Source organism: Copidosoma floridanum, unplaced genomic scaffold, assembly GCF_036245765.1.
Source record: "Copidosoma floridanum isolate Cflo_tuat_1 unplaced genomic scaffold, Cflo_Japanese_pri ptg000030l, whole genome shotgun sequence".
Lineage (NCBI taxonomy): Eukaryota > Metazoa > Arthropoda > Insecta > Hymenoptera > Encyrtidae > Copidosoma > Copidosoma floridanum.
The window spans coordinates 6,190,964-6,469,417 of NW_028321907.1; the positions used below are offsets into that span (position 1 = coordinate 6,190,964).

At 39.9% G+C, this 278,454-nt stretch overlaps 13 protein-coding genes across 25 annotated transcripts; 7 read left to right on the top strand and 6 right to left on the bottom strand.

Annotated features, from left to right (window-relative positions):
- Positions 1–12,694: 12,694 nt before the first annotated feature.
- On the bottom strand, positions 12,695–15,884 carry LOC106643396 (pre-rRNA 2'-O-ribose RNA methyltransferase FTSJ3). Its single transcript, XM_014358506.2, has 5 exons — positions 15,705–15,884; positions 15,138–15,601; positions 13,636–15,064; positions 13,176–13,554; positions 12,695–13,091 (listed from the first exon to the last, which is right to left on the bottom strand). Exons 1-5 carry the CDS (start codon positions 15,769–15,771, stop codon positions 12,842–12,844), a joined length of 2,589 nt encoding a protein of 862 aa, XP_014213992.2. The 5' UTR covers positions 15,772–15,884; the 3' UTR covers positions 12,695–12,841.
- Positions 15,885–16,546: 662 nt separating this feature from the next.
- On the top strand, positions 16,547–19,536 carry Scm (Polycomb protein Scm). Its single transcript, XM_014358547.2, has 2 exons — positions 16,547–17,037; positions 17,139–19,536. The coding sequence occupies exon 2, from the start codon at positions 17,219–17,221 to the stop codon at positions 19,406–19,408; it is 2,190 nt and encodes a 729-aa protein (XP_014214033.2). The 5' UTR covers positions 16,547–17,037; positions 17,139–17,218; the 3' UTR covers positions 19,409–19,536.
- Positions 19,537–21,136: 1,600 nt separating this feature from the next.
- Eps-15 (Epidermal growth factor receptor pathway substrate 15) lies at positions 21,137–24,232 on the bottom strand. The gene is made up of 2 exons (XM_014358548.3): positions 23,683–24,232; positions 21,137–23,610 (listed from the first exon to the last, which is right to left on the bottom strand). The coding sequence occupies exon 2, from the start codon at positions 23,580–23,582 to the stop codon at positions 21,450–21,452; it is 2,133 nt and encodes a 710-aa protein (XP_014214034.2). The 5' UTR covers positions 23,583–23,610; positions 23,683–24,232; the 3' UTR covers positions 21,137–21,449.
- A 4,687-nt stretch (positions 24,233–28,919) lies between these two features.
- On the top strand, positions 28,920–41,418 carry spoon (A-kinase anchor protein spoonbill). 4 transcript variants are annotated; one of them, XM_014358557.2, is made up of 6 exons: positions 28,920–29,346; positions 38,451–39,422; positions 39,507–40,028; positions 40,237–40,449; positions 40,529–40,659; positions 40,859–41,418. In XM_014358557.2, the coding sequence occupies exons 2-6, from the start codon at positions 38,504–38,506 to the stop codon at positions 40,955–40,957; spliced, it is 1,884 nt and encodes a 627-aa protein (XP_014214043.2). In that variant the 5' UTR covers positions 28,920–29,346; positions 38,451–38,503; the 3' UTR covers positions 40,958–41,418. The 4 variants fall into 4 exon arrangements, with proteins under 4 accessions (XP_014214043.2, XP_089452372.1, XP_014214042.2 ...); XM_089596246.1 differs by lacking the exon at positions 28,920–29,346 and adding an exon at positions 29,874–30,296; XM_014358556.2 differs by lacking the exon at positions 28,920–29,346 and adding an exon at positions 32,976–33,015.
- Positions 41,419–44,424: 3,006 nt separating this feature from the next.
- Positions 44,425–47,109, top strand: LOC106643400 (transmembrane protein 19). 3 transcript variants are annotated; one of them, XM_089596652.1, is made up of 7 exons: positions 44,425–44,478; positions 44,572–44,734; positions 45,592–45,705; positions 45,786–46,070; positions 46,150–46,254; positions 46,333–46,548; positions 46,625–47,109. In XM_089596652.1, the coding sequence occupies exons 1-7, from the start codon at positions 44,476–44,478 to the stop codon at positions 46,777–46,779; spliced, it is 1,041 nt and encodes a 346-aa protein (XP_089452778.1). In that variant the 5' UTR covers positions 44,425–44,475; the 3' UTR covers positions 46,780–47,109. The 3 variants fall into 3 exon arrangements, with proteins under 3 accessions (XP_089452778.1, XP_089452779.1, XP_014213998.2); XM_089596653.1 differs by having other exon boundaries at positions 45,595–45,705; XM_014358512.2 differs by lacking the exon at positions 44,425–44,478 and having other exon boundaries at positions 44,490–44,734.
- Positions 47,110–50,250: 3,141 nt separating this feature from the next.
- Dh31-R (Diuretic hormone 31 Receptor) lies at positions 50,251–170,573 on the bottom strand. Its single transcript, XM_089596371.1, has 13 exons — positions 170,097–170,573; positions 144,113–144,170; positions 113,798–113,915; positions 99,929–100,039; positions 62,052–62,158; positions 55,014–55,105; positions 54,770–54,896; positions 53,962–54,188; positions 52,938–53,108; positions 52,716–52,839; positions 52,304–52,345; positions 52,120–52,203; positions 50,251–50,673 (listed from the first exon to the last, which is right to left on the bottom strand). Exons 2-13 carry the CDS (start codon positions 144,137–144,139, stop codon positions 50,251–50,253), a joined length of 1,653 nt encoding a protein of 550 aa, XP_089452497.1. The 5' UTR covers positions 144,140–144,170; positions 170,097–170,573.
- LOC111642734 (uncharacterized) lies at positions 84,250–93,616 on the top strand. Of its 6 annotated transcripts, XM_089597060.1 has the most exons (4): positions 84,250–84,318; positions 84,433–84,580; positions 86,399–86,501; positions 86,683–90,282. In XM_089597060.1, exons 3-4 carry the CDS (start codon positions 86,436–86,438, stop codon positions 90,040–90,042), a joined length of 3,426 nt encoding a protein of 1,141 aa, XP_089453186.1. In that variant the 5' UTR covers positions 84,250–84,318; positions 84,433–84,580; positions 86,399–86,435; the 3' UTR covers positions 90,043–90,282. The 6 variants fall into 6 exon arrangements, with proteins under 6 accessions (XP_089453186.1, XP_089453189.1, XP_023246106.2 ...); XM_089597063.1 differs by lacking the exons at positions 84,250–84,318; positions 86,683–90,282 and adding an exon at positions 90,291–93,616 and having other exon boundaries at positions 84,400–84,580; XM_023390338.2 differs by lacking the exon at positions 84,250–84,318 and having other exon boundaries at positions 84,400–84,580.
- On the top strand, positions 93,751–99,217 carry LOC106638791 (uncharacterized). 2 transcript variants are annotated; one of them, XM_014352151.2, is made up of 2 exons: positions 93,751–94,708; positions 94,947–99,217. In XM_014352151.2, exon 2 carries the CDS (start codon positions 94,970–94,972, stop codon positions 98,573–98,575), a length of 3,606 nt encoding a protein of 1,201 aa, XP_014207637.2. In that variant the 5' UTR covers positions 93,751–94,708; positions 94,947–94,969; the 3' UTR covers positions 98,576–99,217. The 2 variants fall into 2 exon arrangements, with proteins under 2 accessions (XP_014207637.2, XP_089453185.1); XM_089597059.1 differs by having other exon boundaries at positions 94,450–94,466.
- Positions 104,304–106,499, top strand: LOC106638733 (UDP-glycosyltransferase UGT5-like). 2 transcript variants are annotated; one of them, XM_089596427.1, is made up of 5 exons: positions 104,304–104,845; positions 104,927–105,349; positions 105,420–105,642; positions 105,730–105,964; positions 106,034–106,499. In XM_089596427.1, the coding sequence occupies exons 1-5, from the start codon at positions 104,429–104,431 to the stop codon at positions 106,317–106,319; spliced, it is 1,584 nt and encodes a 527-aa protein (XP_089452553.1). In that variant the 5' UTR covers positions 104,304–104,428; the 3' UTR covers positions 106,320–106,499. The 2 variants fall into 2 exon arrangements, with proteins under 2 accessions (XP_089452553.1, XP_089452552.1); XM_089596426.1 differs by having other exon boundaries at positions 105,411–105,642; positions 106,034–106,496.
- LOC149373453 (UDP-glycosyltransferase UGT5-like) lies at positions 106,556–108,524 on the top strand. Its single transcript, XM_089596204.1, has 5 exons — positions 106,556–107,059; positions 107,131–107,559; positions 107,646–107,877; positions 107,954–108,182; positions 108,245–108,524. Exons 1-5 carry the CDS (start codon positions 106,556–106,558, stop codon positions 108,522–108,524), a joined length of 1,674 nt encoding a protein of 557 aa, XP_089452330.1.
- A 40,439-nt stretch (positions 170,574–211,012) lies between the features above and the next one.
- On the bottom strand, positions 211,013–215,807 carry GlcT (ceramide glucosyltransferase). Its single transcript, XM_014352067.3, has one exon. It carries the CDS (start codon positions 213,957–213,959, stop codon positions 212,733–212,735), a length of 1,227 nt encoding a protein of 408 aa, XP_014207553.1. The 5' UTR covers positions 213,960–215,807; the 3' UTR covers positions 211,013–212,732.
- Positions 215,808–217,839: 2,032 nt separating this feature from the next.
- hay (ATP-dependent DNA helicase hay) lies at positions 217,840–222,140 on the bottom strand. Its single transcript, XM_014352088.2, has 14 exons — positions 221,840–222,140; positions 221,497–221,711; positions 221,327–221,437; positions 221,089–221,238; positions 220,827–221,006; positions 220,459–220,763; positions 220,279–220,385; positions 219,908–220,204; positions 219,560–219,828; positions 219,317–219,481; positions 219,066–219,252; positions 218,831–218,979; positions 218,549–218,665; positions 217,840–218,083 (listed from the first exon to the last, which is right to left on the bottom strand). The coding sequence occupies exons 1-14, from the start codon at positions 221,871–221,873 to the stop codon at positions 217,955–217,957; spliced, it is 2,415 nt and encodes an 804-aa protein (XP_014207574.2). The 5' UTR covers positions 221,874–222,140; the 3' UTR covers positions 217,840–217,954.
- Positions 222,141–228,474: 6,334 nt separating this feature from the next.
- On the bottom strand, positions 228,475–235,923 carry LOC106638740 (uncharacterized). Its single transcript, XM_014352066.3, has 5 exons — positions 235,184–235,923; positions 233,656–234,435; positions 232,259–232,512; positions 230,988–231,684; positions 228,475–230,600 (listed from the first exon to the last, which is right to left on the bottom strand). Exons 1-5 carry the CDS (start codon positions 235,538–235,540, stop codon positions 230,088–230,090), a joined length of 2,601 nt encoding a protein of 866 aa, XP_014207552.2. The 5' UTR covers positions 235,541–235,923; the 3' UTR covers positions 228,475–230,087.
- Between the last annotated feature and the right edge of the window lie 42,531 nt (positions 235,924–278,454).

Below are 278,454 nucleotides of genomic sequence, written 5' to 3' on the forward strand. Positions count from 1 at the left end.
GAGATTCCGAGATATATAATACACGCGTAATACGTCGGGTGTGCGCGGGTGCGTGTGGCGCTTGGATTGAATAAGACACACGCGCGTGCTAACTCGATGGACTTCAATGTAAACGCAACGGCGAGACCTCAATATGCAGGCTTAATCGCATTAACGTGTGAACACTCGCTGGTATACATATAAACATATATATACATACCGTTGGGGAAACAACAATCATCAGTGTTGTTCTCGTGATGGTAAAACAACGCGTCGCTCAATGACGGCGAGAGCGCGGAAACGAAATTTGGTTATCGAAAGTCTTGGTGTGTATTGTCTTTTTCTCGATGATTGTGTCGCGCGATCGGGCATCTATATGTTCAAGGCCGCCGATCTTCCGTCACGGACGCAGTTAAACTGCAAGAGGCGTTTCGAGGATATACATATATAATATATATATACATGATAAAACAAAAGTCGAGGCGATCTCGTTTGTCCTTATATACGTATATATACATAACGAGAAACGGCTCAAGCGTTTTATTGCGCTCGCGTGCCCGAAACTCGTCAATGTATAACGGTCCTCGGCCCCCGTCGTATCGTGTATACCCGACAGCTTTTACAGCTCGGTGCTGGGTTGACGCGTGCGATCCTTCGAGGGCCTCATAACTTGGGAAAATTCCTCGTTCTTTGTTTCCACTCGTGCAGCGGTACTGTGTACGCGTCGAGAGCACGTGGTGTGCAAGATGGGGGGGGGGCTGTAAAGCGCGCGGCGAAAATATGCGCTTTTTACTGCCCCGTATACTCCGAGGTAGAGGGAGAATAGGAGGGCCCTTGAGGCGAGTTATGCATGGCGCACTCACTCGTGCGAGTCTCGTGCCGATTTTTTCGGCTCCACTGCAAGGTCGAAGCGTCGTCGATCGAGCCGAAAACCTCACGGGAAGGGAACAAGGTATAGGTGTGTGCTCTGGGGTTGGATTTTGCTTGGATTTTCGTTTCGAAGGCTATACCGATCTATCGCGTCGCCTTGAAGATCGGAAAGTCAACTCGACCGGCATTGAAGGATCCACGGGTCGACATCTCTCGTTTTTTTATACGTATATATTGTACGTACGGTTGCATATGTGTATATATACATCCGGGGCCGGGTTTGCGACACAGTCAGGGCGCCGCTGATGGAGTTTCAAGTGGCCTATACATGTAGCGCTCCCGATCGCGCGGCAGATGTATCCTTTCGAAATAGAAAGCGCGCCCCGATACGTGTGTGTATACATGTACCCACAAAGTGAGTTGCGAAAGCAGGTACATGTATAATATACACAGTGTATGTGTATAGCCTCCCGAGTTTAAGAGTCTCTCTGTGTGTGTGTGTGTGTGTGTGTGTGTGTGTGTGTGAACATAGTACCGGGTGTCGAAAGGAATAAGGCTGCAAAGGTGGTCCATCCAAAAGTATGTGTATTTATGTGTGTCAAGATAATGATGATGATATGCGTGTAAGAGTGGCGATGTGGTGGAATGTGTACTATTGCGAGACGATTTTTTTTTTTATACTCCCCTGAGTAGGTGTATAACGATTGGCTTGTGTGTGTATGTGAACGATGATGATGATGATGGTTTTTGGAAGGAAAGAGTCGAGTGAAAGTGACGTGAGCAAACCCTTCGTGTATCAACGGTTTTTGGGATGTACGCGCGATAACAGGTGCGACATTTTCATTACGATAACAGTGTTAGATCGGTATCTTTTTTACCAAGGATATTGAGAATGAGTTTATTTATTGTAATTCATCACAAGAGTTTAAAATTACCATATTTCCCTACACCATTGATGTTTAATCGATGTCGCGTCGATCACCTCCCGGGACGCGTCTCCCGGAAAAAGTATCGGCAACTTTACCGATATTTCTCGCGAGCGCTCGATCTCATGCTCCTCGTTCCCTCTGGGCCCAATTCGGAAGCACGAAAAAAACCGCGCCCAGCCAACAAAAGCAACATACACACCTATACGCGAGAGAACCCAAAAACCCAAAAAGCGAGAAGAAAGAAAGGCAGACGGACATATCACTCGAGGCATCGTTTTCCAACGGCATATAGTACGCTCGTCCGAGCCTATGACCCAGTGACCCCGTTACCCTCTTCCCTTTGTCCTCTTCCTGGAGCGCCCCCCCTCCCCTAAAATCGGTGAAAAACATCCATTATTATCATCATTGTTGAACACAGGTATATTCGGGGCCAACACACGCACCTACGCTCTCTCGTGTCACGCACAATGAGAACGCGGCCCGTTCCTGCGTCGTATGTGTATACGGCCCCGGGGGAAAGTGTTCCAATTACAAACGAGACCGGCACAGAGAAAGCGAAAGCCTTCCGGTGATCGCACGGAAATCGAACCGTCGCCAGTGTACGGTTTGTTATTTGGGATTCTGCAGTACATAATATACATCGTGTACCTGCTTTGTCCTTTGTCATGCATTGGTACATGGTATTATCAATTTTAATTACAGCAGCTTTATGGAATAATGGAAAACGAATAATGGAGAGATATCTTATTACCTTGTTTTTTTTTTTTTTTTTTTTTCTATTGGTATTTGTGCAGGTCAATTGTATACACCTTGGCAACCATTGTACTTCTGGTGTAATATTGAACATATTGTGTGAGACTAATGAACACCAAAATCAACGGATACGGTATCTCCAGCCATCGCAACGAAAAAAGGAACAAATTTTTGTATCTTCGTGATCCTTCGCGTGTACACGTATGCACGCGCTATTTATTTTACTCGCTGCATGTGTTTCCTTTCCCCCGCGACGAGAGCGTGTAATTTTTTTTTTTTTATATTTGTGACTCCCCAACTCGTTTGTATACACGTTGTTTGTTACCGTAAGCGCGTACACAATGAGAGAGATTACAATGCACGGTTTTGCGGGATTTAATTGAGGGGGGAAAAAAGAAAAGAAACGCGCGCAAGTACACGATCACTCGCGCTATTGTGATGCGGGACGAGCGAGAGAAACAATGTGGGTGTAACCCGTGTTTCCGAAAAATATAGTATATCCAACGAAGGCTTTGTCGGCCAACTGCACCGGAGAGCTTCGAGTTTTATAGGCCTCAATCACCAAAGGACATTATTCATTGATATATACAAGTAAGCCAGTGGACGTTACGTTTGTTGTGAGATGTTAGCGATACCGAGGAAAGTGTGTACGCGCCAGCTCTTTGCGAGATGAGGATACGGATGATCCAAGTGGGGTAAGTAAGGTAAACGAGCCAAAAGAGCGGATCGATGTACGGCAGCCTCAGGCAATATTGTGGAGCTCTAATGTAAGTAGACGTGCGCGCGTGTGTGTGTCGTATAGACTACTTGGGCGCAGCAGAGCGAAAGTGGAACACGGCCATTGGCCCGTCGACCCGCTGACCCACATTACAACCATCACGACGACGCGCTTCGGGGCAGACGGCCTCAACGAAAGTGAAAAGATCGGCTCGCCTTGTACACGTACATGTACATGTATATATAATATACGCTTGCCTCGCCTCAACCTGCCTCGTATTTATGTATTACAGCTTATTCTCCCTTTCTTCGCTCGAAACGTTTCTGGGGGCATTTACAAGCTTCGCTCGCTTTACGACCTGCACTTGGTATTATTATTATTATTATTATTTATGCTTCTTGTCCGCTCTACTGCCCCCGACGGCAATAATGTATGCGCGCACGTATATATATTATATACACTATATATACGGGTGAGAACGATCCTTCGCTCTGTATATAAATATAGTGTGCATCCGGCGAGTATGTCTCACCCCTCTTCGACTCCCCGAGGATACCTTGGCCCCGTCGCTTTTGCACCTATGTAGCTTCGTTACATGTTACCCATCCCCATCCCTTGTGTTTGTTCTTTTGTTGTAATTTTTTTTTTTTTTTTTTTTTTTTGTTGGTAAAAATCACCGGCCCGGGTGAAGATTAATCAGTTTGCGGCAATAGGTATATGTATGCCCTTTTTGTAACGTGTGTGCCTTATAGTTCGAGGTACACGGTGTTTTTTAGAGTGCCGTTTTTTTTTTTTTTTTTTTGCTCAAGAGTTTAAGGACACGTGGCATATTTATTTATATAAAACGTATACACCAAGTATTTAGATGAAACGAAAAAATGGCACGTAAATCGAGCTTTTTCCCCTCCGACGAAGAATCGGAAGGAGAAAGAGGGCAGGATCACTCGGGGGGTTTTTTGGGAATGGCAGGGATGAGGTCAACCATGAAAATTGTTGGTTGGCATGCGGAGTAGGAGGACGCGCCTTCCTTGTTTCGAAAAGAAAAAGAAAATAAAAAAAAAAAACAAGGGGAGAAAGAAAGAGTCGTAAATCAGTATACAGCTGCTATTAGCTTAATACGTCCTTGCTGGTTTTACTTGGCTGTCGGATTAAATTGCCGATGACTTTTCGTGGATCGCCCGAGTGTATTATAACGTACGCATATAGGAACACGGATCCCATGTGGATTTTCTTTGCACCGCGTGTATTTTAAACGCGTAGGTACATTTACATGCGTGCATGCGTGGTAATTTGTGTTTTATTGCAGTTTTTTTTCTTCTTCTCTTGTTTTCAGAGCTACCGGCCGACATCTGTCGGAAGGACGACAATCTACGAAAACGTTTCGTTCTCATGGTCTTTTTTTTTTTTTTCTTCACAACCCATCAAGTTTTTTTTCCCCAAACGAAGGCAACAACAACAACAACAACAACAACGATCGATGGACAACACAAAACAGCCACTCAGCCTTCCCTCGAGCTCGTTAAACACACATGCACGAAACTTTCATATACGAAATCAATACGTGCCGCTCGCTTTTCGAATCGATAACTAATAAAAAAAAAAAAAAAACAGGTCTTTGCGTTTCATGTGCACGCGTTTCAACGAGGGTGTTAGAAAAAAAAGTAAAAAAAAAACTAAGGATACGAAACACGAGCCGGAAAAGTGATTCCTTGAGCGTATGGAAGGACCTCGTCGGGTGGAATTATAAAAATCCCACTTGCATCCTTTTGTCATGGGGATAAATGTGTTGGAGTAGCGAAACCATAGGTGGGGAATCAACCAAACAATCGGCACTGATGACCCGGAAAACGCAAAACCCCCAATCTCGTGTTACAAGGCCACGTCGACACAAAGGAGGGCAGGAAAATCCGTTTTTCTTCGCCAAAACAGCCTTGGACGGGCAACGCATGTCCCTTGCCACTCCCGAAATTCCGTTTCGGTGATTCTTTGTGATGCCTGCGTAGGGACCGAAAGCATTTGAGCGATGCGTAATGCGGCCTTGGCCAAGGACCATTTTATGGCTCTCTTAAAACAGGTATGGGCTTTGAATAAACCCTAAGAAGGAAACGTCCCTTTTTTTACGTAAAAAAAAAAAAAAAAAATTCCCTGGATGAGTAATGCGCTGCGTGAAACGGGCCCGAAATCATGGCTTTGGCCACCTTCCCGTCATTGATCTGTCATCGAAACGTCTTTTTTATTTTTTACTCACAAAACTTGTTAATCAATAACGAATCAAACTTAAATAATGCCTTTTTACGTGTCACACTTAAATGACGTATGTAGAAAAAACAAATTAAAATAAAATTCATTAAAATTATGGTCCATGACTAATTGAAATCTTCGATCAGTGTTCAAATAGACACTGCAAGATAATAACCCAATTTAATGATAAAATCCGTACATCCAACGTCAAAATGTTGCGTGCGATCCGCAAAAATCGTCTTCCCCGAGGAAAAACGGGGGGGAAAAAAAAAGCCAATCACCGAAGAACGGATGATTTATGACTCGTCGACGCGCGCAACCGTGTACATATCCCTGAAAAGCACACCGTTTGTCTCCAATAACCGAGATTTACGAGGTGCACCACACTCTAATACTCCCCCTCCGAGGGTATCCCCTGCATATTCTTTTTCGTATAGACACGTGTTCCCTCGCTCGAGCTTGGCGAGTGAAACACATTTTTTTCCTCCAAAACGTGCTGTCAACACATCCTTCGAGCAAAATACCATCTGATTTACAATCCACGAGAGACAGAGGCTGTAAAAATAGACTTTGCCACGAAAAGTACACGTATATATAAATACACACGTACTGATAAGTATGAACCAATCACGATTGAACATAAACGATCAAACCAGGATGGCTGGCGGGAAATAAAGGTACATATATATATATATGCATTGCTCGTCACCCGCCTGCAAAAGTCGAACGCGGAAAATCCCCGACAAGGCCAATGCCAAGGTCGGTTTGCTCGCTCACCTGATGCGCTTCCCCCCCTATACCTTGTATCCGGCACGAGACACGGGAGCAACAATCGATATTACTATTTCAACGGAGCGCCCACGCGATGCAAATCTCATCGGTGATAATCGGAACCGTCAAGGCGAGAGCGGCGCTTTTTGTCATAAGGTCGCGGCGTGGGCGGTCGTGCTTTTTCTTTTTTTCAATTTAGTTGAACCGTCGATTAGAATCGACCTGCACGTACAACTTTGACTTTACAGGTAATAAGTGTACGGGAGGAAGGACTGGGGTTGCGCGCACGCGGTTTTCCCATCGGTTTATATTATTCATCACGCCATCGATCGTACACCGCGCCTGAATTGTATGTTAATGCCTTATTGAGGACAATTTGTATTTGTCGCTATGGTATACCATTGTACGCTGGAATAATATTTTCGTACGTGTCTAATACGAGTCTGCGTTGGGGAGGCATTTGATTTGGTTTTTAGTTGTGGGTGTGGTCATTGTAATGGGCGGATATAGGGGACTCCTGGTGCGAAAACGCGAGGTGCCATCACTCAAGTAAAGAGCCAAGTTTACGTTGCGATAATTTTCACAAAAACAACCTTTGGTTACATCTCTCGAAATTACAATATTTGTACAGTTGAAATTGGCCATTACATGAAAATTCACCCGTTTGGCTTCTACATCATCCTGAGATTTGTTTGGTTAAATGATCCTCTATCTTTGGTTAAATGGTCTCTTTTGCTAATCGACAAAATGGAGCAACAACAGTATGGTACATATTTATGTAGAGGTGTGTAATATTAAGGTACAGATATAAGTGAAAATCCAAACAAACACGCCCGTCCCTTCCTTATAATTTGACGTGGATGTGTGTAGCTAAAGGTTCAGCGCCGGCAGATCGATAGTCCTGACGTCAGTGTCATTCAGCTGTACGAGAAATGAAGTTCAAGGTCACCGCGCTCGGACAGCCAGCCGCCACCCACGTTCGCGTGTATACATGCAAACAAAAACGGTAGCAACAGTACATGTAGTTGTCGCGTACGTGACCGGCTCACCCGATGGACAGTACCACGAGTGCTTTTTTCGTACCAAAGAGGACAACTCGTGATGCATCGTTTGTTAGGAGTTCCATGCAAGTGGCACATAAAAGGGCGTTGGCCTTTTCTGGGAATGAAAGAAAGGTTTTTGATCCTTTCGTACCAGTGGATTATTTCATGAATTTGAATATTTTTCACAAATTTGAAGAACAGAGTGCCACGCGCCGCAGTTCGTGCTCTGGATTTTTTAATCATTAATCAGCCAAGTACAATTGTTTTTCCTTAATTCATCGTCGCTTTAGCTTTCGTTATCGTGCCTACACGGAAAATTGCCAATGGCATTAGTTAATACACGTTTGCGCTTCGCGTTCAAGGGTGTCGGAAAACAAATATGTGGTAAATAATTCATTTGTAATTTGTATGGAGAAATATCATTCCCCAAGTTATGCTCATTATTTCAACTGTAAAGTAACGGATGAGACAACACTGAACGACTATTACATTTCTTGGGCAATGAAATCTAAAGTATCCTCGGCACTGTCGAAATTTGTTCGAAAAGTAAAAGTTTTTTCTTTCTTTTTTTTTTTTTTTCGTCCGTATTTTACTTTTTCGAAATGTACAAAAAATGTATGAGAAAAAAAAAAAAGGTGTTTGGCTTTACCTTGACCCAAATAACTAGCAATACATATTCAATGTCAACACATCAGGACCAGGATTTCGTTGCGCAACCCAAGCTTCTCTCTCTCTCTCTCTCTTACATACAGCGTTTTCCCCATCGGCACGAACCATTTCGAGCCTCATATAAATTCAAATAAACCTCAAGGCTTGCACGAGCATTACATCCGTCGACCCTCCGCAATTAGTTTCATAATGCTCTTCGGCAATCGAAGGCTGGGACTATCACTCGGGCTGACTTTCAACGGCCTTCGAAGCCTCCCAGCGAGCCCCCGCCGCATAATACGCCCATCAAATCGCCGAGAGCCTCTCTTCAATGACACTCGAACGTCACCAGCAGTTGATTCGATTTAACGAATAACGGGTGCCATGTACATATTTATAGGTGGCGGAACAAAAGAGACACCCACTCGCTATCTCCCTTCTTCGTCCATCACAACAGTATACACAGATATCCACAAAGCAAACTCGTGTGTTGTACAAATGGATTTCAGAGGAGGGAGGGAGGTAGCGCGCGCGCAAGTTCTCGACCTTGAACTTGCAAGCTCGGCTTTCCCGCCCTTTGCGCTTCCGGGAAACTGAGGGGTGGGGTGTAAGGGTCGTTCCGTATACATGTGTACGTGTGTATTTGTGCCGCTATGACGCTCGAAACGGAGGAAAATATTTTGGCTCGTATATCACGGGAGATAACGACATTGTCACGGAGAAGCTATTGTGCAGCTCCTTCGTTTGCTTTTGACATATGTACACATGTTACATATACTCTATGCGTATAGCTCGTTGCTATTGGAAGGGATCGAGATGATTTTACTCAAATTAAAAGGACATACTATATGGCGGCTTTTGTTGTTTTTTTCATTTGTAATGACTACAACGTGCGTGAGGAATTCCGTTAAATCGGGATGAAAATATGTTTGGTTTGAATTGTCGTTGAAATAGATTGATGATGAAAGCGACCCTTTCGGCCTGCGCTCCTTTTTCCTGACATTATTTTGGCAAAGGGTATGTCCATGTAAGAGCACGTCAATGACTATTATCGTCCGAAGTAAGCGCGTGTCCAAAAAATGTAGCTTCGAAATCGTCTGATCGGCATCGAGGTCATCGTGTCGTATACCGTCCAAGCCTTTGTTTATTACGTATGTCCGTAGGTCACAACCTTCCATGTAGTGTCAAAGACGCCGAGGGAGTGACCTGCAAAAGTCACCGGCTACGTCGCCTTTTCAACGCTCTTGAGCTCGTTTGTAACTCCAACTTTTCTCCCACGTGTACACGTGACTCTTTTTTCATTTTCAGGCGCAGCCCGAGTATGATTGTTTTCTGTTGGATTGATAAAATGGGTAGACAATTTGCAAAAAAAAATTCGGTCCGTCATTTGTTTTTGTCCCCGCGTCTAAGGCTCATTTTCAATGGCACAACTGCGACGAAGAAGCGACATCGTAGTGGTTGGTAAAAAAAGGCATAATTAATTACGCATCGTCGTTTCATCAACGTAAAAGCCAACCGTGTGTGCCCTTGATACTACCGCTGCGTCCCTATATTTCCGTTTGTCAGTAAAACCATCTCATTACGCCGCCCCGCGCAATGGCTGGGTAATTAATTGGAAAAAACCATTTCAAAAAGTGATCGATAGTGATTTGATAGTAAAAATAAAACGAAATAATTTTAAAATACATCAGCAGAGAAAAGAAATATAGTAGTGTGGTAGCTCTTTGGCCTCGAAAACACGAAACAAGTACAGAAAACTCAAAAGAGGGAGCGAGTTTTGACCTCGAGGTCGTGCAGCGATACATGTACGCCCGTGACCGGAAAAGGCCTTGGCCGTGACTCGTGCGAGGGACGCGCGTTCAGGGGCACATCCGCGAAAGGGTAGCTCGACTTCATATCCCTTCCTCTCTCGCTTTTGCTCGTATATATACATAACGCATCAGCTGCACTTACGCGTTTACACTTGCTTGGTGCTATGAAGTAGAGAGCTTTGCGGTTTTTAATTCCTGAAAATGGTGTGTATTACAATTTTATTTTAAGAATAAACTCATTAACTAGGGATGATAATTGCAAAATTGCCCAATCCACCAACTAACGATTTTTGTTGCGATTCTTACCTTTTTAGAGGATAAATTTTAAAATAGACCAAACGAACGAATAAATTATGAAGAAAAAGGTCAATAGTAACTCAATTAGATATTAAGGTCTCAAGTGCTTCGACCCTGACCTTGACCTGGTCGACCAATAACATCCGGGAGTCCACGAAACAGTCGTTACATCTAACTTTTCAAACTAACAACCGATCGATTATTATACAAACGATTCTATTCGGTAGATAAATATCGTTAAATAACCGATACGAACGAAACGCGTGAGCTTTTTGATACCAAAATTATCTATATCACAGAATTTTAATTCGTACTCGTACATTCTCTCGATATGCGCAAGCTCTCATTGTACAAAGCACTCGTTCGGAATTCCCCTCATACCGATCAAAAAAAGACTGGCCCACTCTGTTTTGCGTATCCGGTGTCGCTCGCCAAAATTTTGTCAAATACGAAACAAAGTCCAAGCTTCCCGGTTCCCCCGCGACGCGTATACTTAATTATAATTTCGATCGTTAATTTCTGCCGATTCGACGAAGGCCATCGCGAGCCAGCGCTTGCCACCCGATGCACGACAAGTAACTGGACACGTGAAAAATTAACCCACAGCCGTTTTTAACGCGAACAAAAAGCTCATCATCAATGTGTTTTACAAAGTGTCGTCGTCGTCTTGTAACGATCGCGATAATTTATACTTTAACGGTCCTCGACGCTTTGACCGAACGACACACGTCTCATAGAACAGCTTTAACAACACGCATACAAGTATATACCGGGGAGCCAGTGGCGTCTGGCGCGATATAGTCGCAGAGGAATTGGTCGCTCGGTTGGCTTTTGGCGAACTTTCCGAGTGACTTATTTGTACTTGCATTGCTTTTCGTATTTTTATATCCTAAGGTTGAAATCATAAATAAAGGCGTTATGATACATATATATCCACGAGTTTAGACGTATACGGTAAGTGAACGAGGAGAATGTGTAACGCGGATGTATCGCCCATATTATACTTTCACGCGGCTTTCCCCGCGAGTATCGTCAAGTCGATGGGGCTAAACGGAAAAGGGGGCCAATTAGGTTGCGCAATGGTCGTTTCTCACACCATGCCGTAAGAGTGACTTAACAGTACACAATTGAAACCAAAAACGAATGGAACGATCGTTTCGGTGGTTCTTTCAAAAATCGGGGTATTGACAAACGTGTACTACCAACGCTTTCATTTTTAGGCGAAATAATTTTGAAAAATATAATTCGAAAGAGCAATATACCGATCTCAAATTGTGCAGAAAAGCTGAGGACGATCTTTTAACGGCTCGAATGACCCCTTGGCTGTCACGCCGCGAAAACTGCGAGCACTAAAATAGTATAACGAGTCTGGCCAACGGTGTACAATGTTGGCGATACACCGATGCTCGAACAAGGGAGATAAAAAAAAACAAACTTGCGTTTTGTCGTTCAATAGACGCGTCTGGCGAGATTTCCCACGACGCTGCTACTATACTTTATACTTAAGGTTGTACAACATTACTGACGATCTGCCCGCACGCGAGAGATGAGTGTGGCATTAATTTTCGCGCTTTGGCGCTGATCGCGCGCGAGATTTGTTTATTTGATCGCTGCCAATCTATTTTACATGATATTACGCCGTTTGTATCCATATACACGAACATTTCAAATGCTATTCGTTGCAGATGGGTTGGGATAACGTTTCAGGCGAATGCTGCATCTGCTTACGAAACACATAATTTTATTCGTCTTGTCTCTAATTGAGAAATACGTTAAATTACTTAACATTACCGAAAACTGTCGAAAAGATTACCATCAGCCTGTGCTTGCAAGCTCGACACCCTATTGTTACTTTTTTGTGTTGAAAACACCAAGCCAACGATAGAACGCGATCGTGGAAGGAGATAGGTATTATCAGAGAATAACCGCGTATACACCTGTTGCAGATGTTGTGTAGGTATATACCACGCACACAAAGAGAGCAACAAATTGCGAGCCCGGCGGGCTAACGTCACACACTACAGCAGCTGAAGCTCTGTATATCTCTGATGCAATTGCACCGGAACGGCTCGCGGTCAAGGTCAAGGTCGTGTCCGCCACTGTCATTGCCATTGCCACTGACGCGCTCTCGAATGCCGCCGGCAGTGCAGGAGGAGCAGAGAGTCACGAATAAACAACGCGTGAAATTTATCTTGCTCTCCTCCCCCTCTTTGTTTCTTTCTTTTTCCTTTCAGATGCTAATGTACGAGAGGGAGTGAGCGATTTTTTTGGCATCAACACGAGGGACGAGGCAGCTCGAGAGCTACGCAATACTTACGCGAGAGAGTAGAGCGCTGACGATGACGAGCTCTAACGCCGTGAGAACGCTGCCAAAAACTGGGCATTGCTAGCGTTTTGATTGTTTATTCGATGGCTGGCGAATTTTTGGCGCCCTTTTCTACTCTCCTTCCCTCTCTCTATTTTCTCGTACTTGTCGCGCATTTTTGCTTTCTTTTGGTTCATTTAAAATGTAACAAATGTTTCCTTTGTAGTGTTTTTATACTTTACCTCTTATTTTTTCAAAGAGAAGTGATGCTTTGTTTCAAGTCTAAACTTAATGGGTACAAGATGCGCGCAATGAGGAATTCGATTACATAAATTTATAAAGTAATTTCATTTGTTTATTCAACAAATTTTCAGTAGAACGATCTGAAACGAATTAAATTATATACACCTTTGTTTCGTTGCGAAACAACACGTCAATAACTCTCTTGTCGACAAAATCTGTAAAGGTTACAGTGCTTATCTAGCTTTCTTGCCTTTGGGTTTTGCTTTGCCTCCAGGAGGCTTGCTACTACGGCCTTTCTTGCCACGGTTCTTCGTCTTTTCTTTAGCCTTTCTCGCGCGCAAATCTTTCTTCATCCTTGGATCGACAACCTTGTACCGACCTTTGACACCTGCTGGCCTGGCCATACGCTTACCAGCTAAGCTCTTCTTTGCTACAACGTATTTTACGTCTTTCTTAGGTTCCTTTGTTGCGTTTTTGTAGAGGCTGTACAACAAACATTATTGTATTTATTTTCAGTTGCTCAAGTGTTTGATAATTATTTAAAAATTACAATAAAAATATACTTACGATTTGATCTGTTGAGCTTTCTCTCTGCCACTGAGGTCTGCGTTATCTATAACAGCCTCCACCTTTTTCTTCGTTTTGGCGAGCTTGCGGAGTGCTCGCTTTTTGTGCCTTGCTTTGGCCTCCATTACCTTTTTAATAGGCCTGGAAGTAATGTCTTCCACTCGCTTCTTGTAATCATCCACGTATTCTTTTGGTACTGGTACGTTCTTTTTCATGTGCTGTTTTTCATCTTCGATGAACCAGCTAGGTAAATTATCGTCATTAAATGCGTACCTGTTCCAACCTCCATCAATTATGTCTCTGCGAGCTTTTTTGCTGTTTGCTATCATTGTGCCCAGAGCTAAATCTTCTTCTGTTAATTTTCTCTTTTTAATTTTTTCTGTGGAGAAAAAGCAACAAATTTTATAAAGATAGATTTCATCAGTTATAATACAGAAATTTTAATAAAAAATAAACTCACTCTTGTTTTCCACAACAACTTCAAAGCCATCCTTTCCACCAACTTTTTCAACAACTTTTTTTGTCACAGCCTCTGGAGTCATGAATTCATTCATGTCGTAGTCCGAATCATTATCAGAATCTGAATTGCACTCTGAATCTGAATGAATTTCTATTTCATCCCTTTTCTTACTAGTAACCTCTTTTTTCTCTTCTTCTCCATTTTCTTCCTCACCGTTTTTTCCAATCACTTTAATTCCTTGCTTCTTATACATTTTAATCATTTGATCTATGTCGAAATCTTCATCCATTTCATTGTCTATATCTTTAAATATGTCTTTATCAAACCACAACGCTGCTCTCAATTCTTTCTTTGTTTTTTTGTCTGTACTATCCAACTCTGTGATAAGAGGATTTTGCTCCTCCTCTTCCTCATCATCGTCAATCTTCTCGTCCATAGCAAACCTAACTTTCTTTGGAAGCTCGTCAAGTGATTCATCATTTTCAGAGTCACTAAGACCCAAGTCTGATTTCACAGATTTGTCATCATCAGACTCATCTTCAGAAAATTCTAACTCACTCTCATCATCTTTGTAAAACAAGCCTGAGCTGTCCAAATGACTGACATCCTTCTCATACCTTACTATTTTAGGTTTTTCCACATCATCTTCTTCGTCACTTTCAGCAAGAACATCTGGACTCTGATCAGTAACTTTTTTGAGTTGATCACGTGATTTTATCTGTTTTAGAGAAAACATATCGAGATCTTCTTCTCTTGGACCTTCATCCCCTTTAATGACCATGTTCATGTTCATTTTCTGCTGTAATTTAGCTTTTTGTTTATTTTCCTTTTTCTTCTTTCTCTTCAAGTCCCTGTCTTCCTCCTTTTTCAGTTTTTGAATTTCTTCTCTTATTGTTTCATCCTCCATGTCCTCCAACTCTTCTATTGTGAGGTCTTTTTTTGTCTCATCTGGTTCAGCTTCTACTGTTGGCTTCTCTGGTTCTTTTTCACCAAATAATTTTTTCATACTTTTCTGCCAATTTATCAACAAACGGAAATCCTTTTTACCCAAGACTTTGATGTCTTTACAGCACTCTTTGATTTCACGAGTCGTTTCATTATGATTCAAAATTTGCTCATCATCTATCACAATTTCTGAGGCATGCTCCAATATCGCTATACCCTTATTTTCGGCGTTAATAAAATCTTTGACAGACACTTTGTGATATAAGGTATAATCATTTTCTGGATAGCCTTCTGCCTTTGCCTTTTTCTGTTTGTCAGGATTGAAAATATTGACTTTATGCTTAGGCTCCAAATCAAGTTCGGCAAATACATGCTTTGGGTCCAATAACTTTGGATCAGGCTTAGCTGGTGCAAGGTAGCCTTGGCAGACCACAAAAATCTCAGCAGATTCGTCACGGGAAGCTTGGGGTTTGGTAGCATGAACCTGATTTTAAAAAACAATTGCTTATAGCCATCTGATTCATTAAAAAATGTCTGTAAAGAGAATTCGAACTAACCTTTTTGAATAGCTCCTTCATCACGTGAAGCAATGCCATATAATCCTTGGATCTGAAAACCTTGGTGATAAACCATCCTCCCTTTCTTAAAAATTGCGTGGCCAATTTAAGAGCAGAAAGAGTCAGGGTGGACTGCTGGAAAGCATCATGCAACCAGTTCTGTCCAACGTTAGGTGCACCATCGTTCAACACCAAGTCAGCTTTCCAGGTTTTCAGCTCCCTACTGAGATCCGTTCGACACTTGTCTGTCCTGATGTCGCCTATGACGCTGAGGCAACCAGGTACAGGCTTGATGGGGTACAAGTCCACGCCAATGACGATAGACGACGCGGGCATGTTCTCGTGCGCTACCTGCATCCAACCTCCTGGGGCTGCACAAAGATCGATGCATACTCGCGATTTTTGAAGAAACTCAAATTTACGATTCAGCTGGATCAATTTGAAGGCAGCACGAGATCTGTAGCCTGGAAATTAATTTTTGAAATGTGACGTTTGATTGGTGAAGATGTACTAACGTTAGGTAATATTGTAAGTAAGAAAGTAAACATTGTCATTCAGTTCTCGTACCTGTTTCTTTGGCCAACTTATAAAAGCGATCTTTGCGCTGTTTTCCAATTTTGGCCTTTTTACCCATCGCTGTGTCTATTCGCACCAAATCCACGTAATTACGTGGATATAAGGTTAGGAATTTTAAAGAAAAACGCTACTTTTTCAAATAAAGTATGTCCACGTAAAGTGAAGTTCGCACCAGTGGCACCAGTGCTCTCGGGCGTCTATTGAAGCGGGATACACACACACACGCATCAGTATAGTGATTTTTATCTAGGGTGTTTTTGTTCTGAAAAAGTATCCCTAGTCCCTAGCTGACTGAAAAAGTGTATATTTTTTCAAATCGTGTTAAAGCAATGAATCGTAAAAGCGACTGTTAAGGCAATAAGTAACGATGGCATTTAGATCGGTACCTAATTATTTACTCCTCGTCATATTCTAATGCAAACGGAATCAAACACTGGCACAGCTGTTTCCATAAATACTAAAGTTTTTTTTTCTATCAACTGTATTATGTGCCGTACTCGCAGTTCTCAATGGCGTCCTTATTCCTTTCCCATCATCCTCAATAATTAACGATCGTCTTCCCCCCCCCCCCCAAAATCCTCATCAACAAATCAATAAGTACATGGAGACGTAGGCAACAACAATGAAGTCGCACGCATAAAACAAACACACGATATTGAACGCCAAAAAAACTCGCTGCTGGTCATTTGGTCATCGATCGGTATATAAATAATTGATTAGCCGGGAAAAAAAAGACGTCGTAGCATTTCTCATTAAAACTAAGCTGTGATTCGTTCAGCGCTGGCGACTCTGTCACATCTCGGCCAATCGCTGCCACCGGCCCTTTTTATCCATCAAGTTGGCCAACCTGTAAAACTTCCAAACGACATAACCTGCTCGCACATATATCAACAACACACAATCGAACCACCAAAATGGCTGGGTCGTAAGTTTAGCTGACCGCCTGTGATTTCAATTCGTAATAACAAAAGTAACATCAATAAGTTACATTGTTTAAGCAACACCATTAGTAACTGAATTTATGTGAGAACACTTTAGTGCTCGGTAACAATGTAATTATCAAAAAATAACAAACAGTGAAGGTGAAAAGAGCACATCGGCGAAGAAAGGACACCCTGCATGCGGATATCGAAGTATGCGCAAAAGCCTGGTGTGATGTGTAATGGTTTGTGATACGTGATGCGCCGGACGTGGGTAATACCTACTAATCATATTTTTAGAGTCGTTAGCTCAGCAGAGGGAGATAAGGTACGAGCATTTTCTTTCACAAGTTGCGTGATTTTTCACGCTTACACACGAACGTTCGTCCGATTCCGAGAGCGCAGTAAGTACAACCTAATGGATCATCTCCCGCACATTTTTTTTTTTTTTGTCATAGTATAGTATTGTAATTTTTTTGTCGTTTTTTTTATTACTTTCCATTAGTGAGAGCTGCGAGGTAAAAAGAGCGTTGTTGCTAACGACCGCAACAATAACAATCACACCAGTCGGTACACGCGCCAGCAATGTCGCAGCAGATGGAGTCGCGGGGCCGAGGCAGGCCCCCAAAACAACGGAGTGTGTGCACCTGGTGCGGTGTGGTCAAACAGACGCTAAACTACGTGTTGCCGACTCAGCACAGCCGCAAGGAGTTCTGCTGCGAGACCTGTTTGGCCGAGTTTAGCAAGGCCTACATGCGCGGAGCCTGCGTCCTTTGCGACAACGTCATCCGCGGCAACCCAGTACGCCTCGAGACTAAAAACGAGCCTCACAAGGACTTTTGCTCGACCGTCTGTCTAAACAAGCATCAGAAGAGGGAACTCCAGCTGCAGCGAACCAGTCATAACAGCCAAAAGCCCAACAAGGAGGATCAGCCGCAAGCGCCTCTGCTGGCTACCGCACCAGTACCAAATTCCACCAGCAAACAGACTACCACAATCAACAACAATAACAACAATAACAACAACAATAATAACATCAGCAACAATGCATCCACGTCATTTAGCGGAACTCTGCAGACCTACGAGACGTTTGTGCACTTTGATTGGGACGTGTATCTCAAGGAGACAGGGAGCGAGGCTGCACCTATTGAGAATTTCAGACAGTCTGCTGAGCCACCGGTGAATGATTTTCAAATTGGCATGAAGTTGGAGGCTCTGGATCCCCGAAATGTTACCTCCACCTGTATTGCTACAGTCGTGGGCATTCACGGGCCAAGACTTAGACTGAGGCTCGATGGGTCTGATAACAAGAATGATTTTTGGCGTCTGGTGGATAGCAGTGAAATTCATCCCATAGGCCATTGTGAAAAGTCAGGAGGAATGTTGCAACCACCTTTAGGTTTTCGCATGAATGCTTCTAGCTGGCCAATGTTTTTACTCAAGACACTGAATGGAGCGGAAATGGCGCCAGCTAAGCTTTTCAAGTTGGAACCAAAAGCCCCACGCTGCAACATGTTTCAAGTGGGACAGAAACTAGAGGCCATTGATAAGAAAAACCCACAGCTGATATGCACAGCAACTGTTGGGGCTGTGAAAGATGATATGGTACACATAACTTTTGATGGCTGGAAGGGGGCATTTGACTACTGGTGCAGGTATGATTCCCGAGATATTTTTCCTGCAACCTGGTGTTTAAGAAGTGGTCATCCACTACAGCCACCCAGGCAAAAAACAGGACCCAATCGTTTTAAATCCAGAAGTAGCAATGTACTACCAGTCATGGCTGTGTCTGGAAGTGGATCTGTAAAAGAGTCAGCTGTAGCTTTAGTTAGTCCAGCTGCAGGCTTGAGTGCACCACCTCAGCCAGCCACAGAGCCCGATACGAGTACAACCAGTAATAAAGAAGTAGCCATTGAGAATATTAATTTTTATGTTAATCACAATTGTTCTTGCGGTCAATACTTTGACCAAAGAAAAATCAAGGTTATGCAGTCACAATTCAGTGGTAGAGCAGAGTCAGCTATCAAAGATGCCTTCCAGGCATTTTTAATGGCAGCAATAGGTCCAAGGCAGATATTAAGTTTGTTACAACGTGGTGAAGGTGAAAGCATAACATTAATAATAGAATCAAAACCAACTACTGTTGTTTTGCCAGTTTTCACAGAAGAAGAAGACGTGTATGTTTATATGAAAAGACAATTAGAAGTCCTAGGAGCTTGTCAAAATTTACTTTCGAGGAGAAGAGAGCCCTGTAAAAAGTGTATAGTTGTACAGCAGCAGCAGAAGCAGCAACAACAAAACCTTGGTAGGAAAGATGAGTCAAACAACATAAATGGTATGGTTCAGAAAAGGCGGTGGTCATCTGAAGTACAGCAGGAGAATCCATCATCAACCCAGCAACAGCCACAGCCACCCCAAATAATAAGACCACTTGCAGTACAGCATCCTATTATAGAAGCCCCTGCACCTCCTAAGCAAATACGGAGACCCGTTCCTGAACTCGAGGCTGCGACGTCAACGACGCAAAATGACAATCTAACAAGACCACTTCCACCCGAGCCCGTGGAATGGACAGTTGAAGATGTAGTACAGTACATCCGTATGACTGATCCAGGCCTATGCACCAACGCTGATCTGTTTAGAAAACACGAAATCGATGGCAAAGCGCTGTTGCTTCTCAACTCGGAAATGATGGTTAAATACATGCAAATGAAGCTTGGACCAGCTCTGAAGATTTGCAACTTGATTAACCGTATTAAGAATAAACGGCGTTAATACTGTGATTATTTCGCACATGAAAATTGTAAATCTACTGTATGTATTTTTTTTTTATTATTTTTTTTTTTTAATAATGCCGTTTAAGTACCGCATGATGTTGATTATTTTATTTTTTTTTTTTTTTTCATTAGTTTCATTATATGTACTCGTTGAGGTGATAGTACAGTAAAAATCATGTCAGAACTGAATTTTTTAATGTTTTAACATACACGTTACAGTATACAGTAGTAAGTTTCTTGCAGTCGCTTCGTTTAAGAAGAGATTTATGTAAGTGAACTAGTCACTTATGTCCGTTTTAGTTATTATCTTTTTATAATAACTTTATAAAGATAATTTTAATGTTAAAAACACTACTTGATGTAGAGTTTTTATTGATTTTTGCTTTCAACTGATTATATTATTAATTCTAGTTTTATATCAGCATTTTTTAGTATGTACAACCTTATGTGTTTAAACTTGTTTGCTGATAGATTGCCAAAAATTCTACTTCTGAATATTTTTACTGTGAATATATCTATGAGTTTTGTATGATTAGGAATTAAATCATGAAAATAATTTTGAATTATTCTCTCAAAGTTGACTATTACAGAACAAACATTAAATTTTAATGCATGTTTACAATGTTTTTGAACTAATCGATAGCTGACATTTTTTTAACGAAATGGAGCATATATAGAGTGTACAAAAAATTATTGTTTTTCTTTTTATCACAATTACATGGTTTTTTAAAATTTGATTTTGTTTTTCAAAATTTGCATCCCTAGTTTTTTTGTGTATTATTGAAAGCGTGATGGCTTTAATATTATAATTCCACATTAGATGATGGGCTCAATGTATGCATTTTATAAATTTAAAAAAGACTTGAAGTTTCAAAAATGTAATTTTTGAAGAACAAGTGTTAAGCCATCTAGAATTCCAATGCGCAGGTGTTTATTTCTTCATTTTATCAAAAGTAATTTATTATATTAAGTAGGGCAATCACAAACAATTGCACATATTCTATACACCTTTTAATATTAATCAGTGAAATAATATCAACTGTGATTCCTAAAGTTGTAAGACAAAGCATGGTGGCTGACTGAAAAAAGTAAAATCTTTGTAATTATTGTACAATGAAATAAATAACAGTGCGTGTTGATGACTGTAGAATTTAACGTTGATGTAGACATTAATCAAGAAAAAAATAATGGCGATTAGACATTATTTCGCTGTAAACTAAGCTAGATATAAGCATTCTCGTCAGCTTGGGTCCATGTTAATTGCGAAGCAGTTTTGAATACTTTGAAAACTGCTCCAATAATGTCTGTCTATACCAGAAAAAACAGAAACTCTTTGTGTCATGAATAATTTATTCGATCATATACGATTTTACGTAATGCATAAATTCATTTGTGTCGGTTATTGACGTATATATGAACCAATCAAAAAGAACGTACAATTACAGACACACAGTAAAATTCTTTTCAGTTTCTAAAATATTAGAATTTAAGAAAGAAATTTTTTTTTGTAAGCGTTTGTTTTTATTATATTTTTCATTATTTTTCAAATGTTATGTTTTTGATTTACAATAATAAAGTAAAATTTATTAAAAATCAATATTCAATGCCTTGTTGCGATTTCAAAAACCCTTGCTTGTAACCATAATTGTTATGTACAAACCTGATTTCAAGTGTTACAAGTTTTATTAATCATTTGGGCAACAAACGATACAATGAAAAATCCAAATTGTTTTTCAATACATTTATTGACTGACAACAGTTTTCATAAATAGTTTTTATAATAAATTGATAATAACTAATAGATATTTATACATGAACATATATATCTTATAAAGTTTAATGACTAACGTTTTGCTGATGCGTGCACGCACATTTCATACGATATATTTTTATAATTTCGAGCTAAAACACAGGTATATAAAAAAAAACACAGGAGACCAGCTGTAATACTTTTTTCGCGAAACACTATAACAATAGCAGTAAAGGCGATGAAACTTCCAGAGTAACATATCCAGAAGCATCTACCAATACCTACAGAATTATTTCCCGTCAAAGTTCGCGAAATCGGCAAAGCCGAACGCGTCGCTGCCTCCGGTGCCTCCCGAAGTTGTCTTCTCAGCAAACGGATCCGAGGTATTCATTATGGACGACGCGCCCAGCGGCGGGGTGTTCCTCGCCCCAGCCATTTTTGGAGGGGCGGGCCTCGGAGGCGGTTTCTTGGCTTGCTTGGCGGGCAGAGCTGGGCTGGAGCTCTCGGACTTGACCGGCGCGTGGAGGGCAGCGAACGGATCCTCACCAAAGGGGTCCTTCACCTGGGCCATGTCCGCCGAGGAACCCTTGGGCGAGACGCCGTCGTTGAAGGGGTCGTAGGATTTCTTGTTGAATGGGTCGCTGGCGAAGGGATCCTTGTTGCTACTGCCGAAGTCATCGCCAAACGTCGCGAACTTTGCCTCCTTGACTTCCTGGTTGTTGTTGTTGTTGTTGTTGTTGTTGTTGAACGCGTCCTTGTTTTCCTTGTTTGACTCGTCGTCGACCTGGCTGTTCTTTTTATTGAAGTTATAGACGGACCAGTCAATCTTCAAGTAGTACAGGGTCTCCGGAATGTTTGAAATGTCGCCCGAGTTGATGGCAGAGTCGTACTGAGTGATCGCGTCGAGGATCTGGTGCTGCTGCTCCTCGAGCTGGGTCATCTGTGCCTTAGTCTGGCTGATCTTCAGCTGGGTGTTCTGTAGCTCGTTGGATAGGGAGTTCAGCTTGTTTTTGCAGTCGTTCTGCTGGCTCTCCAGGCTCTGCTCGGTCAGCCTCAGCGACTCGATTTCTTGGCGCTTGGTCTTGAGCTCGTCCTCCTGGGCACAGAGGGTCGTCTCTTGGTCCTCGGCTTGCTGGCGCAGCTTGTCGACCTGAGCCTTGAGGTCATTCAATCGCTTTTGCGCTTCGCCTTTCTGGCTATCGAGTTGCCTGAGGGTTGCCGCCAGAGTGTCTAACTCGCTCTGAAGGCTCTTAATTTCGCCGCTCTTGATTTTAATGTCCGCCTCCTTTTGGGATATGTCTTGCTCCAGTATGTGTTTCTCTCGGATAATCTCGATGATGTCCTTGTTAATCATGTCGAGCTCTGGATTTGAGTAGCTGCAAACGTTGTTGTTGTCCTTGTTGCTGTCGGCGCCCTTCTTTCTGAACGACGGCGGGATCATTTCGGGAGTCAGCTTGGCAGGAAGCTCTTTGTTGCTTAACTTCTGTTTAATCAGCCACATGGACAGAGCGAACTGTTCATTGTTGAGTTTTCCACTTTGAGAGATGTCACACAGACCCCAAATGTGCGCTAGGATGGCTTGGGGCAGTCCACTTTGAATGAAAATGTCTTTGATTTCAGCTCCGGACACAAAACCGTCCAAATCCTTGTCAGCCTGAACAAACAGCTTGTCCGCTGCCTTTTGATCTTCAGTGGAAACTATCCAGTCGGTTTTTGTTTCTTTCTCGGGTGAAAAGCCTGATATAAGTTGCGGTGGAGGAGCGGCCACCACTACCGGTTGTACTTGCGGCATTGGATCCGTTAAGAGAGTACGATTGCTGTCCATGAGCTCAATGGGTAGTACGTTTGGTATGGGATGCTTTTGAACAGCTTTGCATACCAAATGCATGGCAACGAAAAATTCATGTCGATTCAATTTACCGTCTCTATCCATATCAGCTAGATCCCAAATTTTCCCTAAGCTCTCGAGCGGCAACTTGCTATCCATCAGTATTCCTTTTACTTTGTTACCAGATACGTATCCATTTTCAGGCCCCAGATTTTGAAATAGTAATTGATATTTCTCCCTTTCTGCTGGAGTAATTGTCCAAAAACTACTGAGTGTCGAGACATCGCCCATCATTGGGGGATTTACGTCCGCATAAATGTTTGCAATAGTCAAGTCGAGACCCTGTTGGGCTAGAGCACACATTTTTAAGGCAACGATCATGCCTGCCTTGTCTAAGTAACCACGTGAATGAGGATCCGCCATGTCCCATATTTTTATTAACAATTTCTCACTCAGCTGGGACTTTTTCAAAAAATCAGCAGCCTCTTTTGGTCCAACATGCCCTTGGTTGTTGGGATCAACCAGCTTGTAATAACTTTCGTATACAGACAAGTGAGAACCAGCTACTTTCGTGGGTGTGGGTAATGTAGCCATGATATACTTATTTATAAAATTTTATAATCTGAAACATGAACAAAAAATCTTGCAATAAAGTTCCTCCAACTTAAAATAAATTTATGTCTATGATACAAACCTAATCATTAATACTATAGAGACACAACTACAGTATAGACAATGTCTTCCAACTGTAAATATCAGCTTTCAAAACAAAAACAAGCTGACAGTAACATTAAGCAGCTATGTATACTTACTAAGTATAAGGATGCAATGTTTGCAGCAACTGTCAGTCTTAAGTATGTGATATAAGCTTTAATTTTACTGGCTTAATAAAATCTTTTATCAATAATTTTCAATGTTCATACAACAAACAACATAAACTCTTTCAACTAAACCGTCAACGTGCGTGTATTTGAGGTGCTAAGAGAACAGTTGTGTATGTACTTATTGATTTTATTATCCAAAGATGTATCAAGTTAGGTTACCACTATTCTGATTTAAAAATATCACCAATAATGCACACCAACGATAAATATACTACGTCCAAAAAATTGATGCTCAAAAAACGCAACACCTATAATTACTGATCAGCCATTGCCCAGAAATAAATGACTTAATAAACAAAAATCTGCTACTAGGGTGCGTTCCAAAAATTAGATTCGCCATGTAAATGGCAACGCTGCCGTCACAACTACAACCACTTACCTACCACACCAGAATGTAGTCAGATGTAGTGACCTGCAGGATAAAACTCTTTGACAAAAAAATCACTAGCAAAACTTACTAGGCTAGTGTCTGTAGCGGAGGGTCTATTAGATCGGCTCCGCTAGACCCTAAGTATAGGGTATACACTGACTTTCTAAAAATTCACTAAGAAAATTTTCTAGGCTATAGTGTCCGTAGCGAAGGGTCTATTGGAGCCGATATACTAGACCCTACCCTCCCATTATAAAAATTCACTAAGAAAATTTACTACAGGCTAGTGTCCGTAGCGGAGGGTCTATTGGAGCTGATCTACTAGACCCTAAGTTCATTTAAGAAAATTTACCATAGGCAAGTGTCCGTAGCGGAGGGTCTATTGGAGCCGATCTGCTAGACCCTACGCTCACGCCGATAAAAAATTTATTGCAGGGCCCTGATGTATCGGTACCTACCATCGGTAAGTGTTGGAAGTTGGCACCGACCGTCGGTAAGACAGATAACAGTTTTACACAGGGTGTTTTCCGCAATCGTCTGCACCAGCAAGTAATTTAAGGTTGCGCTCTACGCTACCATCAGGTCGATAAGTTAACTACCTTGAATTAACTGGCGCTCTGTTCCGTAATCTGGCCAGTTAAAATAGCAGACGACAGTCAACGGCGATGAAATCTTCACTTTTTTCTCGACTTTCACGTCGCGTCTGCTGTTTTAACTTGCAGATTACGGAATATATTTGTTGACTTACTGACCTGACGGTATAACGTATAGAGCGCAAATTTAAATTACTTGCTGGTGACGACGATTGCGGAAAACACCCCAAGCGGCGTTACCACCACGACCTACGTAACTTTACAGCCTCTGATTTTATCATTCTGGTAAAGAGAGCACGGTGTAAGATGTACGTGAAGTTATGTGTAGTAATTAAAGAAATTACTACTAAGTAATGCCATATGGTCGATTTTATTAAACCATATGAATATCTCTATTTTTAGAGGTCGACTTTTAAGTTAAAAATAGATTATAAACTTGCCGCAAACAGCACGAACCACGTCAACTTTTTATTATCTATCTATAAGATTAGATGCGGCTGGTTTGTAATTATCAAAGTGACTTTGCTGTAAATAGCAATAGTTATTTGGATCAGCGCCATCTAGCGGTCTTCATTTTTGAGCGAAAAGTGGCCTCTAAAATTCTCAATCTGAGCAATCCGGATTAGAGCCATTTAGTCAATTATAAACCAGCCGCAACTTATGATGAAGCTATAAAATGAAAAATTAACAATACATCTGTTTTAAGCGGCAAGTTAACAATCTATTTTCTACCAAAAAATCGACCTGCTATGTGTTTGTACTTTTGAAGATGAATTTTCAAGCATAAGATAGATTGTTAACTTGCCGCCAAAAACACATGTATCGTTATTTTTTATATTTTATAGCTTCATCATAAGTTGCGGCTGGTTTATAATTGACTAAATGGCTCTAATCCTGAATGCTCTGATTGAGAATTTTAGGAGCCACTTTTGACCAAAAAATAAAGACCGCTAGATGGCGCTGATCCAAAATAATTATTGCTAGATTGCTACTTACAGTAAAGTCACTTTATCAGTTATAAACCAGCCGCAAATAATCTTATGAATAAACGATAAATAGTTGACATTTTTTGTGCTACTTGCGGCAAGTTTACAATATGTCTTTTACCTGTAAATGGACCCTAAAAAGTATAAATATTCCACTTATCTTATACGGCTCATAAAATCTACCATATTTACAAAATTAAAATACTTTAGACCTTTTATCATTAACTCGCGGAAGCACAGCCCTTTAACTTTCTAGCTTAAATAAACAGCTAACTTATATAATATGCACATACCAAGATTTGTGTTACAGAAATCTTGAACAATGATTAAATAGATACGTAAAGTAATAAGTCCAAAAGAGACAACTAAAGAAAAAAAGTTTAAAAAAGAAGTTCAGTTACACAGAAAGAGTCTCCTAAAAATGGAGCATTGGATATCACTTAATTTAAATTGCTTTACAATTTATCTTTTACCTAAAAATCGACCTCCAAAGCTATCAATATTCTACTTATCTTATATGGCTCATAAAATCGACAATATTTATAAAATTACAATACTCTTGACCTTTTACCATTAACTAATGAAAGAACAGCCCTTCATCTTTAGATTTTCAATAAACAGTTAACTTATATAATATGTACATAACAAAATTTGTGTTACAGAAATCGTAAATCACGATCAAATATACACGTAAATTAATCAGTCGAAAAGATACAACTGACGAAAAAAGGAGTTAAAAAGAAGCAGTCATACGAAGTCTCCTAGGAATGGAGCGTCGGATCTCACTAATTGAAAAATACATTTATTACAGAGATATAAATTTTAAGTGTTATAAGTAAACAAAGAACCCAACCTTCTCTAATCAAGTGAGATCCAATGCTCCATTCTTGTATGAGACTTTTCGTGTGACTGTGCTTCTTTTTCAGGCCTTTTTTCTTCGGTTGTCTCTTTAATGGACTGATTAATTTGTGCTTACACTGCTTACATGAGTTAATGATAAAAGGTCAAGAGTATTGCAATTTTGTAAATATTGTCGATTTTATGAGCCATATAAGATATGTAGTATATTGATGTAAAAACTTGCCGCAAGTAGCACAAAAAATGTCAACTATTTATCGTTTATTCATAAGATTATTTGCGGCTGGTTTATAACTAATAAAGTGACTTTACTGTAAGTAGCATAGTAGCAATAATTATTTTGGATCAGCGCCATCTAGCGGTCTTTATTTTTTGGTCAAAAGTGGCTCCTAAAATTCTCAATCAGAGCATTCAGGATTAGAGCCATTTAGTCAATTATAAACCAGCCGCAACTTATGATGAAGCTATAAAATATAAAAAATAACGATACATGTGTTTTTGGCGGCAAGTTAACAATCCATCTTATGCTTGAAAATTCATCTTCAAAAGTACAAACACATAGCAGGTCGATTTTTTGGTAGAAAATAGATTGTTAACTTGCCGCTTAAAACAGATGTATTGTTAATTTTTCATTTTATAGCTTCATCATAAGTTGCGGCTGGTTTATAATTGACTAAATGGCTCTAATCCGGATTGCTCAGATTGAGAATTTTAGAGGCCACTTTTCGCTCAAAAATGAAGACCGCTAGATGGCGCTGATCCAAATAACTATTGCTATTTACAGCAAAGTCACTTTGATAATTACAAACCAGCCGCATCTAATCTTATAGATAGATAATAAAAAGTTGACGTGGTTCGTGCTGTTTGCGGCAAGTTTATAATCTATTTTTAACTTAAAAGTCGACCTCTAAAAATAGAGATATTCATATGGTTTAATAAAATCGACCATATGGCATTACTTAGTAGTAATTTCTTTAATTACTACACATAACTTCACGTACATCTTACACCGTGCTCTCTTTACCAGAATGATAAAATCAGAGGCTGTAAAGTTACGTAGGTCGTGGTGGTAACGCCGCTTGGGGTGTTTTCCGCAATCGTCGTCACCAGCAAGTAATTTAAATTTGCGCTCTATACGTTATACCGTCAGGTCAGTAAGTCAACAAATATATTCCGTAATCTGCAAGTTAAAACAGCAGACGCGACGTGAAAGTCGAGAAAAAAGTGAAGATTTCATCGCCGTTGACTGTCGTCTGCTATTTTAACTGGCCAGATTACGGAACAGAGCGCCAGTTAATTCAAGGTAGTTAACTTATCGACCTGATGGTAGCGTAGAGCGCAACCTTAAATTACTTGCTGGTGCAGACGATTGCGGAAAACACCCTGTGTAAAACTGTTATCTGTCTTACCGACGGTCGGTGCCAACTTCCAACACTTACCGATGGTAGGTACCGATACATCAGGGCCCTGCAATAAATTTTTTATCGGCGTGAGCGTAGGGTCTAGCAGATCGGCTCCAATAGACCCTCCGCTACGGACACTTGCCTATGGTAAATTTTCTTAAATGAACTTAGGGTCTAGTAGATCAGCTCCAATAGACCCTCCGCTACGGACACTAGCCTGTAGTAAATTTTCTTAGTGAATTTTTATAATGGGAGGGTAGGGTCTAGTAGATCGGCTCGAATAGACCTTCCGCTATGGACACTAGTCTAGAAAATTTTCTTAGGCTGCGTATACATGGAGTCTTGAACTTCCAGGACCAGCCCACAAGCCCGTGTGAGTGCGAGTGAGAAGCAAGAACGTATTACTCTCTTTCTCGCACTCACAAGGGCACATGGGCTGGTCCTAGATATTCAAGACTCCATGTATACGCAGCCTTAGTGAATTTTTAGAAAGTCAGTGTAGGGTCTATAGCGGAGCCGATGTAATAGACCCTCTATGGACTAGCCTAGTAAGTTTTGCTAGTGATTTTTTTAGAAAAGAAATATGGTACTTTTTTAGTTTGGTAACTGAATGTAGATGAGCGCATGGAAGAGATGATGGAAATGATGGATGTAACAGATGATGCTCAGGTTTCACACAACGGTAAAGATGAATGAAGATAGAAAAGATGATTAGGTGAAAGATGATCGTGCAAGAGCGCCGATAGTGCCAAGTGGCCCGACCGTGAACTACTAAAACTGAAATGGGCGACATCGACATATCGTGTACTTATAGATGCACAAGCTGTGCAAGTGTAACTGCGTATGTATACAGACATTACATACACATCACATGTACACAACACACACTCGCAAAGTTACACAAGTTACGCGAAGTTGCGAAGAGCGCGTGTACCGCCCGTTCGCGTGCTCACGTGGATTGGTAATAAGTACTTATCTTGTAATTATAGTTATCGTCCGCGATTGATTAAAAAACCCCAAGATTCACCCAAGCTGATTGACGATACTCCAAAGGGCAGAAGAATAATAATAAGAGGAAGAGTGCGAGAGATCAGTGTGTGGAAGGCAGCCTTCATCCCTTCATCGTCAACGAATAGACCCCCGTATTCCCCGAGTCTTCGCAGCAGTTGGAGCGGCACCAGCAAAACCTAACCCAAAGAGCAGCGCCGAGTGCACACGGCAGCGATAGAAAAAAAAAAATCAAAAAAATAGAGTAACATAGCGGGTACGTAAGTATAAGAGCATTTTCCTCTTGGCTCGTTTGATGCCACATTGTGCAAAACGACTTCGCATACACGAGCACATCCAACATTATGTTACTCTAAAAAAAACGAAGTCCGTAGACTTTAAACACGTGTGCGGCCCGCAGCGGAATCATCCACCAGTTCCGAGATCTTCTGGTGTAAAGTGTTGCCTAGAACACGAAAAAAAAAAAAAGTAAAAGAGCGCACAGCAGCCGGCACTTTTGAGGTCGTTCGTTGATGCAACGAACGATGATGGCCGCATGGCTGCTGCTGCCGCCGCCGCCGCAGCGTGGTTATACTTGGCAAGGACCGCCCGGCGATGTCGCACTATGTACGCACGGGGGTCGCCCATACGCGTCCTCGTCCAGACGCCGCTTTAAATGCCTATCTTCCCTCAAGCCGTTGACATTACTATCCTTCTCTTCGACGTTGTTTTTCTTCCTTTTTTTTTTTTTTGCTTGAATGATGCTTTATACTGGAAATTTGAGCGAGAGATAAACCTATACATACATTTTGTTGCGCGTCGAAGAGGGGAAGAAGAGCCATGCCGCATATATACAGTAATATGTGGAACGCTTGAAAAAGGGACGGTAGCGCAGAGAGCAGGCGGCGTGCGTGGCTTGTAAATTTAATAAGGTTATAAGCCCGTGGCACGCACTACCAGCATATTTTGGTAAGAAGCGCACATTTAGGCCTTTTAAATTTTGATAACCGTCCGGGTGCTGCTCCATTTTATGTCTGTTGTTGTCATTGCTGGACGAGGTGCGGAAAATCACAAGTCCGATACGCTATAGGTGTAAAGATCCTACAGCGTGTATAGAGCGTGGACGAAAAGTTTAAATTACTTTTGGGCCTTACTTAGTGCTGCTCTGAGTTTTGAGTGTGAAAGATAAAAAAGGAAGCCACGCTTGCTTGTCACTTTATTTACAAGGTAAACATTTTTTATTCACTTGTTCTGTCATTGGTTGTTATCATAAATGTGTACATATGTTAATATTGAGTTGTTGAATAAGTTCTCGCAACTGTTTTCCAACTCTCGAGTGTTTGCAAAAGGTGTGTCGTTTTTTCGATGTGGAACTGATAAAGCAGGTTGCCGGAAAAATAGAAAAAATTAGCTACTAGCGATGGAAAATATCTTTAGTCACTTGTACTTTGAGTCGTTTTTTTAATAATTGTCAAAAACACCATGAGAACTCATTAAATCTCCCAATGTTTATTAGTGTACATATTAAAAAAATATACACATATATTAAAGTTGTTTTAAATAACTGCAATTATAAAACAGTATAAGACAGAATAAAACGCAGTCTTAGTTTACTGCGTCTTTTTTAGGGATACACGAAGAGCATGTCATGCCTTGGATTATATTTTTAACGGGATTAGGTTGTAGTAAGATGCTGATGGGGTACCAATACGTGTTTAGTTTGGTATGTGTGTAGATGTATCCGTGCATAATACAGTTTGCATGTATACTTTACACACTCACAAACTCGTGAATGACAACCCTGGCGTGGGGACTTGGAGAGTATAAGATTCCTAAAGCTAACTAGTAAAAAAAACCTTTCCTATTAAACCTGTTAAAGTCGTCTACAGTTTAATTTCTTCTGAAAAAGAAAAAAAAAAAAATTATTTTTGGAATCTCTTACTTTTAATGAAAAATTCTATAATATTTGTGACACCTGACAACTTTCAATTTCATTCTAAATTAGATAATTTTATGAGAATAATTTTTATTTTAAATTCAGGAATGAATAGCTCCAGGCATCTGCTAGGAATCAGCACATTAGTATAGGTACATTTTAGCTGAGCTTGTAAATTTAAGGTGCCAGGACTTCCTCTATGTTTTTCCCAACATAATGTGTACACAGCTTTGAGTGGGACAGTGAGTTAATACACATTTCCTTAGGTGCATCCATAACAACTATAGTTTGTCTCTTTCTAGTTCTCGTTTGGATCAGCATGCAATAAGCAAACATGTTTTCAACCCACTTAAGTTTTATTTTATACGAAATAGTGTTTTTTAATTTATTTGAATTGAAATATGAATTGAATTTATTATTAAATTGTTTACGTATCAAGAACAGAAATCTTTATTAAATATACATATGTTTTAAGCCAAGTTATTTATAAAAATAATTATAAATTTTGTTGAGTTTATTAACGTACTGAAAATTTATCAAATTATATCTTGGCTTGTATGTACTTGTTGTAGGGTATCTCTCTCTCTCTGTCTCTCTCTCTCTCTCTCTCTCTCTCTCTATCTCTCTCTCTCTCTCTCTCTCTCTCTCTCTCTCTCTCTCTCTCTCTCTCTCTCTCTCTCTTGATAAGATGATGACGGTTTTATTTTACGAAAAAATCCCAAGTGAATTTTGTAGTTAAATATTTTAGTAGTCAAATAAATTGAAAACCTGGCACGCAAAAGTCATACTTTGCATTCCTTAGTATTCAGACAGTTGAACAAAAATGATGGAGTGTTTTGTGCAATTATTTTTAATTTGCAACTTTAAATTATTGTAACAAACTTTTGAAAAATGGTAGTTTGAAAAAATACATTGTATGTTGAAATATATAAAAATAAAATTTAGACTTAGGGCGTTTTCTTAAACGACAGTTGTGAACAATTTGTTAGTACACGTTATTGAATTTTTTTTTTAATTTTTCGTGCTTCTCAGTAATAGAAAAATTATATGCAAAAATGTTGTATTTAAAAAATTAGTATAACTTTTTTTTTACTACTACTGTATTCATGTTTAATCAAATAAATTTTATCGAAACATTAATTTATTCTCAACGCATGAAATTCGGTGTTGCGCTTTTTAATGCAATTTTGAAAAATGCCTTGCAGATAGTTATAAAAAATATGTACTGTATATTTGAAAAAAAAAAATCTAAATAAATCATCATTGATTATTTTCAAATATTGTTCGGTTAAATATACATCAGTGATTATTTAATCGTACAATTTTAAAAATTCTTAGTGACATAAAATCACGCATGTTACTGTTACCTTAAAAAAAATGATCTATAAAAAAAGAGTATTTATTTCGTCAATTACGTGACAGTCAAAATTATCGTTCGCGATTCTGCATTTACGATTGAAACTGCTAACAAATAGAGTTTGCCCCTAATGCTTAAAAATGTTGTTCGTGTTTTAAGTAATCTTGATTATTTGATGCCACGCATGTAAATTTAAGTTGAAATATAAAATAAGCTATGAAATGACAGATGTTGTTCTTAATTTATCGTAACAATATCCATCAAGAATAAGTTGCGATTGAATTTTGATAAAACCTACTTCAGATAAAGACGGGGAATTTTCTTCTATTTATGATAAGGATCATTTCATTGAAACTCAATACTGTATACTATGACGAAGATAATTAAAATCAATAAGGAAATGTCGTGAAAATATTTATGTTTGGAACAAAAACTTAAAAAAACTGTTGATTGTCTATCACATTGTTTTTACCAGCTACAAAGACATTTACACTTGCATTGTATACAACTAATAATCTATGAAAGTGTAAAATAAAAACCAATGCGCGGCATTTGTAGTAAAATGAGTAAATAGAGCTTCAACTGGGAAACAATATCATGAGTCAAGGTTGTAAAACAACGTAAAAAATATCCAACTACTAATCTCGAACCAGGTAGCTGTACCTATTTTTTTCGTTATCTCTTACGTATATATATATAGTATTAAATATATAGTATTAAACATGACGCTATAAATTGGAGAACAGATACGTTATCATATGCTAAAGAAATAAAAATACTAAACTTACAAAATTTTGCCATCTTGAGTCTTTGTTTTTTGTTCAATTTGCACATTTATTTTTACTGTTCGGAATAGTAACTTTTATCGTTATTGTAGCATTTTTTACTGTTTGAAGTCGTAGTTACAGTTCTGCACAGTAAAAACTAGTGTGCAACCAGTAAAAAGTCTCTAGACGACATGTTCTCTGACGACAAGTCTCTGGAATGTCATCACGTTATATCGCCAGAACTGTAATTTGTATGATTCATTTTTGCAAGCGTACTGATACATAACGCTTGGAAGTTGATTAAAAATCGTAGATAAAAAGTTAAAGGTTCTGTGATGAAAAACAAGTTTTATTCCAACCGCGTCGACAAAATTTTTTTACACATTTTGTTCGAATGCTGCCCATAACACTAAATACCTTATATAATTCAAGTAGTAGAAAAAAAAAAAAAGGTGTTAATTTGAGAAAATCATACTTTATTGTTTCTCACGACCAAAATTCACCACGTCACCATTGATATGGTGATAAAGCGCATAAAATCCCTTGATGTTCAATTGACCTCAAAAAATAAAAGTACACATCCGAAGTGAAACGTTTTACAAATAAAAAAAAAGTACAAGTTGTACCTTCACGAGAAGAAGCGCATCCCTGTGATATTCCCGTGCAGGTTTTGTTGGGGCAAACAATGGCGTACACATGCACACCCCCGTATATACGTATTCATCCACTTGCACTCAACTCTGCACAGTAAATCTCTTTCCCCCCCCCTAACCCAGCTTTTACTGTGCCGCATTCGAATAACAAGAAAAACGAATACAAAACCGGGGAAGTCCCGAGAACGAAGCCAAGATGGAGAAAGAAAAGAGAAAGCAGGAAGAAATAGAGAGAGATATATATAAATGTAGATGGAGAACGTTTTGAGAGAAGGCCATGGCACTCTCTTGGAGAAGAGGATATAAGACGGGCTTCTTCTTCGTGTGCTCTATCTCTTTCTAAAAATGTTACGAACCACCGGTGCTATATTTATGATTTATTCTACATTCACACACGTATTTGCGCGACTTTGGTCATATTTGCTGCGCACTTCCGAGACCCAATTAGCCTAATACAAGTACAGTATATAAGCCATACCTTTGAGGTATGTACCAACACTTGTATACATGTAGATTAAGCCATCGTGACTCTGTGCCGTGATTTTCCAACTAAGTTTTCTCTAAAAGTATTTCTTTTCCCTGAAAACTTATTTTTCCCAGGATTTTCGCTCCTCAGGTACACAATAAATACTCCGCAAAGACTACCCGTATCTCCCTGCCTCTCACAACTACGTGTTTGGGTACCTGCTCGATTGTTCTTTTCTTCGGACCACCTGCAGCCTTGGGTCCTCCTCCGTCACCTCGATGAACCAAAGTTTCGAAAACGCGATAAAGAGTTGCGTTTATGCTCCCCATGGATTCCAAGTGCGAATACTCGAAGAAGAAAAAAAGTCCTCACGATTTTCCTTTGAAAAAAAGTTAAAGCTAGCAAATTAATAATTCTCGCGTAGCCAAATGCGTACAGCAGCGGTCACTGCATTTAAGAGCGGACGGTTATAGGTACATAAAACTCGGAAAATCGGTTTTAATAAAAAACTGCGCTCGGGCGGCGCGGTGTAATTTAAATTCACCTTCTCCCCCACCAACTCCCCCGAAGTGATTGAGCAATAGCAAAAGCAAAAGCTCACGTGTTCCCTCGTATACAGAGCCAGTCGCAACATACATATGCAAAGGTGACGATCGGTTTGCCGTAAATTATCTATACCACGTTAAAAATGACCGTCTTGGAGCGTAATCGCTTGTCCACCTGTTCATACCGATTTTTCACACGCCTCTTTTCATCTCTATCCGGATAAGCTCGTAACAAATCGTAATCGTCTCTGGGAACTTTTTTTTTTTCTCTCTTCGGTACCTGCAGTACGGCAGGTCAAGCCGTAGACGAGTTGGGTTGTGTACCTATATCTCGACGACGCCACCTCGCTCGTTCCGGCATTCCAAGCGCACGTTGAACCGGCGACGCGCACACATGCATATATAGATCGCACCTTCACCCATAATACTAACTCCACTGCTCCTGCGTGGCTATAGCTAATCGCTGGGTATACCCATGTACCCTCTGTATCACCAACTCCTGCAAGACATGCAGATCAGGTGTGATATATAGTATAACTCGACCGACGTGCCAACACCACCACGTGCTGCTACGATGTATATAATACAGTGCGAATATACATACGCATTAAATCGGCCTGCGTAAATAGCATTTCTGCGCGGGCGCGTTATCAATTGCACGAATCTCAATTGCGATAGTTCAGGGTGGTTTTTTTGTTTTCTCGAGAAAGGAGAGTATGCCCGTGAGCCAACTGGTACTGGACTACTACCCCTTATAAATCGGTAAAATTAGGGAGGTAATCGATTTATTGTTCGTTTTCTACTAATTTTGTATAGTGGCAACGCACTGTCACTCCCCAAGAAATTTTTATTAGTCTAAAAGGTAAAAAAAAAATTTATATATATATAGTGTTATCTCACTGCAAAATTTTACGTGAAGAATCTAGGTAATCTTGAAACAGGTGTTGGACGAATAGCTTGACTTGTACAAACTTTTGCCCTGGAATTTATGATAGTTTTTACTTGTCCCCCCCCCCCCCCGCTTGGGCGTCGGTAGTATATAATCCACTAGAACCGCAAATTAAGTACTACCTCTACACTGCCGTGCAACTACACCGATTCGTTCGCAACAACTTTTACTATCGCATATACTCACGTAACCATATAATGTTAACCAAAGAGCCGTTGTGTGTTGGCCGCGCACACAATCTTTCCTCGTATCATATGTATTGAAATGCCTTTTTTTTCCCTCAAACCCGCTATCGCAGCCACCAACACTGTACTACGATTATCTATGTAAGCATTCGCGTACGCCTTATCGTACGGATATACTCGACTTCTGCGCTCCCTATCCATTCTGAATTTTTTTTTTTTTTTTTCTCGAAGTCTTGCACATCAGCTCCCCAAAAGCCGGGCACAGGTTCTATATAATAAATCGGCGTCAGAGAAAAGGAGAGTGAACCGTGTTCCGCGCCTACGGTGGACGTGTACTCTCCCACTCTTTCCTTTTCGTCTCTCTCTCTCTGATATACACATAGCGCGCACACAGAGGCACTCGTGCTCGGTGGAGTAACTCCATACAGCAGCCTGCTCCAGAGTCTTGGAGCGTCCACGCCAGCAGCAGCGTCGAGAGCCACGTGCTAAGCTTGCTAACAGCCGGTGCAACTTACCACCCTCGCCGATGCTCGCGTGTACATTTTTTTTACCCACCAACGTTTACGAATAAAATTTACCCTTTTTTTTTCTTTCTTTCTATAAGAGATTTCCTCGAGATATGATGTGGTAATAGTTCTCTTGTGTATGACAATATATAATATGTGGATGGTGACGGTGATATTGCGGTGACTATTGGGCGCTACAGCCGGTGTTTTATGGTTAATCGGTGACGCCATTCCGGAGGAGGGACCACAAGTTTGCGGACCATTTTTTTGTTTTGAGGGTTGGCTCTGGAAAAAAAATATGGCATTCTCGTCGGTGAGTCGATACCGATTTCGGTTGTTTGCATGTTTGCTTCTTCTTCTTCGGAAGAGTGGTTTTTTTTTTTTTTCGGGAGTCGCGACACTTTGGCACGTGTTCTCTCATACCATATGCAAGCGAAAGCATCCGCAAACCCCACACGCTCTCTTTCTCTCTAGTTCGGAATATTTGAGCAATCTGTGCACAACAATTTTACTGCTCGCGTGTCTTTATGGGTCTTGAGATTTTTTTTTTTTTTTTTTTTTTCGTGCATATTATTATATTAGTCCAGAAATAAATGAGTTTAAACACTTTTTTTTTATCTGGACAAGGGTGAATCTGGGATTTTTCAAGAGCCGGTCTTTTAAAACCTTGAGAACAGGTTATTCGACGACGTGTCTTTGCAATGTAACCTGTAATTGAATTTTTTAGTCAATGAAAAATGTTATCAATAGTCATTAGAGCCTGTTTTGCTCGAAATCGACGCGGTAATTGTTTTTTCATCGGTGAACATTCATTGGTAGACGCGAATAGATAAAAAAAAAAAAATTTGGTATTTGCGCATGTGTATACTGAGGTACGATGTATTATGATTATTTGTAACATATTTTCCATTTTTTCTCATCATTTCTTTAAAAACCAAAGTTTTTATTAAAAAAAAGAAAGAAAAAAAATTGGAGTTATTTAAAATATAAATGATCTTTTTTAAGTTCAATACGATGTATATATGTATATTATGTAGGATTAATTAAGAGATGCAAAAAGTGCTCACTTAATGATCGGATTTTCTAAAATTAATGTTATTTCAATCGACAATAAATCCATTTAAACGGTCGACTTGGTAATACCGATTATAAAAAACGTGTTATGTATTCAAAGTTTAAGAAAATTTACATACGATAAGATAAACAATAATCTCACCTGTGTCAGCAAAACTTTGAAGGAAAGTGCGCGAAAAACAATGTTTGGAAAAAAAATAATTTATGAGTGGTAAAGAAGAAGAAAAAACCCCGAAAGCTAGACGTAATTTTTAGCTGTTGATACAAAATTATCGCACGTTTAAGGGAAAATTTGTTTTTACAACAGTTAAAACCAAGGAGAGCATAAACGTATACGTTGTATACCATGAGGCTTGTGATGAATTAATGTAAATGAGCACAACGATCATAATCGTGTAAGCATAAAAACTTTACGACATTACGTTATCATCAGTTATGGAAATTTGATCGAAAGTTGAATCATCGCTTACCAGGCGATTCGTTAAAAGTGAACAGGTGTGAAAAGTGAGAAAAAAAAAAATTAATTAATCAAGTCTCGAGTAACATATGTCGCTTGGAATTGTTTACGGTACGAAAGAAAATGAAAGTTCGGTATCGAGAACAGTCGTAAAATATTGGCTCTGAGAAAGATTTTTCCCACGAGAAAAGCCGAGTTTGTTTCGTACCCATGTCCTTGTTATATGGCCATATTCGGCGAACAAACGTGCCATCCAACAAGTCTCTCTAAGTCCTGAAACTTCAAAATCCAAACGTGAGATTCTCGACTGGAGATAAAAATTGAAATACAATGAACTTTCTCCACGGTTTCGCTGCTTATTCTTCACGCGCATGCACACGCACTTACCCCTGGCACATTACACCCTTCCACCAACAAAGTCCGCAATAAGTAAAGAAAGGAAAGAAGAATAGTAATAAAAGAAGAAATAAAATTTTATTGTTGCAGGTAGTTTGGCGCTCGTCGTATTTGAGTAACGGATCCAACCGTGGACGGCAGACATGTCGCTCGGCCAGGTGCAGCTCGTGAGGTGGAGCCTACCGGCGCTCGCTCTGATTCTTGGTCTTTTATGGTACAAACGTCGACGCGTGGATCGAGTTGATCCAGGTGGGCCCACCGCTCCGACGAGCTCCCCCAAAGCTGACAAAGCCTCGTCCGTCAAACTGAACGCCGTCGAGCCCGTCAAGCCAAACACCATTTCAGCCTCGGCGGTCAAACAGTGCGACTCTGGCATCCACAGCGACGATTCTCTCAACACCAGTGGCGACTCACCCGTTAGTAGCACCAGCAGCCTTACCCCCCGGAAGGTCAGCGAGAGTCTCGACATACCCGGCAGATCGTCGTCCAGTCTTGCCCAAGCGTCGGTATCAGTAGCTGCGTTCTCGCAGGTGCCCTGGTACGAGGACGAAGAGGAGGTCAAGGAAGAAGAAGAGGTAGTCAAAGTGGAGCAGAACCACTCTCTCTTGTCCAAGAGCCGCTCCTCGGCTGAGCTCATAGCGAACGGCATTGCCATGAAGGAGAGCAAGCGAGAGCAGAAACGTCAGCAGAGGCAGGCCAAGATCGTCGTTGCCAATGGCACGCCCCAGATCCATGAGTTCGACCGAACCCCCGACCTTGTCGAGGCTTCTCCTCTTTCTCCTCCTCCTGTTGATGCCGTTGCCGACGATCCGCCGGCAGTAATCGAGGATCAATCGTTGTCCAACAACAAGAACCATGACGAGGAGAGCCAGCAGCCGACGGACAACGAGAGTCAGACCAGCAGCAACAGCGAGCAGCCGGCGAGCACGACTCAGAATAGCCAAGTCCTGTCGGAGAGGGATTCGGCGAATCACAGTCCCGTTTCTGCTGTCCTCGAAGGTAGCGTCACCGACGAGGCCAGGAGCGAAGGCGAAGGCGAAGGCAGCACCGACAGCGGAAACGGTATGATTATTTTGACAGTACTGTCGTAGGTAAAGTAAAATTAAAGGCGGATGGTTTGATTGAATGGGTGCGTTGAAATCGTAGGTGGTAGCATCAACGGTGGCCGCAGCAGGGAGGACAACAGCCGCACTTTCTATGAGTTCTTGATCCCGACGAAGCTCGTAGGTAAACTCATAGGTCGCGGGGGTCGTTTCCTTGAGCACGTGCGCAACGAGGCTGACGTGAAACTGGCGGTAAAGCGCCATCAGACCGATCGCGACTACCAGCTCTGCACTATAGACGGCACACCCGAGAACATCACCGTCGCCCTCGACATCATCCGCAGACACTTTCCCGAGAAGACATATCCATACCTTACCCTCGAACAGATCGTCTACGACGAGATAGTCGTTCCAAATGAGATCGCCTGGATGCCGGAGCTTATTCAGCTGTCGCTCGTCGAAGGCGTCAACAACGACGTGTTTGTGTGTCAAATCGTCACGCCGAACCATTTCTTCATCCAGCTGCACACCCATCCGACTTACCCGTCCCTGCGGATTCTCACGCAGAGGATGACTCAAGAGTACGATACGGTCGAGTCGCCATTGGTGCCCGAGCCGCTTACCAGTGAGTTCTTGCTTGCTTTTATTTTTCTATTTTGTCAATATTAGTGCTGCTTTAAATGATGCTCTTTGATGAAAGTAGTGGACTGACGATCCTTTGAAGATAACTTTTTTTTACAACTGATAAAGCCATCAGCACTCAGAATAGTGTGTTTTTTCTTACCCAATGCTTGTAAATCCAAAACCGAAACCATCTTTTTATCCAATTGCAGAGGGCATGATTGTGGCGGCCAAATTTTTCGACCAATGGATGAGAGTTTGTATTGAGGAGCCAGACCCACAAAAAGAGCAAACCTTGGTTCGTCTAGTTGATCATGGTGGTTATTACACGTGTAGCAATGCAGATATGAGGTCTCTCCGATTAGACTACCTCTGTCTGCCTTTCCAAGCAATCGAAGTATACTTGGCTAATGTACAACCAAAAGGTGGTACTAATTTTCTTCTTGCATCTTTAGTATTTTTCTTTTTCTATTTATGTATTTATTATTTTATTTAACTTTTCAGGAGAATGGACGCAAGAAGCGTTTGACGTGGTATCACAACTCACCAGTAGCAGAGTAGGCCAAGCACAAATAGTAGGCTATGATGAATTCAACACATATATCAATTTGTACTACAATATTCACAGACTCGGTGTAAGTATTAATATTTATATTTAATTTTTATGATTCGTTTTGATAAATCAATACAAATGATGCTTTATTTTTGATGAAAGTAGTGAACTGAAAACCACTTGAGAGATAACTAATTACACTGAACAAAATTTAATGATTTAACTGCGAGGTATTTTGTAATTCAAACATTTTAACAAGAAAATATCACATTTTGTTTCAGTTCCTTTCCGTAGCTGAGGAACTGAAAGCTCGAGGTTTAGCTGTAGAAACGCCTGTTATAGAAGAGGTAATATCACAGGAAGTATTGCCCGCTGCGTGAAAATCTAAAAGTCGAAAACCAAGCGATCGTCTTTGTTTGCGTTTTTTATGAAAGAATCTACAAGAATAAAAATAGATGTGTGACATTATGCGTGTGAGTGAACGAATCATTACTGTTGATGAGTAAGTGAAAGAAAAAAAATGAGATATTTTTTTTGTGATTTATACGTTTCTAAATAATTTGTAAAGGTATGTTTACGTTAGCTAAACTCTTGTTAATAGTTGAAACATGAAAAATAATGTCCTGTTGTTTTGACACATTTTTCAGACCCATTGCTCGGACGCAATTATAGATGATTTATTATTGCATTTCCACAAATGCCGCATTTTTTTGCCTTTATTTAATATTTTTTTTTATTACAAAAAATTGAGAAAAAATCATTAAAAAAAAAAAAAAATCTTCAAACTGATCATTACTTACGTTCTGTAGATTCAGGACATATTTAGTGTAAATATACGTAAGTGAAACGGAATTATAGTTTAAAAAGATGAGCTGCTGTTGCTAGTAAAGAAAAAATTTTTGATGTGATAAGCCGTAAAATTTTTTTAGATCAATGTAGTTAAAACATAATCTTAAAATAATTATTTTTGAAGTTCAATGTGATCCTATTATCTTTCAGTTGTAAGCTGACTACATTTTATTATTCTATTCAACCCCGATTTTCATACAGTGATTGTGCTATTATATTTTAGACGTTTAAAAGCTGTTTAAGTTATCCAATGCTGTTATTATCATATTTTTTTTGCTTATCGTGAAAAATTTTAGTTGTAACACAGTTATGATGATAAAAACAAATTACTTTTTTATGTAATGTTACAGTATTCGTAACAAAAATATTTATTTCAAGAAATTAAAAGGTTTGTTGTAACACATTGATTTATAAAAATGGTTTTCACATCAGAATTTCCTAAAGTGGTTCTTGTCTATTTAAAAAAACGTGACATATTTTTTAATTTATTGTTCCATTAACATCATATCTGTAATAGATTACTTGTCACGTTTGCAGTCGATTACTATGATACATTATAATGTTTTTTTTCGTATTAGCTGATAAATTATTAATTATAGAACGGGTCAAATTATACCTATTATAGTGTCCAATCTTACTTTTTCATAATTAAATACGTGTCCTTATATGTTGGTGTATAAGTAAAATTACTATAGTCCGATATTTTTTACTATCTTTAATAAAACAAAAAAAAACTCTGATTGCTGTCCTTATAGTAAATTAAATTTTTCAAAACTATTGAATAATTAAAAATGATCGAAAAAGTTTAGGCGTTAAATGTTAATTTCTTCATAAAAATGAACAAAGTTGTAAGTATTTTTTTTTCATAATATTCGGTGAATAGTACAAATTACATTAAATACAACTCTTTTATCATAAATCTGTACTACGTAACACTATTTTTCGAAACAACGAGTCCACAGTCATGATTCATAGTTAAATAATCCGACTATGAATTTAATTGAAAATAAAATCAAACTAGTTAAAATGCTTTTGTAATAGTACAATTCAGAGTAACGAATAACTGCAAACGATAGAGACAAGTTAAATAGTGGATTTGTGCTAGCGGGGTATTGAAGGTAATCCTTCAAATAGAGTTAATTTACTAAAATTTTGAGCAGGCTGAGTTTTACCCCTATTGTAAATATTGTAACAATAATCATCCCTTTGACTATTATTGTAATTATAATATAACTGAAAAGAAATAATCATAGTTATATCAAATAGTTAATAGCTTTGTGCGTTAAATAGTATGATGAGCACTTTGTTCTGCAGGAGGGTATTACTTTTTGACAACAGACATCTATTTACTTAATAAAAAAAAAAAATGAGAAAAAAAAGTTCTGACTGTTAAAAATAACATAATACAAGGCTGATACAACAAATCAAAGATTTCAATTTCACTATGACAAAAGTAATTTTGCAAATAAAATAAATTAGGTTTCATGGATGCTGGGTACAGTCAAAATGAGTGGTATAAAAGTGATGCAATATAAGAGCTTGTTAATGAATAATGAAAGCCATGAAAAATCAAATTCTTTTAATCTGATTTTTTAGCAACAATCATCTATGTACAGTATCAATAGCCTTATGTAAATCTGCCAATCAAGGTCGACAAAATTATAAAATTAAAAAAAAAAAAAAAAAACTTACAGCAAGTCTGTTTAACTGAGCGAAATCGTTAAAAATGTTTACATTTTACAATTAAAATTTGATTTTGAATCAATGAACTGGTTTCGTACTACTTTTCCATGTTTATACATCGTAAAAAAATTAAAAAATTGAGAAAAAACTTTTTTAAAGAATTTATATTGTATTTGTACTGTGCTGAAGCGATTTTTCTACGACGCAAAAAATGTTAAAACTTCACAACTGCATAAAAATCATTGTTATTGCGTAATAATTATAATAATAATGATTATGATAATAATAATAGGAATATATAATATTTTTGTAGATGCATCCAAGTCTGGCGAGATGTACTATTCGCACTGCTTGTTTTATTCGATTGTATCAGTTTAGGAATGGCAACTTTGTAAAATATTTTCTCTATACCGGATGGTGTCAAATTTCGAAATTATCAAAGACAAAACACGAGTGCTTGAAATTGTTTGAAAACAAAGAAATTACAATCATTGGATTCTAATGAACCTAATGTGCGAAATTCGTAGGTTTTGTCACTTGAGCGTCATCGCCACCGGGGCTATTTTTCGACCCGAAGGACTGCAAAGCAGGGCGCTTGAATGGCGCTCATATGGCTAACGCTATTTTTCCTACCGAGGGTGCAGTAAACGTCTTAATGCCAATGGCACGAAAAACGCCCCTTGGTAGGAAAAAACATGATCGTCGAAAAAAATTTCTAAAGTTGCCATTTCTATGTAAGTACATTATTTTTCAGCTGTACGAATCGTATGATCGCGCAATTTTTCGCCTTTTACTGCGAGTTAAAAAAATTATTGTTATCAAACAACAGGCTAAATCTCGATGAAAAATTTTTTTATTTGTTAAAACATAAATTATTATTGCTACTATTACGAGATTGATTACTATTATTTGTATGTAAATACTTAGTACCTAAAAGAGTAGAATCGTCGCTGATGATACCCAGCTCGTTCAAAAATATCCAGAAATTTTCGAAAATATTTTTTTCCTTATAATCGCATTTAAAGAAATTTTGAAGTTTTGTATGGATACATAATATGTAATCTTTGGAGTTTTCATTAAAGTTATTATCGTTTTAATTTAAACAAAAATACATGATCTTAGTTTTTTCCCATCCATAAAAGAACACATCCTATCATATTTTGATTAAAAACAGCGCAGAGAAATGACACATAAGCGCTTCCACGAATCTTCTTCATCCTCGACTCGTACGTACATAAAAACATACTTATTATGCATGCAAAAACACTTCATCAACCATAAATTTTTTCCCAACTCCAATGTGTGTGTGTGGTAGCCCTGCTAGTCCTGCCATATTTTTTTAGAGAGAGCAGTGCGCAATAATTAAATGGTAATGATGTTTTTCTCATTGCTGCTTGAAGTCATACTTGCCGGCAAATATTATTTTTATTTCACGTAGTGTTTTTTTACATCCTAATATAAGGGAACACCTGATACTACAATGGATCGAGTAGGTAAGGATGTGAAGTCACCTGTGTTGATGCCAGTTTTATTGAGTGCCGTTGCCATTCCTGTTTCCATGCTTTTTTGGACCATTAATGTTATTTACACATTCGTTAATCCCACTGTTAATGAACACGTTGATGGTGAGTTTGATTATTAACGTAGGCATGTTTTACCTACCTATTTATTTTTTTTTTTTTAACGACTACTAGGGTTAGTTTTTTTAATAGTAAACCTGTGATTTTGTCATGATGGGGAGTTTAAACAGATGTTTTTGTTTAAGCATTTTGAGTGAGCCTATTAGTTTTTGTAACAATCTTAGTTGTTACGCGTTATTGAGAAAAGTTTTTATGATAAACGTCAAAGGTTAACCTGCATAATGAAATTTTTGTTGAGGTATTTACGTACATAACTATACAGAAGGGTCAAATCACGTATTTATACTTATTTACATTAATTTTTAAATTATTCAATATACACACAGTAAATATATTTACAAATTTTTTAAGCTGTAACGAATATTATTTGAACATTTCACTTGATTATGATTTCGAAAGTAATATTTTTTAACTCTGAAATACCTCTGTAAAAAGTTAATTGATCTTTTTTTTAAATTAACATTCATCTCCATGTATCCATGGATTTATATATCATTTATCCTGGCAGTACAGTAGGATTCACAAGTGGCATTGACAAATGTTTATATCATGCTGTTGGGTTTTTCTTATCATGAAAAGTATTGTCACTGTCTCATGATGAGTATAAAAATAACTTCATTATAAAGGTCGTTATCTAATACGTTGAATTACGCAATTATTTTTTTGACAGAAAACGTTACAGTACATATGGCCATTTTGCTCACAAAAAAATTACTCACGGCTTTGCTTATTAAAAAAACAGCTTGAACGCTAAAATTTATTACATTCTTCTAAATAGTATAAGCCATTTTAAATTATTTGTCATCCTGTATTTATTTTTCAACCAATGAATACATACTTAGAAGGACACAACGTTATATCGCCATGGAGATGGCTTGCAGCAGTGGTTATTCCACTGTTATGTGCACTATATGGAATAAAGAAAAAATCTATAGACCTGAAAGGATCTATCCTTGGTAAGCTTATAAGAATGAAGCACATAAGTACAAAGTATTTAGGATTTCAATTTTATCTTTATTTTTGTTTCAATTTTAAGGTTTTCTGATAGGTTTCATCATGACACTAACAAGTTTTGCTCACATAGCATGTCTACTTGTCTTCTTTCTTTCTTCTTCAAAGGCTACAAAATTTATGATTCACAAAAAAAAAGAAATTGAAGAACTTGCATCAGGGACCAGGAGAAATTGGATCCAAGTCGCTTGCAACGGTGGAATGGCCATGCAGTTGGCTCTTTTATATTTATTAGATGTCGGCTGTGGAGAACGTCCTATTGATTTTGATAAGTATTACAGAAGTTCATGGTTGTCCGTTGCAATAATGGGTAGTACTTACGAGTGATATATCTATTAGCTATAAAATAATTCCACGACCAAATCATTTTTTTTTTTATGTCATTTCAGGCTCTGTAGCTTGCTGTAATGGAGACACGTGGGCTTCTGAAATCGGTACAGTTGTTGGACAATCAGATCCTTTGCTCATTACAACAAGAAAGAAAGTACCAAGAGGTAAATACTTGCTTTGCATTGATGAATTATGTTCAAGTATTATTTTCAAAATTTTCAATTTTCATCTGTAAATTTTAGGGACTAATGGTGCAGTTTCCTTGGTTGGTCTGATTGTATCTGCATTGGGTGGTCTTTTAATTGGTTTAACGCATTACGTGGCCTTACTTTATACAGTCGACAGTGCTGTTCTTGAAACGTCGGCACCACAGTGGCCTATTATACTTCTAGGATTAATTGGTGGCTTATTGGGAAGCATTGTGGATTCTATTTTGGGAGCGACGCTTCAATATTCAGGTACTTACACTCTTACCGGTGGCTCTTGAAGTTTTCCAACATAAGGCATTGATTTTAAAATTTTACGCATTTTCAGGAATAAATGAAAAAGGAAAAATTGTTGAAAGACCAGGAAAAGGTGTGAAACACATAAGCGGCCGACAAATTCTCGATAATCACAGTGTCAATCTTCTCTCCAGCATTATCATAGCTTTGATTCTTCCGAGAATAGCAAACTGCATATGGCCTTGAAAAACTGTTTTTTGTAATTAAAAAAAAAAAAAACTAAGAGTGATATAATTGCATTTACATAATATATAGTTGACCGTTGAACAGTTATGAAAGTATCACGTATGGAAATTATGAACTGATTGATATTAGAGTAATAATATTTTTTTATACCAACAGACTGTGTAAATAATAATTTTACTATCGGCAGTAAACTTAAGCAAATGGCTAGGCGACAAAGCTGTGTGTTGAGAAATTATATGTGTATAAAAAAAAAAAATACTATCGATTTGACAGTTTATTTTTATATCATTGTTATTATTATACATCAAAAGTTTTCACTAAAATTTTTTACCCACCAGTTTTCATTTGTCTTTTTATTGTATAGCCTTGAAAAAATTTGTACAAGATGTTAATGGCATGTCCCAAACCATCGCATTTGGATCTTACCTTATTAAATTTTTATAAGACTATTAACAAGAATTGTTGCTGGTGTTAATTATTCTACAATAACTCGGTCAATCCATAAGCTTATACCTGTAAGATAGGCAAGGTAAAAAAACCGCAATTTCTTTTGCTTCACTTAAGTTTTATCATTTTTTTATACAAAGGTTTTTCGTTATGTACAAATTTTCATTTCTCCCATTCATCTATTGCATCGTCGAAACCTTAATATTATATACAACAATAGTAATCCGTTTCATCACTTTTTTGTGCACGAGTAACTTTTAAAATATCATCTTGGAAAAACGCTTCTTAACGTCTATACTAGGCGAGCTGTTAATTGTTTAATTTGCGAAAATACATCGAACGTGTGTTTATACATATTTACGTGGATATTCGTTGACTATACGATCTTCGCAGAATTTTACAGAAACGCATGAGATGAAGAAAGATTGAGATTCTCTAGGAAACTTTTTATATCGTCGCACTTGAGCCTGAGAGTAATTACGCAAAGGACTTTGATTCTGATACTTCAGGTACGCAATTCCTTCTTTTTTTTTTTTTTTTTTTTTTTTTGTTTTCTTAACAGCAAATGTACGTGTTATCTTAATAAATAAGTTAAGTAAATAAACGCTTTTCAGGTGCTTAACAGTGTTATTTTTTTATACACATATACGATTTTTATTAAAAATATTTTCATTATTTACAGACAAATTAACATTTTTCTTTCTTCAAATAAATAATTTAATTTAGTACGAAATCCTATTTGTTAAATTTTCCATTTTCTGTACAATAAAAAAAATACTAATATTCATGCATAATATGAATTGGAGAGTAAAAATAAAGTTATTACGTGAATTAAAAATTACATTTTTCAATTAGTAATCCAGTAAAATTAAACATAAGTGGGTATTTTTTCAAGTACTTATGGAAATTATGTTTGCATAGTACAACAAACGAATCTTTTCATTTTGTACAAAAAAAAGCTATTTATGCTTATATGTACATACATCATTTATATTTTTATTAATAATAAAGAGTGTGTGTTAGGGTATATTTAAGTGATTCGTTTTCCCCATTTAAATGTAAATCAATTATCTTTTTTTTTTCTTTAAGCAAGAGCTTAATATCATTACTTTTTTCCAGTTACATTAGTTACATAATTATGGATAAGGTTTTTTGATTAAAATTAAAAAATTTATTTCCATGATAGAAATATTTCATTTTCCATTGCACCTAAGTATGAAAATTTGATTTTTCAAAATTATCCAACTGAAGTATCATTCATTTACAGTACATACTTAATACGAATAATAATTACGTAGTATAGCAGTAAAGATTCATTTTTGTATGTGGTATTATACAATTTATTAAGAATACCTTATTCTAGTTACTTAACTGTGTATTTTTGTCATCTCAACAAATTTTTAAGTTTTTCTCATAACTTCATTTTTGTCACCTTGAACGTAATAATATTTTTATGCATGTGCTGTATTTGTTTTTCAACTTGTGATATCAACGCTGTTAAAATATCTTGGCATACAAATAAAAGGTAAATAATTATTTTGTGATTAAAAATAACATTTTCAGCGACTCAATGCTCGCATGCATATTATATATAAGAGATGATTCGTTCGATCAACCACTGACTATTTGGCAGTCATCAGAACAACGACACTTGTTGGAAATTGTTATACTTATACATAATAACTATACAATTTTTATACTTGTGAAATAACAAAATATGTCTTTTAGTAATAAAATATAATATGCATGATTTGAATTACATGTGAAAAAAGTTAGTGATAATGTGTACTGGTAAAAATTTTTTAATTTAAAGTAACATAAAAGAGACCGTACTTCTGTACGATTAATTATGCTTTGGATGAATGAACGTTTTTTAATGTAAAAATTTACTGTACAAACAAAAATTTTTTTTTTATTAATAGTCCTGAAAATACAGCAACAATTAAAAATATTAATAAAAAAATGTTTAGCATAATTGTAACACTATTAATTTTAACAATCATTAAAATTGTTTATTTTCGCGTTACAAAAAAGTTATTTCGTAATTTTTAACCTTACAACGGTAATTTTTTTACATTTTCTACATCATCTCATTATTAAATCTTTAAAAAATAATTATCAGTAAAAGTAATTAATAAAAAACAATAAAATTTTTTTTAAAACATAAGACATACATTTTTCTCACTCTAAGACGTTAAAAGAAACATACGAAAAGTGAAATCCCCGAGGTAACAAGCTTTAACGGACGGCACTACCGTGACATAAAATAAAAGTAGCGAAAATCTCATTTTAAAAAGCTTATTTCACAGTAATGTAATTGAAAACGCATAACGTTATTGTTAAACGTAGAAAAATTCTCTTTTTAAATTAATTCGACTTTATCCAAAAATTAAAATATCGCGGTAATTTCAGTTCTCGCAAAGTATAAAGATAACATTTAAAATTCAGCAAATTCCCCAATTTCAAGGGAAACACGCGGTAAAATGCAAATTCGAAAGTGTCAACTTTTTTTTGCCCTTCTCTCGAGGCTTTGGTTTAATTGGAAAAGCAGCGCCAGCTCTAAATGTTGAATTTTTTAAGACTTTGAATCCATAGAAACGTCCGAAAGGACTTTTTTCACGTTTTTCTGATCGCGCAGTCATGGAATTTTTCACCCCATCTCAGCTGCACCACACACTATTGGTCAATTTTTAACTCTTGCAATGCATCCGCAAACGTTTGCGGTGAACTTGACTTGGCTTTCTCGAGCGTCAACGAACAGCTTGAAAAAGTAGCGCGCACCATTTTTTTCGTGAAAAAAAAAAAAAAAAAAAAAAAGTAACATGTGTAAGTACATACTTTTCAAACCGATCAGCAAAGGAATTCTTGAACTCTTAAGAATAATCCTACGATGAACCGCTTTTATACCGTGAATTCGAGAGTGGGGTGACGCCCCCCCTGAATAAATAAATAAACACCGACAAACGATCGAATCAGTCGCTTATTTATTATATACACATACACTATCTTACACGTATAGACGCGTTAGCACTGCGACTGTTTGCTGTTGTTTGTGCAGGTAAAATCGTGGCTGTTGTTGTTGTTGTTGTTTCCATTGCTATCATTCCGTCGGAGCAACCTGCAGGGATTGTTGTTGTTGTTGTTGTTGTTGTCATTGGGCCCGTTGCTGCAATTGCTACTATTGAGCAGAAGAACGGGCTCGTTGGAGAAGGAAACGATAGTCAGCCTGTGCTCGTCGCCGGTAGTCGTAACCGGTTCACCGGCTCCCACACCGGCGTCGGCCACCATGATATCTCCATTATCGATAAATCGGTCGTGGTTCTGCTGGTGATGGTGATAGGTAGGCTGGTGGTGATGGCGATGTGGCTGGTGGTGCTTGGTATCGCCTTTGGGCTCCGCCGACGGCGCTGATTGGTAGTCATACCTTCTCCTCCCCGGACAGCGGACCTGCAGTCGAGCGGACAAACTGCAACAGGATTCACAATGGACTCGACTTGGACGGCTGCCAGTGGCACGATGCGGACGCAGTGGATGGACCACGTGTTTGAACCCTCTTATTTTTTTTTTTTTTTTTTTTTCCAAAGCAATTAAACGACAACGGATCTTATGTTGGCTTTTATTTAAAAGTTTACGCGCTATCCACCCTGACAATAATTACAGTCGGTGCAATGTTAGTGGCAGATTATTTTTTCCTCGAGAACAATCTCTGGGTGAAATAAAAAATCCCATAACACGCATTGGCGGCTGTCAAATCATTTGTTTCAAAAGTGCCTTTCTGATACGTGTTCGTAAACTGTCAAACTGCCATGTGCAACCACGTGACGTGAATGTGCTCGATAAGCAAAGTACCTATATGTAATATAATTTTGTCGCGAGACACGTGTGTCACTTTTATCTCCAATATAGTGTAAATATAAATATGATAATGCGTAACACAACAAAATACATCGAGATACACGGATATTTTTTGGTAACGTCTATGCTCAGCATAGGTATAATACACGTCCGCATCGCACCATTGACGAGTCGCGATGCGACATCGATGTATATATGTATATGTATAAACCTCGTATAGCTTGAAAGTTCGGAGGAGCGAGTGGTTATTGCGTTATTTTGTTGCTTAGCGATGCGTGTGTGATAAGCGATGAATAAAAATATAGGCACGTGCTCGATTTTTTTTTTTTTTTACCACATACATACGTGTCAAAGGTATTGTTGTGGTAATTTTGAAATTCATGTATGTAAAAAAGAAAAAATTTGAATAACAGTACACTATTGTGTGATCGAATCGGTAAATCTATTTCTAATGGTGATTCGATGATTCATCAATTTGTAAATTCCGACAACAGAAAAAACTACTCGCACTATCGATTGACATTAAAGAATTTTATTAAACAAAAAAAGAAAGATCACATTTATGATTTTGTTAATACACAATCAGCAAATTACTTACAATGGCATCTACGTTGCGATGGTTCTTTTTGTGTTCAATTTTTTCAATACAAATTAATATTTAAAAAGTTATAAAAACCAAAATATATATTGATGAGCTAAGTACAGTTGCCCATAGCCATTCGCTAATTCGACCAAGTCCAGAAAAGCATAGCAGAGAGATAGCAGATAGAGAGATAATGCAAGACAGAAGCAATTTTTTTTTTTTTTTATTTATGCGTGATCCCACCCAACAGCGACAGACGCTCTAACTATAAAGGCAAACAAAAAAAAAAAAAAAGATTGAAACGATAGATTAGTAATCCATAAACTTTGTGCGTGACATGAAAAAAGTGTGCAGCGAAAGAGCAGAGTGGGCGTGTGTATGGGAAAAACGTTAAAATGGACCGATGAGACGGTGACGAAAAGGTGCAATGATGGGTCGAAAGTTGTTCGTTTTACCGATACAGTGGTTGCCGTGCAGGAGTTGGCTCGGTTGCGGGCAAACGCCGTGCCCTCCCATTTTCGCTTGAATTGCGCTATCACCTGTAATTTAAAAGTTGAACATTCACCCAAAGAACATTCTATGCGTATACAGTCGAGCTGCCGTCGCAGGATACAAACGTGTAAAACAATAAAAACTTACCTCGCCGTTACAGAAGCAGAAGAGAATCGCTACGCAGAGTCCCTGAAAATTTATTTCGCCAAGTTTAAATATTTGTTTTTTAACGACGGCCCAAGTTTCCTCTATTTTTTATCAAGCCGTACACCTTGGAAATATCGCTCGTTAATAATATTACGCCACCGATACGTACTCGCAATCGACCAATTGAATTTCAAATAAACAAGGAATTAAACTTTTTTCAATAAAAAAAGCGATGGGTAGGTAATCATTTTAACGATCAAGCTAGTGTACATAGGTATGAAAAAAAAAAAATAAATAAATAAAAAAAATAAACGAGATGCATGAGATTAACGGCGCAAAAAAGGGGTTGAAATCTCGGCCCCTTGGCATTTATAAAAGGAATGGCGATGTAGGGGTTGTGAAACGCTTATACCTGAAAGGAAGCCGTGATGGCCGAGACGATGCCGTAAGCTCGTTCCCAGGGGTGTCCTTTTCCCGGGCGAAACGGGATGACCAGGTAGTGCAGGCCCAACAGTGGCACCAGCAACAGCGTCGCCCTGTCGACGAACCACATATAAATATAATTATACACATAAACGCCTCTGTGCCTGCTAGAGGGGCCATTTATCCCACATTTGTCACACGCATATTGTACCTGAACGCTTGGAGTATCGAGCGCGAGGGTTGAGTCCCGATGGCAGGTCCGGCGCGTAGTTTGGTCAACAGCACGCGCACAATGTTGCAGAGGAAGAGCAGATTCAGGAGCGTCGACACGGTCACCGGGTACACCAGCACGTTCATGTAGTTGCCCTCATTGATCCAGCATCTGTGGTACGAGCGAAGTAGAGGGAGAACAAGAAATATTATTTTATTTTATTATCATTGTTTTGTTTTGTTTGTATATACTTGGGAGGGCAAATAGCGACTTTATTGCGCATCGAGGGCCATTATAACGCAGCGATAGAGTGCACGCGTCGTGGGACGTTATTGTTTTTCGGGGTAGAGAAAGAGAGAGAGTCGAAGGGGGGTTAATAAGCGAGATTTTCGAGATGAGGGGGGGGGGAGGGGGAGGAATTTACGAGCGATTTTATTCGGCTGGATAAGTGGCTTTGAATAACTCATTTATGTACCACGAGAAGGGCGATCGGGTGAGGCGCGCATCGGAAATTTTATTGCCCTTCGTGGCGACGATTGTAATGATGATAAAATATTTTTGTTTTTTTGTTTTTGTTTTCGTTTTCTCGAAGAAGCAAGAGGTGTGACTGTAAAAAAAGAATTGAGTACTCGCTTTGTACCTGTGCCATTAGGCTGTAAGGGACCAACCAGTCCACAACCTTCTCCTCTTCCATAGACGGACGCAACTCGATTTACTCGCGACCTTTTGGTACACAGGGGCGCGATCGGGCACTTTCGTTTATATACATATTCAAACGCGTACATCCGAGTGGGGACGCCCATACATGCGCGCGATATCGATAAAATTGTTGTAGCAGCTAAAGCTGAAATTTCGTTTGGTATTATTAATCTTCGGGACGCCCAAGCAAACGAATTTTTATTTTTCCCTCGGCTGCACTCGAGCACTATACTTAATGACGACGAGGCTTACGACGCGATCGGTAAATGTGTATACCTACACGCGTTGAAAAGTTAGACGTGTAAGGGTATGAGCGTGGTCTTACTGTAGCTGGTCGGTGGGATCGTCGCTGCTGGCCCTGAGGGTGCCGTAGACGGTGACGATGACGGCGGGTATGCTCCAGCCGAGGCCCATCAGCCACTTGACCAGCCTGTGCTCGCTCGTGAAGGCGCTGACCAGCAAAGTGTGCAGGTAGAAGCCCTCGCAGAGCATCCACGCGTAGTTCGTCAGCAGAAAGTAGTTGAGTATCACGTGCAGCAGCCGGCACATGTACTGACAATTGACAAGATTTTTACCCTTTTTTTATGCATTTTTTTAGCAGCTCGCAACGAAGGACGAGTCTTGAGGAACCATTACTTCCCGAGCCAACGTTACGCGCTTTTGTTTCGAGTCTACGTTGCGTGTGACGTGACTAAATCGCATTTAACTCGTATGAATAATGAAGGTGCTAGTTTGCCAAGTGTTGGGAAACTTCGTTGTTACGGTTGGAGCTTATGGGCACGCTTGATTGCCGGCGAATATTGATATTTGCGTTCTTAATCGTTAACGTAAATGAGGAAGCAAAAAAAGAAGTAATCTTAGGGGTCTCGAAATAAATTGAACATTTTCTAGCAAAAAACATTAAATAACTAAAAAAAAAAGTCCTACAAGGTATTTGTTTCCTCCAGCATTGTAGAATTTCTCAACATGATGTGGGTATACCGCTAGATGTAAGGATCGTTGTTAGAAAAACAAAAAAAAAAAAGCTCTATAGCTCATTAAAAAAGACAATCGCTGGCTATCAATTAACATTGCGAGTGAAATATACGAGGCGAGTGCAAGATGTACGTGATAAGCAATCGATGGATACTCACGCCGTTCTTGATGAGGAGTTCGGCGTTGCCGATCACCGAGCCGTACCATATGAGCCAGAGCGCGTTGTTGACCGCGAACGAGGCGAACAGGTTCATGTGCAACGTTATCCTCGCGCATCTGAGTGTTCTGCAAATCACAGTTTTAATTACCATCACTGGCCATCATCAGCACACCACTCGACAGCTACACGAGACTCACGCACCGTCGCGGGCTTACGCATCATTTTATGGCGCATCGGCTTACCTGAAGTACGTGAGGATGCCGAGGGACACGAGCAGCGCGACGAGGGATATCGTGTAGCCGGTCTCATACAGGACGTTCAGCTGCTGTTGCCACTGAAATCAATAGGTAAAAAAATATCGATGTCCAGAGTATTGAATGACATTGAAATATTAAAATGGCTTTTAAATCGTTCAAACTGGAACAATAACCGAGTATGCTACGAGTTTTTCGAATCGATAGAAAAAAAAAGAGGTACAATCGCGTACAAGTACGTATAGGAATACCCCCGTTTCACGAGAAAAAGAGCAGCAGGTGCATTAGGTCTGTCGAAAGGAGAAAAAAAAAAAAAAAAGTAGTGTACATTGAGTCAACGATTGCTTCGCTTCGTCGAAATACGAGTACAGAGCCCAGAGCTTTCGGGCGGTATGAGCCTCGGTAGAGGTACCATCCACGTCACGGATGCGCACAATAGCCGCAGCTTCGTGCAAGACTCGACAAATAATTCCCGCGAGAGAACTTGTCTCCGGCGCGCGATTATCAATGTCTCGGGGTCACGAAACAATTTTTTTTTTTTTTTTTTTTTTCTTGAAGATAGTTCACCGTGTGTGTCCTCACCAGCTACATTTTACTGAGAGACCGTCTGGAGTATAGCGTTAATTCCACAGGTAACAGTTGGATTAGCCAAGTTTTCAAGATTTTGTTTTTCGAGGGAGTGTAATCATTTGCAACTTCCATCACAGCTGAGCGGTCGATCGAAGCGAAAAAAAAGTTTTGCCAAAGTTTGACTCTGATTAGAGGAGCGAAGCTTATCGCGATGTGTGTAAAAAAGTGACGAGGGAACGTTTTCTTCTTGCTTTGGTTTTTGTTGCCCAAGCAATTAGTTGGATCTATTTGAGAAAAAAAGGGGAAAAAAGAGGGTCTTCGGAGGATGGAGAAAGTTCTAGGCTATGAGCTTTTTGCGGAAAGTGTTGGTTGGCCAAAACTAATTATGGAAATTGGCGCGCAAGCTCCGACAGGCCATACAAGTGAGCTTAGCAGCAGAGATTTGGTAAAATTCGCACAGCCGAGCCCCTGATTTCGGGGACGGCTTATCCTTTCCAGACAGAGGGAGGCTTTGGGCGAGTGTCCAATACGGCTTTCCAGCTTTAATTCCGTTCGGATGGCTGTTTTCTCCTTCTACGCCTGTTGCTGCGTTAACTTTTGCTCTCGCAACTCGAGTTGTGATCTCGTCTCTTCATTTTTTTTTTTTTTTTTTTTTTTTTATAAATGTGTTGTTATTACGAAAAGGGAATTGGATCATTTTGAAGGTAATCTTAAAGTTTGTTTGGTGAATGAAATACCGGTGGTCAGTACCTACAGCCTCGCAATAAGTTTACCCATTATAAAATTACTTGGCGAGAGCGAACGCGGACTTGCAAGTATTTAAACTAAACGATGGTGCGCGTATTTTTACGTCAAAGTCTACAATGAAGATTTTTTAAGTAGTCGATGTTAGCTGCTATGAAATAATTTTGATTGTAACATTGGGATGGTTATTTTCACGAAAAAAGAGTAGGTGTATATATTCATGCTTTCAAGCAACTCGATCATTGGTTTTTCTTTTTCCATCGATCTTTCATTAGCCACTTTTAGCGTTTGGGATTCGATAACCTTGGGGCATTTTTTTTATTTTTAACTTACGAAGAACTAGATCAAGAGCTCTTTGAAATACAAATTATAAAATTTCCGTGAATTAATTGAGTTATTTGACGCACATTGAAAAACCTTGACGGACAAAAACTTTTCTTATAAACAGCAAGATAATAAAAGCAGTGCGAAGAACATGAATGTATCGCGGACAATTGTGAAAAAAAGATATTGATTAAATAATGGACCGGCCAATGATTTTGGTGACCGAAACACTAAAAAAACTAAACACGATTAACCCAGTTATTATATTGGTACACGCAAAACGTACACATCTAAAAAAATCATACATTGGATGCAGTAGTAGCTCAAAGTCGGGCGTCTCCGCAAGGACGAATGAAAATGTGCTTTTTCGCGCGCATTAACCTTGCATGTATTCGACTCGGGGAGGTGTATACGTACAAAGACGAAAAAAGGAGCGCACGTAATGTTGCGAAACCTGCAGCTGCAGCGCAGTTTGCGTGAATTATTTCCGTGACATAGTACCTGGTGTCAACGTCGAAGTCACTCCTGAAAAAAAACCGTACACGTGGGTAGTGTACCGGTAAACGTACTTCGAATTACATTATGGAGGGAAAGCCTCGAAAAATCGAACAAAGTAAAGAGAGAAAAAAAAAATTGAGAGTACTTTTTTTGTTGCTATATTTCGCGCTTACAAAAACACATCATTCGTTGTATCTTCCATCACTTTTAGGTCCGATGAAAGCCAGAAACATAAAAACGTCCCTTTTTCAATTAAACCATCTCCCTCCCGTCGTCCTCGAGAATCGAAGCAGACCAAACACGCAGGGTACAATCGCATTACGCACCAATGACTCGGTGGATATATATACAAGAAATATCTCGCAGCGTCTCCGTATGGCTCGGGAAAAAATTTCCGGGAGACCCGCAAGAAGAGAGTCGTCCTCCTCCTCCTTTTGCAGCCACTCAAGAGGGAGAGTCTCGGGGAATTAGAGCGCGCGGCGGAGTCGTTGTCTGGATGGGACACTCGAGTGGGAAAGGGGAACGAGAGAGTGAGACGTATACACGTATATTGGAAACAAAGCCCAGCTGAGAGAGTAATACAGAGAAAACGTCGGCGAGAGAGGGACCATTAAACCGAACGAGGAGAAAATAAAAGATAAGGGGGTGGAAGTGGGGGGTGAAAAAAGTCTCGAGGTCGTCACGTTTAGAGGGGAGGGAAACATCGCAGTGGCGCTCTGGAAAGTAAAATATCTTCATTTGTAAGCGACGCCGCGTAAAACTCCCACGCTAGCGTTTCTTTATGGCTTAATTGTGCTACAAGGGGCTTTTGTTTTTCGGAGGATCCCTAACGAGATACAAGGGGGAGTGTCACCGGGGAAGGATTAATTATTATTTTTTTTTTTTTTTCGATCCGATTTACGGATTTGAGAGCAGATGAATGAGAAAAATAATGAAAAACGTGTCAGGGACTGATTGGATGAGCCTCGACCCGAGACTTTTAATGCAATTAAATGAATAACGATGAATGCATGTCTACAGCACGGCAATTCTCCAACAGATCAACTTTCAAGCCGGCAATCTGCTTATCGCGGGCAAAAAAAGGCACTCAAAGAATCCCACCTTCTAACCAGCAGCCCCGGAGCACCGTACAGACGGTGGCAAAGGGGTTAGCGAAAAATAGCCGCAGATAAACGACCCGAGATAAAACCAAAATCAGCGAGTAAGCTCGTCCCGTGACGTTTCCTCCACCTCGGGAAGGCAGCGCGTGCAGATCGATAGTGCAAAGTCATCGCGGCAGGGGCCATTTAATTTTCGCAGCTGTGTACACGCGCGCGCAAGGGAGGAGGGTGGGAGCTATTATCGTGATTATCGGTTCGTTAATGGCCAGAGTAGAGTAACGGGCAACCTCGGACGACATTACCTGTGCTGCACTCGCGTGCGAACCCACCGATACGTTAATTGACTTAACGGCCTGCCTATATGCCGCTACACTGTGCCATTTGTTCCCTAGGCTGTTATACACAGGTAAACAGGTGCACGTGAGGCTTTTTCCGAGCTAAACGTCTATTTTTAAGTTTCATTTTCTCTCGGCCCTTTTTTCCATGGATAAGCTTTTTTTTTTATTTTGTAGACAATATTATACTCAAGATAAGAATTGAAGTTGGAATCAACGCGGACTTTACTTTTCTCCCGTGAGAAGTTACTGATAAATTATACACCAAGTATACCCGAACACACGTGAAATCCAAGAATTTCCGTTTTTTATAGCGAGCGGCTTGATTTTGCATTTGACTCGTCAATTTTGCCATAGCCACGGTCCGCATCGCTTATTGGCTTTCACGAAACATTTCCCAACCCGCTCCGATGATAAACTTGGTCAAACAATTTTAATTTCGACCGGATGTTTCCCCAAATACTTCTCAGATCGGAATCTCCTTAAACGAGAGACGACTGTATAATTGAAAAAAAAAAACTTGGATACTTTACCCTCCGTTTGAGCTATTTATGCCCCCACCCCTTCGACGTCGAGGCTCAAACTTTGTCAATATCATACACCGGAGCCGGGGTATCTGCGGTTGCGTTTCCCTAACCGCAACCATCAAGTGACCATCAGAGAAGAGGTGAAATTCAGCTTCCAAACTATCACCGCCCAAACGCGTCTCAAGTGCTCGTCGGCAGGTTTGCAATGCCGATGTGAGGAAGAGCTTTTGATCTTTAATAGCCACGAGGAAAACTTGTTATACCCCCCCCCCAAGAGCGACTGCCAGTAGTTCCCGAGTTTTATCAGACGCGACTGTACGTACACGCTCTCTGATCTCAGGAACTTGGCGAATTTCACGGAACGAAAAGTTTCAAGATTAACCGAATCGTTATGTGCTGAGTTAGGCATTGGTGTGTATCTCCCCAGTTCTTCATCAAAGTTCAGAGTCCCTCGGTGAATCGGTAGACATACGTGGGTACATTAAAGTCTTCAACAAGAATAAATAGCCATCCAAGGTATGTACAATGCAAAGCACACGAGTACATCATTACACGAGGACGTGGAGTTTTATTAAAAAAACGAGACAAACTTTTGAGCTCGATTCACTCGGCAGGTTGCATGGGGTATATACATAATATAAGGGGATGGAGCACTCGACGCCAGCTGACTCTCGCGTAGCTCAGCGTGACGTTTTCTTTATTTGGACTGTGAAAAAAGTGAACAATACCTTGCCCGACGTATGGAACACAGCAAGGCTCCACTACCGGTGCGGCAGACGCTTACAGAGTACTATGAGAAACGGGAAAATGAGAAACAAGCCGTGCGCGAGTACGGGTATGGATGGAGTTTTATTTCTGTGTACGGGAGCTTGAATTTTTTTCATACGAGTTCCTCGATATCTGCTAGAGACGCTTGGATGTAGTACAGTGTACACAGGTTTCCGATAGATTTCCGTTGTAGGAGAAGGGTACGATGTCGAGACGATCTTTTTGCGACGACTACTGTAAAAGGAACGTTGGAGGATGGGGGAATTGAGCTCAACAGGGAGTTACGAGGGGAGGCTGGTGCACTGCGATCGAACGATTTGTCGCGACGTTGAAGGTCTGGTGTAATCTTGGCATAAGCAGATTTTAAGTAGTCATGATCAGAATATGGTCAGGCGTAAGCTCTTTTTTTCGCTCAATTACGACTATTGTCTCGTAGAGAGTTAGTTAAGGGTGCCAAGTAGTTATGATCAATATACGCTCAGGTATACACTTTTTTTTTTTTAATTCCGATTATTGTGACATAAAATGGTTGTTCGAGAGTTTTAAGTAGTAATGATCAAGATACTGTCAGACGTTAATTTTTTGCTGGATTGCAATTTTTGTATCATATGTCCAGACACAGACCTTTTGACACGACAGTGATTACTGTGTATTTTTTTAAAGTTATTTAAAGGCCTTGAGTAGTAACAGTTAGTTTATGGTCAGACACATGCTTTTTTTTATTGCTCAACAGCGATGCATGCATATTTTTAATGGTCTTTTGAAAATTTTCAGTATTAGGTATCAGAATATTGTCAAACGTAGACTTATTTTGATTCTTATTATAATTGTATATCACTATTGGGTATTTTAAGTAGTGAATATCAACGTATGGTCAGACGTGAAATTTTTTCCTTGTAACTGCTCTTATGCATTATCGTTAGTGATTATTTACCTAATAGTGCATTGTAACAGACAACAATTTTAATATTTTCCCACGGTTATGAAAAATAAGTTTATTATAAATTATAAATCTCAGGCAAAAAATGCCGAGATAAAGGCGTGACGAGATATATACACAAATGCTTGCCTTCCCCTGTAGTAATATGCTTCTCTGTCACTTTGAGCGTAAATATCGTTATCCTCGTGCTCTAATTACAAATTAAATCAAAGCCTAAATCTATCAACTTGCAAACAAACGTTTAATAATGTACAAAAGACGGATTAGATTCGAGGAATTTCGGCGAATCGATAGCAAATGAAGGCTTAAGCTATTCCAGCGGATGTAGGTGATATGCACCTCATTTATTAATGAAACGAATGCGCAAGGCTATGTGTGTAGTGCATTACGCATCACTCAAAGAGTTATATATATGCATGGCGATGAAACGTAATTATCGTATGCTTCGCTAAATACATTAATTAGTACTCTTGCGTTTGTAATGTAGTGTCTCCCTGTCTCAGTTGAAACGATTTCATGGTCACGTTCCCCAATGACAAACTGAACTGTTGATTCATTCGGGGTACGGTAAAACAAATTTATTTGTTGAGTTTGCCAAAGTAATGTCGTTACTGTAATATTAACGAGTACGTGCATTTCTGGAAGACACTTGAGTCCTGAAATAAACAAACCGAGGGAAACGAGAGAACGAAATGAAAACAAGTGAGACTGTGAGCTTGAGTCGAGAAAATGTATTGCAAGGAAAGTAATGAGATGCACGTGGAGAAAGAGATTCGCAGTGATGAGATTATTTTGAGAAAATTGTTGGGAGCCAAGTGGATCTCCTCCCTTTTTCCCTATCGCAAAGGATACAGTTACTGTAGCATCTTTTCAGTATAATTTAGATAATGCGATTTTTTTTTCAATCCGAGGACACTTGATGTATGTGACAACTTCTGAGAGCACTGGATTTCAGAAATGTAGTTTTTCTTGAAAAATAGAAGAAAAACGCAACTAGTCTGATCTGGATAGTACTTGAAATGTTACAAGGGGATAAGTGCCTACGTAAGCAATATTTTCAAGTTTGTAAAACGTAAAATAAATGTTTTTTATTAACTTCTGAATGGCTTATATATTTTTTTTAAGCTTTGTGAAGTACATGAGGCAAATCAAGTAAATAAGGTCACCGAGATACAGTGAATAGCCAACTATGTTATTTATTGAAAAACATAAGTACTCACACTTAGATCTACCAAGTTGATGCACGTCGTGTAGTTGCTCCAAACTTTGTGAGTTTCCGGATGTGTAAACCAAGTGCCGTTTGGCTCGCATTCTTTGTGCGCCTTCACTGAAACACGATAAAAAAATGTTCCCACCATTAACAATAGTCACATTTATTATTTCAAATATAACGTATTACGGTTATATATAAATATTTCCATACGATTGCTTATCTAATAAGTGTTGAGTATTGTAAAAAATAATTGAGCAAAAAATTTGGGAAAACTTATTTGAACCATAACGGATTATCGGTACCACATCTGCACATCGTTAATAATATCAAAGAACGCCCCAAATCAGAAAAAAAATCCCACTCAAATAGAGCCCTCCTTGCCCTCCAAAGGGATTTTCTCACCACTCAAACAAACAACTTTGCCCTTCAATCATCACAATCCTTGTATTTAGGTTACAATAATATCTCACGCGCTAAATACCCACGCCCCAAATCCTGTACAGTTGCTCGGTAAAAGTGAACACAGACAGCAGTGATAATTTTTCCCTGGAATCTCTTCTCCGGTCGTATGGCTGGTTGGCTGGCGCCACGCCTCTGGTGTATTTATAGTTCTCGTAGCTGCACTCGAGGCCAAAAGCAACCCCATGCGAGAGCCCCAGAGGGTGCCTGCTGGGATATAAAAGCACGAAAATAACGATAAAGCCAAGGCATATATGTATACCGGCCTTTTATTTGGACGCTCGAGGGCGACGCGCGAGGACAGAAAAAAAAAATATACCCTCTTTCACGAAGATGGATCACCTTCTCCTGCATGCAACTAATATGAATTGGTGGCTTTTTTCTTTGTTTCGTTTTTTTATGAAAAACAAAAGTTTTGAGATATACCACGAGCTCTATTTAAAAGTAATAAATGATATATATATATATATAAATTCGCATTCGACGCAGTAACACTAAAAAGTATGGTCCCACAAGGGCACCTGGAAAGTTCTCCGATGGGCCCCCCCATCAGCTGTTAAGTAGTAACAGTCGAGCCCGCGTCAGACCAGCCGTTGGCCGTGTCGTCCCCCAAACAAAGCACACATTCGCAACAATGCGCTCGAGCGAACTCCGTATCGGGAACGCCCTCCTCGTGTCTCTCCTGTAAGTTCCTTCGACTCCAAGTTTCTCTCGGGCATTCCGGCTTCTAAATTCAAAACAGCCTCGCTCCTACCGACGTGCGACGGCGCTTCATTGGCGAGTTTCTCCGCTGTAAACTGTACGTACACGGCACGTGTTTTGTTAAAAGTACTTCTTTGATTTTGTTTGTAAAAAAAATAACCCCATGGCCACAGATGAAATTGGGACGCTCCTCGAGCCAAGAATCACTTTCATACCGATTTATCCGCGATACTCGATCGGATACAAGACAGCGGCACTCGAAATACGGTGATTAATCTTCTCGCTGTAACACCGCGACCGCGACGCGATCGATCGCCCCTTGGTGTTTTTTTTTCCTTTTTTTCCGCCCGAGCGAGCTTTGGCGTCATTAGTCTCCGCGGAGGCGTCCGATCGTAAAGGGAGCTCTAAAAACTCGGTGAAAAATCGTCCCGTTCGAATACATATTCGGGTGTATCTCCTCGAACGACGATCGAGTCGTCCTTTAACGAGCCAGACCACGAATACCAGGCACGTATCCTTGGTATACATTTATCCTCGAGTTCCCTAATCACGTGTGAGAATCCATCAATCTTCGACTACTTTATTTGCCAATCAACTGGGCCCCCCTTTCCGATACGTGTTTTCACTCGCCTGAGTTAACTTTTTTCAGTAATTTTTTTTTTTCTCGGGAGACTAGCGCACGTGCAATCTCGGTGTAGTGCCAGTGGCTGTTGTTGAGCTGACTTGGTCTCCCTTGGCGTCATCAATTAAATTTTAGTGTAAAGGTTCTTGTCACGATTACTGAGATCTTCGACAGGAGTGGGCGAAAATCTGAGCTTAACAACTTACCAGAGTCGCGTGAAATCGAAACTTTTTAGAGAATACTGTCCCTTCTCATTGTTGTTGTTGTTGTTGTAGAGCTTTGCTTTTCTACAGATTTCCACTCGAGTGTACGAGATAACGTAGGACAGAAAAGTAGTTCCAGCTAAAGCTGCAGTATCAATAATTCATTGAGATACGCCGAGAACTTTTATATTCTCACCGGTTCAAAGAAAATGTTTTAATTTTTCACGAAAAACTTTCACGCTTCTCTCGAGGATTGAATACAGTTTGGTATCATCGAGGAATGGGTAACGAAAAAAAGAGTGTTATGAATAGTAAGATCAGCAACATGCGAGCCTCTGAATGCTAAATTTTTTTTTTTTAATTTCCGAGATCTCATTAACTCTCCTCGTCATTCGTCTTGATCAGCTTTCAAAGGAGATTAAGAAGAAGAAGAAGAAAAAAAGGAGGAGGAGAAAGAAGAGCAGCAGGAGAAGAAGGGATCAAGGGATCAGGCGTCGCGAGCGAAGCCGCTGTGATTTAAAATTAATTCCCCTCAATTTTATCCCGAAGCTTTTCTTTTTTACCCTTCTTCTCTCCACTCTCCCAACCGAAGCGCGTAATTGGATCAATGAAACTAGTCATTTTTTTCCTAGCTAACTGTGTATTTTTTTTTTTTTTCATCCTTTTTTTTTTGAAATTTCATGGGACGTTATACATTTTTCAAAAGCCATTTATTTCCATACAGAGCAAAAGTTGATCAATGGTGCACCCTCGACTTTGTTTGATGATATTTTGCCACATTCCAGTTGGTTCATAAATTATTTCCTTGCTGATAAGGATACTGTTCTCATTAGCAAAAAGCTAAAAAAATGGACAGCCTCGCCTTGATTAAGCGTTAATTCACCCAAGGAGTTTATAAGAATATGAAACAAGTGAAAGTTTGATTGGTCAAGGACAAGTGAATCTAGCGGTAAAAACACCCTGTCGCTACTATTTGTCATTTTCACAAGCGATTATGGTGAAATTAGGAGTATCATTTCCGAGCTGATACAAATCGCCTCCCTGAAAACGAATGGACATAAATTGAAAGGTCTTAAAGGAGGCCAAACATTCTCGGCAAAATCTCGAAGCGCAAATTTATTCATCCACCCATGGAAGTCTGCATACAACATATGACTTATTGTCACGATGATGCATTGCTTTCATACGTATTTAAGGAGAACTGATGCGACACGCAAGGAATTAATTTCGGGATTTGGGATTGGCTAAATAGTACGAATTTTGATAATTTCAATAAAAATGTAATCAAAGTGAAAACAGCATGTACAAGGGCTAAATAAAATTTATGGAGGAGTTAAAAGAAAAAAAGGACTAAGCGCAAGCAAGTAGATTCACAGGTGCGAATGAAACAATGGGAAAGCTCGATGCTGTTTGGAATGCATAATCCAGCGAGGGTGGGGGAGGGGGAGGAAGAAAGGTGTACGGAAGGATGCAATAAACCACAGAGGGGAAGAAAAAGTGGCCCACGCGAGGCTCGAGAGAGCAAAGTGAGCGTTCGCGTACGTAAGTATTCAAGCCTCCGGCGCCCTACTTCCTGTATACCAAAGTCCCAGATGGCTGGCCTATTGTACACTCCTCTGGAGGCATGCTGGGAAAAGGAGTAATGGGTGCACGTGTCCGGTGTTTCCTCTGCTCTTTGTCTTCCCTTTTCCACGTGTTTTTGGCAGTGGAGCCGGCCACTCGGGAATATTTTTGGGAGGTCGTTGCTTTTTTTCGAATGCCTACAATTTTTAGCTCGTGCTCGTTATAAAATTTCAAATAATTTAAAAAAAAAAAAACCCTTTTTTTTATGTACGTCGTTAAAAATGTGTCATGTTATCAAAGACGTTTCGCGTGATGAAATAATAATTAAACACGTACTTCTCATCACCCGGAAAAGGGATATTCGTGTCACCGGCAAAGTGTTCTTTCAAAAGCACAAATTGTTGGAAAATTTAATTAAAATTTTTCAACAAATTTTTAGTATCCAATATCAGATTTTCAACTTTCAGTTAAAATTAAATTATTATACGTAAACCAATCACTATTTGATGGCTTTATTAATTTATAGTTATTGTTTGATTTTTTTTAAACAAAATTTTAGACTCGAGTAAGTGTATGAAACCGTTGGATGCCAAATCAAAATTTTTTACATGTTTAATAAGAAAAGTTCGTGTACGAGAATAGTACTCGTAATAAACTGCTGCGATCGTCCGAAACTCTACAACTTTCACCGTCCCATATGCGACGTTTAATCCCTGAAACTAGTTCATATCAAAAGCTCTTTCTCTCACGATGATGGACCAAAATTTTTTTTTTTTTCCAATCTGCATTTAAAAGGGTGGAATCACGCAGGCGGGAGTAAATAATCATCCCGAGGATGGAAAAATGATAAAGCTCATAAGAAGCTTGCGATTACTCGCTGAAATAATATGACCATTTGGATTAAGGATACGTTTTTTCGTTTGTCCGACTTTATCTGCTTTTAAAAGCTTTTTTCACTACAAGCTATAACGAAACACTTTTTCTCTGCCTTAAATAATCTAGCTCGTGTATACGTAGCTGAACCATGTCAACCTTTTATCTCACGTATCAACTTAAAAAATAAAAAAAAAACATGATACCTGACCTGACTAACAGCAAAAATGATCTATTTTTTGGTAAACATGTTTGGAATTTGTTATTCATGCATAGTAAAACGATAAAATACCATAAAAAAGTACAAAGTTCTTTTTTTTTTCATTTTTATCGTCTTCCTTAGATTTTGTAACTATCCAATCATACATTTGGAATTTATAGCTACCGAGTAGAAGTAACGCAACGACTTTTTATAAATTGCTTGAAAAAAACAGGTAAAAGCATTTCGCAAATTTGACGCAAAATGAATAATTCCTTATGATGATGAAAGCCGACACGAGTAACGTGTGAATATATGTTTATTTGGTAATGATTTATGCGCGTATCGGCACAATTTCTCCAAATCTATTGGAAACCACGTGCTATTAATAACGAGCTTACATCAGGCCAAAGACAGGCAAATAAGCAATGAAATACGACGCAATAACATATACCCCTGAGCGCCCTTCCTCTCGATTGTTGTAAACCATAGAGCATCTGCGTTTGAGGCACACAATGCAACGCGCCAGCTCCTTTTGTTGTCGCGAGTAGATTTAATCGAATATTTGCTTGCATGTCGTTGTACCCCTCGTGAGACCAGCTTCTCTCCCCAGTTGTACACGGGGTTTTGATGGGACTTACTGATTCGGTACATTGCCATCACTCGTGTGGGATGTGTCATTTGATTAATAATTGCCGCTCGCTTGATTTCGCTGACGAGCCCCGAAGCAAACAACGGGCCAGAAGCCGCTCAATTTGATTTCTCGTTTTGCACGTGCGCCCACCAATGGACAACGCATGGCTCGAGTGATTTATGCGCTACGCGGGATATCGATGGATGAAAAAGATTTGTGTGCAAATATAGTTACCATCGATTACGGAGGAGTAAATTTTTTGGGGCGCCAAATTTACAACTAAAAGAAATAAAAAAAAAGGTTAACGTTTTTAGATGGATTTGATGAGGTTTGGTTTACATTGTTGAGTAAAACGAGCCAAATCACGTTAGCGCAGTTTTTTTACCTTGACCCGTACCGAAGCGAGCTTTTAACGAGAAAAATTTTAATTATTCATCGCGCAGAGGGTGATACCGAGTGTCGAGTTAATTTCTTTTGAAAAAATGTACCCTTAACATTACCGGGATAAATTGATGTTGGGACATCGGTCTAACGATGTTTACCAAAAGAGCTATATCACGTGGAAAAAAAGCACCCGTGCAGTATAGGTACTCATGCATATAAATCACAGCGACGATGGAAGTTTTGTTTATCGGACCATTATGCGATTGCACCAAAAGAGACTCCCGTAGTTTTTATGTTTCGTTTGCTGACGCGTGTGTGCCCGCATTGCTCGTACGATACGACCAGCCGTTACTCTTCGCTCCATTGTTGGGTTTCATGCCTCGATGTCAAGCTGCACAAAACTCTTTTTTTTCTCTTTTTCAATTGTACGCAAGAAACTTAATTTTGCGCACCAAAGTAGAAACTCGATAAAAACAATGATCTCGTGTCCCTACAAATACGCGTGTTCACCTCACCTGCGAGGCACACGCGTACCCTGCATTTATACCAGCTTAAGTTCGCCTTTATTTTCACTCCCGAGTCTTGCGAGCTTCCCCCCTTGCGCTGGCCTTTTTATTTTTACGTCTTTTCCATTCTCAATGGCAATGTCTTATTCTCTCGTTGCGCGCACCTTCTCGTCGCCGTTGTCATCTTCCGCCTCATTGTTTTCCGCGCATTTTCCGTCCTCACGCGCAAGTTTCCTCGTTTTCTCCGCGATTTCCCCTCTTTTCTTCTCTATCTCTCTCTTACTCTGTTTATCTCGTGAATTTTTTTTTTTTTCTTCTTCATTTACGTCTTTTTCTAAGTTACGTTGAAAACAAGTCGTTTCGGAAAACTCTGGGTGCTTATGATGCGACTTTTTAATTAAACTGCGACTCTCCTTTTATTTTCGTATATTTTTTTTTTTTTTTTTTTTTGTTTTTTATATAAAATAAGCGAAAACACTGTATACTGAACAATTTTGAAAAGTAAAATAAAAAACCTTATAACATTTACACGTATGAAACAATATCCAGCATGTGACCTCGGCTTCGGTTGTATGATCAATCATTATCGTTGCGCAAGATGGATAAAGACTTACTGCATCAGTAAAAAAAAAAAAAAAAAAAAAAAAAAAAACGAAAAAACAAATGGACAAATCTTTGCGGAGAGCTTGCAGCTTCGTGTCCCGTTTTTCCCCTTTTTCTCTGACATTAAAAAAAAAAAAAAAAAATTAAGCTAACCCATCCTTTTTTTGTCGATTAACTTGGTCAAAGAAGGGCTGTGGCCGATGAGCGATGACGACGACAGACGCTCCCACGGAACTTTTCTCGCAAGAGCTGCAAAGTGATTTATCGACGATCGGATTTCGTGCGAGACGGACTGTGGGAACGAAAGTCGAGGGATCTGCTGCGAGGAGAGTGTGTCAAGGTACCTCTTCTTGTTTTCATCCCTGCAGCCTCGTTTTTGGCTTCTACAACTTTTTCTTCACTTAATATTCAATCTCTGGTATTTGCTTATTTTTTCAATTTTGTCAACTGCTCGTCGTGTCATTTTATGTACGTCTGGGATGTCTTGGGTTTATTTCGAAACTGTTGGAAAGCACAGCGTAACGTAGAAACTTGAGCTTGTTACCGCGAAACAAAACGTTGGCTGTTACAGTTTCCTCCTCCTTATGTCGCGTTTTCAGATATTCGTAAAGGCTTCGTGTACCAACTAATTTATTCAAGGTTGAGTCAGCACGAGTATACTGTATATTATGGAAACAAAGACAACAATCTTATGAATATCGTTGGATAAGTTTTATAACGAGTCGACAAGTTTTGTTTTGAAACCTTGTTTGGTGATGGATTCCAAATTGTAAGAGTCGAAGGAGACACTCGGTGTCGTAAAATTGTACATGAATCCTCCTAAGTTGGGAAATTACATTATAACAAAATAAAAATAAAAATGAATCTTTGTTTGCATCAACCCCATTGAATTTCGGCACTTGGCTAATAACGCGTGACATTAAAAATGAGGTTTAATAAATAATCGTCATTTAAAAAGTCAGCTATTTATTTGCTTCCTGCTCGTGTGTCTTTTTCTTTTGTACACAAATAAATACTACTGGTTGACATAAATAATAAGTCGATTAAGAAATCCTCGATCGAATCAAGAAGAGGAGTACAAGCAAATACGATACGGAAAAAGACGCCCCTCGTCTACGACGGCGACCTCATACAGGAGGACAAGGTTTTGCAGTGGCTCACCTCCCAGGACGTCTTCGAGATTAAGAACGAGATCGAGGAGGTGAACAAGAAGATGCTCGACAAGCTGCTCGATGAGAACGAGTTCCTCGCCGTGTTCTTCTGTGAGAACGATTTATTTATATATTTTACGATGTCGATCTCTTGCGTCAGTGCACGTGAGTGGAACGTCTCTCGGTCGTTTTTGTTTTCGGCAGACGAGCACGGCTCAAAGGAAAGCGACGAGGCCAGGCTGGAGAACATTGACGGGGAGAACCTCGACATAACGTTCGTCAAAATGGCCGATCCGCGCTACGCGAGGAAATGGGGCGTCACCAAGCTGCCCGCGATCGTGTACTTCCGCAAACGCTTCCCTAGCATTTACCGAGGTAGGTTCAGGAGGGAAAAGAGCTGGTGTAAAAAATGGCAATCATTGCAATACGTTACAATACACCTGGTGCCAATTATAGACTTTTGTTTGCGAGGAAAGTCTTGTGCAATTGCATTACCGCGTTTTCGTCCCTGCAAGATACACTTTGTATCGTGTTCCTTACGCGTTATAATTCTAGGGTCTCTATATGCTTAGCTCAAACGAATTTCAAGCGTATTTTCTGTTGAAAAAATTAGCAAGATCACAGGTACAAGTTCGTATGAAAAAAAAGTTCACGCGATGCAGACTTTGTTATTCGCCGCATTTAAGAAAAGTTCTATTCTTACAGAAGTGAAGAATAGAAATGACGCAATGACGAAGAAAATAAAACGAGTTTTCTGAAATGATTATCCAATTCGCGTGAATTCGAGAACCTCGTGTATACGGAATTTCATACGAGTTAGATCAAAGTTTTCTGTATAGGTTTAATTTTTTAATTTTTTTTATAGAATCTGGGCGCTATTATCATAAGTATATTGTATCTCTCATTTGTAAGATCTTCATAGCTTGGTGATATATGAGACGAATAATTAGTGGATTTTTTCGGATGTTGTAAGGCAAAGACAACACCTCGTCGAGGACAGCCCCTTGGTGGGGTCACTATTAGTTTTAAAACTGGGATCTGCTTGAGGTAATAAATGCGCCCTGCAAACATTACCCATTACAAGATGGAAGACCAAATTATCTACGGGGTCACTTTCTCCTAGAGGGGACCTTACGACAGACTCGCCTACTTGGGGAAATAGGACTAAAAGGGATGACGTGATAGTAGTGACAGGAATTAGGATATGATGTTAAAATACAAACACGGAAATCAATGCGATATCATGTATTTAATTCCACCACTCAAAAAATAAGAAAAAATCGCTATACGAGGCAGAAAATAGTCAATTTGTTAGGTTTATCGCAGGAGCAGAAATAAGCTTCGAATTATTACTCAAACAATTTACAAATGCCCTCGGGGTTAGCCTCGTGGAAGCTGCGTCCCGGTGAGGAAGTCTTATGCAGACATTCAAATAATTTATCATTTTAGTATAAGTACAATAATTACTAAAATTAAAAAAACATCATAAGATTTCATTCTTAATCCACTGACAGTCACGTAATTACCGTAATCAGCATTGCTAATCATCTTTTCGTTGTTGATGTTAATTTGTTTCTCTATCCAATCCACGTAGTTTGAAATGCTAGTGGCCGTGAGAAGATTTTGAGTAATAAATCCAATAAGCACAAAATCAGAGCCGTCTTTTTTAACCAAAACATCATTCCAACAAATCTACGGAACATAAAAAAATGTACGTCAATGTTTCTATTAAAAGTTTTACGAGATTATCAGCCATTTTTAATGTTCACCCAATCTAAATCGTATTCTTCAACATTATTGACGCAGAATTGTGACGACTCGTGCAGGATATTATATTCAGTTTTAAATATTAACTGCTCCTTACAAGTGTTTACGTCTATGACGCGAACTGTTAAATAGGCCACCTTCCGTTCTCCGTAAAACATATTGGCAGTGTCCGTTAAATAAGTTCCCTCGTTCACAACAGAATTGGCCTCAGGCAGTTTTATGAGAGTATTGTTGTTAAGCTCTACTTTCCGCTCCAACTGGACAAGAGCCACGTCACAATTAGTATCACTGGAAGTATCATTTGTAAAATTAAAGTTAAATCTTCGTTGACAATAAGTTATATTTTAAATAAAAAACAAATGTCTCACTTTTGGACGTATTTTTCGTGAATTGTAATGTTTTTGATGGGAATTTCATATTCGTCATAAATTTGTTCGTTGACAATATTGTAACCAACCAAAGCTTTGAGTTGAAGTTCATAACTCAAAATACATTCTAGACAACTTGAAGTAGCTAAAAGATAGTCTTCCCTAATAAGAGCAGCTGGACAACGAAATGGTTTAACATCGTTACTTACTGCAATAAGTGAAAGATATGGAAACTGGCCTTTAGAAGCATACTCCCGCGCTCTGGCAACTTGTTCAAAACACAACAACAGTGATTATTTATATTTTCGTCGTAAATTGGTATTAAAAAAGTGGAAAAAGAAATCATTGATCATGTGATAAACTTTTGTTGTACTCAACGACATGACGATGGTTAATGGTTTTTTTAACACAAGAAATCATGTAGAAGCTAATTACTGTAGCAAAAAAAGTATCTTTAAAGTTTTTCCACCAAAGTCAAAAGTTCTTACCTTGAATCGTCAAAAAAACCGCAAAAACTTTAGCAATAATCATCTTGACGAGGAAAAAGGTACTGTCTTCTGTAAAATTCGGTTGTTTTTGCTTACGTGCAACGTGTTACTAATAGTGAAGGAGAAAGTTACAGCAGCTCATCTGTACTACAAACTGGGAATAACTAATGTCATATGGCTTAAAAAAGTCGGCTAAGAAACGATAATCGACAGCGCATGAAAAGAAACTAAGCATTTATTTCTTCTACGCATGTACAAACGCCGAAACAATCAGTCATTAAATTCCTATTACAACTATCTAAATTTGCTGGGAAAAATGACGTTAACATTGTTTCAACATTTTTCTGACGGCAATTGCTGATTGGCCTTATACTCCAGTACAATCAGAAAACACAGCATATTTTTAAAATTCAACAACATTTATACGAACACTGAATTATCATATTTTCTTCAATGTTAAAGCGCATAGTATACATTAATTATTTTTTTGTTCATCAGATTTTTTATGTTCCTTCTTTGATTATACAGTTCTTTTCCCTCTTTGGTGCAAATACGCCCAGGCATTTCATAAAAGCGCGTGTATTCCTCAATAAATCTCAGGTATATACGATAGAGAGATGTGAAGTACAGTAGTTTGCGTCACTGGTGATGCTCGTTTTCTCCAGGACGAGCAACTCGTACGCGGAGGACTTGCGAAGCAACACCCTCGCGACCTTTGTAAAATTGAGTGATTGTCCTGGATGGATGGACACCAGTGGCAAATGGTGTTTTTCCTACTGGAGACACAGTAATCGTCCAAGTCTTTGAATATGTGATCGATGTAGAGAAAAAATGGTATTCGCCACTTGAGCGTCATCCATTCGGGGCTATCGAGCCCAGATACAGTCCCGGCGGCGATGTTGCTCGTGTAAAACGTCGTTCATTGGAAAATTGTAGAAACGATCAAGCACGAAATACAGCAAGCATTACAAAGTTGTAGGTATACACGTCTGTGGGTGCACGGAAGAATAAAGTTTCCCATAAGGATATTATGGTGACGAGGACGGGGATGTTTTTCAGTAAAAATTAGTTGCGAAAGCACGATAAGTTGGGAACTTATAGAGCCTAGGGGTAAAGGACGTTTTTACGTAACCACGAGAGTCATTGCGCAAAATATGAAATCGTATCCGCTAGACGGCAGGTCGTAATTATATATTATATGCCTATCGTCTACATCAAATGATAGTTAAATCGGATTATTTTATTTTTATGGCCATAAATTGGCATCTATCCTGTTGCATCTGCATTATAACTGGAGACACAGCCTTTTTTTGTAGAATTATGGCTCATAACTTCTGTACCTGGTCACGAGTGTCATTTTTTTATGCCTCGCTCGTTATTCTAATGAAAATATTGTGAATAGGAAATTATGTTTCACCTAAAAAAGATGATCCCAATCCAGAAAAGAAAATTTTACAATACAATAGTGTGCATGTAATGGATAAATTTTTCTTAAAAAAATTTACTGTATCTTCATTTAATACTTTTGTATGTTTTGTCACAGTGTAATCACATTTTATCTATTCCAGTGAAACGATTCTAACTTAAATTATACAGGAAATTAAAACAACAAACCAGGGGGTATTAATGGGTCATGGGACCCACGGTAAGAACGAAGTTCTTTAAACATGAGATGGGTATAGACACAATTTCTCAGGTAACAAGGGGGTCGCCAGACCCACAGGAAGAACGAAGCTCTGTAAACGTTAGTACTGCATTCGTGTTGTTTACTAAAACAAAAACTTGAAAAACGAATGAAAAAAAAAAAAAGTAGTTTAGTACTCACAATGGTTGAACTTCGTGAGAACGTCGTGCATAAATACAGTACTCACGAAGTTCAACCATCGTGAGTACTAAACTACTTTTTTTTTTTTATTTTAACTATCATTTATTTTTACTCAGAAATTACAGGAATTTACTTTTTCCTAACTACTAATCAGTTCGGGTTTGTATAACAAACATACATGCACACATACATTTGCGTGATTTTTAAGAACTACTTTAACATTATTTATCGTATAATTAAATATTTTGGATTAAAATTTGCATTCGGTTCGTTCCAATGCTTATACATTCGCATTATAACATTTTTTTCTCCCAAACAAATAGATACAAGCTTTAAAGCTATAAAAACGGTTGACAAGTCACTTTCATATCAATTTTTAAGGTTTTCGTCTGTATAATTTTTTACAACTTTAGTACATAAAAGTTATTCATTTGGACTCAAACCCTTCAAGTTTCACTCAATTCATAACAGACTCGTTTGTATTTTGTTGATATTGCGTCGAATTTTTATCACCACCGATTAATACTTTGGTACAGTTTATAGTATTAAAAATATTTCGATCCATTAAACCATTGTATCGTCAAAAGACGGATAATTATTAAATGGAAACGATGAATTTATCTTCAAAATAGGTGACACAGTAAAAAAAGGCAATATATGTTTACGTGATATCCAAAAGTATTGCTTTGGTCGTTCGATGAGTAAATAATACTTTGAAGGGTATTTTTTCAGATCTCACGAATCAAAAGGCTCAAAAATGTACTCGCTCCACCTTGGACGGTGCAGGCGTCGAATTTCCAAAAATTTGACCAATCCCACGCAAGACAGCAGATCACTTCCCAACTTTGACCTTCGAGAAGCGCGCAATACCTTACTCTCCTGCTTACGCTTCAAAGTCAGAGCTCGAGGGCGCCACCAGGGAATATCACCATCCAATTGCATCTCGGCGCGCGTCGTGGTACGTCCACCGAGACGTTCAACACGAAGAGTGACGAGTCAATCAAATCACCATTCAACGGTAAGCCTTGACCTTCTCGGCCCACGCAAACAGATCGACGCTCGGGATCCTTTCGAAATTGTGTGTACTACTTTTCTTTCACGATGATAAGTGAAATAGTTTGTATCCAAACAGAGATCAAACAAAAATGAAAAAAAAACGGAGGAGCATGTGCGAGGAAAGAAAGTGAAAAATTTTATTGGACCGGAAGTCGGTAAATAGACCCGTCGCGGTTGAATCTCTGCGTGACGGATGAACACAAATAAAGCAAAAAAAAAAAAAAAAAAAACAAACTACGTACTCTTGACACGTTAATACACATGAAACATGTAGCACCCGTGAGTTCATTCACGAGAAAAATGACGAAACGCACAGTATGATCGCCCTATCTCGACCAAACTCTCAAAAGCAAGTAATTTTCTATTCAAGTTGAAGAAAAAGTACCAATGGCTCCCCTTACCAATATATAAATAAATAAACCCAGGATCCGCCGAAATCGAAGAACAAACGTATACAAAGCAACGGTATAGGTACACGAAAACCATTGCCCCAACGCGGGAACACGAATCGGTATATTTATCGGCCCCCTGTTCATCTCTCGTATGCGTACACGAACCATAACAGCCAAGAAAAGCCAGAGGATGGCGCACCATACATTTTCTGTTCGACGGCTTGCACATACAAACCCTCCATGCATACCAAGTCCCGCGAGCGAGACTCCGTGGGCCGATGTACGTATACCTACGCGATAACCCCATAATTCGCAAAGATACCGGAGGGAAACGAACTTCCCCCTCGGCCTCCGGGGAGTCTCGTCTAGATCGGATGTATCCTCTGTATTCATGAAACGGCTCTTTCGCTCAAATTCGCGTGCCGATGGTACACGGCGAACGCGATCATACGAATTTAGCACGGGTTACATTAATCACCGGCAATTGCCGCGCACAAAGGACAAATTAACTTTGGCGAGGCGCGTATCCGCGTATATACGGCCCAACGCGTCCGTAATCGTTTAACAGGGACGAGCTTTCCGCGCGTGGTGTACAAAAGCGCTGAGAGCGAGTTGCGCCGGGCATGGCCTGTAAATCTTACTCCCGAGCAATAAAGTTGGCGGGGGTGGACGGGCGCGGTCGGTTATTACTTTCGCGGTAATGCCACGATTTCTCATGGTTTATGCCCCCCCCCTTTCTCACTGCCCGATGGGTATGGTCCTGTTACATCGTACCTATTTACATTTGTTGCCCTGGGACCAGTTCGTGGGTCCCTACATCACGTGCTTCGTTTATCGTCTAGTGGCTGGTGTACTTTTTATTCAACTTACAAAGTTTTTGATTTTCATTTAAAACTTGGGAAAATAAATCAAACTTTTCCAGTGAAACGACAACAATGGCTGAGTAAAAGCGATGGGGTGGCAAACAAACGTATGAAAACCGTTGGAATAATCCACGTGAAAGAGAAAAAAAAAGGGGGGAGATGGTGGATAGTCAAAGGGATCGAGTGGACCTATTAAACAGAAACGACGAATGTGGGGGGCAAAAGTGCAAAATGGCTGACGTAATGCTCGCTTGGAGTAAAAAGCTTCCGTTCTGGGGAAGCACCTCTAGAGCAAAGCTAACTTTATATGGTAACGCTTGCATCGGGCATTAAAGGACTGAATCTACCTCTTTCTACCTGCTCCAAGTGCATTCATATATAACTAGTTCCACTTGTATGTCATGTGTCCTGTTGTGCTTCTTTTCGTTAATAATTATGGTCAAAGTTAACTTTAGAGACAATAATAATGAACATAGTATGCATACAAAGTGGGAAATTAAATTTTGTACGTAGTGGTTTTATCATAAAGAGATACGATAAAAAAAAGTAGAAGAGATCAAGATTTGGTCAGACATGCACTCAGCCAGCAATATCTATTTCGATACAGACTTGATAAAATCTAAAAATTCGAGAAATATTGTGGCACGAAAAAAAAACAAATAGCTCTGAGGTAAGAGTAGCCGTTCGTGCCTGAAACTCCAACCCAAGAGCTTATGCAGATAACAATCCGTAGCGCCAGACGAGTAACAGCAAAAAGCTCCTGTGTGTTAATACAACTTGGCTCTCGGCCCCCCCAAAGAAAAGACCTGAGCAACAAAAAGGCGGATTACTAACTAAAAAAAAAAAACTCCTTTCTTCCGTCTCACTTGCTCGCACACCTTTTACAAGGCGCTTTTATTACACCCACACGTCTGCAGGAGCTCTCAACAAGGGGCTGTAAATTTCATTTAGGCCGCAACGTCGAGCTCCGGTCTTTGAAATTTACAACACCGAGCCACTGGCTTGTGTTTTTCTCTCTGCACCGCAACCAAAGGATATGTATACTCTTTCTTGTATCTTCGTCTACCTTTTTGCCCACTTTTTTGTTTCATGCTTTGTACGGTCTTTCAGGTATCTTGATAAACTTCATTAATCACGACGAATTGCATGTAACGCATAGTCGCTTAATTTTTTTCACATATAGAAAACACTCGAGGAAAATAGTTTTTTTTTTTTTTTTATCAACATGATTGTTTCAATGGCTTCCATTGGGAGTGGGTGGTAATTTCTTTCTTATGATTGGAACCGTCAAACCTCGTTACTCTATCCGATTTAAAAAATTTCTTCTTTAAATAAAATAAACCAAAAACCGTCCAACAATACTTGAATACAAGAAGGTCGATGTATGAAAGCCATAAAATGCCAAGAGGCAAGTTCGATCGCTAGCCACACGAGGTTATCTCGGGGTGGGGAATTTTACGGTCTACGCAATATACCATTCATCTTTTTTTTTTTTTTTTTTTTCGAGCGGCAGTCTCGAAAGGGGTGAAATAAAAACACACCGGGACTATCGGCGTTTAGTGCGGCTCTTCCACGCACTCTCGGCGCGAGCATTAGAATTTCAAATGCACGAGCCGAGAATAGAGACGCTCTTAACACGAATGTCGAGGCTTTTCGCTGGGATCATTCATCGATTCCGGTTAGTTTTCACTACTTTGCTTCGGGACAATAAACTGATGAAAAAAAAAAAAAAAAAAAAAAAAAAATTGGTAGAAAGTGCAGTGGAGATCGGCGGTTATAAAAAGCTTCCCTTAATCGAATGAAAATAAAAGTGGATCAAGCAAATCGCTCCGGTCCACGGATTAAAGGTGGACTTTAATTTTCCAACAGCCCCCGGGGCAGGATGGAGCGCAACGAAAGCTCTTCCGAGCCGCGGAAGCGGGGAAATACCCAACGATAATACAAACACGCAGGCGCAGCTGTCCCCTTCACCTCTGGGTTGCCTTACAAAAAAAAAAAAAAAAAAAAAAAAAGGAAGCTTGCACACTTCAGCGATAATATTTATCTTCCATCCCCGGCTCCATCCTGTCAACCGTGTCCTTCATCCCTTGGCACATGGAATTTCGGATGTATCCAGGGAGCATCTAATAACATGCACAAGAGACAAGTTCACGACACGATGGAATGCAAGCTCCATCAGGGCATTGTTGGAGCGCCAATGAAATCAAGTTAACTGGCGGTGTATCGTCGGGTCCATCAAGGGATGGAAGAAACGAGGGACAAAAGAGGAGCCAGGTCCATTGTTTTTCCCGTCGTATGTTGTTGGAAAAACATTGTGGAAGGAGGAGATGCAAACTTCGTCTCAAACAAACATTCGTAAAATGACCAAACGGGGACACTCGAACCGTAACCTTATCGAGGGTACAATCAGTTGTGGCTGCAAGTTGACTTCCCTAATGAGAAAGGACGAGCTTTCCTAAATTCTGCTGATCGTACGATATGCGCCTCGAGTGTACCGCAAATCGTGCTGACAACTCGGGGGCAAAGGGGGCAGGGGCTTGGCATCGGTATTGCTCGAATAATGCCACCAGATCCGATTGACCGCGGTTTTTGGGTTGTTGTGTCACGCATTGGGAAGACGTGAGCCAAAAGACGCGGTAATTACAACAGTACGCGACGGAATTACTCTGTGGGCTGGTGAATTATTTTGGTATACGGTATGCGATTAAACCCCCGATCGATATGGGATTGGACTTGAGCCAATAAGTGTACACTAAAAGTCAATGCGTGCCACTCGAATCCGTCCAAAATTTGTAATATGCATTGATAGCGCTACTTCGGTAAATCAATCCAACTTGCAATTAACTTCTTTTTGCTCTCACTACCTACAAAGAGTTGAATCCTGATTGATTAACGTGTTGTTCCCGCACACACCACACACGCACGCAAAACTAAGAGATTTATGGCTAAGGAGTTGTACACGTGGTATAGCGTATCAGGCGTCGGTTTTACGAGCAAGCAATAAAGTGTGTGTTACGCACTAGGGGTGCGAGCACTCCACTCTTTTTTGCAATGTCAGTGGTTAACTGTATAATATGTTATTGCTTGGCTCTACGACTTTCACGCGCAAGTACACGAGTTAATAAGTATAAATAGGAAAGAGCTTGTTTTAGTTGTTTTCTTTTTTTTTTTTTTCAGTAGCTAGTCGTGTTGAAATAACTTATGTTTGCACAGTAGCTGAAAAGGTAGAGGAGATTTTTTTTTTATTAGTTTACCAGGTAGTTGCGGTTTATCTGAAAATTTTTTCCACCAAGTAGTGTTTTATGGAGTTAATGAACAAAACGTAAAGGCAATGGTATATATACTCTAAGGTAGCTAACAACGAGACTAGGAATACAAACACCCTCTTTTCATCGACAATATACTCTTTTCATTGTCTGACTTGAAGAAGAAAAAAAAACATATTTGCTTTTCTGATTTTCAAGCAGATACAGAGCAATGGTATTTTTGTCGTCGACTTTCTTTCAATAAAGTCCAGCGTACATACGTGTTGTGAGTCACGCGAGCACGAGAAAAATATGTTGTTATCTCGTCGCGACGTTCTCTCCTCTACCTTGGTTTTTTTTTTTTTTCCAACGGAGACGAAGGAAACCCGGAGTGCAGATACTCATAAGCCACGTGACACACGAAGCGTGATATTTACTGTGACTTTGCTTGTAGCTGCGAGGACAAAGAAATGAGGAAAAATATAATGTACCTCGTTGTTGAAGATCTAGGACTTTTTATTCTTTTTCAGTTTTTTTTCTCGTTCAATTAGGGAGGGAAATCTTGAGAGCATTTTTTAAAATAGACTAATGCACCTTTATACGCCAAAATCGATCAATAGACATTTGGTTTAGTTTCACCAAGCAGTACGATGATGAGGCTATTTCATTCACAGACGTTTTTAAAATGCATACGTTCCATGTATTTCTATAGACACTTCGGCTACCCGTCATGAATACCTTGATACGTCCTAGTTGCGTCTGATGAAAAATGGAAAGGCTCTCGTTCTCGACGTTAATCTTGAAAGGAACCCACAAAAAAACCGACAGCTACAAGATTTATGTCGTTATCGGCTATTTGTTCAATGTATTTATTTTATTTTTTTTTTTCATCCGATCGGACAGCACATTCATCGAACCACTCAGACGCTACTTTACATATTAAAAAAGAAAAAAAACATTCCACGTAAGAAGCCGCATCGAAAATATTCAAAGTATTTTGGCTTGCTCTTACCCAAAAAGCAAATGAGAATAAAACGAAACAGATGGATGGAGATACATTGGAGGAGTAATATCACTAATTACAATTGTTTTCACCTACACGGGAAAGCAGGTAGTCTGCCACTTTACAAATATTTTATGAAATGTTTTCCTACAGCGGTCCAGGGGATCAGAGTCAAGGAGACGCAAGGGCTGCCAAGTAATTTTCTAGGCGCTCCTTGCCAAAGAAATATCGCTTCCGCCGAAAGGCATCTGGTCTATCATGAAGCTTCTTTTCGATTCTTGGGGTTCAGTGTATTACTACTTTGTGTGTACATGTATAATGCATTGTAACAAACGATCGGCCCATCAGTCACGCGGGTGGGGTGAAACGGTGTTGTGTTCCCACACGTGTATTGTATAACAAACGCGCATCAGTTCCCCCGAAATCGTCGTTTAGTGGCTTACCTAAGCCATCACTTGCGATGACAGAGCACCAATGGAGCTCGGTCATTTCCACGCGCCGCTCATTTGCGGACTCGCGATAGCCCTGCATCAATCACGCTGGCTGTGATCCATATACATAATACGTTAAACCTTGAATAAGAAAGAACGGAAAGGTTGGATGCACGTGTGTTTCCTCTACTTTACATTACATGTTATATGATTTATTCGTTGTAATAATGACAAGATGCCGGGGACAGATGTTTTTTACGATGGTTTTTTTTTTTTTTTTATTTCAAAAATATACATGCAGCTGGCTTATTAAGGTATACAGTCAGTAGTAGTAAATTTCAATAGGATATTTCGCTGATGAAATATAGAAAGTGGTCATCAGTTATAAAGTGAGCAATGCAAGGTCTTATTTCACATACATATTTTTTAACTGTCGTTAATTTTTTCAATCGGATTTTAAAGTATTTAAGATCATTGCACGAATATGTACAAGGAAACGTTTAAAACTCATAAAGTACAGACATTGAATGAAACCTCGAAAAAATTCGAATATTGAAAAATGTAAAAGTGTCTCTTCACGACCATGAGAGAAAAAAAAAATTTAAAGATAGGTAAACAAGAAATCCAAAAGTCAGCCTAAACAATTTTCTTGTGCAACCCTTTCGATTCTTGTGCACAAAATCGTCCAAGCCTCCCCCCTTGTCGTAATTTTATCCTTGATTTTCGAGAAACGCGCGATTTTTCGAGCTTCTACAGACAAATAGCCAACAAATCAGTAAAGGAAAAAAAAAACCCATTACGTTTATTACATTTACACGCTTCGAAATGCGCGTAATACAGTTCGAAGAGTCTTTTCCCGATCGTTCTACAGTTGATGGAAAAACTCTGCCGCAATACAGTTCAACTCGAGCATGTTAGATATTTTTGCGGAAAGTATAGAGTGCACGCGTTTTTAATGTACTGCAATAGAAAAATATCAAATTTCTGGGGATAAAAGAGTTCAAGGACGCGGCTTACCGAGATGCTGCGCTCAAGGTGTCCTTGATGCCTCTTTTTTTTTTTTTTTTTTTTTTTTTTTTTTCTTTGGCTACACGCGCCAAGTAAGACATGCTTTTAGCTCGACCAACTTATCTTCCGCATGAAATCGAGCGCTTGGAATATTAAGTCATAAATTTCAAGACCTTTCTTTTTCAACCCCCTCCCCCGTACCCCCATTTCTTGAGCATTTAAAGAAATAAACGTGATCGTAATCAAGAGCGAAAAAGTCCTCGATCGCGAATTCAGGTATACACACGTAAGAGCAATCAACCCCTTCTCATCCATCCCCCTAATTGTCATTCGCGTCAGATACGCTGGAATTTCACGTACAGGCCACGGCCTGCCGATGCCGACCTTTAACTCCTCATCACGTTGTACTCGGGAAAAAAAGTCACAAAAACGCCATCTCGGCACTTTCTTACAATCAGAAATGCAAATGTACATACATGTATGTATATACTTGCGAGCAGATAATTGTGAGGAAAAAAAAAAAAAAAAAAAAAAAATAGGGGGCTGAATCGTGTCGTGAAAGCGTAAGCTGAACCAAACAGTGAAGCTGAAAAAGAAAAATCGTGTAATAGGTACTGCGGACTTTTAAACAACTTTTTTGCCATCAGCATTTTCACTTTCCCCCCACTCGACAGTAGAACTGGCATTTGCATTTATACTGCACACAGTGGCACTTGTCCCTGTATTATACGCATGTATGTACCCATGGTAGGAAAAGCGGTACAGAGAAAGAAGAAGAACACATACGTGCGTGTGAAAATACATGTCCTCGAGAGTCCTCGTAATAAGATGTGTCTTGCACATGTATACGGGAACTCAGGTAATGACACCTGGGCTCCTTTGCTGCTACGACACCTATACGCTATATGCTGCTTATCTCATTCCATACGCTTGCTTTTCTCTCCTTCAGCGTATACCTCTTCAACGATATCTTTTTTTTATACATACATACATACGTGCACACGCCAGAAGAAACACATTTGCTTTTTATACGTACGAGTACGCGTTTGGAATAAAAATGATCTCGATGGTTTTTTCCTTTTTCTGGTACCTCTCAGCCACCCCATTTTTTGCCTCTACGGGATGACAAACAAAAATGTCACCATACAATCCTTACGTTGAGTATTGCAAACAGTTTGAACTAGTGTTAATTATTTTTTAATCATCATTGGAATTACTGCTTGTAAAATTATTTTAAAACCATTCGTTGTCTGTTATAGTCGCTCGAGGAGTGTAGATATTAATATAATCACCGCAAAAAAAAAGCAAAGTCTTGACAAAAATAATTAACGTAAATAAGAACGTGCATGTATATCCAGTACGAAAATGATTGAAAAACAACTCGATCGAATCGTGTACGGAGGGTCCATTGAGTAAGTATTATTTACAACGCAACTCTGTCCACGAGCTTTCAAATATTATCACGTTTGGCCGTCCCATGCCGCGATCAGCGTTCGCATACCAATGAGCACACCAAGCCGATGGTAATTCATCCTCATACGAGCAATTAGTTTTGCTTCGAAGCTCTGCGAGTTTGTCAGCTTGTGTGTCTCCCGAGGCACGCACGCTCGAGCAAGACCATGTATTTTATAATAACCCAATCAACAACTGTACATGGGGTTTACGCGATTGTATCGCATAGCCTGGGAGGGATGAGATTTTTTTGTTTCATTTGTAAATAGTAGCACGTACGATCATCTTTACGAGGAAATGTACTTATTGATGACTCACGATATTGTAAATTCCATCGGTTTTCGAGCTTATGTGCATACAAAATAAAGTCAGATTAATACGCTTTTTCGTACCTCTGTCGATTATTTGGCTCGTACCTTCCATTAATTTTCATTCCACAAACATGACTACTTTATTTGTAATTTCATGTAAATTCAAGTAAGTGATCGGTAAGACAGAAACTTGTAATTAATGCCGCTGGCGTTGACGCGTGCTTAATTGCTTATTTAGTCACACCAGTGTCGCAGCAGTATAAGCTGTAAATTTTTTCAGTACGACATCACGCCTTCAGTCATATACGCAGTCCTGCCTGTGAGTGCAATAGCGCTTCTTAAGTCAAGTGAGTCATACCTACTAAACTGCCTGTATCTCCATCTAAGTCTGGTGCCTTGTTGGAGAAAAATTGCTTTCATCCGATCGAGTATGTACATAAGTATTGCATTTTTATTGTAGACATTTGTGCTTGTTTTTTCAAGGGTAGTTTTATGGCGCTACTTTGGGGATAATTGAGTGAGCGCAGCTGCAAATAAAAGCCATACTAAGATACGTTTTTGAGGTTTTTATTTGCAGGACAAATGCTGGTTATATTAAAATTATTTTGCGACGTGATTACTCACGAGCGATTTTATACGTATATCAAGATTGTTTTCGTTTAAATAATATGTCTCTGGCGTATTTAAAATGATGCATGCAACGCGTTGCTTTTAACGTTTTTACTCCACGTGTCATCTCAATTAATTTTTTTCTTTGTTATCTAGCTGAGTCATTTCCTGCACATGTGTCCAACAATTAACGTTGTCACGTTCGTTAAAAGTTATAATTTTGAATTTACAATTAGTATAGAAAATCGTGGGTTTCGTTTCTTCGAAGTGTAACGTTATTTATCCATCTACTGGAACGTTTTAAAATGTAAAGCGTTGTGGCAAACTTTAATAATGTTAACGACGCCTTTGACCGCGTAAGTTGACAAACCGCTACGCCAAGAGTTTAATTGTCTTGGGTGTACAAAAGAAAACTTTATTTAAATATTGTTACTTGAGTGCGTTCTGAAGATTAATGACGTACCGAAATATTTAGACAAATTTTTTTGGTCGCTGTAAAAAACAATCAAGATTTTCAGGTTTGTCCATGAGCTATTTTTAGAAATTTCTTTTCGAAGTGATAATCGAAGTAGACAAAGCCGAGCGGTGCTCCTACGATAAATTCACAGATAAGAGCCAAACACCATTTGTCTTTAGCTTCGACCTTTTACGCGGCACAATGTATTTCTATATACAAACACTTGTACACAACAAAGTACATTCCCTCGTCAAGCCGTACATTATGTTGCTATGATGTTAATATTCCTCGTTTAAAAAAAAAGTTTATTCCATACTTTTCTTCAAAAAAGGTCTGCATTTCTCGGGCTGTCTTATTTTGTTTACTTACAATTGCAATGCTTAATTTTGGATGTGGTAAACTATAAAATTATTGCGCAACTTTTTGAAAGCACATTACTCGCATTGTTACTTATAGCTGAATGCTGGCGAGTCAAACACGAAAGTATTGTTATCGGGAGACAATAAGATCACCGCTTGCCTAACGTTTTTCGGTTGAAACTCTTGAGGCTCGAAATTACAGAGGTGTAGGCGATACACGTAAACAATTAAGCAAGTGTGGACTTTCTGTTACTCCTTCCCCCACAAATCCACGAATTTATCCTCGTGCACGTACGTGTCTAGTTATAGCTTCGATGAATTTCTTAAAAATATACTTTGAGGATTGGACTTTTTTTTTTAGTTCTATTTATAAACAACCTACGTGATCCGCCGTACATAATTTTTTATTGTTTTTAGAAAAATATTTTATCCAAATGATTATTATAATAAGGTATTCATATTTTTCATCGATCCTCCGTGTCCATTGATTCTTTTTTTTTTTTTTTTAATATCACCAAACTTAAGTTACCAAGTACAGTGAATTTTTTTTTAACATATACTCAATTTTATGAAAATAAATTTATTATTGATCGAACAAACGCATTTAATACTCTAATTACAAAAATGTGAAAGCGATACAATTAACGCGTAATGCAAGTTTCAATCCTCGGATGAAAATTAAGTACAGACTATTGAATAACGATCAAATACCCAAGCAATGCACATTTGTTGTACTAAAAAATAGGCAATAAAGCAATTAAAATTTTTGACGTTGCGTGTCTCATGATGTTTTTAACGTAGTATTTGATTGTGTTTATTAGTTACAGTCGGCCATTGGAACCCAGAGTCCAGTGAAAAATGCAAAGAAAAAAGGCCAAAATGTGTACTGATTGTACTGATCAGCACGAAGCGATTCTTCCTCCTGTAAGTATAAAACGTACAGCAAATACTTGCCAATTTCAAACACTCGAAAAGTTGATTGGTTTTTATGCTTGCGGTAAAAATTGTTGATGTTTTGCATCATCGCAGCTTACGCACAAAACTTTTGGTCACAGCTCATGAGAAGGACACACTCGTGACCTTAATTAAAACTCTATTGTTACAGATAATGGAAGAATTGTCGGAGCACATAAAAAAGGGCCTAGAAATTTCTCCCTACTTGTCGGCCATTCAGCAGCTGAACGGCAACACTCCGGGTGAAAAGTACAAGGAGCTGAACAAAATGGTCCAACGCATAGTACAGAGAGAACCCTCGGGTAGAGATACGATGGAAAACGTCCCACCGGCTTTAGCGCCGTTGGTGAAAATCCTCGTTGGCAAAGCCACAAGGTCGGAGAGCGCTGTGATCGAAGCCCTCAAGTCCGAGGACATAACGATTTTCAATCAAGCATTGCAGTGCAAGTGGTTTTTCAAAGGCCCAAGCGCCGATGCGAATTTGATTGTCCGCGACATTTTACCCCAAGTGTCCCGTCACGCTCGGTTTCACATATTGAAAGCGATGACGCAAAGTCTGATCGGCAAAGAAAAACGGGCCGAGGAGTTTTTCACGGCCATTCAAGAGGGCTACAGTTACGAGGAAGCGGTGCCTTTCGTACCGTTGTGCGAGGAAGATTTCATCAAGTCGGAAATGTTGAAGGGCAAGTTGATCATAAGCAGCAACCTGCTCCTCCAGTTTTACCAACGCCACCCAAACATGGTGATGGGCTTGCTGAAGAGCTTTATCGATTTCAAAAAATCGGGGGATGACCCAAGTCACTTCTTTCACCCGATAAAATTCTTTTCCAACGACTTCTTATGCTTCCTCAAGATTTTGATTCGCCATCGCGTCAAGGATTTCGTGCAACTCTTGCAGGATCATTCTAAACACGAAGGCTTACCTAAGTCCGGTTTGATGAAACTCGGGGGCACAGTCACGAAGCTATTTTTCAAAAGTGCAAGCCAAGCCGTTGTCGATGATCCTGAGCTGTACCTGCGGCTGTGGCCCATGAAAGTCATTGGCAAAAAGATCAGAAAATCCCAGTTCGAAGCAATGTTCATGAATCTGCTTCCAGCCGATCGCAAAGATTTCAATTACCCAAAAATGTTGAATTATTTGAAGTATTATCCGACAGAGGAGCGATTGGGGTTGATCTCTGGACAGTTCAAGTCGAAGTACGGGATCGAATTGTTTAGTGACACGACGAGCATCGAACGTGGAGATCTCGAGATAGTTTACGAGGTACTGCCGGTGGAAGAGTTTGAAAAGTTGCTCCCAAAGTATCTTCCTGGTTGTGCGGATAACGTTTGGATACTCGAGGCATTTAAGTTGTTAGATCACATAAAATACCCGAAAGAAAAGCGCTTGAGTCTCCTGCTGCAAGCATTTCGTGCAAAATACAAGAAAGATTTGTATGATAGTGTTGATGAGCCTTACATCAAAAGCCCGGAGTTTGGGTCATTTTTAAAATTGATGCCGGCACAGGACAAGATCAGGTATGCGAAAAAATTGATCACACTTACCAAAGAGTTTTCCGACGAATATTACGACTGGTACAGCTACTTGCCGCCGTCCGAAACTTTTTCGGTATTTACGGACCTCGTCAACAAGTCTTGGCATTCCAGTGATAGATGCACGTGGATAAAACATATGTTGTACTCGGCTGGGTTTTACGAGGATAAAGAAAATTTGCTCAAGCTCCTGCGATATTACAATGAACACCACAAAAACGAACAAATCGACATTTTGGGCTCGGTGCTTCGCTACTTGAGCGAACAATTTAAACTGAAAACTCTCGACAGAGCCAACTGGAATGAACTTTGGGAAATGATGCAGAGAGCCCACACCAACCATGAACTTGGTAAATTGAATATCTTGCAAATCAAACCATTTCTGCGATCCACCGTGTACCACCTCATGATCCAGAGCACTACCGATCACGGAATCATGAGCGAAGAGGGTGAAAAAATTCTCAACCTAATATTAGAAATGACAATCGACTACAACTTAAACTCCACCAACAAATTATGGATTTTGATTAAAAAAAACAAATTTCAAGGACTGTGCTTTGACAAGATGCTCAAATTGATGTCGACGAAGTATCCGAGGGATCATTGCATATGGGAAGAGATGGCAAGATTCAGGGAAAAAAATAAGACAATCGTGAGCCTATTAAGAGACGTGGTTCTCTTCAACGATAAAGGCCGCGAGGCGGTTAAAAAATCGATCATCAAAGAGGAAGATCTTGTGGAGATACGCGCGACTGATTATCCTTGGTTTGCCGACATGATAAAAGAGGCAGTGCACACAGTGGATGAAGAAATGGGTGGCTCTGGCTTGCGAGATTTGTGGGAGTTGTTGTCCAAAAACGACGAAGGTCTGCTCAGGGATTGTTTCCCAAAACCGAGTATGGACGAGTTGGAACCAGTCACGGGATGGCTTTGGTTGAAAAAAAATCCTGAAATGATTTTTAATAATTTGACAAGCTACCTCGTCACCTGCCGATTAAAATTGCACTTCAACTCGAAGCGCGGGGCCACGGCTGCCAGACGCTTTCTCCTCAGCACTAGATGGCACAGGGACCTTCCACGAAAAATCATCGAGATCTGCTTGCAAGACATTCAAGGAGACAACGTCATGAAGATTCTGGCAATTATGCTGGAAAGTGATGTTTTTGACCAGCTGGTGGCCCCTTTCAGACCCAAAAGGCCTTCGATCGACCCCTCGATATGCACCAGCGATGCAAAGACCTACCACACGCTCGTCAAAACAATACTACCAGCTATGAATTTAACAAACCCACCAGTATCGTTCCACAGCATATCCTATTTTTTCCAAGAGGATTACGTTCCAATGGCCATTCAGACGTACAGCCATGTGGTCCGACGAGCTGCCAAATCTAAAATGATAGCTTTTGCGATGGAATTGACGGATGAATCAGTTTCAATGAGGAAGCATAGCATCAAGATTTTCTGTAACGTGGCAGTGCCGAACGAGGTCAAAGAGTTGATACGGAAATTGTGGATGCAGGAGTCGAACGTATCGATGCGAGAATCAATTGTGTCGGTATTGAAAGAAAGGCTCGTTAAATCACCTTCCGATATTAACTGGAGACTCATGGAATTTTGTATGGATCATCTAAATGCCAACGATCAAGTTCCAATGGCATTCATTTGTGACATGGACATTTTAAAAATTCGAGCCAAGAAATTTAAATATGCATCTCAGTACATTTCGAAAATCTTGGCCAAAATTGAAAGCTTTTCCGAGGAAGATTTACAACCAACTGTCAAATCAAAGCTTATAAGCAGTCTTTTGAGTACCATTCGTTACAACACAGTTGAATATATGAACGAGGACTTGGTTATTAATATACTGGACAAATATTACTTTGAAGAAAATTCAGAAGATGTCTTGAGAGCTGTCAAAATTTTAGTATTTTATGTGTTCTCTGAACATTTTATATCATTAACCAAGGAATCTCAATAATTTAATAAACAACATAAACAACAACTGAACAAATACTGCACTTGAAAACATTATTTTTCGCCCCCAAACAAAAATACTACGATTAGTCGAATCCCAAACCTCACAAAGTGCCATCGACTATACACTTTTATAATTTTCCTTAATAAGCTGGTTGGTTCAAAAACTGATGCATCAATCGATTCACCGTGAAATTCCATCACACGTTTACTTCATTACTTTATGATTTGTGTTTGTTATTTTTGTTCCAGACGATGGAGTCCGATACCATGATGGAAGTGGACAACAAAGGATTCGAAAAGGACATCAAGAGGTCTCCATACCTGTCAGCTGTCCAATCGTTGCCTGGAAACACTCCCGGTGAAAAATACAAGACCATCAATACCCTGGTCCAAGGAATAATTGCCGGTAGCAATGAGCCTTGCAGCTACAACAGAGACGTAGCCACGTGGGACGCTCCACCTGCACTGCATCCGCTGATAAAAGCTCACATTGGAAAAAAGCTGCGGCTAACGGGTGAAATCGAGGAAGCTTTGAAATGCCCGGATGTCAAGGTGGTGAACGTAGCTCTACGAGCAAAGTGGTTTTTCTACTCCACGAACGATTACATAAACACCGCGTACGTTGCCAATATCCTACCTCTCGTTAGCAAGCGCACCAAGTTGAGGATCATAAAACGGTTGTCCCAGTCTTTGGCGAACGACAAAGCCAAGGGGGAGCAGTTTTTCAACTTTTTCTACGACCGATACGGTTTTCAAGAAGCTTTCAAGTTTATCACGTGCTGCGGCGAACAGATCATCGATGGCATATTGACGGAGCGCCAAGTGGTACTGTCTACTAAGACCCTGGGAATTCTGTTTGGAAAATATCCAAAACTCGTGATCGATTACATGCACAAGATGACGAACAATGCCGATGAAAAAGATAAAGTTTTGGAACCGGTGATACGGTTTGTTCCTAGGCTGATAAAAAACCATACTTCGGATTACATTGTGCTGTTTGAAAAATTGAGTGGCAAGCAATGGCCAAAATTGGGCTGCAAGCTTACTCATTACCTGACACGGAATAATCCAGAGTACATCATGAGCAACATACACAAGTACCAAGATTGTTCGTTTAGATCTTTGCGGAAGAATCTTACGCTGAAACAGTACATGGAGGTGCTGGGTAAGCTATGTTCAGAGCAAATGAGTTCATTTGATTTTTACGAAATTCTTAAGTTATTGAGATACGACGCGATAGAAAATCGCCTAGATTTAATAACGGATATTTATAAAAATAAATATGGCGAGGAATTACTTTTTTGTTTGGAATTTTTCAATATTCGATCACGTTCAAAAGAAATGCATGGCCTACTAACTTTGGAACAGTTTGAAACTTTTGTCTCTCATCTCATCTTGAAAAGAAAATGTTGCGGGATGGATGACGTGCTCCCTTTTTTGGCTTACTACCCACAAGAAAAGATATTACAGTTACTAGATAGAGTCAGGAATCAAGAGGAACAAGGTCAACGTTGTTCCGATGGTTTTATGTCATTCGAGTCTAAGCTGTTATTGCCATATCTAACTGGCAAGGAACGAACAGATGAAGCCAAGAAATTGATGATGAATCCTAGACCAGATTCGGATTCTTCCTATTACGAGTGTTGTTGTTATTTGCCAATAGATGAATCGCTCAAGATGTTAATGGACGCTTACAATTCATCATCACCTCCAAAGGAGGGAAAGTTGTCATTGGTCACTAAAATGATAATGACTTGCAAAATTAATAAAAGCCAAGAAGGTTTGCTGGAATTTCTGTCTTTTTACAACGATCGACACAAAAATGCACTGCCATCAACTTTCCGAGCTGTACTGCCTGAGATTGTAAAAGCTTTGGACGCGATGAATCCCAACGTAACGCTTTTGTCAGAGTTTTACAAGTTGGTCATACAACAGTACGTGTTCAAGAATTTGTTTTTGTCGGGGGATGACGTGGTGCACCTTATTTTTTCAAAGATTCATCTTTTGCTCGGCCAATCCGACAACGACGCGGGCGCGCAAGTTTTATTTGACAAACTGGTAAACATCTATCTGGAATTTAAGATTGAATTCTACAGCCACTCGCCATGGGACATTCTCCAATCGAGTCCAAAACTTGAAATGGACGTTTTGGACAAAATGATACGGACGATCCCACAAATTTACCCCGAAGACCACACCACGTGGAAAGACAAAGTCAAGAGAGTTCAAGTTATAATGAATATTGTATCCAAGTTGCATGAGCATAACGTGATAAAAAAAAAGAACCAGAATGACGACAAAAATCATCCCACCTCCGCAAGATTATCAAAAATGGAGGATTACACTTGGCTGGCGAATACCATATGCAAAATATTCAAGGAAAGTAACGATTGCGGCTCTCTCGTCGACAACCTCAGAAGTGTCATCCGAGAGTACGACCCAGAATTCCATCGATCCAAGATACCTCCGACGAGTGAGGGCGTGCGCCAGATGTTGTTGAACGGCCGTGTCCGTGGGGAGCTGAAAAACCACCCAGAAATAATTTTGGCCAACTGGGAACAATACTTGCACGTGTGCCGGAGCATGTTGTATCGCCGTTCAAAAAAAGCAGCTCGGAAATTCGTACTTGCTCTGAAATGGCACAACGAGTTGCCAATAAAGTTCATCGAACGCTGCTCGTTGGAAATCGGCAGCGAGGGGAGTTTGGACGTTTTGGGTATTCTCGTGGAAGGCGAGTCGTTGGGTGAATTGCTGTCTCGGTATGCTCCAAGGGCCCCGAGTATGGATATTTACGAGCTGGACCCGATGGGGACTTACAAAATTTTACCCTCGTTCCCTTCGGCTGTCAATGCGTCCAATCCACCGGTAGATTTGAAATTTTTGTTGCCATTTATCCAGAATACGGATAATTCAAAGATCATGCTGCCCGTGATTTCGAGACTCGGTCGGCACGTCGAGAAGACAAAAGTGTTGGGCTTCATAGATCTGCTCTGGAATAACCCTGACATCTTCAAAAAAAGTGCCATTTTTCTACTGATCTTCGAGGTGGGTGACTTTGACGAAGTACAGAGTCTTTTACGTAAATTTTACGCGGAAAAGCGTGAACCATGGCACAGGCGTATGGTAACGCGTAAAATTCTTAGCTACGCGAAAGAGTTGAGTGATGAAAAAATACAATCGCTCGTTGATATTTGCATAGACGTTGTCACTGTCGACGATGACGCTGACCTAGGGATTTTCATTTCCAAAATCCATGCGTTGCCTCGCCGTTGTTGTCCCGAGTACGTGAAGAAATTGTTAACTAAAGTCGAGGCCCTGGCGGTGAACGATGATCATACAAAGTGGAAAGAAAAGTGGATAGTGCGTATTTTGACGGTCATCGACGAAAAGATGGTCATATGTTTTCCCAAAGAACTGATTTTGGACATATTGCGCAAGTATTTTTTTAGAACCCATTCGTGGGACGCTTCGATGGTGACGCTGAGTTTGGCACGTTCAGTCTTCAGTTCGTCCTTGGCACGAAACAACAACAAAGCACTTGGGCAAAAAAAATTATAAATTTTTTTTTCCATCAACCACGTTTTTTCTGTAACAACGAGGTTTCGTCTTGTTTTATTTCACCCTCCTTACTCCTCCATTAATAATTTGTATGAGAAAAAATAAAAAATGATGATTTTTTGAATGAATTAACGTACTAGTACATATAAATAATAGCGACACTTTGAAAATTTTCGTCTATTTTATTTAAATTACATGCATAATAGTATATAAATGCTGAGAAAATTTTTTTCGTCATATATCTTGGAGAAACGATTGTTATTCAATTCTTTTTTTTGTCTTACGAATACTTGTAACTTAAAACTTAAAAATAGTGAAAAGCTTTTTTTATTCCGTATTCTTTCAACTGTACGTAACAATATATTGGAAGTCACACTACAATAAAAACTATCAACAGCACGAGATATAGTGATAAAATCGAATGACAATTAAAAAGTTCATTCAGTCTTCCTTTCGCAATATGATCGAAATCGTAAGATAAAGGTAGGAATAACCAGAAGTTAAATTATAATAAAATTTAAAAAATTAGACAAGGAAAGGAAGAAAGAGGATAGATGCATTGATTGGAATTTATTAAATTGAGAACTCATTGCCCAATGTTACTAAGATAGGCATAAGTGCCATATATATTATGGTAAAAGGGAATTGTAACATGGGGTGACATTTCGTGCTCTCGTTGGTGAATATTTCAAATTCAAAAGTCCCGCTCCTGCAGCAGACGATGCCCAGCCTCTCCTCCGCCATGTTCAAGACAGATTTTATTAAACAAGCATCATTTATATACATCACTGAATATATTATACCGAGGCATCGAAAAAGAGATTTAAATATTTCTATTTTATAGATACATTTTCTATAAGTATTTTGGTGTGTAAACAATCGTCAATCTGCAATGTTACTGTACACGTATATCATTAATAAATGTGCAATGATGGTACAATGTGTCCGTTCTTTCTCTCTCTCTACTTTCGGATTTCGGATTATTTGATGATGTAATCATGTAATGAGTGTAACGAATTGTATACCTACTAACCCTACCCTATCTGTATTATCTGTAATTCTGTACTTGTTACATATAAATGTGGGTACATCAGACGTGTGATGTTCAGGTGTGTATTGTTGATACTTATAATTATCTAACAGGAAATTGGATTACAAATCTCGTTTTTTTTCGTATCAGTTTTGTGTTTCATTTATTTATTGACAAACGCGCGTATTTCACGTATTTGAATCATCATTGGTACCTATTACTTTTGATCATCAACATTGGGCTAATCAAATATTACTACATTGTAAGATTCAAACATTCAACGTAAAAACCTATTTTTTTTTATTTTTTATTTTCAGGTGATATTTCTTTACTCTTTATAATGGAAATATTATCTACTAGTTATGTATACAACATTCAACATATTCCTGGTGACACCAGAGCAGAGAAATTTAAATTTATTGGACAGATAGTCAAGAGCATATGTGCACAAGATGATGTTGATTTTGAAATCAGTGTCAAGAAAAATAATGTGTCCGGTGTTATAGTGCCTTTGATCAAAGTTCTCGTTGGGGTCAAAACACACAATTCCGAATTTATAATAGAGGCTTTGAAGTCTGACGATACTTATTTGATAAATGAAGCTCTCAGAGCCAGATGGTTTTATGATGGCAGCAACAAACTCCTGACTAATTACAAATATTTCTCATCCATAGTGTTCCCATTTGTTTCTATGAAGACTCGCAGAGAAATTGTAAAAAAATTATCTGTATGCTTGGGTGGACAGCAAACTGGAGTAGCAGCGGATTTTTTTAATGGTTTTGTAACTGACTACAGGATGCAGGAGGCAGTTAGCTTTTTACCAAATTGTACGAGTGAATTTATTTACGATGCCATTGTTAAGTATAAAATTGTGCTGACAAACAAGTTGCTAAAAAAATTGTATAGAAATCACTCTGAAGTAGTTGTGAAGTATTTGGACTTTTTTAATCCATACAAGACAGATTTGATCAGCCGAACTATGTTCAGGTTACTAGATGCCAGCAAGTATGAAAATTTCGTGCCTATGCTCATTCCCAAGCATCCCGAGACTTTTCTGATAATGCAGGAAATCCACCACATATCTTCAAATTTGGGAAACCGACGTGCCAAGATGCTTTTTAAAGAGGCAAAGCATATTTTTATACAAAACCCAAGAAATATTATCCAATTGGTGCCACTCAAATTAATCTATGATAGCTTAACCCTTGAAGAGTTTGAAACGATGTTTGGCAACTTACTAGAGGAATGCTGGGATATGTTTCTCATGGACGAGATCATAGGTTATTTGGAGTACTATCCAGAAGAAAAAAGGGCCACCTTGCTGAGAGATAAAGTCATGGAAAAGTACAGCCACGATCTGTTTGAAGAGGTCGATAAAATAATTCCCAAGTTTTTACTTTTTCTACCCAGGGAAAAACGTTTTGCTCTAGCTCGCAAGATAGTCAACGAACAACACAAGATGCCACTCACGGATTGCGAGATCTCTTGGTGGTGCTATCTCCCAATTAACGAGGCAATACCCGCGTTGAAAGCAAAAATTTTGCGAAATTGGAAATCAAACAAGCATCAGATCTTTTCGCAGATGATTTACGTCTGCAAGCTCAACGAAAGTACCGAAGCCTTGTTGGACGTGCTGCAATTCGTTGATGAAAATTATCACAACGAAAGATCAGACCTCATGCTCAGCATGCTGGACAGGATAAAGCAGGAATTCAACATCAACGAGTTTGATGAGAATTATTGGCGACACTTGTTCAACATCATCAAAAGAACCAAGCTGAAAAAGGAGAACGCCAGGGACTACTGGGTACTGATCAAGATACTCAAGGAGTACGTGCATTTCTGTGACAAGCACGAATTACCGGCCAATGAGATAATCGACCACATAGTTCAATTGTTCCTGGAGGGTCGTGTGGGCATGTCGTGGAAGTTACTGGAGGACGAGGCTGAGTACGAGCGAAGGTACCTGGACGTGTGTATGAGGAACAATTACTGGCTCTCGATGGCTTACAAAATCAACGTCATCGACGGTATTTACAACTTTAACCAGCGTCACTGTACTGCCGACAACAACGTGCGAAGGCTCTCGATCAAGGATTACCCTCATCTATTGGAAATCGTTGAGCGGGTATTGAAATTCACAACTTGGGAGGGAAACTGGAAAATTCCTATGGCAGAGAAACTGAAGCAGCACGAGCCAGAATTGTTCAACAGTTGGTTCCCGGATGGCCATGACGAATGCACGTGTGCCACTTGTCCCGACAAGGAGTACAAAGATACCGAGACGCTCATCATTTCCGAGATTGAAAATACAATAGTGCCAGCAGTAGTGGTCTCCAAGCCCAAAGTCACGTACATCACGGAGGCCATAATAGCGCTGAAGAAAAATTATAGCGAGATCAAGAAGGACTGGCAGCGCTACTACGAGTGCTGCGTCCAGCAGGCGCTCGTGCCGAAGAAAAAGCACTACGTCCGGCAGTTTCTCAAGTCTCTGAAGTGGTACCACGAGGTGCCCATCAAGTTCGCCGAGCAGGCATTGCAAGAAAATAACATCAGTTTACTGGGACATCTCCTCGACGGCCCCATCCTGTCGAAAGTGGCGCGCAAGTTCATACCGAGCGTGGATGAGAAATCTCGCTGCCACGATTGCACGATCGCCAGCCACGTGGCCGCGGCCATAAGGAACGCAAATACTCCGACCATCGAGGTGGTACAAGACTTCTTGGCAGTCCGCTACATGTACTATTCCAAGAGTTACGTGAACGGATGTATGAAGATGTGGTCTTACGTCGCTTACCGCACTAGATCCGACCGACTGATCGAACTGTCGCGGGAGTTGTCGCGCGAGCGGCTCTTCCGCAAGCGCCACGCCATCAGGCTGATGGACAGCATGGCCTCGCGCACCGACTTGGTCGCCTTTCTGGGGTACATGCACGAGACCGAGAAGCACAGAGCGGTACGCCAGATACTGGCCGACAAGATCGGCAAGCTCTTTGTCGGGCGACCGGGCGAGGACACTTGGGGGCTCGTGCGCAGGTTCATAGAAGACGTCAAGATTGGCGAGGAGCTGGACCTCGAGGATTTGATCGGTTACGAGCCAATGCCCGTCGACTTCGCCTCGGATTACGTGACCCTGGTACTTGCCAAGGTGCGCAGCTTCATCGAGCAGGGCATGAGTAGACACAGCGCGGCCAAAATCGTCGACCTCCTGCTGGATAACATCAAGTCGAACGTCCAGGATCACCTGTCCACAGCCGCTTGCCGGGATGCGATAGGGTTCTACATGGAGGACGTCAGTATGGATTTAACTTGCATGTATCGGTTCGTGATCAAATTCTACCTGAATCCCACGAGCGCCGACTTTGACGACAGACTTCAGCACCTGATGGGCCTGTTGGTGATGGAATCTAAACGCTGGTACGCCCTCGGCGTGGAGAAACGGAGGTGCGCGCCCAACGTGGTCGAGAGTTTGTTGTACACCTACGTGAGCCGGGTGCAAAAGTTCACGGTTAGCGAGAAACTGACGCTCGGCTTGTTGGCCGAGTTCAAGTTGGCGTTCGGTCCGTACGAGCACTCCTACGGCCACGTGATGATCTTCCTAAGCCTTTGCTACGCGAAAAGCCATCCGTCGTTCAGGAGATTCGGTAGCACCTTGAGCAAGAGCCTGGACAGTCTGCTCAGTAGGTACGAGCCAGAGTATTTCATGCACATCGTCGGGCTGATTCACGAGTTTATCTCTGGCTTCAAATCCTACGATTACTCCAGGATAATATGCAACCGTGCCGATTTTCTCGAGGGTCTGATCGAAGATAAAAACGAGCACTCCCTCATCGTAGCCGCTAAGCTGTTAAGTTTGAAGTTTGTCAACGAATACGACAAGAAGCACTGCAGAATACTTCAGCAACTGTCCGAATCCAGTAATAAAATTGTTCAGTCTTTTTTGTAAGTTCCTGATGGAGGTGTTTGCTTGCTCATTGAATTTTTGCAGTACAGGTATTATTTTCTCAATAAATAACGATGGTACATAAACTACGCGATACTGGCTGTTTTTCATATGTGATAAACAATAGATGTGTTTACGGTAGAATTTAATGATTCAGTTACATTGGTTATTGATTATTCATGAAATATAGAGAAGCTATTTAATTTTACTATTTTTCACTAGTTCATGCATATATTTTATATCTACTGTTGTTGACACGAATATATTTTTATGTATACTTGAAACCAGAGGATGTGTTCATAAGCCATTGAAATATATTTACAAGCAGAAGGATGTATTTATTTTAGAAATATAATTGTTGTTGATAGTTTAATTAAAAAGAAAAAAAAAATGTTGCCTCTATTTCAGTAGTTGTTAGAATTTTTAAACGATTAAAGAAGACGAAAATCTATTTGAATACAGACCTATCAAGAATATTAAAGTTATATTTTTTTACAACAAGATCACTGCTATGGTGCAGGATCTGGCAATTAAGTTTAATTACTTTGTACAAGCAATTCAATAAGACGTTTAGCTCCAGAGCTATGTAAAAAAAAGATACTGATTGTATTTCAAAAAGTGAGTAAAGTTTAATTTATAAATTTATGTGGACATAATTTTTTAATAATAAAAAAATACATATATATTGAGCAGTGGACCTAGTAAGAATTAAAAAATATATTTTGGAACAAGAAGATCCTTGCTATCTTGTGGGTAATCCAGGTCCGAGCATTTCAATAGACGTTTAGTTCTAGAGCTACATAAAAAAAAAAAAAAAAAAAAAAATAGTGCCTCTATTTCAAGTAATGAGTAAGGCTTGATTAATTTTGTAAACTGACCTGGACATAATTTTTAATTTGTTAAAAAATTACGAAAATCTATTTAGATACAGACCAAGGGAGAATAAAGCATATTTATATCTTGTTTGGAATCCGGGTCTGAGCATTTTAATAAATGGATGTTTTGCTTAGTTCTAGAGCTATGTTAGAAAAAAAAAATAATAATAATAAAATAAAATAAAATAAAAAAATCAAGAAATACAAGAAAAAAAGAGAAGACATGTTAAGTATTTTTTTAACAAGATGTATGTCCAAGTGCTTGAAATAAATCATGTCGATGTGTATTTTTTACATACCGTAATAAAGTTACCTAACAAAATAGTACCTATGTTTGAAAATCATTGACTTTACCTGTTATATTGATTATATTTTTACGCAAATGATAAAACATATGCCGCAATTGAGAGTACATTTTTATAGAAAATTTTAATCATAGACCAGTGAAATGTTTTAAACGAACAGTTGTGGGTGTACTTACAACTTGGATCGAAGCCGGTGATGAAATCTGGACAGGATGCGTAGGCCGTGGCTCCCGCGGGCGTGTGCGGCCAGCACGACCAGCCGTCGAATATTGCCCGGCAAAAGGGCTCTGATGGTCGGAACAGACAGAAAACAATTTCATTCATTAACGAAGAGACAAGCTGATTTTATTAAATTTGTGCAATATCATTGCGAAATTACATCAAATGTTTAGTTTAAACAGATTTTGGAATTTTTTCATAGTAATGATAAATAATACTTTTTACTTGATGACGCAAAGAATCCCGAATGGTCCATGTATCAATATCGAGCAAAATTTAATAAGGAAATATTTCGCTCGCGAAAAAAAGGGATTGCACTCTAGTCGACTAACTGCAGACTTGGGCTCGCATACCTTTTCAATATTTTTTGTCGTTTAAATTTTTTCCATCAATGCATTGCAGTTGATTGTACTTGAAAAAAACATTTTTCTAGAAAAAAAAAAAAAAAATCAGCCCAAGAAATTGATAGAGTATTAAAATATTTCATTTCCAATACTTTACAATGAACTTTGTTTGTAAAATCCATAAAATAATTGTGCCCCAGTTTATTTGTAGTTTTTACAAGAAAAATTTTTTTACTCACATTGTCAGCTACATTTTATTCAAATACAGTATTATAAAGTTATTATTATGCGTGTTTGCTAATGTAACAACAGTATTTATCTACAAAAATTGTATTTAAGTATGCAGTATTCATAATTATCAAATTCAATTGCCGTGTATGCATAAAGACAATCATTCAAAACTGCATCTTTAAACACAATCCGCACTTGCACACGATTGTTCGTTTGAGCAACAATAGTTGAATTTGTATTTACGTATTTTTTCAAAAGCATTTAATTTTTGTTTTTTCTTTTTTTGTGTAAAAATATTAGAATACGTTACATTCACGTGATCGTTAACAATTAAAATTTCAAAGCGTTTCGCTGCCCTTTGTGCCTTAAAAAGAGTCACAACTATACCCTGCAGCCCTCGGAATAAATTAATCACGAGTTCCCGGCCGATCGTTATTTTTCCGCACTTTTCGTCGCCTTTCCCGTCCCGTCCATTCGCTTGTTCCCACGGACAAAAAAGCCTTTCCCTTTTTACAAAGCGAAGCTCCAACTCGCTCGTATGCAGGGGAATTTAATGTATACCCACTTTAGCCGCACTTTTAAACGCGTTTGTGTGAGGATGCAAATAGTTTTCAAATTGACGCCGAATTCGTTCAATTTTTCCACGTCAAGTCAACATTGTATTGATCACTCGAAATCACTGTTTATACCTTTATTCGTGTTTTTACTTTGTTTCCAGGTGGAAACAATCGTCAGATTAAAACTGTAAACAATAACAGGGCGTATATGTATACCAATCAAAGTAAAACGTGCAGAAATCCATGCGTGTATGAAAGTGTTGACTTGATCTCGCTGACGATCTATCTACCCTTTAAAAAAAAAAAAAATACTACCGCACAGAGCATTGTAGAAGGGCATGTGTTTTTTTTTGTCGAGGTGAAAAATACACGCGAGTTGAGAGGAATCGACACGCGAAAAATTGGAAGAACTTCCTCGTAGGATGCGAGATCAGGGGAGTGTGTGGTTGATTTATCGGTCCAATTTTCTTGCGAATCCCGGGATGATCGTTTCGAAGAAATCTGATGGAGAATCGGTTCCGGGTGTTTTTTTTTAATTAAAATATTTTTTTCGCGTCTTTCCCAGCCAATGAGTGATTAATTTAATGTTTTTTCTATCAAATACGAAATCACCATCGAATTTCGAGCGATACGAGTCGGTTGGACTGGAAATACCTTCGGGGTAAAGTGGAGAGCATCTGGGGACAACCGATCACGGACAACAACTACAAAGTATAACGTAAGGTGTATACCAACTCAAAGTGTCTCGGTAACTGCGCAACATAAACTTCCAAGCCTCTCAGCTCGTGGGACTAACGTAATTGCGCACTTGAAATTCAGAACTAAAGTTTGAACTTTGAGGACTGACCCTCGCGTACTTAGTTTCTACTCTATACATTCTAGAGAGTCTGTTGGGCTTTCTTCTCTTGCCCACACACACGTGGACTATGTATTTATACATAAATACGGAATTTGCGTGGGTTGTTGAAAAATTAAACATCGTATTTTTTACTCTCATGAATTCCGTTGCCATCATTATTTTTATAATTGTTTTTTTTTTTTTTTCATAAATTAGTTTCATAATGGTGATGGTTACACGGGGAAAAAAAACTTTTAAATTCCCAAAACTATTTTCTAAAAGATATTCATTGATAAGATTGATCACCTGACAAATGAATTACGTGACCATTTGTGATTGCCGTCCAAAGTCCGTGTGACATATTTTAGAAAAGTAACCATAAATAACCAGACTTTCCGCGATGACCCGTTGATACCCCTCGCGTCATGTACTTTTTTTTGTTGCATCTCCGTTCCTGTAATCAACGAGCGAAAGTTTCGAGCGTCGCATCTGTAATTGCTCTCCTGTACAACCCGAGCTCATCGTTAGCCTTGCAAATTACACGTTTTATCGGCTTTGTTTCGTCCAACGTGACACAAGCGAACGGATAGGGAGATATTGAGAGCTCGGCAAAAGAGAAGCGAGATAAGGGTCTTTCCTTCCTGAAACGAGATTTTAGGAGGGATAATGATTACTCGGGGTAACCCGAGCACTTTGCCCTCGACGAGTATTGTACTAGGAAAGTAAATATTACAGGGGCAAAAAATTAAAGTCTCGGTATATATGCTGCGTACAGGTGGAGAAGTTGCGACCACTATAATACGTGTGTACGACGTGGATGTCGATTGATCTGATCATTTTTTATGACACGCTCAAGAGATAAGCATATATATATATATTTCTAAAAGTGCTCGATCACTTTACTCGTTTGTTTGGAAATCTCCTTACATATCAAGCAAACTAAGCGTATGCGTTTTTCAATGGATATATTTTTTTTTTTTTTTCCAATACTCGAGCATCGACATCAATTTAAGACGAGGCGAGAAATCCTGAAAAAAATATCGTCACTCATGCGCTCAATACACACACTCGTGGTACAAATGAACCTTTTACTCTCCGACCCGTTGCGTTTAGGGTCGATTTTTCCTTTTTTTTTTTTTTTTTCATCCTCGCCCCGATGATGACTTGCACCTAGCGAACAGAGGGCACCCGAAAAAACAACCATCAAACAGAGTAGGAGGAATAATCAATAAAACGCGCGTGGCACAAAAGAAAACAAAAGCCAAAAACAATGATCAAGCGTTAAAATTCTCGCACCTACCACTTGTACCCATCGCTCGGCAGTTATACACAAATTGTTATTATTCCTCCTTGGAGCTAACTATTATATTCATCAAAAATTCATAAAAAAAAAAAAACTCCTGGCTTTATTATTTTCCATACCATTTGCCATGTATTTGTCAGTCGCCTGATCACCGCCTCGTCCATCCTACACGTTAAGCGGAAAAACGATAGCACACCCGCTCAGCCAACGACTGCTTTTATATTTGCTTTTTTTTCAGTGCACCCCACAAATAAATGTGTATACCTGCAGGGGATGTGGAATACGTTGAATCAAAACCATCGGGATTGCCCGAATTCTTTTTTTTTTTTTTTTTTTAATCCACCCCTTCCTCCCGCTCTTTGTATCTTTACCGAATACTAAAGGCTTTTTTTTTATTTACCTTTGTGATTTCACGTGCATTATGCAACCTGCGTACATTTAAATTTTTGGCTGCCCGTTGTTTATTTCCAAACCAATAAAGCCAGATCGGATAAAGTTTTCCAAACGTCAAACGTATTGGTATACACAATACCCGTACATCCTCGTATGTATGAAGCCAACCAGAACAGCCAGCCGAGGTAAATTGTATAAAAGAGAACGCGCGCCTGAAATTTCGCTGCCGATTGTTTGCCGGAGCGTATGCGGTAAATACTCGGCTTACATAAGAGCACCGCGCGCCGATTGAGCTATATACGCGGGACTGTAAACGATTTGTTTACCTTTTTTTTTTTTTTTTTTTTTTTTTTTTTTTATACATATCTGAATATACGTATGTTTGCATGTATGCACGGTTTATCGATGTTACTTTATTTATTGATAATAGTGATTATCAGTTTGCTAACAGTAAAGGGGGGAGAACAAAAAAAAACTGTTTGTCAGGCTGTTTCCTTGAGATAAACGTTTGTCGGAAAGTTGAAAAATCTCAGGCTTGTATTTAATTTTTTTAATTGTTGCGTGCAATCCAAGAGGAAATTGCGCAATGAAAAAAAAAAAAAAAAAAACGTAAGTATCAGTCGTTGCTATCTCTCGCCAAGATCTCAGTTGACGCTTGAGCGCAGAACCCGCAACAGCTGCAGTGCGAGATTTTTCACGATAGTTTACCTTTTTTTTTCCTCATAGCTATACGAGCTGGTATTTTTCAATAATATTCATCGAACATTAATCAAAGTGTGTTTCGAGTCAAAATGAGGACCCGCAAGCTGCTCTTGTTGTTATTGGTCCCAACGTTGTTGTTTGCCGATCATTGCAGTTGTTACCGAATTTTGGGAATCTACCCGTTCGTCGGGAAAAGCCATTACATAATGATGAATCAATTGTTCAAGGGCATGGCACGCAAGGGCCACCAGGTCGACGTCATCACGCCTTTCCCGCAAACTGAAAATGTACCTAATTACACCCAAATCTTTCAATTTCCCGACAAAACCGCCAAAATCATAGGCAACTTGAACTACGATATCATCAAAGGATTTTCCCGCACCGGCAATCTTAGCTCCGTATTGGACATTGGCTACAAACTTTGCGAGTACATGGGCATGCCCGAATTTTTAAATTTGGCCCGCCATCCACCGAAAGACCCGCCCTACGACGTTGTCATAACTCAAGTAACTATATTTTACCTTTTTACACCGTGTCAATCGCGTGCAATCCATCGTGTATCCATCGATCCGTCCACGATTGCGTAGGTGTTCAATAGTAATTGCTTCATGGTGCTGGGCCACCTGTGGAACGTGCCGGTGGTGCTGGTGAGCACCTCGGCGCTGTACCCGCACGTCCACGACATGATCGGCAACCCGGAAAACGTGGCGATTTCCCCCAACAACTTCAGCCCAGTTCCCCCGGGCGCAGGTGGCTTGTGGTGGCGCCTCTACAACGCCTACTTTTTCTACACCGTCAAATCCGCGTTTGTTTTCCACTCGAGGAACCAAAACGAACTGCTGCAGAGGTACTTTGGACCCCGGGTGCCCGACATACGGCAACTCGAGCGCAGCGCTTCGTTGCTGCTGGTGAACACGTACTTTCCCGTGAACGGCGTCAAACCCACGACGACCGGCCTCGTCGAGGTCGGCGGCCTCCACATACAAAACGACGGCCCAGAAATGACAGATGTAACGCAACGCCTTAGCATGTCATAATACACCTACGCAATGAATTGTCAATGTCTCGTAGGACCTGAAGCGTTGGCTCGACGAGAGCAAAGACGGGGTGGTGTACTTCTCCCTGGGCTCGATACTGCGGATCGAAATGTTCCCGGAGGAGACCGTGGCCGTGATCTTTGACTCCCTGGGACGACTCTCGCCCACTCGGGTGCTGATGCGCGTGGCCAATCCCGAAAGCCTGTCCGTCAAACTGCCCCCCAACTTTCGCACCCTGCCATGGATGCCCCAGGAGAAAATATTGCGTGAGAACTGCCAACCCGACACACTCCCAGAACCGCGTTCAATGCCACACCTAAGATATACGTGTGTTTTTGTTTTGTTTCGCGCAGAACATCCCAGCGTCAGAGTGTTCGTCACGCACGGGGGCTTGTTGGGCACGCAGGAGTCGGTCTTTTACGGCGTCCCGATGCTCTGCCTACCCGTCCTCGCGGATCAGTGGACCAACACTCAGAATTACGTGCAGAAAAAAGTCGCCGTCTCAGCCGACATCATGTCACTCACCCGAGAAACCCGAGAAACGTTCGACGGTGCCATCAACGAAGTATTGAGCAATCCCGTTTACAGGTAAGTGTGTGTGTGTGTGTGTGTCCTTTCGTTGCAAATTCATGGGTTGACGGGCATGGGTCGTTGTAGGGATAACGTGCGGGAGTTGTCAAGGTTGTTTCGGGACCGGCCGCTGAGCCCAATGGACACGGCGGCCTTTTGGATCGAGTTCGTGGTGAGGAACGGAAAGGACGTGCTCAGATCACCAGCGATGGATTTGACCTGGTGGCAGCTCGACCTGTTGGACGTCCTTGCCGTCACAACAGCGGGACTATCCTTGATTTTGTTCGTCGCTGTTTTTACCATCAAGACGTTACTGCGGTGCTTACTCGGCAAATCGAGAACCAGTTGTGTATCGAAGCGCAAAAAAGAGTAGCTAAATATATATACATATGCATATATAATACTACACTTGTATCGTTTAATCATCATGCGAATAATCAATCCTGTCCACGTGGATTTTCCAATGTCAATTTTCGACGTATGCATAACGTGGAAGTACTGATGTTGCCGTTGTTCCCCGGGAATTTCGCGTTATCGGCTCGGACGAGGTATTAAAACAAAAGATAATACCGAGGTGAAAAAATAAAATAAAGTATTGCATTGAGATAAATGCGTGCAGTGGGTATGACTGTGTTAGACGACAGTAGCCGGTTAACGCTACCGATCGATATTGACTGCACGCCGTGTTCTAAAAGTCTCCCTTGTATAGTTAAAATAAATATGAATTTCTCAACGGTAATTGTCTGGCTCGTCTGTTTATTGTGCACGTGCGATGCCTATCGCATACTTGCCGCTTTTCCCTTTCACGGGAGAAGCCACGCGATCGTTTTGCAAGAGACTGCCAAGGCACTGGCGCGCAAGGGACACCAGGTCGACGTTATAAGTCACTATCCGTTGGAAAAATCCACGCGGAATTACAACGACATCGTGAAACTGAGGAGCAGCGAGGAGTACGCGTCGATAGATTACAAAACGATGATGTCGATGGACGAGGAGGACAAGTGGATCTACGACATATTGAAGGGCATCTGCGATCACCTCGGCAATCCGGAGGTGCAAAAGTTGGTCAAAGAACAGCAAAAACACAGGACTTACGACCTACTATTGGTTCACGTGAGTTTATCATTTTTTCGTACTTAAAAAAACAGTCATCTCATGTACGTCTTTTCTCTCGTATACGCAAGTATTTGTCGGGGTACCAGTGCTTCCCTGCGATCGGCCACCTCCTCGACATACCCGTGGTCGGAGTGGTCACCACGTCACTTTACCCGTGGATGCACGGCTTCGTAGGCGATCCCCTGAACTTGTGGCTCCACCCGAGCAACCTCAGACCCTGGAAAAACGAGGACCTGACATTTTGGGGCAAACTGTACAACGTCCTCGTCACCCATCGCGACATAAGCGAGCACTACAAGAACGCCGGTTTCCAGCAACGATACATCGATCGGTACTTGGGAAAGGGTCTGCCCGACTACCGCCAACTGGAAAGGAGAACCGCCATGATACTGACCAACTCTCATTACACGTATCACGGAATCAAGCCCAAAGCCCCGGCCGTCGTCGAGATAGGAGGGATACACATCAACAACGACACGACGGTGTCGATGGACTCGGTGAGTGCACTTTACGATATCATATCTTATCGGCCAACGTATACGTTTATTTTGTAAATCTTTTGAAACTTTCCGCTCGTGCATAGAGTTTAAAGTCGTTCTTGGACGACAGCAAGGACGGCTTCGTGTACTTTTCCTTCGGGTCCATGGCGGTCGTCGAAACAATGCCCAAAGACTTGTTGGACAGGTTTTACGGGGTGTTTGGTAAAATAGCGCCAGTTCGAGTGGTCATGAGAGCCCCGAACCCACGAGCTTTGCCGAAACCCCTGCCCGGAAACACTCTGGTTCGCTCGTGGCTACCGCAGCAACAGATTTTTCGTAATCTCATAATATGTTTTACGCGATTCTCTGAAGCCCAACTTTGTCTCCAGTTGAGATGTGAACTTTTTTTCAGAGCATCCGAACATCAGAGCCTTCGTGACCCACGGGGGATCGCTGGGCACGCAGGAAGCCCTGCATTACGCGGTGCCCATGATATGCGTCCCATTGTTCGCCGAGCAGCACTTGAACTGCGACATTTTGGCCAACAAAAGGGTGGCTCGGAAATTGGAGCTGCGATCGGCTCGGCTGAGCGACTACGAGAGCGTTTTCCAAGACGTCTTGTCCAATTACCAGAAGTACAAGTGAGCCCAAGTTTTTTTCCTCGAGTGATCGATTGCGTGTCGTAACGAAATTACCTTTGCAGGACGACCACGGCGAGGTGCTCCAGGTTGTACCGCGATCGTCCGCGGTCGCCAGCGGATGAGTTGGTTTACTGGGTGGAGTACGTCATTCGTCACGGCAGAAACGCGCTGAGATCGCCGGCGGTCGATCTCACTTGGTGGCAAGTCGATCTCCTCGACGTGTACGCTTTTCTCGCCACGAGTTTATTCCTCGTTTCGAGCTTGGCGCTGTTTGCGCTTCGGAAATTGTTTGTTGTGTTTTTGCGCCCGAAGGGCACGGCCAACAAAGAGAAACGGCATTAGTGAACACTGGGTCATCGGGTATATTTAATAATTTTTACAAGAAAAAAAAATGAAAATCAAAGTAAATATAATTATCGGGGTTGGCGTGGGTTATCTTGTTTGATCCGAGTGAAGATAAAAGCGTTTTCTTTCGTTCGTTTCCTCTCGTTTGTAAGAGTTTTTAAATTCTCGGGTCACAAATTTGCGGGCAGCGATAAATTTTTCCTAATTGTTTCCGTTGGCTTTTTTTTTTTTCCCACCCCGACGAGATCGGTATACTTCATCTTTGCTCGTTCCCATCACCTAACGAGATGCCGGCCTTTGGGGCGACCCCGTCGGGCCGAAGCAATCTAATTGGATCGAGGGAGCCCGGACTGTGATGTATTGAAATCGGACTCGCTCGACTGCACCACCCAGAGGCAAATCAATCACTCCATTGCCACCCTGATTTTCATAATGGATCCAATGTTAATTATTTCGGCACAGTGCAGTAAATAACAATTGCACCGATTCTCTATACTCGACTAAAATAATACATTGCACGCGTATACTTGCATTGGCTCGCAATAAAAGCCATGTACAGTATACTGTGGTCGTAAAACTTGAATGCCGCGTACAACAAATGTCAATGGGCCGATCATTATTTATGGAAATTTCATCAACATGCGTCTACAGTCCGCGAATTATTATTAGACTCGGTTGTACAAAAGCCTTACGCCACAATACATAATAAAAACTATTGATTACATTCAATGGATGCTAGATGAATACCAACTATACTCGAATGACTCAACTTTCGTGCGTTTATTTTAACTATTGTCACTGTCGCAGATACGCAATTTCATGCGAGTAGCACTTGGTGAATTTTTATTAAAAAATTACCGGGTCGTTATGGGTATACTTGCGTACAGAAATTTGTATTGAAATTATATTCGTAAGGTGCAACATGGCAATTTCAAAGTTACCCAAACGGCGACTGGGACTTTTTTTTCAGAGTAAGCGAATAAAAAGAAAAGAAAAGAAAAAAAACTCGCAAGTTTACAAGTCCAAGGACAAAGAATCCAATTCGTATCGGCCGGAAACGACAGCCACGCCGCAACTTCTTCGCAAAACAAACAGCATCGAGTTACGGATGAAAAAACAGGGAGGCGCAGCCGATAGCGATCACTTTTGCTTACAAACCGTACATGGCGCACGTTATATGCACGCGTACTTCATTACCGGGAACAATTAGCCGAAGGGACACCGTATTTTTCCAGAGTCACGCGTGACTATAGGCGCATGGAGTGGGTTGATTTTTTTTTGTTTATGAAAAAAGTGATCGGTGGATCGGTTAATCGATCGGTGATCGAGTGCGCTTATCTATCTATTGTTTAAAGCTGCTGGAAAGAATAGTGCACGCAAACAGGAGAAAGAGAGGGTCGGCCATGTGTGGCTGTGGAAGATAAGCCTTTGGTTGGCTTTGTTGACTTAATTATGGAAAGGCGAGGCATTAATATTCCATTTCGAAAAAGCGAGTGGTCGAGGTGAGGTCTTTCGCGCGCTTCGTATTCAAACGGCTCTTTGTTGTGGGTAGCTTTATTGTTGGCTCACGCTTTGCGTCATATTGAAAGGATATAAGTACACGTGGGTTTATCGGGTGATAATGCAAAATGCTCACGTTTATACATAAAATATATGTATATGGGTGGTGCTCAAACGATCGATGGATTGACGCTTGATTTCTAAATCGGCATTATAGTGCTTAATTTAACATTTGATTCGCGTCAAAGTTAATGATTAGGTGTTTCTTACATTCTAAACAATATCAGTTGTTTTTTTTTTTAATTATTATCAAAGGAATAAATCCATCAACATATTACACTGATATACTTGTTGATGGTTTATCATTTGGCAGCATTTCAATTTTTTTTTTTTTTTTTTTTAACTCTAAAATAATGTCATTTTCCGTTCTATCGAATCTTCCGATTGTCAAATCTACATTTAACCATGTGTAACTCATACGTTATTTCAATTCCCACTAAAACCCATAATTTATACCATCAACATTCAGTTAACTAAATATCCAAAGGAAAAAGGTCATCATTTTATTTGCTATTGTTGGCGTTTTGTTATTATAAGCTACCAAAAACTCGAAGAAAAAACTTTGTAAAAGATGTACTTATTCTTTCTCTCGAAAAAATGTGTCTCTTCTAGAAAAAAAAAAAAAAAAAAAAATCACGCACTACCCTTCGCAGTGCACAACAGCATAAGTCGCTGTCTAGCGGTAAGAGTCGGGCTCCTCAAAGTGGGCAATTAAATTAAGCGCAATTAGGCGAAACTCGTTGCGATAACGAATTTCAGCGTCAAGGAAGCGCGTATAGGAATGCGCAACAAAAGGACGTGCTGAGTTACCGTCACTGTTGTGTTTTCTCGAAAGCTTAAACAATCGCGTCGCAAGCTCGCTCTGTCTTCGTACCGTACCGTTTGCCCTTTAAACTTTTGTGCAAAATATGCCAAGCTTGGAAATTTTTCATGCGTTTTTGGATGAATATTTAATATTTGGTGCCAGCCATTACGTACGGATGATCAACCCTTGCACAGCAATTCATCCGACAAAAAATAATGTATCAAATTGTACGGTTGAGAAGTATATGAAACTGCAAAACATATAAAAATAGCTATTAAACATACGCACAACTATACGAATGTCGTTTGATGTGTCACGCGTGTGTACATAATATATATACCCAAGTATACACCTCCACCTGCTGCTGAAGTGGCGTGCTAATGCCCAAAGTGTGCATCCCTATAATACGTGTATACACCACTCCTCCAAACCCCGCAGAGTTTCCCCTTTCCAAAACCCTCCTTTATTCCAGTAATCACGTTTGCTACGCCCGACCAAGCCGCGCGACCGCAGCAGGTGCATAAGCTCCGCTGGATATAGTTTGACGGCGCTTAAACGCGTGCACGCGGCCCCTCTCTCTGCGCGCAGCCTTGCTCACCTCGCACCCCCTAAACCCCATCCCGCCACCCGAAAAGTAGTTTGGAGTAATTAGAGGTCGAGTGTTTGGAGGGAAGTTGGCGCGGATCGGGGAGGATCCATTGTTTGTTGACTTTGAGCGTGTCGGGTGTATATATACACCTATATACTTTGTGGCTCGTTTCTTATTGGGATATGCTCTTGCAGTGTGCGCTTTGGGCGCCAAGTTTCATCCAAGAGCCGGAAGCTCCGGAACGGCCATTACGATGATGATTTCTCGTGGGCTTGCCGTACGAGTGCCATTTTTAACTATACCGGCCGGTGCGATGAACGCGTCGAGGTAAAAAAAAACAACTCATCGTGAGGAATTGAATTTTCGCATCAAGGATCCGACGGAGAGCGAGACGTGTGACGTCATCGTTTGGTTGGCGGATGAATATTATCAACTGTACTGGCGCAATCGCGATGGTGACTGGCACTTTTCCAAACAGTTGGGCCACGGACATCCCCGCGACGCCACTCGTGCGTGGTTTCAAAAATAACATGTTACGCCTCGTGCGAGGCATCCGAATAATCAAAAACAACAAATTCAGCCACCCGCGTCCGTTGCTCGAAAAAAAAAAAAAAGGAGCCTCCGCGTGAATCACACTTGCCAGCAAAGAGCTCATCTGTTCCAAGTACGTTCCACAAGCGCTCCTCTCTCTCTCGGCAATAACACGGCTAGCTAAAAGCCAGGCTGGATTTTCCTCCCCCATCCCCGGGAAGAGGGAGCTCCGGGGGTGGGTGGTGTATTGCTTAATGCCCCGTAGCTGTGGGGTCGCGTATCAGCCTGAAGTAGCTCGTGGCAAATGGAACAGCCAAGGTGACAGCCAACTTCTCCGATGCGGCAGTATATAAGATTCGGCCTGCAGGGCTTTCGATTTGTCACAGAATGTTTGAGGTTGTGTAGGTACGTTAGAGATGAGTTTTTTTTTTTTTTTCAACACTATGGTCACGCACACGACCTTTATTTGCCAAACATTTTTATCAACTCGCAAAGTAAAATGGTAACAATGCGTGTCCATCGTGAAATTCAATGAAGAGCTCGAAAAATGCCAAAGGAGCTTGCGGAAAGCTCGGGTATCAGGTGGCAGCCAGTGGCATGAAAATAAAGCTCGTGGTGTACGACTTTCGTGTACTCTTTTTTTTTTTTTTTTTTTTCTCGAAAGCTAGAAACATTATGGCAACTTTTACAAAAGGTGTCGTGTACGGTATACGAAAAAAAGTCCATGTTCGCTTGATTCAACTATAATTTGAACTTCATGCTTGTTAGTTGTAATTTTTTCAAATATCACGATGTTTGTGTGTTTTATGCGAATTTATATTTAAAAAAAAAGCGGATGCTAGAGTTCAAGCTTCAACCGTTGTACGAATAAAACCTTTCCAAAAAAGCCACCCTTTAGCCATACCCAACACGAAAAGCTTGCAACTCGTCGCTACGACGTATCCGAGTTTTCGCGTCATTTCGCACAAGTATTACCTCTGCTCAAGAGCACACTTGTTCGAACATCGATGTACGGTCTATATATGTAGCCATTGGAGTATAACGGTTCCCTTAGTTCTGTACGCACCGTAAATAAGCGTGTATACATAGGAAGTTCGTCGAGAAGAGGGGACACGATGCTTTTACGCAGCTACGCACTTTTTCCCTCTGAAATTTCCGGCAGGCAAATAAAACTTCGAATCGATCGTATATATGCGTGTAAGCTCGAGCCCAAATACTAATTCGCGTCCAAGTTTATTTTCGTATACCAAGGGCTGTGTTTCGGATGCTGCAAGGTCTTTGGTGAGTTCTTTTTTATTTTTTTTTATTTTTTTATTTTTTAGGTGCGGGAATTGGAAAATGTACTTTGCGACCGATGTTTCTTTATTTTTCAACGGTGGGCTACAGGAACTGCTTTTTTTCCAAAAGAGGCTCCTTACCTTTTTTCTTTTTATCCTACATTCGCGTGATACGAGCAACAATCGGATACACCCTTCCCTGTGTTCTGTAACTCTCTTTTTTCTTCCCCACTTGAGGGAGTGCGTGCGAGGGCTACACGACACGTCTTGGCGAAATTTATTGTATAGAGTATACCTATACTTACTTCGGCCCGAGATGCTCTTACCGCAAGACTTGGGGAGGGAAAATAAAAAAAGGACGTGGACCGTTGACGTAGAAAATAATCCGGTGTTTTCAAAGCAAGAAGAATATGCAATTCTTTCTCGAAAGAAGAAAATTTCACTCCAACGAGAGAGGGAGAGGGAGGAAAAAAAAAAAACGCCCGTACGTATTCGTATAATAACTGACCTGGCGGCAGAGTTGCGTTAGCCTGCTCCCCGAGGCATTTCTGCTGAAGCTCGAGCTGTAGCTGGCGCAGCTCGTCCTCCTGTAGCGTACTGCCCGCCATGGTGGTGTTGCTCGGCATCTGCGGGAAATCAGAAAAGAAAACGTTTGTTTTTTTTTTTTTTTTTTTCCTTCTTTTTCTTCTTACATCGAGAAAAGCATACATCCAATCGTCCCGGAAACGGATAAATTAATTATTTTTTTTTATACGTGTGAGTCACGAAGATGAAGTTCTCAACGAAATAATATCATGGAAAGGCCAAAGGACCTGTAACTAAATATAACCGGTTTGAGCTCCCAATGGTTACCCTTTATAACTCCACCGATCCTTTTGTTAACTTATCATTGCACCTCACTTACTACATAGTCATCATAGATTCAACGTGTACCAAGTTATCACTCGAAAAAGTTAAAAATAAAATTCCTATACACGTTTTTCCGCCGAACCAAGGTAATAGATCAACTCGCCAGTGGGCAAATATTTATACACTCGGACGTTTCATGTCCAACTGATCCATCTCTTTCTACCGTTGAATGGACGGCTTCTCTAAAAAGCTTTAAAACGCATCGAGTCCTATACATAAATGCCACAAATACGTACACAAGAAAGAAAGTCAATTTGCCCGAGTTGCTTTACGGAAGGTGATGGTTTGTGGGTCTTTTGAGGGCCAAGGCAAAAAAAAAAAAAACACGTGAGTTGGACAAAAACGAATTTAATATATAGTTGGACTAAAGTAAATTCGTCTCCAGATTTTTTGGTTTTTGTTGTGTGTTACTTAGGTATGGAGTTTTGTTATTGAAGTGAAGCTGGAAAAGTTGGACGCTCGTAAAGGTAATTGTTCGACGCCGTGGCGTAAGAGAATATAGTGTGGGCGAAAGACGCATGTACTTTTTCATTATTTAACACTCGATGAATTGCTGCTTCTTTAAACGATTGTACATTGCTTTTTTTCTAATTGATCGGATGACTCGGAATTTTTTACTTGATTAATTAAGTACTTGTTGTTGCTGTATTTTTTTTTTTTTTTTTTTTTTTTTGCAAAAATAACAGTATTTGATTTGAAAATACATTTTCAGGGTAAACGTCGGGCACGATTTATTAATAGCACCAACGCTAAATAAATAAACGTGTATATTTAAAATACGACTTTGACTCTTTTAGTTTTGAGGGATATTTAAAAAGTACGCAATAGTTCGTATATTCTCAATGTCAAATTTTATAAACAAAAATACGTGTGAAAATAGGTATATTATTTTTTTCACAATAGCTGATGTCTCCATAAATATTTTCGCAATAAACAAGGAACCATCGGCATCGTAAATTACCGATAAAGTAATTTCAACGGTTCCGTTTACTCGTCACATCAGACCGGCTGCCAAGATTTCACGCGATTTTTTCTGACTATGGTGAAGTTATAACATATATATATATAGGCTCACAGTGAAAAAGTTACGACCAAAGTGATTAATGCCCGAGAAACCGGTAGGAACGGAGAGAAATGTTTTACAGACGAAACGAGTCATTCGTTCCCCTTTATATCGCGGACGGGCAATTTCTCGAGAGTTCACGAGTTTCGGAAACAAATTATAAAAGTTTTAAAATTTATTTCTAAAGAAAAAAAAAAAAAAAAAACATCCCTTGAAAAATAATAAATTGGTACGTGCTCGTATAAACTCGAGAAATTTTCCGATCAGCTGCTCGAAGCACACGAAAGTGTGTCAGAAGCAGCGGTGCAAGTTACTCGCGGATTCGCAGGACAGCAGTAAGCTCTTTCCACAACTGCACCGTAGGGACTTGTACGTACGAGTATGTATGTATATATAACACTTGCTGCAGCAGCTTTCGAAAGTACAGTAGTAGGAGCGATTTCTCCTCGAGTGCAGTCACGACTTCGGAGTTTGTGTGTGAAGGAAAAAAGGAAATAAACGAGAGAGCGAGGGAAAAATGAGTCGCCAGGCGCTGGTGACGATGAAAACTCGGGATTGGTTTGACTGGCGATTCGTAACTTCTTGGAGTAAAAACAAAAATTCCCCCGCCACTGATGGCGAGTTTTTCAATGCCCATTTGACAGTCGAGCTTACACACGCGTACTTGAAATGGTCACTCGACGCGGAGTGTTTACTCGTAAAATTAACAGATGCCAGATAAAAGTGTCTCAATCTACTGCGCCTATCTGTATGTACCTACTTATATTTTGTTAAGTACTCTGAAATTTGTTCCGCCATAACCACGTCAACACTTGGGAAATGATTGCATTCACTTGTATTTAACATAAATTTGCAAGTGTTGGTTATACCGACGTTAAAATGCCCTGATAAAATATTCAAGTGGATACTGCATGACGTGCACTTATACCACATTATGTTTGTAAGGATTTCCTGAAATTATGTCGATCGACCAACGCTGTGGAACGCTTGTTTTAAATATTTTAGGTCTACAGATCAAAGAATTCTGAAAAAGGTGCTTTGCAAAAAATATCCATTTTTTTTCCAAATAGCAGCAATAATTTTAATGCGACGTCGTGCCAATGTTGTGTAACGTCTCACATCTCGTAAAAGCAATAAACTAATGCATCTGCGAACCGAGGAGTCGTCACGACAAAAGGTAGTCTCGAGATATAAAAAAAAATTTTTTTTAAATCCACTAGAAGCTCAAAAATAAAAATAAAAAGTTCTCGTTGACTTTGAATTCTGCGAGCCGATTACACGTAAAATAAAAAAAAATAAAAATGTTAGACAGACGTAATTTAGGGGACGATAAAGGCTTTTGAAATGGTAACAAACAAAAAAAAAGTTGTTTCGAAAAGTTACCTTATCACCGTAACTGTGGAAAAACTTTAGCGCTTCTCTAATCCATCCCCTCTGCAGTTTTTTGCACGAAAGCCATTATCATTCAACAGGAGTCAGATGAAAGGAGTCACCTCGTCGGGAAAAATAACAGATGGCTCGTCTTTCATGCTTCACAATTAGCCGACCATCAAAGCCGAGTAATAATTTTTGTTTTTGTTTTTTGTTTTCACTAATCATTTGTTACTTGTTTACCTCATATTTCTCTTCGAAATAGCCACAGCGATAAAATAAAACGCGAAACTTCCAGTCGACTTTGTTGCTTCGACGGTCAAACAAGTCGGCAACTTAGATAATTTTCAGCGACGATGCAAAACTCCTAATGACTCGGTACGGACTGACGCGTGTACACGCGACAAAGTGATGAATCGCGATGTTAATGCACCGACGATATACTCGCGTGTACACGTATTTACAAAAAGGTGTGCTGCACACTTGCGGCCTGCGTGACAAGCCTGCATCCTCTCTCTCTCTCTCTTGTCCAACTCGTGCAGTAATATGCCCTATTATGTTACGCACGTGCGCGTTCTTTCATACACTAATTTTTTAGCAAGGCTATTGAGCACAGACATTTTTGCCGCTTGCAATATTTCGCAACTAAAAGGACAGTGGGACGTTAATGGAAAATAAATTTCTAAGTAACAATGCCTACATACTCATCAAAGGGTCACGGCTATCGCTAAAAGGAGGGGAGATTTTCTTTTTCCACAAAGCTCTCAACCCCCAATGTAAGAATTTTCATTAAATTTTCAGCTGCGAATAAGGTAATCGATAAATGGTTCGCTCGTTTCACCTCCGTAACGAATGACACAACGACCATTTTGCGATGGATAGGTACTCATATACACATCCAAGATGCAGAATTCAACCCAAAGAAATAAAAAAAAAAAAAAAAAAAAAATCAGCCATCCGAAGTAATCCCAGTTAGTGCAACGAAATAATGGACCATCAAGGACCAAAGTCGAAAATATGACGCGCTGCATGGAAGCTGATACAAGGTAACGATAACCAGAAGTTAGTCCGAAAACAATAGCTGCGCAGAGTATAGTCGTCCTTGTCGTCGAATCGATCACCCAATCGGGCATATCCTGGCCTCGACTATACATATATGCATCGTGCAATCGGAGAATCACTCGATTGTAACTAACGAGGACAGCCCGTCGGACGCATCGATTATACACTCATCGCAAGAGAGAGAGAACCGCGCGATTTCTTTCCAGCTCGTAATTGCTGCCCCATCAATTACCATTTGCAACGATCGAAAAATGAGATGCAAACTTACGTCATGTATAGGCCCATCCCAAACGCAAACGCGGCTTCACACGCGTACCGAAACACCCCAACGGAGCGCTAATTCTCCCCAATTATGTTACACGCAAGTCGATCTGTATAATATGGCACAGCCTTGATCTCAAAGGCACCGAGTTATCGTTCACCCGCCCTTTTGCGCGTCGACGCGCTATATTATACGATGCCCTTTGAGTTTTCCTTGGTTGGGGGGGCGAGTGTGGCACTTTGAGCCGGCTAATTGGAGCCGATTGCATGGCAGTTTGGTCGATCGGCGTTCACGGGCAGGTATACGCGTATAATGTATATATTATGTACGCACATGCGCGACGTGTGCCAGTTCCAGTCACTTCAAAGCTCCATCGTGTCAATGTGGGTGGGTGTATATACAATCATACGCGGGCCGAGAGAGACCGTCTCAAAGCTGGAAGATCCGATCGAGAGCCACGCGTGTCCGTTTAGAGCGACGTGAAACGCCAAAGGTTTATACAAGATGCCTGTAGCACGCGTACGGCGACCGATTTTCACTTGGAGACAACGAGACTTTTTTTCGGGCGTGGAAGAGTGATCGGCAAGGTCTACGTGGGGTTGTTCTCTCCCATTGAAGCGATGCTAATGAAAAAAAAAAAAATAAATAAAAAATAAATGAAACTAATTTTGATAACGCGTGGTACTTTAATTTCCGCCGAAACGCAATTTTACGCCAACGCGCGCGTCTTATCCGGAAATTTATTCAAAATTTATTCAGCGAGAGGCAAACTAAGGTTGCGCAACTCCAACGCCACGCGAAACTTTTTGCACGGAATAAAAAAAAAAAAAAAAAAAAAAAAGTATAGGAAAGGCGACAGTCTGCGCAAAAGTGCGTCAAAGATGTCGACGCGTGCATCTAGCAGATAAAAAAAAAAAAGAAAAAAGAAACAAACGGTAGAGTTGTACTACATTGCGCAACGAGCAAATGATTCTTTTATTGCTTCCAACGGGCGCGAGTCGAGAGAGTTTCCGAGAGGAATCATCGATATGAGATTGTCTACGTTTGACAAAGTTTTTGCAGGAAATTTCACTCGTAGGCAGTTTCTTGTTCCGCGAGACTCCCGCGGCTTTTTTTCCGATTGTTTTTTTTTTTTTTTTTTTTTTTTTTCGCGCGTGGAAGTTTTTGGTGTCTCGTGGAGAAGTTGATTGCATTTTGACGGTCACACCACCACCACCACGCGCTGCCCCCTTTCGCTTTTTCTACAGCCTTCGTCTCCTCTGACGTTTGCTCGTCCTGAATCAAAGTTTAATCGATACTCGCTACCCCCACGTTTATCCGCGGGCGTTTGCTGTCGTGGGATTTCTGAGGACTCTCTTTAGAAGCTCTGAATTTTAACGGATTTGTACTTTTTTTTTTTTTTTTTTAATTTTATAGTGATATGGACACGGAAGCTTAAACATTTTTTGAATTTTTCACCGTAAGTGTAAGGATTGGTAACTTTTATTGTGTAGACTTGAAACACGTAAAATATACTGTTTTTTTTTTTTCTTTCTATCATACAGTCAGATTAATCATTTAAAATAATTTTGTCACGGCCCACGAACACTTTCAATGAGAGCAACAACGAAAAACCTTATATCCTTCTATCGAGTTACATTTTGTTATCAACTCTTGATTTCGACATCAAAATCCTATGAATTTATTACGAGGTACTCAACCATCCCCTACATGCACTTGTACATCAAAATTGTTCAAGCAGAGTACCAAACTACTCTCCCCCATCATCTGTATACCCTCTTCGGTACACGTGCACGTGCGTATGGGTACAAGGACTTGTACGTCCCAGATAACAGTTCAGAAATGTTCTCTTCCACTTTACCGCAAGCTTCGTTTCGATGGGCCACGATTAAACCCAGACACACCTCTGTACACCAGTCTAATTCCCAATGCAAAACACAAATTATGCAGATACCGTCACAATGACACAAAGGCCAAGCCGTCATGCTGTGCAACTTTTGTAATTACAACAATGCGTGCGAAGGTCCGGTGGGGACTGTCGATCGCTGCACTGGAACTCCATACACATTACGAGGAGGAGTACCGGTATGATTTTCTCCTCTTGTGCTAACGATGACTTTATCCTGTTTCGGCCATTTTAACATTTACGAAAAAATGTAAGTTCAAATTTTAGCCTCATTTAATCTTGAATCGATGGTGCCGCACTTACACGGCCATTATACGACTTCCTGGCAGGAAATCGTACAAACGAACAGTAAACTGTACACCGTCAAATATACTTACGGTTCACGTGCACATTAATTATCCAAACGAGCGATACACAAATGTTATACCGTCAAGCGCAAAAAAGCTCAACGATGGAGCAAATTAACACATCCACTCGGCCAAGCTCTTTGTGTTCTCTTCTACGTACTTACCTTATCTGTACATTTTGCCGGCAACAATTTAATAACATTTACCCGTGAGTTGCGCGTATGACAAATATACATATATACCTAATTAGTGTTCTCGTATAGTCACAGGAGGCTGCAGGATGGAGGAAAAATTCAGTCGCTTCCCTTCTCGGAACTTGCAAGGATTAATATCATTATTATTATTCGTTCCGAAACTATCTTGCTCCCGAATGGAACGTAAATGATGGAATTAAAGTAGTAAGTACATGCAGCAGAGCGAATTGCAGTTACAATAATTAACTAATGTTATTCGTTCCGAGAACGATAGCGGTACTATAAGAATTTTTGTGACATATCTTTGTGATGGTTTATAATTAATTGTCAACGCGCAGTTTCGTCGCTGAACGTTGGTTTTCGCGTGTACAATCGAGGTTTCTCTGGAAATTAAAACAGAGAGTGCTCGCGTCCATCCAACCGTACATTAATTGTATCAGTGATATGCACAAAACCGCGGAAAATTTAATTACAAAACTTATTTTTCATCGAATTCATTCAAGAGCCATTTAACGCGCCATAATAGAATATTTAAAGTGAAATAATGAGGATGGCTTCGTACGTGTGAAAACCTATATACTTTTTGCGACATTGATAACTCCAATGTAAACGAGCCAGCATAGAAACCCAATCATCGTGCAGTGTATCCTTCCTTTTAGAGTATACATCTCTTTAGCATACACGATTTATGCTGATTTTCTATGTAACTTTATAATCATTTAGGCGTATGCACCAAATCGTTCGTGATTCTATATCCTATGTTTTTTTAATTACATTACATGTCCATTTTTTTTTTTTTTTTTTTTTTTTTTTTTAGGTACATGTTGTACTTTAACATTGTTTGTTCTTTCCACCCACTATTCCACATCTCTGACCACATTTGCAGCATTTCATTTCCCTCTGTGTGTTTCTACCCTCATTTTTCTTGTTCAGAATTGCAAGCTCTGACTTTTATTTTTTTATTTTTTTCTTTGCAAGGTACACTTGAAACCGTCTCATTGTATTCTGAAATAGCAATTCATTCAACCACTTTTCAAAGCCAAGCAAACCATTTAATTAAATAATCATCGCACTCCTTGAAAAAAAAAAAAAAAAAAAAAACAACAACAATTTATTTACGTATAAATTTCTTTTCTTACGATAGTCAACCATCAGCGAGACCATAATTAAAAATCCAACCATCTATGACGAGAATCAACCAAATTTCCTTGCAAAAAAAAAAAAAAAAAAAAACCACAGCGTGTATATAATTTACCGTTCAGTCAAGCTTGCAAGTTCCAAGCAAACAACACATACAATTTTGTTCCTTTATATATAGATTCCAACGCGCAAACAAGCATCGATGCAGATCCCCCTCTTTTCTTATACAACCGAGCTCGGCACATGCGTCGGTGCGCGCGTGATGTACGCGCTACGCGATGCCCTTGTTCATTTTGCAAGTAAGACGGAGAAGAGTAACGAGACCCATCTATACGTATCGTGCTTGGACAAAAAAAAAAAAAAAAAACATAGCATTGCCACTCGTTTCGTAACTTTTGTGTTTCTTCCATTTGCACGTGTGATGCACGAGTAAGTACGTGCCATCCCACTAGTAATATGTACGCACGAGCGCCGAGGAGACGTTTATCTTTCCGCACCGACACTCGACTTTGACATCAGGACTACATGAGCGTGTAAACACGTCGAGTGCCCGTACAAGTACTTTGTGTGTCTGAAAACGACGACTCATTCGTCTTGGAGCCATCTGTTAAATGATCCGATTCTCTTTTTACAATACTTTCAAATTTTTCCACAAAAATCATGGATGAATTTAATCGTAGAGGAAAAAAATACATCATCCAAGTGATCACTCGACAATGACTGTGTGTACTTATTCGATTACACCTGTATTATACGAGCACACGAGGACCTTGTTTATGTAGTATATATACCAGCAGCCGCACACGCGAAAGGAAATGGTCGAGATTTCGGGGCTCGCGTTTATGGCAAATTGCGAGGGATGAAGCAAACGCGTGGCGCATTTTCACCCTTCATTTTAATATCGATCAAATGTCACTGTGGCTGTTGCTATTATTATTACTACTAATCTCGTCTAAAAGTCGTCTATAATTACGTATTACATTTATATGTATACGAGAAACAAATGAAAACTGTGATGCAGCTGTACGGACGATGCTTGTACGCGGTATTTGATTGGCAAAATTTACAGGCCTGCGTATACATGTAAATGCATATTATGGGTGTACAGACGGGCCGAAGGGCGCATAAATCAGGGCTTGATTAGCGAGTCGAACGCGCGTAATTAACGCTAAGTAAGTAGGGGGTGGATTATTCCGGCACAGGCGCCGGAGTAGATTACAAAGGGAGGGTGTGTCGAAACAAACTTCACAAGCCATACACGATGTATTTTTGGGAAAATGGATGAATTTCGCACGGCTAATCATGAAATTTTGGTGGAATTTTCGGGAATGCAATACCTACGTATGCCCAACGTACAGGTATATTGTCATTAGAATTCTCTGGTTTTCGCCTTGAAAATTGGGTACAGTGTGACATGGCGAATTGAAAAATTTGGCGATTGAATCGGCATATTGGACGTTACTGTAGCTGGTGGATTTGAAATTTCGGTGATCCAGTGCCGTACACGAAAGCGGAGTTAAAACTGTCGAATACCTTGGAAAAATTGAACCAACTCGTTTTCCATCTCTTCCGGGGCACCGCATTTATATTGCAGATTTAGCTCTGCCATCCGTACAAGCTAGAGAGGAGACGCTTCTCTTTTTTTCAACCCCTCCCCAAGAGATCGGGCAGAGTTCGTTATATGCCACTCGAACGATGATGCCTTCCTTGCCATGTCGTACAACAAAGTTGATTCTCGACTAGATTTTTTTTTTTTAAATTTATTTTGCAACAAGCCCTACACATACCCTTGACTGCGTAATGGAGACGAGCTCGGTTGGTTTGGATCACGTCGGCCGGAAAATACGGTAATTTTCCACTCGAGTCTTCGGCATCGTTACTAGCGGATACCGCGGGTTTATTACCTCCTCCGCTCGACTCGGCTCGTCTTTTTCTTCATGTACGGCACCGACTTGGCTGTACACCCTTTTTTCCCCTAGGAAAATCCAAATCGAGCCGTTGGTTGGGGGAAACGTTAACCAAACAACGAAGGTTCGGGCGAAACAGTTCGAGCACCGGGAAAATCAATAGAGACACAGATCGTCTCGACTTTAGCTCGTGTATTTAATTTGCCCTGACCGAGTTTAATGGGACAAACGTCTACCTCCTCTGTGTAGAGGAAAATTTTTATTTTTTTCGTTCATCGCGTCTCTCAATTGGTAAAAAAAATGGTAAGTTTTGTTCGCAATATCACGCGTGGGCCTAATTTTTAAAGCGAAAAAAAGCTCAAGAAGCTGCCCATACATTTAAAACAGATGACATTTAAAAAAAAGCTCATTTATCCATGGAGTTGGTTGTAATTTGTATTTTCATTACTTTGCCTCCTCGCAGTGGGCGATAGCAACGCGGAATTCCGGCCCTTTCCTTTCGATCGATTATCGAAGAGGAAGAAGAATTAGAGGAAGCAACTTTTCAATTTACGCGGGACGCACAAAACTTATTTTCACGCTCGATCAAACCCGAGGCTTTTGAGTTCCGTGGAATAGCTTCGCGTGGCTGTACGCACGAGAGACAACAAGTTGATTGGATTTTCAAAGTAGATCACAAAAAAGATAAATACTCGGAGACGTGGGAAAACACTCAAAAGAAAAAAAAAATTTAGCTCGGGAGGGGAAGTATATCGAAGGTGTAAACGTCACCCTGTCCTGGAGAATGCATTCATTTTCCTGCAGAGGCAGTCGATTTTTTGTAGCAAGCTCTCGCTGGTACTCTCATTAATAGCGCTACAATCGTTTGTCGGGTCCACCCTTGCGATCTGCGTTGAAAAAAAAAAAAAAAAAAAAAGCAAGATAACTATCGCTCGGCGCGGGACGCGAATAATTGCCGTAGGCCGTGAAAATCGATTAAGGGCACGCTTGGGTGCCGCTCACGGCAAAGAATATTCATTTTTACCCCGAGTACGTGGTGATGCGCGTCGTTAAAAATTCTCAACGTACATCAAGCTGCCACCACCAAGCAACAACCCCTACTTCCAAATCTATGGACAACATTCGCGAAAAGGGTCCTTTCAATTTTTAATCCTTAAAAGATAAGCGACAAAACGGTAAATGGCACGTGTATTGCGTGAGCAACAAATTTTCTCGTTTTTGCGTAATAAATTTGCAATAAATGAGCGACAAATCGTCTATATATTTTGTAAATTATGCTAATTTGATATACGTTGAAAATTTGTCCTTTTTTTTACGAACCCGCGCGAGTTAGGAAAATACTTTTCTCTACTGGGCACTTTTGTAATTTATACGCGCGCACGACGCGTGTGTTATGAAATTGCAGAGTTCAAGAGGAGTTATGGACCACTTTCGGTTTTCCACATTCTTTTCCTCTTTTTCAAACGGCGCGAGAAACGAAAAAAAAAAGCAGTGGGCGCACACATGGAACTTTTTTTCACTTACCCACGAAAAGGAAAAATGAAGATAAATCGCGGGGGGTGGGGGGGGAGAGAGAGAAGGAAAACAGACAGAAATTCTCGTGAAAACATTTTTTGTAGCGCGGAAAAACCTTAGCGAGTGTCGCACGCGTACGGTGTCAAGTATAGGTGTAGGGTTGGGGGGTATGTAAAAAGTCACGTGCCGTTTTCATCAATATTAAATACGTCGCGCACGTGCTCCCGTGCTTTTTCTCCTTCTTGTTGTTGTACACTCTCTCAGCCTTGGCTTTTCGAAGCACATGCGATTGAATCAAAACAAATTGAGGGCTGTTGCGGGCGACTCCACACAATATAGTGTCAAAGGGCCTCTAATAGTAAAAAAAAAAAAAAAATCAATAGATCGTAACTCAAAATTTCAAGGGGCAATGTCAAAATAATCTCTCGATCGTTACAAATGTGATGGTCCAGAATTCCTGATAATTTTCATTTTCTTCCGATGGTGTCGATTGCCACGCCCACACGCAGACTGAGATTATTCCAAATAGTTGTAATTTTAATAACAAACATATAACATTGTGAATAATAAGCCGTCATGGAACTCCATATTCCATGTGAATGCCAATATGAATATTTCATGTGGATTTATAGTGAAAGTAACGCGTTGCTTTATTTTTTCGTCGCACCGGAGAAATTTGAAAAAATCACCCAAGCAACAACCCACGACATTTTTCTCCCTGTCTCAAATAAATCCAAAACACCCCCTCGTGCCCACTATTCGTCCCCTTGGTCCCCGAGTGGAGATAAAAAATCATTTTTTTCCCCCCAAAAATAAATTCCGCGCGACGGTCAAGCCCCCACGTGCCTACGCTCCTTTGCCGTATATATACCTTGAGATTTCCCCTCCACCCACGTCTTTGTCGTCAGCGGAATGTGCTCGGTTATGCGCTATGCATACGAAATTTCCTACTTTCCACAGCACCTCACTTTACTGCCAACGTCACGATCAGTTTATTATTTTTTTTTTATTTTTATTCCCCGTCCCTTCATAAACAAAAAATAAAAAGCTTTTTTCGACTGCGTGGGGTGCGTGCACCATAAGTTAGTTTGTAGACAACTCCGTGACATTTTTTAGGATACCTTTGGCTCCCCCCACACGAGGCTCACTTACCAAACTCGGATGAGGGAAAAAAAAGGATTTTGCTTCCTCGAAATTTCCCGTGAAGTTTGTTCCAAATTAACGGGAAGTTTATTTTATTTCCCATCAACGGGCGCCGGGGCGCGGTCGTAGCTACCGATAAATCAGTTAAACTCGGCGAGAGGGAAAAGGTGCGGAAGGGCCCTCCTCGAAGGAATTTAATTCGGTCGGGGTGTTGAATAAAAGCCAACGAATCAATCCACGTCCGTGGGACGAGCTAAAACAAACCTCCTGCGATGCTTCCGTGCATCTGTATAGGTATACACACAACGCCCCCCTCCCCCCACCGCCTTCGACTTCAGCTGCTGTCGAAATAGCAATAATCGATTAGACGCCCTTATACTCCCCCTCCCCAATCCCAGTGTAGATGTGCCCATATATATGTGCAAGTTGGTGTCGTGTGACTGTGGGGGTTGTTCGAGAGGAGGGTGTACATAATATAGGATGAACGTTGCCGGCGAAGGGAATACAAAGGGACAACGATTTCGAATGAAGCGGGCGAGGTGGTCAATCGGGACCACGGAGGGTTTAAAAGCTCAGGGTGAGGGTGGAAGATTGATTTACGGTGTCTGTATTAAAATTTGCGAGCCAGAGTGGGGTTTGCCGTTACGAGGAAAACAAGTGATAAATAAAACATCGGTTGGTTGATGATTGCTCATTTTTTAAGGGAAAGAAAACAAAATAAAAGCGGTTCACGGGGTTTCGTGATTTTTTTTTTTTTTTTTCCAATGGGCCCAATAAATATTAAAACCGAGTGATATATGACCAATGCATTTTACACAGCACTGCGAGGAGCATACGCACATGCACAATGACAGATAAAAGAGGGTGACTCGAAATGAAAAACGGCAGTCCGCAGAGTCAGCGGGGGGTAGCCATAATAATCCCCCAGAAATGCGAAGGAAGAGCCGCGAAATTGCTTCCGATTGGTCTATAATCCCCCGCACTGACTACACACGCGCGCGCTAGCACTGGTGGAGTGCAAAAAAAAAAAAAAAGAGGGGGTGGGTGGGCATTTTTTTCATTTGTTCCCACCTCTCGCCGTCGTCCTTTTTCCCTCTGGGTTACACGCCTACGTACAGTGTATACGTCGCTCGGAGCCCCTGCGAACCTGCCACTCGCACACGCGCTGCTGATATCCCCGAGGACGGAGCAACAAAAGGAAAAGCCCGAAAAATAGGGTTCCCTTACAACTGATACACACCCTCATTTTAACTCCAACAATTGTAACGGCATTGTTTTTCGAAGCGTGTACTTAGGGTCTGAGTATGACTGTTTGTTGACTCGCGAGATAGACCAAATGGAGGGTGTGTGCCGTTGGAATAAAAGTACGTAACATGTACGGGTGTGTGGCGTAATACATCACATTGTTGCCGAATCATGCGCAAGTTGGAGACTTTGAGCGAATATACATTTTTTGATGGCAACCAGAGAAAGTAAAATTGAAATATGCCATTATGGAATTTCGTGAAAGTTAAAGGGGATGTACACGCAACTTACGGTCCATTTGGAAGTTGCGGAGTTGCAAGTCTCGGCGATATCTCCTTTTCCGTGTGGAACCGAACGCGAATCAGCGTTTACTTCCTAGCCGATGTACACCGGATGGGCGTTGATTGGCCGTTTTCTCCGTGATTTGCCCGTGTAGCTTCGCGAGCACCGACAAAAAGAAGCGCGTACGTGCAAGAAAAAAAAAAAAAAAAAAAAAAAAGGAGATACAGGAGCAGAGCGAACAAGGGAATGTAGACAAGACGGAGGGGTGTGGGAACGTTTCCAAGGGAGGGTAAATAGGCGAGAGTCGTTTCTTTGAGAAACAAGAGGAGGGTCGGTTGGGTTTACTTTGGCGGGTATCGATAGCGATACGCTTGATAAGTGAAGACATCGGAGAAGCAGAGGAGAAGAATGGTTGGCTGGGACGATAGACGGTGCTGATGGAGGACGTTGGAGTGACGAGAAATTATTGGATTAGCTGGGAAATTCGGCGATGAGAGTAGGAAATTATTTGGATTAATTTTTCGGGGGAATTACGACGTTGGTCGCGTTTTTTATAGACGGGGTTTTTTTTAGAGTATTCAACAATTTGTAAACGTTTCATATTTTATTATGAATCGATGGCATTTATAGTGGAAACAGGTCGCAAGCTAAATGCGTTTCTTCATCGAATAACGATTTTGAGGTATTATTGGCTTTTTGGGTATACGTCCAGAAACATATACAATCTCATATGATATGTACATTTTTCTGTATCGATCTGCTTTAATTTTTTATTTCATGGTATAGCCTCAAGTATATTTTCTTACTAACATGACGTCTCAAAAAAGCCACCTCAATCACTGGGATCGTATTATTTTGTGCAAAAAAAAAAAAAAAAAAAAAAATATTGACAGTTCTAACTTTGCACGACCTTATACAATATTAATTGTACCGTATTCGACGTCAAAAACAATATAGCGAACGTGCCCTCAATCGTAAGACTTCCCGGTCACTTTCATCTGCACCGACTGACAGTTGCAAGCTCGCATTCGTTATTCCTTTCAAGGTCGCCCCAAGAACAGAAATATAAACCCGAGAGAAGAAAAGCATCTCCGCAACATCGGGCTTCTTCCACCAATTAAAATTCTCCATCGTCAGATCTTCCTTTTTTTTTCATTTCTTTCTTTTTCAATCATCGCAGCGAATAATTAACAAGACGCGATAACTGCACCCGGTAAAAATAACAACTCTATCTGTTTGCCGATTTTTTTTTTCCTCCCTTTTAATTTAGCTGGTTCCGTTGTTTCAAATAAAGCTTCGGTGGTTTCTGCAGTGGGCCAAAGTTGTGGCGCGACAAGATTTTGCTTTCAAAAGCCCAAGTGCCGCACGCCATGACGACGCGTGTATACCACACACCGGAATTATTTTAGTTTTGCACTGTATAGCCTTTAAATATCAATTACCTCCTCGCACGGGGGAGTTCAAAGAACACGTATATTAGCCGTTTGATTTATTTAACGCGTACGCGAGCTTTAATTCAATCAAACGAGCACTATCCCCTGGACACCCCATTATGTTGTACACCGTCAGTGGCAAAAAGGAAAAAAGCTCTGAAAGCTCGCCCGGTCGGCTGTACCTCGAGCGAAAAGCTTGACGTTTCGATGCCCGTGTATACGTTGTGATGTGATGTCGATGATAAAAAAGAGATGGGGCGAGAAGAAGAGGGAAAGCCAAGGTCACCGCGATGATGGGAAAAAGCGTCCTCTTATAGCTTTGTCGCAGCTAGTCGGGCGTACAAAATGCGCGGCGTCTCTTTGCTTCTTTTTTCCGTCAAAGATGTTTCGCACACAGACGTCTGGATTTTGACGCGCGTGGAAACACAAAAAAAAAAAAAACGCCACGCTTGGAACGGAGCTTAATGGCACGCGAAGTCGATCGTTTCATACTTTCGTTCATTTATTTCTTCGAGTGGTGAGTCGATGTATCCATTGAGTTAACGGCTCGTTGTTGCCCCGGCCCTTTTCGGGCAAGTACCCTTTTTTCCGACCCCGCAATACCACCTGTAAAAAAAAAAAAAAAAAAAAAAAATGACGGAATAATAAAATGTGAAAAATAAAAAGCTCGGCCCCTTTTGTATGCGTTCGAGAGACGAACGAAAAGGATACCCAACTCGCAAGCGCATGAAGCTCTTCTCGGAGAAGAGTCGTCGTTCCGTTCGTCTCGCAGCAGATGGATTACGCCAGGGAAAAAAAGGCAATGGCCCTTACGTTCCGTCTCTCCCGTCCATCCCCGGCAATCCCTTGTTTTTCAAGGGTAGACGTGTACTCCCTTTGTTTTGTTTCTCCATCGGAGCCACAGTATTGCCCGTCACACGTGCCTACTATGTGTAGTACCGGAGCGACAAAAGAAGGCACGTACTACGCGTCCGGGCCATGATTTATTATTATTCCTCCGAGTCGCTGTGATTTTGCACTCGTGGTTAACTGGAACGTGGACTCTCTTGATGCTTTACTGTCGCGGTAGAAACTGATTCGGCTTCTTTATTTTTGTTGTCAAGAATGTGCGCGAGTTTGGGTGTTTTTTCTTCTTCTCTGTTTGAGGAAACTTTTTACTCGAGATATAGGCTTTCGTGTCGCGTTTCATCCTCACTGTGGGCGCGACCGAAAATCGCGAGTGGAATGGGGGGGGGGGAGAAAGTTTCAGTTCAACTTCGGTTGGTTGGGCTACCTCATTACTTTTTGATAACGGAAACGAACGAATTCACTCAACTGCGATTCCTTGGGTCTTTTCGTTTTTTTTTTTTTTTCCATCAAGAAAAAGTTACTCTAAATTGAATGAACTTGTGTTTTCTCACCTGTAAATTGAGTTCAAATTCATCTTGGCTTGAAATTTTCCTTCGAATCAATTATGATGAACATTTTTCAACACATGAAGTTACGAAAGTGTCAAGCCATCAGAAATACAATAAGAGCATTAAGACTCGAAATCAACGTTTCAATTACAAAAATAATACATAATATTGCTAAAAAATCTCAAAAGTTTATCATGCCAAGACATCGGTGGGCTCAAACGTTAAACTCGCAAGTACTCGGCTTAAAGCTCTCGGATGGAACGATTCGAACAGTGGCGGTGGCAGTTTTTGTAACTTCGAACTTGGATCAAATCAGGCGGCCTGATTCAGGCCGTATCTCTTCTTTTTCATCGATGTGTACGTATATATAGGTGTAGTAATAATCATTGCCCGGCCGGTGTACTGTGCTGCGTCGCTCTCGCATTCGGGAGAATTTAAAACTAAAATCTGAGTTGCACAGTTGCAGCAGCATTTAGGGGTTACAGTCAGCTTGTAGCTGGTAGATAAGTATAAGTATACGTATGTAAAAGTGATTGATCGTTCGTGTGTGTATGTTTTTCATTACATAGGCCGAGTAGCCGAGTACATTTCAATAAGTATAAGTAAGTATATCATCAATGCTCAGAATTTTGGAAATAGACAAGTGGTGAGTGTTTTTTCGCGAGTGTTATTGGTGTTATCCTACGAGCCTATTATCGGTCGATAGAACTGACGGAAGAAGGTTAGAATGGCGTACTGTTTCAGCTGCAGGTATCGTGCAACGATTAAGCTTTTTTTCAGTCTCGCGTTCAAATTTTGGGATATTTGGCGATATGTCATGACTCCAACGTCTTGTATCTTTATAGCTGGCGTTTTCGTTAACCAATTGTAAAAAAAAGACTGAGGACAAAAAGTGGGGTTATCTACGCAGCGTACGCAGATACAACTCCTTCTTTGCCTTCGTGTATATACATAGGCACGTCACATCTTATTAAGTATATGGACCCCAAAGGAAATGAAGCTAACGAGAAAAGAAGGCGGCATTGCATGGCAGATATCGGAAAAGAGAGAAAAAGGATTGTTAATAACATCGCCAAGGAAGTTCGTCTCGTCGTTTTGAGATTAGAGGTAAGGATCATCCCTATGTAAAACTGTAAACATGTCTCTTCGTTTTCAATCGTCATCACAGGTTCCATGCATGTGATTGTGTACGAGTAAGTAGACCAATCTAGCCTTTTTGTTGGAAATCCCTTTGGTTGTTGCTCTTGTTGCTTAAATTTACTTTTTTCTTTGTAAACTGTATCAAGAACTCAAGAAAAAAATTTTGGTGTTGTCGGTACAACTAATGACTGAATTATCGACCTCAGTTTGAAACAAATCGCAGTTTTCCACCTTTTGCACCTAAGTATTGTATAATACAACTTGCAAAATTTGTAAATATTTTCATTAAAAATGTAGGAAAATTTCCGGTCACATTGAACATTATGTACACCAGCAAGTGTGATGTTATGTACTTATAAAATACACAAACGTCCATACATATTTATGGACTTGCTGCAGCTCTTTTGAATTTTTACTATAAGATAAAGACTTTTCCGTAAGTTGCATTTTTACGTAAGTATTTCAAAATGTTGAAAATTTCATGTATTTATGTTCTACAAATTTGTATCTTCATTATATAAATTACTTAGTAGTATACTTCATTTTTACACTAAACTTGATTATTGCAAGTATGTCTCTGCAACCCACACGAGTATTTTACACACTTGGCTTTGCGCAGGGGTAAAGTTATCGTTGCAGGAGATCGTTAGACTTAGTAACTTGTTTTAACCATAAAAAAGGGCAGAGGTTGTGTCACACTTTCCTCTCTTTACTTCCATCTTCGAGTCCAACATTCGGCGCACGACTGGTTTGTTTACTCACGTGGGGCTAAATTTCGTGACACGCTCGGATATTTTATTCAGCAATGTCGCCTTGATCAAAAGATAGATATGTCAACGAGCTAAAGTCTCGACAAGTACCCAAGTTACGTACAAGTTCGTGCCAACAATTATCAAGGATTCTGAAATAATATGTACATTTTGATTTTGTTTGATGATACATAAAAAAAAAAAAAAAAAAAAAAAAAAAATAGAAGACCACCCTTCACGAGAAAGATAAAATACACAATAATTTGCATGGTCACACGTGCGATGCGAGAAAAAAAAGGGCAAAAAAATGATCGATGAAGGATAAAAGTTCGTTCATCTGCGAAAATTGAGCTTTAAATTTTTTAGTCCAACAGATAAATCCTCAACAACAAAAGTTTCGACACAAGCGTCTCGATAAGCTGTCAAAAATGGATGAAGCGCCACAGTTGCATGCTTTAAATTGAAAAAAGAAAAATGTATCAACCGTTTGTAACTTGAGTAAGAATTATAGCAAAAAACCATTTGATGGATCATTTTTAAACTTATTAGGTGTACTTTTTATTGAAAAAATGGAAATAAAATAATGACAATTTTATTTCAACGATTTCTGCGACCAGAAAATTACAATTACGTTTCTCTGATACACGAAATCAACAATTTTTCTAATACGTTTGTAGGTACTTGATTATAAATCCCATTCACGGAAACAAAAAAATAATATTTTCTAGCGAATAACTCGCGTGTACTAGATTATGAATACTTTGTTTTGCTCTGAGTGGATAAACCAGTCGTGCTACTAAAAAATGTATCAGCCAAAACTTTTTCGCAGCGATTTCCATAAATTTCGCGTTACAATTCTCTTTATCAGGCGCGTGTGATGGATTTTCACGAACTCCCCGCGAAACTCGTGGGAAAGAAGCTCGACGTTTGCCAAGACAAAAAAAATCGATCCGTCGAATCCGCGATAAAAAAAAAAAAAATTGAGCAGACACGACGTTTAACGCGAGAGAAAAATGGAAAACTTTTTCCATCAGCCGTCAAGTTAACCACTGAATCCAGAATTAGAAAAAAAGAAGCTCCAGGTGTTGCGACCATAAGATTCGCCGTCCTTTCGAAGCACCAACGGGCCATTAAACTCTTCTTCCCTGTCTCTTTGTCTCCCCATTAGTATACAGACTTTTGAGTAACGATTTTATGGCAGCGAACTGCGCCACACTATTTGCTCACTTGTAATTCGGTTAAAAGTTGTTTGGAGTTCGAGGCCGTGCAAGAGGGGGAAATACATGCACCCTACGGCCTGTAGTTGCATTGAAACAATTTTATGGCTGTCTATCATCGTGTACTGTTTGCAAGTACCATGACGTGATAAAAATATAATTTTTCCCACCCTCAGCTTCATCCTTACGCAATCTAAATTGATTCCAGTATCAATATTATTTCGAATATTACCCTGCAAGGTGGAAATTCCCTCATTTCCTCTATGTCATACAGATACCTACAGAGAAGAACAAGCTTGAGATTAATATAGCTTGAAACGTTGTATTATTCAATTTGCTATGATAATGCCGGTTATTAACTCAACGCTTCTATCGTCCACTTTGTCGTAAATTTAAATTAAAAAAGAAACTCTATGTTTTTTTATGTAAATATTTTATTTAAAACAAGCTATCTTGGCGAAATTATTTTCAAAAGCAACAAGTTTGAAGTAGATAATTTACCAACTAAATATGAGGTAAATAAATAAACTTTTAAAACTCGAAATTTTCTGCAAAAGTCACATGCCAATTATAAAAAAATTTTAATGGCAAAATTCAACTAATACGGAAATCATGGATTTATAAATTGTCTCGTTATAAATCCACTTTTATATAGAGTACAAAAGGAAAGCTGTGCGTATACACTGTTGAGTTTATCGGATAACTTCAAAATTAAAAAAACTTTGCGCATCCTTGAAAGTGATGCAACTTTTATAATTTATTCTCGAGAATTCTCGTCAGCTATTCAACATTTTCTGCCCGTTGAAACGTATAGCTCAATTATCCGTGCTTGTGCTGGCTTTATCATTTGACAAAAATCTATTAAAAATGTTTTAAAACCTTCAAATTTTCATACAGTTTTTAATAATGCATTAAAAAAATAAATGTATGATGTACCAAATTTGGATTCAAATATTTGTCGATGCTATTACGCCACGATCCTTTTTCAAGATTCAAACGTATTCATTGTTACACATAAAAAAAGCACACAACTGCATCAATCAAGAAAAAAACGCGTTCTTCTTCTGCCTCCGTTTCATCCACCTTCGCCTTAAATTTGTAAAATTACAATGCCAACTCTAATGGTTAGCGCGGAAATTGCTTGTTAGCGCTTTACGTCACGTTGGTAGCAAAAAGATGCTGCGACTCTCGCGTCGGAAAAAAAGAAGCGCGCGTTTCAAAGAAAAACTTTTTCACCTTATTACCTGCATTATAAGTTTGTTCCGCGATAGAGAGAGGGGTAACAGCGTTGGTCTCAAATGGCGAGATCAAATTTTCGTTTTTATTAAAAAATAATTTTCGTTCCTTTGGGCGCTTCTTAATAAATCAGCGATTCATACCCAAGGACAGCTAATTTAAAAATATCACTACTCACGAGTGTGTTTACGTGTACTATGTATAAGATGTCATTTTACTTCCTGACTGTACTGTCCGCGTGCAGCGAAGCACCAGCGCCTAAACTATACGTATGTTAATTAGAGCGAAACAATGAGCGCCTAAGTGCACTGTGGCACGGGAGTAATGCGTCTTGTCCTGCGGCCTTGCGGTGGGTTAACATTAGTCTGTATTCTAAGCTTAATCGAATAATTAAAATAATCCCGACGGAATAGAGAAAAATTGAGGAGCTAATAGAGGCGACTAATTGTGTAGTTGAAAGTAAAACAATTATAACTCAGACTATTTCACCTGCAGCTGTATCAAATAAAAAAATTATGAATGGATGAATGGAAAAACTAACGCTTGAAGGTTGTAGAGAGCGAAGGGAATTTGTAGCAAAAACCATTTGTATTTTTCATCCTAGAACTAGTGATGTGTAATTGATGAGCTACCGATTTTACGATTTATCAAACCCGTTTTTAATGCCACTGTAATGTGTTGAACAAAAAATAGAAATTTCAAAAATTTTTATTTTAACACTCTTGGGTTCACAATCCTTTTGACATCTGTTGCTGTACATAATATATACTTGTCTCGAATCTGAAAAAAATAAATCCTACAGTTTACTGGTGTAATCCCTCCATTGTTTCGAATGCAGTCGCTTTTATGTTTCATCATAACAAGTGGCAAGAAACTTTACGTGCCCTTCAATGAAAGAGTACAATTATTAAAAACGTAAAGTTAATTGTGCTTGCAAACACGTGCTGGACAACAATCAAGTGCTGAAAAAAAAATTTTTTTATGGTATGACAATCACCCAAAGCATAAAACGCGAAAACACATCTCTAAACCGAGCAATTCGTCAGCTCTTACCCCCGTGGTATTCACTGCTCTTACACGTTAGTGTGGACTGTATATAGTCTCTTCTCTCGCTTTTTGTTCTTCCCTTGCGTACTGCAGTCGTCGAGATTTCGCAGTCGTAAAACTCAAAGCCGGAATCGCACTAGGCATCATTGTAATGCTGGACTCCGAAGAATTTACTTTTGAAACGAAGGCGTAGAGAAAGAGGAGAAAGGGAATAATTTCGAGGGGAAATTTCGCGGAAGTCAACGCGGGGATTATCACGTTATGAAAAAGCATGCAACTTGGCTGCTGCCCCACGCTCCTTTTACTCTTATCGTTCCTCTTCTCTTCCATTCCAAGTTTTCAGCATTTTAAAAGTCAACGTCGTGCAAGAAGGGAGAGGACTGAAAAAAAAGGGTAAAGGACGTTTAAGGATACGCACAGGGGGCGGGAAATGAGATAACACCGCGGAAAGAGCAATAAAAGGTAAATCAACGGAGATGTGGCTGGTGCAACGAGTTGCTAATTAATTTTCCCACGAGTAAAAGTGAGAAAAATACGTCCTTATTTGATTAAATGATTTAAAGTAAGAGCACAAGCCACCATATGTTTGAGTCAACGGGATAAAAGATGCAATCTCATTAGCGTCCCCAAGGGCCATTATCCACTTGCATAGCCTCCATCTCATAGAAAATGTACAGATCTCGCAGTCTCTGGAGGAGCCAGTAACCTGCACTGCCCGCGCCTCTGTTTCAAACATCTAAAAGCCCCTCGTGCACTATTTTATGCTTAAATGAACGCCCGAAACGCTAAAAATAATCAAACAATCTCTCGCGGGCAGGCGGTAATTAATATTCCCAATAAAGTGCATGAAAGCTGCCAGAGTCAATAAAACGAAGCAATCGAAAGAGCCCAGATGTGCTTTTCGAGTGCACTGCGTGAAAGTACCCTTTCGATCGACCGACCGAGTCCAGTAGGTTAAACGCGATAAATTGATTTTTCGGCGGATTTTGCCTTTTCAACACCTGATTGAGTAAACACTTATCTTTTAAACAAGCTCGCGCTGTTTTTGTATACAAATAACTTTAAATATCCAATCAAGTTTCATATTTTTATGGGATTCGAGTTCCAATCAGTGGTGCGCGTTTGAAAATGAATACACAACAAACGGACGGGCGATGAGACGTGCAGGGAGAAGAAAGAAAGGCTTATAAATTATTCACTTGGCGCTGCGGCGCATAATCAGGACTGTTTAATTCCGTCCTGTGCTCCCCCGAATTTTATTCCGATATAATCAAGTATCCGCTCTTTGCAGGTCTAGTCGCTCGATATCTTCGTACCAATCAATAATTTAAATGCAGATGCGAGCCTGGGAAACCTAAGCTCGAGATGAAACATTATATATACATACACACACAACCTGATTACTCGCGCTTCGGTATTTTCATTCGTGGCAGGAAAAACGTGTGTGCACAGACCCTTTTTTTTTAGCCACTTTAAAATGGGATGCGTGCGTCTGAAAAATTGAAAGATTGCAGATGTGAGCGCTGCTAATTAAGCGTGTAATAATTTAATTGCGTGGCAAGTTTTTTCAATGGAATTAAAATTATATCTGGCTTTGATTGAAATGAATATCTTCTAGTTAAAAAAAAATTAATAAAGGAAATAAAAAGTAACTGGCAGCTTGGAAATAAAAAATTTATGGTGTTTCGTTTTAGAGAAAGGATTCCGAAAAATTTCATTTTTAATAAATTATATCTTTCTTATATTATTTATTACTTTCAAGCTAACGTTTCTTCTGTAAGCAGAAATTTTTTCAGCTCACTTTGTTGACGATTATTTTAGAAAATTACATATATTTCCATGTACTTAAATTCATTTCTTACACAAAAACTCAATTTAATGTGGAGAAAATTTTTTCACAGAAGAATATTAATCGTAATTATAGTTTAATTTAAAACATTTTGTCAGGAAAATGCAATTCTAAATAATTAATCTTTCTGTAAGATAAACGAAAACAAAGGATACAAATGAGTAAAAAAATTTATTATCAAAAAGCATTTGAAAAAACTATTGTAAAATCATGTTTGATAAAATTTGAAATGTAAAATTTTCACTGGGAAATAGCTGTGCTGAAATAGTTTTAATACACGCATATTTTAAGCCTTGTCTTCTCCACCTGTATCTCAAGAAAGACGCATCTCTCGTGCATGTAAAGCTTTTACGGTGCTATTTGCAATTAAGCTAAAGGCACCCACTATCCTGAATGTGTAGTCGTTATGGAATTAACGGAGTAAGTGCAAGTTCACGTGAATAAAACGAGGAAATGTTAGCTTGAAAACAAATTGCTTCATGAGATCGATATTAATATACGATGCTGCATAAATTTTTTAATGGAACCGTATGAGCGAGGCAATGTGTAGGTTTTTTTTTCAATATTTTTATTCAATGAATCACGAGAAAGGACATTTATATAAAAATACATATGCGTAAAGTATTTTCTGCATATGCATGAATTCATGCAAATTCATTTATCTTTAAAATTCATCGTGGTATAGTTTTTCAAAGTAAACAAAACTCTTTTAGATTCTGCGATTTCACACGCAAAATCTTCTCAAAACGCGTTCAAGGTTTCTCTAAAAGTAGCAGTTTAAATGAGAACGAATATTTCCAGTCTGATTTATTTAACATATTAGGCAAATAAACTAAATTATAAAAAAAAAATTTTTTTTAAAGGTGCCGTAACTTACGTACTATAAACGATATATTGTGTAAAGCGAATACACATGTACACATCCAAATTTTTATTTCCGTGTAAATACTAAATTGTGCTCTTATTAGAGAAATATTTAATCGTAAAATAATTTAAAAAATGCTCACTGCACAAGTTACTGAGGCAGTTGAAAAAAAAAAAAAATTCTCGTGCACCAACCGATAGTCAAACAGATAAAATCGTACGTCCGCCCGTCCACCTGCCTGTCTACGAAAATACCGATAAATCTTTTTTTTTTTTTTTTTTTTTTTTTTTTTCTGTATATCCAGAGTACGCAGTGCAGAAAAGTTGAAACCCTCGAAACAGTACAATGCTGCTTTCTCTCTCGGTGAAAGTTTTAGTGCAAAGTTTTGACGCTAAGCTCGGGAATATGCGACAGTTTCCAAGCTCTCCGGTTTCATCACTCAGCCTATGCGTACCTACAAAGCGCATGTCTACTGTTTCCACTTCTCTCTCTCTTCTCATTCTGTTTCGAAATGAGTTGTCGTTCGCGTAATTGTTTCCAAACGAGCCCAGCTGCTCTTTGTCATTTTAGAATCTGTATAACTCGCAGTATCATGAATTTGTGATATTGAAAATTATGTTTGCAGATAACATGGGAGTTAGCTCGTGCTCATCCGCTGCTATTTCTGTTGTACTTTGGCGTCGAGTAATTATTTCTCATCAATTATCTCAAGTTTTCAACCCAAAAAATCAATGAACACAATATTAAGGTATTTTGAGCTTCTGGTGAAGAGAAAATAGATACATTTTGTTTTGTGTAAATACAAGAAAGGGGTTGTACGCATCGGTCAACCTCATTCCGGAAAAGTACTCCCAAACAAGAGACGCGTATCGTTTACGTGTAGGCTTTTAGGCTAAAAGCTATATCGATTTCCGAATGTACTTGGTGTTACGCACTAGGCTGATTTTATTATTTTCCAAAGTTTTATCTCCGCTTACGTGATTTTTTTTGGAACTTGTTTACTCGGCTTGTTCATTTTTGTTGTCTAATGAGGCACCGAGTAATATTTTACAAAACGTTTTACACTTAAATCTCCGTGAAAAAAAAAATCTGCTCAGATGTCACGTATTTGTCATTTTGGGTATTGCCATAAAACTACACAAAATACATTTAGAGTCTCAGTATAACGTTTAGTTCAAAGGCGTGAGACAGTAAATAATAATAAAATTTCGCTTTTATGCGTAGCATATGAAATCAGCGAATACTAAATGGGTGCTACAAAACTTTGCACATTTATTTTGATGTTTAATTCATTACCAGCATAAAACTTTTCCACACATTTTTATTTTGACATAACTGCAAATACATAAATGTTATTGACTGCACATTTTATTTGTACTGATATCAAATTATGAAAACAAAACAATCTATATTCAATAATATTGAAAAATGGGAATAAAATAATGTAAAAAATCGCTTGACTTCAGTTTTAGTTGGAGTTGACTCAAAACTATGGCCCCAAAGTTTAAAAAGTTGACACCTACTTAAGGCAGCGTTAATATTTATAAAACCAAGGGAATTGAAATTAGGTTTTCGTATTGAAACGTTGCACGAGATTAGATACGTGACAAACTGTAGAAACAAACAAATAATAATTATTACAGGAAGTTATTGTATGAACCTAACTAAAAAAAAAAAAAAAATCCATCGCAATCAGATTTGAAGATAAATGAGACTGTAATTCGACTGCAGGTGGTATGATGGATTGTAAATGTTTTATTGCCTCTCGACACATTGTTCATTGAACTGCTACATCATTTTCGTGATACAAAAACAACCCTTTCCTTTTTTTCATGCGTCAGGTTGCGTACCAACCAAGATTCCAAGCACGTACGATACAGCTACTCAGTAAATTTCCTCGCAAGGGGACGGGGAGAAAAAAAGGGACGCAAGGGTTGGCGATTCGTCTATTAATAAGCCCCGTCGGGCGATCGACTTTTCATACCACGCACGCGATATTAATAATCTCCTTTGTACTTGGCTGTATACGTACTCTTTCTCTCTCTCTCTCCCTCTTTTTTCGAGAACGCATACTTCCACGCGTGCGTAGATAATTTGCTCGACGCAAGTAGGACGCACGTTTCCGATAAAACATAAATTGACGCGCGCGTGTAGTCGATACGGCTCTGTAATTCAATAGTGAGGAGTCGATCGGTTTCGAATTTTCCTCCTAATGGATGGATGAAATTTCCCCGACGACTCCTTACAAATGCTCCTACTCCTAGGCCTGTCTGCGTTGTAATAACAAATATCTTTACATTTACGCACTGTGCGAATTTATTATTCAACTCTTAAATAGTTTAAAATTGATTTTAAAAAAATCTATTGCTCCCACAACAAAATCATGTTTACCTGATTAATCGTTTTTAAAGTAATAACTCCCTAACTAAAGATTATTATCTGCATTACCGTCTACGTTGTTTAACTTCAACAACTTCTCAAGTGCGATATAGCGTGCTAACAAATAGGGGTAATTTCGTAATAATTACTTGATGCTAATGAACACTTGGAAAAAAAGATGTAGTTATGAAACGTTTACTCTATACAATTATCAAAATACAGATCGAAAAGTTGATGACAACCGAATCGTATGAAATAAAACTAAGCTTTGACAGATTTTTCATCCCTAAATAATGCAGCTTACAAAACTTTTGTCGAGAAACTACGTGTCTCGCGGAAATGGAATGTGCACTCGAACCGCAGTCTTACGACATTATATGTATATGTGTAATCCATATAAGCAAACGCGATGATTATTTTTCCGGGCAAAACTCAAATATTTATGAATAGAGAGACAGAGAAAATTGCAAAAGCTTCAACTGCAGTCGATCCGCGAACTCGATACTTTTCCACCAAACGAAAAATAATCCACCGCGTAAATGTACGTGGTGCGTGCCAATTTACGATTCACCGTCGCGATTTCCCCGCGTTAGACAAGCGCGTAACATTAACTCTCTCGTTCCAAAGCGCGGATCGGAATACTTTCACGCGTACGTGGGCATGCATGAAAAATTCATCTTTCTGGTGCGCAATTTCGCATCTCACGACGCGATTTTTTTTTTTTTTTTTTTTCATTTTTATTTTTACTCTGCTTGCAGAGAGGATAGTTGGTTCTGAAATTTTACGCGGATATTGAGTAGAGACCCGAGGATATGGCTCTTATAAATATCGTCTCGTAACGTTTCCCATCGTGGCCCCTCGAAGGACACGGGTTTATCGATGTTTCGCATGAGCCTTTTCGTCTTTACCTCCTTCTTTTTTTTCACGAAATAGCTTTTCTGCTATGTATACGAAAAGGTAATGGATTTGCGGCTTTATTCTTGGGTGCTTTGGCATACAAAATGGAATGTTTTATATCAGATCTAGGAGCTTTTGATAATTCATTTTTTGACGTTTCTGATATTTTTAGCTTATCTTCCGGTCTTACTGATGATTGAGCCAATCGAAGCTTAAGAACTTTAATTAGAATTCCTTTGAATAAAATGTATTGACAAGTATAAATTTTTTCACCAAAAATATGAAATTACTTTTCCATTTGGGATTCCAGAAATTTTAGTCGCAATAATGCGAATGAGGTCCATCACAGTTGACCAGATATGACGGAATTTTTATGATTATTACTATATATCCGGAGAAGGGGAGACAATCATAACGAATACCAGATAAATAAAAAAGCATTTTTTTGTGGTATTGGTAAATAGCAATGGAGGATAAATTATTTAAATATTTCACTTCACCTAAAACATAAAAAAAAAATTAGTTCGTCAGATCGGTCACGTTATTATTTCATTTGCATCTTTGTCTCTCTTCTCCTGTGAAAGCATCACAATTTTTTGGTAAAAACTAACAAAACACTACAAAAATAGTAAAAATCGTACTATTCAATGAAGTGGATAAGCCATACTGAAGTTAAATGATATTTATTCAATGTTTGTAAATTGTAATGATGAAAAAAGAAAAAAATTTTGCACATAAATAACATGGCATAAAAATGCATCAACTCAATGCATCATTTGCAAATCTTAGACTCGCACGAACCACTAAATGTAAGTCATACAAATTAAGCATTTATTCCCATCATTGATTATAAAGAAAGAAAAACTTGCAAATTCACTGCTCTCTCACTTTGTCCTCGTTCAATAAATCCCCCCCTCCCCCTTTGATACCGATATTTAAAAACCATGCACGCAGCACGTCAACGTGCGTACGTTGACGATGGTGGAATAAAAAAAAAATACAGAATAAAAAAGATAGTGACGTCGTTCAAACGACCTCTTGAAAGCTCGAACGCAACGCGTAAACGTCACCCCGCGAGTTTTCCATGAGGTACCTTTTATTCAATTACGCGTACATTTTGTACACGCGTGCATCAATACAGCAGCGAGCCAGCAGTTCGCTTATACCATAACCATCTTTCTCTCTGCTCGCTCGAGTTAAGTGGAAAAATAGCATGTTAAAAAAACGTGTAGCTTTATTTTTTTCGAGGCATGTTTGAACAGGGAAACTTTTTTCTCTATACCGCGAAGTTTTTCGAACTTTCATGAATGCTCTTTGAAGCCAAAATATTATGAATTGAAGATAACCGCTACTCATCATCGTAGTATATATATAAAACAAACGCTTCTGAGCTCGATCTCTAATGTAAAAAAAAAATAATAATAATAGTAATAAAAAGAGCCTCTAAAAGCGATCGCTCCAAGAGAAAGGGTGAAAAAGTGGCTATTAGGGCTCTTATCGCGATTTCCTTTGAGAAATGGGGTTCGCGCGCTCGATAACTCGGCGCCGAGGATAAGAAAAAGAGACGCGAAAGCAAGAGTCGAAGAAGAAAGGTTGTAAAAAAGATAGGCCTAAAGTGTTCTTTAAAATACAACCCTTCGACATACGTACACGTAATCAATGATGTAATGCCTGGTTTACGGTCCTCTCTCGTAAATTATGTCACCAAAACACTTTCTCACGTAATATATACATATATGAATGAATGACGATAATCAAACTTATTTGTTTGTTTTATATGACGTGGACGGAAAAGCGTTAACGCGGTAAGACCAACAGTACGAAGTATTCATACATGTGTGCGTGCGCGTGTAAACGTGTGGGTGAGTTAGCACCGGTTAGCACCCATAAAATAGCGTCGCATGCTCGGGGACAATTTTTGCATAATTGCCGTCGGCGTTAGAACGAGGGAGGGTAGAAAGAAGGAGTGCGCGTGGGTGGACGGCTTAAGAGTCAACTCACTTCACATGTACATACGTACGCGCTCGTGCGGACGCTTACCACGCAATTTATTTAAAATGTCCATACGTGCGTTTACGGATACATTGGCTCGATGGACGTGCGGTTTTTTTTCTACCATCTCACGGCTTGTAAGATATAAGTTTTTTTTTTTTTTCTACGGTACGTATTGAATCTGGTGACTATTGTTTTCTAAATAAAATACCACTGACAAATTTTATAAATTTATTTGCTTACAGTCGAAATTTTAAGTAATGCTTTTTAACTTACCTCCGATGCCACTTCCACTTCATCCATTTTTGTAAGCAGTTGGTCACTTTAATGGTATCTGGAAAATAGAAAAGACTATATTTTATCATTTTTATTTCAAACAATGAACAATTATGATTCTCAAACAATTATTTGTTTGGATAGTCATGAAAAAAAAAAAAAAAAAAAAAAAAAAAAAAAAAAAAAAAAAGTGATGGACTATTTATGGCATGTGTACCAATAACCACTCAAATGATATGAATCGAAATCAAATAACGGATAGGCGGCGAGGAAAGGGGGGGGGGCAGTTGATGAGTCACGCGAAATAGCTCGTTTCCAATTTCTCGATCCCGACACTCGTTGTTTCTCTCACTCATTATCTCACCCCATTAAGGTTTCATTTGGCTTAACGCGCGGAGGTTTCGAGGGGAGGTAGCCGAAATCGATTCGATTTCTATTCTATTAAGATGGCCCCGTTGTTGCCCGTGGCGTGGACTTTGCCCGACTAAACGCCGATGCCGTGCGAGAGAGACACTTTCTTTTTCAATTCCTTATTTCTCTCGCGCTGCTCGAGTCGATTGGAAAAGTTCGGCCCGTCTGACCGTACCCGATCGCTTCTACTGATGTGGGGCGCCGTTAGTGTTGCTACATCAATAGCAAATCAGAAATCGTGATCGAGTGGTAATCAAGCGGATGGCTCCAATTTTTCAATATCTTCCTTATTTCAGGAGTACGATCGGTATCTTTAATTATGGTTTTTCTTCCTGTATGTAGTTTTATCTATTGTTAGCTACGTACTATTGTCATCGGAACACCTTCAGTGAACAGTGCATGGGGAGAAAGTTAAGTACTGGTAAACGAACTAAATTTTTCTTCTAATGACTCAATTCCACTGGAAATAATTCATTCACTGTTATGGATCCCCTGAGTAAAGGTGTCGTCAAGAATGCAAATTTTAATTCCAGTCGTCTTCGTGGCACTATTTTTATCTCCTCTTTAATGCGAGCACTTATTTCAAATGCTCAAGTAGTTTTTTTTTTTTTTAAATTATTGATCGCACGATTTTTACATATAAAAAAAATAGCGTCGTTTAATGCAAAGTATGTTGCGTGACATTGGTATATAAAATTCTGTTTTACATCACGCAACGAATAAAAAATCTAGCTGAACAATGAAGCGTGAATATGACAAACTATGACGTGTACGAAATGACGGATCGCATAATTATGCGCTGTAAATTAACTTTAGACTTTTTTCGAGTAATTTTTTATCATTGCCTAAATAGTCTGGAAAAGTGTTTCAATTAATTGACAAAAAAAACATAGAAACAACTCGGGAAATAAAAAAAAAAAAAAAAAAAAAAAAAAAGCAATCGTCCAAAAGTGCTTTACATAACTCATCTCACAGCGAGAGGGAAGATGGTACACAAAATAAACAACGAAAAAACTTGGCTCAAAGGGCAAAAAATCCACAACAATAGGCGGGAGTGGAGGAGAAAATTATGCACGGAAGAGAATTAACGGAATGTAGGTATATGAATTCCGTTTAATACGGACTTGACCTCGGCAGTGGGGGGCACTAATATAATACCACCGCTGCCGGTTGCCACGGCAATTAGCCATTGGATCGCGGGGCTCGGTAAGTATTTGCGCTAAATTCTGGCGCACGTGTTCTCTCCTGCCTCTTCCCCCCCCCCTCTACACAATTGTGAGAGAAATTTAACCCTTTGATAATTAAGTAGACCATTTTCGCGGCTTTCGCGCTCGGGTTTCTCGGAAATCCACGTGGCTCTTTTTTTCTCCATACCTTACGTTTGACTATAAATTATTCGAATGTTTCATTTTGCGGGGATATAACAGCAGCACTCGTTTATACTAGACTATACCGCCACTTTGATGGTGATTGTTGTTTGAAATTATGTTTAAAGATGCAAAAAGGGTGTATTTTTGTAATATTTTAAATTTTTCATCAGAGAATATTTCGTTTGGTACTTTGGAGTACGAGAAAAATTGCATTCATCCGAAGAATATCATTCCTAGTCGCAAATGGCACGTGCGAATCGAGCCACCGACCCGAGAAGAAAATACGATAAGGGCGAATGACGCCCCTAAGCTAAAAAGTTTTCACATTAATAGAAACTTCTTTTTCTCGGGGAGTACATGCCAGCGCGCGTATTTACCGCGAGCCCTGAGATGCTGCCAAGTTTTTCTCATCGGATTAATGCAGTTCTTATTCGATAAATTTTGTTGTTTTTTTTCTCCCCCTCCCTCCCCCCGCCACATGAGACGATGAAATATTGTTCAAGTGCTTGCTCTTGGGGTACACACTTGGAACCTGTTCTTACGAAAGTTATTAGTGCTGAGAATAATTTCCTTATTGATCACAGGAGACGCTGATGATTTTCGCTTTCTCCCTCCCTCCCTCCCTTTCTCTCTCGATAACACAGACTGTGTGTTTTATCTCACAAAGGTGCGTCGAGTCTTTGGAAAAAGTTTTCAAACTTTACTTTGCCGAGGATCGTTTATCTCTTTTTCGTTTCGTTTCGAATTGAACAAACTTGAAGTTATTCCTTTCATAATTGAATTTGAGGTAATCTTTCGAGGATCAAAATTACATCCAATCCCATGATCATTTAACGGAGCCACCGGTTTACCAACTTTATACTAATTTACGTGTTTTAGCGACTCAGTTATTAAAACTCCAAATTCTATGGACACGGTAATTTTAACAGCTCGACAAGTAAAATACTATTTCTCTCAAACTGTCCGTAAATATTTCCTCGACTCTGGTCAATATGATACTTTTGCGCATACAATAAGAGCAAAAAAAATATTACAATATAACAAGTCGCATCTGCCAAATATCAATAACGTCCCTTGAGTCGTACACCCCGAGTATCGTCAGACAAGAGGTTTACGCCACGCTCCTTCAAAAGAGAGAGTATTATTCCGGGTGTGCTCGGACCAAAGCCCCACTGCCAATTAACCATCGACTGCCATCATTCCCCATAGCACAGTAGCTGTACACAGCGGAAGTTGGAGGAGTCCGGTCCGTGTACCTTATACATACATACATGAAGAGAGAGAGAGAGCCAAAAGGGGTGCAATGTATACCAGGTGTATAGGCCAAACACGGGACGAAGCACATTATTATTGTACAAGAGGAGGAGAGCGGGCACCTTTTGCCTGCACCATCGCCGTTGTCTGTGCTATACTCTCTTCCCTGCCCCCCCCCCTCCTCTCCTCCTCACTATTTCTGTGTACCATCGATCCACGCACTTACACCCTCCACCCCCTAAAGGTACACACCCTTGTGCACACGAGTGGCTACCTGATGGTTATATCTACAGCAGGGGCCCGAGGAGATAGCTCTCTACTTGGCATACAAGGCATGTGTTTTACGTATACGCTATCGTATGCTCCCACACACGCGCCCGTGAGGTATACGATGAGAGGAAGGAAGACTGTCTTTTCGAAAGGTCGGCTGGGTGTGGGTGTATAAGACTCTAGCTTATACGGCCTGAATAAGTCATTCTCCCGAGTCACTTTCTCACTGGTGGTGTGTGTGTGTATGGAAGTGCACGAGCGCGCTCACCGCCACCCGTACCAAGGGGTGGGAAAATGGTGTTGACTCGCGCGGCTTGAGTGAGTGTGTGGAACTCCTTGCATCTTCGTCTTGTACTCAATGGGTTGTGTAGATACTAGACTCTCTCTTTTTCTCTTTGCTTCGGTATTTATGTTGTACCTACCCTGCAACAATCTTTTTTTTTTTTTTTTTTTTTTCTCGCGTAAACAGAAGTGTCGGAAAGTGTCCCGTGGTGCGTGCTCAGAAGGATAATCAGGCACGGATAATATTTGTATTGAATCAAACATGTTGTGTTTAACTAACGGTTCCAAGTGTTTTTAACGGTACGTAATAAAAGTCGTGGATGAAAGTATTTGGTTTTTCGATTCCAGTGACTTTCTTTTTTTTTTTTTTAACGTTATCGTGTAAAAATGCAATATATTTTTGGTTCTCTTGGAATTCTTTGGAACTTCTAAGAGTAAATTTTTTCAAGAACTTTAAAATCTCACGTGACTTGTATTTCAATCTATATTTCTTTTCTGGCAACACCAGAGACCCTTATTACCATCCCCTATCACTGACTACTTTCATATTTATAAAAGTTATTAGTTTACAAAACATTTGCTCTTCCTTGATTATTATTAAAACTGTCACTTAACTTACCACTGGCAGTATTCTATAACTTATTGGCAAACTTCTGTTCCATCTATAGTCAAAAGATTTTTTCAAAAGATCATACGACATCCTAAATATGGATATCACACTTCTCGTATCTTACATTTCCATGCACGTACACTCGAGCATACCACGTGTATGATCCTAATTCGCAGAATTACTGATAATTTTTTTTTTTTTTCTTACAATGGAAACTCTGGCCGCAAGATGTAAAACATCAAGAAACATACGTATCAGCGGCCAACACAATGGTGCTTTTGTAAGCATAGAAAAAAATACCACTCAAGCCTTGCCTCGAACTATGTCGACTTTGTCCAGAGTCGTACAACTTATTCATATGCTAAAAGGATAAAGAGAGGGAGAGAATTAACAATGTCGAGGAAAAAGTGAAGGTGAAATAACGCGAATTCCCGCGCGCGAAGCTTATGCAAATGCAATGTACGCGTAACTTGCGTACACGTACTTATATATAAGCGCAAAAGAGATGGGGATAAAAATACACGTAAGCATATAATATACCCACCTACGCCAGTCAAGATTCCGCGCGTCTGATATTAAGCATCCCACATTGTTCGTGGTAATCGTACGGGTTTCTTCCTCATCTCTCGTATTGCGATGAAAACTCGTAGGCTCGATTGATTACTGATTCACTATTTTATCTGTTTCGCTTTTCAATTAACGGATGTAATCGTGTAATTTATCATTCGACGGTGTTAAAAATTGTTTTTTGACTAGCCAAGACATGCATCATCTTCTCCCAACTACCCTGTACTTTTTCCGATTTAATATCATTTTTACTGGCTTTGTTAGCACGTCGTTAAAGATAACAACCTTTCCGAGATTACGTACGAGTGCTTTACCAGTAAATATGATTTACAAACCGTGTGTTTTCACTTGAGCTCCCTTTTCCTTTTATTGTCCATCATGAGGGCCCACAAGGCTTAACGCGAAGGAGGAAAAATCACGATGAAAGTTTTAATCACCGGCAATCAAAAGGTCCATATGAAAATACACTCGACCTCCTTTCTCGATGATCATAAATAGCTTTATTTGAATGGAGTGGCACTCGATCGACCATTAATGAATTAGTTGGGATAATTTTGTCTCTACACGCAGTGCTGAACCGTAATAGGATCAATCGATACTGTGCGTTTCCCCAAATCCTCTTTGGCCACAAAACACGCGCGATGGCAACGCGCTTCCGACGCTTGACTCGTCAACATAATTGAATTTCCCTGTTTACGCTGAAGCCCGTAATTAAAAGCTCGAGTCGGAATTACGTTGGGCAATTGGTTCAGTCAACCACGAGGGGTTGTTATCAGCATCGCCCACCTGTCCATCTGTAATGAAAATAAGGCTCCTCGCTCCTGTAACTCGATCGAGGTAATTTTATTTAGGTCTCTCGTCCGCCGACGCACGCCCATTTCCCCCTGCCGATTCATATTTTGTATATGAACAGCTCCTGTTGCTGTCATACCGATCACTGGTTTCGAATGCAAAGGATCTTCAACGCCGATTGAATTTGCCGCTTGCGAGTTTCATTTTCTGGGCGTTTTTGCGCTCTCATTTTTCCGGGAACGTCAAACGAGCGAATTTCGAGCTGATGATATGTGTCAAAAAATACACCTCCGATCACTTTTGACATCCGAACCGCCACTCGATCAATTATTGCGTTGTTTCCCAGGGAAATCTGGATTTTCATATCCAGACTGATGTACGTGAAATTCGGTAGGACAATATTCTACTTCTGCAGGACGTATGCTATTTTCAGAACAAACATACGCAGATTTCTTGGACTAGGAAAATTTTTCGGAGGATCATAATTGTAAGAATAAAGTCTGCTTGAGCCTTGGCCATTTGGTATTTTTATACAAAACGTCCACTTTTGCGAAGGCCAATGGAAAGCGGGGACTTTGCGAAGGACCTGCTGGAGTTTTCCCAGTTTAGCGGAGCACATCACTGGGAATCGAGCCAAGAATGCAGTCTCAAATCAACGTGGAATTCATTTCTCATCTGCTCGACTTTTTTGTTAATTATTGCTTTTACGCGATTTTATCCTCGGACCTTTGAAAAGTGGATCATTAATTTTCTCTTGGTAATGATCGATAGGAAAGCATTCTTATGAAAATTGAAAGATATTCTGTCTACTATTATGTTTGCTCTTACGTAGTTTCATAAAATTACTCGTTACAGCTTTACTGTCAAAAACTATTTTGGTTGTTACAAACATTTTGATAACCTTCAATCGTACAACGATCACCTTATAGCACAAAATTATAAATGTATACTTGCTACGCTCTCTATTATTCGACACTTGAATACAATTGGCTCGAAAGTGTTCAAAATAAGCCCGGCGAACTTTGAGGCTGCAATACAATGGTTGCAAGCTTTACTCAATATTTTGCACTTGTTGGCAGCTCTTTATCAACTGACGAGTTGCCAACGAGAGCAGCCCCTTTTACTATATTAGAAAATATGATCTGTTTTGTGTAAGAACTACGTTTAATCTGCGTTTGGTGTGATCTTTATTTTGGTAAAGTACGCATATTTATTATATTCTATTGATGTAAGTACTACAAAACACAATAGTGTACCTCTTTAAAAAAAAAAAAAAGTAGTAAAGTGAATATATTATTATCAAACATTACAAGTTAATAAATACATTTGTAGGGTTCCTAATAAAAATGTAAAAAATTTAGTAATTAATATTAAACTGTGGTTGCCCGCGTAAAAATTTTTACGTTTGGCCAAACTTTCGCCAAAGTTCATGTGGTCAACGTTTGGCCAAGCTTGGGCCATGAGAAAATCCCAAACTTGGATTTTCGTTGGAATATTTTACTCAAGTTTAGCAAATGTTCTTCCAAACGTCTAAAAAATTAATTTGTTGCGTCAGGATATTAGTTGGTCTGCATTATATGCCTGCATTATAAAACGAGTGTTTCGTGAGTCATTGATTAGAAATGAGAGATATGTAATCTTGTAAATTTTAAAACAGCTTCGACTCGGTTACCCGTTGCTCGATATCTGCTCGAAAGAGAAAAAAAAACTGAGAAAACGAAGATACTCGTGGTTAAATGTTGAAAAAGCTTGCAGTTTCGATTAACATCTCCCTTTAATTACTTCTATGATTTTTAAAACACGGAAAAGCGTAGTAGAAAATATTTGCAATAAAATTACGCGAAATGGAATTTTGCATGAAGGACCCGACATTGTACGAATAGTAAAATAAACCGGACTCTGTGCAGCGAGCGCGACGTGCAGTCTGTGTAATCTTTTCGAAGCGCTAAGTGAGTTTCCATCGAGTTTCTAAATTGCAATCAGGTGCAGTAAAAGCGATATACGAAGGGACGGGCGAAAATACCATCGAAACGTACAACGTATAACTGTAGATACGAGCAAGTATCGGCAGCACAGTATCGGATCCGCACGTTTCCGCTTTTGAAACGCAACAGCTAGAAGTAAACTTGTTTTTTGTGTGTGTATATATAATATGTACAGTGTCCGTCGTGGAGCAAAATCTCCGAGATGTCCCTTTTCCAGTCCCGAGAGGAAAATTTCAATCTGTGATGGGACAAATCAAATCGAAGCACGCAGTGTACACCGTGTAATCGAAAAATCATGTGGTAACCGCATTGCCTCGTTTGCTACTCATGGAATTGAATGAATAAAAATATCTCGTCATGGGGTGCAATAGTTTTTTTTTTAGTTTTCTTTGGAGATGGACATAAATAACGTTGTGTGGTACACCGTAATTGTTATCTAATCGTGATGAACAGTGGCACGAGTCGTTCGTCCTTGTTAAATCGCAATTTATCTCTTTACCCCTCGCGAATACGTACAAAGAAAGCAGTGTATGTAACAATAGCGGGAAGCGCGTATTTACCGCGAAGGCGAGAACAATTTTTCTCCGCGGATAATCGTTCATTGTAACGTATTTTACATCCAACGAGGTGGGCTTTAATTTGAATTAACGGACAATGCTGGGTATGTGAATTTACCGATTAGTCGCGCTCTTGGCAACTCCGCTTGTAGTGAATCGGCCTTGCGATCAGACTTGGGTATGGGTGCTGTTTTAAAATACTTTGCTTAATGTATTGCTCGCGTTGAACAATTTTTTTGGATAGCTATATTTGTTAAACGGCATATTTAATAAAATTTTTCCAGGATAACTTGCTCTATATTTTGGAACAAAAACAAATTTAAAAGGGAAAAAAGTGCCCAAGTATTTGAAAAACATATTACAATACTTCAAGTACTTTCTAAAAAATATTCTACACTATTTTTTTCAAAATAAATTCAACACATTTTCAAAACAAATATTTCACTTTGGAGTATTTAAAAATCTATAAAACAGTTGACAATTGGAAAATTTTAAAATATTTGAATCGAAAAATATCACGTTAGGGAAAAGAAAAAAATTTTTAACTTTGAAAATAAACGATATCGAAAGGAAATTGTTAAAAACACCTCTCGTTATCTTTTTCAATCCAGTTGAATTGTGTGTGAAAATCCTTTTTTCTTTTTCTTTTTTTTTTAACTCATAGAAAGAAAAAAAACAAAGCACCAAAATTTTTTCATTTCAATTAATTCCTTTTTTTTTTCTTTTTTTTTCTATTCATGCACAAAACACAAACGAATTGGTTTTTTTTTAATATCTTGAAAAAATAGGACGCGCTCGTCACGCCAGCATGTAACTCGTGAACAAATTCGTGCCACGCACTCGTCCGATCGACCGACAGTCGTTACCGGCCACTCGTGCGTGAATCCACCTTTTGCACACTCACCATGCAAACACAACCTGTTCATTAAAAATCTCGTTCCCCCGATTGAGCACGAAACCATTTCCTCCCCGCATCGGATCTCGATCCGCCCCCGCCTCGTCACGCACAGAATCGTCAATCACCACACATTCCGCAAAGAAATTATAATTTTCATTTTTCCAAGAGCCCCAGCCTCGTTGCCACATGTATATACTCCACCTCGGAATCCAATTTCCTTCACATCTGTGTAAATCATCTCGCCCCGATGTTGCACCACCGCCTCCAGCTGCAGCAACGATCGAGCCGGTTAATCCATTAAACGCCTCGCCACACGCCAACTTTCCAACTCACTTTGACTCCAACGCTTTCCTTACCCCCCAAAGCTCGACTCCACCCCCTTCCACCCGTGAATCATTAAGAATCAAGCTGAAAGAGGGAGGACTCCAGTTTTCACCTGCTACCGTGCAATCATCACTCGCAATCTTCTGCAAGGATGACGTGTCGAAAGTTTATTTGCATCCCCAGCACAGGCAAATTTATCTCTTTCCCTCTCTGCATTTACTCTCGAAAAACTCATCTCGTCCAACACATACACCTGTAATCGCGTGGCGTGAGAAAATCTTTGCGCGACAAAGTGCATGCACGGCCTCATCTACACTTTATTTCGAGGCGAACAGGCGCCGTAAAAGCACGAAGGAAAGTAAATCCACGAATATTGATGGCAGATTTATTGATTTCCTCAGTCCCAGTCCCTTCGCGATCATATCCCTCTTGTAATAAAGTCGCAACAAGTATTCTTTTGTTCTTCATACATATCACCTCGAAAAGCCATTAGAATCAGGCACCGTGCCATCAACCCCCGCACACATACCCACGTATGTCCGCGAGCGTTATCCTTCCGATCGAGCGGCGCGCCCTTATACATGCTCCTCTCTCTCTATAGGTCGAGGTCATTTTCCAACTCGCGTCCAGACGAATATCAATCGAGCGGCTCCATTAGGCAACCCTCATTAAAATCTCCACCCCCTCCCTTGCTTCTTCTTCTTCTCCAGGGACCAATCACACGGTATTGTGCGTACAGTATGATATACCATTGTAAGCGCAAACAAAATCAAATATCGAGGAATTAGAGAAAAACGCAGTGTATACACGGGCCACCACCTACGTAAAAGTATAAGTGTATATATACGCGTGCGCGAGACAGGGGTTGCTTGCCTCGAGTACAACGTAGCCACCCTCGGCTTCTTGCCTCCTCTCCCTTTACGGTGGTCTAATTAAATTCGCCGCTGCCGTGTTAGATGGCGGCGACTGGGAGATAGCAGTCGCTTCCCCCTTGTATATATACACGTCCATACACACGCGGAGTAGGAGAAACAATGGGGGATGGTGACACAAGTAGGAGGAGGCGGGTGCCTTTGGCTGCTCGGTTCACCTGCGAGATTCCACATCTACCTTACAGACACGCACGTGCCGAGTGTATAGGTGCGCATGTGTAGGTGATGCAATCGCTTGGCACGTGATGATACGGTATTATTATTTTTCGGATGATGATGATGATGATGATGTAGGGGTGCCAATGGAGCCAACAACAACAACGTGTATGTAACCATGGTATCGATTCGTTTTTGTTTTCTCCGGTGTAAACGTCGCTCACGCTTCGTAAGCTCGGCCTGAGGATGATTGTTTTCCTAGAACTAACATTGGACCGAATAAAAAAGCGGCGGGGAAAAATGTTTCACCAATCGCGCGTAGGAGGAAGTACATGTATATGTATACGTCTCCTCCTACACCTGAGAGGATCGCGGAGTAAATAGGCTCTCTCTTACGCTTGTCCGATAAGCCTTTCCCTTTTCCCCCTCCCCCCTCGACACAAAGGAAGGAGAGAAATAGCACGCCTGACGCGCTTGAGCTGCTCTCTTTTTTTTTCCTTCATCTTCCCTGATTGCCCTCTGATGGAATTAGCGCTCCCCGCAGCTTCTTCGGGTATAGCTTTTATGATTTACTCGGCGGTCCTTTTGGGAAATAAGTATATTATAGCCCGGGGGGGTGCTCGAAAAACCGAGTTTTCCGCTCTCTCTCTCGGTAAATGTCTGGGTTTTTTTTTTCCATCACTGCTAATGAAAAGTTTCATGAAAAAAAAAAACAAGCACATGTTTTTCCCAGTACGTCAACTGCGATCGAGTTCGCCCGTGAGATGGTCAATAAGATCGCTAATAGGGGACACGTATAGGTGGGTGCGGCCGTAACAATAAGACGGTGGAACCTATCGTGAAATTTCATCGCGACGCCGGAGTAAGGGTTACGATCGAGTTATGTCGGGACGCGGATGGAATTGCTCGCCGCGTACGCTTGGACCCTTGGCTTATCAAAGTAAAGTGGAAAACAAGTATGACCGTGTAATTTTTTTTCTTTCCCTACCCCCCCCATGCGATTCATTTTCTTGTTTGTCATCCGTGGAATGAAATGAAAAAAGTTTACTTGAAAAACAATCAATGTTTATCCTAGTGGGCAGTCATCTAAAAGTGCATAAACATAGGAATCAAAAAAACAAGTCGAATCACGCTGGGACAACTTTTTACGGTACCGACACGACGATGATTGTAAAAAATAATCGAACCATCTCCGTCCGTCGAAAAATAAATTGAAAACACCCAGTTCGGCGTTGGTAGCGGCCCTCGCGGTAAATGTACACCCACAGATAATAATAGACACGCGCAAGCCATCGTGGTCGCGCAAACAAGAAAAACTCATCTTAGTGCTCGTATGTACCAGAGATGAAAAAAACAAGTGGAGTCATATATACGTATGTGTACCTATATGTATCCTCCCCTCGAAGATCATTCCCTGTAATAGAGATGAGGAGGAACTACCGTCCCAGCGAAAATGGAAGCAAGACGAGCATTAGGACCGATGGGGAAGCTTTAATTCCAGCTTCGTTAAATACCCGAGACCGAAGGTCGTCTTTTTCCCTCGGCTTGTACCCTTTTTTTTCTTTTCTTCTCTGTTCTCACTCGTCCAAACACTAGTAACAGCACGTGTGTACAGGGGGAGAAGAGGAAAAAAAAAATTGATCGCCATCCCCGCGTCATTTTGCTGTCGTCATCGGCATCCCATCTTCGGGACGCGCAACTCCTTTGTTTTCGCCACATCTCCCTTGGATTATTTAAAAAAAAAAAAAAAAAAAAAAAAAAAGTCCACGTAGCAATGGCGTGTACGCAACAACAATATCACGGGCCACTGGCTCGGAAGGATTTTCCATCGAGACCGGCGGGCGAGAGTTACATCTGCTTTAAACGCGCGCAAGCGCCCATCCGTATACCTTATATTTTTCACTCCTCGCACCTACGATTTTTTGTTGGAAGATGGCTTTTTGTTTTCGTAAGCCCTTGTAATATTTTTCGTTGCTTTCTCCACAGGTCGAATAATTAAATGATTTCGACTCGGTTTTTCGAGAACTGAGAACGTCAGATTCAATTTTAAAGCTCGAACCCAAGAAATTCGCGCTTCGGTAACGAGATAATTATTTCCAGGACCCACGAGATCGTATCTTTTACCGTTGTATTGCCTGTCAATTTGTTTGAAATGAAGGGGAAAAAAAATACATCAGCCTCAGCCGTGACGTAACATTGCCCCTCGCGTTGGCTTTGATGTAAATTTAGCAGCGACCCGACGTAAGGGAAAACCGTGGCCCGTGAAGATCTGACACATTTTCGTTCGTTCGAAAGCAAAAACACCTCGTTTGTTTGAAAAGGTTTTTTCTCTCTCATCATTGTTGTTTCACGCTCGGAAAGTAGTCGTCCCTCAAGACTGATTAAGAAAAGTGCATACCCCCCCGTTACCTCCGACGAGGAGTAAAAATCTTTGCATCCCCTCTCACCTCGCGTATACTAAAAAAAAAAAGATCCACGATCGCATTAAAGTCACTTGCAGCTATTTTCCTCCTTAAGCGTCTGCATCGGAATCGAAGACCCCCGCCCCCCTACCTCGCAACTTTTTCACCCACCTGCTCGACGGTGCGGTGTCCTCTCCTTCTGCTTTTCTTTCTTTCGCCTCGGAACAACAGAATCGCTGCTCCGACGGAGAAAAACAATTTCCAGCGGGAGATGAAAGACAAACCCGAAAGGCAAACAGAGACGCATTCGGCTCCGATGCGTGCGAGAGGAAACAAACCCGCGTGAAACCTCTCGGGTGTATTTAAGAGCTTGCTCAAAACTCGTGTACGAGATGATCGACAAAAATTGTAGTTTTCCCCCAATAATCACGTGATGGGTTGAAACTCCGAGTGGACGCACCGGACGCGTGAATCATCGTTCGCGAGTTCGGTCCGGCCTTGTCGTGCGGAGCTGTCGGAAAGCCACGGAAATCCGGTTAGCAGGGTAAAGAGGGGGTGGGGCGGTGGTCGCGTGTTAAATCGTAAATCTACAGCCCCGCCGGAGCGGTGGGGAGAGTGTGTGTGCGAGCCGCGCGGTAAGTTGGGGAGATTAATCGTTCTCGGTTGTACGGGTTGGAAAAAGAGAAAATGATGGGCTTTTACTGGTACATCAAAATCACGCCGTAAGTGTGCGCGAATGGGAGTGTGGTTGTGATAGATAGGACAGGAGTTTTTTTTTTTTTTTTTTTTTTTTCAATCGCAATGGTACCCATATATATGTTTATTTATGCGTGCGATCTGTCACGCGAGTGTAGGTTTATGGAGACGCCAGAGGCTTCCAACATCTTAAAATGAATTCAAGGGCGGGATGATGCACGTATGGTGGGAGAGCATTTATTAGACTCGTGGCGACGGTGATCAATCATCCAGGCGTCAATTTTACGCGAATGTTATATGCATATGGGCGGGTACGAGGAGAAGAGTTGAAGAAACGCGTAGTGTCCTCTCGAGTAACGTATGAAGATTGCGTTATCGTTTTATTAATCCTCCTTGAAAAAAGAATTTCCACAAAAATATATGCATACCAATCAGCTGTGTGGATATTTATGTTAAAAGAATTTGATAAGTTTTTTTTTTTTCATCGAATTTTGCACCGAATGAATGTATCATAGAATTTGTGCAAACCGTGCACAGCAGCCAAATCACACGATTTTTTTATCGAATAAAGGGTGGAAGAAAATGCTCTTTTACTCGAATTTTTCCGAGAGAGGAAACAGTACCGAGTGTTCATTTTTTCACGTACAGTCTTTGCAAAAAATTCAAGGAGCATTTCTCGAGTAAAAGGGCACGAACAAAGTGTGTTGAAAGTAGGGGATGCATGCACACGAGACCTTGTTCGCTCGAAGGTAACGATCCCTTGGGGAATCGGTGCTCGAAATATTAATTAACGCGAAATGGTAATTTCCTCTCTGCAGTTGCAAAGATTCTTGAAAGAGAAAAGTAGCGGAAAAATTTACATAGCTCTCCAGTATATCCACACACGTGCTCTGCGAAAAAAAAAACTTTACGAAAAAATTGTTTGTTGCACGTGTACAGTGTTTATTAGTTGAGCGCGTATTTTGTTACAAGTCATGATTTATTCATAGGTGTATTCGTTCTTAAAACGGATACTGTCAACGCTTTTTATACGGATTTATACGTGCATGTACAAAGTTGGTGATTAAAAAAGTTCATTTACAAGTGAGATGAAGTCGTTTGTAATGTAAATACGAGATACTTACGAAATTTTTTTGTCGTGGACGTGTGCATGAATGTAAAATATTTACACGCCTATGATGACCAAAAAAAAACTACTCCGCGAGCTGTTTGTGAATTTTGAAAATCTTAGTTTTGCATGTTTTAGCGGTTTGACTTGTGCGAAGAAGTACTCCTTTGCATTGTAGGTATATGACCATAAAGTTTTTTTTTTCTTTTTTATGCCAACACGTTCAACTTACCCGAAATTTATAACAAAACAAAAAAATTCGTCTCGCAGCTTTTCACAAGGTATACAATCGTTATGTACTTCATTGCGTAAAAAAATTACTGGAAGCTTTAAAAAAGCTCAATGACCTGACAATTTTTTCTTCGGTCAACTCGCATCCTCCAATACACACCACAGTCGTAATGTCGAGCGTCACGCGTCTTGAGTGACCTTAACTTAATACTGCAACAAAAATTCTAATTGACTGACAAAAGCAGCACCATTGGCCATGAGTTCATTGAACTCTACGCTTCGTGTACTCTTTCTTACGAAAGCCCGCAAAAAGGCAGTCATACAGAGCCGGTGTCCATGACAACTATCTCCTCGAAGCATCTTATACCCCCCCCCCTCCTTTCGTTGCGATATCTACAAACAAAAGTGCTTCACGTTTCTCTGATTTCTCATAACTTGAAGACTACGATCGATTCTACAAAAGGAACACTAGTAGATCCGAGACACTTGTGATTCTCAAGTTCCAACGTTGACCGTTTAACTTCGTATTTCTTCAGTACTGCGACACAGTAGTACCCGAAAAAACACGATGACTAAAAAAAAAATCCACCTTTCAATACGGAATTTAAAAAATTAAAAGTTAGCTTGTCGCGTCCGTCGCTTCGGTAGTAACGAAATTTTTCAATCCACGTCAATCAGAGGGAGCTTTCCCAGCTCCCTGCTCCGGTGATCGACTTAAGAAGTTTGCCAGTTGATTTTTTTACCTGCCCCATCGGCCACCTTGTGCTTCTTTTTTTTTTTTTTTTTCTTTGTTCTAAAAAAACTTTTTTAATAGCACTTCCAACTTTTCTTCCTTCTCTCCTTCTAATCTCGTTGATCCAAGCACTGAGGGCGAGACTGAGGGCCCCATTTCTTCCACACACGCACCACTTCTCTCCCAAAGCGCTTCCACTTTAATGGGAAATAAAAACTGCAGCTAAACTGTGTATACTCTGTTTTATGAAAAAGTATCGGCAAAGCTTACTTTCGAACCGATCGGACGCACCTACACCCGAAATGCCGAATGAGAAAAATCCCAGAAGCTCCAATTGCAGCGTTGCACAAAGAAAAAAAAAAAAAAAATACGAGGAGCTTGAAGCATCATAAAAACTTCCTTGTGAAAACCACGGTGGCTCCTTACCTCGGCTCATCTCTCTTGTTAGCTTGTTATCCAAGGCCAAGTAACGCGAAGAGCCAAGCCGAGAAGAGACGACGGCAGGTGATAAATTTCTAAGCGGTGCCGTGATGTGTATACCTGTACTGCGATGTCTGCTACCGACAAGTGTCCCATGAAAAATGGATGAAGGAATATGCGCGGAGTATCGTTATCGAGACCTGAGGGCGCTGGGTTGCCCAGTCCAGCAAGTTATAGTTTGATTTGGTGTCTGGACATGTGGTGGTGTTGATTTTGGAATGTTGATTCACTTCTAGTGGGATTTAGTTTTTTTTTTTTTAGTTTTTTTAATTTGCATAATGGTATTCCTACAAGAAAAAAAAAAAATATATATATATATATATATATATATATATATATATACATCGATTGATTGACCTTGGACTGAAATATGAATTTCCAATCGACGTAATAATACAATAATAGGGAGGAGTAACGAGGCTACGGATAGTTACGCAAGCGAGAAATTGATAGTTCAAAACGAGGAAAAATAGGAGCTTAGCAAGTGGATTTTACTTTTCCTTCGCTTGTCTATGGGTGTCACGAGGAAAGCTTTGGATTTGTCAGTTTGGGTATTTTGTGTGTAGTTACTAGGTAAATGTGACGTGCATTATTGATTATTAAGGGGATGTTTTTGGAAATTTTGGGTTCCCTGATTGATCGGTGCTTTGGGAATTCGTTGAATTTATGATGAGGATCCATAATCTTATTCGGGTGAGTTGGACTTTTTCAGAAAAATAATTGTTGAGAACGATGTTTTTGGACTATAATTTAGTGAGTTTACTCTTTGTGAATGAACTAAAATAGAAATAATTTTGTTTAATATTTTTGTATGTTGATTAATAATGTTGCAGCAAATAAAAAAAATCTAAATTACATGCAGTATTAACCAAAAATTACATTTTTTTCTCTATCGTAATCTTTTTATTATAATTGTTTAACATTTTTCAAATTTTATCAAGACAAATTTTTCATAAAAAATATTATTAGGACAAATAATAAACTCATTTTCTTATGTGGCTCCACAATAAACCTATACACTTTGCAGGGCACGGTGGGCACACATAAGCTTAACTTTCTGTTATTTAACAAAAAAAAAGAAAGAAAACAAACACAACTATACAACAAGACAAAAGAAAACATAATCTCGAAACAACGTTCGCAAAAAGCGTGACCGCATTTCTATGCTTTTTTCCTTTTTCATCCTCTCGTTTTATTTCAAGTGTAAAATAATTTATTAAATACTCCAAAGAATTCCAAATTACCAGCCCGTGAATAAAGTTAAAATTCTTTTATATTTGGTGATGAGTTCAAAAATACATGTATACATTTGTACATTAATAAAAATTGAGATATTACTAATCTTCGATTTAAGCTGGGAGATGAAAGACGATACGTACAGCATATATGATAAAATCTATAGGAAATCAGCTTTTTTGCAGCTGAAAAAATTTTTTTATTCATTTCAGTTTTTTTCGCAGAAGATTATCAGAGATGAAAAAAAGGTGTGAAAAAAAAATATAAAGGAGCTTGAGCAGTGAGACTTGAAAAAAAAACAAAGTCGAGATCTAAAGTTACAGGAAATTAAAGTTTAATCTCTAAATTATACGTAACCTTCTTGTATTTCGTTATTGAGACTATATTTTTGACTCCAAAAGTCCAAACCCTTTTTTTTAATTTCTTTGAACCGCGAAATGGCTGATTTCCTGTGGGTTTTGTCCTATACATACACGTACATATACGCATAAAGGCGCTAAGCCCCCGGACTTAAAAATGGACCATCGATCGGGAGGAGCTATGCCATAAAGGGGTGAGGCCTGGATCCCGCAAAGCCACGACGCGCACTGCAAAGTCCGCAAGTCTTCGTTATTACGCTGGAAAAGGCGTCCGAGTAAAGGGGAAGTATTGCTTCGGGTATCCACAGTCGAGAAAAATAATAAAGTTTTTGAAATGTGTCGAATAAAAAAGCAATGACCCTGTAAAAAAGACTCAATTAACATATTTCAAAAGGAATTTCACCGTACCTTCATAGTTTTACGGAAATCGAAAAATGAAAGCACCACGATAAGCTAAAACGACGACTCATATAATATACATCTGATGTACAAAACGAATCGTACGACATAAAGAAGGAAAGGGTGGGATGAGGATCGGAAAGCGAGTATAGCACTCATCTCTGAAATGCGTGCCTCCGAGCCTTCCAATATCCTTATTTTCCTGGTACACATATTTTTTCTCGGCTCCTTTGACCAAACTCTATAGAACCAGAGCTTCGATACGAGCTTATGCACATCCCAATAAGAACAGAGGACGACTTTTTTTACGACCCACTCAAGCAATTCCGCGGATACCGTTAATATCGGCCGTGTATCCTTTATTTATTTTTTTTATTTTTTTTTTTTTTATTTGTTTCCAGAAAAATTGTGGTATCCGTGGAAATACAATATGCCAAAACCAATTTCATTGAAAAAAAAAACAACGAGCAACTCGAAATCGATATTCAGTCCATTAAACAAATTTATCACGCGCCATGGAGTATAGACCATCGAGCCAATACTGATGCAGTTATCCGCTGGAAGCCGAGGTGACTTTTAATATAAAAATTAAATCACAAAGCAGCAATCGGACCTGTTGAATATTTTAATAGCGACATCAACAGAACCGATGGTATGCATGGCTTTGATAATCAAGCCAATGCTACAAACGCTTTCTCAGTGGCTCGTAATTAATTTTCGTGAGCGTTGGAGAGCGGCAAGTTAATTTTCCACCCCCGAATCGAGGCGGTACGCTTGTTTCCCTTCCCATATATACTCGATGTATACTCGTGGTCATGTACCCCCCGAAGATTAGCTAATACCGAAGGAGACGCGTAAACTTTCCCTACATCTCGCTTTTCTTTACTGCTTTCTCGTGTGCTCGTATATATTATGCTCAGCGCCACAACGACTACGGCCTTTCAAGCTGTTTTTCTCTTTTCCCCCCGTTTTGCCGCAGCAAGCCGATCTGATTTATTACAAATCGCGCTGCCGCTGTTGCTGCCGGGGAAACAATAACGCCGCGACCGGTTGACGTGACAAAAAAAAAAAACAACAACAACCGAACGATTTATCGCTCGGACAACGCGCACGTGTTCTCGTCATTTAACTTAACGCGTTTGTTTTCATCAGAAGAAAGTTGTTCGTTTTTTTTTGTTTTCCTAGAAAAAAAATATTACGTGGCACAGGAAAATGAAGACTCATAGCTTTCTTCCCTCTCGATTAGTCAAACCGAGGCTCGTCTAGTCCCTCGAGAGTGTCAGGCTAATACCGCATTTCGCACTCGGCCCGGGAGATCAAACTTTATCTCCCTTGCATACTTCGAGATACCCCACAAATGTTTTTTTTTTTTTTTTTTGGCTCTTTCTCTCTCCGCACTTTTCTTTCTATTTTCCGACTCGTGGAGTAGAGTGTTTGGCCCTGCAGTGAGTGCTCGGGAAACGCGTGCCTCATTTTTTCAGCTTTCACCCACCAGTTTGCCTCACGCTGGTGTCTGCATACCTATTTCCTAGTGTTTTTTTGCTTTTTCTTATCTTTTTTTATAGTGAAAATTAAAGAAGCAAAATTGTTCTTTCATCAAAAATGGATTCTGTCTGGCAGATTTTATGGTAGCAATATAAACATTGGAGATTTCTTTCTCGTCGTGTGATCACAATTTCTTGAAAAATGTAATAGGTACAAATTTTCCGGTACGATGTATTTTAGTATACAACGAAAAATGAATTTTTGAATTGATAACCAAATAGTCATAATTATAATTGAGTAGAGCAAATACGACATTCTTAATAATATTAAAAATATAATACAAACGAATCCGTAAAGTTTCTTTTTACGTCTATTTTAATATCTCGTACTTCCGCTCGATTTGTATTAGGTTACAAAGTAGACTCGAAAAGGAAATGAAATTATTTTTTAGTTGGATAAAGTATAAAGAAAAAAGAGGTGGTTGATAATAAACAAAAGAAAAGTAAAGAGAGAGAGAGAGATAAGAAGAAAAAAAAAATGTTAAGGAAGCGAGAAAAGTACAGAGTGTCTATAAATTGTTTCGAAGAAAAAGAAGGCGCGTCCGCAAGAAGTTTTAGACCCCGGGAAAGAAGTCTTCACTTGGCTACGAGTATAAAAAAGCCAGTCCAGGGGGAGTAGAAAGAATTTTTTTTTTTTAAGTATGTCAGAGAGCTAGCACGCAAGGTTCGTGCGTTTAAAAGGCAAAAGGAGGAAAAAGGTGGCGTCGAGGGAGGGGTAAAGGGGAAATCTTTGCAGATTGACTGTGCTGAATCGCATCGTGATTTATTTAATTCCCTACAGAGGAGGGGAATCATTTTGAAAGGATTCCGTATGATTTAATAATATGTTGACCCGAGCACCTTGAAGAATACAATTTTAGAAATTGCAATTTCATTTGTACAAGTATATTTTTAACGCAAATTCACTGCGCAACAAAAAATTAGATTGGTTAACTTTAACAATGCCAAAAATATTATCCCACTTGAGCAATTGTAATCAACAGAAACACAATTTACTTCGTTACTTCAATTTATCCCTCCACAAAAGCATTGAACGGCATTGAAGCAGATGTATCAAAAAATTAGAAAAATTTTTTAAAATAATTTTATGGCATTATGTGATATGACACTTCTTTACATCTCATGTTAAGGTTGAAATACCCACTATATTTTTAAACTCGAAACTCAATTAATTTATTCACCTATTATACATTTAGTTACAATTAAGAGAATATGATTACTCATTTCTTTTGATTTTTTTAAATTAAAAATCATTAAGTCGTTTTTAAAGCTGAATATAAAAGTTTGGAAGCCAAACTTATAATCTATATATGAATTAAATTAAAACAGTAGTAATTGAATTATTTTTTAATCATAAATAATAAATATGCAACAGGTTGCTGATTAAAATACAAAAGTATATAACTATTACATTTCCTCTCCAACACCTAAAATTTTTTTTTTTAATTATATCAGTTACTCTCCTTTTTTGCTTTAAGAAAGCCATGAACAATAAAAAAAGGACATAAATAAACTTTGATTAATATCAAATAACGGTAAAAATTTTTTGTTAAAAAAAATTTACTTACTCACTTATATAATGACTCTATTAATGAATTAGAAAAAATTTTAAACATGTACGATAGCTGACTCTTTGCATGTCAAAGTATCCCTCACCACCATCACAATTACTCGGCACTTACTGGAAGCATAAAATTTTTTTCGACAACTCTTAGAAATCTTGGCACCCAACCACCAGAAGAAAAAACAAGAGTAAAAAACGGTACTCCCCTGCCACCCGCATTCTTGGCGTGACTTAGAATTCACGCAACCTCTCGTCCCAAGACAATTTCAGACCCTAGTGGAAAATCAAAGTAAATCAAACTACCCATACAACAACACCACCACAAAACGTACACGTTTTGGGCGGACGCCCAGCTATAATTACACGTGACGCGTAGCCAACCACTCTCCCCCTCTCCCACCACCATGTGTGACACCCTGTGGATTTCTTGGGGGGTTCGCAGTTGAGTTAGCCCCCAACCCAAAAGCTGTATAATTAATTCACGTAAATCATCGTGCGGTGGTTTCCTTTTCCCTCCATTAGCCCATCCCTCTTTCTCTTCTCTACTTTTCCATAGGGTCTATTATGCGCGTAGGACGTACAGTACAGGTGCGATATTTGCGTCTTGGAGGGCCTCGACGGAAGTTTAGAGCTTGACAAATCGGAGGGTGGACTCTGATCGTTCAAATATACCCCCCACCCACCAGAGCTAAGACCATCCCTAATGATCATGCAAATGGACACCAACACCCTTATGTGTGAGGTATAGACTCATCTCTTCTAGCGTGTTTTCCTTTTTTATTTATTCACATAAAAAAGAAGCATCTCCTTTGTTTGATTCAATTACAATAAAATCAAGTTAATCGTCCTCTCACCCTCCAAGCTCCCCCGGTCTTGATAGTAAAGCCTCGGTTAATCACAATCGAATTAAAACCTCTTATCCTCCGATACAAATTGACTCCTAAAAATAAAGTGGCGCAATTAAACCCAATCTCTTTGGATGAGAGATAAATATTGTGCTCTAAAGATACACAGATATACATATATAACTCCTTTCCCTGTACACAGTATACGTCCAAAGCCGTCGAATTAACGAGGCATTAGCGCACGTCTCCATTGATATCATCTCCCTTGGCGTAGCTGTTATTGCTCTCTCGGTCGTTTGCGAGCAGACAACTTCGCGTAAACTAAGTGCTCATCATCAGTGACCGAATTACGTATGTATATAGACTCGATTTTAGTACACCAGCTACTGGTCCATAAAAAACAAATGGTCCCATACCATATGCCGCGAAAGAGTCAGGTGCTGTTTGTACGCCATAATCGAGGCGACAAATTTAATGTCCCATGTGTGTTTGCTGACTCTTGCGACGTGACTATGATCACCGCGATGTATGTGATATACACTTGAATAATCTGAATAATTTTATTGGTATGATATTTTTAATTGAGTTGGAATGTCTATAAATGCATATGTACACGCGTGCGGCGGTTATGTTATTCAAGGCTTTGGACACTGATTGCTTTTTATTTTATTTTCCCGAGCTTCGATTTACCTGAGAGAGTTAAAACAAATATCTGCAGAATCTGGGATTTGAATATTCTAAAAGACCGAGTTAACGTGCAAATGCTGTACATTTGTGGGTATACGAGATGCCTGTGTACGCATGGAGGGATATAAAATTCAAAATTTGTATATTCGAAATGGAGTATTGAACGAAAAGTGTTTTGGGCACTATACCTGTATAAAATTTAAATTTTAATAATAAAAATGTAGAACCACTTTGAGTCCTTTAACGAAAATTCGATGAAAAAGCTGTAAAAAATTTAGGGAAAATAAAGTACACGTAGTAATTACATTTTTCAAGTTTCTTGTGATAAAATTTACCAATTATATTATTAGGTTTCACCAGTTTTTGACCGTTGGAGAATTTCCGTAAATTTTTTACTTAATTTTTAACTCTTGCCAAACCGTGAAATCAATAAAAATAATTTTCAAACTACTACATTCTTTTTTTGTTGAACAAGATTTCGTCAATATTATGTAAAAGTATTCTTGTTCTATCTCGTTTTTTGGCGTAACACTACTTGTCTTGATCTCGTTTCGAAAACCAATATTTAAGATAGAGATTTTCTTTGAAGGTTGTTTACTTTCAAAAAAACTGCGCGAATACACAACCTAAATACAACGTGATTTTAAAATCGTTACCTCACCACGAATAATCAACGTCCGAAACAAATACGCTGTTAATGGATGCCCTTAGGGACATTGCAACCACAGCTTTGCGTCCAAGTAAGGATTACGGTATAGTTCCATTATCGATCGTTAGTGCATGACGAGCATGAATTTTCGCACTAATTATTAAACTGTTACTTTATGTGCACCATCATTTTTCTCGATGCTAGTAGATTTGTCCAATATCACTGTTGTATTTTGCATCATTATTTTATTCGCTGCGAATTCAGGGCTCGTGAATATACGTATCACGTTACAAGCTTCGATAAAATCAATCGATGTTCGAGAGGTTTTGTTAATCGATCGGGCATACTCGCGTCAGGAACTCGTGACACCTGATATGGTATTTTTCTGTACCCATCGCTCGTTTCCATCATATTGACAACCGAATGATGGACGTGTGCGTTGCGTATATCAACCGAATTGATATCTCAAACTAATTTTCCGAGTTGAAGTTTAAAAAATAAATCGTGATGAATAGCAGTCCATTGTTTTTTATTTTTATTTTTTTTTTTTTTTTTATGAAAAACTTTTATCTGTGAATCGCGCAATCAAAGAAATCAGTGAACACTCAACTGAACGCGAAACTTTCTCCGAAGCGATCTGAAATTTACGCACATCACGGAGCACTCGACAGAGCACGAATGCGCGCCGAAAATAACACTAATTTGAGACCGACATTTTAGACTTCCGGACTCGGGAGAAACTTTTTTTTTTTCTTTTTTTCATTTTTCATTATTTGCTCCGAACGATATCGTGTACCAACTTTGCGCACAATGGAAGCCGATAGACTGCTACCCCTAACAAAAAATCCACTATCAGTATCCTGTACTCTATAACCATTCGTTGTTGAATTGATTGGAAAAAAAAGTCGCAAATAAATTTATCGAATGTAGCTGAGAGCGGCTGTAAATTTTCTGCCGCCGTTCGCCAAAAATCGAGTGGAAATTTTTTTTTCTGATCTACTCAACGCATCCTGAGTCGGACTTGTAAACAAACACCTGTGCTTTTAATCAATCGTGTTTTTTTTTTTTATTTGATTACATAAAAACTAAAAATATATTATTTACTTGAAAGTATTCTAATAAATATTTTTTTGATTCTAAGATATTTTTTAATCAGTGTACATTGCTAAGATTATGAGAGAGAATACGGAACATCGTATGGATGAGACATAAAATGTATGCATTTAAAATAGCACAGCAGGTAGTGGTTAGTAAAAAAAAGGTGTGGTGTATAGGTACAAGCTCGCGTAAGGCGTCAAATTCGTGCTCTATTTAATTTGTATTTGGCATTTAACCGCCTTGATCTTAATTTCTCGGAAATATGCCGGAGTAGCATCACAGACTCTTTTTCAATTTCATTTTCCCTTCTATTTACACTGCACGTACATAATTTTATGTTGTATATTTAAGCGGTTGCATTTATTTTTACATTTTGACAAAAATATATGGCTAACATTTATATTCAATAACTTTTGTTTTTATTTATTTTTTTTATGAATGCATATGAATTTTAAAGCGTGTTATTTGTAAATGCTATCTTTTATATTTATACATGTACTTATGATAAATGCTAGACGCAGATGCAACGTGTGCCTGCCTTTTTCCACTGTTCTACGAAATGTGAGATTTAACGGCTGGTCCGGCCGTGACGGTGAATTTATTTTTCGTGGCATCTGCCATTAACATATGAATGGAAACTCGGGAAGTTGAAAAGAAATGCGCTCCAAAGTATATTCATGAGTAAGATATACACGCAAGCATTACCTTGGAGCCACAATGTGTACAAGCAAAGGAGTCACGAGTTATAGTTTTTGTTAAAATTACATGTAGGTTTCAGCGTATGATAAATCGTAATTTACAAAAAAATATTTCATCCCATCACTTTGAGGCTGCTACAAATGAAAATAATTAAGATACACGAATGGTATAAAATTGAAACGTAATGCTACCATGAAAACAAAATTACTGTCAAAAACGCAAATTAGCAAAAGTACTATTACATACTCCCTCTCTTTCTCTATGAGTCAGATGATAGAGGGATGGACTTGTAATCCAAAGAGTTTACAACTGTCATAAACACGTACCCGTCAACGATAACCGCGTACACTGCCAACGCCACTGTGACTTTCAACAAAACAGTTTTCACCTCCATCAAGAGAAACCCGAGACTCCCTAAACACCTACTTTTAGAGGTAAATGCAGAAGAAAAAAAAACATTTAATCTCCCAGGCGTCCGGGAAAAAAGCTCCGCCTCGCGCGCGTACACGTAAACACACAAAAATCGCTTTATAGCCGCGTTTAATGACACTTCGCGAAAACCGGGAGACCGGCAGCCGAGTCGAATATCCTACTGCCGATAAACCCTCCAGCGACCGATTTTTTATACCCCAAGTGGTGAAAAGAAAGAAAGGAAGAAAAAAAAAAAAAAAATTACTTTTTACATCCGAACAAAGCCGAGCGCGGTGATCGAAGACAGCCGCGGGTGCGCTTTTCGTCAAACGCGCAAAACACATCACGCGAGGTTCAAGAGCCTCTCGATGATAAACAAACGTCGTCGCGCCGCGGAACAACACGAACACGTCCTGCTAATCGTCCTTTCCTTACCTTCTTATTGCTCGACGTCTTTGCCGAACAGACGATAGATAGAGAGAGAGAGAGAAAGCCTTTTCCAGCTAATTAACACAAGCTCGCCTGCACTCGTTGGCCAATCGTTCAATTAGCCCGACGCGCCAGTCCATCCAACCGGAGCTGCTCGGCATGCTTGTACCCATGCACACAGCCCCCGGGACACCTGTAGGATCCCCACGACTTCCCTGCCTTTGCACTTCTACTCCGAGTACCTCGTGTATACTACTGAACGAACTATTATAACAGATGGTCACGCAGCAGGAGTAGCGGGGAAAGAGGCGCGCTGCGTCCGGCTACTGATGTTTCCACTGCGATCGACGCGTTACGCTCGTCATTACTGGCCGGCCGGCAGCGACGCCGCGCTCTCCTAATATAGCTGCTGTCACTCATCCGTTATTGTTCGGCATTACTGCGAAGCAAAGCATCTCTCTTTTCTTTTTTTCTTTTTTTTTTTTTTTTTTTTCTTTTTTTTTCCTCCGCCTCAATAGCGTCCGGTTTTTATTGCCAAGCAACGTCCCCGTCCTTTTTCGCGCTCCATGGGACACGTCATTCGTACCATAAGCGTGAAATAAAAATCAAAATAGAACGAGTAACAACCATGAATTGGTCGACGTATAAACGAGTGGAGCTTGCAACAGTTGGTATGTACATGAGAAAAGTGAACGCGCGACGGTGGAGGTAATAGTACGGTGCGCGGAAAGGCACGCGAGCTGCCGAGCGCGCAGCCAGCTACTGACGATAGCCGCGGTTGCGATAAGACCACGTTGGCGCGACTCTTCCTCCGGGCGCTCGTGTGTACTAGAGCAGCGCGCGCACTTGCCCTCTTCCTTCGTACCCTTCTGTCGTAGCTTTTCGCGCCGAGAACTATACGCGTGCTTGCAAGCTCGTGTCAACCAGAAACTTACCCCAGGTGTGCTTTTTTTAACGATTGGCTCCCTCGATTATTTTGATGAATCGGTCCTCCCGTTTGACCCGACGTCCCGTTTTTGTACACATCCATTAGCACCGGGGCGCGTTCGAATGATCGAAAGCTCATATGAAATATTTACGATAATACTAGTTTGTATCAGATAACCACCAAGGTTTTGTCCTCCCCCCATTTGTTTTTTCAAACGGACTTGATGTGTGGTGGCTTGATTTCGGGCTTCACGAAACATTAAGATGTCGCGAAATATCTCGAAACTAGATGAAATCATGCGCGCTTGGATGCCAATATTCCAATTCAAAATACAAAGCTCTCGTACTTGAAAAAAAAAAAAAAAAAAAAATCAACCGAATGACCCTCGACCGGATGTAAAAGCTAAAAAAAATACCTCGAGACTAGCGTCTCATCCCGAGTTGTCATTCACGAGACTCTTACTCTTCTTCGAAATGCGTCGGCTGTGCTTGCGATGACGCACGCAAGGTAAATATGTGCAGCTTTTATAACAAGACTCGCGACCACACGAGCCACCTTTACCCGTAACATTGATGTTCGAATAAGAAAAGGGAAGGAAAAAAAAGACTGGCGATAAGGGAGAGCGGCTCGAGATGGTTAATAATCGATGCAGCGGTCGGTCGCGGAGGCGAGTCACCTCGTAAATGTGTGCATATGCATGTGTATATGAAGATACAGTTGCAGGGTCCGAAAATAGTCGTCCTAGAAGATGAACGGGGCGAAAGAAAAAGATGAGTAGGTGGGTGGCAGCTCAGCGCGCGAAGATGAGATATCAATGGGAGAGGGAGAGCCTAATTTTAGTCGGGAAGCCCTCCACTTTTGCGGAGCTTCATTAAGCTTGACTACTCGCGCTCGTTCGGGTGTTGAGCCAAGTTGTGCCGGATAATTCGTGAAACGATTAACCGAGCTGATGCCCCGCTTTTTTGGAGGAGGAGGAGGCGGCTGTTATTCTTTTTCTCTGATGGGACGGGCGACTGCCGTGTGAATGGGGCGTCTGTTTACCGTTTCTCGACGGGTCTTTGTTGGGATGATTTAGTTTGAGTGGCGCGACAAACGGCACGATGAAGAGACGGGGAAAATTGGGTTTGGTCAACGAGTGTACGCTTTGTGAATAAATATTTTTTCTTTTGCTTTCTTTTCAACTTGTTTTAACTTTACAGGCTGATCGTTATGTTTTGACGGAAAGAGGCAGGAATTAATAAATTAGCAAAACAGAGTGTCTTATGTACATACGTCACATTTTTTTACATTATTGCAAACGTTTCATCAAGAAACGAAATTAAATTTTTCGTACGTACACTTTATTATTTGAATTTTATTACATTACTACAGAATATCATATGTAGTTCACGACAAATTGGGCCTCTGCCTACTTACCTATGGTAATTTTCATGCATATTTTTTTCGAATGAATAATATATTTACATTCGTAATTATAATTACAACATTAGGCAATTAACAAAATCGTTGTTTTTCACAAATTTTAGTCAAAAAAATAGGCAATATTACCGCAAAATTGAAAATTATTATAAAAATTGAAAATCTATGATCACTAGTACCTTACAATTTCATTTACATCTAAATGTTATCATCAAGTATAACATTTTTTTGTTTCAAAGAAGGCTTGATTGTTACAGTAGCATCTAAACATTATTACTACAAAAACAAAGTAAAATATACTGTAGCTTTCATAATTAGAAAAAAGAATTATAAATACGACTAGTTACAATAACGTATACTTATACTATTTCTAAACAATATATTACAATATTTTCTTTATAGATACATCAAAAAATTATTTTGTGATCTTTATACTATGTTTTCTCTGTAAGGAAAAAGAAGCAAACTTTCTAAATAATAAGATTGGGTGTGTACCAAAAATTTCGAGAACACAATGTACGAACACTGTTCACTATTTTTCCCGTACCTTGATTTATCGCGTTTGAAAAAAAAATCAAATAGACGTATACACTAAAAAAAAAAAAAAGAAAAATAAGAGGGAGCAATAAAACAGCGAAATAAGAAACAGCCATTCCGAATTATTACACTATCCAGAACCCAGCGAATAACGATAAAATGGACCGTAAACCCACGCGATCATTCGATAATCGAAAAAACCATCCTCTCTCCTCGGAAGGAAAAAAACCCCATCGATAAGAGCAAAAAAAACTCATGCGAGAAAAGGTTTGTACAACAGATGTATATTTATCTGCAAGGGGATAAAAAAATAAAATAAAAAAATAAAGATAAACACAATGAGTTCAATAACTTGAGCGCAACCCATTCGCGTGCGGCACGATAGGTAAAATGTATATCCTCGAGACAATACCTGATCGGCCCGCTTGTGCTGTGTACTGTTAAGGTACGCTTGGTTATTCATGCAGGTCCGATTCTTAGCCCTACGATCCAATCAGTGAGTTTTATGGCTCTCGTTACGTTGTCGATTTTCCTTTGCTTTGCGCGTGTGTGTGATTGGATTGAGACTCTCGTCGAGTAAAGAGACCAATAGGTGTGTGTGTGTGACAGTGTTTTGAGGATTTTTCCCGGACTCTTTTTTTCAAAGGAATGAAAACAAAGTTTTTTGGAAGCGGCAAGTGTACAAAAAAACTGTGCGATGAAAAAAAGAAAATTTACGATGTGTCAGTTATACGTCTTTGAGGAACGAGCTTTTTTTATGATGCAAACAATGCAAATACGCATACGTTGGTAAAGTTGAAAGTTTATCGTAAAAAAGGGAGTCTAAAACGGGAAGTACATTTGTCGTTACTTTCCGACTACTTTGACAGATTTTTCGTTTCAGGCATTCAAGTGCTTTAATAGCGACATTCGGTGCACGTACGTATATGCGGATGTAAAATCTTTGATGTGGATGTCATGTAAGGAGCTTTTTTATTATCATCATCTTTTTGAAGCTCAACTGTGTGTGCACAAATGTAAAAACGAATGTTTAACGAAACATTTATTTACGATTCAATGTACGGATGGAGAAAATTTTTTTCCATTTTTGCCATTATTTACAGTCTTGCCGTTTAAAATGTCTTTTCTCCCGGGAAATTGAAAATTCTACTGCAGTCACCTCCACGACGGAGTCCGCACGTCCGATGAAAAATACTTCACGCTCGCGTTCCCCGCATACCTCGCAGTAGAGCCCAGCTGGCTCATAAATAAAAATACTACTTGAGGCTAGTGTATATTTTCGCCTCTACTCTCTTGCTAAAATAATATTCCTAAACAGATGAACCTTGAATTACGTTGGGAATTTCAGTCAAACTTTACTGTTGTACGATACACAACAAGGCGAGTTGACACATGTATAGGGCAGATGTTTTTTGAGCTCTAAAATGAAAATTTTTCTCTTTCGCGTTGATGACACTTTTTTTATATCATTAATTGCTATTTTCCTTTCGAGATACGGGTATAAATAAATATTTGCAACGTTTCCTTAATTAAAGCCATTAATGTTACGAAAATTCATTCATGTCCATCATTCAATCTACGTTACATTACTGCTCTTTGCATCTACAAAATTTTGAATTATTCTACTTTTGTAGACTTATCTCAGTAACAATAAATTGATTTCTTACACAACTTTTATATTTATCTTAGATTTAAAGAACAAAATATCCATTTTCTTGACTTAATTCTTGAAATAACAATATCTTGTTTTTACCATTTTTTTCGTTGACGTCCATCCCATAATTTATTAAATTTAAGGTACATTGAACCGAACAATTTACAGTTATAACATTTCTACTGTGAGTACTCTTATATAATGTACAAAATGCAAATTCGTACATGAAGTAATTACTTACTACTTGGAGTAATCATTTATATGATAGTGATCCAGATTTTATGGCGATTATAATCTTGTAAAACTAAAATTAATAGGATTGAATTAGTGGTTGACATTTATAAAAAAAACAACTTGTAGAAAAAAAGGTTTATTTTATAAATGAACAAAATTTCAACCTTTAAACCTACAGCCGTCAATTATTGAAGCATGTAGAGCTGCTATGCGACAATTTATAGGAAAATGTTTTTAACATTCATTTGATTAAAAATTTTGATAACCACTTATGGATGTAAAAAAATAACGGAATTTAAAAGTAAAAGTGCAATTTAAAACGCAAAGCCATGGCAATCTTGTAAGAGCCTTATTTTACCAGCCATCGGCATTTTCGTGCAGCTTACCTTAAACTCCGAAAGCTGGAGCCAGTTACTGGACTTCGTCATTCAAGCGTACTCATGATGTCTCATAGCTGTGTAATTTATATTCAAAGCCAATAAACCTATTTTACTACTATTCAAGCGTACTTGTTATCCAAATTTGTAAATGGATCTTAATAAATTATAAATTTGTAAATTTAATAAATAGAAAAAAAAAAATTGATTTGTTTTGTAATTATCCTACACATTTTGAAGAAAATGATACCTAATTGTTTTTATCAAACACATGTCAATAAGATTTACTGGCTCGAATGTATTTTTAAATCATTACCTTGGCCAGTTAACACTAACACGTTGAACTACTTGTACTTCAAAAAAAAAAAAAAAAAATTTTTACAATAAATAATCGGATCCCTTAATATTGAAAAAAAAAAATCATTGAAATTCACCACCACTTTTATTCTCAACAAAATAACTTACCTACACTTTTGCATCAAATCACTTAACCGCAAATAACTTACCAGCAATTGGTACCTCCTCTGTCTCAACTCGATTCACAAAAGCTGGAGCCAGTGGTTCAAAATTACACCTCGGTGTACAACAATCCGGCCGTCGTTTTATTGAACGACGTGTCCCTGTCCTGGTATGTTATCTGGTGGTTGAACCGCGAACTTGAGCGGTAAAATATAAACGTTTCTCGTACAGTGATGCTATACACGTACAGCTGCGTTAGGCAATGCTCCGCCAGTTAAATCACGTGAATTCATCACAAGTACATTTCACGAGGGAGACAACACGATATCACCGTCTCCCTCGCGCTCATTGTAAACGATCACGGGGCCTAACTGATTGAGCATATTGCCGAATACACAGCCCCAAGCGATGTAACGTTAATCAAATAAAATTATTGACCGGGTGAGTCAGATATTATTCGCTTCCTCGTCGATTTCTCTCTGCAGTGGGAACTCATGCGATGGAGTTCAATCGACTCAATCGATCGTGATTGTGATGTACGTTTTTAACGGACTTCTCATACGATGATGGGTGTTTGATGAATTACGTGCTTATTGTAAAATGCCAATCGGTCTTTCGGCCATTGAGTTTTTAAAAAAAACGCATACCGAAGGTGTTTCAGGTATCGCGGGACATCGCGTTGCTCAACATTTTGTTATGTAAACTTTAATTGAATGTACGAAAATTTTGCGTGCAAGACATTCGTCGCACATTTCCACATAAACCTTTCAACGGTAGTCGAAGTTATTTCATAACCAAAGGTTATTAATCTTAAATATTTATTTTTCTATACAAAAATGTCGTCATCGTCCTGGCAATCGAACGCTTTGGGAGATTTTCCACTCGATTAAATAAGTAAAAAGATCCATAATCCCGCGCTCTCGAAGTGCACACACCACTCGCTCATGGTAATCCTGTATATATCTCGCATTTCGCGCCTTTAACACTTTACCTTTACTATGTCGCATATGTATATGTATAGGGTATAATATCTAATTAAAGCGCGATACGTTTGACTTGCGGGGATAGGATTAGGGCGAAGCCGCAGCAAACGCTTACCTTCGCATATATATACATGTGTAATATGCAGAGGGCAGAGTTCGTTGCACGTCACACGTGTAACGAGCTCGTGGGTAGTTTAGCTGCTCGTTGTTATAACGTCGGCTGAGTTTAAAATTAGATATATGTACATGGAGATCAGATTAGAAAAGTAAAGAGCAAATTGCCTCATTAAAAAAATCACATTTTCATCACTAGTTAATTGAGATAATGTATTTTTTAACGTGGTTTTATCATTAGATGGGTGACGCGTTTACACAAACTTATTGAATTTATCGAGCGAATCTGCCCCAAGTCGAGGATTGCAACTATTAATTGGTGGAAATCGGATACGGAGCTTATATGCCTACGTACGAGTTAACGACTCTTGGCTCTCGTAATCTTTACGTACATTAAAATAGTCACACTGCTTTTTGTGCCAATTTTTTTTTTAGATCTCTCCATAGTTTCGTCTATTTGTTTTTTGCTTTTACAGGCTTTCAAAGTCTTAGTTTCTCACTAATAAACGTAGGTATAGCTATGCCCACGCACATGGAGACAAGAAAAATACAATTTATCTCGCCGCTCGCCATATCGAATTTCATGTGGTGTAATCGATACGAGCCTCGCCATTGACACATCTTTTGTGTATATGATATATACTTACCAACGTCACGAAAACATACGCGCGGGTTTCGTATTATTTTTACGCCGAGAACTCGAAATATAATATTTATCTACATTGCGAGATGAGAAGCGGCGAGTTCCTTGATACAGGTGTACTCGTCACGAGTTCAAATTGTGTCTTGCAATTATGGTATGGAGCTTTGATATGGAAACGTGACTTCACGATTTAACAAGTGTACATATATTTTTTATGCTGATGATGATTCACCCTTTTTTTTACAACAGCGTTTTTTCCTGAAATAAAGTGCGCTACTACAGTGCAGCGATAATCCGATTTGTAAAATCAAATAAATGCTTTGACCAATTCAATATTATTGGCCCATCCATGTATTGTTCGAGCAATAGTACACAGTAAAGGTATCTCGAGCACTTTAAACTCACCACTCATCACATTCACTCGAGCTAAAAGTTCGACTTTTAAAAGCACAAATTCAACGCATCTGTAGATTATATCAGTAGGTATACGTACACTTCGATTTCCGTAGTATCTTTTTTATTTGCCGTGGATAAACACACACAAGTAGACGTCCGGACTTGCGTAACGAAGAGTCATCGGACACGCGGCACGTCACATGCAATATATATATATAAACGTGTATACCACATGATGTATATTTAACAGCGTTAAACGCCCGCTCTCACCTCTATGTAATCACTTGCGCAACGCGTCTTGGGTCTCTTTTTTTGGTATTACCACGTGTACAACGTTTCTCGTCGTTATCAAAATCGATCCCATTAAAGACTTTACCGTGACTGCTCTCGAGCTTCGACGTTATCTCGTTATAGGCTGAAGAGGATATAGGACCTCATCTTTATATATAGGTTTTGGCTATAGTTTATCTTTTGTACAGAGTTCGGTTCTTACGTACCCATACTTGCGATGCGCATTTACATAACGTGGTAAAATTCGTTTGCTCGCTAAAGTGTGTCGTTTTTGTAGCGAGCGCGCGTGTCGTCCGCGGTCGCGTGACAAAAGGTAAAAGTCATCTTCCGACTTTTTTTATTACATTTCGTCATTCGTGTATGGTGTCCATCGCTTCATTTCTTCCTTCGACTTACATATTTATGAAGAGAAATGATTGGAATTGCGTGCTCTTCGCCATAATCACTTCCAGACACCGTATAATCAAATTGCTTCGTCATCAACTTTGCTATCAGTTCTGAGTAGCCGAATAATTTTTGTTTTGTTTTGTTTTTTTTTTCGTGGTATTTCTGCATTAATTTTGTCTGTCCATAGTTTGCACAATTTAAAAAGAGGTTTGGTTAAATAGTTGAACGAATTGTGAACTTACAGATATTTCAATAACAAAGTGCTTATCTTTTTACAGTTTGGTACAAGAATGTGCTTTTTCAATCCATTGAAAATTTTAATTTTTCGAGAAAGTGCTGATTCCAGGCGAATTATTTCGTAGAAGATTTCGTCACGAGTGCCTGCGTTCGGAAGCCAGTCCCCCTCGAGCAGCGAGTGCTATAAATATGTTGAATCGCGCTAAATCTTCTCGTTTTGTCCTCTCCTTTCGAGTGCCACATCAACTGATGAACTGTTAATTTGCGAACAGCACTAATGTTATCATACGTGCTAATGCAACAAATCTGGTTGCTATTTTAAATAAAAAATTGAGCTCTACTTTTTCGTAAGAAGGAAGTTAATGACGAATTTGTTTGTTGCAATAAGTTTATTTTTTTTTTGTGACCAATTTGTTAAGTGGATGAATTTTAGGAAACGATATAAATCATTGTGGTAAAATTATAATTTTTCAACGTCGCAGTAGCAGAGATGAATTACGATGCAGTTGGCTCGCAGTCCCTTATTGAAGGAGTTATAGCAGTATCATCTATATATATATATATAATTGTTAGGATGCTGAACTATTTGACAAAGTAGACACATATATGTAACCGTCAGCTCCCCCTACAGACGGTAGATTATCCAATTTAAATCTAAAAAATGCATTCATGCTTTTATTGAATTTAAAATTCAATGTTACTCTATCTATTTTACTTTGTGATGATGTTTTACATTTTAGACTACCAGTTTGTTGTATCAATGATTAATTTTCCAAAATTATGCGTAATTTCGTGTGACATAATACTATATTGTGAGCATAAGCTATATTATGAAAAAAGCTGGTGAACATTATAAAACAATTATTTTATTGAGCGGCAATTTATGACACGTTATCTTGTAAAAATTATTTTTCATGACGAACTAAATGACACGTAACTGTTATTGAATATTTTTAAAAAGTTTTTTTCATCCTAATTTTTACTTTTACATAACCTAATTAAAAACGTTTACCTAATAATAATCCGGAATTTTTCGCGGTCACTATAAACACGGTTGTTGAAAGTAATTACACTTCTAGACACTTATTACCGCATTCTAACGAGTTTTTGTAACCACATAACTCGTTATTCTAAAAAATAGAATACATAACATTTCTTCGGAACGATAAAGTTCGCTTGACCTCTAATACGTATTTCAGATAGCGTACCAAACACCCTCAAGGAACATTCGTCGTGAGGATAATAGGTTTTTTTTTTTTTTTTTTTTTTTTTTTTTTTTTTTTTTTTTTTTTTTTTTTTTAAATACACATTTTTTTCAATCATAAAGCCATTATAATTAGTAGCCATTACATCGATTGCGTTGTGTTAGACGGTACTTTTAAAAATTTCATTCAGCTAAATGCACACTCTGCAAATAAAACGATGAATTTCTTTGGCGTCATAGCTTTGCATCCAAAATGAACTCCCTAGATTTCAGTGAAGATCAATCTGCATGAAGTAAAAAGAGATAATGCACGACTCGGTGTGCAGAAAATCAAAGGCGCATCAGCAGCTGCTCCGCAATTTTATGAGTATTGATGAATTTTACTCGGTAAATGGTTTCACTCGCACGTGTACGTGCGTCGCATGAAAATCGATCGACGCCTCGCTTTTTGACCAGTTGTTAGTTTACTGGGGAATATTGTTCACAGTGTGGAAGCGATTAATGATTGATTGATAAAAAAATACCATTAGTTGGCAAAATCTGTCGTCTCAGCTGATCCAAGTTTAATGAAACGAAAAAAAGGTTGGATACTTGCAAAAGCGGCCGAAGACAATAAAAAGCCGAGGTCGATGTACTGCGAGTAAAAGATACACAAAGGAAAAATAAAGAGAGAAGAAGGAGAAGACAGCCGAGAAGCGTGCATGTAGGTATAGGTTGCGTGTATAATGTGGTTTGTAAGTTCATCACGTCCTGGGTCGTGTGCCCACACACACACACACACAGGCACATTGTAAGGTCGCGGACAGTGCAGTATTTAATGTGCGTTTGCGAAGAATAAGAACAGGTTTTTAAGAGCTTAAGCTGCTGGTGATTAAAAGCAAAAATACGAATTGAGTAGGAGTTAATGAACTCCAATTTTTTATTTCAACACCTGAAAAAGCGCCTACCGTCTCTCGTATGGTGTATTTTAAAAAAGGTGTATTAATAAAGCATTTGGTTTACAATTACGTACAATAAGGAATATGCTCTTGTTTCACACTTTTAGCGTTGATTTCAAGGCTATTTGAATTTTGCGTACATTTTAGCGTGAAAAAAATAAACAAAAAATATCACTGTGTTGTTGTAACATCGATCATCCTACGTGTCGCCGAGAAACGCGTGATTTAACGTGATTAATCGTAAGAGCCAAGAGAACAGAAGAGCAGACACGCATGCGAAAAGGTAATTCTTTTTGAATTTTTGTCATTCTTTTTTTCTGGAAATAACATTTCTCTGTACGTCTCGTCTCGAGAAAAAGGATACATTAGTCGCTTTTTTTATAACACGTAAGTTTTTCCAAGAATTCATTATCTGCCTTTACACGTATATTCGACGAATATTGGGCGTGTGTTACTAACTTGTTGATTTGCGTGCGATATTAGATATCATGATGTAATTGGCCCGTATAACTGTAAATAAATTTTCATAAAAATTTTTATAAAAACCAAGATCCTTTCCATACGCTTTGATGTGAATTTTTTATGCTCACTTTGTAAACAGCAGCTTTAATTATTTTTTATTAGAGTAAAACATGTGAGTATGTTACAAAACATTGCTTCGCAATGAATGATGCGTAGTGAAAAATGCAATAGACAATGTCTCCACTTTATATAATGAAAAATGGAATTCACAGGATGTTATTTTATAAGAAACTGTAATTACGTGAATCACTCTTGGAATACGCAACAAAAAAAAGCAGAGATAAACTGACGATAATGCTTTTACGACGTTTAAGCACGAGTACACTCAGAAATGATGTCATCTTTAAAATTCGCGCTCAAGATGTGTGTGTATATTGAAGATAAAAATGTTTTTTTTATAACTCAGCAACGAAAAAACTGCCGAAAATCTTACACTATTTTTTCGGCAGCTGTAAGGAGTAAAAATGAAAATTTCGTCAAAACTAGCGCGCCACGTCGTCCGTAGGAAAGCGAAAATTGCGAAAATAGCGGAACAAAAGAAAAAATTAGCGCTCTCCGCTCGACTCAAAAGCTCTGGAAAAAGGGGCATCGCGTACCACTTTCCCACCTACCCTAAAAACTCCTTTCGCAGCTGACGTGCAAGTGTGCCGCACTCGTCAATCTGTTCGCGGTCGCGTGCCACGTGCAGAGAGATGTCTGCCTTCTTTTTTTTTTTTCCCTTCGCAAGGCTTAATACTCACATGTCCCCTTTCGAAAATTCTTTACTCCCTTTGTCAAAGCGAGACCCCGGAACAGCCGACATCAAAAACGCTCTTTTATTTCATCCTTTATCCTTGTAAGAGACGAAAAAAAAAAGAAAAAAAAATTGTCAAAAGGGTTAGTGGAGAGACTACCTAGTCGTCGCTTTCGGTCGATTACGCAACTTGGGCTCGAGGCCAAGGATTTCCGTGGAGGACAACGACAGGTGTCTAGCGAGTGATACGCTCTTCCTGCGAGCCTTACCGGGGCAAGTCTTAGAAATAGAAGTCGGGAGAGGAAAGGATCATCCGTTGGAAAAAAAAATATGGCGGTTCCTTGCCGCGACACTGGGCTTCTTTTTTTTTTGCTCCCTTTTCCCTTGATATTTCCATCTGCGTTGGTACTGTTGAGAATAATGAGGAGCGATTTGTTCTTTTTTTGTCTTCCGAAAAATTTTTCATTCAATTAAAAATAAATGCCGACTATAATTTGATTTTAAATTTCTGCCCTTAACTTAATAACTCGTACTGGGAATTGAATTGAAAATTTATTTATTTTTTTTATCTTCAAATATAATGAAATTTACTTAACGTAAAACAACGAGTCGTCAACTGTTGTACTGAAAATAAATCTAGATAAACTTCGTTAACATCCGATAACTATACTATGACGAAGTTTAAGGATTTCCTAATCAAGTGCTGGCTCCTGGCTGGGAGCCAAGAACTTACGGATAAAATAAACTAGTAAAGGACTATATGAGGTAAATATAATACAAGGTCCCACTGTCCTACATTCTTATGCGTCTCGTATTACATAACACTCAAGGATTGTTTAACTTATTAAATAATTGTTTTTTTCTTTTAATTATTGTTAATTGGTGCTCGTCGAGTTCCTAGTTCTAGCCGATAAAAATGTCAACTTGGCATTTATTGGGCTTGATTTCGATGGTGGCACTGCTTAAACATTCGTCTTTTGAAGTTTTAAGTACACAAATAAACGAAAGACAATTTTTGTCTGCAATACTGAAGTAAACATTGTTAATACTGAAAACAAGAATTTTTAGCTAGAAATGTAAAAAATCTTATATTAAAAAGAGCAACTAGAATTTATTCCACGTATTTTCCAACGCAAAATTAATAAGATTTGTTGAAAGAATCATTAGACTATACAATATACGCAGACACAAAATGATTCAACATTCATTTATTCTTGGATAATTTCTTATCAATCCGATAAGCAAAAAAATTGTGGATGGTGTTTTATTAATATTTCTAGACCTCTGAAATTATGTACTTACTCGTTCATGTCTCAATAAGCTTATTGCGCAATGGGTTTTTCCTCAAGATACCACTTATTTAAATTCCAATTAGTGTCACTCGATCATATATAAGAATAACAATAATAAGTTGTATGAAGGTTGTTTCAATTTATTTTACGTTTATTAATATTTTTATGCCATGTGTTTCCATTATTTTTTAATGCTAATAGAATACAAAACAACTGGTACCAGTTAAAAGTAAGTAGTATTAATTTTTGACAAATATGTTTTAATTGTAAACTGTTTCTAATTTAGTTTGTAATCAATTATAAATGAGATTTATGATGCAAAATTTTTTTCAAAATAATTACAAATTTTACATATAATTGAAAAAAAAAAAAAACCTCATTGTTCATCTGGTTAAAACTAGTACTATTTACTATTGATGTGAATAGATGTGTGCTGTTAAATCCGAGTTAACGTATTTAACTGCAATAACTCTTTTAATAAAGTGTTTACAAGAAACACTCAAGTTTTCCAAAGAAACGGTCGTGATTATTGCAATTTTTTTTTCCAAAAGCTGTTTGAGTTTGATTTTGGTGCTCGAATTCGTAGTTTTACGAGTAGTTGTATTTCGAAAAAGAGCATAAATCAAGCCAATTGAATTTTTTTTGAAATTTCATTAATTTTATGATCAATCAAAGTTCGTAATTGCTAAGTATTGTATCCACAGTATGTCGATAAGAAATTGTAAACACACGATAACATCAAAGTTTGAAAATTTGATCGATAAATCAAATCTTGCACAACTTTAATGAGACTAATATCAACTAGTTAGTACAATTTAAATCTTATCAACCAATTGAACATTAATGATTCAGATAATAAAAAAAAATAACTTTACATAAAACATAAAAATACTTAAAAATATTAGTCATCCACTGATTGTACATTCTGCTGTACATAGAACGGCTTATCATGGCCTTACTTCAGACACTCACAATCAGCAGACGGAGATATCAGCGTAAAAAATATCAGAAAAGTCCAGAAAACGATGAGCTGAAGTTGACCAACTCACACGAATCACACGTACCATCAGAACTTTTATATGATGTCAGCTAGACTTTGACTGTAATTGAAAGTGACGATTGGTAATCTGAGCAGCTTTATATAAAGAAAACTTGGATTAGAAATCAACGGCGCCTTATGCTTTTGTAACCACACGCAGCCTTCTCGTGCATCATTGGCGCGTGTACATCCTTGAGATGTTCGGTTGCACATCGTTTTTAATCATTGAATTTTCAAAGTGACGTAAGCATGGCATATTTTTTCCAATTGCGTAATTATTACTGTTTTTATGCAAACATAATCTTTATTGAGATTAGCTGAAAAATAAAAATCTTTTACTCATTATTCTTAATTAACAGTAGTCCTTATAATTTTTTATGAAACACATTTAATAGCATCAACTAATTTCGGATTATTGTGCGTAATATTTAGATTTTTTGTGAATACAGACGCGTTCATTAAACATTCAGTGTCTTGAATGTCTTGAACAATAGTGTGATAGTTTTTATTAACTCATTCATGACCAATATTACCTTATGCAACGTCAATAGTATCGTCAAACTTGTGCGTGTATAACCGGATTTCTTATCACCGCAACATTAAATGTATATATTCTATTAGGTAACCCACATTTACAAATTAATGTACAATCATCATTATTAAAATATTCCCGTACCAGCGACCACTTAACTTCTACCATAAACATAAGTACGCAATTTACAACTCTTATTGCGTATACCTCATACGACCGAAGCTATAAAAATCTCAAATATAATTATTCATTTAGGAAAAAACATCATATAGGTATAATTTCACTTTCCTAATGAGAAAAAATTTACTTACCGCAAGTAATTTGTTTTTAAATTTTCCGAAAAACGTAAGAAATAATCAAACCAATTTTAAAAACCAGTGAGAAAAAAACGTACATGCCATTAGAAGTCATATTTTTATGTATATGTAATTTAGTACAATTACTAAACCAGTAGAATTGGTAATATTTACTATTTAAACTAAATATCGGAAATGTTATATTGTTTAAATGACAAATTTTGTGTTTTTTTTTTAATATCACCAAACACTCCAACTCTTTCTTAATGTGTTTGCTTCTCATGTACTTGACTGATCATAAAATTATTAAGTGCATTATACATGCAAGATAATTTTGTCCACATTTTACAAACGCGTTAAGTGCAAGAACAAACAAAAAAATAAAGACAGCTCATCCGAACGCATCCAAGTCGTTGACCCAGTACAAATTCCATGCCATCAGAAGGATGTATATTGCCTTTTAAAGGAGAATACCTCCAGCGCGTGAATCACATTCTGTACGTGTATATAGATGTATTCTGCCGTCTTCTTCAACGAGTCCGATAAAAGCGAGAGTTTGCTGCTAGTAAGAAGAAGAAGGAAAAGAAGAAAAAGTGTAGGAGAGCTTCGAATGGAGATGTATTACATATACATGAATTCTGGATTACTTGGCTATGGGAGTCGCAATGCATCTGCGTTTGTTTGTTTTCTCGCGATTTTATCGATTTGGTTTTTCTTGAAATTCGTGGAAGGATGGATGTAACCTGAGAAGATGTTTTCTGAGTCGCCTTTCCTTTTGCCGTAGGATAGAGGACGGAAATTATACGGTCAAGGAACATCTGACAGGAGAAAAATAAATTAGTGTTACGTGACGCAGACTTGATTCCTATACTGTCTTTTTTTTTTTTTTTTTTTTTTTTTTTTTTTGTCAATCGATGGATACTATTCGCCTCGTATAGTAATCTGAATCACCAACAAGAAAATAAAATTAGTGCTCACTCGCTAAATCGATTTCCGAGATAACAATTTTTTTCCATTTTTGTTGCTGCTTTGGCTTTGATATCTATTCTCAATACTGAACAATTTATCAAAGTTATCAAAGATAAACTAATATTAAAAAAAAAGTATCAGACTAAAGATACGGCTAATCTCATGCTTGTATTTTACAACTTTTCTACACTCGCTAAAACTTAACGCTAGGCCTTCATCATCTTGTAAAATTTGATAAAAACAGCGTATAAATAGGCGTATACCCCACACATAGAGAGGGTTACTTTATACACTTTTGGTGATAAATGATTCACTATCAGCAATAACTCTCGTCAATAAGACACTTTGGATTGACAATAAAACGAATATATCATTCAACTTAAGTCATGTCATGTATTTGGTTTCGACAAATCTAACATACTAATTTTTCCACTCATTACCAGTTTTTTTGAGTGAACTTGAACAAATAAATTTTTTTCCCTGTACATGTCGTTATGTATTTTCATCCTCGAGATTTCAGCACAGAGCAAGGAAAAAAGGCATTGGTTCTAGCTTATTCTGTTGGAAAGCATGGAAAACTGGTTTTAAAAAAAAATAATAATAATAACAGTAAAAAAGTAGAGAAAGAGAGCAGCAAAAAAAGAGACTCGATCATGTGCGTCTTGCACAAACCGCCGGCTGTTACGGTAACATTTGCTCGCTCCGTACGTATACATTAGTACCCGCAATGTCCTTGTGATTCACGCTACTTTTATTTCCATCAGCATGTAGTATGTGCACCTGCTTGTGTTACGCAAACGTCGCTCTTTGTATGTGTCTGATCAGGTGTAATTGTAGTACACGCGATGATGGCGCACACATCGGTATAAGGTAGGCCAGAAATCAGGATCAGGACGAAAAAGAAGCTAATTAAAAATTAGTGCGTGTTTTTGGCTCGCCTTTTTTTTTTTTTTTTTTTTTTTTTATTATAGCGGAACATTAAGAACTGTGAGTCGCAACTCGACGCTGACGAGTTTCCGTGACGAGCCTTGATCCTCCCGACCTGATAAAGCTTTCACGACCGTACCACGACGAAAGAAGATCTTTTGTCACCTTCAACGCTCGAAAGAACTGACGAGCTTCATATTTTACATTTCGTATCTTCTTTCGTGCGAATTTGTAAAGTATACGTTCTAATGCATGTGTGTGCTTTATTAAATAAAAAAAGAATTGAATGCAGTTTCATATCAATAATTGTAATACAATGTTATACAATCTTCAATCCCAGTTGTCCGGCTCCACTTGAAATTTAAGAGGCTACGGTCAAGGTCGACCATCCAAAGCTCTCCCGGAGCTCATATTATATCACATACACGTATACCAGTATGCCATACATGTAATTTTATTAAATATATACGTACAACACAACGAACGAGGAGCGCGCAATGTACCACATATATAAGTATACGTATTTCATAGCTGTATATTTTGAGCGCAGTTACACGACGGTTCAATGTCGCGTCATCTTTTTTTTTTTTTTTTTTTACATTGCATTGAATTGCATCTAAAATTACATTTGTTGTTCGTGACACGTACACTTTTGTGCATCTAAGGAAATGAGAATTCCAACTTTACAGACACTGCTCGTTTTTAAACAAAAAAATTACCTGACCAATGTCAATCGGGCGATCGTGAAAACCTTTGTTCATTGAGCATAGCAATTCTCACGCGTAAAACTACAACAGCAAACACGAGCCGACCACGTAATTACTGGGTCTAATCATGTTAAACGCGACGGTTAAGTATTGCATCCTTTCAAACAGTGTGTCTCCGCAGAGGATAAATAAACACGTTACAAAGAGGCGTAGGATGAGGAGTAGGAATACTCCTTAATGCGAAAGCACGATCGTATAACGTATACGGGGGCGTTACAGCACCTAACGAGCAATTCATTAAATTTTCGAGGATAATGCGACACGTGTGAGAGCTGGCGTTGCTTCGCTATGGTTCATGTCGTCGGCCACTTTGCATCGATCTCAACTCGCTCCTTTTCTTCTTCATGGCTGTTGCATGATACTTTTTTTTTTTTTTTTTCGTCAGTATTTTCATTAGATAACGGAGAAGTTGTGTAAGGACGGACTCGAGCTGTGCGTGATAATTGGATGGGAATGTTGTATCCCAGATAATGGGATCGGGAGAGCAGGGGAGGTTTTCGGGGTTTATTGGACTATTTCGCTGCAAGGTTTATTTATGGGTATAATATCGTAAAAGCTCGCTGTACATAGGAGACGAAGGACATTGTATATTTATACGATAAATCGATGATAAACAGGTGGTGATGATCAATCATACTCGTAACGAGCGGTAATGAGCGAACTTGTGATAATAAATGATAAGCTGTTGATAAACGGCGATTACCTAGGGATTATGAAGGGTAAGTTAGGTTAAATGATGTTTAGAGACGAATCCTTGATGAAAAGTTTTGATAAAAAATAATGAGCAGTAAACCGATGATGACCCGATGATAAGTACACTTGTGATTTGGTAAGGAAATCGTAATGTTTAATTGTGATCCCCGGCCATGGCAAGGAAACACGTGATAAATTGTGTTTTCACCCCTTGTCTGCCAGTTGTGTCGTACAATTGTTTCAAAGTTTTTTGTTTTTTTTGTTTTTTTTTTTCACATTATAGCTACATTTTAAGGTTTGTCTCTCAAATCAATTATTTTAGACCTGGAAAAAAAGTTAAAAATAAAATTACATTAATTTAACACAAAGTGGCAGTTTCTAAGAAACTTTTGGGCTTTTTCCGAGCTAAAAAAATCAGCAAATATTAGTCCATACCAATTGTCATTCATCAAAACAAACATTTGCCGTAATAGGTTATCCTAAATTTTTAAAACTATTTTGCACCCCTGATATTATTTGGCTTAAAACTTCAAAGAACTATTTTGTATAAAATATAATTGTACGTTTTCATCAGAAACAATAATCTATACAGTACACCATGACCTTCGTGTCGTTGCAGTATACGCTTCTCCACAAGTCAATTTAAAAGTTCTTGATTACATTTCGTTGTAAACTTTAATGTAACTCATACCGCATGAATTTTCCCTGCAGCTGGCAATAATTACCTCAAACTCGTTAGCTTCTCTTATGCACGCGCCCTTGGATACCTTGAGCAATGCAACATAGTTTTGTCATTGTATTTCGTTTTTTTTTTTTTTTTTTTTTTTTTTTTTCACGACATTTCTAGACGATAGTGCAGCAAACACGTGGATGAGAAGTTGTCAAGGAATTTGAGAGTTCCTCGATTACGTATTTTGTCAATAATCGAAACATACATACCCCGCGACATCGCGATAAAAGGGTTGAGCATGTTTCTCGGTAATTGTGACGAAAAAGCAACACGAGAAGAATATGAATTGCAAAATCGCGTGACAAGGTGGAATCGCTGTGTGTACACCCCGTTTTGCGTCCCTACACGGATTTCTTCGCCGTAGCGTACCATACCCGGGAAAAAAATTGTTCGGCCGAAACTTTTAATTCGTCGAGCACGGCTCGTTAAACGCTCTCTCAAAAGAGCACACACACAGTCTCGGGGGCACTTTCATTTTCCTCGCGCGACCATTAATGAAAGCTCTCGAGAAGGTTTTCTTTTGCGCTGCAGCGAACTAAGTTTTCATAATGCCTCTCCTACCATCCCCGCCCAACTCTCTCTCTTAAATTCCGCGCATGCAACGAGTCGGAATACTCGGAATGACTGCACTGCTCGGGGCAATCGATAGTCTCTATTTGGCTCCCTCCCTCGGCGCTCTTTTGTCGCAAAAATCACGAAGGGGCTGCTGGTGGTGGCAACGGAGTCCGTATACGCTTCCAAAGCCTACTCCAGCCCCTCCCTCCCCCTTCTTTTACCCAGCCTCCGCGATGTCTGTCTGGGTGCATTCGAGCATAACGAGCGTCAAACAGGAAACTACACCATCGACGTTGGGTGACTGCGGGTGTAAAAAGGGAGCGGATGAAAAGCTGCTCTCGGGGGGGCAGGGGGTGGAATGGATCGTTGCAGTTTCTTTCTCTGGGGCACCCCGAGTTTTCCTCTTGAATATATTTTCGATATATCGTTGACGGAGCTTTTTCCCTGTAAAGCTCCAAAAATATTTTTCCCTGCATTTTTTTTTTGTTTTGCATGGATATTTATGACGGGCGTATAACCCTGTTGTGTATATACCTTCCACGGAGTAGGCTTTATTCTTCTTCTTCTAGTGTAAAAATAGTTTGTAGCGAAAAACGCCCACGGATTGCTTAACTGATGCGTTGTTTGACCGAAAAAATCACTAGGCCCATCTGGTTCGCAACAAAACAAAACCCACTCTAAGAACTTATGCGTGGAAACGCAATTTCCACCCGATACTCGGATACGCAACAGTGTGGCGAAGAAGAAAAATGTCATTCTCTACGATTTCGTCCACTCGTACCGTGAGTTAAAAAAAAAAAAAAAATTAAAATAAAAGAAGCGAGAAACAAAATCCAATCGAGATATATATTCCCCGTTGACCTGCGAAAAGACAAGCTATCGCTCAGCTGATCCGACGATAAAACACACAACCGCTCGATGGTACACAATATACATATTTGTACACGTATGGTATAAATTAACAGCAAAAGGCCCGCATCGCGTTTTCCATCAATCAAACCTCACACGCCTACGTAGAGGCGAAGGTTACACACCCTCCTCCTCCTTGAGCCGCGGTACCGAAATTTCGCAAAATCAACCACGCCGCCATTTATACCCGTGATTTTTTGCTTTTTGTAAGCGAAATTCCCTCACCACACGTCATGGTATATCGAAGCAAGCACACGTGCAACACGCGCTCAAGACAAGGGGGAGAACCTCGCGCGATCGATGCTCCTCGCGGTGTATGCATTTATGCATACATATAGATGCACAACGTCATACACATACACACACGCGCTCATGAGAACACACAGGTGTGTAACATACATATATATAAGCAACCCACCTCGTGAACGACGGCGCCGATGTTCTTGACCCGGGCGTGCTATCGATCTATCTAGCCTTCCGACGTGCAAACCAACCATATGTATACATAATACACTTTGTGACAGAGAGAGGGAGGGAGAGTCCGCCCTCTGTTCATGCACTACCGTCGCATGTCCCATTCCTCTATAAACAATTCAAGCTGTTGCAAATACGGCCCTTTTTACATCAGGGGCATCGGACAAGGGTTGTTGGTCGTTCAAGAAAAGGGCGGCTTTTCTTTTTCTCAAACGTTTTCTTTGCCGCCGGGGAAACAAAGTTTTATCTTTACGAGGTCGTTTTCGCGCGGCTTTATGCATTCGGCCTGATTTCATTCCGCCGATTATTTATTCACACCTCGTGAAACACGAAACTTCCGAGTTGTTTTTTGTTTTTTTTTGTTTTTTTTTTTTTTTTTTAGCTCACGCTTTGGAACTGTATTATACGCGGTATCACGCGTTTGATCGCCGATGCAACGGATTTTTCGTTTCTCGATCAAGGGAAAGGACACGTTTTTGTATAACTACGTAAATATGAAGTTAACGAGGAGTATAGCCCTCGCGTGGGCAATCACACCCCCCGTAAGTTTGTCAAAATATTTGATCTCCCACACAACACTTACCGGCGCGCGCATTTTCGTATTTACGTTATCTCTGAAAACAAAGCGACCCATACGGCATATACATCAACACGCGTATAGTAAGCATCGGGTGTGTGTATACTTTGTTGACTTTGGCCAAGTCGCTCGATGGCCGCTTAAGCTCTTGCCGCACGGAAAATCCACTCGCGCGACTCGTCATTTATTCAACGTCTTCGTCAACTGTTGGTTTATCATCGAAATCGTCACTTGTCCAGAGGGTCGCTGATTATTAAAGAAACAAACGTGGCCCACGTAGTCGATAACGATCAACCGGAGAACACTTTGCAACACTGTCCAATTTCACACGCTATATCTCTATATATACATGCAAGGGGAAAAAAAAAAAAAGGCGAAAATAAAAGTGGTGCCCACACAGAGCTACTTTACCGGTGTACTCTCAAAGCTCGCCCCTGCGTTGTATAGTACTGACAACAATAACGCGCCGCAGAAGCCGCGGGCGCAAAAAGCTTTGGCCTTTATCTCGCGCACGGCAATAATAGCCTTTATTCCCCCCCCCCCTCTTTGGAGTCGTGACGCTGGCGCGAGGCATTTTGAAATATTGATCGCGAGGACCTGCTCTTCTTTTTCTTTTCGATATACGTTTGACGATCAAAGCTGCTTGAATCTGTTTTCGATCGGTTATTCGCGATTGCCGGACAATATATGGATTGGAAAAAGCAAATTGCTTATCGATTGTCAAAATTTAATTTGTGACGTTGAAGCTTCTAGTCCATCCCTGATAATTTGATGCTCAACCTTGCCCACTGAATCAAAAGCTCAAAGCTTTCTCATCGATTTTCGTTGTGTAACTCCGGTAATAACATCGGAGTAATTGATTACACATCCATATACCTCCAAGCACTCAACATGTGCACGAAACTAACAATGTATTTTTTTAAATCAAAGTTTCAAAAAAAGGTTTTTTTTTTTTTCATCAAAATCAGAAAACAATGGCAGAGTGCCGCATTCTGGACATGTGAAGGAAAGAAAAAAAAAAGAGAGACGTCAGAAAGAATGAGCCAACAGCAACGAAATCGTCTAATGTACATAACGTGTCGCTCACTGTCACGTACATCACAAGCGCATCCCCAGCACGATACAATATGCTTCACAGCCGTATATAACCACGGACTATCACCGAGTAAGTATATAAGTACTCTTCGCTGCAGCTAGACTTCTCCCTTATGCACACGCACGTAGGTACACACACTCGCACACAGTATGTGTGTACATATATACACATTGCGGTGCATCATCAGCCGCAAAGCTTGAGGCAGCGGCACACTGCACGTCATAAACTGCCTCTCGTTATCTCCTCGTATACACGCCCTACCATGCATGTATTGGAGTACATACATTTTTGCTGGAGGGTGTGTGGATGAATTTCCAATATTGCAGAGACGTGTCCGACACCGGATATCAGGAGGAAAATAGCGTATAGTGTGGTGGTTTGCGATTGATCTCTGCTGTGGTTACTGGGATGATTGTGCTATGAGATTACACTGCAAAGCAGTGGGGGTGTATAGAGCACCACGTTGTTTCGATTGCCGTGCAAGCTTTTTTCTTTTATTTGAATTGTAAAAAAAAAAAAAAAAAACATTTAATGGACACTTTTTCGCATTCGAGATTACGTACATATACATACGTACATTTTATAGGATAAGCCAACACTTTGTTTAATCTCCCTCTTTTTGTACTTGCAAAGTCGTCGATGCACATTCTTTTCCTATCTTAACAATCCTATTATAGCCTATTGGCTTTCAAGCATTTCCGCTTGACTCTAACCTACTTTGGCAAATGAGCTTTTCATTATGAGAAGTGCAAACACGTTTTCTCAATTGCAAGGCTTAGGTATTTTTAAAAAGTAACGAATCACGGATACAAAAAAAAAAAAAAAAAAAAAAAAAACTCCAAACAGGGGATCCGAGGGGAAAAAAATATCCTACGGGTTAAAAATAAAAAAAAAAAAAAAAAAAAAAAAGAAAGAAAAGTGCCGATTCTGCAAAATTTGTCCAGTCGGAGAGGCAGTAAAGAGCTCGAGCAATATTTAAAGCCGAGGGTATACACACACAGTAAGTACCTCTTCGTCCTCCTCCTCCTCTGCTGGCCTATCCAAACAGACCAGCTATTACCGCATGTGCAGAAGCTCTCTCCCGGCGACCTACACTCATATACATTCAGCCCCTTTCGCTTGCACCCGTCATCGCAAGATAACGTACACACAAAATAAAGCACAGGTACACACACATCCTCTGGTGCATCCATCGATGTACTCGCCCATTCGAGCTTGCAAGCGTTAGCTTCAAGTGTGCTTCGGCTATTTGCGCTGCAATTGAGCTTTACCCCCCACCCGCTTGGGAGCTTTTGAGCTTTTGACGAGTTGTACGTATACGCGCGTGTATGTACAGACCATAAAGAGCCGGCGCATGAATTTCATTGCTTGATTTAGACGTCTTTGGAGCATCTCCCTCACAACTCTGTACCGCCGAACCGAGAAAAGCTTCCTTTCGATCTTGATTTATCGAGCGTTGAAAACGAATCTTTGATCACGAGCTGATTGGAAACATGCACATGCTCTCGTGGATTAATGAGACGCTATTTTTACATCTTGAGAATTATCATCATTTTTTTTCTGATTTTTCTATTCGTTATTTGAACAGATTTGCCGAACCGTATACTCATGTCGCTTATTAGTACGGCAGTGACGATGTCGCAAGATTCATGTCAGATCATTTAGATTTGTGTGGCGCGTTGTCAATAAAACGCGGACCTGCCTCAACGAGACAAACAACCGTAGCAATAAAAGAGACAGTTTCTCGCTTGTATCCCCAGTTCTTCATAAGCCATCGCCTTAACTTTGATTACGGGCTCGGAATAGCTCATCCTCTGACGTAGCTGCTAACTAAAAACATCAAGCGCGCGAGCAATCGATAGGCCGTGCGTAAACTCTCGTCTCCTGCGCTTGGCGCTCGACAATAAAACTTGATCGGAAAATTAATGAAAAAAAAAAAAAAAAAAAAAAAAAAAAAAAAAAAAGTGCCGCTTCACGACAATGAATAACCATCTGGTATTTTGCTCAGAAGCTATGGAGACGGACGGAGGAGGTTTTCACATTATTTTTATAAACAAAACTAGCAGTGTTGATGAATTTCTGGAGAAGATACTTGTCATCGTTGTTGATTGTGGGTGAGGTTCACGTACGATAATGTTACAAGCCATTACAACCGGAAAAATTGCAAAGTAATGGGTATCGATAGTTTTTCGGAAACAGACACCATCACAAGCTTTACAAACCATTTAATTAATCACTACAAATGGTGTAGACGCTCGGCATCAGTTTACCCTTGGACGAGTAAAAGATTCAAATCCCATGCAGCCATCCAAAAAGTCCATGAGTCATCGTGATGAAGTTTTTTGTTCCCTCGAGGGGTCGGTTTGTAGCAAAGCTTTCACACGACTCGAACGTCGATAAAAAAAGGGGGAGAAAAACCTTCAGGGTGCGCGTATTAGATCCCTCGACGCGATGCTACGGGACACTGACGAGGGTGTATATTATTTTGACGCGCCGAGCCTCGAAATCCCATGTTTTTTCATATCAGTTGCAAACTAAGTACATCAATGTCACAAAGGTGTAAGAGTAGCTTCCGTGACCTTGTTTTTCCCTCGAGTCACTTTCACTGGCATATTGTCTTTTCGACGAGCCAACAACAAAAAAAATCGCCAAAGAAAAGAAGAAGAAGCCAGCCAGAGTGAAAGTAATGACCCTGGTCATACACGTGTACATGTATATATATGGACAACATTGTTTAGTGTAGGAAACAAAAGCACGTGTACCTGTGAGAACGAACGAAAACGAAAAGTTCGGGGAGCCAACGCTGTACATACTAAACAGTACTAACGATGGGGCAAAAACCAACATGAAAAAACTTAAGATGAAGGATCGTGGAAATAAAAAACGCTGGCCAACGGACAGGGTTTACGCGCGATAAGACATGCGGTGGGGTATTTTTTTTTTCCTTACCCCTTCGTTCTTCGCGTACAAAGAGCAGAAAGGAGTACAGGAGGGGAAAATCTACTTCGTCGTCTCAACGGAAGGAAAAGCGGGACGTACGCTATACTGCACGTGCTGCACGCGATACTCTATGTACGTATAGAATAAACAGTCAGTCAACTCGACCTTTATACATATATTTATGTGTTGACGCAAGGATACAACATATCCATGCCCCTCGTGTTGGAATAATTTGCTGTTATCAATGTGTTTGTGGCTGTTCTTTTTGCGTTTCCTTGGGTAAAATGCTCCGTACAAGTTGGAAAGATGTATAGTGCGTCATTTAGAAACCATGTCAATTTTGGCGTTTGTTGATGTACGTCAACTCTTGACATTGTCATGTTGCATGATTATATTGATGTCCTGCTCCTTCTACATAATAAACGCAAATTATTCAAATCATGGTTTTGGTTGAAATTAATGGGCAGCTTGATTCTCGGTAAATGAATTAATAGTTTATTTTGTGCCAGACTTTTTGAGGATTGTTCAAAAAGTTTTTAACAATAGTTGAAATACATAAAATATGTTATTAAAATTGTACGTGACTCATTGTCAAACTTAAATTATTAATGATACTATATTTTTTTCCGAATAATTTGTTTTCAATAATTCAAAGCAAATCTTCATAGGACGTTGAATTTTAGGAAAAAGTTATATATGCAGGTCAGCTATAGAGCTGTCATGCTGTGGATTGTAGTTGAAGTGCATGAATCCATGAAAAAACCATCGATATTGGCCGTAGTTTTTTTTATTAATAATTGTATGCTTAAGAATTGATGTAAGAATATATTTTTATTTTAAATTAAACATTTTCAATGAGCTTTCGTGTAATATTATTTTTTATTACACTTCTATATCTAGGTAATAAAAAAGTTTTTTAAAGTTTCGATGCAGTATTTCTATTTGAGCTTGAAATATACATGTACCGAGAAAAACTGCATGATGTAAAAGTTAAACAGAAATTCGAGGCTTAATATTCATTAAAACTTTCTTCTAGTGAAGTACTGAAGTGCAGGTCTGTTCTTATGTAACTTGTAACGTAGTTAAATCTTTAAAACTAATCACTTCTTTTTTTTGGTGGTGGCAAGCAGTTTTACCTTTACTTTAAAAGTACAATATGGTTATTTGTAGAATTAAAAATGGAGGGAAGAAATATTGTTAATTAAAAAAAGTTACGTGTTAATCAACAAAGCTTCGCCAAAGCTTATATTTTGGGTAGCGCATACGCAGTGTCGTACGACAGATCGTTGGCAGCAGAATCTTAAGGTCGATATTGCAATTTGTACGAGACCGAATCGAATCAACCCCAATCAAGGACACAGCAAAAGTACCTACGCCGTAGCTATAATAAACGAGGAAAACAGATCAAGCGAAAATTGTACGATAATTTATTTAACGCCTTATTATTACCGAGCGCGAACAACATCGGGGTATCGCCTCCTTGACTCCATTTATTGTAATATCATACTTTAATAAACTTGATTCCTCGTACGTATCTTTGTGTCCAATCAAAACTGTACCCAGGAGCAGTAGAGAGTATAACACGTTTCTCATTCGGACTTTTTTTTTATTTTTTCTTCTAAAAGGAACTGAGCTATACAGTCTTGGTAGCACATGCGCGTGTCACTGCATTAAAGAGGAGCACAAAAATGCTGGCGATTCCCGCAACCGCTCGGAAGCCTCGGAGAAAGAGAGAGAGAAGCTACCGCGTCATTGACCGTGACTCACTGCGGAATTTTCTGCTCTATATCTACCAGCTCTTCGACCGAGGGGGTGTGAAAAACTCTTCTCTTCGATCGGGAATCTCCGATGTGTCAGTGCATGTTTACCTATATTATATGGATGAAAAAAAAAAAAAATAAATAAAAAAAAATAGGTGTCACCACTCAAACAAGCAAACAAACAAAAAAATATTGACATTTCACATGGAGCCAACGCAATCGATGAATCCAAGCAACGTTGAAAAGTGGCACGTCCGTCAAACAGTACAGGCGTGCTGAAAAGTCTTATAGGCGTTCCGATCGATCAAACACGCGGATACACATGTGTGTATATGTATTTCACTTTTGTTGAAAAAACAAAACGATACGACAGTGACATAGATACGAGCGACTGAAAGCAACACACATAATATATACGTACAAAGTGTAAAATGCTGTAAGGCAGCGACGGTAACTGGTTATTTAGTGTAATTTTTCTTGTTCGAAGGGAACAGTCGTTGCTCCCGCAGTTGGATGCTCTCACTGGATTTTCAAAGACATATGGGGGAGGAGGTATATTTTTTTGTGAGCTTTTTTTTCCGTGCATATAGGGAATCGGAAGGCGGTGCTTTTACGAGAAAAGTTTTTCGAAAAAAACAAACCTGACTTGAAAAGTATAGAGTGTCTCCCACTCTTGTGTGGTTTTCCTCCGAACCGCGTCTGCATCGAAGCGGAGTTGATGAAATTCGAGTGCAACGTACGGTAACCAAGACGCGAAATCGATGCGAAATAATTCGATTGAAAAAAGTTAGTTTCCGAGTCAGCATCAAAAGACGAAAACGAATGAACCGAGTCGGACAAGCAAACGATTTTATTAAGGAAAAATCTTGACTTTTTCTCTTTCTTTATTTTTAGTAATCAAGTTTTACAAGCTGCACACGCTGTTTGAGCTGCACGAACAAGCTTCTCATTTGAAAAACTCAGCCGCGTACCACCCTTACGTGCACACACAACGTTCGCTGTATGAAATAATGAAAAGCAGTTCTCGCATTTTCTTTTCATCGAACCGAGAGATATTTTTCATTACGAACCAGCTCAGTCATTATATACACCTATAGTCGCTCACCTGCGCGCTTACTCATGATAAGGCCTTCTGTTTCCATATCCCCTGTAATTTACGTCTGTTGGAGGCTCACTGTACTGGTCTTTTCTTTGTCTGCTATTGCTAATAATGATGTACACAGTACAATAAGTCTCACCTTAATTTTCCAGAAAAAAAACAACTAGAGTGTCCACGTGAGTCGCTCTCGTGTTTTCCCGTTGCGGAATTTTCATCGTAAAATTTCCATCGATTGCGCCCATTGTAGGTCAAAGTTTACAAGACTCTTAAATCGAGCGGTCGTTACACGGCATGGCCATTACTTTTCCGACATTTATGTGAAATTTATTTCTGATGCATTCACAAACGTTATTGCACTAAATCGGAGAAAACCCACTTGGGTTCAAGTGGGTGGAAAAGTCGAGCGCAACGTTGGAAAGCATAAAAATCTCTTTTCGGACCGAAAATAAACCAACTTGTTGTAAATTCCGCGGAAAATTTTTTCGAAAATCTCGAAACGTCGGAACGATACAGGCGACGCTTGAAATTTTCCTATTTTGAACTTATAGGCATGTACGTAAGCCGCGTGCTAATACGAGCTTATTCGTGCGTGTATAAATACATTCTTGATACGTACCGAAATGCATTAAATTAGACTCGTTAGTAATCCCCCGTTGCGCTGTTTTGTGTGGCAAATCGATACGCCGAGGAAAGGATGTGTGAGTATCCGTACGCATTAGCGGATGAAAATCAATAGCGCATCAGCAACTGTACGATAGCACTGTTTGGAGGAATGGGTATTGAAAATAATGATGATGTCTTTATTGATTCTCCAGTATACGTCTCGCTCGAAACATGGTACAATGCATGCGCTATAATACATACTCTCGCACTCTTTCGCACGTGTACATGTATATTTATAATGTGGTGTTTACAATCACGTCTGATGATACGTCTGTCGAGTACAGTACTTGGTTCTTTGCTCGCAATTTTGCGATCGATACGATATTTTTTTTTTTTTCTTCAGCCAAGCTTTTTTTGCGTCACACGCGACGATGCGTATCGCGAGAGTCTCGTTCTTCACACCCCAAACGAATTAGGTACCACAAAAACAAATGACAACTTATTATCACAGACGCGTATGTGAACTTGGATGTATTTTGCACGTATAAATAGCTTATTTACGATACTTGCCTTCGTGATTAATGTTACGTGTATTATACTGTACCACCAACCATCGTAATGGTTCGTTCGTTCTCAAGGACGCGAGCCGAAGACCCTCGGGAAGTTTCAATCTCCCGTGAGAGTAACATTTTCATCGAATGAGCTTTTAATTTTGTTTCTGTTGTTATTATTTTTTTCAAATTTATATACCTACTTTATTCGTGATTTACGTTGGTGGAATTTTACGTTTTTTTTTCAGAGAAGCTGAGTTTTAATACAAGGCCTTTAAATATTAGATTACCCACTCTTTTGCACCTATACCTTTAGGAATACTTTTCTTTTTTTTTTTTTTTTTCCTTTACAGCTTTATGCAGTTTTACAAAAGCACTTTACATTTTAGACATGATTTTCTTGAATTGATATTAGCAAAGCGTAAAAATCGTGACACCAGACGTGCATTTATGTACAAAATATAGGAAATTTATATAAGTACTTGATGGTTTTTTTTTACAAAGAAGAAAAAAAGGTATAATATTACTAATTAATTAATTTGTTCAACAACCACACATAATCCCATTAACACGTTACAATATATGATTTTTTTATTGCCACCTGTGTTTTTCGTTAGAAAATTGGCAAAGTTTTTTTCATTGATTTTTTATATCAAAATACAGCACGCAAGCTTGACTGAGCTTCGATGTAACAAATTTCCCATCCATAACAATAATAGATTGATCGACTCAAAATGTACAGGAAAGGAGGAAAATGTTTCTAATTTATCAAAGCTTGGAGAAAATGTCATCCACCCTACACCCAAAGGAATAAATTTGCGCTACAACATTGCTTCCTGGATTAAATTTTCAAATTCAAATGTAAAAAAAAAAAAAGTCCACTCGTACGGATTTGAATCCAACTTTAAATGTCTCGCCCAAAAAGATAAATTTCAGCTCTTCCGTTCCCTTCAGAGCCGTAGATCGTTTGCATTAAAAAAAAAATACCGATCCCTCGATCCACCTGAAGAATTTCGTTCCAGAGTAACAATGACCGGCCGAACCTCAGCACCGCGAGGGCGTGACTCCAAACTGTCGAACGGAAGTGAAAAGCCCGTGGCGGAGCCGCTCCCTTCCGACAAATGATAAAAGAAAAAAGGCTCCGCGCAAGTATTATCCATCCGACTCAGCAACGAGGTCGAGAGGAAGTTTCGCACGGCGGCCCTCCCACGCCATCATCCCCTTCGGGGGTAAGAATAACCCGAGAGGAGGGTGGGTTCGCGCTTTTTATCCCTCCCTGAAATCCTTCCGAGGATAAATAACCGCACGCGCTCACGATAGCCTTGATAACGAGGGAGAGATATGGCACCTTTTTTTTTTCCTTTCCCCAGGAATAAATACATTTTGGTCTCCACATCGCCCCTGGCGGCAGTCACTGCGCTTCTTGGCAAACCCATACCGGTTCGGATTCTCGATTGTTATACTATAGGCAAGGTCCACCTGCTCGGTAAATCACTGCTGTTTTCAAAAATGCCTCGCACGGACCATCTGAATTAAACAACAAACGTATGGATCCAAAAACAAACCTACCCAGCCCGAGATAACGGACTCGCCAAATAAAATTACCTCAATAATTGCCAGCCACTCTCCCGACGGTACAATATCACAGAGGGAGGGGGACCCCCCCGGCTGATCGAGTTCCTCCAAGTGTCCCGTTAATGCACGCTCGCCGAGGTGGATACACCTACGTGGAAAATAATCATACCGCGTCAAGGTTTGACAAAGGAAGTCGCCTCCCTCGATATCCGTAAGCAGGAATAAGTAGGGCCGCGATATAGTTCCAAGTATATATATACCTACCCTTATGGATATACCTACTTAGGTTGTCGTCGCGAAATCGAGCAACGCCACGCGTGTACAACTCGTGTGTGTGTGTGTGTGTGTGTGTGTGTGTGTGTGTGTGTGTGAAGGCAAAGCCGACCTTGAACCGACTGGCGCTCGAACGCGCGCCAAAGGCAAATATATATATATAAGTGTATCCGTTCACCCAGTAGCACTAGACCTCGGACGGCCGATACTCTCTGGCTGCACCGCTATACTTGTATATGTACAGCGTGCCTATTTAGAAACTCGTCGCTTTACTTACTGTATAGGTATAAGTAAGTATAATATATACTGCAAGTGTGCAGCACTGCAATGTGTAATAAACCGTGTCTCTCTCTTGGCCGTCGTCGCTGATGTTGGTCGCCGTATATGGGTGTATTAATTTTAATGCACCTGTATATACTTACACGAGAGTTTCTAGTGTAGAAGGTCAGTACGTGTTGTCGGCAGGCGAGCTTAGGCCTCGATATTTCTCGCCTCGGCATCGGAGCTTTAACACCTGCTCTCAACTACATGTACATATACGTGGGGTGTAGAGGAAGAGCTTCTTCTTCCTCGTGCTTTGATGCAGGTACCAAACTCCCCGATGACAGCGATAAATTATCGGGCGATGATGACGTGTGCTCGTGAAAAAGTACGTGCGCCAAGCGCGATCGAAACGGGACTTCGAGGAGGGACCGGTCGAGTCTTATTTTTAGGGTTGGAATCCGACTCGAGGTAGTTTCAACGTTTCATTGTAATTATTTCACGAGCGAACCTTTACACTTTGCAACGCGCAGACACACCGGCGGTTGTTTTTAGACGGAGTACTCGGTTGTTGTTGTTTTTTTTTTTTTTTTTTACGAGCCTGCATTGTAACAACGATCCAATTGCGGATGTAGGTCGGCATCGAGTGATACTTTTTGTACATCGACTCGGAGAAAACCATCTCGAATTTAATTGCTGCGGGAAAAGAAAGCGCCAGTTCGGGCATTTATTTCCCCCGCTGTTGGGGGACAGGGACGAGAAATACGTCCCCTTAGAGACCTTGACTTTACGGCCCGACGTGAAGAAATCTTTGAACTCGGAAGAGCACATACTTTCCGAGATATAGCGCATAAATGCCAGACAAATTTGAGGTATCGCTTTCTGTCCCCGAGGTGTCGTGTAGCTTGCCATTTTGCTGAGACTCGTCTCACGATACATCATGCACATGTGGTCTCTCGCTCCCCGCTCGCATAAAGATGAAATTTACCTCTGTCATATACACTGCGGAGCCGTAAATTATGAAATTCGTCGGGCAGGCGGGAGAAGACGAAGCTCGTGAACTTGAAAATCTAATCGATCGTCGACCGTGTGTTATACGCAATTGCAATCGTACTTGCATGTGATGTACGACGTAGACTTTGGATTTGATTTAATTTTTTTTTAATCAGGGACGCGCGATTAATAAAAAAAAAAACACTTAGCTGACTGCAGGAGTTGATACATCGGCGCCAATGGAAAGTAAGGTGAGACCTGTGTACAACTTTTGTTTGCAACATCAGCGAAATTATTATTGCAGCTTCATATATATATGACGTAACGGGAGAGCGGAGGATAAAAAGAAAAAGGAAGGCGGGGATATATGACGTGGGGATTGTATGTTGTATGCACCGATAGTGATTGTGCAATGCGAGTACTTATACTTTTGCAGAGCGAGGAGCGCGTGAGAAAAACAACGATCCGTGATGTTAATGTATATTATCTTATTTTTCGAGTGTCGTATTTTTAACCCAAAGGTTTGGGAGGGGGAGCGGAGAGAGCCGAGGATAAATAAGCCCGCGCTTTCTTTGCCATAGAGTCATTGAGACCGATTGCTCGTAGATGAGCCTTGATTTTCAAATGACTCACGTGGAGACAGAAACGAGGCTTGATGGGACTTAATTTCTTAATGCTAGAGTGACAGAGTAGTTGCTCCGTTGGAAATTTTTTAAGGATCGCTTTTTTTTTTTGATGAATCGTAATGATAGCTCTGGATGTTGGTCACAGGTCGAGTTTTGCGGAGTTAAATTTATATAGTAAAATAAGTACATGTGCCTACCTTTTAGTACTAACCGGTGGATGAAAAGATAAATAGTCGTTGACCAATTGAGTGTTGAGAAAAAAAGGAACGAAATGCAATGAAACATATCTTAAGCAGAAGTGATCGATGAATAATCAAAAGAATTCGTTTGCACGTTAAAAAAAGGCGACTTCTCGCTCGCAACGTGGTATATATATTTCTACTGAGTGCACAACGGAGCACAACAACGCATTGTCACTCGCCAAATGAAAGAAATAATGGAGAAACCGTAGAAATAGAGGGAACGTGGAGACAATGAAAATAAAAATAAAAAAACTTGTACCACCGGTAGCGGAGATCAGTGCACTTTCGCGTGAACCGTGACAACACTTCACCCTTGGGAACGTCTCCGAAAGTAGTACTCGCACGCGGATTTCCAATGAACGCGCGCCTTCCAATGACTCTGCTATTATTTCGTTGTTCTCGCGTGTTGGGGTCTTTTTCTTTCGGCTTCCTGTTTTCTAACTCAAATTGTTATTCGCTCGCAGGAGTAAAGGGGACACTTGACCGGCCGATTATTCAATCGTTCTTTGTCGATTGTTGACATTCATACCGATTTTTGTACAAATGCCTCGTTTGGGTGATCGAATCCAAATATATTATTATATTAAAAGCCCGTTTGGTCTCTATTTAAATTACAATTAACGAGAGCGAGGTAGTAAAAAAAAAAAAAAAAGAAAAAAAAATGTACGTGCTCACCAGCGTGAAATTAATGTGCATCCAATCTTAAGTAAGCGTGCGGCGACGCTTCGTTTGTTGCCGCTAAACAAGCATAGTTAAGCACACGGGGAGACGGGGCAACATGTAAACCGGTAATTGCGCGTGCAAGGGACAATTGGGACCGGGAAAAACTCGTCGAGTGGGCGTCAGCTCTCCATCGGTCCTCTATTCAGTATAACTATGCAACAAGGGTCTTCCATTTTCCTTCTTCATGGCATTATTTTTCTCGTATACATATTATCCCTTGCGGCTATGGGTAACATATATATTTAGATGCTCCGTTGACTCATCGCTCGCTTAAAATTTCAAACATTCGATTGTTGGAGCGCGTGTGAAAAATCATAGATTTAATCGAACGAGGATACAATAATACACGTTGTTATTCAGATCGTATCAAACTGTTGTACATAGATTACTAATGCTCGAGCCGCTCAATCGATTCACGTGTATATTAGTTGCGCGTGCGATCACTATAACGCGATATTCATGTATGTGTGGGTTACTTATGTTTGCCTTTTTTTTCCTCTTCAATTCCCCATTACATGCGATTCTGTGTCAGGGCTTGGGCGCGTCAATGTACAGTTTACATCCGCAGCTTGGCTCTGTATTAGCCGTAACAATGGAAATTGAGGCGTTCAGTTTTTTTTTTTTTTCCTCGTGTTTTCCAATCGTGAGACAGTACTTGATATTTCTGTTTCGCGCCCTCGAAGACATGGTACAGGTGCAGTGAAGAGATGTATAGGGATGGTGGGTCGTTTACAGAGCCCTGAAGACAAAATGTCGACCAAAGGCGGTCTGTTTCGAGCCTCAGAGAGTTGCAATGTGGGAACAAAAGACGAGGTACACGATTATTCGCTATATATATATATATATATATCCCTGCCAGCGCTAATTGCCGGCTCGAGCAAAGTTTCCTCGGCGCGCGTTCTCGCTGCGGCTTACGTAAATAAATATCAAAGCATTTGAGCGAATGCCCCGCGGGCTAAAAATAATAAAACTTAGTCGGATTTTGCAGAAGTGGGTTCCTGTATAGAAGGAGAACAAAAGAAAATTCGAATGAGTTTTGGGTAACTACGATGACTTGCTTGGTACGCGTGACCTTTTAAGAACGCACGAGTGTTTGTATGCAGATTTATGGTGATGCTGCTGAAAAAATGTATTGGCTCTTCGTAACGAAATTTAAATTGTACATATAAAATAGCAGTGCGTCTATATATACAAAATAAATTTATCATTTAAATTTCGGATTGAAATTTTTGCATCCTCCTGATTTATGGCATTTGCACTCTCTGTTCACGATGCAATTGATGTCAATCCTGTGTCACAGGAGTAAAATTTGTGACGAAATAAGCATTATTTTTACGGTAATTTATACTGTATACAAAAAAAAATCACACAAAAAATGACTATCGATAACGCGCATATAAACACGTGTTCTCGCTGAATTTATGTCGGTTCAACTTGTTATTCATGAATTTATGCATACAAATTTATTATTTTTTTTTTTTATACACAATAGAGAAACATTTGTTGTAAAAAATGCAAGCTTCTTAGTATTGCACACTGGCTAGAATATCAAAGACAGTAAACGGTAATGCCTAGTCGATGCTAATTCATAAAAATTATTTAAGTCGTACATCATAAGTAAAAAAAAAAAAAATTGATAAGGCACGCTCTCGTACGTGAAAAAAAACTCAGTATATTCTGATGTAAATAATAATATTAAAACATGTGTCAATGACGAGACGCAGATTATCAGATCAATTAGTAATAATACAGCTTTGTAAACGTTTCATAAATGCCGTCACGTGGTATCCACAGACTCAAAGTTTAACAAATACATAACCGCCTAAATATAAAAAAATTGATGACGAAATTATTAATGTACGATTTTCCTGTTTTTGCTTGATATGAGTATTGATTGCACGCATGACTAAGCTAACTTTCCAATCACGTAAATTTCATTAAAAATTGAAATAAAAAAATCGGTCCCACAAAAAATATGTCAATTGCATGAAATTTTAGTGCACAGCGAATCAATAGGTTTTAATATTTAATATACGAATAAATAACATCATTAGTTTATTCAAGAACCTGAACAATTATTGGTAGTCATAACTAGAAAAATATTCATACCAAAAGTTTAAATAACGCCAAAGTTGGATACATTAGGATAACGTGCTAACATTTAGCCTGTACTTAATTGCAAATGATTAAACAAATTTTGTACAGCACTACGTATATTGGATACTCATTGTACAACTGTTTCCTTTTTTTGCATTGCTGTTTATTATTGAGTTTTTTTCATTTTTTTTGTTTTGTTAAATGTTATATATCAATTTTTTTACTAGTTGACTGGGCTTCATAACCTGATGTTTTTTGTAATACATATTTATTATGTTATCACCAATTAAACTATTCATTATACCGTTTATTAAAATATAAAATTTACAATTTCGTGTTTGAAACTAAATATGAAAGTTTTTAAAAAAAATTAAATGCAATTAAAAGTACAATCTTTTTTTTTTTTTTTTTTTTTTAATGAATGAGATTTTTGTTATGGAATTTTTAAATTAGTTACTTCGCTAATTTTATTAAATTGATTGTCGTACCTGCTTTTTTTTAATTCAAGAGCGTACTTTCATATTGAAATTTTTTGTGAACTACATATTTTAGACAGTATGAAATGTTGTTAATAAAATCTTGATAAAATGTCTTGAATAAAATCTGTTATCATCATCCCAAGTTTTATCAAGTAAGTGCAGCGATCAGTGATTATGCAAACACACATTGATCCTTAGTCGTATGAAGCAATCAAGGCTCATTTGAAAAATGTATATACTATACTTAGATTTATTTTTTATGTATACACGTACACCTGATGTCGCATTCAAGTTACTCAACTACGCTTGTGTATTGTCTTTGATAACTTATAAATAAATGTTATGAATAAGTAAATGATCACAATTAATAACATACATCTACAAACATTATAAATAGAAAGATAAATTCACGGCTGAGCACCGAGAGAGTTGAGTGTGCGCATGTGTATGTACAAATTCAGTTACCAGCTGCTGCTACCAGCGATATTGATTATGTGTACCCATATATATATACAAAGGATTCGTGTGCACGTATTATATCGTAGCACTGTGGCGCAAATCAAGCTACCTTGGTAAAACACCCTTATCGCAATATTTGAAGTGATGGATTACATTTTGGTTTCAAATGCACTGTACCTCGTTTTAACTGGAATAGACGAACAGCCCGTCGTTAAGCTGAAAATGAAATGTAAGGAACGTAAAGAAATAAAAAGAACATATCGGTTGTATTTGCGTAAAAAGTTACTTTAATGTAAACTTTTGGCTTACGAACAAATTATAGAAAATTTTCAAAATGAAAATATAAAAAGCTTCGTTTCGCTGAGTACAATTGTTTATTTATTTATTAATTTTTTTATTTATTATTATTTTTTTTTTACTTATTAATTACTCATAATATACTTATTTATTCATGCTTAAGAAGAAATCGTCATATCTAAAAAGGAGCTCGATGACTATATCAAAAAGCGTAGATAATAAATTAATTTAAGACTTGAAACGTAAAAAAGTTCGCAGAGGAAAGGTATGGTCTCGTCTTATTTCATTGTAATATATATGTATGTACACTGACATCATTCGCACGTATATGTATAAAAAAATACATTGCTTTTCAACGCATCCTGAATCGGTAGCTCATTCTCTCAAACATATTATATAGTATTCGTCACATTTTTTCATCATTTTTCCAATCTCAAACGCTTTAAAACTTAATTCGGAACATTAAAAGGGAAAGTCATGCGAAAGTTATGTACAGTTAATTTATTTTTTCACCCTCGATCGATAATATTGAATAAAATTTTTTTTTTTCTTAACTTTATATTTTTTTTACAAGTCATGTATTTCTTCCATGAAATCTTTTGTTAGCATCGCATGTGCTCCCGTACAATTATTTTTTCTTTTCATGCCAATAATCTTGCGTAAGTAAATATGCAATTAAAACTCATTTCATAATAACTGAACGTATAGTTTGGTTCGAGCTATTTTCAAGCTATGCCCACTAATACAATCACTGAAATGACAAGAAAAATAATTGTTTGTTTTTAATCAATTAGCAAAAATTCGGCTTAAAATACATATTATTTCAATTATAGTAATCTACACGACAAATTAATCAAAAAGTTAATTTTCATGCGAAAAAATTTCGTACGGTATTTATCTATAGAATTATCGATAATGAATTATTATATTAACTATTTCCTAAGAACAATCTTACTCGTGTTATCGTAATAATGTTTGGCATCTTTGTTATGTAGTTTAAAAAATAATTCCTCTGTTTAAAAACTTATATCGTTCGCAACGCAAAAAATAAACACAAGGTCACGCGGATATGAAACTCGATAATGTCACGCATTAAAAATTATACTTCTCAACAGAGCTTGCATCGGTCTGATGTGCCATAGGCCTGCAATCGTTATTCTTGTGTATTTTCTCAAAACACCATTGAAAAAAAAAAAAAAATCAATTTAGACTATTAGCGAGTCATTAGTAAGCGTTTGGGCAGCGCCTCTTTGAAACCATACCAAGTGCTGTTTCTTAAAAGTACGACAAAAACAAAATTGCTTCTCCACGTCGTTATGAGACGACTTTTCCTCTTCATTTTTTTCTGTGAATAAATGTACTCTTTTTCAGCCACTTTATTCGAAACTTAATTTTTATCATCGCCTAAAAATCATTTTCCATGTCACGTGAAAAACGGTAACAAAATTTTTTCGCGATTATAAATCACACGGAAGAATGGAGAATCAGCAACAATCACCTCCATGCGGTCTCGTCTTATTTTTCACGCACACGTTTTCTCATTTTGTTTCCCCCTCCAATGCAGCTCGTCTGGTTCTTCCGGCCGTGTGATCGAAGCACGCCATCAGTCTCGGTTTACGTAAGTCTCGCCGACTTTCGACATAGCATTAATTTACACGGCCAAGCTGTAATAATTTTTTCTTCTAACCAAAACTTTCTCTCAAATATGAAGAATGTATTCAAACTCGTGTAGGTAATGTATGTGTAACAATCTCGGTAACAACCTCAAGAAAGAACAACAACAGCGATAAACAAAGTTTCGTACGTACTTTGATTATTCAAGGGAGCAGAGCCGAGACTCTGTCGCGAGTGAAAACTAAATTCTCAATATCGACTTATACCTCCCCAAGCCCTTTTTTTCCATTGTCATGCACATGAATAAAAAAGGACGACAAATCGGGTAATCGCTCTGATTGAAGGCGTATCGATTGCGGTGACCCTCTCGTTTGCTGTAATGTAATCGTTTGCCTTACGGTATGAAAAATTCAAAGCCTTAAACACGGATCTTTCTCTCACTATCTTGACACGGATGACAAATGAAAAAAACGTGATTGCTTGAAGAAGGAAAAAAACCACGTATTATCTCAAGGATAAATTTCGTTGTTGTTGTTATTTCGGTAGTTTTTCAATTGCAAGCAAGGCATTCGTTGTCTCATGTGTATGTCCGTCCCGTCTTTACATTCCACTGCAGTGCATTATCCCTTTTTATATCATGTCCGGCATTGATTGAACAAACAAAGCTAATTTGAGCTCCTTTGTCAAGTGTTATGTTGCTCATGTACTTATGTACAGAACTTGAAAGAAAGACCTCGACAATCGAGAGTGATATAATGCTTCGACCACTTACACGCGTGTACATGTATAGTATGTAGTTGCGATAGCCAATCCTCTTCGACAATCGAGAAGATAAGTTTAGCATACCTTTTTTTGTTTTATGCCTCTGCGTGCGTGTCTTATGTGACGTATTTTTCAATGATTTTTTTAAACAGTATACATTTATGCTTTATCGACACTTATCATTCAATTTGATATTACACCGTTGTATCGTAGACTTTTTTTTCTACTTTTTTTGGCAGATAATTGATTTTTTTTTTCTTCCTTTTTTTATCCTACGTCATTACGATGAATTAGATGTTTAATTACGTGCTAGTTTTTAAAAACAAATTTTTATCTTGCACGAAACATGAATTCAGTTTTAAGTGTATATCGTTTTTTCCTTACGATTTCATTTAAAAGAAGTATAGCTGAATTCAGTTACCAAGGGACAAAAACCTCCAAAGATTTTTGAAAAAAAATTTTTTTTTAAATTTATCTACATATTACCTATCCCGCCTAAGTATGTCTAGTACTTGATAAAAGTTAAAATACATTAAACTCCTATTTCAACATTTTGGGCTAACAAGGAAGACTAAGCAAGGAGTTAAATGTAATGACTCTAATGTTTTTTTTTTTTTTTTTTTTTTTTATTTCATTTTATATAATAATACTACACGTTTTTACACACCGAATTACCGCACAAGAGATTTTTTTTTTTCCTTTAGGGGGAAATTGAAAATTGTAACACTATACTATCAAGAAATTTTGAAAAAACGCATGCTCCACGGTATATTATCAAAGTGAATTTCGATAAAGCAGAAGTGTCGTTAAAAAAACGTCTCGACTTAATAAAAAAAAAAAGATAAATTCGTTTTTTGTTAAATGTTGCATTATTTCTCTCTCCCTGCAGGTAACACTAAAAAATCGCATTCAAATTAATTATATCGTCATGAGAAATCTCTCGCAACGCAGCACGGGAATGTTTTACATGTTGTGGTTTTTTTTTTTTTTTTTTTTTTTTTTATCCTCGCGCACATACCACGTGAACGGAAAATAACGTCATCCTTCGCGTCGACGCTGTTTTTGTTATACTAGTCACAACGAAAAATCTGTTGTCACACACGTACGTGAATTTTTGTCTTTTGTCCGTAAAATAAAAGTATAGATAAGCTACACGCGCTTAATCGATATAAGTAATAGGAAGTATCGTACGAGCACATCGCGATAACAACTGATTTCGCGCTATAGCCCCCCCCCCCCAAATCTCGATTAGAACGCGCATGAGAAATCGTATACGTGCGTCTGATGCTAAGAAAAACAAAAAACCTTGCGTCTATCTACTTTTCGACCAACAAAACGAGTAAATACTCATCGAAGAGCTTAAAAAAAAAAAAAAAAAAAAACATCGAGAATCGGGACGATGATTATATGTATATATACCTGTATACGAAAAGGCCGTCTAAACCGCTCGGCATTATTTCTCCCACTAACGCACATACCCACACACACACACACACACACACACACAAATATTTCTTTATATATAATATACAGACATTTTTTTGTTTTTCGTCCCGCAATAGTTAGCAACTTTCCTAATCTTCGGCACAAACGCGTTTTTTGTTTTCCTTCAAATTTGTACGTCTTGTCCATCAGCGAGCAACAATAATAACTGTACACCGTTATAATACACGCAAATACGAGAGAAGATATGCTTGTCCGACGGAGGTGTGGGTCCGTCGCAATCACGTTGAGTGACGTACCTATGTATATATATATTACGTAGCGCCACGTATAATGTAACACCACAGTCTTGAATTCCATTGGAACTGTTCCACTCGGAGGTAAAAACACGATCACACATCAAGTGTCACACGCGACACACACAGTTATACAGGTGTATACGTAATTATTAATACCTATGCATGTATAACGGTTATGAGATCGATCGGCTGCACTTTGATTGCACTGTGCGCGCGCGAAGGGTGACGCGAGTTGTTTAGTTTTTTTTAAGAAAAGCGAAAATTCCGAATGAAACGCGCAAACTATTATAGAAGAACTTGGTATCCTTAAATCCGAGTACAATTCATGATAATTAACGACTAACCGAAGATGGGTGCAAATATTCCGAAGTAATGAAGCATACATCGGTAGTAGGTAAAATACGGAATTTTGGCTTTTCGTAGGTACCGAAGGATTTCCTGAGCCGCGCGTTCGATCCGGAAGTGAAACTTTTCTTCCAAAGCATACACCCCCGTGTACCCCCCGTCGTGCGCGAAGCTTTGCCCAAGTACATCATCACCGGCGGACTGTCGCGAAAGGATTACAATGACGCCGATGATGATGGTACAGGAGTCTTTGCGCCGCGCCGAGTGCCCGTAGGAGCAGGAGCCGGGCTCAAGCCTTGATCTTTTTGACCTCCTCGGCGACGCCGCCCCACTTGAGCCGGTAGACGCGCGAGCGCCACTGTATCAGCGGATCTATGATGGCTTGGGCAAACAGGTACGGCCTCGTCGCCTCGCACAGTATCCACCCGATGACGAACTCGAGCATGTTGAAGGGCAAAGGGCCGTTTTGGACGACGCACAGGAGCGACCAGTCGAACATGAACCAGAGGACGCAGTGGCACACGTAGAACACGAGGGAGTCCCACTCGAAGAGCACAGCCGCCGCCCAACTGGCGCAAGCCCCGAGGATGAGGCACTCGCTGAGTGGCTCGAGGACGATGGTCGTCGGTAGCATGGCCACCCGGAGTTTCGCCCAGCGGCGCAGTCGCGCCTGGAAGCTGTACACCTCGCAGTGGCCGCTGTTCTGCATGGCCGGCTGCGAGCACACGGTTATCTTCCAGCCCCGGTCCGTCAGGGATTTGGCGTAAAAAAAGTCCTCGGCCAGGTACACCCCGAAGGTCTTTAATCCACCGACTTCCTCGAGGAGGGCCTTCTTTATGAGGGCCGACATGCCCGTGTGGCAATTGATCCGCAATAGGTCGGCCGCTAGGTACATGCGCGACTGCACGGTGCCGAAGAATATTTTCTCGTAGGCCGCGGCGAAGCCCTCCCTGTCGCAGGTGAACGGCATCTGGTGGACGAGCCCGACCTTGTCCGTCATGTAGTTGACCATGTCGAGGAGGGTGTCCTCCTGCATGCGGATGCCGCTGTCGCTTATCAGTATGAGCTCGTGCCGGCTCGCCTCGTAAGCCGGCTGCATGTTGTTGATCTTTGGGTTGACCCCGACCCCTCGGCCACCAACGAAGAGCTTCGTCTCCACCTGGGGATACCTCTCGATGAGCTTGTGGACGAGCACGAGCACGGGATCCTGCTCGTCCTCGATGCAGAACAACAACTCGTACAGGGGATAATCGAGCTGGAAGAAGGTCTCGAGGTTGCTGAAGAGGTTCGGATCGACCCCCATGAGGGGCTTGATTATCGAGACCCCGGGCAAGGGGGTCTCGTAGCTCGGCACCTGGTTGACCTTGCGGTGGAGTTTCCAGCGCCCGGCTATCAGGGCCAATATGTGCACCAACCACATGGCCGACCAGAAAACCATGAAAAATATCGCGAACCCGTACACGGTGCACACCATCGAGTACATCGTCACTCCCATTGTCTCAACCCCGCGGCCCATTTTCTTTCTTTTCTTTCTTTCTCACCGTAACTTTGGACAACGAGGCACCAGCACAAAACACAAGGAGTGGCTCTTTTTGGCTAAACGAAAAAAAAAAAAAAAACAAATCACCGTTGTCTAGCGCGTTTGGCCGACAAAACCACGCGCCCACTTGTGTATCACACACCCACGCGTATGCACGAGCTTGGTATACAAAACTGTCACTTTTTTTTTTTTTTTTTTTCTTTCTTTCTTTCAACTGCACTCGGTCGCTTCGAGCGGCCGGAGGGGGTTATGTAGCTTCTCGCTTATCTCCGACAACTGCGATGGCACCCGAACAACAGGTAACGATACCACGCGAGCTTGTCAATCCTTGGACGTGATCATCGCAACAGCGACAATGATCATCGACAGGTGTTTCGCGTTTCCGGTAGTACGACGGCAACGGCAACGATGACGATCGTTGCCGGCTGTTGGGCATTATAATCACCGACGATCCTGACGAAGACGACGAAGACGAATCGAGGAGCATCGTCTCTGTCAGCAGCTCGGAGCCGGCGTCGTTGTTGGCTCGGTGTAGCCTCCGCCGGGGGCCAGCCTTGGCTCTTGTTGCCGTTGACAGGCTACAGTGGCGCTGCTCGCGAAACTTAAACACCCGCCTCCTCGACGCATTTTGTTTATGTTTACAATGGTGATGATGATGATGATGACGATGCTGGCGCAGGAGGACCGTAGCGTACGGCTCAGCGAAGCCGCATCCCATCAGCCTTACGGGCGCAACGATTGTCCCCGTCTTCGTCGTCGCCGTCGTCCTGGAACAGTAACGATGATAATCGTCGTCGGTGGCTCGTCCCTGCCGCCTCGTCTTTGGAATCATCGAGAACCGCGACTGCCCGCCGAACTGCATCTACTGGCCCTCGTTGCCCCCGACGCGTGAACACGCCTTGTTCGTGCTTCCACCGTGATTTCGGAGCTCAGCTGCTCGACCGAGACGGCGACCCTCATATTATTGTGTTCGCACGCGTGTCCCACTCCCTCTCTCTCTCTCTATCTCACACATACACTCGTTGATTCACCGCTTTTTTCCTACCCTATACTTCCCCCCCTCTTCGGCTACGAGGGGGCTTGGTTGCTGTGGCCCTCCCCGTGGATGTTTAATCGTTCGGGGTTTCGCGGAGCAGAGCAGCGCCCCCCGCAGGTACAAGCGTTTACGTGCCGCGTATATGCAATGTCATTACCTATTCACGGGCACACGTTATACATTGGGGAAGACGAGCGACACCCCGTATGTATATGAAGGCAGATTTCGCACGCACGCACGTATACACACCCGAGAGCGAGAGAGAGTCGAGTGGGTGGGTGAAGCGGTGAGACGCCCTTCTCTCGCTTGTAATCCTCGTCTTCTTCCGTAACCTCCTGCTGGGTTGGGTATATAAGCACACACCACACCACACGCTCTTGCCCCCACTGCGTGAACAATGTGCCCCGAGTGACCGATGCGGGTGTACACTTCGAGCCCACGGCTATATGAGGCTGGCGATTGTTGCACGTCGGCAACTGCCGCAAATGGATGATGTGACTCTGTCGAGCGTGTTAGAATGGCGTTAAAACGTCACCGGGAGTACAAGCAGCGGTGAAAGTGCTCTCCAACACGGCGGGCGATCGCGGGCGTTGCGCGAGCACGGCATGTCCTTGGAAGGGGGAGTTGCTCCTTACTGCGGCCGTGTAGGGTGGGCGGCGGCGACAGGAGACCCCATCGGCGTGCGACTATACGCTGCTCTCCCAGCAACGGCTGCCGGCTGTATATTTATTTCCGAGTTTTGCGCTTCACTGCTTATCTACTTGTTTTTTTTTTTTTTTTTTTTTTTTTTTTTTTTTTTTTTTTTTTTCACTCGTTTTAGACGCGATACAAGTGTAGGTATAGGCGTTTGCAACGGTAAATCGAAGAGAAAAAGAGGCGCAGAGCGAAAGTTAGTCGCTTCCACTCCAACTGGTAGAGGCGCCGGTATGCTACTGAGCCGCTCTTCTGGATGGTATAGTCTTTTTAGCCCTATATGTCCGTCACGCGTCGAGAGCGTGCGTTTCCGTGCGATTCGCTGCAACGGGCGTCGATCGGTGTGGCTTGCCACGTAGATCCAAGAACCGCGGTCGTGGCTCTCGGGTGGCGTGGAGACGCGCCTTGAGGCTTGTGACGCGATAGCTTACGGACAGGGCGACTTTTTTACTGGCGCTGGTAGGGGGAGGTCGAGCGTTCGATTTCGAGATCGGACGGGACGGTCAGGATGCCGGTCGCGATGTTGACTGCCGTTGGGTGTCGCGAGAGCTTACTTAATTTCCTCTCGCCCTCGAAACTCCCCGAGTTCTCATTTTTACTCTGTCAGGGGGTTACTCGTAGCTTGGAAGCTCGTAAGGGTTTTATCGTGTTATTTATATATGTCCTTGCGAGGATCGTTAATGTGATTTTTGTCGAGACGCTGATGCGTATACTGTTCAGAAGGCCGTTAGAGTCTCGAAAATACAATATCAAGCCAATTTTAGTCACATAAGGTCTTTTAAAGTTTACAAAAGTCTTGGAAAAGATTACCTAATTTTTACCGAGACTTTCAGGCGTGCGCAGCCCTTCGCACTTCATTCGTTTACAATATATAGTATAATACGTTGTACGTTGGTGCCCGTTAACCACTTTGCGTAAGGAAGTAGGAAATAGTCATTTACAATTGTTTTTGTTTTAATGTATTACAAGTGACGATTCATGTAAAAATTTTCCTTAAATATTAATTTCATGCATGTTTTTTTTTTTTTTTTTTTTTTCCTTGTGAATTTTTGGATAAAAAAGTTGTCGAGTATTTGAAAAATACGCAGCATGATCTGTCTGTCGTCCCGCGCGCAATGTTACCGTCCACCAAAGTCACATTACGTCGACCTATCGATTCAAGCAACTCATCGACTTGGTAGAGAACGACTGTTTAAAAAGATTTGAAACCAAGTTGCACGTATACTTTTCAAGCAATTTTATCTTATATAAGAGCTATTATTATTGTTTCTTACTCTTTAAAGTCTCTATTTTTCTTGGTAATTAAATATGAGCGTTAAAACAAAAATATATACAATGGAATTGGGTAGACTGAGCGCTTGCATTGAGCTTCTATTGTAAAAAAATTATATAACGCGAGAAACGTAAAGGTAAAAACAATACTTGTTAGGTATGTTCGTACGCTTCGACACCTTTTGACTGACAGAATGATGATTTTTATTTTTAAAATGAAATTAAAAAATTGTAATCAAGCCAAAAGTTTTTTATAGTCTTATACATAAATTTAATTTTTTAATTTACAGAACTTTTATGCTGCATTACCTTTTAACTACTGCAACTCAGGTTTCACGGATCTGCTGAATTTTACTCGAGGTAAGAGAATGATAATGTGCACACTACTTTGAATAAATTTTACATTTTCATAAACAAATACTTTTTCTAATGTATTGGTTTTAAAAGCTATTTTTACCTTTTTATGAATATAATGCTACGTAGAAATAAAAAAATTTCCAAAGTTCCCTAAAGCAGTAAAAAAGAAATTTTTTTCGCGTAATTGCAACGAAAATATGCGTATGCGTTTTACAATCAACTTTCACAGCGGCACACATATGCATGCACTCCTTAGACATCCACAGTATCGTGCACTTGCCTGTGTATAAGCTTCGTTATCGTTAGGTACAATAAAAAAAAAAAAAAAAAAAAAAAAAAAAAAAAAAAAAACACTTTCACTCGCGGCCGTAATTACATAAATTAGAGTATCAAAAAAAGGAGATGCAAGAGAGTTGTTGATAAATTTGATTACTGTAAGGAAATGTAAATTCAGGGATTCTTCAAAAAGTACACCAAGTTTAAAAACCATGATTTAGAAAGTACGTTTTATTAATTTTATTATCAATATACACGTCCTGCGTTTTTCACGTGAGTTAAGTTGGCAAACAAAAATATAGAAGAAATAAACAAAATACGAACATTCGTCGGGTAACTAGCTTCTGAATTTTTTGAAAAGCGGGTGCTTGCTCGCCGTTGAGGAAGACGCGGATTTCTTGTACTCGTAGTAAACGGCATCGTCGGCTCCGGACAGCGATGCCATGTTGCCCGCCTTGCGAACCATCTGAAACGATTTCCAATCGTTGATTAATTTTTTAATTTTTTTTTTGTTTCTCTCAGAAAGGTGGTACTATATTATATTCATAGTAAAATATAGGTGGGGCGTCTTTGCAGTTTGAGTGTCGAACTCAAGCTATAACAATGTCGGCTTACGGTTTCGAAAAAACCATTGTTAATATTTACACAAAAATCGCGTGCCCAAAAACACGACGAACCTTCTTGTTGGTGATGTAATATCCTGTGTGAATACGTGACATTTTTTTTCTACATTGAAACATTTTAAGCTTATTATCTTGCCAGGATTGTTCAACAAACAAATACAACGTAAACCAGCATTTGCTTTGCCACACGAAACTTTAAAACAAACACGCTGATAGCATTGTTGCTGATTGAGAGCGAGATAAGTTGGATACTTTATCATCCGAGTAAAGTAGAAATCTAAGACTTGTATTTTTATGTATGTACTTACGGTTCGAGGTCCTTCGCCGGGAATTCTCTCCTCTTCCGCGTCCATATCGCTGGCTGATAGGACCTGTTGCAACAGTTGTCCTTGCTCTTCTCGTGTTTTGTACATCATGTCAGGTTCCTAACAAAAATTATATCAATTATCCATCATCTCAACATTATCGTAAGGTTTCTATTTACAATCAGTCTCGAGTAGTTTTAATTTTTTTTTTTTTTTTTTCAATTTTTATCCAATTACGATGTACGTAAAATTAATAAATGATAAAATAGAGTATGCAGTCTTCACCTCATCTATACCAGCAAGTCTCGTGATAACTTTATACGCGTAACCCTGATTGACAAGGAAACGCTGCCTCTTTCTCGAATAAGCCATCTCATTTGTGTCTTGAGACACTAGCGTGTAGAAAAACGCATTGTACTCTTCGGCAATCGCTCCTGTGAAATATTTTATTTTTTATTGTCCAATAGATGATTTAAATCGTAGTAGTGATAAAAAAATTTTTTTATTCCACTTTACAAACCTTTTTTAGCTCTCAGAATACGTCCCAATCGTTGAGCTTCTTGTCTTCTTGAACCACCGTGTGACGATATTTGAATCAAAACGTTAGCTTCTGGCATATCGAAAGAGGTATCGGCTACTTTACTCACAAATATCGTGTTAACTTTTACGTTGTATTTAAAGTTTTGTAAAATTTGTATCCTTTCGCTCTGAAAAAGTAAATGTAGAATTTTAAGTTACGAGTCCAAGTTACAACAATTATTGCTCCCTTACCTGACTAGTAGGACCGTAAATATAGGGCTTGTTCATTTTTATCGCGTAATGCCTCAATGCGAAAACGTTGTCCGAAAAAACGATAGTCTTATCACCGCGCCTCTCGTGGTAACGTATTAAAAATTGACAGGCACGAAATTTGTTTGGGTTCATAACGTATAAGAGCTGGAGGAAAATAAAATTTATTGAATTTCCCATTACATTATTTTATGAAAAACCTTTCACGACTCATCAAGTTCTTACCATTCTCTTACTCATTTTGCTACTTAAATATTCTCTATAAAATTCTGGAGTCATGGGACACCAAACTTCGGCGCACTGTACCTTAGCGATAAATCCTCTTTTTTGCAACTCCAACCAATTTGCCTCGTAAAGCTTTGGCCCGATAAGGAAGTTGAGATCGGCAATTTTATCATCCTCTCTTAATAGGGTAGCTGTCAGTCCCAACTTGCAGTGAGACTGAACGAGAGTTAATACTCTTCTGAACATTTTTGCCGGAATTGTGTGTACCTCTGTTTTAATTGTGTGAAAATATTATTTATTTGTATTGAAATTGATGGTAGAAAAATTTTTTTAAACCAAACTATTTACCATCCAAAACCATGATACCCCATTCCTGCTCCTGCAGCCACTTCATAGTCTGCTCAGCCTCCCATGATCTTTTCTGTGTGTGCGTAATCATAGAATAGGTTGTAACTAAGACTCCACAACCCATAGGCTTATCTTTGGCTTCACTAGTAAATCTACAAATCATAGAATCGTCGGCTGTCGACCACATCTTGAATTGCTGTTTCCACTGTTCTACTGAGACGCCAGAGTTACATAAAACTAAGGCTCGCTTTCTTACTGTACAACAGGCTGTCACGCCTACTAAACTTTTACCGGCACCTGTTTAAAAGTTTTATTTTTCCTTCTTAGTATTTAGTTAGGAATTGATGTTTTCTTATAGACTTAATACCCACCACAAGGTAATACAATTACGCCAGATCGTGCACGACCATTGCCAAACATTTTCCGTAAGCTTTTCTCTTGATAAGGCCGCAATAACGTCGACGGTTTCAAGTCAATGCTGCAATAATACAAAAATCATGTAAAATACTTTAATGTATCTTTAAAGTTTGAAATATAAACCAGTTACTAACTTGATGTCTGGATTAACGCTATCGTTACGGAAATCATACTCTGCCAATAGAGGATGCTCCAACTCGATGCATCTTTTTTGAATTACTTCAATTTTTTCTTGGTTTACTTCAAAACTAACAGTCTTCAATTGATGGTCTTCCTCGTCTTCATCTTCTTTATCGATTTTATCATAAAAATTAGAAATATCTTCTGGAACTACAGCCTCTTCAGAGTTTACTGTAGTTGTGCCATCTGCTGGTATAGTAGTAGCACCAGGTACTGCTGTGCCTGATTGCGGAGGATTTTGAGCTGGTTTTGCTCCAAACTGTTTTAAGACAAGGTTGTATTTATATACGATTCCGAAAAAAATGAAAAAGAGATTTTTTACCTGAATGGCTTTGTTTTTAGTCATCACATTAGTGATAAGGCCATCTTTGTCTTTGGCTTCATCTCCCACATTTTTCCTCAATCTACATTCTTGAATAACTGGATCCTTCAGTAACTTTTGTAAAACTTCAGGAAAAGTTGATTCAATAAAGTATTTGTTATGTTTCAAAACAAGTTTTACCTAAACATGGTGAAATATCTCTTGAATAAAAATCCCAGTAATACTACTAAGATCGACATACCACTTACAAATTGTAACTTACTTTTCCATATGACAAGGTACAAAGTTTGATAAATTCTATAATACCATCAGGAATGCTAGTTTTGCTCAGTCTTTTCAAATATTCAGTAATGTCATGTGTTTGTAGTCCCACACTGACAGCTGCATACAAAGAATAAGCTGTCAGCTTGTACTATAAAAAAATCATAAAAACTGTTTTAATGATATTCTTTGAAATGAGTTCGAGAAACAAAAATTGATAAACATGGTATTCTACCCACTTCGTGTAAATGTTCTGGTCTGCATACAGGCTCTGCAATGGCAATGAGGAAATCATGTGCATGCTTGTAAACAGGTGAGAAAGATTCCAAGAAAATATGTCCATTGGGAGCCTATAAGATGTATTCTCGTTAATAAACCATATTTTCAGTACATCATATTTTATACATACCACCCATAGAGGTCTTGAAGCATTGTCAGCTTTGAGAATCATTTGTGAGCGATAATCCTTGGCTCCAAACTCATCTTCAATGACACCTTCATCTTGTTTTTCGACATCTGTTTTTGCAGCATCAGGAATACCTTCGGCGTCAATGTTACTATCATCATCGTCAACATTGTAATCTGGATCAGGGTCGTCTTTCCGTTTTTTCCATTTGCCACGGTCTGAAAAGAACGTACATGAATTGCAGATGACTTTTTCACTCAAGAATCCGTACAAACTCAATGCAATAATTATATTTTCGTGCAAAATACAGCTTTTTCACGAATCGTTACCAGTACAGGTTATGTACCTGTGTCTTTTTTCAAACGCTTAGGTGGACCCATGTTCGGTTACTTGTTTGTTGATTCACAAAATATTTGTGCACATCGATATCGATAATTTATGCTACCTAATGCTTTACAACAACAATTGGTTTATTAACCTATGTACACTCAAGTCAGGGTTAACAAAGATAGATGAACCAGCAATCATTTGTGTGTACTCTTTCGGAACACAAACTCTGTGTTTGATGAAGCGATCTATGTGATCGATTTAAATTATTTATAATTATAACAAATAATGCTCTGCCGACTTTCTCGAGACAGAGTGTCTCGTCGCTGGTTATAGCTATAAATTTTTTACACATGCATGCATAGTTATAAGAATTTAGAATTAGAAAACGATCAGCGCCATCTAGCGTTGCTGATTTCGAACTAAAAAAGTACCATATTTCTTCTGAAAGAAATTCCCTAGCCTGGTAACTTTTGCTAGTGACTTTCTTGAAAAGAAATATGGTACTTTTTTAGTTCAAAATCAGCAACGCTAGATGGCGCTGTACCATTTTCATATTTTTAAATTTAAAGTGTGTGTATGGCGATATAGGTATGTAAATATTATAAAAGCCAAAGCAAACATTAAAAAAAAAAAAAAAAAAAAAAAATGGGTTTCAAAGGAAGTTTTTTCGAGACTAACTGGAAAAATAACAAGCCAATTAAGCGAAGCGTAGGTGTATATATGTATACGAATGTAACAGATACACTGTATCTGTGTTTGCCTCTCCCACCGCTTCTCTCACAAGCAGTCCCGAAAATGGTGTCTTAACCATGAATACCGTGTATTCGTTTGTATACACATAACTATATATAGTATGTATACAGTTAAAAATGGCTTTTACGCACATTGAGATTGACGAAAAAAAACTATACAGTTTTTTTATTTTTTTTTATTAAAATGTACTAATCGCAAGGGCACATACACAACACTATATATATTTATATAAGGCTGCCTTATCAAATCTGCACTTGTTAAAGTAGAAATTTATTTATTCTACAAATGACTTATTGTCGATAAAAGAAAATTCTACAATCGAAATTGAGTTTATCAAAATGTGTTGATAAAATTAAAAAATTCACTATAGTTGATTATTTTAAATAAGGATATTTATGCAATAAATAGTACTTAAAATAATATACATTTCCACATGTAACAATTTTATTAAAAAATAAATCGTCGACACAATAAAAGATTGATTTTTAAATAACTTACAAAAAAAAATTAATTAATTAATAAAACAGTTTTACTAAACCAATAATACTATTTACAATATCATAACGATGAACATATTTGTAATACGTATGCAATATAAAAAATTAAAAGGAAGGATAATTGGTGAATAATGGTATACAATACAAGTCGTTTCTTTTCACTTTGCACTTTGTATTTAATGACACTCATGTTCTTTAACAATATAGTTTTTATGACTAATTCATGAAATGATTCTTCTAACGAATCTCTATATGCCATTCGACCAGTCCTAAAAACTTAAACATATATTTATAAAAAAAAAAAGTTCGAAGCGACGCTCTCGTGTATTTATGTCATGAAAACTGTTTCGTATATTATTTTTGTATTTTCTCTTGGTAGCTTAATAATTTAAAGAAAAGATAAAAAAAAAACAAAACGAGCCTTTTACTTTCACTCTGCGAAAATAAACTATTGACAATGCTGTCTGACGAAAAACACAATGTTGTTTCACATTGCTTCATAATAATTTAAGTTATTTTGACATTAATCGAATAAATAAATTCGAGTACATTGACGGAAGTTTTGGCTCGAGTGTACAGAGTTTTTAAATTTCACGTAGCAAGTAGCATCAATCTCTGCGTTAAAACATTGAAGGCCTGTATTTCTACAATTGTAGTCATACATTTTTATCAACATTCTGTATTTTATTGAGCTTTACAGTGAGGTTATCGTTCAATCGAACATAAAACGCGAGTCAAGCTATTTACCATGAAATTCAAAAACTCTTTTTACAAACAGGCGCAAATAAATATTTTACATTTAACGAAGAGATATTTTTCCTTAGCTCTCTACATAAGTTAATAATCACCGGTTACGTGTACTTAATACAATATAATATATAATTTTTCGCAACTAGATCGTTCTCGTTCACCTTTTTTTTCTTTCCTTTTTTTTTTTTTTGTTACGCTCTTGTTTTACAACAATAATTATATGCGATCAGCGACACCTTCATCACAATTTTTCTTTATCAATCATCTCTCCATATCGCATTATTATTCTTATTTTTTCTTTCATTATATTCAGGCTTCGGTTGCCAATTGCAGGTACTATATTCTTATGCATCTGAAAAAAAAAAAAAAAAAAAAAAAAAAAACAACAACACTCCCTGTTTTTCGAGCAGTCATGTGGTTATAAAGAAAAAGTCGATACCTTCGGTATACGTATGAATGACGAAAAAAGAATCGTGAGAAAATTGGACGACTCTCACTTGAAATGCGGCGGCTCTCGACTGATTTCAGAAAACAATAAGTATGATTATCAAGATTCGCATTTTCGATGGCTGCGTGAGTATAATATATGCATATACATGTCGCGCGTGCTTGCATTCAATAGTTTATTTTCCTCGTCGACGGAATGCGCTCTTATACTCGGATAGATTCTATATTTTTCATACGTAATATAAGATTTTCTTAATTTCATTTTATAAATTATTTTTTTAATTAATTTTATTTTTTTTATTTTTTTTTTTTCATACAATGTTACAACAATTTTTTTTCCATATTAACGGCTGATTATACAAAAAAAAGAACGAGCGGCTCCGTCGTCACCAGGACGCTTTTCTACTCGTTTTACTAGAATTTTTTTTTACCTCCATCGTCTCATGTTTTCTACTTTTAATTTTTCAATCGTTAATTATTATTAAACAACGAATCGCACTCGACGTTCGCAAAAAACGATACCATACGCTTTGGGGTCGCAAGTCGCTAATAAACACATTCGCCTGTTCGAGGCTTGGAAAAATTGATGCTTCTTTGACGTCGTCGATGATGTATCGAATGACCCATGCAAGTTTGAATATTTCTTTTTTCTTTCTAATAAATACTCACATTCGTTTACCACCCAAAAAGTGTATTATCAAACGTTTTGTGTACAACAATATCGAATTTGCGTTTGAATTTTTCTTCCTTCGTTTTTAGTCACGAATAATTGCTTTATTGCGTTTGTCTTGTTTTGTTTGTATGTCCTAAAATAGTTTTTTTTTTTTTTGTTTAAATATATTAAATACTTGTACAACAACAAATTTACGCAGTTTATTCAAAGACTATTTACAATAGTAATAATGATAATTATTATGATGATACCCATGGTGCTTTTTGTTACGATTCTTCATTTTTTTTTTGTTTCATGCGTATTATGCCTTTTTTATGCCTGGTCCAATACCAATTATTACAGTAAACTCGCCTAGATCGTCAACTTGCGTAATAGTATATGTTTCTGATGAACGTTCAGCGCGGCCCTTTTGTTAATTTCTTTTTTTCAATGACAAAAAATGACTCGCGTCAATCATACAAAACAAAAGCGTAAACTATTGAATCAAAAATCGTTTCTACTTTCCACATTTCTCTCTTCACTTCAATCGTGTTCATGTGTTATGTATATATTTACAAATAATCAGGTTCTCACACACACACGTGCCTCGCTGTTTCGTGTTTTTTGTTTCTTCGATTGGTGTGAAAAAAATAATAATAAATAGACGTTGTTACTATGAATTACAATAAGGCATTCCATAATCGGCGCTTCCACACGCGTAATCTCCATCCATCGCGTGCTCCTTTTTTCCCCAGGTGTACATATTGTGAAAACAAAGGTATGAAAGAAAAAAAAAAAAAAAAAAACCATTTCCACGTCTTTTTAGAATGAATAATCAATAATCTGTTGACGTATCAAAATGTGCATGCACCAGTTCGTGCGATCAAGTGATTTGCTGCGCGTCGAATTTAAAAAGCAAAGAAGCACACGACGAAACGCACGTGCCAAGTATATACCGAGCGCATCGATTGTGGAGTGCCTATTTCGCGGCAGTCGGGTAGAAGGGGTACACAATTCGATTGAAAATTAATTTTTTTTTTTCGTTTTTTTTTGTTTTTTCTTCATGTGCATGCGTGAGTCGTTTATAATTACTAGTCTTTATGCATAACATCTCTAAATGTTAACGCGTAGACCTCGAAAGTTCACTGTGTTCATGCATATACACGAAAACAGAGCAGTATACATAAGATTAATTTTTTTTTTTTTAACTTTAATATCTTGTACATTATTCACTACTAGTCGATAAATAATATGCATAGCAATAACCGAGTGTTTCAGTGTATGAAAAAACGTAGACTATGAACAAACTTTCATTTTTAAAGATCCGTACAAGAGAAGGGCGAGGGAGAGGAGGACACATTCCTTACAGTATAATGTAAATATTACTATTATTATTATTATTTATTATTGTAAACTCACGTTTTCGCGTGTAGGTATATATCTCGTTTTTCCTTATACTATTATTATTATTATTATTATTAATTATTTTGTGTCTTCTTTGTATAATATGCGTCGGCTATCTATCGTTAATTATCATGTTCCGGTTCTACTTCATTTTATTGCTTTCAAAATCTATGCCATCATAAGAACAATTACGTTTTTTTATAAATACACTTGCTAAATTTTTATTTATTATTTTTTTTTTTCCCATCCATTTATTACTCTCGTATTGATCTTTCTCGATCGAGTTGCAAACTAAAATTACAATAATGACATAAAAAAAAAAAAAAAAATCAAATATACACGTAGATGACAATGTTTGGCTTCGGTGGCGACAGAACAGCTGCCCGGGGAGGAGGGTGTCTCGAAAAAAATGCACAAAAAAGACAAAAATCGCGCCTCGAAGCATCATCTGCTCGACGGAAAAACCCATATATAGTAGTCAGACGTACTTTTATTATTTCTAAGCGTATTTTGTGTGTACTATTATTATTTTTATTATTATTTTTATTATATATGTATATATATGCGCAAAGAGAGATCTTTGTAGCGTCAGTTCGTTTTCGCACGCTCCTGTTTGTAAATTGCATGTCGATTGGACAACGGAAAAGAAATAAGAGTATTATGACCGGCTCCCTCTTATAATTATTGTATGTATCGCACTTAAAAACAGCAAGTATATAAATATCATGTGTATATTCATACGACTTACAAAGTCTATGTATTACAATCGTTAAAATCGATGAATCGCTATGTACACATGCAATTATCGCGGTCATCAGCCATCAGAATATACAGTGAGGTTTTTTCTCTTGACTCGACTCGACTTTTCGATTTATTCACTTTTTTTTATGTGTACATAATTATATGTTTGTTTATGTAAAGGCGAAGGGATGGTGTGCAAAATTTGAATGCAGGGGAGAGGCATGATGTCGAAACATTATTTCATAAAGTTCTCTCGTAATTTACAAACATTCTTTTAATTCATCAGGAAAGGATTCGCGAAAAATATCGAGCACCAACTCAGTTGTTGCACTCGTGGATTTTTTTTTTCCCTATGAAGAACAATAGGTATCACGCACGATTCCAGTAGTCTTGCCAGAAGAAGCTTCGAGAGTGAGTTTAGGCAATTCTTTCCTTCGTTGATATGAAATTTATGTTTCTCGTGTTTTACATTTACTATTATAACAACAGGTATGTGTCTTAAGATATAGATTCGGTATAGATACAACCGGCTCGTTTCCTCTAACAAAGTTTACGTGACATTTGCGTCACTGTTGTACTAAGTAAGTTATGTACAGTTGGTCCGACTACTGTGGGAGTTCGTTAAAAAATCTCCAAAACTCGAATGAAGTGTAGAAAAAAAAGGCATGCAAAATTTACTTCTAAGGAATATTTTTTTTTCTCACAGCGTGAAAATAATTTTGACAATCGTAAAAATCAAGCCAAAGAGGCATCTGTAAAAAAGTTGTTGATTGCGAAGAGGAAAGAGATGTCGACTGTTATCTCTTTCACATTATACATCGACGTCCCCTCCCTGCGTCAATAATAATACACTCTCACTACACACGATTATTGTTATTATTATTAATATTATTGCCGAGAAGAAAATTAATAAGAGCTGCTGACGACGATTGGAGGTCGTCGACGCCGATTTTTCTTTCTCCTTCGCATGCATACGTGCTTGCATGTTGATGTGAATGTGCAAGAAATTTGCGCGCAGTGTCGTACATTGTAAGGTTCTCTCGAAGCTTCGTTCGGTCCGCAAGACCACTGCACTTGCAAGGCTCTGATGTTTGGAGAAAAAAAAACAAAAAAAAAAAAAAAAGATTCGATCCCCCTATCTTTGCACGGCGATAAGGGTGGCGCGGACTCTTTCATAACTTTTTTTTTCAAACCCACTTGTGAAATAACATATAAGTCTGCAGTCTAGATGCGATGCATCGTCGGCTTATCGTTCCCCTCGTTAATATGTGTATTTATTTGCTTCATGATGATCGCCTTAACGTGTTGATATTGTATGTGATTATCGTTTTGTGTTACATTTAAATTATCTCTCCCACGCGCACAAGTCGCTTGAAACTCAAAAGAGAAGGGAAATGAAGGAAGAAAAAAAAAAAAAAAAAAAAAAATGTAATATTCATTTGCGTCCGGCTTAAGCTCGAACTTTTGCGTACCTAGCGTAACGACGTAGCACCTAGGGTTTTTGTACTTTTTCTTGTATTATTATTAATTATTATTACTTATTACTATTATTTATTCGCGTATTATTCTTATTGTTTACTTATATTTTATTTTTATTATTACTATTCAACTTCTTTTGTTATTATTGTTATTATTATGTGATATATTTGTTTATAAATGTATATTTATATATTTATGAGTAGAGAAGTGTTTGCTTGTTCTTAATATACACGATATAAAGTTATCATGGTTTATTTCACATTTTTCTTTTTTCGCGTGAATGGTTCGATTTTTTTTTTTGTCAATTCATACAAAAAATTTTGTCGGTACGAATCTCCGTATTTGTATTTGAATTGATTAGATGTATACTATAAAACAGAGAAATGGCATGGGAATAAAAGGAAAACATGAGTAATAAAAAAAATATGATGAAACGTACATTATCGTAATGTTAATCGTGTACGAGACGATGTGTGTTTGTTATTTCCGCTTGTTTCTTTCAACTCGTATATTACAATATCTACAATTGATCAAAAAAATAATTTTTCGATGAAAATTCTTAAAATTAAGAAACTTAAAACAACTGAAAGAATCTTGGAGCTCTTCATTATTTTTGTTTATCACATGTAACCAAGAAAATTTTGTAATGACTTTCTTTTTAATTGTTTTAAAAGTCAAACTTCGTTAAAGCAAAAGTGCAAATCATAGAAAAACAGTCAAAATATAAATTAATAATATGAATAATAAATTATAAAATTAACTTAATACAAACATTTTTAAAAAAAGACCAGCACTTTTTTATATCGCAACGAAATTAAAGCTATCCAATTTAAATTATTGTAAATAAATTTTCCAGCGTGTTCTCTTTTTGAAAGCGAACACGATGTATCACTTTTCAATCACCGAATTTCAAATTAAATTTTTAACGTGAGCTGAAGTCCTACGATTTTCACTTGATTTATAAAATCACAACCGAAGAATAAGACGAAAAAAAAATCATTTTTATAATTCGTAGAAGTTTTACTTCTAGAATTTTCAAGTTTTAATTTAACTAAAACATGAGCTTAAATTATTCAGTGAAAGTAACAGTTCGAATGGTTTCGTAAAATTAATTACGGAAAAAATCGAAGGGCACCACTTTCATAACTATATTTACAATTAGTCTATAAGCTATGCATTGCAGGCCCTGCACAAATAAAACAACATCGGGATTTAATAAAACCCCATTTAATAGAAAAAAAAAATTGTCAAAATTCGAAATCCACCCGCAACGAATAAACAAATTTAATGTTAAGAATACTGTTTAACAAATCCCGAGGAATCCGAACTGTTGCTCTCGAAAAGAGAGAGAAAAAAATAATTTTCCAAACGACCAGAAGGCAGACATAATCTCACAATCGTACTCTGTGCTTAAAACTCGGTCTCGCAAAACAGCAGTGACAAAAGAATTTGTTTTCCATAAACGGGATAATAAAACGTGAGAATAATAAAAACGGAGGCGGACGATCATGAACGTAAGTACACAAGCATCCGTTCCCTCATTAATCCTTGACCACCGACGTAGGCGTCGTACAGGGACTACTACCAGTCGGCCCTACGCTCACCTCCTTAGCCTCCACAATGACCTTGCTTATTTGCACCGCGTCGAGCTTACAGCAACTGTTGCTACTACTGTTACCACTACCCTCAGTGCTGTCAGCCGCGTCGCACTTGCCAACCTGCAGTTGCTGCTGCGTCAATACAGTCTCAGTCTCGGTTGCCAAGCGTCGCTGCTCGCTCAACTCCTTCTTGAGCCTCTCGTTTTCGAGTCTCAAGCTGGACAGCTCGACATACAGGCGCCTCAAGGTGTCGATTACCTCCCGCGGCGCCTCCATCGCTTTCAGGCGCTCCTCGAGCTCGCTCTCCAGATCCGACTCTACTGGGGCTGCAGCTACCGTCGTCGGTGCCGCCGTGGTCTCGCAATGATCCGGCAACGAGGAGCCGCTTGGCTCGGCTGGCACTGGTTCAACAACAACTGGTGCCGCTACCGATCCTGCGGCCGCCGCTAGCGTCGGCTGTAAAATTCACGGGTTTGTTTTTGTTACTTTTTCTGGGACGGTGTCGCATCGCTGAATTACGAAAACATACGAAATCACGACAAACGTTAAAAACAAACAAGCGCGCGTCAACGTGTCAAGTTCCGTTGGTCGTGAATTCCTTTGCGCGACACTGGAGATTGTCATCGGTAATTCAACGACATGCAAATGCAGGAGGAACATACACACCCGTGTGTTATTGTTTCTTTGTTGGGCCTTGCGCTCGTCGGCTTGTCGCCGGATACTACGATAGCACGTGCTCATACATTGAGACCCCACGAGCGAGTCCCTCGCAAGTTAATCGCAATTCAAGTAAAAGCGCGAGGAGTGAGTATCAAAAATAAAAATTTTGGAGACCCGACTCACCGTGGACGAGGTCACGGCAGGATTTTCATCCTCTTTCGCGTCGTCGTCGGGATGCTCGACAGTGGTGTCGACCACCATCGGCGTCGCGACTGCTACCGGAGCCTCCTTGCTGTCCTCGGGCGTCATCCGGCTGTCCTTTTCGACCCGAGCCAGAACAGTAGGCTGCGGCAGCGGGGCCACCACGACTACCTTAGGCTCGGGTCTTTCGGGGGACGCCCTCGCCTGTGGCTGTGGCGATATGCACCTCAGTACGGAGGCTGGCACGTAGGCAGGCTCTGCAGCGGCCGAAGGGGCTGGTAGGCACGGCGACGACGGCTTTTCGATTTTCACGCTGACGGGTGCGAAAGCCTCCGTCGTCGGAGAGGTGCTCGACGAGGCCGTGGTCGCTTTTTTCTCGTCCGGGCTCGTTGACCTGTGCCTACTAATGTGGTTGTGGCGCGTCGACGAGCGATGGTACGGCCGATGCGTCGGCTGCACCACCGGGGCGACTATGGTAGGCGGTACCGGGGCCACCAGAGCTAGAGGCTGGCCCGCTGGTGGTGGTGGTGGTGGCACGACGGGCGCTGGTATCGGGGCGAGAGCCACGTTTGGCTGGAAGTGCGGCTCGAAGCGCTCACACTCGGACATGGGCACCACGCGCTCTGGATGCTGGAGCACCGGTGGCCCTCGGCTCAGGTACGCAGGCACCAGCGGTGAGCTGCAAAAGAAACGCGCATAGGCCGCCTTCGGTTAGGTACTCGTTTACACTTTTTGTTCACGAGAGTGGACAATTATTACGTCTTTCCGAAAAAAAAAAAAAAAAAAAAAAACTCGGGTTACGTAATTCAAGTGGCGATAAATTCATAATATTGTGCAAAGTAAATCTTTCAAATGACAAGCTGGCAAAAAAAGAAATCTGACTTTTTTATGCGCACAGCCTTGAGAGCCTTTAATCTGTCGCGATTGCCGTATGCAGATTAGCTGCAAAGCCTTGATAGATAAATTTTCTTCCCTCCGCACTTGTGTCAACGGCAACGGCATTTTACACGCGTATACATATACACCACGTTGACGCGCACACGAATTTTTGATCGATAGCGCGTCGTTCGTGATATCCCAATTCATTGGACAGATTTCTTTTTTTTTTTTTTTTTTTTTTTTTTTTCAACGTTTCTGCATTGACTCGATGTGCATTTTTAAATTTCTCCCGTCTCTCTCTGAGAGATACTTAACTTGCCACTTGTGTTTGATTTGAAAATAATATGAGTGAAGCAGATCTCGAACTTTCTCACCTGTCCCTGTGTTTGCACGAGCCCACAGGGTTCCAGGGCCTGAATGCCGAGGAGGCCTCGCGGGCGGCCAGCTCGAAGACGGCCCACTGCATGCTGGCCCTCAAAAAGGGATCGGCCACGCTGGCCGCCGCCGCCGCCGCCGACACCGGGTGGTACAGGCCCGCCAGGCCGTTGCCGTTGTACAAACTGGCAAACTCGTCCCTGCCAATGTCCTTTTTCAGCTTCTTCATCAGCCTCTCGGACTCGTGCTGTATCTGCGAAAGACAATCGTTCGTTTTGTTTAAGCCACCTTGGAGTATAAAACAACAACGTGCTCTTATCTCGGAGCTCAATTTTTTTTTCTTCAAATTAATCTAGATTTTTTGTTCTCCCTTCGATACTGCCGATTAAAGCTCGGTCTTATTCGTCAAAATAAGGAATTCTTTCATTTCCCCCCGCGTTTCTGGATCAATATTTAATAGTATTCATCGCGCAAACGATGTAACTATCGTATCGGGTGATAATTAATGCACGCGGCGTATGTTCGTTTTTTTTTTTTTTTTTTTTTTTTTTTCAAGCCTCCAATCAGATGATTGACGTTATCTCGGGCAAATGTTGATTGAATTTACTCTCTTCTAAAAACGTTTTCGTATCAGTACATCCACCGGAGTCGTTGGCCTGCCGATCTCACGCTATTTATTGTTGCTAAAAGCGAAAAACACTTTTGTTCTGTTTCATTTTTCATTCGTGCAGTCAGTATTTTTTTAAAATAGCAAACAAATCACGGAATAAAAACAAAGGAAAACACCCGAGCGCTCATCAGAAGCAGCAGCGGAGCATGGTGTCGCGTAAATGTTTTGAATTTCGTTCGGGAGGTCGATACAGGGATGAGGGTCGTACTTTACACGTGTGACCCATATAAGTACCTACAATGTGTTCATCAAACGCGACACGCGCGACGGTTAATATACATACATATATAAAGTCTCGTAGCTACAGGGAGAAGTAATGTGGGTACAGCGGCAGCAAAACACAGACTATGTAAATCTTTTTTTGGATAGTGTATATCACTGGGTTATTGCCTCCGTAGAAGCGTACACTCATATACATAAGCGTGTACCATCGAGGAATCGTTTCTAAAAATAATACACCAACGTAATATACCATGGTGCCCGTGTCGTGTGTCAGCTCCCATCTACAATAACAAAACTCTTTTTTTTCCAAAACACCAATTAATTCCTGGGGGGAAGGACCACGACTCGGAGGGCGCGCATTCGTTCTTTTACGCGATCCAGGTATACTTACACCGTAACCATTTCATTCAAATTGCCGGTAGGTATAATTGTACTTGCACGCCTTTCATGATATAATAATAATAATAGTATGTATTTAACGAAATGAAGCCCACGGTGGCTCACCTCCAATTTACGCTTGGTGTTGGGCACGAGATTCTTCTCTTTGAGCTCCTTGAAGAAGTCAGCGACCTTGGAGTAGTCCCTTTGGTCGCGCGCCGCCAGCAGGTAGCTCCTCCAATTCGCCGAGTCGAAGCCCCAGTGGCAGGTGCGGTTCTCCTGGGAGCCGTGGGCGTGCCTGACGAACCTCTGGGGCGGCAGCCGACAGCCACACTCGAGGCACTCGACGCAGGGCGAGTCCTCGGACTCGAAGCACTCGGCGTCGAAGATCCCCTTGCACTTGCCGAAGCACTCGTGGTAGACCTTGAAGCGCGCGATCTTGGCCGGCTCCTTGCCGTCGAGTTCCTTCGCCTTGGCCTCGACGGCGGCCACCGCTGCCGCCATCACCAGACGGCGCTTCTCCTCGTGGATGTCGTCGAGCTGCAGGTAGGGCTCCTTTCTCGACAGGAGGGTGCTGACCAGGCGCTCGGCGTCCGTTTGGGTGATGAGGCCGCAGGAGGGCGCGTTGCGGGGCAGTATGCCCGACTGCTTGAGCTCGTCGAGCTGGTCGCGCAGGCACTGCGAACAGTAGATCTGGAGCTCGTCGCACACCTGGTTTATCTGGGACAGCGAGAACTCCCGGAGAACGGTGTTGAGGATCTGGGGCAAACAGAGCCGGCGCTCGCCACCCACGACGAAGCAGGATATCCGCTCGCCCTCGAGGACCGTCTCGCAGCGCTCCGAGCACGATTGGTCAGGCGCCGTGAAGATCGGGATCTGGAACTCCGAGTCGCGCTTCGCGCACACCTGCAACAAGTGTTTGCGTTTTTTTTTTTTTTTTTTTTTTCCATGTACCTTAATTTCGTTCACTTGCGCAATTGTTGTGTGCTTAAGTCATTATCAATAATAACACAAACTCTCGATGATGCTACGTTTCAAGCGTGAGTCGGTGAACTTTGTACAAATAAATACTCGAGTCGAGAGTTTTTAATGAAAGTATAGAGCCGGAGAGCGAGTCGCGTAAATACTTGTTGTGTGTTACTTCAATAAAGTTTATTGATTGTTCGAAATCAGTCAAATGTGTGTGTAACTTGGTGACATTACTACTGCCTGACGGAATGTGAGCACTATACCTTTGAAACTCGTGATGATAAAAACATGTCTGTATTGGGATCTTAATTAAATTTTACGACACGTGCTGTCAATGAAAACCCAAACGTTTATTTACACAAACTATCAGACAAAACGTAGTCCATGAAAAAAAGAAAAAGAAAAAAGTTAACCGCCTCTTATGACTCGACGGTTGTTTAATGAGACATCATTTTTCTCTATAATCGCTCTAAAGACAAGAGATAACTAAAAACTTTTTTTTTGTTTCTTTTTCAAACTAGAGAATCAAAGTGAAGACACGATTATCCAGCATTCTTATACTTTTTAAGTATCGTAGATAAACACCTCGCGTTCCTGTGCACACTATCGTCATTAAATCCAGCTTATACGGTACATAAAAAAAAATAAAAAAAACTGTTTCAAAGCACGAAATAATCTAAAATACCTTTGGCCTCTCCAGAGGATCATCATCCGAGTCTTCAAGTGGTGCTTCCAGGCGAAGATCTTTACAAGATGCTGTGATGGGAATCGGCGAAGGTTCTCTCTTCTCGATCTCTTTGATAGGCACATGCTCAGCGGAAACTGCAATAACGTCTAGGCCGCAGGTACCTGCCGTACAGACGGGTGGTGAAAAACGAAACGCCGATGGATCTTGCAGTATTCCCTTGCAATCTATACCAAGCAGAGCCGAGCTTGGACCCTGTAGGCTCTTTGTGGCCGACAGTTGATATGTTTTCAATACATTCTTCAGTTGTGGACTATAAGACTGGGCATTGGTATCACCAGGCAGTAGGGTCTCCATTGTTGCTTGTTTTGGCTTAAGTATTAATCGACTACTCGAAGGAAAACAATAAATTTAGGAAGACCAGATGAGCAAAACTCTCACGTAAAACATTGATACACTGTTACTTTTTCTTTGCACTGACACAGCAGTCCAGAACTTGTAAACCTGGCTTGTAACCACTGCTACTCTTTTTTACATGATAACACCAGCAATTGCCAGACCAAACAATTTTGTTTCACTGCACTTTTTTTAATGATTCGGAAAAAACCATTTTCAACATTAATTCACTGGTAGAAAAAAACCTACATTTTTCTCACAACACCATTTTCATCAGTTTCACTGCTGTCCTGTTAAATCTACTGCAAAGATTCATCAGCATCACACTACCAAGTCCCCAAAAAATTGCTTCACTCAGTTAGTAACAAGTAGTAGTAGTATCAGTCTTGCAACAATCCATCGAGCAGACCAAACATTATCTCCGATAAAACTTGCAAGTCTCGAGCAGTAGCAGCAGCCTCCTTGGCCCACAAGAGCCACGAGAGGAGAGCCCCTCTCTCAAGGATGTAGTCCAATATCAGCTTCCTGAACTCACGCTGTCCCTCAGCAGCTGAGGGCTTGATTTGAATCCAAACATCTTCATCTCCACTGTGTTTGTTACCTCATATAAACATGAAAGAGAAGGGATATTTTTTGGAGCACTAGATGATACTTGACGTCACCTGATGGTTGATAAATTGTAATAACGCGGCAGACTTTGCGCACACGCTCCTCCTCTCGGTGGTGGCGGTGGCGGCGACAGCGAGTAGTCTCAAGGTATATAACCAGACAGGCGAATGTGTGTGTGTGTGTGTCTACTGTCGTGTTCGTGTATACAGGTACTACGGGCTGCCTGTATTTATATATAATATCCTCCTCTCGCGTGTGTATACACTGCTGCGTTGCGGCTCCGACGACGCGCGTCCTCGAAGGTCGCCGCTCGCGCTCGTTCCCTCTCTCTCTCTCTATTTTCTTCCCTTTAGCTGCTGCAGCGCTGAAAAAGCAGAAGAGGCAGAGGCAGCAAAAGAAGAGGAGGCGGCAGGGGGACGACGATCGAGCGAAATACAGGTTCGGTCAGAGGCGGCGGCGACGTACGGGTCGCTGGCCTGAGTTGTTGCGCTGCTGCTGCTGCTCCTTCGTCTTCTTCTGCTGTTGCTGTTACTGTTACTACTGCTCCAAACTCGCTACTACAGCTCTGCAGTGTTGCTAATTTCTGGCACATGTCGACAAGACGACGACGATGACGAGGAGGAGGAGGAGGAGGAGGAGGACGAGGACGACCAGCCCTGCTATGCTCCACTAAACTTGCCCACACAACACACGAACGCACAGATATTCGAGAGCTTATACATGTACACGCAACAGCAACACTTGTTGTCTGCTTGTTCTCTTTTCTAGATTCTTTTTTTGCACTCCCGTCCTCGTCGGGGTCGCCTCTCTTTCCCAACGCACTCGCACTGAACACAATCACAGTCACTGCACGTACACGGCACTTTGCCCTCGCTGGTACGATCGAAGGACGGACGGTCCAACCAAGATGACAACGACATAACGTCCCAGCATCATCACCGTCGCCACCGTGTCCTTCTTCTTTCTTCTTCTTTTCCACCCCAAAGGTGCAAATCGAATCTTTTTCTGGCACTAGACTCGTTGTCGCACTATAGTTGTGGCTGCTGCAGCAGCAACCAACAACACCACCGCCAACGAAGCTGCTGCTGCGTTCCCCTTTTTTCCCCTGCTTCTCATCACACACTTACACAAGCTCGCAAGCAGCACATGCAATAACAACAATAGCACACTGTGCCGCGGCGCACACTCTCTGATGCTGGTTTATCAATCACTGCAACTATACTTATATATATGGTGTTGGGCGCGCGTTTATATATAATATAATCACGCACGCACGAACACACGACGATGACGACGACACACCGTGCGTGCGTTATCACAGACGGCGTCGTGTACTCAACTGCTAGCCAGACGGCGACGGCGGCTCTCTCTTCGTCGTCGTCGTCGCGCGACCTCCTCCTCTGGCCCCACCACGGATATACCGCGATGCTCTCCCCCTCTGATCGACGCACAAACACACGACACGAGCCAACATGTACGTATATATATATGCGTGTTGTACTTTCTGCTGGTTTGGTTTATATATATATATGTATATGTATATGTATTCTTTCGGACGAGGAGGTCGAGGAGAGAGCATCAGGGGATGAGCGCGGGGAGTTATATACACATGGAGGGACAGACGCAGCAGACAGACAAACGGACTCTCTCTCTCTCTCTCTCTCTATGTATATATATTGTACAGTAGACAACGAAACGAAGAGCATCAGCAGAGAGGAGTAGATTTATGGTATGGTATTGGTGTAGGTACAATACATATAGCGCGAGCGAGGGGAGCTACCGAGCCGCGAACCGCCAGACTCGGCGCAAGCGAGCGAGAGGGAAGACTGGGAAAAAACGAGACGGCGGCGGCTGTCTGGTCGTCTCGGCGCGCGTCGTCGGTCTGGGGGCCCCCGCGCGCTTTATGTATATATAGGTATTATTGTTGTCGGCGGCCGCGGCGGTGGTGCAGGCAGGGGCAGCCTCGAGGAGCCTGCAAAGCTACTGCGATTCTCTCTCTTTTCTTCCTATATGTGTATATAATATACAAAGTGCTCGATCGTCATATCATCGCCCCCCCCCGTCGTCTCCCTTTTTCTGCACACAGAAGCATCCGAGAGAGAACATTGGTATATTGCGAGCCAAGCGAACGAACGAGAAATGTTGAGTGCGGTGTGGACATACTTTCCCTACTGAGGTGGCTGCTGCTCCACCACCACCACCAGGCACGCGGCTGGTCCGGCGAGGATGAAGCGACCCGACCGACGACGGCGGCTACCGCGCGCGCGCGCACGTCTGCTCTGCTCCGTTTCTTTTTACGTAGTTGAATATGTACGTGAGCTGCTGGCCGTGAAGGGGTGAAGCGGCTGTAAGGGGGTAGAGGAGGATCGGTGCACGAGGGGAGGGGGGGATTCTTTCATTTTTCTCTCCGTGCTCTAAGGGAAGGGGTGAGTTCGTTGGGCTGATGGGTAAGTATATAAGTATACATGAGAAGGTGCGCGCGATCAAGCGACTATATTATACTTTGGCACGACGTGGCCCGCAATATGGGGCAATACTATAATACACGTGTGGTGAATAATGCACGCATAGGGTTATACTATACCATATACGCCAACCCATCTATCGATCGAATGGCAGAAGGAAAAAAGCGCGACGAGAAGCACGTCCTATACGAGAAGAAGAGGAAGAAGATGGACCGTGTTGTTTTGCTCGCTCGTCCGCTTATACATTGGGGGGATGGAATGGGGGAGCTATATATGTATATGCGTATGGGGTATCGCGGAGAGAGGAAGGAGTATATATAGGAGGGGAGAAAAACACCACAAGTTTTTGGAGCTACGGCGTGGACGCGGCTAACAATCATCATCACTGCACACGCGGAACTTGTTGTCTTGTGGTTCTTCGGATCCTTTCAGCCATATCCCATTATAACACACTATCCTCTCTTCTTCCCTTCCTTGTATATTTGCAACATAATATGAGATGACACACGCACCGTACAGTATAGGTATGTCCGTTCTTATCTTCTGTTTTTCTTACATTCAGCGAGTAACGAATGCCTCGATTTTTTTTTTTTTTTTTTTTTCCTTGTTATTTTTTTCATACATTAGCCCCACTATTGGAAGACGAGAAAAGAAGGGAATTGCGCGCTTTCGCTTCTCCTCTTCTATACTGACCTTTTGTCGTTTGCCAAGAAGGATGTAGGACAACTATATTTTTCCTGCCACGAAAATAAGTATACGAAAGAAGAGGAGAGAGAGAGAGAAAGTTTTGCACTCGTGACGCGAAATATTTGCGCGCTCCAGTTTCTTTGCTATATTATACCGACTAACATGTGGTCTTGCACTCCTCGTCCCCTGTTACCATTATTTTGAATGGTCGACGCGCAAGGAAGGCCAATGCCCCGTGCGATCCTGCACGTGAATGCTCAGTGAGCTTTTGTCTCATAGAAACCAACGCCCCTATGTATCTTGCGCATGTTTTCACGTAGCGTGACGGGGCAAGTATTTTTTGAAGCATCATGGTGCATGCTCACTCAACCACATGGCTGATTTGTGTATATGCTTCCGTCTTTTTTCTCCGCTATGACTCACTTTTTCTGCACTGGTATTATGAGCCTCGCAGACTCATACATGCAAACTCGACTGGGCCGATTTTTCTAACGATATCTGCTCGAGAGCATACTTTGCTCGTACTCGTCATCGACGCTTCTGTATATATGACTTTGGGGTGTCAACCTGAAAATACCTACCTCCCCTCACCCCTCACCCCACTTAATATTTTCTGCGTGTAGTTTTGGCACGAACTATACAGAGGGACAAAAGAATCGAGAGAAATTTCGTACCCCGATATATACATATATATATATATCCCGGGAGTGGGCGGGGTGAAAAAAAGGGCTACGAGAATTTCAGTGAATGCGCATAGCGCCGGGAAAAGCAGAAAGGTCGTTGACCCGGTGCTCCAGAAAACTTTGTTTTTCACCTGCTCGAAAAAAAATGCACGTGCGCGTACTATACGTATATACAGACGAAATACTCATCAGCCGAAACACGTGTTGAGTGTAGGTATCGGAAACGTAGTATAAACATTGAGTGTCGGGGGGTAAATATAGGTGCAACGTGGGGAGGAAGAAGGGGAACGTTAAAAAAAAAAAAGAAAAAAAAGAGAGAGAGAATCGGAGATGCTTAGTATAAACCGTCCACTTCATGACTAAAGGGAGCGAGAACATGATACGTGTGTGTACACACACACACACACACATACCTACATATTGTCACACACCGCACGATGACACGATCGACCGATGTGTGAGGCACACACACACACACACACACACACACGTGTACGTGTATAGTTTCGGTCGAGGGCTCGGGGGATTCCCCCGTTTTCCTCTTTGTTTCGCGCGAAGCGCGCACTTTGCAACTTCGTTCATTCTTCCACTTTTTTTTTTTTTTTTTTTTTTCACAGGATGTGTATAGGATCCTATACGCGTTTTCCCCTCTCTCGGTCTCATCTATCGAACGCTCTCGGCTTTTTTTTTTCTTTTTTCTTTTTTACACACGTGCTCGCGCATCTCTATATACATGCCTCTGTATCATTGACACGCACACACGTACTTCACGAGGTCACCTAATCTCAATAGAGATAGACGTATCGTGTTGCCACACTTATAATAATGAACGCAAGCTTGTGTGCGCGCTTGTGGGTATATATACATATATGTGTCTATCACAGGTACGAGCGCTTCTTTCATATTTGCCCGTAATGTTTTCGAACCACGTGTGCAAGCCAAGTTTTACATACAAAGACACAATGTATGTATATGTATATACACTGAAGTATAAGGTTCAGGTGTATACCTAAAAGTACGTGTGTACGATTCAGTGGCGGCGTACCCAAATGTGAGTAACCAAGAATTTTTAATTGCACATTCGTAGCACGTAATGTATGGAAAGCAGGAAAGAGAGAAAATAAAAGAAAACGTGCCATCATCGCTCGCGTAGTACAGATGTGGCTTTGTCGTAACGTATAACATCACAGGTGACGATGTCGTTATACCATATAATATATTGGCGCAGCGTTATTTTATCGATGAGCAACGAGATTTATATTATAATATATTGTACAGCGTCACACAAGAGTTAAGTATACATTACAACAACCCCTTGTTGCTCATCGGTATAAATTCACGCGCTGCTCTCCCATGCACATCATATACGTGATCCATGAGCTCTCCATCCTTCTATTTTTTTTTTTTTTTTTTTTTCTTTTTACTCTGTCCATTTGCGCAGTACACAGATTGTGTGCACATTTTAATACACACGCGCTACGGCCCGCTCTCACGCCAGGCTTCACCAACTTCCGCTTCTTTCTACATCTTCATCTTTTTCTCTCTCGCTCCAGAGTCCTCTGCTTTTTTGTTGATATAGATCTTCTTCCCCTTTGTTTCGACAAAAATGTCATGTATACGTAAAAGTACCTAATAGTTATCTACGTCATAATATATACATACGCTGTAAACGCGTCACACGCCCACCTATATGGATTGTATACCTGTACCGTTTGTCCCACCGGACTGATAACGCGGAGAAAAACACCTCGGCGCTTTCACCCCCCTCCCATTGGCCCCTGATGAGTAAGCCTAAACGGGAAAGCCGAAAAAAAAAAGGAGAAAAAGAGGAAAAACATTCACGTATATCATCGCCGATGCGGCGATGGGATGGGTTTTGTTTTTTATCGGTGTAAGTCGCTTGGGAGAGGGTAAGGATCGTGAAACTTTTGCCGTGCCCCGAAATCCTGCAGGCTCTTTTTTTTTTTTTTTTTTTTTTTCTTCATACGGCGACGCTTCCACGTGGAGAGAAACGAGAGAGAGGAGAAGGAAGGCCACGCGGCGCGGAAAGAGAAAGAATCTCCGGGCTCTGTTTTTGCAGGTATATGTATATATAGTTACGACCGCCGCACGTGCCTTTGAATTTATACATGTATATTGTGTGCGTGCAGGTTACCCACATGTATATAGGTATTGCCTGCGCGCGTGTGTGTGCAATAAAGTGCGTATATATATTTATATACACACACGTGTGTTACTGGGGCGTGGGCCTGTGTTCTTTCCCTTCTCTACTCCTGCTTCCTCCCTCTTTCTCTCTCTTTCGCCCGTGAACGTATACACGTATACATACGTTAGAAATGTGCGCAGTATGGTCGTGTTTACGTGTAATACGGGTTTCCATCCTTTTATTGCGGATGATTCGTCGTCAGCTATTTCAAGATTCGCTCGTGGTTTTTTCACTCCTTTTTTTTTTTTTTTTTTCGTTGCGCTTTTCGTTTTTCAAACGCTTCGGCTGCCAACAAAAAAGAACAATTAATGCTTTCATATACGTAGAAACCGTATTGCTTTTTCGTTACTTTGTAATTTTGGTGTTTCGTCCGTAGGCTGGAAAAAAAAAAAAAGAAAAAAAGCCACTTGAAGTACTAATGGTCGTAATATACGCACAATACATTCCGAGTCCGGCTCTTTGGCAGCGCGGGTATGATTATAATTTTTCTAACGTAGGTAGAGCCTTTGCCACACACAGCATAATACCACGCACGCGGGGGACGCGCTGTCGTGTGCGATTCAATTAACATTCAAACGACGACCGGCCCGAGCTCGGGACGGTAATTTTTAGCGACCGTAGGCTTAAGGATTGCGCGAGTAAGGGGAAAAAAAAAAAAAAAAAAAATACTCACACGCGAGAAGGTGAGAGTTGGAAAAACAAAAATGATCCACCGTCTCCGAACTCTCGCGATCGAGTGTATAATAACGAAACACTAGAGGCGCCGGATATTTACATTTTTTTCCCCAACCACGATTATACATACTTACGGAGAACGCGCGATGATACGTGTGCGTGTGCGTGTATTATATTGTACTGGTGATGATAGCGGTGTTGGTGGCTGACTTGACACGCTGCAAACATCGGCACTTTTTTATTATTTATTTATTTATTTTTTTTTTTTTGCAACGCCACGTTGGCAGAACAGCTCGCCCGAAGTTTGTTCAACTGCAAGCTCATCACCGCCACCTATAGGTATATAAAATACCTATACACGGTGCACAAGTTCTCTCTTTCCCATCAAGCTTCGTACGAAAGATTGTAGGCTGTACGTATACACAACGTATCGCGCGCTCATTAATCGACCGGTTGGCCGTGTTTTTTCAAAGCAGGGACTTGTCCGTACTTTTACTCCGATTACGTAAAATAAATCCTCGTGATTTTACGCGCAACGTTACAGGCATGTACGTACTGGCTGGGTGACTCTTTTCGATACAACGCCCAAGGGAAAGACAACTAAACGTGGGAGAGTACGAAGGCCAAAAGTTATAATAAAAATAAACACCAGAAAAAAAAAAAAAAAAAAAAAAAACTCGCCGTGTATATAAATGTCGTGGGACATACATATACATATAACGATATGCACAATATGTCATTGTTTAGTTGGCAACGTAATGCAGGGCATGGCGGACACTGACAATCGTCGGGGCTACAGCGGCAGTGTCCATCCAAGGAAGAGAATCTCTCCGTGAATCTTCTCCGAGAGGAGGGAAAGAGTCAGCCATCTGCGGCTCTGGTAATATACGTGAACATCACGTTGCAAAGGTATATATGTATATATATACAGGTACATCGGTCGCGCAAGCGTCGTCACCGCGATGACCGTGCATATGTATATACGTATAGCCGGTTATATACATGCGCCGTGAACAACTCTCTGCTCTCTCTTCTTCTTCTCTTCTCCTTAACATATTGTGTATCTTATACATCAGGTATACATATACACAGGAGAGTCGAGCGTCTGCCCAGGGCGCTACCTATACACACTTTGCCGTCGTCGCGGCGATCCCTTCCCTCTTTTGCGCGCGTGTATATGTGTGTGTGTGTACCACCTTCTCCTCGCCCGCCTCTGCTCGTCAGCTATTCTTTCCGTGTATATAGGTATATAGAGATTACAGAGAGAGAGAGAGAGAGAGAGAGAGAGAACGGTCGCCGTTGCCTTCATCCGGTGCGGAGAGCAGCAGCCGCGGTGTCTCGCCACTCGCCAGCCGCTGCACCCACACGCGAATCTACACTATACATTTATATGTCTCTCTCTCTCTCTCTCTCTCTGTCTTTCCTCCGCCCTGTTGGTGTGCGCTCACACACACATAAATATAAACGTATACAGAGAGAGAGAGAGAGAGAGGAAGGGGGAGAAGAGCGAAAATATATATTATATAAATACGCGAGCTTCCCTCCCTCGAATCATATTCTCTGCTTTTATATTTGTCCTCCTCTGTCGTCTTCTCCCCATCTTTTGCACGACCCCTTCCAAAATCTCTGCCTTTTATGGCTCCTCTCTCTCTTTTTTTATTTTATTTTTTTTGTTTTTTCCTAAGTATCCCCTCCTTCATGCCGCTCTTTGGGGGCGTTTTTTCCTCGCCTCACTTGGCGAAAAAAAAACGGGAGAAAGGGAGCGACGTTTATATAGGTATACAATATATACGTGACGTACGCGAGCTTGTATACGCGCGGTCGGGTCCATACACAGAGAGAGAGACGAGAGCGGCTGCATAATATATGCGGAAGAAAGAATATATATATATATAGATACGCGCAGGGAATTCGCGCACACGCGCTTGTGCTCGCTGTATACATTTTCGTGAGTATGTGCGCGAGGGGTGGGGCGGGAGGAGGTGGCCGAGCGCGTAAAAGCGGCCTCGACACAAAGTTGAGAGAGGCTCGCTCTCTTCTCTCTCGCGGTCGTATGGAAGTAGTGCGAGTCAGTGTGCGTGTATACGTCGGACTCTCTGAAAAATCTAAGCGCGAAGGTTGACGTTTCGTATTCAAGTGTTTTCGAGCCACGCGCTTCAACGAAGCTTTTTTTTTTTAGGCTTCGTAGATGAAAGTAGTAGTACGAGTCAACGTGTGGGCGGACACTGGGATTTTTCAAATATCCGGGATTTTAACTCGAGGGTCGCGCTCGTTGGGAAACTTTTTTTCTTAAGTTTCGGCGTGATAAGTAGTACGAGTCAATGTACGTGTGTACAAATTCTGAAAAGCCGAAATTTTTATTTTTGACACAATTATTGAGGAATGCGCATTTTGAGTAGTACGAGTCAACGTGCGTGTTTACGGGCCTGGAGCACCGAAAAATGTTTGTTTGACATTTGCAGCATCCGGTAAATCCTGCAAACAAGTAATAACACATGTTTTTACCCGACAATATAATTATACACAGGCGAATAAAAGGTCACAAAATCTTAAATTTGAATTCAATCCACGATTTGAGTCTTGGTAGAATAAAAAACGCTCATCGGGTCAAAAGCAATCGCCGATTAGAGTATTTGACTATTGGCTAGTTGATGGTTGAATATTGGAAACTATACATCCTAACGTGGTTTTTTCAAAGATTCCAAAGTATAGATTGGTACTTTTTTTTGAAACACACGTACCTACGCGTGTGCAAATTGTATGTATTTCAAAATGTGGTATGTTACTTTTGCCACTACCACATTAACAGCTACACCACTACAACCAAGTATACAACATCACCGATGCTGGTGTTGGCTGTACAGCTATATATATATATTACTATGGCTACTGTCTCTCTCCCCTATGTAGGACGGGTATATACCTATACCCACACATACAGTCGACGGACGGTCGACCGAGCGTCAAGCGTCTAGTCATGTGACCTTCCCGTCAAAATAGCCTGCGCGCGAACGCTTAAATATATATGCGTACATACGTTCACACACGCATTCGTTAGCTAACGCTTAAGAGACACGAGATAGATAGATAGAGAGGACACACTTGCACCACGGATATAGTATACGCATACCTACACATATTTGTACCCATACTCTTATAACTACAGGTGTATTATGGGCAAACGTTGTCGACACAGCCTTATTCCCCTTCTTCCTTTCTCGCTTTGCCTCTCTCTCTCCTGCATCCAGTAAGTACATTGACGTGTATGTGTGTGTGCACGTAAGGGGGGAAGTACCTACGCAGTAGAGAAGAAAGATAAATGCAGGAGCCCACAGTTCACCTATATAGCAGTTGAGCATAGTGGAGTGACACATAGCAGGGAGAGAAAGAGAGAGACGGTAGCCGCGCTTTCGCTACGCTACGCCGTACGGAATAGGAGGAAGTGGATATGAGTGTGGTTATATATTTAGTGAGTATAGCTAGAGAATACATTTACGCGAGTAACACGTACAGCGTGTGTGTGTGTGTGCGAAAACCGCGCCGAGAACGATCTATGAGGCGAGTCGTTGCTGCGAAAATTCCTATTTCGCGCGCGAAAATTACGTGCGTTCTCGGCTGCGCCTTTGATTTTTCCGAGGGGCCGCGCACTTGGATTATCCCATAAATTCTCTTGAATTTTTTGGAGGTTTTCTTTCGTGTTCTCTCTGAAGCTCTGTAGTTCTCTCTTATGCTCTTATCAGCTTGGTACACCGTAATGAAAATATTGAGCACATAATTGAACTTAAGAAATGAGCAAGAGTATTTATGAGAGCAGCACAGCGAACCAAAGAGAACTAAAGAGAAGCAAAGATAACTAAAGAGAAGCAAAGAGAACTTGCTGTCAAACCTAGAGCCAGTGAGAGCAGAACGCAGGGAATGAGTATCGAAGTTCGAGTTTTTGGGGTAAGCAGAAACTATAGTGTGCCACTGTAGCCTCGAGTTCTGCTCTCACTGTACTCTCGCTGTGCTCCTGGCTTCTCTCTGTTACTCGTAAGTTCTCTTTTGTTCTCTTTTGTTCTGTAACTATTTCCCATGCGCTTTTTCGTACATTAGCAAAAAAAATAACTTAATGAGTATTTGCATAATTTAATAATTTTGTATTTAATAATTCAATCAAGAATGACTAATGACTACTAACACTTCCGAAAAAAGATTTCATACCTAAAATTGTTTACTGTTTAGCGAATTTCGTTTATGATTTAAACGAAAATGAAGTTAACAGAAGTACAAGTTCGAGTACAAGTCACTTTTCTCAAGGTTTTTCTTTTCTGTAGTCACGATATTACATCGCTAAAAAATCGTTTTTGTATCGATTTTCATGTATTTATATTTGGTATGTAGACAATTACCAAGATTCAATATTTTTAAAGAAACCCAGCGAATTTTTTTAAAGAATTTATTTTTGAATTTTATTTGTGCCCAAAATACCTCTCCCGTTAGAAAATATAACCTCCATATTTAAACAAAATATGTGTAGCATAACTAAAACGTAATACTGTAATAACTGTGAAAGATTATTGATATTAGATACAAGCAAAAATATATTTCACTGAGATGAAAAAGAAGCAATTTGTATTAAAATTCTCTCTATTTTTATAAATATAAGTATTAATACGTTGTAAAAATTGATTGAGAGGAAAAATGAGTAGGTTGTATTTTTGGTTAATCACAATTGTAATTTAATTGTATAAATCGTTATCTCTTACCTCGAAAATTAAAATGTTTTCAATTGTAAGTCTCTCCCCCTAATAATGGTGAAGAGCTAATAGCCGAAAATGGGCTGTTTTATTTTTTTAATAGATTTTCAACCTTGGACCATCAAGCTTCTTAAAACCCTTATTTTCGCTTTTTACATTTTTCAAAGTTGCACCTCTAAAATTTCTCAAGAAACCTCATTTTTTCCTTTCTATAAGATACATCTATTAAAATTATTCTCTAACCCAAAAATGTCGATTAATAACCTAAAACAAGATTTAAACTTTAAAACCGCTCTGTCTTTTTTCCATAAACATGGCAGATCCAATTTAAAAAAAATTTTTTTTTAAGGGCAACATACAATTTCTATTAAGTTTTCAAGTCCAGCTAAACCAAATGTAATTAAGAAATTAAAAAAAAATTTTTTTTTAATACAAAACACACTGTTAAAATTATTAAAACTAACCTACAAAAATTATTTAAAATTTTCCGTGTCACACCACATGAAAACATCTTTCAAAATTGTGAAACACGTAGTTTTATAATAAAATGATAAGATTTAAAGATGTGGAGGTGTACAAAACATGCACAAAAAATGTCTGATAAAAGGAAACGTATTTTAATCAGAAAAATTTTGTTTACATACATTGGAGGGGCAACTTTTAGAGAACAAATATTTAATTAATTCAAAATTTTCGTTAATTTTGTTCCAGTATTTCTATGAGTCCGAAAACATTAATTTTTGTAAGAAAACGTATTTAAAAAACGATCAGTAGGTTTTTCAAGTCTGCATCAATTGATTGAGTGTGAAAAAACAAAAAAAAATTTTTTTAATATTTTTACGTTAGGCACACTAATCAGTTAGACTTACAAATTTAATATGAAATGTATTGTTTTCCACAAAAACTATTTTTCTTGAAATTGAACCTCTCATCTCTGAGAAAAAATAAGATAGAGCTATTTTACAGTTTTAATAATTTTTTTACATTATATTCCATCGACATTTTGGAGTTTAAGGAATGATTTTCTTCGATTCAGCGTAATAGGATTACATAAAAAAAATTTTTCTACGAACATTTAGAGATGTTACACTTAGAAAAAAATAAAAACCGACAATAGAAGTTTCAACATCCCTAATACGATGGCAGCGTATATCAAGGTGTGTGTGAGGTATAAAAACATGATGAACCTTGATTATTTAAAAATATTAAAAGTTACATTTGTAACAAGGGGTATTTCACCAAGCTTATTGGGAGGGGGAGGACTCTGTCAAAATTTGTACAAGTTAGATTTTTTAAAAAGGTTGTTTTGTTTTGCTACTGTTGGGAATGAAAAAATTGGAATTTTAATCAATGAATGATTGTATCTCAAAAATAATTAAAACAGATTTATTAATCATTTTTAATCATTTTTCTAAGTAACGTAGTTTATACGTTTTGTTATTACATTTTGATGAAATTTAAAATCATTTCGTAATGTTTTGTCTCTCTCATGCCAAAATACACCTTGTACAATTTATTATATTGAACAATGCAATGAAATAATTTATTGATATTCATTTATGTTATAATTCGAACTTTTAATGATACAAATAACCGCAACTGTGATACTCGGTGTTACTGGCATAACTGTACATTAAGTTTTAAATGAAGTTACGATGATTAATGTACCGTTTCGATAAAAACTACCGTATAGCTCAAATTTTACAGGATTATCGTTACTTTCATTGTAAAAATTACTTTACTTCTTTTTTCCATGTACAGTAAAACAAAACTATAACATAATTTCTGGAATAATTATAAAAAATACAAAAAATAAAAGAGATTGAAACAGCTGTTCATAGTAACCAGCAATTTTTTATTTTTTCTAACGAATTTGGTAGATCAATTAGCCTCAGGTCTTTATTTTTTACTTTTTTCTACATTTACAAAAAAAAAAAAAAAAATGATAAAGGCGACATGGTGTGAAGGGTTCTGCAGTTGTTGTGTTTGTTTCAAGAAATCTAAACAAGCCGACGTCAAGCTTAGTCACGGCTATGTACATAAATTGACTTCATAATAACTACCTCAAAAAAATTTTAACCATTATTTATCTACAGCTCTCAGATACTGATGTTTTGTAGACTATGATTGGTAGAAAGATGAAAATTAATTGTTGAAGGAAAAATTGAGCAAGGGATTTGTACAACCATTCCAACCTATATAAAAAAAATCTTCGAGGCACAGAACTTACAAAACCACTGTAGCTTAAGGAATTTTGAAGAAAGCCACTTTGCAGAACTAATACAATTCGTTAGATCAGAAGTGTACAAATCATTGTTGCCATTGAATGCGGATGAAACAACAACGAAAGATTTTTATAGTATTTTTTATCAGCACCCAAGTCAATTTGATTTTACCATCGGGGATAAGTATTTAATTTTACATGTCAATGAGTTTGTCAGTCAACAACCCCAAAAATTTTGGAAAAATAAAATACCTCGAATAAATGAAAGTATATGTAATATTGATACCAATAAAGAAAAAGAGAAAGTGGAAGGCAACATCCAGAAGATAAAAAAAGACATTACAGATAAAAATGTGTCTGATCATTTAGATTCAGTAAAAGTGGAAATTTTTAAAAACAACAGTCAGGTTACGTGTGATGTCGTGTGTCCCGTGTGTGATGTAAAAATAAAACTAATAAAACAAAAATCTTGGAACACGCATAACTTTAGGAGACACTTTGTAACTCATGTTAATGATGATCTTAAGAAGAGAAAGAATGCACCTGGCCCTAATTCTGATGAAAAAAAAAAAAAACGATCTAACACCCGACGCACATCCTCTCCAACATCTTCTAAAAAAAAGATAGTAGAAAATGGAAATGGCAATGACAAAAATAATGTAAACGATGGCATGGAAGTTGTGGATCTAGATGAAGAAGTGGAAGAAATTAAGAAAGAATATATTGAAAGAGAAGGAAAAAAAGAAATGAACGAGGAAATTGAAAAAGAAACAAAAAAAGTTGAAGAAGAAAATCAAGTAGTAGAACGAGTATTAAGCATGGAACAATATTGAGTATACTAATCTTGTATTTGTTGAACGATTGATGCTTAGAAATATGCTATAAAAAAGTTATTTGTAAAGAATATTTTTGTACTAAGTGTCAATGTACCTGAATAGTGATTAAATCATACTTTAAATATTATCATTTAATTGTTTATTCGTATATGAAACTTAATGATTAAATTATCAAATTTTGTGTGTGTTTGGGTATAACTGTAAAAGTCGTTTCTGCAAACTTTATTTTACAAGTTATAGTAAGCTTCTAATAATGGATTCATTGTAATGTGCTTGTAATAAAAAAGTTTTGCAATTATAATTTAAATGAAACAAATTTCAGGGTGGGATGAAAATTCCTTTTTTTATTTCTATTAGTAATTTTCTTGAAATACGTGTTTTTAGAGAATTTTTTGAGTCCAAAATGTTGAGTCCGTTTGAATGTGTTGGGAGTTTAAGCCTTTTTTCTTAACTCTAGTGATACAAGATAAATTAAAAAAAATTTTTATTTGGCCCTAGAAAACATTTAAAAGTTCATATTACCATATTTATAATTTTTTTGATGAAATTTTTTTTCGGAATTTTTATTAGTCATTAGTCATTTTTGATTGGATTATTAAATTATGCAAATAATCATTAATTTATTTTTGCTAATGTACTGAAAAGCGCTTGAGAAAAGTTACAGAATAAAAGAGAACTTACGAGTAACGAGAGAAGTTGGGAGTGCAGCGAGAGTACAGTTAGAGCAGAACTCGAGGCTACAGTGGCACACTATAGTTTCTGCTTACTTCCGCTATTGTATCAAGCTCACTGATACTTTGCATTTTGCACATAGTCATCTCACATATTCTCTTAGATTTTCTCGAGTTCTCTAGCGATTCTCTGAAGTTCTTATGTTTTATTACATGTTCTCTTGTATTCTCATGTATTTTCATTTGTACTCTTAGCTCCGTACATTCTCTTAACTTCTCTTTTGTTCTCCCGAGTTCTACATCGGTTCTCTCGTTGGATCTTTTTTATCTACATTGGGAGAACGATCAGAGAACTGAGTGCGCGGCCCCTCGGATTTTTCTCGCTTCTTTTGTCCCGTATACAAGTAACTCATTGTGTTGAAAAAATATCGTCAGTATGTTTTATGATGGATACTTTTAGTAATGAGACAAAAACTACAAGCTGAGCCATTAACTATTAGCTCGAAGTTTTCAATATTTCCTCCTTTTTTTTTTTTTTCTCTTCAAGATAATCGTTCTTTAACGAAGGTATACATTACAGAGTAATTATTTCAAAGGAAAAGTATTTTGACACGATACACAGAAATATTACAGTAGTAATTACAATTTAAATAACAAGACGATGATATCATGTATGTTTACGAAAAATTTTGTTGAGATTAATTTGCTGTGTCATCGATGTTACAACAGGCAGCTAGGTGTTTTTATTCGTACCCATTTGATGTTAATTTTTTTTTTTTTTTTTCTTTCAGTTTCATCGATTCATACATTCCTATTGTTTACTCTCTTGTACGTCAATTGAATTTTTTCAGCTTAGATGACGTAATAAGTTAAATGCTGACGAAATATTGTTGAAAAACTATGTAGTCACATTTGCATCTCTTGCATAGTTTTGTTTTGAGTACACTTTGCTCTTTGATGTCTCAAATTTACGGTTACCATTTTTTTTTTTTTTTTTTTTTTTTTTCAAGTGTTTCGAAATACTGTGCATGTACGTACTTCCAAATGCGTAAAATAATGCATTCATTTGTAGGTTACAGAGGTATTTACAAAAGCGAGTGTTTTTTTTTTTTTTTTTTTTTTAATTGTATTCTAGGACGCTCCTATAACGGGCACGAAATCGCTTCAACAGAATCGTTATGTCTCCGTTAGGGGAAAACATTGGTTTTCTCGCACACCAAACTGCGAACGAGTCTACTACAGCGTGTCCCGCAGTTCAAGTTTAAGTGGAAAACGTCAATTTTTTTGGGCTGACGAGATATCCGTAGTACACACCAAGTAGAACTAGTGGTTTTTTGTTCGGACGTGTAACGGTAAAGGTTTTTCACCAGGTAATTGTTAGGTAATTCTTATTTTAATATTCAGGTGTACAGCTACATTTAGGTTGTACATCCCAACATGTGCATTCTGTTGCACTTGAAGCCGATGATCTATTTGATGTAGGACACTTGAGTTTTATTCTTGTATTAAAAAAAAAAAAAAAAAAAAAAGTGCACAAAAAAGCCCTCGTGACTCACACAGATTCCGTCCAACTCTTACCTCTCGGACGATGTTGTTCAAACGACTATAGCACGCCAATCCCCGAGCCAACGACCGCTTTTTAAACGTCATCGTGGTAACATTATTCACGTACATCCATCATTCGGAAGCGTGGAGTGCTGGAGCGATTCTTTCCATGAAAAATTTTGCCAACAGATTACTCTCTCGTAAAAGTGAAAAAAAAAAAAAAAAAAAAAAAAAAAAGCTACTCCCAAAAATACGCGATTGCCCGTCCAGTACTTGGCTTGTTCTACTTAACGAGTGATGTATAGATTGACGAACCGTAGCGACTAAAGTTCACGACACAAATGAATCAGGGGAAAAAAAGGACATAGCTACCACCAAACACCATAATCCAAGAAACGGAGCAAAGTTCCATCGAAAGCGATCACATAGTCGTTGAAGATCCGCCGCGTCCAATGACATAATACAGCCACGCAAGAGAGCATCAAGGGTGAGATATGTATATATGTAATACCATACACACGATTACAGCGAGCGCAAAAAGCGAGAAAACGAGAGTCGACACGAAGCAGATGGAGCTTGATTGAAGAATTCAATTTAGAGAGCGGCTTATCCTCGTCATTTTCCCCGTATATATATATGAAAAGAGAGAAAGCCCTACTGGTAAGCGCTCTCGTGGGCGATTTCGCGCTTCATAGAGAAATTCCAGGAAAACGATCAGCCAACAAACCACCCGACTGTCAGTCCCAGCGTGTATATATACATGTATATAACACCCACACATGTTATAGACATACAGATATATGCATCACCAATCCTGTACATCGCCGTCTTTGCGCGAAATTCGGTTTACGATCGGATTAGCCGTCAGCTGGTCGCGCAACGAAGGAGAGGCTTATTCCCGCAATTGGCGCTAATGAGCGCAAATGCGCGCCTAATTAGGCGTACACTCGAGAATCGCATCTTTTGTTGCAAACCCGTCACTATACTATATGGTGCAACCGATCATGAAGCATGAAAAAACAAAACCTCAAACCTCCTTTTTTTCTTTGCTACCTGCAAGTGCACACATGTCAACCATCTACACTGCAGTTGTTTACGGAAACACACACGCTTACATTTTTATCCTCTGTATAAGTACCATACACGGCGGCCTCATACGAAAATAAATTATTCCCCGCGAGTAGTTTTCCCCCCAGGGGGTGGTGGGTGATTGGATGTGTGTCATATTTTATTTTCGTCTTTTTCAGCGATACGAGGAATAACCGGCTCGCATGCACGAGAGAGAGAGAGAGAGAGAGGGATATAGAGAAAAATCGGCGCGGGCCAAGAATTCGAGGAACCCCGTGAAAAATCCCTGCCCCGTCGTATAGCACATGTAGTTGCTGCGCTGTATATATACCCGAAGGGTAGGTATATTTTCGTCCCAACGTAGTATAAATAGTATACGTATACCCTCACCGGTGTTTTAACTCCGTGCGCCCGCGTGAGCGCTTGATAAAACGTAATAAAATGGAACTTTAATGGCTACACCGTATAAAAGAGCAGCAGAGAGAGAGAGAGAGGCGCGCCTTTAAAAATAATTCCCAAAAATTTTACGTAACGCGAGCACCTATAAGCGCACATGATGGGCGGGCCATTTATCTATCTATCTCTCTCTTTCTCCCCTTTTATTAATAGAACGCGCACTCGGAGTGTATATAGGTATAAATGTCACGTGCGCGCACACACGCTGGGAGAGAGTGACTTTTCGAAAATAAGCCGCGCGGAAAAGGGTGCAAAGAGGCCCGTGTGCCCGTGGTAAAGAATACGGGCCGTGCGAAACAAAAATTGGATTGATGTACCTATCGCGCGTGCAAGCGGGGAATGAAAGGGAGCACCGGCGACAGGCCGAGGAAAGCAGGCGCCAGATGCCCGTCGAGCGAACTCTTTCTCTCTCTCTCTTCGGAGTCAATTGTCTCGGCGGGCATTGGCCCGACGGGCCATCGGCTGCGGAAAGAGAGACGCGCCGAGGAAAAAACGCGCGAGAGCTTTCAGCGGGTTGTCGGGGATTTTCGGTTTTGAGCGAAGAGGGTATTTTCGGCCGCAGTGATTTCACCGCTTATTGCAGCCGGACAATTATCGACAAGTACGTTTATGCCTTACCGACTCTACTGGGAAAGTTCAAGTAGTCACAGCCCGTTACCGTCAGACACACTCGAGCCTACATTATACCACACCCCCAGCGTCGATTCGACACCTCGGATTCTCGGAACGAAAAATATAAAGAATCTCGCACCGTCATCGTCGATCACTCGCTCGGTCCCCGCGACCATTACGTACACATGTGGGTGTACACACTCAAAGTAAACAAACGCGCACCGATGACTATTCCAGCGGCTAAAAACCCATCCGTGTCCAATTATACCCGCGCGGTCTATCTTTTATATCCCCGCGCGACTGAAAATACACAACAAACAGTCGAAAATACATCTCGTGGGGGGAGGGGGGGGGGAAGCCAAACAAGAGACAGAGAGAGATAACCAAAACACACACGGGCGCAAATCAGCGGCGGCTCTCTGACACCCGGCAATCAAGCCAAAATAAATCACAATACCAACCCGCGCGCGAAAGATGGTCCCCAAGTTGGTAAGGGTTGGGGGAGGGGGGGCTAATTTTTGTCTCTCGCGGGCGTTTTGATATTTTAGAAACGCGGTGAGCCGCTTTAAAGTGACCCAGGGGGAGAAGTACACGCGTGTGCGGAATTAACGAGAGAGAGAGAGCAAAAGGAAAACGAGCAGCTGCCGTGGACCGTGGAGGGATGCGAGGAGCAAATCGAATTTTTGGCACAAAGTGTTGTGTGTTGTCGGTGGGGCGAGGGGGGGGGGTTCGTTCGCTCTTCTCGCGAAAACGAAAGACAAGCCGAAAGAGAAGAAGAGGAATAATAAGAATAACGTGGGCGCTCGCTCTCTCTGAGGGGGTATGGACGACGACGACAAGCCGGCACGCGCGCTCTTCCCCTTCCTCGGCTTGGCCACTTTATTATAGGAACCGAAAATATTTCGATTCTTGACAATCGGGCGCCCGCTTCCCGGAATAAAGTGCCACTGGCATCGGCTGTACTCGTGTACGACCGCGGTCACAGTCACAACAGCCATGTGTGTACATACCTACCCTCACCAGACTCCTGGAGCCAGGGAAAATTCCGCAAGCTCGAAAACTTTGTTGTCCTACCGCGTATACGCCCATATTATACGCCTCGTCATCGATCGAGTATACCATACATATATATGTATATACACATATAAATACACTCTTTTGATCCTCCTAACTTAGCTTTGTTTGTGAAGTGAAGTGAAGCTTCGGTTATTGTGACGTTAGGAGGTAGAAACAACACGTTTTAGCCCTGCCTCTCGATATATGTGAGAAAGGAGGGAAACCCGTGGTTATGATTTTCGGAGCTTGAGACGGCATCGTCGGCGTGTCGAGGAAACAAAAGAAGGATGATGTTTTGGGGGTTGAAAAAAAAAAATGGAAACAATTCGAATGTTATGTATCATCTGGCGATACTTTACTTTTCGTCTCCACTTTTTTTTCCACATTAACACTATGAGTTTAACAAACACGGATCCCAGCAAGCATACATTGAAAAGCACCACTTCGGTCTGTTGCATGTAGGTCCAGAGAAGGAGAAAAATCTCTTGAATTTTCGAAAGACAGTGATCTTTGCTCACGCTTGGACTGCAGTATGGTACAAGTATAAGAGAAACAAAGAGAGAGAGAGAGAGAGTCTTATTTAAGCTGGCCCGCCCGCCCCGGGTATCGCGCCTATATACCTATTCATCCATCACTTGGGTATATAGTATACACATAAGCTGAGGAGCCAAGCTGAGCTAGCGAAATATTTGCGGGATCCAGCATAGAAGCAGCACCGGCAGCAAAGTCGCGTATATACGTATAGTGTTATAGTATACAGTGGTAATAGAAGTTCCGAGGGATGGGGTATTTTTAAAGCGCGGAGGGAGGAGAGAAAGAGAGCGCTTAGCTCTCGCGCGATATTTAGCCGATTATCCGCGCCCAAATATATATGTGTATATGTGTATGTACAACCACATACGTTTGCATATATATATATACATACATACATATTATATGCATATACGCGAGTGACTGACTCTCGCGAGCGAGCGTGTATTTCTATGCGAGCGCCGAGAATGCAATTTTAAGATCAGGCCGGCCCCAAGCCAAGGGAAAATAGAATGACACTGCAGAGAGAGAAAGAGAGAGCGTGTTTGCGCGCTTCTTACGCCCCTGTCTCTCTTTCTGTCTATCTCTGCGTGTGTGTGTGTGAACTCCAGAGCTTGGCTTACAAATTTTGTATTTTCGCTCGCCTAGCCTCACGTACCACCACGTGTGCTCTTTTTATTCCTCCTCCTTTTTCTCCCACTACTTATTTTTCATTTCATTTTTTTTCTTTTCACACGGACAAGTCTCGAGTTACTAGCTGCTTTTGTTGAATCTGTCGCATCATCATAACACCGTGCGCTTATGGAGCATCAAAAGAGACAACGGTGTTTTTCATCCTACCAATAATGGCAATAATGGTCTCTTTAGCCTCGCGGATACAAAAAATCTACAAGAGAAACAATAACAAGTGCGCAAGGTGCACACGGCAGTGCCATGATCATGTCATCGTTTATACCTTCCCGATGAGTCACGGCGCTTATACTCTCCGACGCCGCGCGTCTCATTGGTTTTTTGCAACTCGATCGATCAAAATATTTTGGCCGCGGAAACTTTTGCCGCTGCATTCGGCCACGCACGTATACTCGGGTTTCGTGCCGTAAAGTATACGTAATATCTATATACTGGCGAAAAATTTTATGCACCGGCTGGCGCCAACCGAGCCATTGCGGGCTTGCGTAATCCGCGAAGTATAGCCTTCACACACAGTGCGCTTAGTGGGGTTTTAACTTTCTGTAATTTCTATACGTGTATGCATTTGCATGGTATATCGTATATTAACGCTCTGCACTGACTTTGCGGCAGGTTGGCTCACCAAAGCTTGCAGAGGGAACACTTGAGCTTTTTACACTCGAGGGTACTTTTTTTTTTTTTTACTTCAAATGTACCCAGTAAAATGATAAATAGACAATATATGTTGTTTTTAATTCTTGAATAAGCCGCGCATTACTTGCGGAGTATATGGATTTTGCAACTTTTGCGCGAGTGGGTGATGAGAGCACAGGTGTAACGTTTCAACGCGCATCATGTATTTTGCATAAACGTTTCCACTTTGACGAAAGAATGTGCAATTTATGCGCGACGCGATCCAAAGTAGCGATCATTTGTATTTAATCATTTTATCATCTTACACCCATGTTTTTCAGGTATAGGCGAAGAGCGAAAAAAAGCTCCACTCAGGTAGATTGATTCTTCAGCAGTTTTAGTCTCACAGGTCCGCCTTGTTATTACATCGTGTACCAACCACTCTCTTTGCACAATAACACAAAAATTGTATACAAATGAGCCGTAAAGTATCGAAACACTTGTATGTACGTAAGTTATGGACTGTTTGACCTATGGTGGACGCGAGTCGATAGGGAAGCGAAAAGTTGCGCTACACGTGCACACCGAGGACTTCAAAGGATAGCGTGCTCCTCCTCCTCCGTATACTGTGCACCCCTGCGGAAGAAAAAAAATTCAGAAAGAGAGAAAAGGATAACAACCATCAGCACTGCAACCGGCAACGCTTCGCGCGCAGCGAGGAAAAGAAAAGGGAGTGTTTGACGTGGGGAGGGGGGGGGGAGGATGATGCACCGGTGACAGCTCGCGACAACGACGACGCCGGGCCTCGGCGGGGCTATGTACTCGCCGTGCATACAACAAAGGAACCCTATTTTCAGCAAATTCCTCGCGCTCCGCCGAAGACTCCCGGAGCTTTGTCCTCCACCTCCTCTTTCTTCATAATCATTTTTTTTTTCTTCTTCTTCTTCTTCTCCTCCTCTTGTCTTCTTGCTCGTCGTCGCGATGACATTTCGCTCCAGCAATTTATTCATCCTGGCAGGTGTTGCTCCGCGCATCTCTATATGTGTACACGCGTGCACCAGTGCGTTGATCGCGCGCCTAAAAGGGAGGCATGTAGGCCGAGGGAAAGGAGCGAGATACGGTAGGCTGGTGGCCTCTCCGGGGGAGCCTTCCTCGTATCGATCTACCCGGCCGGCGTAGCCCCGTGTATAGGCCGATTCCCGCTACGCCCACCCATCGAGCTTTTTTCTCTCTCTTTCTCTCCTCCTATTCTGGTAGGCACGCGCGTACGTCAACCAACCAACCCTCGGCCTTGTTTTTCTTTTCTTTCGCTCGGTCTCTGGGTGCGTTGCAGGCTTCCCCCAACCCTCATCCCTTCTTTGTCGGAGGGAGAGGCCTTTCCTTTCGCTCGGGCGACCGTGGTACAGCAGCCACCTCGGCTTTTCTCCTTTTTTTTCCTCTCTCTCTCTCTGTTTTCCATTACTTGGTGAGAGCGCGTGTGCGCGGCCCTTACCTCTCGCAGCGGTGACGATTACTCGGGTGAGCGCGAGTTGAGGTCCCGGGCCTCCCTCCGAAGCTCATATCGAGCGATCCTCAGTTCGGTCTCTCTCTTTTTAGGTGGAGGAGGCACGCGTGCGCTCGGTGATGATTTCCCTCGCACGTGTGGATATCCGTATACCATCAGTCAAGGGGTGGGGGTGGGGTGGGGTCGGTAGGCTCGATACGGCAAACTTTTCTCTTTTTCTTCTCCATCCGCAAAATTCCAGCGCAACTGCCGCTGTTGCTGGGAAGAGCAGGTGCGTCTCCCTTCCACCCACCCACCAACTCTCTCCACAACACTCTATATATCCGAGGATGGGCGAAAAAGAGGCGTACAGCTTGCAACTGGGTCACACGGCGCACTGGCTTTCTTTCTTTTTTTTTTTTTTTTTGGCTTCCGAGTCCGAGCTCTTTTTCCTCCGTATATATGTATATTATACACGCCCACGTTTAATTGGGCTACTTAGAGATAGCTGGCATTTTTTCTTTCACGTATTTGCGCCGCGGATGAAAATTTAATTAATCGGGACTTTGTGGTTGCACTGGTGGCTAGGCGACAGTTTCGTCGGTTTTTTGAGCTTTTATATGATTCCTCGGGCTTTTTCGATGATGGGAACAAAAATAATAACAAGACTTCACCCATACAATGTTTTTTCCATTACGCCTGATGAAAAGCAGCGTATGTGGCCTCACGTTCATCTTCACGATGGACGTAAATAAACATCGGGCATTCGTTATTCTTTCCCATCCCCTGATGCTCGTACGTTTTGGAAGTTACACACAAGACCCGTTGCAAGCTCCGATATGTATTTATTTCCCGCGCAAGCCAAGTGGATTATATATTTAGCTGTCTTTCCATCGTTTTTCCCCTCTACTGTAATATATGTCAATCTTGGGTATGTGTACACGTATACAACCATCCGAATCAACTGGTTCGAGGGGATCCGAGCTGTTTTGTTTTGGTTAGCTGTTGCCGCTGCCAGACGGGAGGGGAGATAAGATTGGGATCGATTTTTCAATTAAATCAGACGAGAAAACACAGACAAGGAGAGGCCACGGTGAGCCTCAGATTTTCGGCGGGAAAGGCTTTTCGTGGACGTAGGTGTGGCCATGTACTGTGCCCATTTGTCTGTGCGCCGACACCTGCGCGTAAAAGAACCTCGAAATTATTCGCGTCGCAGTATCGTGTACGGATCGCGAGGGATGCGAATGAAAAAAAAAACGCACATTTTTTTCAGCCAAGTAACACTTGATAGCGTACATCACGCGAGAGGTATCGAATTGGTGAGGATAAAAAAAAAAGAAAAAAGAAAAAAAAAATTATGTACAAACCGAGAAGTTATCTGGCGCCTTTTGGCAAACAAGCTGATAAATTCTTTTCGATCGCACATATAATAATATATGTGTACATTGTGGGCACTAAAGTGTGTGCGAGCATGTGTCTCGTGCGGCTGTTTATATAATACGAAGCCATGCAAGTGGCTTCTTGATTGTTGAAATTTTTTATCAGACAATATGAAAAAAAAAAAAAAAGAAAAAAAAAAGAAGGGTACGATTTCGTTGAAGGTAAACGCTGATAAATCATCGGTCTGTATATTTTTATTTTGAGATTATTGTTACTCGAAGCAAGGTGCTTGTTTTTGCACTTCGTTAAGGAGGGGGAGCGAAATAAGTGACGATTTAAAAAAATGTGGGGGAGTTTGACGAGACCGACGTAGTGCACGGGTTAAATACACGAGTAACCTTCGTTATTTATTAATTGCATTTCATGTTTTTTTTTTTTTTTTTTTTTTTTTTTGTTAACCACTCAACTTGCGTAGCGGTACGTGTGCCGATTAAAAAGAAAAAAAGGGGGGAAAAGAAGAAAAGAAAAAACTCGCCCGTTACAGATATCGTCGCTCGTACGATGTGTCGTCACGCTGTCATAACATTTCTTTTTCCTCTCGTTATCTTCGCGAACGCAACGACCCAACTTTCACGCCAAACAAGTTGCACTTACACTACACACCCACTTTGATCTCTGCACTGAATGTTTCATTTCAAAGATGAAAACAATACATACTTGTTGGAGTCGTTTCATGGACCCCATCCAGCTCACTGTAATATCACGCCATACATGCAGTGATGCGCGTTTGTGGAAAAATATCTCGTATCCTGCTCTTACCCCTCTTGCCTTGGGTAATTAATAATGCTGCTTTTTATCTCTGTCTGCGGGAGATACGGTCAAGTATTTTGATAAAATTACGCGCATCGAGAAAAAAGATTTTTGTCCGTGTGTCCTCGCACTCACTTTCGAATCATACGATTTGCAATTTTATGCACATTATCTGGTTTTGTTGACCAAAATCGTATACGTACAATATATATCTTTTGTCGATGTCAAAGTTATACGTTACAATTGGGGATCGATGTACAGTTTGTCAAAAAAGTTGTATGATTCCTCGAGTCCCCCCCCCCCTTCACGCGCCAAACTAGAGCATTTTTCGCGAAACGACCCGTGTGTGCACGCACCCCCATAAACCCTCGGCGTATGTACGTACTTATTCACGAGTGTCACTCTTCCCCCCTCGTATACGCTCGAAACTTCTCCGCGCGTTGTTACGTATACGCATATATACATACACGTACGTGGGGCATTGCCGTAAAACCCTTTGCTATATTCGTGTCCGCTTTCTCTTTTTTTCGTCCGTATTCTCTCATATACTTTCCTTTACCTCGTTTATGTACTCTCCTCGCTTTCTCCGCCGACCGCAACCAGTGCACATTTATAAACTCGGCTGCCGCTGATGCTATACTTGTCCCTCTCCCTCTTCCCCCCTCGTACGTGTGCGTTATATGTATATATATCCGTGGATGAACTTTTGTACGACCACATATATATATATAGAAATGGAATTTTTAGAAAAATCAGGGGATGATCTTTGTTACAACTAAAAAATCCCAATTCCCTGCAAAAGTTTTGATGGCATTACATTCGAACAAGAACATCGAGACAATGCCATATACTTATATACTTTTAATCGCGTCTTATTGAAACAAACACATCACTTGTGCATTATCACCATCATTTTTTGTCCAACGCGTGAGGTATAATGTACTGTATGTGTGTATCGCTCTGATGCAGTCACGCGGTCGTCGCTTATATGTATACGTACGAGTAGCCGATACATATATATTTGAATACAATACATAAAAAAAAAAAAAAACAACGAAACGCTCCAAACAAGCCGGGGGCTATTTACGGAACATTATCATTCGAAGTACGGCCACTGTTTCTTCGTCTCCTCGGTCTTTCTCTCGGATTGCGAATATTATCACCGAGGCCCGAAGAAACGGAGATTTTGATACTATACTTACTTTTTTTGTTCTTTCTTTTATTCAAAGAAATAACGAGCTAATGTCTCAGCGAATAGTAAGTAGGGAAAAAAGGAGGCTCGTCTTTTTTTTTTTTATTTTGTTCAAATAGACAAACGAGCTCGCTCGTATACAATTTTTTCACGATTACGCGGTGTTTTCTCTGTTATCGCTGGGCTCCGTCGAGCCGAGATCGAAGCAAACTGATAACGATTATTTTCGGATTTTGGAGGTGTGTGTGTGCATGGCAACGTTGGCTTCATCGACGCGTCAATTGTACAGGTGCAGTGCATCTCCAAACAGAGCAAAGTTTTTGTTTCCACTCGTATAACAACCGAGGCAATAAACGCGCTGCCTTCCATAAATTAAACGTGTTGTGCTCACTGACTGTACAAGTGGAACAAAACGAGCCATATAAATCATACCGACGGGTACGATTTTTAATTCATCCGAAACGAGAAAATTTCGAGCAAAAATGAGGAGGAGGCCTGGTGATTGGAGAAAAAAAAAACAACGAAGAGACCTCGAGTGCATTGCGAATGATCGAAGCGGTGCCAAATTGCGAAACGAGGATGTAATATCCGAGGCGCCTCGTTGGCGTTGGTACTTGTGTTTTCCATGTATAGGTACTTACAGTGCGCTTCAATTTCTTACTTTCGAAGAAACGAAGGAAAGTGTGAGCTGAAATTCAATTTTTACCCAACTTCATTGGCCGAGCTGATTTACATTGTCGATTTCGAGGACAATTGTATCGGAGAACAAAAATGTTTCAGTCGACAAGTGACAACCTCGCAAGACCGAATTAAAATAAAGGTCAAAGCCTCGCGGAGACCCGCCACAACGATCCAAACGCACCAGAAGCCACTGCAGAAGAGATAAAGCGCCAACTGACGCGGGTAAGATTGATGCGCGAGAGCACGCGTGTGTATTTATACCAAAAGCACGAGGGAGCACTCCGGGTGTGCTCGGGGTGATTTTTGTCATTGGCATCCCGTCATTTTTTGCTTTCCGCGAGCTCTCGAGGAGAAACGGAGAAAGAAAAAAAAAACCTATATGCTGCGGAGCTTTGGGTGACGCTCGATGATGAGAGTTTATCGCACACAAGATCAGCTCCGGCGATTACAAGTGGATAATATGCATCTCGTACAATGACACTCGTAGGCGAGTTTTATCGGGCCGTAAATCATCCGCGGTATATGTGTGTACAAGTGTGTGTCTCTAACTGCCTTTGCTCTCCTATTTTTTTATCTTTTTTTTTTTTTTTTTTTTTTCGAAACGCATGTTTATTCAAACGGAGCACTTTGTTGGGACACATCGTATTCGTGCGTCGTTTGTATGAAAAATCGATTGAATGTTTTGTAAGAAAAAGAAAAAAAAGAAAAAACCTGCACTGAAAACTAATACGAATAACAAAACGTCGCCTCGTGTTCAAGGATATATAATATATATCACCCTAATTGCTCTCAAATGTTCACAATACTCGCTTTTTTTCCTTTACTTTCATTAAGAGCTTGCAAGCACACGCTCGTGAACAAAAACGCAAGCAAAAAAGTAAACTTAAATTACAAAAATATGAAAATGATATCTACTAAACTGCAGTGCTTGAAGTGCGAGAAATGGAATAATATCTTTCCAACCGACAAAAAGCCATAAAAAACCTCGAGCAGCAAAGCTCATCCCAAAGAGCTCCGGGAACGAGTAGATGTTGTGTATCACGACTCGGATCCACATCGTATATATGTGCTGCTTGCGTTTCGAGCTCCCCATACACCGAGAAACAAAGAGAGATGACCGACTCGCCCACAAAACTGCACACACATGTGTACTGCCACTGCGTGGATATATATATATATATAAATATGTATATATAAGTAGGTGTACTTGCAAAGCGCACATTTATAATGGGGCCACATGGACGAAGCGTTGATGCACATGCGGTACGTTACGAGCTGCCGGTTCGCATTTGATAAATGACCCTCGATGGGACCAGTATGCCTACGCATCGTCAAAAGTTGGTGTTGGCTTTGTCATTATCGCGTTATAAAACCACGGCGAGCTCGACGATCGTCTCACTTACATATATAAGTACACGGCGTGGGCAGACTCGATTTCTCTCTGCAACGTCCAAAAAAAAAAAAAAAAAAAAAAAAACATCTCTTTATCTGTATGATGGTGAGAATACCTCGACATCGTGCCTCGTACTCCGCTTCCGTACCGCGTTGCACAGTTGGCGCGTCATTAGCGATTCGCTTGATAAATAACCCGAGACATTGTCTATACCACGACCGTCTGTACCTATATGTGTAAATACGTAACAATCCATCCTTATAGTCACGTGGGGCGACTGGACGTGCATTGTCGCGCTGACAAATAATGCATATCACCCTGGAGCTAGTAGCTCGGGCCTTCTGTGTTCGTAAGTACAGCTGTGGCTCTTCGTGTGTGGCGTGTATATACATATATATACCCGTGATCGCAAAGAGACGGAAAAAAAGAAAAAAAAAAAAAATATATATTGAGCTGCCATGCACTTGTGTGCTTGTAGCAGCCGAGTCTTTCTTGCGTCATCGCGGGTACATAATATATTATGTTGGCAGAGGGCTAGTATAATATGTGGCTGCTGCCGTCACTCGGCTTATCGGCCTTTTTATTTCACACATCTCTCGGTGACCGACTTCGCCTAGGCCTCGCCTTTTTCGTTGTTTTTATACCAAGCGACCATGCAGTTTCCAACGCACGGGCTGTTTTTCTTTGTTCTGCTTATTATTTGCATGCGTAGTTTTTTTTTTTTTTTTTTTTTTTTTTTTTCGGCCGCCTTTTCGGGAATGGATTTTTGCGTAGATCCTCCCGCGAAGAAAGTTTGAACAGTCGTCACAACGACCCAATTTGATTTCTTTCATCCTGTCCTGTTGAAAAAAAAAAAAAAAAAAAAAAAAAGATCCGTACGAGAGAGCTTTAGATGGAGAGGCTGCACAGGGAAATCCAACCGCGGAAAGGGTATACACAGGGAAGGCAGCGGCGTCGCGCGCTTATTAATCTGCTTCTTCCTCCCCCCCCCCTCTGCTCGTTCCGAGCCGCGCATCCATGTGGCTCTGAATAATGCAAGCTCTCCCCCCTCCCCTTTAGTTTTCGCGCTGGCGTGTCGGGCTGCATATCATCGGTATAATCAAGCCAGCCGCGCAATTACGCGCCGTTACGGATTTCCATGTTCGTATATGTACGCGCATATACACGTAAACTCGGTCGCTCGGTATGCAGCTGTATATATACATGCGGTGCACTCTCCGATTTTTCAGTTTTTTTTTTTTTTTTTTTTCCTACTTTTTTTGTTCACCTGCTTCGTGTGTGCACAGGGACTTTGCTCTCGCGCTGCTTTTGTTTATTCCTCGGTGATTTGCTGCGTCGGGAATTTTTTGCCCCTTCCGTACTTTTTCTTCCTTCCTTCCTTCCTTCTTTCATTTTTTTTTTTTTTTTACTTTTTTTACTTTTTATTTTCATTGGAAAAGAGAAAAAAAAAGCAGACGTGAATGGAAGCGCATGTACTTGTTGCTGTAACGCATGTATGTTGTTGTAACGAGGAGGATTTTTTTTTTTTTGGCTTCGTTTTGCTGCGCTCTGGATATAAGGACGAGGAGCTCAGATTTCAACTAATTGAACCCGCGGGAGGTTTTAAAATTTGTTTCGATCGTAAGAAAGGGATTCTCGGTTTCGTCGCTTATCTCGGGTATAGTTGTTGCCAACTCTCGGCAGCCGTCTGTTTTTGCGCGATAATATCATGCGTCTGACGCAGTAGACGGTCGAGGCAAGAAAAAAAAAAAAAAAAAAAAAAAAAAAAAAAAGAAACTGATATTCTCGGAAAGCAGCATATCTCGCCTTAATTGCGATTTCGATAAATTTTCCCCTCCGCGAATCAATAATGTCGTTTTTTTCTACAGATACGGAGCCGACGGATGGAAAGCAAAGCTCCTCTGTCGCCGATGTACGGCTTTTTTTTTCTCATCCACTGCAAACGCGAGTAGTCCGTGGTGGGTGTATTTTTTCTCTCTCTCTCTCCTACCTGCAGGTAAAAGTACAAACTTTGGCGTATATGTACACACGCGGGATCTCGAAAGGTTACACGTGCGCGCAATTTTAACGGGCTGAAAAGCTCTGAAAAATCTCATTAAGCTGGGGGGCTCTTTTAAGGAGAGGAAAAAGGAAAACAAAAAAAAAAAAAAATTGGAAACTCCTGAAAAAAATTTTAAAAAGCCCGGGAGTAAATGAATGAACGAGTGAATGAATGAACGAACGAACGAACGAATGAATGAAAAAGTGGTTGCGGCAGCTGTGCGAGGCGGAGAAGGGGGGGGGGCGTAGCTCCTCGAGAAATTAATAAGGAAAAAAGCCAAAGTAGGATGTGGAGGGGCAAAAAGCTCTCGCGGGAAACGAGAAAATTCCGCGCGCGCGCTTTCTCGTTATGTGTTCACGTATACTTTTACCTACTATGGATGTATATATGTATATGCGGGTGGTAATGGGGTATATATACACGTGTACGTGTGGAAAGTGCACTCGTTAACCTCGGAGCGTGTGTATATACATGCATACCGTATGGGCTGCGGATGGTGCGCGGTGCTCGAAGCGCAGCTGATGTAATTACTTAGCCGATGCGAATGAACTTTGCTTGAAAAACGCGCGATCTCTCGTTGCGCAAACCGAGGATTAATGAACATTTGGATAATTGCGTTCTACACGTCTGTACGAATCGAGAGTTTTTTCAGACTCACGTTGACAACTAAAATTATTGTATGTACAAACGCACAACTGTTAGAAAAAATTTGTCTCATAATCGCCCTTCAATCCCTTGATGGATATACATCAGCCGTTTCGAGTTGGCTTTGCGAAAATATCAAAGTCGCGCATCGCCTGTACGCAAAAATAATAATTAATCGCGGAAAAATTGGCGATAACTAAACTTGTTTTTCTCGAATGAAAATGTTATTTGCCGAGTCTCTTTGACGCGCTCCATTATATTATCGTTGCACCCAATGTTATACGACGCAGCGATGACTTTTCCATCGCTCCGTGCTGCGCGTGAACATGCATCGGTCAAGCGATCACGGCATAAACTCAAATCTCGATTATTTATCACTTGATATTTTTTTTATCGCCACCAAACGACTGGAAGTGGAGGGAGAAAAAAAAAAAGGAGCAGACACGCGCGAGCTACATAGCCACACTCAAAGCGGTAAGGGAAGGGGAAAAATCAAAAGCGTCTAGACGGTGTGTAAGCTCGCGCGTGTTGTCCTATACACACATGTATTTATATAACATACATACACGTAACTACGTCTTGGCGTAAAAGGCTAATCAGCCGTACGTAACACTCACGATTCACCGGTAGCCAATTAAAAAATACCCCACAAGCGTATAATGTACATGTCCGTGTATAGGTGGGCATTTACGACTGATAAGGCGCAGACTGCGCGTGAAAAACGCTCGGCCCTCCAGACGATCGTTTCCAACCTCCCCCTCCTCCGAGCGAGCGAGACTCCACGTGCGCGCTCCGAGAGTCCTTGAGAAAAAGGCAACAGTAAATGTATATTTGTATATACATGGTCGCGCCGAGACACAGGAAAAAACAAATTCGCGTATATGGGGAAAAAAAAAAAAACCGAGACGGCGGCACGCACACGCAAGCGTAAAGATAGTGCAACGTAAGTTTGAGAGAGTGTGTGCTTCTGCTATGGTATACATAGTATATTGGTTGAATTAAAAAAAGCTTGTAAAAAGCTGGCGCGTCACTCATGCCATATGCCGGCCAAACAAATCCGCAAATCGGATGACTATTCGCTGTGTACCCAATTCGCCTTTTAATCTTTGTTTCGTATCATATATTATTTGTGTGACTGTTGTGCTATTAGTATTTATGGCAATTAAATGGCCAAGCGTGCAATTGGCATTGTTGACAAAAGTATTACAATACGAATAAAAATCCGGCCTACTCGGCAAAACAGGGCTTCAAAAGTTGCGTCAGGGCCACAAAGGATGCAGTTGCAGCATCTCCGCTCAATCGAACAATTCGGTTCCCCATGCTATATCCAATCGAATTCAATAACCATCGATACGATGAGTAACAGAGTTATGTAGATTGTGGGCGCACGTGTGCCCGCCTTTCCAGCACCATATCGATAGCGACAAAATAAGATAGAGAGAGAGAGAGTTAGCTGCTCTCGATAAAAGTACAGACGGATGATAAGGATACAGTTGTAGCGTCTAGCTCGTTCGCGATGTGTTACGACGCTCCACTGTGTATACATTTGACGTCCGAGTGGTAAAATAATGTTTTTTTTGTTTTTTGTTTTTTGTTTTTTTTCGTTTTGTTTCCTCTTTATTTGCAAAAATTACAGGTACATCCATGGTATGATATTCCGATCGCGAAGGCAAACAACAAGGGGATATTGTACTAAAAAAACACGAAGAGGAGAGACGAAATGCAACACGCGCAGCTATGACGTACATATACATGCACGTGTGCTTTTGAAAACACCGGAAAGCAGCCGATATTGGAAGTATATATATATATATGTGGGTAAAACAAAACGCCGCGGTGTATGTATAAGTACACATGGGCCTTTGCGTATATATAACGTACGTATGTATGGAGCGCGTGAAAAAAATACTCTCCGATGACACGCGCGAATTTACAAAACACACTCGGGCGAAGGAGAGGAGGTGCGCGCGAGCCGCGAAATGCAAATATTGACGAGCAGAGATACGCGATCGCCAACTGGCTACTGTAATTATTGTGTCCGACGCACTTCCTTTTCCTCTCTCTCTGTTCTCGAGAGCGTCCTCCCCTGTAAATGTTGAAATACATGGTCGGATCATGCGTGTATTTTTATACACATATAACATACCTACCCGTGTAAAAAGAGGCTGCACGTGCGGTCGTATATACCACCTTTCGCAGACGGGCGGATAAAAAAGGGGGAAGCAACGGAGACACGTGAAGAAAAAAAAGAAAGTGGGTGTATATACAGCCAAGAGGAGGTGGAGGACGTATGCGAGTAGCTTTTTTTTTTTTTTTTTTTTTCTTCGCCTCTGTGTACATATTTTTCTTCGGTCGCGCGACCTCGCTGCTATCGCGGCTGATAACAGTGTGCGTGTGTGTGTGGAAACGCAACGCGTGGTGGTCGCGCGAGACCGAAAATAAAACGTATCAGTGGTACGCGGTGTGCGTACACATATGTATGTACACTCGCAGTCTGGCTTATCAAGCGCCGCAATCTCGTCTCGCCGCGACGCGGCCTTCTGATCGCTCGTACACGACTGTGTGCATATTGTACGCGCACCTACACCCATATACTATTACCCAGCTGTTGTCGTGTCTTCTTTTTCGGTGCACCCTCGTTTTTATTCGTCTTTTGCCTTGCATGGCCTGGACTTTTCGTGTATACATAGCATGTATTGAGATTCAGGGTGAGGAGATAAGATGTGCGTGTTGGCGGGCGCGACGGTGCAGACAAGTTTTTTCATCACCGCGAGTCTGGGTTTGTACACGAGTATATGTTGTATATGCCTACGAGGAATAATAAGAGATAAGGAGTCGACGAGACGGAGGCGTGTCCAAAGTCGGGAAAATTCGTCGCCCCAGTTTTTTCCTCCCTCCATCCATCTATTTTTTTTTTTTTTTTTTTTTCTCTCTTCATTCTGTCGCACGACCAAAGCTGTGGAAGCTAGTTTTCCGATTTTGCACGTTTATCACGTCCGTGATGCACGTGTGCAATCATACGGGGGTCATCGGTATTTTTTTATTTTCGGCAGTATCGTATGTTACACGTACGTGCAGCTCATATAATATTAACGATGATACTAATAAGCCGAAAAAACAATACACGGTATCTTTTTCGAGTCACCAACTGCTTAAAAAAAAAAAAAAAAAAAAAAAATGAATTTTATTTTATTCAAACCAAGTGTAATGTAATAAAAAAAAAAAAAATACGATGGATGCCGTGTCTCTCTAGCGTCATTATCGTGGATTTTTATCCATGCGTTTCTTGTTGTGATACGTTCGAAAAATTCATCAGCACATTAAAATGCCTTAGCTGAAAAAAAAGTAGGAGGGAGAGGACGAAAGCGACAATCATTGATTACTTGGATGATGTGGATGTAATTGACGCCATCCCAAAAGACCTACAGACACATATTAGATACAAATTTGTATGATATACATACGTACAATGTACGTTTACATAAATGTATATAGTATAGCGTGATTAAGAAGAGAAAAGAAAAAAACAACAGAATAAGAGCAGAAAAATAACAAGGAAGGAAAAGAATGTACTTATATTCACACACCACTAAAAATCCAAACAAGGAAGGTATATACTCACTTCTAAAAGAGAGGATCCCCGAGGAATGTACAACAAACACGAGGAAGTTTATTGACGCGTCAAGAGTGTTAAAGTATAACATAATTACAAATCTCGTATCATCGTTGAGAATTTGGAGTGTTGTGTTTTTTTTTATACGCGCGACGCGTTGGATCTCAGGTGAAAGGAAAAACAAAAGATGAAAGCGACACAAAAATATATGGGTAAAAATACAACAACGTCCCTGAAAAAATGTAAAAATAACGCTCGTAACGTACAACTAAAAAATCATTCATGTAGCGAGGAAAAAGTGATTGTTTCCCTTGGAAATGTAACGTGCAACCATTTTTTTTGTTTCAAAAATCAAGACAAAGGAAAATTCCACCGCACACAGCCAAGACGAGCGGACCATGATAATTTTTCCAACTCCAATCCATCCAATGTGTACAGTATACAGTGTACAAGCGGTATATATACACACAGCATATACACAATATACCGTACGACCGTTGTATGGCGCACGGAGTGTGCATATCAGCCATCTCTCGGGGCAGCACGACTCGCGATCTCCTCCTCCTCTCGCGAGCGAGTCACCCACTTTTGCGATGATAATAATACGCCCGGGCCCGAGCTATACATCTCCTCCTCCCCAACTCCGTATAACCATCGTACAAAGACGAAGGCGAAGTTTTGCGAGCGTGTGTAAGTATATAACGTCGAGTACGAAAATCCGCACAAAGTCCAAGAATAAGAGAAGGCGAGGACAAGAGGGAGGGAGAGGTGGGCTCGGAAATCAGAGACAAACGAGAAGAGGACGTGTACGGCGGGAGGAGGTGGAAGTGTACACGTGGAAAAAGGAGAAAAGAGTCGGTGCGCAGGGCGTTACAGAAAATAGAGAGAAAGAGAGAGAGAGACGAGGGAGTGCGGAAGAAAGCGAAAGAGAGATACGAGCTGGCTAAATGATACGGCGGAGAGTTCGTTGGCACGCCGAGGGGAGAGACTCTCTGCTGCGTAATGACGTGGATACGTGTGTGTGTGTGTGTAGGTATATCCCTCTCTTCTCTCTCTCTCTCTCTCGGGAATGCTATTACTGGCCTTTTCGCAGCACAGTGTGTAAGTATATAGGGAACGAGGCATACGTCGAAATCTGCGAAAAATCGGAAACCGGTCGTCCGGGACACGCTGAAAATCGCACTGACGTCTCGATTGAAAATATCGCGAATTAATTTTTATGGGTTGATCCGGTGTTCTATATGTTCGATTTTCACGCGACTCGATCAAAATTTTCTCAAACCAGTGATCCAGATCAGTTTTTAGCCGAGTTACAAAGAAAAGAGTATACAATATATTGTGTGGATAAAAAAAAAAAAAAAAAGAGGTCATTTTTGTATTTCAGCCTGTCCTTTTGCCGTACGTTTTTCAAGGGTGGAATCAGATGGTAATTCCGAGCAGGTTGCAAGAAGCTCGTTGATTTTCAAAGATTTGGACAAGTATATAAAATACGCCTAGAAGAAAAAAAAAAAAAAAAGAGAGAGAGAGAGAGAGACCCTTACGCGTAGACGTACATACATACACATGTTGCTTCCCCATGTACATTACACTCCCTGTCCGCGTAGGGCTACGGTAGAGTTTTCCCCCCTACCATCCCTTTAGCTCGTGCCTGTGGATAAGTACATATATATATTTATACAAAAAACACGTACAGTCACCGTGACAATGGGCGAGTTAAGATCCTTTGTGCCAATGGCCAGGATTTGCGTGCCTCGAACGTTAATGCGCGCCCGTTTGCATCTAATGCGCGTTTTTTTTTTTTTATACATATATACACGTGCAGGGTATGGATATTGCACAAAAACGCGCAAGAGACAGAGAGAGAAAAAACGTTACGGGTGGTGTCCTCTTCGTCTTGTTTTTCTTCGATGGGGTTTACCTGACTTTTATGCCACATACGTGCCCTTTTTCGTAAATATATGTATATATACGTATTCGCACGTGTACACGGAACTTACACGTGCGCCGTAAGGTTCGCTGATGGCGAGGAGGAAGGACATGGTATACACGGACAACTACATGTACATACAGCACACCCACCTACGTTCACGCGAGAGGAGGGAACGGCGCGTGTTATGTGGTTAATGAGTTCTCGGGGATTTTTTTTCTTTTTTTTTTTTTTTTTTTTTTTTCTTTCACGGAGCCATTGGAATTTTGCTGCCGATGCGGTGATTCTACGGGATTATCGAATTATACATATACTTTGTTTTTAATGTCGACGAGGGAGTTTTTTTATTTTTTTTATTTCAAGATATCCTTTTTCTTCTCCAAGGGTGTTGGTTGTTGTTGATGGATATTTGTCTTATCTCTCGGCTACAGCTGCTAATGATGGTCTCACTCCAAGTTGAAGATGCTGTGTTTTTATCGTGAATATTCGCGTCATTTTTTTTTTTCCCGTAATTACCATTGTTTGTGTATTTGCAATGAAGTTTATGGCAAATACAATGTAACGTGAAAAAACGACAAATGCGTTTCAACGCAACTCAATGTAGATACAAATAATATTAGTAATAAAAATTATTTACACAAACTGTCTGAAATTTTCAAGCGATTCTTTTGTTTTACTAATTTCATTGAAAAACGCTGATTTCTCTAGGGTCGATGTCGTTGGGGTCACCTGTCGTGCGGACGCGCAATCATAAAATCAATACTGCTGATAAAGCAGAATATGAAAAAAAAAATGTTCTACCAGCAAAATTTCGCGATAAAGTACTCGAGTATTGAAAAATTTGGTCGAAATCTTTTCAGTAAACAAGACGTTTTTAACTTTAATTTTGCAAAACTTTGCAATCGCAACGAAAATCGGTAAGAACAACGGTAAGTCTTGTTTTCACGTATTTTTAGTTGATAACAGAATCAAAAAGTTTTCAATGCGATTCACCGTAAAAAATAAGTACACCCTCTTGTCAATCTGCGTCACTGCTAATGAAAAATCGCGCCTTCGACCATCAGCTAGATCGGTACGGTGCTGCCATCTATCCGATAACTCAAACACCTTACCGATTTTTTTACCAACCTCCGAGTAACGCGTCAACTGACGTTCCAAACGAAGTAAAGCTCTCGCAGCGGGTAACAAAGCGACGATTTTTGCTCCAAAGCTCCGAAAGCTCTGCTCCCACTCGCCTGTAACTACAAAACTGCATTGACGCGAAAACCATCACCTGTACCTAATTTTAAGTAACATACCTTGGACAAGTAACATATCGGCAGCGGGCAGGGTTAGCAGTAAGCGTTAGCACATCAGCCTAGATAGTGCCAGATAGTGCTACGTGTAGAACAGCGTCTAGTTGTATACGTCAAGCATGGCGGCGAGGGCCCGACAGTAAACGCACCTCTCTCTCTTTTTTTTTTTTTTTTTTTTTTAATTCCTACCTGTATGTAAGTTAGTCCTCGTCGTGCACGGTGAAGCAGAGGATGTGAATAAATAAAAAAAAAAAAACCCCGTAAATAAGTGCCGTCTACGTATGACCGCATCTTTATTATCAAGTGTACACACAGTGCCTTTGAAGAGGGAAGATAATAAATAATAAAGTAAAGTTGCTCCGAAACATAAATAACAAATCAAGTGGACACTATATACTTGGATGTGATGTATCGCTGATGCACCCACAGCGTCGCGCAGTGCAGTGTCCTCGAAAGCGTCCGTCCATCAACTATACACCAGCAACGTTCTCTGGAATTTCCGGTGTACCTACACATCCACCTAATTATTGTACGTTACGGCGTGTGGCGTACGCCTTCAGCAATATCGTCGTCTACGTCTACCTGTGCTCTCGCCTATAATATATATATATATTTTCTATCATATATCTATGTATATATGCGGATACTATTCCGTAATATATAGTATCGGTGAAACATCTAAACTATTGAGGCCTAAGTAAGTAAGTAAGTAAGTAAGCGCGAGCTCGTGTGTGTGCGCGTTGTGTGCCCATTGTGCCCAATATACTGATTGGCGTACACACCTCGATTTTATAACCCACGAGTGCTGATGTGCAGTGTGCCGAGACCTATATACCTACATATACTGTGATACAAATAAATCATACAAATCTATAATAATATAACCATACTGCCGAGCTGTTGAGTGCCTGTAAACACAATCTGTAAACACAATATATATGCGTACAAAAAATAACAATCAAATATATTGGGTCACTGTTTGATCCTCCGATATAAAAGTGCATATTATAATAAACGAGTGTTTCGATTAGTTATTCGGTATACATATTGTATAGTTGTACGTGCAGGTTGTGCGGGTCAAGTGTCGTGATAATAATTAATTGATACGTATATAGTAGGATAGTCGTCACAACGAGACACGGTAAAATAATGTACAATAGGTTATACGATGTGCGATACAGGTGTGTGTGTGCCAGCACGCGTTTAACACCCTGTTGAACACAGACGGCGACGAATATTGTACATCACCGGCTGTGCGCACTGTGTATACGTATATATATGAAAATCGGAGCAACGGAGGTACATACAACAGGACAGGAAGCGAGCGGCTCTTCCACGGGAAGAGAGGGGAAAAGAGTGGGCCCCGAGTTTAAAGGGGGAAGGGTCTGGCTGGACATCGGCTGTATATACTGCCCACGGCCCAACACACGCGAGACCCCATATAGCACGCGCGTGTACCATTAGAAAACCCAAGGAGGCGGTCCAAGGCTCTTTATGTCATTGTTCTACGAACACGGTGAGTCAGACTTATACTCTCTGGTGCGGGGTTTCTTTTTCTCCCTCCCTCTTCTTCTTATACCTGTGGAACTGCACTTTTACGCACAGACATGCACGAGCTAACAACCCGTGACCGCTTTCGCGTTACTATACTCTCTCCGTAGGTGCATATATATTTATTATATTTGCGGGTATTGCACCGGGTGATGGCGATGACAATAATGACACGCGACTGCCCACGCACCCGTCCCGCGCGCTCTTCCGGTTATTGTACATATTTTATTCAGCAGTTGCATCGCGGAACATTTCTTAATCGTATAATCGGTTCATACGACAGAAGGGGAAAGTTTAGTTGGACACTGTAAAGGATATAAATGTGTGTATACCTATATGGGGAGGGGAGAGGAATGATTGAATTAAACAATTTGGAGTCTCGGGGACCCTGTGACGGTGCGCGTGTACCTAATACATGACGAGCTTTTTGGTTCAAAGCCAAGGGAGGGCTGGAAAAAGAGACGAAGAAGTAGCAGGGAATAATAAATAAACGAGGTTAATTGACTCTAAAGAGGGAACAATTAGAGATATACATGCGCTCCGACGCTTTGTATAGGTATACTGTACTCGATGATGCGCCACACTGCTCTTCTCTGCCTGTACCATACATACAGACATATCGTGTGTGTACTTGTGTACTCTTTGATACACGTATAATATAACATATAACATGTACACAAATGATATAGAGATGGATGGGATGGTGACGATGATGAGAAGAAGAAAAGAGGCGTAGCCGGTCCACGCAGCCAGTCGGTCGGACGCGGCTCGCCGGTACGCATAGCTCGCGAGAGTGTCTTGATTTTTTTTTTTTTTTCTTTTCATATTCATTTTCGTTGTTTATGATTGCGCGCAAATGCAATCGAGTTTTTGTTTTACCGCCAAAACAAGCGGGCACGTGCGGGCTGCCGGTCGCGCGTGTGTTTACCTATCCATCTGTACGTAAACATCGCGAGGGGCGATAAACCAAGGGGTGGCTCGTATATATATATATGGTTGCTGTGCTTTTCTTCGCCGCGCCTGCGTGATACTTACCGCCCCCCCCTCCGCCCCACAAAGTGTATTATGATCGAAGGCAGACTACCCCCTTGAGTGTTTGGTGATTGTTTCTTTTTTTTTTTTTTTTTTTTTTTTTTTGTTATACAATTCTGTCTTGGACACGTTTTTTTTTTTGAGGTATATCGATATTTTTGGCCTTTCTTTGAGATTTCAAAATCATTGTGTTGATTGATTGGATGGAAAAATATTCGTCTCATCTTTTTGGATGGGCAAGCTCGTTTTCACGGGGAGAAAATTGTATTTACTTCCCGTGAATACAATACGAGGCCTCATTACTAATGAAACGGGTTTGTTATCTTTGCGAGCGCGCGTCAATGTTTTTCAAGAAAATATTTGTCATCGGTACAAATATTGTCGTAAACATTAAATTAAAAATTAGTTTTTTTTTTTTTTTTTTTTTTTTTCACTCTCTTCAACAAATGAAGAATTAATCGCGTCGCTCTGTTTAATGTTTTGTTCTTTTTTTTTTATTTTTACTCTCGTGAAACAAAAAAACGTTTAAAATACCGAAATGATTATTCGAAGCGATGTATTATTACAATTGACACGTTGTTTTATTTCCGTCATATCGTTTCGGTATACCGAGGTATGAAAGGAATTCGATTGGTTAATCGTTTTTTTTTTCTCGGCTCTTTGACTGATAAAATTTCGATTCTCACTATTTATGAGTTTTAGCTTTTTTAAAAAACTTTACTTTAAGCTAGTAGTTAAACGTTGTAAATACGTGGACATTCACATTCTTAATTTTTCGTAATGGTAGTACGCCAACATAAATTAATCGATGTTAATCCTCATTACCAATATTTACCGAGTTGTAAAATATTTTTCTACGAGAGAAATTTCGACAAATTTGCTCATTACCAACTCATATATCATATAAATCAAAACAAAGCTATTGCACGCGTACTCCATCACAGAAATATATCTCTCGAGAGCAAAGATTGCTCAAGCTAAGCGATCGCGTGATTTACAGCCCTCGTGTTATTATATTACACAGTACCGTGCAATCTTCAATTATTTTTATTCCAACATCAGGAAACTCGGTCAACGTAATAAATATCCGCGCGTGTAATTATTTCAAAGCTGAAAGCCCGAAAACTTGCGACAAATTTTTTTTTGTTTTCAACTTGTTTTGACGCGTAAAAAAAGCTCCGCGTGCAACTGACGCGTGGATGCGAAAAAAAAAAGAACAGGGTATGGGTGAAAGGACATTTTCACCACTTCAATCCCTTGACGTGCGCTCACAGTGGGTGTATCCTACTTACTCCGGAGTACGAAACGTCCTATGAAACTTTTTAAAAAACCCGCGACGACGCGCGTGCCAAAAAGAGCTTTAGCCGGGTCAAATCGATTTCGTACAAACTCCGCGTGCAACACGAACTCCCCGTCCCTTGGAGGTCGCGAGCAGCTACAGCATCGAGGACGAGACGAATATTTTGTCAT

Excerpts from the sequence above, each read along its gene's own strand:
- LOC106638733 (XM_089596426.1), top strand. The coding sequence starts at position 104,429 with ATGAGGACCCGCAAGCTGCTCTTGTTGTTATTGGTCCCAACGTTGTTG. Across the intron at positions 105,350-105,410 it reads ACGGCCCAGAAATGACAGAT|GACCTGAAGCGTTGGCTCGA; the intron begins GTAACGCAACGC and ends AATGTCTCGTAG. Across the intron at positions 105,965-106,033 it reads TTGAGCAATCCCGTTTACAG|GGATAACGTGCGGGAGTTGT; the intron begins GTAAGTGTGTGT and ends GGGTCGTTGTAG.
- LOC106638791 (XM_014352151.2), top strand. The coding sequence starts at position 94,970 with ATGGAAATATTATCTACTAGTTATGTATACAACATTCAACATATTCCT.
- hay (XM_014352088.2), bottom strand. The coding sequence starts at position 221,873 with ATGGGTCCACCTAAGCGTTTGAAAAAAGACACAG. Across the intron at positions 221,007-221,088 it reads GTACCTTGTCATATGGAAAA|GTAAAACTTGTTTTGAAACA; the intron begins GTAAGTTACAAT and ends CACCATGTTTAG. Across the intron at positions 218,980-219,065 it reads TATTCTGAGAGCTAAAAAAG|GAGCGATTGCCGAAGAGTAC; the intron begins GTTTGTAAAGTG and ends AATATTTCACAG.
- LOC106638740 (XM_014352066.3), bottom strand. The coding sequence starts at position 235,540 with ATGGAGACCCTACTGCCTGGTGATACCAATGCCCAGTCTTATAGTCCA. Across the intron at positions 232,513-233,655 it reads ACACCAAGCGTAAATTGGAG|ATACAGCACGAGTCCGAGAG; the intron begins GTGAGCCACCGT and ends TGTCTTTCGCAG. Across the intron at positions 230,601-230,987 it reads CTGCCGTGACCTCGTCCACG|CCGACGCTAGCGGCGGCCGC; the intron begins GTGAGTCGGGTC and ends TGAATTTTACAG.
- GlcT (XM_014352067.3), bottom strand. The coding sequence starts at position 213,959 with ATGGGCCGCGGGGTTGAGACAATGGGAGTGACGATGTACTCGATGGTG.
- LOC149373453 (XM_089596204.1), top strand. The coding sequence starts at position 106,556 with ATGCGTGCAGTGGGTATGACTGTGTTAGACGACAGTAGCCGGTTAACG. Across the intron at positions 107,060-107,130 it reads ACGACCTACTATTGGTTCAC|TATTTGTCGGGGTACCAGTG; the intron begins GTGAGTTTATCA and ends CGTATACGCAAG. Across the intron at positions 107,878-107,953 it reads ACCGCAGCAACAGATTTTTC|AGCATCCGAACATCAGAGCC; the intron begins GTAATCTCATAA and ends ACTTTTTTTCAG.
- LOC106643396 (XM_014358506.2), bottom strand. The coding sequence starts at position 15,771 with ATGGGTAAAAAGGCCAAAATTGGAAAACAGCGCAAAGATCGCTTTTAT. Across the intron at positions 13,555-13,635 it reads AGTTGTTGTGGAAAACAAGA|AAAAAATTAAAAAGAGAAAA; the intron begins GTGAGTTTATTT and ends TTTTCTCCACAG. Across the intron at positions 13,092-13,175 it reads AAAGCTCAACAGATCAAATC|CCTCTACAAAAACGCAACAA; the intron begins GTAAGTATATTT and ends TTTGTTGTACAG.
- LOC111642734 (XM_089597060.1), top strand. The coding sequence starts at position 86,436 with ATGCAAAGAAAAAAGGCCAAAATGTGTACTGATTGTACTGATCAGCAC. Across the intron at positions 86,502-86,682 it reads ACGAAGCGATTCTTCCTCCT|ATAATGGAAGAATTGTCGGA; the intron begins GTAAGTATAAAA and ends CTATTGTTACAG.
- Dh31-R (XM_089596371.1), bottom strand. The coding sequence starts at position 144,139 with ATGGATGAAGTGGAAGTGGCATCGGAG. Across the intron at positions 113,916-144,112 it reads AAGTGGAAGTGGCATCGGAG|ATGCCGAGCAACACCACCAT; the intron begins GTAAGTTAAAAA and ends GATTTCCCGCAG. Across the intron at positions 53,109-53,961 it reads GATCCCACCGACCAGCTACA|ATGCTGGATCAATGAGGGCA; the intron begins GTAAGACCACGC and ends CTCGTACCACAG.
- spoon (XM_014358557.2), top strand. The coding sequence starts at position 38,504 with ATGTCGCTCGGCCAGGTGCAGCTCGTGAGGTGGAGCCTACCGGCGCTC. Across the intron at positions 40,450-40,528 it reads GGCTAATGTACAACCAAAAG|GAGAATGGACGCAAGAAGCG; the intron begins GTGGTACTAATT and ends TTAACTTTTCAG. Across the intron at positions 40,660-40,858 it reads ACAATATTCACAGACTCGGT|TTCCTTTCCGTAGCTGAGGA; the intron begins GTAAGTATTAAT and ends ATTTTGTTTCAG.
- LOC106643400 (XM_089596652.1), top strand. Across the intron at positions 46,071-46,149 it reads GTTGTCCGTTGCAATAATGG|GCTCTGTAGCTTGCTGTAAT; the intron begins GTAGTACTTACG and ends ATGTCATTTCAG. Across the intron at positions 46,549-46,624 it reads AGCGACGCTTCAATATTCAG|GAATAAATGAAAAAGGAAAA; the intron begins GTACTTACACTC and ends ACGCATTTTCAG.
- Scm (XM_014358547.2), top strand. The coding sequence starts at position 17,219 with ATGTCGCAGCAGATGGAGTCGCGGGGCCGAGGCAGGCCCCCAAAACAA.
- Eps-15 (XM_014358548.3), bottom strand. The coding sequence starts at position 23,582 with ATGGCTACATTACCCACACCCACGAAAGTAGCTGGTTCTCACTTGTCT.